The sequence below is a fragment of the Somniosus microcephalus genome, chromosome 6 (genome assembly GCF_052327205.1).
Source record: "Somniosus microcephalus isolate GS21.2 chromosome 6, FLI_Smic_1.0, whole genome shotgun sequence".
Taxonomy (NCBI): domain Eukaryota; kingdom Metazoa; phylum Chordata; class Chondrichthyes; order Squaliformes; family Somniosidae; genus Somniosus; species Somniosus microcephalus.
The window spans coordinates 30,187,423-30,418,693 of NC_140992.1; the positions used below are offsets into that span (position 1 = coordinate 30,187,423).

General features: G+C 43.1%; 2 protein-coding genes across 12 annotated transcripts; one reads left to right on the top strand and one right to left on the bottom strand.

Moving 5' to 3' along the window:
- Positions 1-630: 630 nt before the first annotated feature.
- Positions 631-151,617, bottom strand: trip12 (thyroid hormone receptor interactor 12). 11 transcript variants are annotated; one of them, XM_085989910.1, is made up of 43 exons: positions 151,513-151,617; positions 147,729-147,805; positions 94,381-94,527; positions 93,705-93,818; positions 91,372-92,192; positions 88,769-88,874; positions 85,024-85,157; positions 83,397-83,522; positions 81,653-81,748; positions 80,668-80,819; positions 79,200-79,235; positions 79,016-79,111; positions 76,187-76,279; positions 74,851-75,012; positions 73,582-73,650; positions 66,585-66,750; positions 65,859-65,976; positions 65,094-65,250; positions 63,308-63,461; positions 60,936-61,164; positions 59,068-59,186; positions 58,635-58,833; positions 53,545-53,645; positions 51,669-51,843; positions 47,949-48,090; positions 46,178-46,369; positions 37,060-37,211; positions 35,504-35,691; positions 32,557-32,630; positions 27,333-27,532; positions 26,241-26,368; positions 24,554-24,705; positions 21,547-21,689; positions 19,549-19,705; positions 18,118-18,216; positions 17,863-17,977; positions 16,651-16,805; positions 12,103-12,267; positions 10,468-10,632; positions 8,287-8,400; positions 5,540-5,634; positions 3,092-3,195; positions 631-2,071 (listed from the first exon to the last, which is right to left on the bottom strand). In XM_085989910.1, exons 3-43 carry the CDS (start codon positions 94,476-94,478, stop codon positions 1,875-1,877), a joined length of 6,258 nt encoding a protein of 2,085 aa, XP_085846036.1. In that variant the 5' UTR covers positions 94,479-94,527; positions 147,729-147,805; positions 151,513-151,617; the 3' UTR covers positions 631-1,874. The 11 variants fall into 11 exon arrangements, with proteins under 11 accessions (XP_085846036.1, XP_085846035.1, XP_085846038.1 ...); XM_085989909.1 differs by lacking the exon at positions 151,513-151,617 and adding an exon at positions 151,174-151,265; XM_085989912.1 differs by lacking the exon at positions 151,513-151,617 and adding an exon at positions 150,232-150,483 and having other exon boundaries at positions 10,468-10,611.
- On the top strand, positions 146,531-228,243 carry fbxo36a (F-box protein 36a). The gene is made up of 6 exons (XM_085989603.1): positions 146,531-146,624; positions 151,848-152,010; positions 170,046-170,091; positions 196,764-196,872; positions 209,123-209,295; positions 225,854-228,243. The coding sequence occupies exons 1-6, from the start codon at positions 146,531-146,533 to the stop codon at positions 226,046-226,048; spliced, it is 780 nt and encodes a 259-aa protein (XP_085845729.1). The 3' UTR covers positions 226,049-228,243.
- The last annotated feature ends 3,028 nt before the right edge of the window (positions 228,244-231,271 follow it).

Genomic DNA, 231,271 nt, shown 5'->3' on the forward strand with positions numbered 1-231,271 from the left:
AGCCATTAGATCAGGTCTTCTGTGGTTGGGAGACCAGATTTAGTGGGTCTCACTGAGCCTATGAATGCATCTGCACAAGTCAAATATTTGCTCAGATCAGGCACACTTAAACCTACTTTTCTTTTCTCGTTTTGTGGGGGCAGGGGTGGTAGAATACCTTAAGTTACTCTAATTTTGTTCTCCCTCCCCATGTAGGATTCCCTTATAACATCCATAAACTTTTGAAACTATTCAAACAGTAATTACTTGAGCATCAAGCTAAACTGGCTAGGGGTTATTGAGCCAGAGAGTGTGAAGGCCAGCAAGCAGTTATTAAACCAGATTACTTTAATGTTTGGTTATTTATCTACGGATATAATTTAACTCCTTTTCCAAGTTAGACTAACTCCTCCCAGCCTGATCACTCATCAATTGCCCACACCATTGAAGGATATAATTCTTTAAAGATTTGATTTTTTTTTAATATAAAGAGGGCCACTGAACGCAACAGTCCTCCAAGCATTACAACCACATCAAATATTTCCACCTTTATTTACTCAAACTCCAACAACTTTAATTAAAAAAGACACTTTGGCACTATCCCTGAATCAGAAAAGTTTGGTTGCTGAATACAAAATAATTATACAAAAAGTGAGTCAAACATTTTATTTATTTATGTTCAGGTAAAAACATTAACCTGATGAAGTAGTTATTGCAGATTTCAGAAACCAGCACATTAACAGTTGGACAGAGCAGTGTTTACAGGTGCACTATCCTTATCAAACCAAGAGAGCTCAACTATTACTTTTGTTCAAAGCTAGCAGTGCAAAAACAATTAAGTGAACTACAACAAGGTAAATTAAACAAGATAAAGCAACTGTCCCACTATAACAGCAAGTGGAACTCTTCTTTTAAAGTTTTACACCAACTGGAAATGCTACCTGTCCCTTAAATAACAGACTAACCAGCCCGATATTGGTTTAAACTACAGAATTTAAAAAGAAAAAAAAAGGAAAAAATAAGGGAGACCTCCGTATTGTTGCCTGAAGTCATTCTGTAAACAGGTCTAGTGTGTAATTAAAGGCTTCTGCCAACAGTCCTATTATTTTGCAACAAAACTACTGGCAAATACTAGAATTTGAATATTGGAAACAGGAATAAATTTTAGACTATGATACAATTGTTGGGACAATGTAGGTTAAGAAAAGCTTAAAATCTTCAAGCTCTCAGCTTAACCTTTTGTTGAATCATGGGGTTAGGAAACATCTCACAAAAAAGCAGAACCCTATGTTACATCACACAAGTGCAGATGAGTTAAACATAAAAGGACAAACTAGATGGAGGAGAGGGTGAAGAGAGAGACGAGAAAAATGCAAATGACACTAACCAGAGCTTAAATTATTTTATGCAAGGTATAAGTGGGTCATTTCTGTATGTTTGTACATATTAATCTTTGGAAACAAAAAAAAAACCACCAGAAATGTAGGCTCCAGATGGATATACACACCAATATCAAACTGCACAGTGACATTTTATTGTTCCGTCATCCTGGAAGAAAAACATCCCTTTCTTTTGATTTTGAATACCACACAGCAAAAAAGCAATTTAAAAACTGCACCCAAATAATTGTTAAATTAACAAGAACTTCTTTAAGAATTTATTTTTTGTTTAAATCTTGCATTAACTTTGGGGTCTTTTTTCAATTTCTCAGTCCGTAGGGGCTATTTTAATAAATATACCATCCAAGTCTTTTTGTTGAAGATTTGCAGCATACCAAGCCATTTCTACAACAAGTACGCTGTACACATTGCCTTGATGCAGTGATACACTTAGAAAATAAATCATGATTTTTGTCATTTGTTGTAACAGGCAGCTTGAAGATTCAGACGCTGTGATCAGGAGAGATGGAACGACTGCTGCCCTTCTCTAGCAGCTATTAAAAGTTTTTCACGCATTATGTCGATACTGGAGTAATCTGGCAACTTGAGATAATTAACACAGGTCATTACAGAGGGTAAGAAATCATCAGGGTTTTCTGTGGACTCAAAGGTCTTGCGGACAATGGTCAGTGGAGGGTTCAAACTCCGAAACCCTGTGAAAATATAAGAACTTGCATAAGCTTCATTATAGTATGTGTGTAAACCCAAATTTGCCAATCTTTTCAACAGCACAAAGCTATACTTGAACTTTTAAGATTTAAGCTGTGCTCCAAAGTGAAATGTGGGTATGGGCTTCCTGATTCTTTACACATGAATGTATGACAGGAACTACATTCTCAGGCCACTACTGTTTTGCACCATGTATAGCCATCTTCATCTGGTGCTCTTTCCCATCTCCCAGCACCAGCAGAAAGATCAAGTCAGAAGGCAATGCACACAAAGTGTGAAGATGCACCAGGTAATAAAGAAAGCAGGGATGGAGGGGGGTGGGGTGGGGAAAGAGAGGGAGCTTTATACATGGAGACAATATACAGAATGCACAAGACCATGCCTACATTGGGAAATTAGTGATATGGAGACAACAGCCTTGGTTCAGTGATAGCGCTCTTGCCTCCAAGTCAGAAGGTTGTTGGTTCAAGCTCCACTCGAGATTTGATCACAATCTAGGCCGACACTTCTGTGCAGCACTGAGTACCGGACTACCGTTTTCCCTCAAGTGTCAGATCAAGGCAGTACTGAGTGAATATATTAATTGAATCCAAGTAGCTGTTTTGCAGATATATTTTGGGACCACCCCACCCCTTGGCCTGCAAATTGGCCACAGCATCAGTAAAATGGGTTCCAACTCTTCCTAGTTGTTCCAGGCCAAAGTAGTAATAGAAAAAGTCATTAATTTAAAGCTAAAAAGGAATGGTGTAAGCACCATCAAAAACAACAGTAAAGTATTAAATCTAAGCTTTCTCTGATGTACTGAACAATTGTCAAATCTGCTACAAGAGATAGGAGATGCAAGGCTGTGACCAGAGGGAGGCTCTAACGGAAGGATCTGGCATGCAAAGATTTTAATTTCAAAGTTTACAATCACATCAACGTTACTTTATAGTTCAGAATGTTTCTTCAAAAAACAGAAACCCCATCAACACGAGAGACACAGTTGGCAACAGCAGGCTTACCTCCAACGGGCAGTCGGGGACTTCCGGTAACAAACTGAAGAAATAACCTCTGTTGCTCACCATCAAAACTGCTGAGTATTTCAAACAGAAATTTCACCGCACGACTGTGGAACAAAAAAGACCAACTTCAATTAAATTGAAGTATTCTATACACTTTTCTCCAGAAATAATATCCACAGATCAGAATGGGCATCTTTCAGTGCAATCATAAGGCACGGCTATTTATGCTGTTCCAACATCCAGTCATATCCAATCATCCCCATACATCTTTCATCTAACTCTTGGGAGGAAACAGCTTAAGGAGTTGACTTGCGTTCTGGCTGTTGTTACAGGACATGCCACATATTACTATCCACATCTGCGAAGAATAAACCAGTTATGTCCATTTGAACACAATTCTATTGCTACTGTCCTTACCAAGGTAGATGGCAACATTCTAAAAGCTACCAATTCATCCTGTTCATTGCTGATACAAAAGCAAAATACTGCAGATGCTGAAAATCTGGAATAAAAACAAAGTGCTGGAAATACTCAGCAGGTCAGCCAGCATCTGTGGGGAGAGTAAAGCGTTAACATTTCAGGTCGATGACCTTTCGTCAGAACCGGAAAAAGTTCCAGTTCTGACAAAAGGTCATCGACCTGAAATGCCAACTTTGTTTCTCTCGCCACAGATGCTGCCTGACCTGGAGTATTTTCAGCATTTTTTCCTGTTTCTGTTCATTGCCAAGATGGCTGTGAAACCTCAATATCCTAACATTTTGTTGCCCTGCAGTAGCACGAGCTTCACAGACTGCTTTGTAGGATTGTACCTTAAAGCAGCATACAAAAGTTGGAACTATAGACCAATTAGTTTAATGTCAGTGGTAAGAAAGATAATGGAATTCTTAATCAAAGATGTAATAGAAAAACATCTAGAAGCTGAAAATAAAATAGTCAGCACAGATTCCTAAAGGGATGGCCATGCTTGACCAACCTTATTGAATTCATTAAAGTAACAGAAAGGGTAGATAAGGGCAACATCTTAGACGTAATATATTTGGATTTTCAAAAAGCCTTCGATAAGGCACAACAAGCAGACTTATGACTAAGGTCAGAACATGTGGAGTCAGGACAAGTAGCAGAATGGATAACAAGCTGGCTACAAAACAGAAAAAAGAGTAGGGATTAAAAGGTAGTTCCTTGGATTGGCAAATGGTGGGAAGTGGTGTTTCACAAGGATCGGTGCTGGGACTACTATTGTTTACCATTTATATAAACGATATGGACTTGGGAATCGGAAGTACAATTTTAAAATTTACGGTGACATAAAATTGAGGGGTGCAGTTGATACAGAGGAGGACTGCAACAAAATACAGGAAGACATTAATAAACTTGCAGAATGGGCATGTAATTGGAAAATGAACTTCAATATAGATAAATACTATATAATACATTTTGGTAGGAAGAATAAGGAGGCCACATATTTCTTGGAAAGCAAGTGTCTAAATGGGGTGGAGAAACAGAGGGATCTGGGGGTACAGATACAGAGATCACTAAAAGTAGTGATGCAGGTCAATAAGGTGTGAAAAAGCAAACAAAGTACTGGGGTTAGTTTCAAGAGATAGAATTAAAAAGCAGAGAAGTAATATTAAACTTGTGTAGAATCTTGGTTAGACCACACGTGGAGTACTGTGTACAGTTGCGATCTCTATTATAAAAATGATAGAGGTGCATTGGAGAAGGTGCAAAAAAGACTTACAAGAACGGTAACAGAACTGAGGGGTTATACCCACCAGGAAAGATTGAACAGGCTGGGGATCTGTTCTAGAAAAGAGACGACTGAGGGGTGAACTGAGAAGTCTTCAAATTATGAAAGGGTTCGATAGGGTAGACATAGAGATGATGTTTCCACTTGCGGGCGAGACCAGAACAAGGGGCCATAAATAAAAGATCACTAATAAATCCAATAGGGAATTCAGGAGAAACCAGAGTGGTTAGAATGTGGAACTTGCTACCATGGAGTAGTTGAGGCAAATAGCATTGATGAATTCAAGGGGAAGCTAGATAAGCACGAGGGAGAAAGGAACAGAAGGATATGTTGATGGGGTTTGATGGAGATGTGGGAGGAGGCTCGTGTGGAGCATACAGCGGCAAGGACCTGTTGAAGCAAATGGCTCGTTTGTGCTGTAAATACACGCCACTTGCTCACACCAGAACGCAAATGGAAACTGCAACATGGGGATAATCTCAGTCCAAACACTACTTCACGCATACATGTTTTCCATTAAATATAAAAAGGATAGAATTTTAGGAGGGGTTCCCTGATCATCTACCGTAACTTTAGCAGAAACCCCGGAGAAACGACATAAATGGCCGTTCGTCATTTCTCTGGGCTTTCTTGTGATGTTCCGAAGCTGTGGCAGATGGCGGGGACAACCGCTGCAGAAATTCCAGGTGAAACACTCATACCTGTCATGATTATATCCATGATCTGGTCTGCAACATTCCATCAAAGTCTTCACGTCCCATGCCTCCGACTTGCTGCCACAGAGTAGCTGATCCAACTACAGGTCAAATAAGGAGAAGGTCACACACAGTGCAAGTATACATGAGCTTCAACTTCAAGCTAAAGTTAAAGATCAATTTTTCTTAAGTGCTATATAAAACTGGAGATTTCAATTTCTGCTTAGGAAGATCACACATGCCGTTACAATCACCAGGCACCTAATACCAGTTAGTTGAGTACTGTGTGCACCTTTGGCTGCCCAAATATAGCAAGAACATTAAAGTCAGAGTGTACACCATAGATTTACCAGGTGATGCCAGGACAGGAAACCATAGTTACAAGGAGACACAAGCTATGGGACTATTTCCACTGGAGCAGAGACTAAAAGATTTACTACAGGTTTTAAAAAATGATGAATGGTTTTTTGGTAGGGGTGAATACAGAAAGACCATTTCTTCTGGTTGCTGAATCAGTAACAAGGTCAATTTAAAATAACCAGTGAAATGGTGCACTTGGAGAAATTTCTTTTTGAAGTGTGTTGCTTTGTCACAGGGAGGGGTAGAAGCACAAGTCACAATCTTTTAAATGGAAAAATTGTATAAATATTTGAAAGAGGACATGGGGAGTGAGCAGGGTGGTGGGATTGGTTTTGGGTTGCTCTAGCAGACAGCCGACACATGAGTTCAATGGCCTTCTATGGCAACAATCCCAAAAACTTGACAGATTTAAGTTTAGTGACCCTTTCAACAGCCAGTTCTGATCATGCAAGTCAGAATGGCATGTAAAGGCAACAAGTAAATTTTACTGAACTGTTACCGGTACCATCATTACTCGTGGTTATCATGGCCTGTTGGTTAGCAACACGGTCAGGTTTCACAATTTTTTATTTATTTTCTTTACAGAAATGCTTTTGGGATTGAGTCTATGCTTAAGTGTTGTATTTTAAAACAACGTAAATTCTCAATTAAAAAAAAAAAGTTGGGTCACAGCTCAGTTAATTTCAAGTTGGTGCAATAAGGGTCTATCGTTTCATCCCAGGTCCATTAACCAGAATGACCCAGATACGAAGCATTTAGTTATCACGAGTCTCAGGTGGCCAACAAATATTCACACCCATTATGGCGAGGATGAATCTATTCATCTGCTTCCTTCGGTCAGAATTAACAAAAAAGGAAAAAACTTAATGTTCAGGGATAGTCAGGATTTAAAGAAAACAGTGAGGGAAAGGCCAGGAGCCCAAAGCTCAGTTTCTGCGTTAGATGTTGTCTCGAAGGAAAGGTAATGCCAAAAACAAGCCAGCCCACAAAAGGAACTGCACTGGATTTTCAGTATTGTTTACATTCTCAAAATATTTGACTCAAGCATTGAACCCATGATTCTTAATAGCCAGGAGCACTACCAAGTGATGCACTGTATAGAACTCCAGAATCTCTGGATCCAGCCCCTTTCAGGTGGGTTTACCACCCAATGAGAAAGCCTTGCATCATTAATGCCAATTGCAGCAGCAAGGAGTTACAAAGACAACCTGGGTGTCTTTTGGAGGAAAGCTTCAGCATAAGTTAGCATCAATGCTATTTTAGGCAGTAGGCTTGGTTATGCAGTAATTAAGTGCACCAGTCAAGCTTTATGGACAGGTTACGATGCAAGCCTTTCATTTGGGAATATATCTAATGAACTTATCCTGAAGTTTTCAGAATTGGCAAGAGCATCTAGATCAATGCTTGAAGTGTATGGGGGTGGAGGTTGGAAATCAGAAATCATCTATAGCCTTTAGTTCCTGTGTCAGTAGGTACCTTGCATACTCTGTGGCACTAATTTGTGAAGTTGACACAATCCTTGATAAGGGACATTAGCAGAAAGCTGCAATGAAACATCTCAAGTCACTATTAGTGTAATGGCTTGCACTATGCTAGAATGGAAGACCAAGATACCAGAAGGAGATTTAGCTAGTGCTCTGACAGCTTTGATGATAATGTGCTTAATTCTGTGATCCGATTTCCCACGGTATATTTGCTTCGAGTAGTAAAATACCACCTAATCTTCAAAGATTACTTATACACTGAACAAAGCGGCTGAAAACCGTACGCGTGCATGGCACCAAAATCAAAACAGTGTCGTAGCAGCCGGCACCCACATGGATGACTATCTATTCACCTCTATGTGCAGTTTTAACAAGAGATGTAATTTCTCAATTTTGTTGGTACACAGTGATGCATCAGTGTTCTTTTATAGATGCAATAGTGTGTGCGTGTTCAGGATCAAACTGATGTGGTTTTTGGGTCAGGCAATTACATCACAGTAACTTTAAAAACAGTACTAACTTCCATTTCCCAAGCAACAGATTAAAACTTTCCATATCTCTAAACGATACCCAAGGAATTTGCTGCACTGTATTACAGATACCAACTTAAATATTTTTTTAATTTGAATACTGGTTTCCAACTTAGTTTGACTTTCAGACACAGGAGAATAAACATTTTTGAAGCACAATAAAGTTTTGTTTGTACCCTGTACAGCACATACCCGTTAACCACATTACTGGTTCTTCAGAATTTGACACTGTACCAAAATGAATTTTGCCATTTAAGGAAACCAACCTCAATGGGAACTACTATCTATCTCTTCATGACGGAAAACTGTATCCATTTTTAAAGCTGTTCCCAGTGAGGTGGCCTTTGACTAGGTCAGTATATCTCTACGAAAAACTAACCTCCTCAGGGTAAAAATACTGCAAGTGATGGAGTGGAAAAACTGACTCAAAGCCATCTCGAAAAGATTCAAATTGCTTGGAAACGCCTTCATTCAGGGTCCAGTACACTACCAGCTGCAGGAAAGAAACACAACTTCTAATGATACCAAACCACAACTGCTTGCAATTATAAAAAGTGTCTTTAACAGAGAGAAACATCCCCAGGTGCAATCAGACAAAAATGGATACCAAACTAAAAGGAGATATCAGGAAGGGCAATCAAAAGCTTGCTCAAAGAAATGGGAGTTAAAGAAAGTCTTAAGGGAGGAGAGGGAGGTGGAAAGGCGTAGAAGTTTAGGGTGGCAATTCCAGACTGTTGGGCTGAGATGTCTGAATGCATGGCAGTCAGTGGTGGAGTGAAGAGTGGGATGCACAAAGTCAGAATCAGAGATTGCCAGGAGCCATTGCAGGCAAGCCAGGATGGGGAGTTGGGCGAGCAGAATTTGGTATCGGATAGGATATGGGCAGTAGAGTTTGGGAGGAGTTGAAGTTTCCGGAGGGTAGAGGATGAGAGGCCACCCAGGAGTGCAGTGAAATAGTAGAGTCTGGAGGTTACAAAGGCATGGTTGAGTGTTTCAGGAACAGATGGGCTGAAGCAGGTGATCTTTGCGATAGAGAGCATGCGGGGTTGAAAACTCAGCTCGGGGTCAAATAGGACAGACTGCGAACAGTCTGGTTCAGCGCGAGACAATGGGCGGGGAGGTGGGTGGAACCAGTGGTGAGGGTACAGAGTGTGTGATGAGGGGCTAAAGACGATGACTTCAGCATCCCCAATGTTTAACTGGAAGAAATTGTGGCTCATCAATGACTGGACATTGGACAAGCAGTCCAACACATAGGCAATGGAGGGATCGAGACCAGTGGAGAAGAGCTAGAGCTGGGTGTTATCAGCATACATGTGGAAGCTAAACCCTTGTCTGCAGATGATGCGGTTAAGGAGCAGCATGAGAGGATCAGGAGGGGCAAGGATGGATTCTTTTTGGACTTCGGGGCAGGAGGAGAAGTCATTGCTGGAAATACTTTGACTACGACTGAAAAGAAAATATTGGCCATTTAACAATAGAGGGAAACTGAAATTGGCAGAACAGAGTTATTTTGCATTGTCTTGAAGAGGGCAGAGAGCTTAAGTTGGAGATTAGATTGTCTGGAATGGAAGAGCTAGGTAATGTGCAGATGATGGCAATTATATTAGATTAGACACTCAAGGGTAGCAACATAAATGTTAAAAGTTCATTTTATTTGGAAAAGATAAAGGATTAGAAAGTGGTAAATATAACTCCATTTAAAAAAAAAGGTTCAAGTGCCGTACTTTATAACTGGTAAATTAGTCTGTAAAGTGTTTGAAACTATTAATGCTTCTGAATACTGCACGTTTGCAGCAAGCAGGCTGGAGACAACCCTTTCATGCAAATTGCTTGATGGCAAAAGTAACACTGCCAGCCAAGCTAAGCAGTTCCTATTGGGAACACCCGAGTAGGGTCACCAACTCTGGCTGCAGACAGGCTGACCTTTCACCATTGCTGTCCTGTGCAAATCTGGATAGGAAGCGCCAAATAAGTTTTTAAGCCAATGGATAAACACATAATTGTCACATGTGCAGTTAATTGCGACCATCCTGTGCACGGGCAGCTGCCATGTTGGGGAAACTGCTGGGCAGATTGAAATTGTTGCTGAATCTGCTTGGTAACAACAACTTGTATTTATATAGCGCCTTTAACATAGTAAAACATCCCAAGGCGCTGCTCAGGAGTATTACAAGACAAAAAATTTGACAGAGCCCCACAAGTATAAATGGAGTCGATTTGGCACCAATAGGAACTAAGCCATTGGAAGTGGTATTATAGCTGGGCATTAAAATGAGATCTACAAGAATTCCTGAATAAAACACAGCATGGGATGTAATGTACTTAACGATCTGAAAAATAGTTGGATAATTTCATGTATATTTTATACTTCAATTAGTTTTTTTTTTAATTTAAAAACAATGTTTGGATGATTTGGAAGTTAACAGGAAGTGACTCACTACTGGATTGCTATACTTGGATTATGCAGGCATTCATCTGGAACCAATCAAGGTCCTTTTGCTGTTTACTGTACACCACAGACAATATTAAAAATGTAAGTGAAAATTGCTGTACATACCCGCAGATACTCTTCCAAATTGTGTATGGTGACAACTGTGTCCTTGCCTCCTTTTTTCAGTTCAACACTGGCATACCCAGGTAGTGTGAAGTCCAGCCCAAGGTCTTCCACAGAGCAGCCATTCATATTGAGGCTTTCCAGAGCCTGTTGAAGACATTCTTTGCTCTATCAAGAAATTCATAGACAATATTAAATCTAACTTTTGTAAGGTGTCCTAAATAATTGCCCTTGGTAACTTCTCGATCTTAACCTTCCACTATAAATAGGTCACTTTCCACAACATATATATGGAAAGTTCGAAGGGAAAAAGCACTGGGACAATGTTCCTTTACGAGATTGCTAATGGCAAATTAGATGGGTTACCCACCATCCACCCCAGTGTGTAAAGCGTTGGTCTAGTAACATCTCAATCCCTTTGGAAAGAAGTGGGCATGTTTTAAGTCACTCCAGCGTCCCAAGTCAAAGAATCAAACAGCAGGTTCATAGTGAACTTAATGTGAGCACTTAACTGCACTCAAATAAAATGAGGCAGCCGTGCCCAAATTTAATTAATCTAATTCATTTCATGTTCCAAGTGCAACTGAGTTATAAGGGGAATTGGTGATAATGCAAATTTGGAAGCCCAAAGTTGGAACTGGCTCGTGTCCAAGATGGGGGTTGACTGCAGTTTGTTCAATTGGGTCATGCTAATTAACAGCAGGCTGCTTCTCAAAATGCCGTGCAAGAGAAAATTACAGAGATTTTGCAGACAAGCCATAAATGAGAAAACTTGATAAATAAATTCCTCATCAGGAGCCCTGAATGTACACAAGAATTTTTCAACTTTAAGCAAAATCAAACAGCAATGGCCAACTTTTTATAGCACGAAGTGGCCCAGTAGGCAGCCACAGAATGTGGGGAGAAATGTTGTTTGACTCAGTCCAGGAATCTCTCAAATGTGACAGCGTCCACTGCTTGGAATGAAGAGATACAATAGGATATAAAAAAAAAAGGAGTTGAATACACCAAGGGTAGATCACAGTGTGCTAGATCACAAATGTCTTAAATGAGTCAACAGCCCCCAGGGGATTTGTTCCCATGAAAACACCCATTCAAAAAACAGCATTAGATTTCTACACGGAAAATTAACATTCCCATAGCCAACAGTGACTCCCTCACCAAGTGGTGCAAAAAGCTTCTATCCAAAAGTAAAACAGCAAATACCTGAGGAAATGGGCATAATGTAGGCCCTAGAACTGTTAATGGGAAAGTGATGATTCAACTAAATTACAACATGAAGGTGGAGAAAACTAAAGCTTGCCATTGCAATAGTGGGCCATGTGCCATTTATGGTTGCAAGTTACAGGGATTCAAGCCACATTCACAAACCATTCAATGTTCGCTCAAAGTCTTTCCTCCTCCACCACCCCATCTTCGATTCCCTTCCAGGTATTTCTCCATGCTACCCCATAATATTTAGTTTAAATGTTTATTTATGCCAAAGGAATCAAGCAGTGACACTGTCCTTTATTTCCAGCCACAGCATCTTCTTTTGATCAGATAGCCACAAATGCACTTGTTCAAAGCAGTGGTAGAAATTTCAGGTGCAAGGATGCAGGACACCAGGTTAACAAATTGGCCAACTTTCATTCTTACCTGTGATCTATCCTGCTCCAATTTCTTCTTTTGTTTTATGATGTCCTCAAGATGACAAATTGATTTTGCTACTACTGGGTCAATGTTGAAAAGATCATGGGAGCAAAGGGAACTTTCTTGTCGCAGCATCCATTTGTAAAACGATAGGCTGAGAGGCAAATCCAACTGTTCAAAAGAAGTGGAAGAAGTTGGAGAAAAAATTACTTCTACACAATAAATAGAACATTCAAAAATTCAATTTTAATAGCACATGATTTTTTCCAGTTCTTGAATGCAGTTTGCATTACAATTTCAGTAAAATACATGACATCACTAACCAGGGATGCACATTGCAGTAATATGCATCACGGAACCACAAATAGTTTCTAAATCTCAAGGGAAGAATAGAAAATAGATATGCATTCGCTGAAGTGGTTCAATAAGATGCTGTACAACACAAGCTGAAAATTCAGATGAATGTAAATTATATACAGTTGTAATGTAATTCCTTTTATTCAGTTTGGGATCAGATTCTCTGCTCATTGTAAGCAGTCGGTGCAGTGTAAACTCATGTGGGTTCGGTATTAGAAGATTTTTATACCAAAGGATTAGTGACTGCAAAATCATTTTCTCAAATCTATCAATATTCAAAATCTAAGGTCTGCATGCACTTCCTGTCAACTTTTTCTATTACAAGTTCCTATGTCTCCATTTGGAATGGAAACTGAATGCAAACTGGTCATGCTGTAATCACACACTCCCTCTAGTGGGAGGTGCTGCAACACCACAACTGGCAGGAGGCTGCAATCACAGTACACAGTAATAATACATTTAATAGAAATACATAAAAAAGTAGGAACAGAATATATAAGTAAGGGGGGAACCTATTTACATCTGTACACCCTGGCCCAATTATCTCCTGCCATTCTGGGCAGTCAATCTATGGGAGATTCACTAGTTTAAAGTATATGCAGTTTACCAGGTGTTACAGCTTGCTAACAGATGCAACCTTTATTTGAGTTAGACTGAGTTTCACATAATTAAGGCTAGATGTCTTCAGTAGAAATCACAGCTGGTTCAAATTATACTTGTTTAGGTCACTTACCAATTTTTAACCATCCTCATTTGGACAAAATCACTGGACCATACTGAACTCTTTGGAAGTTTGCAGCAACTCTGAAATCTACAACAGGCTAACTTGAAAGTCTGTTTGGAAATTACTAAAAGGCTACAAATTACGCCTCAGTTAGTGATTTGTTGAAACAGATTTTATTTTTGCAAGAACAATTTTATATAACCAAGGATTAGAAAAACCCTCCGGTAGCCTAATTTCCCCCAAACTAATATCCAATTGAAATCTGTTCAAATATCAGTCGTCACTATGGGGCTGGGAGATCATTCAACGTTCGTATAAAGTAGTTCTTCTCAATATCCATTTGAAATTTATGTCCTTTGCTCCTACTAGCTTGACTTATTTGGTAGTAATTTTCCAGGTTTACCTTATTTTTAACATTTTATATACATCAATGAGGTCTTCCCATAATACATTCTCAAACTGATTAACAGAAATGTTACATTATCTACCATGAGAATAGTTCAACCTACATGTACAATATGATTACACAAAACATGCGCTTTGCAGAAAGTTTCGAGAGAACCCCCTTGTATGTTATTGCTGTTCTGGAGTTAGCCAATCATATGGTGTGAAACTCTACCAATATTTGATAAGAATGAACTTACATTTATATAGTACTTTCTCATCCAATTGCTTTTTTTTATGTACTTGCAAAACAGCAAGTGTGCAACAGCAGCCAATCTACACTGAGGAAGTTGCCACAAACAGAAAATGAGATGAATGTAAAGTTAATCTATTTTTGGTGGTATTGGGTGAGGGAGGAATGTTGGCTAGGATACCAAGAGGCTTCCTACACCTTTTTGAAAAGTGCTATAGGATTTTTACATCTACCTGAACTAAGAACAGGCAGACAGGACCTTTGCTTAATGCCGCATCTAAAAGACAGCACCTCCAACAATACAGCGCTCCCTTAGAATGGCACGAATGAGTCAGCTTACCATACATGCTCAAGCCCCGGAGCTGGGCTTAAACCCACAACCTTCCGAGCTAAAAGTTGAATACACTACTGAGCCAAGCTGACATGAAGACACACAAGGGAATTTCCTCCACACACAAACATCTGAACAATAAGCTAGAAGCATCCTCCATGAAGTGTCTGATGCAGCAAAAGCGACTAATCCTGCATGTTACGATAAAGAGAAAACTGTGTTTTGCAGAAGATCAGATAGCCAATGCATCGGTAGGAGTGCTGCCAATCTGCAGTTATGCAGGCCTCAAAACTAAAAAAGGTGGTTACCAGCAAAAAACCATTTGGCTCCAAGAGGCTTTCCTGGTATTATTAGAACAAATATCTTAGAGCATCAGATGAGACAACCTGGCAGCTTAAACCACCAACTTACTGAGTGGCAAAATTATTTATTTTCTATTGGATAAGTCAGTGCTTTTAAGCAAAGACACTGCATATCTTGCTCACATTGACAGTTATGTCAAGAATGCAGTGGTTGATAAAGGCAGAAGTGGTTTGTTCACACTTCATGTAGTGTGTAAACACGTTGGGGGAATATTCTTTTTCTTCTCTGTTGAAAAAGAAAGGTTGAGAGCAGGAAATAAGTTTGATAACAGACGGTGACTACCTTTAATAGACAATCTTTGGACAGTTTCTGGAGCTAGCAAAAAGAGGAAACATTTGATGCCCAGTAGCAGGCTTTTTACAGCACGAGAGTCACAGAACTGATGCCCCAAAATTCAACAACTGTGCTTTAGCCATAATCTCAAATGGGGCTTGCTCTAATATATAGAAGATAGGAGATAGGAGCAGGAGTAGGCCATTCGGCCCTTCGTGCCTGCTCCGCCATTTAATGAGATCATGGCTGATCCTTTAATTCAGTATCCCGTCCCCGCCTTCTCTCCGTAACCCTTAACCCCTTTTGCCCGTAGAAATATATCTAATTCCCTCTTAAATATATTTAATGAGCTGGCGTACACTGCCCTCTGTGGCAATGAGTTCCACAGGTTCACCACTCTCTGAGTGAAGAAATTCCCCCTCATCTCTGTCCTAAATGGTTTAGCCCTTATCCTTAAATTATGTCCTCTAGTTCTGTTCTCACCCGCCAAGGGAAACATTCCTTCTGCATCCAGTCTGTCTAGACCTGTCAGAATTTTATACACTTCTATGAGGTCCCCTCTCAATCTTCTAAACTCCAGTGTGTACATCCCTAAACTACATAGTCTCTCCTCATAGGTCATTCCCGCCATTCCTGGTATCAGCCTGGTGAATCGCCGCTGCACCCCCTCCATGGCAAGAACATCCTTCCTCAGATGAGGCGACCAAAACTGTACACAGTACTCGAGGTGTGGTCTCACCAGTGCCCTGTACAGCTGCAGCAAGGTATCCCTGTTCCTGTATTCTAACCCTTTTGCTATGAAGGCCAGCATACCGTTTGCCTTCTTGACCGCCTGTTGCACCTGCATGCTCGCCTTCAGTGACTGGTGTACAAGAACACCCAGGTCTCTCTGTACTTCCCCCTCTCCCAATCTATTGCCATTTAAATAATAATTTGCCCTCCCGTTCCTGCACCCAAGGTGGATAACTTCGCACTTGTCCACATTATAGTGCATCTGCCATTTATCCGCCCAATCGCCCAGTCTGTCCAAATCGCTCTGGAGCTTCCTGGTCTCTTCCTCTGAGCCCACCCCCCCTCCTAGTTTAGTGTCGTCTGCAAATTTGGAAATGCTGCATCCGACTCCCTGATCCAGGTCATTAATGTAAATTGTGAACAGCTGGGGGCCCAGGACAGATCCCTGTGGTACCCCACTTGTTACTGCCTGCCATTCAGAAAATGAGCCGTTTATTCCAACTCTCTGTTTTCTATCTGACAGCCAGTTCCCTATCCACGCCAAAACTTTCCCCTTTATCCCATGAGCCTCAATTTTCCATGCTAATCTTTTATGTGGGACCTTATCGAAGGCCTTTTGGAAGTCCAGGTACACCACATCTACTGGCTCTCCCCCATCTATTCTACCAGTTACTCCCTCAAAAAATTCCAATAGATTAGTCAAGCACGATTTACCCTTTGTAAATCCATGTTGACTCTGTCCTATCCTGTCCCCATTTGCTAAGTGCTCCGCTATTTCATCCTTAATGATGGACTCCAGCATTTTGCCCACAACTGATGTAAGGCTTACAGTGTGACTTTCATTCCCACACTATCCATTTCTATGGAGTGTCAATTCGAGATCAAGTCCAAATTGAAGTCTCAGGTGAAAGGACAGCATGCTAGCCAACTACAAGTCACCTGACAAAAAATCATAACTTCACAAACTGAAATCTCTCTCCAGCCCTAATTTCAACATTGCTTAGATTGAACAGAAAATGAGTTCGCCGTCCAATTACAGATCATATTAAAATTAGTTTAAAATGAAGTGTGGCCAGCAAACATACATATCCTCATTTGATTGCAGATTCATACAGCAAAGTTATCAATAAAACATACCAATCGAAAATCCATGATTGCTTTGGCCAAGAACTTGCCCAGAAATCGCAACTTCATTTTCACTTTAGCCACATATGCTGGTTTTGTATTTCTTCCAAAAGGAACAGGAAAGAGGCCCCGTGGATTATGGATGTACTTGGTCCCTTCTTGGCTGCCTAATAGCATAATTAAGCTAGTTAGTTGACAAGTCATTTTATCCTTCCTTCAAAACTCTTCTCGATGATTACTATAAACTGGAAACAGTTCTGATATCACCTGCAAAACAAATGCTCAAAAAAGGCTCCAGCAAAGCCATGAGAAATCAGAAAAGAAAAAGTTAGAAGAGGCATGGGAAGTATTACGGTCTAAGAATTTTCTGGATAAAAATTACCAGAGTCAGGTAGGTTCTGGATATAGCTGGTACTTCATATCAGTTGGATCCCTCCTCCAAAAAGACAAAGATTTAAGCTTTTGTAGCACAGATGACCAGTCTGTTCTGGTTCAGGATTGTGTTTTTTTTTAAAGTGAATCTGACCACAAGGCTACCATACAGTCAAGTCATTGACATGAATTTCTCCAAATCCATTGCATAGCTGTCAGCCGTATGTTTAATTTACACCATGATGCTTGTGCAAAGTTATTTCTTGTAATTAATCATTCACAAACCATAACTGCTGTTTAAATCAAACTACATGCACCCTAAGGGGAGGGGAGGAAAAAGAGACGATGGGAACTCAGACCATTGTCAAGTAAATCAGGTGCGCAAAATTTGGAATATATTGCTTTATTAATAAACTAGAAACTTTGTTTAAATGAAAAATTAGCTCCAAGCATTAAAATATGGGCAATGCCACTTTAAAAAAAGTCTAGCTTATTACAGGAAACACTTTTTTACCGGCACCTAAATAACTGGAAATCTCTCAACCGGCAAAATTCAGGAGCAGGTTCAGGCAAGTTTTACTTCATATTAGTGGCCGTGTAACCGGGGTTCCTGGATCTGTGGCCATGTAACCGGCGTTCCTGCACCTGTTGCCATGCAACAGGGATGCCTGGATCTGCGGCTGTATACGGGGCTCTCGTACTTTAGTAAGTATAACTCTAATCTGGACTTTTTGATCAAACAGCACCACACCGGTCCCGGATAAAAAGAGAGTTTCCTGTACAAGCATAGAAAGTAAACAACAGTTTGAGTTTTTTTTTTCCCCACAATTTTTTTTATTTGACAAACCGTACCTTTAGGATGGGACAGTGTGACTTCGTCTCCCCGCCATAGACCCAGGTCAGCTCTCTGCAGTTCCTGAGATACAAGTGCATAGAATTCCAATGTTGGACCCAGACCCGTCCCAACCTAAAAAGAATTAGCTGGTCAATTTTAGAAAGTTGAAGTGAATACTAGCTTAGCTGTTGACGGGATTAAAATACATGGGCACAATGCTTCAAAAGAAAAATTTCAAATTCAAACTAAAAGTGAATCGACATTAGGCTTACTTCGTTTTCATATTGAATTTCCAGCATTGCCCTGGAGCTTCCCAAGTCCTGCATCACCGATTCGGCTTGCTTCAATAACTCTTCCCTGTTCACAGTACGCTGTGTAGGTGAAAAAAAATTAACAGCTGGATTAGAATTATCTGCATAAAACTTGGTGAGAAAGTGGTACGAGTTTAAATGGATGGTTTGCTGGGGTACACTCAGAAGGATCATGTTCTTCATAGTGTCTCACCCAAGTAGCTGAATGTTTCAGAAGACTATTGGTCATTGGGGGGATTTGCAGCTGAAGCCAACCCCATTCTACGCCAATGTCCAACAAACCCACATTTCCAGGTGTCAATGGATAGCAATCAGGACCAAGAATCCCCACCGATTTCCCCTGCCTAAATCAAGGGCAATCCAGTAGGCTTTCACTGATTTTTTGGCACTAGCCCACAAATTACCAGATTATTTGAATTCAACTTTAACACATGGATTACTAATGCATTATCATAACCACTAGGCTATCATACCCCTGGGGAGATCATATAGTTGATGTACAAGGCACTAGTCAAACCTCTTCTGAAGTAATTGTGCATAGTCCTGGTTACCCAATGATGGAAAGATTATTGCTCTTATTAGGAGGACTAAGGTGACCCAGTTACTTGGGAGATCAAGGCACCACAATGACTGCAACACGGGTCCCACAAGACAGAATCAATTTAGAGGGTTTTTTCTAATGTGCAGCAATAGTCAACTGTTGCCGATCACAGTATTAGGATGAAGATGCAAGGAAAAGGGCCTGAAGAGTCCGGCACTCTTAACTGAAATACTGAACTCCAAAAAGAAAATTTCCTGCAGTAGTCACCTACAAGGACTGTATTCATTTTTCATTTAATGATTAAGTAAAAATGTCATTTCCACATAGAATTAAGTTTTAACATATCCTGCAATATCCATTACAACTCAGAATTTGTCTCTATCTTCTGCAGCATGTACGTGATCAGCACCCAGGTATAACAGCAGCTATGTGCATCATCCTTGAATTTTCCCTTGTTGCAGGAAGGTGACTGGTGTCTGTTATTCTTCCTTCCCATGTGACAAGGAGCAGAACTACACCACACAGTCATTCATTCCCACTTTGATTTTACTAAATTGTTTTTCTCCCAAACACATTCACTTCTGACCCCTTTGCAGTGCTACTAAAGGAGGAGAGTGAAACACTGTCTCCAATGCCAGTCCCTTTACTAATACAGGATTGGGATAGAGTATTTAGCCTCTCAGTCCTTCACAGCACTATTTTTGAAATGTGTGTTAGATCATTACAGAAAACCAGTGTGTAACTGCTAGTAGAGTCTTCTCCCTATTACAGGAAATGACACCATAGATACCATTCACAGTTCAAGCAGTAATGAAAAACTGCCATGTTAAGCTGCAAGCACATGCATTTACCTTTTTCCTATCCAAACGGGGAGCAACTCTGCTATCCTGGGAATCAGACTGGTTGATTTCCGGGTTAGTATCCAGTAATCTCTGCATGGCTCGATCTCGATCAAACGCAGTCACGTAGAACAGCATTTGTCGTGTGTCAAACGGGAAAAAAAATGGGCTTAAAAAACAAAGAACATGATTGGTAACCTGCTTTTATATTTGTACAGAAAATCACAAGTCACTTAACTCTTCACTGTGCACGGAACAAAAATGCTTCATTTTAATCTTAAGCCAAACTTAAGACATATGGGGAAAAAGTCAGTTGTTTACGCTTCCAGTTAGCGCCTTAAGAGGGCACTAATGGGGCACAAAGCAACTAGTGCCCGGGCGTGGCGATGTTTGCGCCGCTCGCGAAATTAACTAGACATTTTGCGGCGGTGCTAAACACTACCGCCACGATCTCCTGCGCCAGCAGATCGCAATGCCCCGGTACGGATATTGAGTGGCGCCCCTGCCTTACTGCCTGCCGCTAGCAACGACAAATGGGGGGCGCGTTTTGCAGTCAAAGGGACTGGGGGAAGCACTATTTAAAGGCGACCGCTTCCTGCCTTTTTTTGTTGGTGACATTTTTGCACCACGCAGAGAGAGAGAGAGAGAGAGAGAGAGAGAGAGAGAAAGAAAAAAAAGAGGTACTGAACAGCGCTCTGCAGGTTCATTTTGATTTGCCCTTCCTTGCTTTGCCAGCACTGAGGTAACGCCTCGCTCCTCGGCCTTTGCGCCTGTGAAGCGCCTGATTTAGCGCTCCAATCGCCTCCAGGGGTGATAAAAGCCAAGTTTGCCGTTGGAGGCGATAATTAGTACCAGGCACTAAATTTTGCGCACGGCCAATAATGGCGCCCCAAACGGGGCGATACTGAATTTTTCCCCCCATTACCTTTAACACAAGTCTTATTTTGGTAGTGTCTTTTTTCCCCTCTTTTCCAGAAAAAGGAAATGCCAATGCACTGAAAACTGATTTGGAGTCAGATATATATTGACCTGACCATGCAGTTGAACTGACAACATTGGTAGTTTTAACATCATGAGTTATCTGAAGTCCCTGGTGTTGTATGAAATGAAGGGGATCCTGTGGAATTTTTGAATATAGCATCTGCTGTTTAATATTGTTGCAAAGTGCAGTGGTGTGTTTTTTTGTGCAGCCTGCAGAAAACTACAGTAAATGCCTAAAATCAGGGTCACAAAATTAATGAACTTCACAGAGCTTCCCCAAATCTCATGGAACTTCAAGGATTCCACACCAAATGTAACATGCAGCTCTACAGGTCACTGGTCTTGGTTCAGTCAACAAGGTCATCCAAACTCAAGCTACTTACGAAAAGGTAAGTAACTGGGGGAAATGAATAGATCATGCTTTTCTCTTTGTTTTTAGGCAACATTAAACATCTCTCCATGGTAGTGGTAAAGATGTCCCCTCGTCATTATCTGAGTTACTAACCTGCAAGGCTATAGTCAGCTGCAAAAAGTGCACCTGATTTCACTACAGTATTAAACAGCAAATGTTATATTTAAACTGGAATTGGAACATATTGTCCAAGTATATAATGTTGCATGGAAAATTAAATGATTTTACTCCATTTGTGAAATCGACCAGATATAATTAGCTCTGGATTTCTGAGCCAGTCTCCTTTTAAAAAGGTAGTAAAGAGAGACAAGGAGGGATGAAAGAACAGTTATACAGCAGTATCAGCCAGATACTGTTCCCCCCCACCCGCAAGAATATTTCCCACAAGTTACCAGTGGTACAATTGTCTCGACTTTTCCCAATGCTTTCCTCCTACAGTTGTGTAACACATTTAATCAGTGTGTTCCACTTAAAGAAAATTCATGGACAGAAGTGCTTCAACTGAAAACCAGAATTTGAAAACCTTTGTATAAAATGCAGCTTTCAATTCATTAAGTTGTAGAGTTAATCTAATGACCGGGGAGAAGAAAAGAGAAATGAGTAGGTTTGTTCCATACCAGGTCCTTCCCAACTCAGTCAGCCATGTTGGTATATTTCCTGTCATAATAACCAATGGATCTTGAAGCTGGCGGTTAGCCTTTGCAGTCAGTTTGCTGTTGATCAGCTCATTGGTTGGAATAATCTCTTTACACACTGCATTCTGTAAGCAATAGGACATGTTGATACAGGTACAAATGAACAGCAATCTACTTACAAGTCTTGAATAATGATTGCCACAAGGTAGCAGCTTGCATGTTACATACAAGATGTTAAAAGCAGGGTGGTTCACAAACTATTGCATGCTATTTCACATTTATAATACACAAATCTATATTAAAAGTTTTTGAAGATAAACCAAAAATGTTGGCAATATACAGTAGTTTAGTCAATGTTTGAAATGGAAAGACTGGATCATGTTTTGGGTGGAAATTAATCAGAAGGTTTCACCTTTCTCAACCTTGTCACGCAAAAGTATGAATTACACACCAACATCTAACGGCAATATGGCATTGAAGGTGAGCGGTACAGCAGAACTGTTTCATAAGAACTAAACCAGGAGGATTGAGGGGAAAGTCTAAACCAGGAAGGAAACAGTTACCCTACAGTTTTTATTTACTCAGGCTGAAAAAAAAATCCATCAGCATGATGTGAGAAACTCAGTTAACTACACTCACCAATTGTTCACTATAAACTTAAACAGGTGAATGCCATTGTGCAAGACATCACCAAGATTGCAAATAACTGTGACTGGAAGGCAGTTTCCAGTGGGGTTCCACAGGGCACAGAACAGTAAGCTCTTTCGTATCCGGCACCTACGGGACCGGGATGGTGCCGGTTGATTAAAAATTCCGGATAACGGAGAGGTATACCTACCGAGGCAATTTATATATCAGCCAACCTCCGACCAGAAGAAGGGACATGGAGGGGCAATGGCCCAAGGTACGAGAGCCCCGTTACACAGCCACAAGTGCTGGAGCCCCGATCTCACGGCCACAAGTGCTGGAGCCCCGATCACACGGCCACAAGTGCTGGAGCCCCGATCACACGGCCACAAGTGCTGGAGCCCCGATCACACGGCCACAAGTGCTGGAGCCCCGATCACACGGCCACAAGGGCTGGAGCCCCGATCACACGGCCACAAGTGCTGGAGCCCCGATCACACGGCCACAAGTGCTGGAGCCCCGATCACACGGCCACAAGTGCTGGAGCCCCGATCACACGGCCACAAGTGCTGGAGCCCCGATCACACGGCCACAAGTGCTGGAGCCCCGATCACACGGCCACAAGTGCTGGAGCCCCGATCACACGGCCACAAGTGCTGGAGCCCCGATCATACAACCGGAGGTGCAGGAGCCATGGGTACACGGCAAAAGGTACGAGAACCCCGGTTACACAGCCATAAATATACAGTATATGGAAGCCTCAAAACCTACTCCTGAATTGCCTATTAGAGAATTCCGGATAATTAGGTGCCGTTTAAACGAGAGTTTTGTACAGTAATAGGTCCCTTGCTTTTTGTGGTATAGATCAATTATTTAGACTTCAATGTAGGGGGCATGATTAAGTTTGCAGATGATACAAAAATATGAAATGGCCTCTGCCTCAGCCAGCATGCCTCTGTATAAAGACAACTGTCCTCACTGACAATTTAAATTGATAACCCCCTCTTCATTGACTCTACAATCAGGAAATGGTCTTACACTAGTCACACGATCAAAGCCCTTTAAATTTTAAAAACCTCAATTAAATCTCCTCAGTTTCCCAATTCACAAGTCTTGCTGCATATTATTGAACTGCAATAGCTACTAAGCGTTAGTCTATTGGAGGTAGACAAAAGGAAAATCTAATTTATAATGGGCCAGATAATTAGGTGCAAGGCCTGGTTTACCAGCATAAGATTTGAAAAAAGTAAAAAAAATGTTTTTTCAGTCACTTAAAAAAGTTTATTTTTAGCCTTGTTAAAAAAAAAAATTCAAAAAATTAAATTTTTGTTTAAAATATTTAATTTATTGTAATTTCAATTAATTTGAAAAATGTGAATTAAAAAAAATTATTTAATGTTTTGAAGTGTTTTTGGGGTGATCTCCATTCATATAATTGACAGGTCTATCTGCCAAGTGTATGAAGGGAGATTCCCTTCTTTGATTGGCTCCCCATGGCCCACGTGATCCCAGGGACGCTTGCGAACCGCCTGCGCCTCTGGGATACATGGGCCCTGCGCACTTGGGAGTTGGAGAGGCCCAGGATCGGAACTATATGCACCTCAGGAGCGTGCGTAGATTTTTTCCCCAGATCGGAGGCCTCTGCACGCGGGAAGCCTGCGATCGGAAAATACGGCCCAATATTTTGGAATTCACAGTAATCAATGAATAAAAGCTGGTTTCTGGGTATGGCAGATTTGAAGTGGTCTATCCAGGGCTACCTTTCATCCATCATGACTTTCAACAGCAAAATGAGCACATCTGTGCTCCTTAAGTTGGAGGGGGAAGTAAGAAAAACATTAGTTCCCCCTTATAAGTATCTAATAATCAAATTTATTTAGGTCTGAAATATGGAAGTATTCAGGCAAACCCCACCTTGAGACAATGTGTTTCTGTGAAGCACACTCCTTCCAGCTCAGTCCCTGGGTCATGTGCTGCAGCCAAAGCTACATTTCATCTCGAGCTCTGAATTACTGGCGAAGGCTATCTACACTTGAACCAGAGACTGCCAGAGTCAAGCATCGTCTGCTTGCAAGCTCAGAGTAAAAGCCTGGAAGGACCCTCCCATTTGTTTGGCCCCAGGTGAAACAAAAATAGAGTGGGGAAGGGAGAAGTTAAACATAAAGCACGATATAAAAGAACAAAAACAAATCTAAATTGCAACCCACGTACATTATAAAGGAAAACAAATACCCAAGAGCAAATTAAAGGCCATGATCTAATTTCAGAGTTAGTTAACGGCCAAGTTCTCAGAGGCAATTAGAATTCTCTCGCAACCGCTTGCTGGGATTCATTTTTGTAGATGTTATCTTGCAGTACTCACATTATATAGGTAATACCAATATCTACTGATAGCATGAAGGACTCTCAAAAGCAGAATCACATCTAATGATGGGTCCTCAAATGTTATTCCATCTGGAGGGATTGAAATAAGATATGTTTCCAAAGGATTTCCCACTGGAGGGCACACACCGTCTAGGAAGTAAGGAAAAAGTTAACAGTTCAATGGTCTAGAAAGGACACCATTTAAGTTTAAAGTTCTGACAAAAGTTCATGAGAGATTAGTGGTTCATTACATACAATAAAAGCTAAAATGATAATAGGATTACATGTACATTTTCTGTGCGAGAAAAAAAAATTACTTTCTATTATTAAATCACTTGACAGAGCATTTAACAGGAAAGCTTATGTATGAAAACTGGCTAGCAAATAATAGAAAATAGTGAGGGCACTTCCAAGCATACTAAAGGAACAATGAGGGTAAAATCAGAGATTAAGGGGAAATCTAATTTGAGTATGAAGATGTGGCACGGATAATGGCCTGGAAATTGCAGTTGGAGGCTTGCCGCCGCATATGCCTCCGAACTGCAAGAAAACTATGCACTTACCTTGTGTCTCCGGAGCTTCGGACTCTTGCGGTCCTGGGCCTGCAGGCGTATGCCTGCGTAAAGGCCCATGGATCCCGGGGCGCATGCGGCTCGCAAGTGTCCCTAGGATCACGTGAGCCAGGCCAGCCAATAACAAAGGGGGATTCCTATTACACTTACGGGGATTCCATTTACATACAGAATCCCCATAAGCATAATAGAAATCACCCAATAAATAAAACTTCACAACACTGAAATAAAAATAAATGACCACAGGTTCATAATTAATTAAAATACCCTTTAAAGCTTCAAAATAAAAATTTAATTTTTTGAAAAATAAATTTAAACAGGACAAAAATAACCTAAATTAATTTTAAATGCAAGTGTATGTTAAAATAAATACCAGGCTTAAGGGTTTTGTGGGTATTAGTTGGGCAAACAGCCCAACTCTGCGGCAGCGAAAGTGAATTTACAGCGGATGCGTACGATCCGTCAAGAATAAACCTGACCGATCGCAAGTTCTGGGTTTTCACGCATCGCATGCTGAAACCCAGAACTTGGGGCCATTCACAGCACTTATGACGGCGTACGCACATAGGCTCCGTGAAATCCGGACCATTAAATATTTTGCAAATGATGGTAGAAGTGAGAATTGAGGTGTACAAGAGCAGGATGTTCACGCATCGCATGCTGAAACCCAGAACTTGGGGCCATTCACAGCACTTATGACGGTGTACGCACATAGGCCCCGTGAAATCCGGACCATTAAATATTTTGCAAATGATGGTAGAAGTGAGAATTGAGGTGTACAAGAGCAGGATGTGGAAAAATTGTTCAGTAACTACAGGAAAGTACTTGGCTCTACAAAAACAAATTCAAACTCAATCACTGGGTCCTGACGGTAAGAATCATAAACTGCACAAGTCAGTTCATTTACCTATCTACAGAACTATTAAAAAGTTATTACTGCTGAAATTACACTAAACGGCCTATTGCAATATAGCAGAATATGGTTATTTAATTCACAGGAGAGCATAAATGGATTCTTTACTAAAGCAAAATAAAGGTTAGTTCAAAAGTTTGTTCCGTTCAGTTTCTTCAGATTTACTCAGTTTTGAAATCTTCAGATCCCGAAGCACTCACCATGCCACAGCTCATCATGTTTCCTTGCATTTCTTGGAGAGGTTTTTGTGGGTGCGGTCTGAGCACGTCCTCTCTTCCCACCAACTGCATCCTTATTCCCTTCCTCCTCTTCTCTAACAGGCTTGTACCTATTGCACACAAATTCAAGAATGCTCTCAATTAGCTTTTACATTGAGAATTCTGACCTGTATCTGACCCGCAGTTAAAGCAGCACAGGCAAGTATCATGTGGACACAGGCCCCAGACTGGAGGGAATACATGGCACACAAATACTGCAGTTTCAAATACCAGATTGCAGGACCCATGAGGAGAGCAAACATCACGTCAGAATGGACAAGGTTAATACACTTTTGTACTTGTGCACACCATTACCTACTTAAATGAAGAATTGACACCAAAACAATTAAAAAGGACTTGTTCCAGTACACTGGACTACTTTACAATCGTAAAAATACAAAACTTTGAAGAATCAGGTATCTTTAATTTTATAAAACCATTTTACCTTTGGCATTAAGAGGCACAGACAGCTTAAAGTCTGTAATCAACAGTGGTCAGGTGATTGGGAGCTAGACAGAAGAGACACGACTCACAAGTATGACTGAACAGATAACACTATCTGCAATTTCACACCAATTATACTTTGCTATTATCCCTATAACCCTCTAAGTAACACTATCACATCATTAATACAACCAATGATTCTGCTAAGACTTCATAATGCACTGGAACTTCTAAGACCTCTAAAAGGAACAGCAATCCAAGACTCCCAAATGCAAATATGAAAAAGAAAATTCGGGAACTACTGAAAGCTGTTTCATCTAACTGAGTTCTAGTTGAATCTCCATCCTAAACCATGGCTATTGACTTGAAATTAATGAAATCTTTGATCAAATCTGTCAAGTATTTATGTTCTAAAAGTGGATACAAAACACTTATTCCACATTTATGTTCTACAAAAACTTCAGAAAGCCTTAGGCTGGTGTTTATCTTTGTAGTTTTCTTTTTTTTTAAAATATAGAGCAACAGGAATTAGGAGGCAAAGTTATTGAACAAATTTTCAGTGATGTAACCTGCTGGATGTATCCAACATACCATATTGTATGGGTCTTCGTCCATATTCCTGCCCTTCCTAATGGGTTACTTTCATCATCCGTAGACTCTCTTTCCTCATCAGCTTGCACACTGAACTGCCTGACAGCCTGGTAAACAGTCATGTTGTAAGGCAGCAAGTGATCTCCTATGTAAAACTGTAGTCTGTGCCTTACACTCCCTGAATTCAAGAACTGGGCAGCCTAGGAGAGAGAGGGGTGCAAAATATTAGTAAATAGATTCTTTTAAGCAGTTATTTCAAGAGTTTGTTAGCCTCAAGAATAAAACTCCATTGCATGCAGCACTTGATTGACAAAATGAGCTAGCTCGGAATTAAAACAATAAGCATTTAAGGTTCAGAAACAGGAGATTCACTTCTATTGAAGATTGAGCAGAAGCAGCTGGGGTGAAACTAAGGTGCAGACCGTAGCTGGGCCGAGGATCTCAAGTAAGATTCTTAACTATGAAGCACACTTAAGTAGCCAGAATCTACAGCTTTTATTTGGGTAAAAAGGCTAGCTTTTGTACTCAGCCCACTTGAGGTCCAAGTGCTTGGGACAGATAATGGAGGCCAGTTTAACAGACTGCAACAAGGCATGGGTAGTAACTGTAGCCGATTGGAGAATGAGGTGATGTCTGGGGTCAAGGTGGAGGTATCCATGCATCATCAGGCCGCAGTTGCCAGATTGCCTGGAGCAGAGTTATTGTGCGTTTAAAAGTTGGGCTCACTTCTAAAAGTAACAGTTAAAGCACTTGCAGTCCAGCTACAGTATGATACAAAAGTGCCTTCTTTGGTTACTGCACTGTGGGCTCGCAAAGCTGAATCAGGCTACAGGTACGAAGAAAGTGCAATTCTGGTTAGCCTATCCTTGCTAGCCATATATCCAAATTTGCCAATAATAAAGATTGGTGGCATTGTAAGTAGTGTAGACAAGAGCATAACATTTCAAGGAAATAGATAGATTAAGTTACTGGGCAAAACTCTGGCAGATGGATTTCAATGCAAGCATGAGGTCATCCATTTTGGACCCAAAAAAATAGATCCAAGTATCTTTTAAATGGTGAAAAGCTAAGAATAGTGGAGGCCGATAGATTTAGGGGTCCCTGTACAGATCACTAAAATGTAGTAGCAACGTACAAATTTTTTAAAAAAGGCTAATGGAATGCTAGCTTTGTGTCTAGAGGGCTAGAATATAAAGGGGAGGAAATTTTGGTACAGCTATACAAAGCCCTGGTTAGATATATTGGCCTTGGAAGGAGTGCAGTGCATATTCACCAGAAGATTACCAGGGCTCCAAGGGTTAGATTATAAGGAGTGATTACATAAACTAAGCTTGTATTCCCTGGAATAAAGGTTAAGGGGTGATTTGATTAAGGTTATTAGGATTTTGAAAGGAATTGATAGGGTAGAGAGAGAAAGTTAAGACAACAGGACATAAATGTCCTGGCTCTGATTTTAAGGTTAACAGAAATTAGGAAACACTTCTCACACAAAAGGTGGTAGAAGTGTGAACCTCTCCCAAAAAAGCAGTAGATCCTAGCTCAATTAATAATTTTAAGTCTGAGATCCATAGATTTTTACTAGCCAAGGGAATCAAGGGATATGGAGCCAAGATCTCCGTGAATGGCAGAACAGGCTCGAGGTGCTGAATGGCCTTATGTTTAAAAAAGGTAGATTTAAGAGTGACACTACTTAAAATACAATTTTTCATTGTGTAAAATACAGGTACTGGAATTGCAATATATTTACCACCAGTAACACCTGCAATTTATAAAGCACTTGATATCCGAATGCAGTAACAGGAGCAAGGACACTAGGAACATTTTGAAAAGACCAATTTGTAGAACAGGTGAAATGTTGAGGGGGAGCAAACCATTTAAAAGAAAATTTAGGTAATTTCACTTGCAAGTTGTTGCAGAATCTATTTCGTTGCACTAAATTTAAGCTTGTTAAAGCATATTGCATACAGTTCCTGCACGGTTTTAACATCTAGCCCTACTCTATTTAAGTTGCACCACCTTGTGGCAAAGCAGTACATTGCAGCATGTATCAACAATTGTTTAAAATCAAAGTTTCACCACACTCTGGCACAAGACAAAACAGTCAGAAGAGTAAGTCAAACTAACCAGGAACACAGTGACAAGAGAACTGCTGCCACTGATGCTCCAATCTAGTCACCCAAGTGAGAGCTGGATTGGTCATTACTTCTAAGATAACATCTGAATTTTACCTAGATAAAAACAACCAGCCACTAAACAATGGATCCACTTCTGAAACTATTCAATTGCAGGAAAGAGTCATCAACGCAACAGCAAGATAATGGTAGGAAATTCTTCAAAGCACAGCCAGTACCCAAGCATTGCTTTCACAGACCCAACATTAATGCAAAACTTTCAGACCTCATGCAATCGATACACTGAACAGGGATTGTATCAATATTTGGAGTAGTTGTTTTTCCCTAGACCTTTGCTCATACTCAACAAGTATTTACATAGCACCTTTAAGGTAGTAAAACGTCACAAAGCACTTCACAGGAGTATTAGAAGACAAAAAATGACACCGAGTCACATCAGGAGAAATTAGGGCAGGTGACCAACAGCTTGATCAAAGAGGTAGATTTAAAGGAGCATCTTAAAGGAGAGAGAGTTAGAGAGGCGGAGAGGTTTAGGCAGGGAATTCCAGAGCTTAGGGCCTAGACAACAGAAGGGCCACCAATGGTTGAGCGATTTATAATCAGGGATGCTCAAGAGGGCAGAATTAGAGGAGCGCAGATATTTCGGGGAGTTGTGGGGCTGAAGGAGATTACAGAGATAGGGAGGGGCGAGGCCATGGAGTGATTTGAAAACAAGGATGAGAATTTTGAAATTGAGGCGTTGCTTAACCAGGAGCCAATGTAGGTCAGTGAGCACAGGGGTGCTGGGTGAACGGGACTTGATGCAGGTTAGGACGCGGGCAGAGTTTTGGATGACCTCAAGTTTACGTAGGGTAGAATGTGGGAGGCCAGCCAGGAGTGTATTGGAATAGTCAAGTGTAGAGGTAACAGGGGCATGGAGGAGGGTTTCAGCAGCGGATGAGCTGAGGCAAGGGCGGAGATGGGCAATGTTACGGCAGTAGAAATAGGCGGTCTTAGTTATGCCGCAGATATATGGTCAGAAGCTCATTTCAGGGTCAAATATGACACCAAGGTTGCGAAGAGTGTGTTTCAGCCTCAGACAGGTGTTAGGGAGAGGGATGGAGTCAGTGGCTAGGGAATTCAGTTTGTGTCAGGGACCGAAAACAATGGCTTCGGTCTTCCCAATATTTAATTGGATACAATTTCTGCTCATCTAGAACAAGCAATGACAATTTAGAGACCGTGGAGGGGCCAAGAGAAGTGGCGAGGTAGAGCTGGGTGCCGTCAGCATACATGTGGAAAGTGACGCAATATTTTCAGATGATGTTGCCATGGGGCAGCATGTAGATGAGAAATAGGAGGGGGCCAAGGATAAATCCTTGGGGGACACCAGAGTTAACGGTACGGGAGAGGGAAGAGAAGCCGTTGCAGATGATTCTCTGGCTACGATTAGATGGATAAGAATGGAACCAGGCGAGTGCAGTCCCACTCAGCTGGACGACTCGTCCCTCAACAACACCTCTCTGGTGAAGAAGGCCCAGCAGCGCCTATATTTCTCGAGGCGGCTGAAGGGATGTAATCTGTCACCCCTGATCCTCTCTAACTTCTACCGCTGCACTATAGAGAGCATCCTGACAAACTGTGTCACGGTATGGTACGGCAGCTGTAGCTCCCATGACCCGAAAGCCCTGCAGCGGGTAGTCAAAACTGCCCAACGCATTACCGGCACCCGGCTACCGACCATAGAACATATATATTAGAAACGCTGCCTACGGAGGGCACGGTCCATCATCAAAGACCCTACCCACCCCAGCCACAGTCTGTTCGCCCTCCTACCATCTGGAAGACGCTACAGATGCATTCGCACCCGTACGACCAGATTTAGGAACAGCTTCTTTCCCAGGGCTGTCATCCTACTGAACTCCACAAATAAACACTAAAGCCTGCACATCTGCCAATGCACTTTATTATGGTCATATTTATGCTAATATATATGTACAAATGTATGTTGAAATGTTTAAGTGTCCTAATCCAAATTGTACACTCTCGGGAGCCGCAAGCCTACATTTCGTTGTACTGCACTTGTGCACTAACAATGACAATAAAAGTTGATTTGATTTTTGATTTGGAGAGGTCAACCGTGTCAAAGGCTGCAGACAAGTCAAGAAGGACGAGGAGGAATAGTTTACCTTTGTCACAGTCACAAAGGATGTAATTTGTGACTTTGATGAGGGCCGTTTTGGTACTGTGGCAGGGGCGGAAACCTGATTGGAAGGATTCAAACATGGAGTTGCAGGGAAGATGGGCAAGGATTTGGGAGGCAACAACACGTTCAAGGAAAGGGAGGTTGGAGATGGGGCGGTAGCTTGCAAGGATGGAGGGGTCAAGGGTCGTTTTTTTTTTTTTGAGGGGGGTGATGATGGTAGATTTGAGGGAGAAGGGGACAGTACCTGAGGAGAGAGAACCATTAACAATATCAGCTAACATGGGAGCCAGAAAAGGAAGTTGAGTGGTCAGCAGTTTGGTGGGAATAGGGTCAAGGGAGCAGGAAGTGGGTCTCATGGACAAGATGAGCAGACAGATCATGATGGGAGATTGGAGAGAAACTGGAGAAAGATGCGAGTTCAGGGCTACGGCAGGGGGGAACCTGAGAGGAAGTTTGTCCCGGTAGGCTAAGGGAAGGAAGGGAAGTGGCAGAGGCAGCTGAACGGATGGTCTCAATCCTAGAGACAAGTAGTCCATGAGCTCCTCACACTTGTTGCCGGAGGTGAGGGGGGTTTAGGAATGGTTTATTAGTGCTGCTAATCACTACTGCAGAAGGATCCTATTAGAAGGAAAGCCTGTGATACATTTCTATTTTGAAATGTGATCAAGAATGTACACATCATATTGTAATATGAACAGTTGTATAAATAATTCAATTCACAATTTTCTGAAGCACCAACCAATCTGATTACTTACAAAAGCGAGTGAGCATTTGGACAAACTGACAAGCAGTTAACAGCAGCATTATCCTTGAGTTATGCCTTTATGGTTGTCACAGACCCAATAACCAGCTCTGATATTAACAAACATTACTGTTATTCTCAGACTATGAACATAAATAGTCTTACCAATGACTCATCAATTTCATCATCTGAGCCATCATCATCACTGTCTTCATCTTCCTCACGTATTCTTCCATACCCTTGAATTACAGAAACAGTCAAGTCAACATGAGCCCTAAGGTTTCAGACCTTATGATCTCCAGCAGTCTGTGGTTGTCTAAGACTAACTTTACCAAAGCAACAAATATGACCATGAAATACAGTGCAACAAAGCCCCAACTGTAAACTGGTAGGATACAGGCTTATGTCCAAGATTCTCAATTTAGAGTTCGAGCTTGGCTGTTCCAACTGTGGGGAAGTGTCTAACATAGCCCACAGAGAGGGAAACAAGAGCAACCCTGCTTATTAACCTCCAAGCAGCTGATTTAAAAATCAGAATGAATGGTACATCAGCAGCTATCCACAGATCCTCCTGGACAGGGATGATGCATAGAAACAAAACCTCCGACAGGACAAAAACATTTCATAAACAAAGGAGTGCCTCGCTCATAAAAAGTGAACTCTGACCACTATATTTGTGAACTTTTGAGGAAGAGCTTAAGAAAAAAACAAGTCACTCTACTTCAGTCATGCAAGTGCAAGAAAAAATGGCACAGCAGAATGGTTTATGGCTTACATAGGAGTTACAACATGGAAACAGGTCATTCGGCCCAACTGGGCAGGCTGACTCCCTCGGAAATTACATGGGAGTGTTTTGAGATTCTCCCAGCAAAGGTGGCACACCGATAAGGTAGCGCTATGGAACCATTCTGGGAAATTTCACGATTCCCCATATGGCCACTCTGCCCTGCAACCAGGCCATATTGCTGTTGACCCACCACGTGAGCAAATAGCCCCAATCACATTTAGCTACCCTATTCCCATATCTCATCATCCACTTATCCAATCTATTCTTAGAATGTTGACAATTTTAGTCTTAGCTACTAACCCCAGAACTGAATTTCACAGCCCCACAACAGTGTAAAGCAGTTTATTTTGCTCCCCGTTCCAAATCTCTAAAATTAATCTTGTATCTATAGCCATTCATTCTAGACTCAACTAATGGAAGCCATGCGCTTGTATCCACCCTGTCCCAGTGGTTTAAACACTTATATCGCCTCAAATTTTCACATTTGTATTTAGTCATACTGGGCAGCATCCTAGTGAATTTGCATTTGACCCTCTCGAAAGCCTCAATAGCCTTCCTATAATGTGGAACCCAATACTGCACACAATACTCTCAAGTCTTATGGTTTTATATATGTTTATCATTACTGCTTGGCTTTTATCTTCTATATTTAGTGTGGCAAAAGCCTAGAATTCCATTAACTTTTCTTTTTACGGCCTTATCAAGCGGAGGTGCTGCCTTTAATCTCCCGTGAACCCATACCCTCAAATCCCTCTTCTTCCACAGCACTGAGCCAACTTCCATCGAGTATAATTACTGCTGCGCTTCTTAACCAAAATGCATCACCTCACACTTAAGTGACACTGAATTCCATCTGGCACTTTTTAAAGCCCATTTTCCTCATCTCAATATCCCTTTAGTCTTCTAAAGAATGAACTATACATTCTATTTCAGTATCAAATATTTGACACTACCCACTCGAGGCTTAAATCTAAAATATATTACACACACATATATATTGTATTTCTACTGCTTTCTCTCTAGATTCTAACCCATTTATAATCAAGTTTGGTATCATTCCCCCAATTCCATACCCTTTAATCTTCTCTAGTAATCTCCCATGTGGTAGCTCTGCCAAAGACTTTCCTAAAGTCCATGTAATTTCATCCACTACATTTCCCCCATCTACCATGTCTGTTACCTCTTAAAAGAATTCTGAGGTTTGTTAAGCAGAATTGTCTCTTTTGAAATCCATGCTGGCTACTTCTATTATCTTATCAATATACATGGTCATTTCATCCTTAGAGGCTTTAACATCTGTCTGAGAGGATTTAAAATTTTTTTTTTTTTTTTTTTTAAAAGCAATTGGCCTGCAATTACCCAGATTATCTCCATCTCCCTTTAAAAATGGGTACTACTTTGGTCACTCTCTAGTCCTCTAGCACACATCCACACTCATGAGCGCTAAAGTATTTTTAAGGCTTTGGCAATTTCCTCCCTCATCTCACAGGTCCCGAGGATGTACCCGGTCAGGCCCTGGCGTTTTGCCTTCCTTTAGGGAAACGAACTTATTGAAAATGTTTCTTTCACCCATTATAATATTGCTCATCACACTTCAGGATTCACCTCTTCTCTAATATTCTACTCTTTAGTAAAGACCAAAAAGTGACTAATTACTGTATCTGGAGTATCTAATAAACCCAACTTTGGAGCGCAACTATATAACATTGATCTGCCAGGGCACTGGTCTACAGTTTGGTAGGAGTGTCCACTTGCTCCTGTCTAGTTGCAAACCACTGATCGAGATGCAAGTGCATGCTGTTGGCTTGTCCTTCACTTTTCACCTGTGATAGATTTCTGCTCTGTACTCAGATTTTTTAGAAAACCAAAGGACCAACCAGAACAAACCACTAAAAAAAATACAAAATACTTCTGAACTGTGGATTCATGACCTTCAACTTGTATGACTGAGGTATCCCAGCTTAAAAAAAAGTAACCAGCAGTTCAACAAGTTCTCTTAATTCTAGTCTCTCTTTATTGTCTGATATTCAGCATTTGAAATCAACAAATCACTATGTAAATACTAAGACATCAAAAAATCATACATTTTAAGAGTTGTGAAGCCAGGTTATACTGTATAATAGGAAGTGAGAGCACGGTTAATTTTTGCAAAGAAAAAAAGTGTTATTCTGTTGCTAAAATTAATGAAATTTAGCAATTCAATTGTGTTATTTTGCCAAAACTCCTACCCTCAAATGGATTTTTACCCCACCACATTAATGAACATCAAACATGAACACTATTGCCTGCAGCACAACATAAAAGGGTAAGAAAATAAAGTTTTACTGCTTAACACAGAAATAAAGCAGCCACCACCTCTGACGACAAGATAGCGCTCAATAGCCTGTACTAAAGCCAATGGATCGATCTTCACAGGACCACCCTTCCACTGTTTGACGTTGGTACTGTCTGGATGTCTCTGCAGCTGACATTTTAACTGATGAGTGTTGAAGAATTTCAGGGCCTGTGATCCCCTGTTAAACAAAATGGATTTTTTTTCCATAATTACAAATGGCAAAAAACATTGAAAAAATGCTTTTACATAGAAATTAATTTACAGAACTGCTATCACCATTGCACAAAATGCAGAGGCAGCTAAAACAACTACAACTTTTTCAATTAGGATATCAAACAGTTGGTCACCAAGTATTTACATAGCACCATTAACGTAACAAAACGCCCCAAGGCGCGTCACAGAAGGATTAGAAGACAAAAATTTGACACCGAGCCACATAAGGAGAAACTGTCAAAAAGGTAGGTTTTAAGGAACATCTTAAAAGGAGGAGAGAGGTGTAGAGAACAGAAGGCACGGCCATCAATGGTTGTGCGATTATACTCAGGGATGCTCAAGAGGGCAGAATTAGAGGAGTGCAGATATCTCAGGGGGGTTGTGGGGCTGAAGGAGATTAGAGATAGGGAGGGGCAAGGCCATGGAGGAAGTGGAAAACATGGATGAGAATTTTGAAATCTCAGTACATAAACCTACATGGTTAAAAATCTTCAAACATTAGATACAGTGGGTAGGTGCAGAGAGAGGAGAACACAAAAGGGAAGTATTTTAATATTGCTTACCAAAAGTCAAGTAATATCCTTTCTGGTAGTTAAATATTTTGGTCAATCCCCATTTTCTAAAATTATTCCATGGAGTCAGCAATCAGATCCCATGAGAATATCCCACAGAATGGCAGCAGAGAAATTCAAGACACAGTTTGACTTTGCAGGTTAGAACCCACCCAACAGTAAAGCGCCGATTTTAATCCAGTGGAAACTGGCTGGGCAAGCAGTTTAAATGGCCACAACGACATACCCCCACCAATCCCGCTGCCTTTCCACAAGTTGAAATTTTAATCTGCTCTTTGAACAAACGAAAGGGATAGCCACCATCAATTGGGGACCAACTGCATTTTATCCCAAGGCCTGCGTGAGGAAGTCACGGCCTTGGAAACTCTGCCCGATTGAGCGCCCCTCCCCCCACCCACTTACCTGTTCCTTTGGGCCTCATGCAGCAGAGAACCAGACCGTTTGTCATCTGCTCAGGCCCCTGGTTGTACAACTCCCGCTCGGGAGTTAAATCGGGGCACAAGTCAATATTGCAGTCCCCTGTCTCAGATGTTGGGAGATTAAATTACTGTATTCCACAATATCTTCTACCAGGTAGTAAACGTTACTCATTAATGATGGCTTTCTTTTGCTAGTTGGGGTGGGGGGGGGAGGGAAGAGGGAGGCAGAAAGGGAGCAGGAGGAGAGGAGGGGAAACGACAGATTAACTACCCACACATACCTGCCTTCTTTAAATCGCAACATTTCCACTGAGTAAAGTTAAATTAATACACAATTAATACCTGCTTCCTGTTCCATTCCCACTCGGAAAATCATGCACCTTCACTGGAAACTGCTCCATCTGGCTCAGACAGTTGTTCATTTTGTGCACCAGTGCGAGCAAAGGCCCATTTCCTAGAGGTTCTAGTCGACCAAGAGGTTCTTCGCCTGGAGGCTGCAAGGTTAGATTTTAAGTACATAAAAATCCATGACAATTCTCAGTTTTTATATTTTTCTTCACCCTTCATAGCTGCTGATATGGCTAATATTCCTCCTTCAGTTATCCATTTGATTTCTTGATTGACCAGATGTCCAAAAGGACAGTTATATGGGAGGTGTTAAAATGAGCACATGGTACACTAGTGACCTGGCCAATATTCACAAAATTCTTCTGAAGCAAAAGAGTTTGAATGACAGACAGCTGAGAGCTGCAAGTCACAGTTGTCCATTTGGGAACAGACAGCTTTCAACCTAATAGTACACAGTACTCATGATTTATAGCTTTTAATATCACATTCTGTAAATGTGCTAAGTTAGACAGGCTTGTGACAGAAGGAACAATTAGCAACCAGGTTATATCCTGTTGTTTATCTCTCAGCCGAATACCGGTTGATGTTCCGTGATGTTGCCAGGGGAGAAAAATACAAGTTTATAATACTTTGGCACTTAAAAAACACAAAACAGCAATGCACCTATATAATTAAAAAAGAGTGAGCATTTACAGCATCAGATTTTTCAAACGTGTCACATGTCTGTTGGCCAAAGAACTCTGCCTCAAATGATCAGCTTGCATTGACTAAAGACAAGCCAAATACACTGGATGGGTAAGAAAAACCATCAGCAGCCAAAGCTAGACAAATCACTCATTTCCCCCCCCCAGCAGCAATCTTGTTTGCACAAAGTGAAAAATAAGATGTAAACAGGTAAATCAGCACAATGAAGTAGTGTTACCAAGAGTCACCAATGGATCGCAATATTAATTTTTAATAAATTTACTTCCCCTCCAAGCCCTAGCACTTGCAGTGAGATTCAGTCTCGGAGCTGAGTCTGTACATCAGGGCTTCAATTTTGATGTCTTATTTCCTTCACCTCTGGCTGTACACTGCATATATGCACCCTCAGTAGGAAGGAGATTTAAGAGGCAGGGTTCTAGGCTTTCAATATTTCAAAACTAAGTTTTGAAGCTTGGCACTCAGATTTCCCTCAACAACAAATGACCAATCTTAATTTTTCAAATAATTTAAATCCAATCATTCGTTAGGGGAAAAAAAATCCGAGGAAACCAGCACCAGGGACAAGTCTTATAGACAGGCAGTTAGACAGATACATGCACCTCGTAAACCAGTGTTGGCAAACCTGTCAGAGCTCCATCAGTACCAGAACAGCTGCGCGGATTGGAAAATCCCACTAGCATTTTAAATTATAAATGCCACTATGCCTATTTAAATATTTTGCCCAATTCAATTTGTAGGTGTGTGATTGCCTCCTCAGATTTTAACAACTTCCCTCTTCCAAGTTCGGTATTGAGAGAATCTTACCAGTCTGCACTGAACATCTGAACCCAAATCAGTTAATTGAATTTAGAAACAGGAGGGGACCTAATTGGGGCACTCCAGGTCCTCACCCCGTGTTCCCTTTGCATCAGCACATTTCTTACCAGCTCCAGGATTTTAACCTCGAATCCACACCAGTAATTTTAAACGGCAAAACTGGCCAAAATGCATGGCTACTGCTAGCCAAATTCCAACATATTGCTGTTGATCAGCAGTGCAGTATGGTACCTTTAAAACTGTGTCATTACGTCAAAGTTCTGGAATGACAGGCTTTGGTGGGTTGATTTAGGGAAAGGAAGGTCTTCAAGGATCTAGCATATAAAAGGAGTACCAATACAAGGCTATTCATGGTTGGTTTCCCTTTATTCCCCAGGTTCCAAACAGGGACAAATATACACCAGGTTTTTGGAGGGGGGGGGGGGGGGGGGGGGATGCGGAACTGGAATTTAGGGGAGACAAACTGCAACACAGCAATTACAATAGTGCCTGTAGGGCAAACTGCTGCTCGGCCTTCAAAGTGTCACATGTGCAAGGTAACCCTTGCACTTGGTCTTAAATAACTGTTAACTGCCGATTTGCTCAAACAGACAAGTCGGAAAAGCTACCAGTCATAAATCAGCAGCCCATTAAAAAAAAATCACATTTTTCCCTCAAAGATGTCAATCCCTAACCACCTTTCTTTGATGTGGTAAAGTTGCCAGGTTTTTTTCTTCCCTCCCCAGGATGTGGGCGACACGGCCAATGCTGCATTTACTGCCCACCCCTAGCTGTCCAAGGATGATGGTGGGGTTTTTTCTTGAACTGCTGTAATCTTTGTGCTCATGGCACTTCCATAATTGTGTTAAGTAGGGAACCCAGGATTTTGATCCAGCAACAATGAAGGAACAAAGACATGTCCAAGTCAGGATGATGTGTGGCTTGGAGGTCAACGCAAGTGGCTTTCCAACAACATTGTTCTCATTCTTCAGTGGCAGAGGTTACTAAAGAGGGAAGTGCTGTAAAAATACATTGGAGTTAGAAACATAGAAGATAGGAGCAGGAGTAGGCCATTCGGCCCTTCGAGCCTGCTCCGCCATTCAACGAGATCATGGCTGATCATCCAAACCCTAGCACCCGGTCCCTACATCGACAGCCATCCCACCCAAGCCCTATCCCCGTAACCCCACGTATTTAATCCCCCCTAACACTAAGGGCCAATTTTTTTATCACAGCCAATCAACCTACCCCGCACATCTTTGGACTGTGGGAGGAAACCGGAGCACCCGGAGAAAACCCACGCAAACACGGGGAGAATGTGCAAACTCCACACAGACAGTCACCCGAGGCCGGATTTGAACCCGGGTCTCTGGTGCTGTGAGGCAACAGTGCTAACCACTATGCCACCGTGCTGCTGCAGTGCATCCTGTAGTACATAATGCAGTCAAGCTACGCCAGAGGGTTTGATAAAGTCCAGTGGCAGGGGCACCGGTCAAGCAAACTGCTGTGTCCTGGATGGTGCTGACTTTCTAGTGTTATTGCAGTTCCACTCATCCAAGTGAATGGCGAATATTCCAGCACATTCCAGACTTGAGCCGTATAAATAATAGTTAGGATGTGAGCCAGAGTACCCAACCGCAACCCTACTCTTGTAGCTAAACTGTTGATTTGGCTGGCCCAGTTAAGCGTCTAGCTATTGGCAAGGATGTTGATGGTGGAGGACTCAGCAATGCACAGGGAAAGGTACAGAAGGAAACGTTTGTCTTTTTGACTTGAGCAATACTACGACAGACTACCTGTAATAAATAGCAGATTGTATAGAAATCATTACGAAAGGGAACAGTCTATCTAAATCGAACAACCTCATGGGAAATGCACCAGGTAGTTAAACATGTACTTGTGGCAGAACCACCAGAGGATTACGGACAATTGTATAGAATTCCTTTTACAGCAATGTAGTACAGCTGGGGGCTGCACCTTTAATGTATCTGTTAAAACTACTAGGGCTTCTTTCCTGTACTCCGCGTGATGACGTCATGCTGTCCGTCATGTGATCTCTCAACGGCGGGAAGAACGTGATGATGTCATGACGTCAGAGCTCGGAACCTTCTAGCAGTAGAGCTCAGCACCAGCTAGCAGTTCCAGGGAGGCTTTCAAGCAGACCAGACCTATTTGCATTGTATCCTACAGTTTCCTGTACAGCTTTGTTTGTTCATTAAATTTTTATTGTTTTTGATTTTCTGAGTCGATCTCAATTCTTCGGCTAGGAACCCCAGTTCCAACATACTGACACTACCAACTCCGATCAATCACCCTAAACCTGCAGTTTCCCTTTTTAATACACAAGCACAGGTATGACTTGATCGTTGAAGCACTTAAGATTTTAAACTCCAGTTAATTATACGGACCCATGGACCAATAATTGACGAAGTTAATTTTAGCTTATCTGTAAAATAGTGAATAGAATCAGCCTTGTAATGTGCAAGATACAACAAACTGAATTAAGAATCAATTCATTGTACAGCTCAACTAGATCCCACTAACCGTCTCCTACACTAATCTTGTGGGCAATGCTGGTAAGGCCGTATTTACTGTCCATCCCTCGTTGCCTTGAGATGGTGATGGAGAACCTGTGCTGCAGTCCTTGTAGTAATGTGTTTTCCCAGTCACTTCATAAACATAAGCACTGTGTGGGAGCAGTGAGGAGCTGCGGCAGTTAAAACCGGCGGCAGCAGTGAACGAGGCTTACCAATTCAACAGCGGGGGAGTGAGGTAAAAAGTAATCAAAGTGTGACGTCACCAGGAAGCAGGTAAGTATTTCTCTCTTTTTTAAACTTTAACTCTGTGGTTTATAGTTACTAAGGTCTCTCTGGTGTAGCGGGGACTGTTGGTAAACCAGTTAACGGTAGTGTAATTAGTGGGATTGATTGAATTTAAATTAAATCAATTAAAGGGTAAGTCATGGCAGGACAGCCGGGCCACGTGATATGCTCCTCCTGCAATATGTGGGAAATCAGGGACACAGGAAGTGTCCCTGACAACTACATGTGCAGGAAGTGCATCCAGCTGCAGCTACTGACAGACCGCATTGCGGCACTGGAGCTGCGATTGGATGCATACTGGAGCGTTCACGATGCTCAGGACAGCGTGAATAGCACGTTTACGGAGTTGGACACACCGCAGGTAGAGGTTGGACAGGAAGAAAGGGAACGGGTGACCAACAGGCAGAGTACTAGGTGCAGGCAGGTAGTGCAGGGGTCCCCTGTGGACATCCCCCTCTCAAACAGATACACCACTGAGTGCTGTTTGGGGGGGGGGGGGATGGCTTATCAGAGGAAGGCAGCAGCAGCCAACTTCCTGGCACCAGGGGTAGCTCTGCTGCACAGAATGGGAGGAAAAGAGGGGTAGAGCTATAGTAATAGGGGGTTCTACTGTAAGGGGAATAGATAGGCGTTTCTGCAGCCGCAAACGAGACTCCAGGATGGTGTGTTGCCTCCCTGGTGCAAGGGTCAAGGATGTCTCAGAGCGGCTGCAGAACATCTTGGAAGGGGAGGGTGAACAGCCAGTTGTCATAGGCATCAACGATATAGGTAAAAAGCGGGATGAGGTCCTAAAAGCGGAATATAGGGAGTTAGGAGATAAATTAAAAAACAGGACCTCAAAAAGGTAGTTATCTCAGGATTGCTACCAGTGCCACGTGCTAGTCAGAGTAGAAATAGAAGGATACTTCAGATGAATACGTGGCTAGAGGAATGGTGCCAGGGGGAGGGATTCAAGTTCCTGGGACATTGGAACCGGTTCTGGGGGAGGTGGGACCAGATCAAACCGGACGGTTTCCACCTGGGCAGGGCTGGAACCGATGTCCTAGGGGGAGTGTTTGCTAGTGCTGTGGGGGAGGGTTTAAACTAAAATGGCAGGGGGTTGGGAACCTGAGCAGGGAGACAGAGGAAAGGGAAACAAGGATAAAAGCAAAAGATAGGAAGGAGAAAAACAAAAGTGGCAGTCAGAGAAATCAACGGTTTAAATCAAACGTGCCCACAGTAAATAATAACTCTAATAGGTCTAAGAGCGTTAAAAAAACAAGCCTGAAGGCTTTGTGTCTTAATGCGAGGAGCATTTGTAATAAGGTGGATTAATTGGCTGCGCAAATAGAGGTAAAAGAATATGATTTGGTTGGGATTACGGAAACGTGGCTCAAGGATGGCCAAGACTGGGAACTCAACATCCAGGGGTATTCGATATTCAGGAAAGATAGGGAAAAAGTAAAGGGAGGTGGGGTAGCATTACTGGTTAAAGAAGGGATTAACACAATTGTAATGAAGGATTAGCTCTGATGATGTGGAATCTGTATGGGTAGAATTGAGAAATACCAAGGGGGAAAAAACGTTAGTGGGAGTGATATATAGACCTCCAAACAGTAAGGCAGAGGTTGGGGATGGCATTAAAAGGGAAATTAAAGAAGCGTGCTATAAGGGCACAGCAGTCATCATGGGTAACTTTAATCTACATATAGATTGGGCCTACCAAATTAGTAACAATACTGAGGAGGAGGAATTCCTGGAGTGTTTACGGGATGGTTTCCTGGACCAATGTCGAGGAACCAACCAGAGATCAGGCCACCTTAGACTGGGTATTATGTAACGAGAAAGGATTAATTAGCAATCTTGTTGTACGAGGCCCCTTGGGTCGGAGCGATCATAATATGATCGAATTCTTCATTAAGATGGAGAATAAAGTAGTTGACTCAGAGACTAGGGTCCTCAATTTAAATAAAGGAAACTACGATGGTCTGAGGAGTGAGTTGGGTAGGATTGATTGGGGAATGGCACTCAAAGGGTTGACGGTGGATAGGCAATGGCAAACATTCAAAGACCGAATGGATGAGCTACAGAATTTGTCCATCCCAGTTTGGCATAAAAATAAAACAAAAAAAGGTGACTCAACCGTGGCTAACAAGGGAAATTAGGGATAGCATAAGATCCAAGGAGAGGACATATAAATTGGCCAGAAAAAGCAATAATCCTGAGGATTGGGAACAGTTTAGGATTCAACAAAGGAGGACAAAGGGATTAATTAAGAAAGGGAAAATAGAATATGAGAGTAAGCTTTCAGGGAACATAAAAATTGACTGTAAAAGCTTTTATAGATATGTGAAGAGAAAAAGATTGGTGAAGTCAAGCGTAGGTCCCTTGCAGTCAGAATCAGGGGAATTTATAATGGGGAACAAAGAAATGGCAGACCAACTAAATACATATTTTGGTTCGGTCTTCACAAAGGAGGACACAAATAACCTCCCAGAGATGCCAGGGAACATAGGGTCTGATGAAAGGGTGGAACTGAAAGAAATCAGTATTTGTAGGGAAATGGTGTTAGGAAAATTGATGGGACTGAAGGCCGATAAATCCCCAGGGCCTGATAATCTACATCCCAGGGTACTTAAGGAAGTGGCCCTAGAAATAGTAGATGCATTGCTGGTCATCTTTCAGAACTCGATAGACTCTGGAACAGTACCCATGGATTGGAGGGTAGCTAATGTTATCCCACTATTCAAAAAAGGTGGTAGAGAAAAAGCAGGGCATTAAAAACCAGTAAGCCTGACAACAGTAGTGGGGAAAATGCTAGAGTCCATTATAAAAGATGCAATAGCAGAGCACTTGGAAAGCAGTGACAGGATCGGACAAAGTCAACATGGATTTACAAAAAGGTAAATCATGCTAGACTAATCTACTGGAATTTTGAGGATGTAACTGGTAAAATAGATAAGGGAGAACCAGTGGATGTGGTGTATTTGGACTTTCAGAAGGCTTTCGATAAGGTCCCACATAAGAGATTAGCATGCAAAATTAAGGCACATGGGATTGGGGGCAAGGTATTGACTTGGATAGAGAACTGGTTGGCAGACAGAAAGCAAAGAGTTGGAATAAACAGGTCGTTCTGAGTGGCAGGCAGTGACTAGTAGGGTACCGCAAGGATCGGTCATAGGACCCCAGCTGTTCACTATATTAATGATCTGGACGAGGGAATTGGATGTAATATCTCCAAATTTGCAGACGACACAAAGCTGGGTGGGAGGGTATGCTGTGAGGAGGATGTCGTGAAACTCCAGGACGATTTGGACAGGTTGGGTGATGGGGCAGAAACATGGCAAATGCACTATAATGTGGATAAATGTGAGGTTATCCACTTTGGTGGCAAAAACAGGAAGGCAGATTATTTGAATGGCAATAGATTGGGAGAAGGGGAAGTGCAAAGAGACCTGGGTGTTCTTGTGCACCAGTCGCTGAAGTAAGCATGCAGGTGCAGCAGGCGGTTAAGAAGGCAAATGGTATGTTGGCCTTCGTAGCAAGAGGTTTCGAGTACAGGAACAAGGATGTCTTGCTACAGTTGTACAGGGCCTTGGTGAGACCGCACCTTGAGTATTGTGTGCAGTTTTGGTCGCCTTATCTGAGGAAGGACGTTCTTGCCATGGAAGGAGTGCAGCGAAGATTCACCAGGCTGATACCTGGGATGGCAGGAATGACGTATGAGGAGAGATTGTGTCGATTGGGCTTATACTCACTGGAGTTTAGAAGATTGAGAGGGGATCTCATCGAAACCTATAAAATTCTGTCAGGCCTGGACAGACTAGATGCAGGAAGGAATGTTTCTGATGGCCAGGGAGTCCAGAGCCAGGGGTCATAGTCTAAGGATAAGGGGTAAGCCATTTAGGACTGAAATGAGGAGGAATTTCTTCACCCAGAGTGGTGAACCTGTGGAATTCTCTGCCACAGAGGGCGGTGGAGGCCAGTTCATTAAATATATTCAAGACGGAGTTGGATATATTTCTTACGGCTAAAGGGATCAAGGGATATGGGGAGAAGGCAGGGACAGGGTACTGAATTTGGATGATCAGCCTTGATCTCATTGAATGGCAGAGCAGGCTCGAAGGGCTGAATGGCCTACTCCTGCTCCTATCGTCTATGTTTCGATGTTTCACCATGTCCAACAGTGTCACAATTCTGATCAACACTGAATCAACAGTTGGCACTATTTTCACATAGATTTTTCTGAAGAACTTTGTAATCTATTTGAAACAACTGACTGCTTAAATACATCCCACTTAATTCACAAAAACACATTAAAACAAATTAATAAATACAACATACAGGAAACTTTGGTTTATCTAGAGGTTATATGTCCAGAATACTCGATCTAACAGCAAAAATCAGGAGACGTTTTCTATATGTTTAGTTCTCGTTGCTTTTCCCCAGTCAAGCACTGCAAGGTCTGTAGCTATAGCAACAGCTTCAGCTACAGACACTTGCAGCTGCAGCCGACTGTTTTGAAGCTGTTGCTAAGCAACAGGGTTTGTTGATTCACACGGAGCTTCTCAGTTCCGTATGTTTAAACATTAACTCTGGTATGTCCGGCACTTTTGATGTTACGGCACCAGCTCGGTCCCGTCAGTGCCGGATATCAGAAAGTTTCCTGTAACTGGGAGAAATGTGGTCCAGTACACCAGTTTAAGGCAGGATCTATCCAAACCAGATTTAGTGCTATTAGATAACAAATTGATAATAAACTAGCAGAGAAATTATAAACACTTAGTTTGAAATTATAAATGACTACTCACTGGACAACCATAGAAAACATGAAGGAACCTTCTCAATCTGACATGTCGGCTCACAAGGTCTTTCTCACTTCTTGAAGTCAAATACAACAGCAACTGTTTTACAAACCCACTGTGCTGGATTTCGAAGGAGGACACATCAGACTCAGAGACTATCGAGCGGATTTCTAAAAGGCACTCAATCCCACCATCAATCTTTGGAAAAAAAGATACCGAGAGTTTGTATACAAGATTGTAACAGTTAAAACAATAATGCTTAAATAATTCGGTGTGCAAAATTGTCATTAGTATACACATTTTAAAAGGAGAATTAATTACTTGCATATAATTGCTATGCAACTTGAAATGGCTGGAGGGAGTAACTTCCATACAAGTTCTTAATGCATAAAATGGAAATCTTAACAAGTAGGGGGTATCATTTTTTTAATGTCCTGAGGTCTGCTCCTCTTGCACCCCAAGCATCTTCAGTGATGCATAAAACAAGAGTGAGCTGAGCCTGGTGCAGCTCTTCCATTTTAAAGAGTCAGTGTTTTGAGAAAGGTGGAAGCTATACAGGAGCAACAACCTTCATGAACCAAAATGGCACCAAAGTCCTTGCAGAGAGGATCACAGAATTCTTACAGCACACTGCTGAAACATCTTACCACATAGTCCCATTCCCAACCCCTCTTTTTCCAGATATGTACTACCCATTTAAATTTCATTATCAACTCTGCTTCCCCCACTGCTTCTAGAAGGAGGCCCCATTTTGGAAGATGCACTTTACTCCAATTTGTTTAGTAATGGTCTGAAGTTGGCCTTCCCCAAAAGGAAGATGGGGGAGGAAAGAGCGATAGGAAAAAGAATGCCGAGAGAGAGAAATAAAACATCAGAGTTCGTGACTGAAGCAGATTGTCAGCATTTAAGGAACAGAAAGGTGAATCAAGTGATACAGGAACAGAGCGGGCACATACGTTACTGCTCGCATGGGCTGGTTGGTCACAGTGGCCTGAGAGTGGTAATTTCAATGTAATTCTATGCAAGTAAGCTGCAATTGTTCATTTGTTAATAGATTATTGGTTTGTTTGTGTAGTACTGAGGAAGTATTGTACTGTCGGAAGTGCCGTCTTTTGGATAACATGTTAAATTGAGGCCCCATCTGTTTTTGCATCCACCGGAGAAAGATGCCATGGCATTATTTCAACGAGAGCTCTCCCAGTGTCCTCACCAAACTTTAACCCTCAACCAACACCACTAAAACAGATCATTGCAATAAATCACGCTGCTGTTCTCAAAATGGCTGCTGCAGGTCGCCATGCAACAGTGACTAGATTTTAAAAAGCAATTCATTGGCTGTGAAGTACTTGGGGACATCCTGAGGTAAAAGGCGCTATTAAAAACGCAATTTATTTTACCTTGAAGTTAAAGGTAGCTGGTTTTTGCCAGCAATTCACCTACACAGGAATTGCTCAGCTCAGTTTTAGTAAATGCTCTACCAAAGGATGAAGAACGTAGAAAAATGATAAGTATACACAACAGAACATTGTGCTGAACAAGAAGTGTCTGATCACCTTCCGTTAAAAAATGAAGCATGTTGTGGGGTGGCCAGTCACAGGAGAGGAATAATAAAATCATCAACTGGACCAGATAGTCTGTTGTACAAAGATTGCAACCTGTGGCACTCATTGGAATCCAAGAATTAGAGTTAGGACAGCCACGCAAAACATTTTCAAGTTGCAGCCCATGATCCAAATTAACCATTTATTCATACTGTATCAAAAATTGTGTTTCAGACCTGTAAACTGAGTTGTTCAGTGGCCGAGCAAAGTCTCTGAAGTACATTCAGTGCTGGATTGCTTGCATCCACATTCTCAGAGGTGAAGTAACGGTCAACAAATTTATGGGCTTGTTCCTTTATCCACACTTTTATCTTCTCTCTGAAAGAAAAAAAGCTCTTTCAAAATTCAACAGTAATACTAAAACATACCAAAATGTCACTTAGTTCTAGTTTGTCCCCAATGCATCATGCTCATAATGCAACAAATACTAGTCTACATAAAGTAGAACACTTTTCAGCATTCTTATAAAAAAAAGTTGCACCTTCATATACAAATACTGCCAACTCTCCAGTGGAAAAAAAAGGGGGGACATTAAGAAATTTTCACACTGCAAAAGGTAGGTGATCTTCACTACTTTGAATATATTTCATTCTGATCCATGCCCTTTCTTTTGTTTCCCAGGACAGTGTAGAGATGCAGCTGCTAGAGCACAAAGAACATTAAATGGTACAGTGGGCTCATGTCCAGTTTGGTCAGAAAGAGAAATGAGAAACTGCAGGTATTGATTATGATTAGGAAAACTATGTGGCGCCAATAACCAGCTCGTTGCAGTGCAGAGATAATAAGTGAATGCTTAAACAATGGCCATTGGTTTAGGTGAACATACAAACAAGTGCGATAGCAAAATACTGCAGACGCTGGAAAAACTCAGCAGGCCAGGCAGCATTCCATGGAGAGAGAAACAGAGTTAACGTTTCAGATCGAAGACCTTTCGTCAGAACTGGGAAAAAGCAGGAAATGGAAAGCAAGTTTAGGGGCTGGGAAAAGGGGGAGGGGATGAAAGAACAAAAGGGAAGGTCAGTGATGGACAGAAAGCAGGAGATAGTAAGAGACATGGAGATATTCAAGGCAAGAGGTGGTGGTAATGGGACAGGTTAAGGAACAAAGGATGGCTCTAGATGAAGTGTGAATTGCACCGGCAGAATGAAGGACAGCTGCCATGTGGGAGGGAAGAAAAAAGGCCAAACAAAAAGTGATATATAGCGGCTCTTCTGTCTGTCTGTCTGTCTGTTCTCTATACGTTTGAAAGTTAGAGAGCGTACCGACGTGCGCGTCGCCTCAAAAGAAAGCTTGCGATTCCGGACCGGTCATAGGCGTATTTACGTTTCGGCCGGACAAAAATCCCACCCGCGGTATCCGAAAAACGTTCAGCGTTCCGCTCATTAGCGACCGTGTGACGTCGAGGTCGACCAATCGGACGGGCGCGTGCCATCCTACAGTTGAGTGTCGAGTGACTCGACGATTGACCAATCCTACGCTTCGGTGACCTGACCGGTCGACCAATCGGTGCGTGTGTGGGCGGGCCTTATCCTTCTGAACCGAGGTGAGTGGCCGCCATCTTGATTTTTCACAATTTTTTCCCCCCACACACTGTTAGGGAACTAAGGTAAATATTTTAATGATGTGCTAGGGAATTAAATAACAATTTAATGGGGGGGGGGGGGGAGGAGGAGCCTCGGGATATCAGGGGGGGGGGGGGGAGAAGAGCGCTGATGAGTTTAAAAAAAAGAGGCCGCCAGTTGCGCGGCCGCCTTGACGACAGCACGCATTCGCACGGCCCCCGTTACCCCGGCAACGGGGCACGCCGGCGGTCTTGAAACCACGCATGCGCACGGCCCGCCACGACAGTTGCGCAGCCGCCTTGACGCCGGCACGCATGCGCACGGCCCCCGTGACACCAGCACAGCCTCGGGAGATCGCGGCGGGGGGGGGGCGGGGCGAGCCTCGGGAAATCGCAGGGGGGACGCAACCGCACCGGACCTCAGACGCTAGGCAGGGGGAGGGGCCGGAGAGAGGGACAGAGGGGAGTGGGGGAGCGGGGGAAGGGGGTGGGTAGGTGTGGGGGAGGGGAGGGGAGGGAGGGAAGGAGAGGAGGGAGAGGACATGACATGACGGGGGGGGGGGGGGGGGGGGGGAGAGGAGGAGAGACACAGGGATATATATATATTATAATCTGAAATTGTTGAGTCCAGAGGGTTGTAAAGTGCCTAATCGAAAGAGGTGCTGTTCCTCGAGCTTAGGCTGAGCTTCCGTGGAACAATGCAAGAGGCCGCGGACAGTGAGGTCAGAGTGAGAATGGAGCGGTGAATTAAAAAGTGACAGGCCACCGGGAGATCGGGGTCCCCCTTACGGACTGAACGGAGGTGTTCCGCAAAGCAGTCACCCAATCGGCATTTGGTCTCCCCAATGTAGAGGAGACCACATCGTGAGCAGCGAATACGGTATACTAAATTGCAAGAAGTACAAGTAAATTTCTGTTTCACCTGGAAGGGGTGTTTGGGGCCCTGGACAGTGGGAAGGGGAGAGGTATAAGGGCATGTGTTGCATCTCCTGCTCTTGCACCGGAAGGTGCCAGGCGAAGGGGAAGGGGGTGGTAGAGGAGTGGACTAGGGTGTCGTGGAGGGAGCAGTCCCTACGGAATGCTGAAAGGGGAGGTGAGGGGGAAGATGCGTTTGGTGGTGGGATCATGCTGGAGGTGGCGGAGGATGATCCGTTGAATGTGGAGGCTGGTGGGGTGAAAGGGGAGGACAAGGTGAACTCTTATCGTAGTTCCGGGAGGGAGGGGCAAGGGTGAGGGCAGAAGTGCAGGAGATAGATTGAGGGCCGTGTCAACCACAGTAGAGGGGAATCCTCGGTTGAGGAAAAAGACATGTTGGAAGCACTGGTATGGAAGGTGGCATCGTCTGAGCAGATGCGGCGGAGACGGAGAAACTGGGAGAATGGAATAGAGTCCTTACAGGAGGTGGGGTGGGAGGAAGTGTAGTCCAGGTAGCTGTGGGAGTCAGTGAGCTTGCAGTGAATGTTTGTCAATAACCTATCCCCAGAGATGGAGACTGAGAAGTCGAGGAAGGAAAGGGAAGGGAAGAGTCAGAGATGGACCAGGTGAAGGAAGGGTGGAAATTGGAAGCAAAGTGAATGACATTTTCTAGTTCAGGGCGAGAGCAGGAGATGGCACCGATACAGTCATCAATGTATCGGAAAAAGAGGTGAGGGAGGGGACCAGAGTAGGACTGGAACATATCCCACGAAAAGGCAGGCATAGCTAGGACCCATGCGGGTACCCATAGCAACACCTTTAATTTGGAGGAAATGAGTGGAGTCAAAGGAGAAGTTGTTCAATGTGAGAACAAGTTCAGCCAGGCGGAGGAGGGTGGTGGTGGATGGGGACTGGTTGGGCCTCTGTTCAAGGAAGAACAGGAGCGTCCTCAGGCCATCCTGGTGGGGGATGGAGGTGTATACAAACAAGTATCTGGGCAAAAGAGCAAAATTCTTCAGCTAACTGAAAAGGGTATTAACTGGAATAGGATTAACACTTCATAAACCACTCAAGCACAAAAGACAGATCAATTGGTGACCTACAGATTGGAAGTAATTGAACTACTTAGAGTTATAAGCAGCATTTAGACTGTTTCATGCTATTATTCATCATCCTGATAAACCTTATGCTGGTGGCAATTAAATTGGTGTACAATAGTACATAAAGTACTGTTGAATTAGCAACCTTCCAACTAAAGCATTAACTGAAATGAATGCAACAGCAATTACCACTTCAAGCTATTTTAAGCAGGTGACTGAACTTACAATTTAGCACAATATAATTTAACCCCAGACATCAATCCAAGTTAATGTTTCCTACACATTTCTTATTGAAAAAGTAATGGAGAATAACCAAATACCTGTTGTTGGACATGGTGTCCTTTGGGGTGACCCGCGCAATGCCACTAACTCCGGCAGTGCGTGCTGGTTCTGCATTGTTGCTATTGGACGGTGTGCTTAGCCTTCCCCACGTTTTAGGATTCAAGCTTGCGAGGAAGGAAGATTTGGGAGACTGGGTGGCTGTAGGACTCTTTGCTATGTAAAAAAAACTCAAATGTTGGTAATGAGGTAGTATTACGGTCACAATGTTCTACACAAGGACATTTATCAAGTTTGAATTTCTCTCAAATAAAGACCACATATAATCTGAAATAAAACAGTTAATGCTGGAAACAGGTCATGCAGCATATGGTCACTTCTAGCGCAACCAAACCTGCTGCTAATACACATCAGGCAATTACAACAAACAGAAATTCAATGCGAGCCAATTTTTTCTTTAAAATCAGATAAAAATGGTATACACAATTTAAGTAAACCAAAATAAAAGGTGGTAACCCTGTACAGCGCCCTGAAGTGCTTGGACAAGTTCTCAAACACATCCCCCAACCATGGTCCAACTGCCTGGGATAAGGGGAAGAAATGGTAGAGTTTGTATGCCTAAACCACTGAGGACCCAGGATGCTCGCCTTTAAAGCTAACGACAGCAACATGGTAGAATCTTGGGAGCATGCTACCTGCACGAAGGGTAACAAGGGGATGGTGGATTTGAACATTAAGAAAAGAAAGTTAGCACTTAACTGACCCATTTGTTCCATAGCCTATTCAATATTACTGACCCAATAGGAGTGTTACAGGTTCAGCTGCCACTCCCTGATCACAGCAGAGCCCCTTGCGCCATCAAAACTATTCCACATTAAAATCTCACCAAGTCAGTTGTGATATTCAAACATGATACACACACAATGCAAAATTATATTGGGGCAGTAATTCCTCCCCAAACGCGCGAGTACGGAAGGGGTACTCACGCGTCTGGCCGGAGGAAATGCCGGTTTTCAGCATGCACAGCGCATGCGCTGAAAACCGGCATTTCCTCTCCTCTAACCCAAGAGGTGAAGAGGCTAGCGCGTGCGCTGTAGGGGGCAGCGCATGCGTCTTGGATTTCCTCTGTTTTGGGGGATTTGCGCATGTGTAAAGGCCTCCGGTCTTTACGCTTGTAAAAAGCACACGTAAGTATTTATTTTTTTACAGGTAAGTGGTGTTTTAGTGCAATTTAGAGTTTTTTTTTCCCCCACAGGTTTATTATTTTAAAGAATCTACAATAAGGTAAGTTTAGTTTTAGACCCTTTTTATTAAAAATTTATTTTTTTCCAAAAAAAAGTTTAAATTATTTTTTAAACTTATTTATACTTAATTTAAGGATTGGGATGTTTTTTAAAGTTTAAATAGTGTTTTGGGCCCCCGCAGTTTTCATGAGTTTGGCAGTTCTTACTCTCAAACTCATGAATGAACCTTCCCCTCCCGATGGGTTGTACAGTGCTCACCTGATCCCAGCCGGCACATCGCACTAACTACGCCGCTGGATCAGGTAAGCACATCGCGCTGACATCTGAACCGGGCCAGTGACAGGAAATGCAAGCAGGCCCGGGCTTCAGATGTCAGCACGCAGGGTGAGTGCAGATCGGGGGCTTGCACGCGCGGCAAGCCCCCGACACCAAGTTCTGGGCCATTAGCCTTCACTTTCATGGTGATGGCAACTGTTAATCCCAGATCCCAAAGTGTTATACTTAGAAGAAGTGGAATTCAGTACCCCTGGCATTTACACTTGTAAAATTGAACCATATACCCAAATACTATTTTTCCTCACAATATTGCAAGAGCTTCAGAGTACAGGCAAATCCAAATTGACAATTCCATTTTCACTAGCTGTAATGCACCATGACAATACAGGAGTCATACCTTGATTGTCTACTTTGTCATCATCTCTCGGAGGTGAATACTTTGTCCTCCTGGTTACACGTTTTGGCAATCTTTTCCTCTTTAAGACATCACTTAATCGTCTGAAAAAGTAATTGAGTTGCATACAAGCTATTAAGAACTTGTATTTATAGTGCCTTATATCTGAAAAGTCCAACGCACTTCACAGGTTGAATTAGACGCCGAGTCCCAACGCATTTCACAGAATGAATTAGATGTGGCAATTACAGTCATGTGGGTAAATAGGGCAGCCATTTTATACACAGCAAGGCGATAAATTACTGGTTAATCCATCTGTGTGGCGCTGGTTAAGATAGCAATGTTGGCCAAGACACATGGGGAAAAACAGCATCACGAAAGGTAGCTATATTTTACAGTTGCTTACACATTACTTCGCTTTTGGCGGCAGTGACATACTAAGGTTTTCATGATGCCTTCACTAGTCCAATAGAGTGTGTTTATTTATGTAAGCTGGACTACTTCCAAGAGGTGCTCAGGGATTAATTTTACACAGCAACACCACAGCCTACACAAAAGTCCTCTTTTAAACTTGGTGATATTTTGTGTCAATGTTCCATTCTCAGAATAGAGAGAGTGAGTGCACACTGAACTGAACCATGCGGCAAAAATCTGTAGTTTTAATTGTTAACAGAAATAAATCAGATAATCTGGTCAGGATAGTCATCAGTTGTATATTGTATTGAGTCAATCTTAAGGCTTTATACCCAATTCTTTAATTTAAAAAATTCAGAATGTTTTTATATTTCCATATAACGGCTTAACTTTAAGTATAGGATAGTCTGCATACAGTACAAGGAATACAATGTTTTACTGACAAGAATGTGACATCTATGCCCACATCCATTTTTATACCTAGCATAGTCACCAAATGACCAGCATTTTTGGAGAGGTTTTCCACCAACTGTTATGATACAAGAGGGATTTGGAATGTTGTTCTTGGTGCAGTTTATTTTTTGGTTCATGAAATGGTCTGTTCCTACATTTCTATACTTTGTAGCTAACTATTGCCTTCTGTGTTGGTCTACTTCCAACCAGCAAGTTAAAAATAAATGTCTTGAGGTGCCACAGATACGTATCCTTTCACATCATTGATCAAAGTAAAGCTTGCTAAACAGAATTTGCCCATATTTACTAGAGACAAATTATACATCCTTGAAATACAGAACATGGAAATAACTAAATATTACCTTAAGGTACAGTTGGCTTCACTGTTGGTTCAGTGGTAGCACTCTCCCTCAACCAACATCAGTAAAACCGATTGTTTGGTCAGTTATCTCATTGCTGTTTTGAGGAACTGTGCCGTGCAAATTGGATGCCACATTTTCCTACATTACAATAGTGACTACAATTCAGAAATACTTCACTGCCTGTGAAGCATGTCGAGATGTCCTGAGGTTGTGAGAAGTGCTATATAAACACAAGTTCTTACTTTCTTTACTTTGAGGATCAACTTGTGTTGGGAGTTAATTAATTGTGTATTGTCTGAGACAGAGAAATGTGGATGTCTAGATTCTTATTACTTCAAGCACATGTATTCTAAATGTGGCAACATTAAGAGGCAATTTTATTTCCAGTAAACAAAAAACTGTTGAAAAATCTCAGCTTTCACAGAAGTAAGCACATCTGATTTCAAGGCCAGGATACAGGGGCATTTAGAAAACTAATGTAATATTTAATAAAACCCAGAAAATGCTGGAAATATTCAGGTCAGGCAACATCTGCGGAGAGAGAAACAAAGTTAACGTTTCAGGTCGATGACCTTTTGTCAGAACTGGAAAAAGTTGCAAGAGATTTCAAACAAGTGCAGGGGCAGGTGCTGTTCCTCATCTTTCAATTAGGCACTTCACAGCCTTCTGGACTCAACATCAAATTCAACAATTTCTGACCATACCCTCAGCCCCTATTTTTTCCACATGGCAGCTGTTGATTCTGCCATTCCCATTTACACCTCATCTAGACTCAGCTTTTGTTTCTCAACTTGTCCCATTGCCATCTCCTTTTGCCTTGCACCATCATCCCTTTTGTCTTTTATTCCCTCCTGCCTTCCACCCTATCACAGACCTTCCCTTTTGTTCTTTCCTCCCTTCCCTGCACTTGCTTAAAATCTGTTGCATCTCTAACTTGATTTCCAGTTCTGACGAAAGGTCATCGACCCGAAACATTAACTCGGTTTCTCTCTTCACAGCTGCTGCCTGACCTGCTGAGTATTTCCAGCATTTTCTGTTTTTATTTCAGACTTCCAGCATCTGCAATATTTTGCTTTTGTATAAATGCAATATGTAGCTTGTTGGTACACAAGTCTGAATCACCATTCTTCTCCCCTCGCCCATCTGCCCTACCCCGAATTTCAGAAGGGAAACTGAAATATCAAAGATTCAGCACAAAAAGGGAGATGTACAAAGACATTAGATCAAATACTGGAAAAAAAAGTGATCTTGTCTGATTGGTTAAATGTGAAGACAACTTTTACCAGAGTAGATATTTCACCAATTTGTCTCTAGTCATTGCTGGAAACAGGAGATGGAGAGAAAGGGTGTTGGGCAACAGAAGTCAAATATGTCAGTTGCTGCATTAACTCTACTGCTCAGAGGAATACATATTCAGCATGCGCTGTATCCGAGACAAAGTATTAATGAATACAATTATCCATGTTTCTGAGCATAGGTGTTCCCTAGGTCTTAATCCTGCAGTCTGGTATAATCAATTAATCAAGCTAAAGCCACCCTAGATTAAAAAGGAACAAGATAAAGGCCCGGTGTGTGAAATGATCTTTGCAGTCTTTACGTGGAAGAGAATTCTGAAGGATTATTATTTTACGACAAAGCTACTTCTAATTTGGCAACATCGCTGAAGACCAGAATGATGGGATCTAAGAAAACGTCACATCGATGCAATAGGTGGGGGCGGGCGAAACGACAAATCGGGATGGCAAAAAACGTATTGTAATTTGCAGCTGGATATGCTGGCACTCAACACTAACATGGTGAAACTGGAATACATACTTTCCCCTAACCTTCAGTACAAAAACAGAACAAAGCACCTCTGGTTAATATCAAGCCTGAAGACAAAGTGCTTTATAGGAAAGCTTTTGAGAGCTGTGCTGATCAAGGCTATAGGCAAAAGCAATTTGTTCAAAGTACACCCCATTGTCTAGTCAAAAGATACAATGAAAATATGGCTCAACTTTGTTTTGAAAAGCTTCCGATGTGACAGGAAGTCTCCTTGGCTTTAAGGTGCTTTGGTCGTGTCAGAGGGCGGAGCCCCATGTTCTACAGAGTGGCTCAATTGATTGCAAGACTACTCTGGGATGAGTTAACCTTTAAAAAAGAGTTCTGATCAAAGATAATCGACCTGAAATGTTTACTCTCTCTCCACAGATGCTGCCTGACCTGCTGAGTATTTCCAGCATTTTCTGCTTTTACTAAAAAAAATGTTGCTGGTTAGGTAAGAGATTGGAGCCTATCTGGACCAAGAGTCTTGACTCTTGGTCAGTTTACTTTCAGGGATAAGTGTACAGTAAAAAGTTCAACTGTAACAGCCCTATTAAAAGTCTCCATGCAGAACCATAAAATTGCCTACCCCAGGACCAAAAATAGGATTGTCCTTGAAGCATCCTTAAAAAGGTACAGCACTGAAGCTACATGACAGTGAGCAGACTTCGACATACCTGGAATTGAGCACCCATGATAATGAATCCTGTGCTAGCTCCAAGTTGCATCAAGGATCCAAGTTTGTTTGGGCATTTAGAATGTGGTGAAATTAAGTAAGGCTCAACATGAAAAGGCAAAGGAATGCCGTCACCAAGACAAGTACTTAATACACTGACAGCTGATATCAAGCCTATTGGGAATACTACGTTTACACTCTTGAACATAAAGTTCTTAGCTAGCATTGCCTATGATATAAAATACTCTAGGCCCAGATTCCACCCCAACTAAAAGACATCAATTGCAGATCACGGCAATGGTTTACCATGGGGTACATTGTCCCTGATAGACATGCCAAATTACAAAATTAACATGTGCTGCCACTTGTTGGGTGAGTTTAGTAATTGATCAGATTAACCAAATACCATTTTCATCTTTGCTTTCCCCTCCACTCCATATTCCATTTTTGAACTCTTTCAAGCCTCCTTTACAGCTAGAATAAAAGGTAACCAGGTAGGGCTTTAGAGATTGCAAAAGTAATGCAAGTGACAGGACTCTAGATGAAGTATTGATCAAGTCTTTCAAATGAAGGACAGACTTTATATAGCTGCTTGTAATTCCAAAGACAACAGAGTTGATGATAAAGATACGGAGATAAATTTGATCTTGGATTGATATTAAAGACCTAGAGCCAAGACCATAAACGCAAGTGTAGAAAGTAAATCCGTGTTAGACATAGCATGGGCTATGATGGTGTATAACTAATTCTCCACTTGTTTGGAATGAAAACTGCACTCCAAGACCTTACCCATGAGGCACAGTGATCAAGTCACCACCCTTTTTCAGGATAGTTTTCCAGTATTAACTACAGCAAAGAATCTTTGCGTAGTGTGGAGCCTAAGGATAATACTACTGCTGACAGGAGAAAGACAGTACAGAATAAGGACTAATATACAGCAATATTGGGGAGGGGGAGTGTGGAGGAAGAAAGTTGGATGGCTGAGCGTTAAAGCAGCATCTCAATTTTCACTTGGGTCATAGCCTTATTCAGTTGCCAAGGATGGATGAGTGAATGAATGAAGAAAAGCAAAATTGTAGTGTAGCATCCGTCAAAAGCATACCCTGAACCTTGTAGTGCCATAGTGCAGGAAGTTTAATATAACTTGAATCTTAGTAAAATTATATTTCAACAATTAAATGCTAACTTGTACATCATTAGTTAAATGAAAGGCATTGGCATCAATATGCCTGGTCCAAACTGCAGCTCACTGAATAAGACATCAAAAGTGGTCCTTGCTAACAAGTTCACATATCTTATCAGGAGATGAGAACATCTCAAATACAGTCCTAACTTGATAAGAGAGCACAAAGGTTTGTTGCGTAATGTGGAAATTTTAAACTTACCCTTGTGGACTTAAGTCCAAAGAGTCATCCATACTTTGGAAGCTGGGGGATCCGAGATCAGCAACTGTATTACTTGCAGCAGTGGCTGTACTAATTGTGGCTGTCGTGCCCAGACTTCCTATTCCACTACTACATGCCTTTGGAGGGCTGGTAAGTAGAGTCTCAGACTCTGCTAAATTTTTCACCTGATGCATCACACCTTCCACAAAAACAAAGCTATAATTAGTATTTTGTACCTCAACATCTCAATTCTGACTATTTTAATTATGAAAAGTTAAGAAAATTCAACACTTCACTTAACTCTAAAATCAAATAAAACCATTGCTGTTTGTCATAATTCAAAGTTAAAATTAATTCCACGAGAGAAATGTCTACAAGATATAAAAAACATCCAAATTTTGGAAACTTCTTGGAATATGAAAATATTCTTTACCTTCTCTTCTGAAGTAAACGCTGAATATATCTGGTAACTTCTGCATTAAAATCTCTGCCATCTGTAGCGCTCCTACAACGATCTTGAAATCTTGACTTGACAGCATGGAAGCAATGTGGCTGTTGGAGTTGGGGGAAATGAGAAAGTCAGTTTATATAAATGCAAATCAGATTAAGCTCTTAAAGTACACATTAAAAAATTACTGAAACTAATGGCACACATTAGTGAAATTGGTTTTGAATTGTGAAATGCATTTTTGTGTAACCTTTAAAAAGGACATCTAAAGACTACAGGGCAGTCACACTAGGAGATAAATCAAAACTAAAGCTGAAAAAAAATATGTAGACATTGCTTCAAATTAAGATCTGTCAAGTAGTTCTGCATTACCTTAATAAATCAGTATTTTCAAGTCACTAATTGCAGTTTAAGATACAGCTCTGCCAAAGCCCTGTTTTGCAGTCACATTCAAACGTTACTCAAAATTATCTAGCTAATGTCTATACTTTTATAATTTAATACAGAATTCTCAATAACAGTTGCACTAACTCCAAATAAGCTGAACTGAAACTTTCATATTAAACAATTTAAGTACAGGAGACTTTGGTTTATCCGGAGGTTGTATGTCCGGAAACCTCGATCGACCGGCAGAAATCAGGAGCCGTTGTTAGCTTTTTCCCCCCCCCCCCAACAGTCAGGCTTTGGAAAGTCTCTCTGAAGCTGTTGCTAAGCTACAGAGACGCTTCCAAGGTACAGGCCGACTGTTTGAAGCTGTTGCTAAGCAAGAGTGTTTGTTGTCAGATACGGAGATGAAAATCTCCGTATGCTTCAACATTAACTTTGTATGTCCGGCAGTTTTTATAGATCGGCAACAGCTCGGTCCCGTCAGTGCCGGATATAACAAAGTTTCCTGTACACAGCATGGGCGGGGAAGAGGAGAGCTCCAGTAATCAATTATCAATGCAAAGTTAGAAAAAGGCATAAAGGTGTATCTAGTACAAGACATCACTTCAATCTTACGACAGACTCCATTAAGAATTCAGATGATCAACATTTTTGATTGGCTTTGGTGCCAATGGAGAAGCATCTTAGAATCGCAGACTGATACAGCACAGGTGGTGGTGATTCGGCCCATTGTGCCAATACCGGCTCTTCGAAAGCTATCCAATGAGTCCCAGTGCCCTGCAAATTTTTCCCCTTTAAATACTTATCCAATTCCCTTTTAAAAGTTATTATTGAATCAATTACCACCACACTTTCAGGCAGTGCAATCCAGATAACTCGCTGTGTAATTTCTCCCCCCCCCCCCCCCCATCGTGTGGCCTCTGGTTCTTTTGCCAATTACAGGAAACTCTATTATCCGGCACCAACAGGACCGGTGTGGTTCCGGTTTATCAAAAAGTCCAGATTACAGAGAGGTATAGTTTAAAAGGTACGAGAGCTCCGTACACAGCAACAAATCCAGGCTTCCCTGTTGCTTAGCAACATTTGCAGGAACTCCGGCCACAGACCAAGCGTCCCTGTTGCTTAGCAACAAGTGCACGAACCCCAGTTACACAGCCAGAGATCCAGGAACTGCCACTAATATGAAGTAAAACTTACCTGAACCTACTCCTGAATTTTGCCGGTTAACAGAGATTTCCAGTTACTTAGGTGCCGGTTAAAAGAGAGTTTCCTGTACCTTGAATCTGTGTCCTCTGGTTACCAACCTTTTTGTCTTTATCGGAGTCAAAAATCAAGCACTGGGACAATTACTCACCCCAGATAGTATTCTCCGGACAAATGTTCAAGATTCAAGCTCTATAAATTTTCAGCAAAACAGTTATGTACATTACATAAGGTTCTTTAAGTACTTTACATTCAATACCCACCTGGAAACAGCATGATTTTTTAGCACATCCTTTAGAAGTTCAGCATCAGCAAAATAAATTATTCTAAGAATTGCTCTAAGGCACTTGTGTCTGACAGCAGGTCCAGCTGAGGAACTATACACTTCATACAACACACCAAACAATGTCTTTATAAAGCATTTAGCCAGGTCTGGGTCCTCCCTCATTAGTTGAGCACGTGCATCATCCTTCCTCGTTTCAGAGTGACCACCTATATTAAAAAAAGCACAGGCTTCAGATTGCACTTTTCTGAAAATCCCCATATTTGCAATGACAAAGTTAATAAAACTGACTCAGTTACTTTTATGTTTTGAACTCTGGGGAAGTTCTGTCCCAATTGTGAGGGAATGAAGGCAAATTGTCAGCCTATTACTAAACCACCAATGTCACTTTTAGCCATTATAAGTACATCAAAGCAGCCAGGCTCAACTTAATGATCAACTTATATTAATGATCCTTTCAGCAGCAGCGTCAGTCTTTTATTCTGCACATTTATCCTCAGTAGGAGGAAGCTGATACAGAAGACATGAGGTGCCGCAGAACAATGCTCAATAAATATTTGGACCTACATTATAGGATCCTCAATGACGCACACGAAGTAACTTGTACTGTTTTAGAAGGCACAGACAATATAGAACTGAGTTAATCTCTTGATGCTGCATATAGTGACACCACAAGTCACGGGCAGAATGGAGATGATGGAGTAATTTCCGTCAATCACACCTAAAGACCGCACTGCTGTAAGTGACTGGAATTGATTTCATGCACATAATTTTCATTATGTAACTGTACTCCATTCACTGCATTCTGCTGGAGAAATAATTCTGCTTTTTTGGGAGACTGCTGTAGTTTTGGTTTCAAATTGTTTTCTGCAGTTCGCAAATTGTTTAAATAGACCACTTGCTGAGTAAATAGACTGCTTGCTGCAAGTCCCACTTGCTGCCTCGCCTCCTTGGGTATTAACACCACTGTCACTTATTTAAGAAATGCCAACTTCAAGATTAAACACAAGGTTAGGTTGACAACATTTCTTTAAAAAAGTTTTTGAAATGTAGCTAAATTTGAGGTGGATAACTGCAAAGTTAGCAAGGGGTGCTGAAGTCACCAAGGCAAAGTCAAGATCACTGAATTGGGCTACTAATGACGCCATAATTGAGTCTGCAACGTTATCGCAAGTTTGCTCATTGGAAGTAACATTTTAACCCTGTTCTGTCTGTTCACTGCAACAACCCTGCCTGTTAGCCATGTATGAAAGGGCAAAAGGCAACCATAACGTCTCATCTACATCCAGGCTTTGTTCCAGAAAACCCTGAATCACAATGAGAGGACATCAATAGACCTGATGTTCTCATCTATTTACAAGGCACAGAGAAAAGAAATAGCACTTAAATCCTTGACAATAATGCTTGAGTTTTTTTCCCCCCCACATTTCAAGCCACTAAAATAGGCCACATGGGGAAATCAACTGCAAACTACTGAGAACACATTTAAGTAGTGCAATCATTGAGCAATGTATTAAATCTTCTAACTGACATGTACTACCCATATTATTGCTATACTAAGCTGGAAATGGTCTAAACAAAAGTTTTTAGTATGCAGAACTTACTCAAGTGTTCATTTTACCATTCCTGTTTGGAAAATCATTTTGATCATAGTAAACAAGTTTCCTCAATTAGCCTGAAACCTACAGCCTGTGATAAGGCCATAAAGATTTTACCAGAATTGACTTAAGTGAACAAAATACTGGAGAACAAAAATGCTCTGGCCATGCTGCTAGTTACAACTGTTAACTGTGGCAGCACGCTCACTTCAGAGTCAGAAGGTTGTGGGTTAAGTCTCACGAGACTTTGGCACAAAATCTAGACTGACACTCTGGTGCAGTATAGTACTAAGCATCTTTCGGACAAGTTGTTAAACCAATCTGCTCTCAGGTGGACATAAAAGATGCCATGGCACTATTTTGAAGATCAGTGTAGTTCTCCCAGTTGTCCTGGCCAATATTTATCCCTTAACCAACGTCACAAACAGATTATCTGGTCATGGCCACATCACTGTTTGTGGGACCTTGCTGGGTGCAAAACTGACTGCCACATTTTCCCTACATTACAATAGTAACTACACTTCAAAAGTACTTCACTGGCTGTAAAGCACTTTAGGATGCCCCAAGGTTGTAAAAGGTGCTGTATAAATGCAAGTTTGTTGTCTCTTATAAAACATTCAACCTTACAGTTTACAAAAAGTAAATTTGGCTAATGGCGAGGGTACTTTCAAATCCTTTACCTAAATGACTTCCTCAGTGAAGTTATAAACCTTCAATTAGTTTGTATAAGATTAATTCACTAGGCAGTACTCACCAGTGTTCGTGTTGGCCAATGGATTGGGTTTTCTCTGAATAGCACGGGCTGTCCCAGTGTCCTCATTGATCTGCTGCATAGAGTTAAAGTCAATAGTATAAACTCGACCCAATGTTGACAAGCTTATTTCATCCTCACCCACTTGATGGGCTGCCTGTGAACAATGTGAACAGACTGTCAAAGCATACAAAAAAGGATTACTGCAGACCTAAGATCAGACTGCTTGCCAGTGTGTCCAAGGCATTTTGGTCAATATTTACCAGCATATGCAGGGCACTTCAGCTCCAAGCTCGGAGCACCAGTTCATATGCACATGTCACTACTCACTGCACATTACATACATGCCTGTACATAAAGATATGCAGAGTTTTGGAAGTCTGACTTGATTGTACATACTTACAGGCAGCAAGAGTGGATGTGCATCATGACGCACACTGAATTATGAAACTTGGAACAGCTCCAGGTGTTACACAAGAGCATACACAACACTACGGAACTGGGATAGGTCTCAGTTGAAGCCACTTAGGATTCAGTGACTCCACGAAGATCTTCATACTGCTTTTATACCCATGAATACAAATGCAGTATGAAAATTCTTGTTAACAAGGTCATAAGAAGGGCTGAGGCATATTTATAAACTATGAAACTGAAGTCACTCCTGTGCATTACTTAAGCAAGGTTTGACTTTAGGTGTGCAGTTTGCTCGTCAGGAAATCAACTGACAAATTTATCAGAGAAAGGTAAAGGTTTAAGGGCTGAGACTTGATACAAAAGTGCAGATTACTCTTAATTCAAGGTAACTTAATTCAAATAATCAGAATTCAAATTTTTAAGCACTGAATTGCCACTTATTTACTTTGTTTAATTATTGGACAGATCACTTTAAAAAAAATGTTTTTTTAAATTGCTTGCTGGTGGTAACCAACCTCTAAAATACAATTTGAAATATTGCCATTTTAGTCCTGTGTGGTAAACAGACTGTAAAACAGGAAAGTATTAAAAGGGCATTGTACAGGTTTCAATGTAAAAATGTTAAAAATTCTCAAATTTAACCACCAAGATATTTTTTGATTTTTGAAGGAAAAAAAATTGCTTGGGATGTGGTAATACTGGCAAGGCAGCATCCCTAGGGTTTAAGTCATCCACAGTGTGGGACTGCAGTCACCTGTACGTTAGACCGGTTACAGGTGACAAGACTCTTTCCTCCCCCCCACCCCCCCCCCATCCTCGGTAGCAGCCAGTAAATTCCTAATTTTTTTTTTCTTCCCCCCCATTGAATTCAATTTTACGACATTAAATTCATAGAGCCGGATTTTGCATGGTGCCGGATTCTGCAGTCAGCGGTGATCGAACAGCACTCACCGTTCATTACACTTACCCACAGACTTATGGACTGGAACTTGCTGTGATTAGAAAGCCCTCTACAGGGGATGTGATCTCTGTGAACAGGGCAAGAAACTGTATCGCCAAATTTTACATTGTTTTTTAAAAATCTCCAACAATAATTAAAATCTAAACGAATGAGACTCCACATTTGCAAAAGTTAATTTTCAGTGGCAGAGGTCACCGGAAGTTGTCAGATTTATACTTTTATAACAGTGAGTGCCAATAGCCTCAGTTATTTTTAACCGTAAAATCTGGGCCAAGATCTATGACTTGCACCACCAGGCTATGGTGCTCATCATTGCAAATTTAAAATAAAGATCAAAATCACTTCCCACTCCTCCTCCCTCTTCTTTCTGCCCCCTCCCACCCCATAATGATTTAATATTCTAAACTATTATACCTCAATTATGCGACTATCGATTCGGTTGTATGGATGCCACAGACCTCGGTCATCACGCCATTGCCATATTGCACCATCTGTATTTTGAGCACTTCCCTTCTTTAGCATGGTATCAACAGCAAAAATTCCTTCTTTGGGTAGACATGGCATCAATTCACTGCAAGAGAAATGTAGATCAGATCTTACCTCTACGTATAAACATTTACTGTGAATATTTTAGTAAATAGTACCAAACACAGTATTTATTACCTTAATACAAAAACTACAGATAAATGCACAAACCCACTTAACAATTACCTAGATAAACTTGCATAACCAGATGTACAAAAGTAAATGCCCCAGTAAACAGCAAAATTAAGATTTAATAAAGATCTGCCCTTCAAGAATGTACATAGCTCATTCAAAGAATTCTGTTCATGGAATCACAGCACAGGAGGCTATTCAGCCCATCATCCCTGTGCCAGCTCTTTGAAAGAGCTAGCCAATTCGTCCCACTCCCCTGCTCTTTCCCCAAGAGTTAATCTTTTTGTTTAAGGATAACTAGTGGAATGTGTGCTAGGCTAGAATGGAAGAGAGCTACATTCTTTCTATCATTCAATATTTCAACTGCAACTGTCTCATTGCCAATTTATCATACAGTCCCTAATATCAGTTTCAAAATTGAGAGATTATGCCCAGGTTATTTTAAGGAACACAGACACTCAACCCATTTCTTGGACAACAGTGAAGACATAAAAGTTTCATTACATTATACAAAGCTCTCACCAGATAAGGGAAGTTAGCTCATAAAGTTCTTGTGGACTTCTTGGTACAAGATCAATTTGTTCTTGGCAGCTGCCACTTGAAGCTCCGCAAAGTAAAAAACGAAGCGTTTCTGCAATGTCTAGAGGAGAAGATCGATCAGCTATTAACATTCAGTTCACAAAAGCAATGACCTGGATATACATCTCCTGGAACACCATCCCCCATCCCTGTGGTCAATGTACTTTTTAGAGTTGAAACATCTATTGGATGAGGTCGGAAGTCAGGGCTTCAAACATTAAGCCTCATCATTGATGACTGATGTAGGTTACCTGCTGTGAAACTATAATAGATAACCCAAAAGGGGTCTACCTAATGATTTATAAAGCACTAAGATTTGCCATAACAGTTGCAGATAGTTTCAAAGATAATTTTGAATTGTTTAAACAAGAAAACAATGTTGAGAGAAAGCAAACTATAAAACTGAGGGAACTTCATCACAATCTTCAACTTATCTATATCATTTAGCAAATGGCTCAAACCAGCTAAACTTAAGATATTGTTCATAATGTATGCTAGGTTTTGGAAATGGAAGCAAATTTTAAACAATCAAGAACATGCGTCATGCTGCACTGCACCCGTTTTCAATATGCTAAAATAAGCACTCCACTGCTGTGATCTGTTAGTAACTCCTATAGTGTACATATAAAAGTTGATCACTTGTTGCAACTAGATCTGAAAAATACTCACTTTGCTTCATAAGCTGCACAGCCAGGGTAGGACAGTTCGAACACATCAGTGAGAACATGCGGACCACCATTATGAACATGCCGGAGCTGAGAATTGGGGGAGTCACCACCAGAAGCTGCTGTATGTTGGTCAACAAATCCCGGGATGCCACCTGCTGCAACAAGTTCTATTAATATAAATAAATAAAGGTTATACTCCCCCATAAAACATATCTACAGCACATAAAATAAAATCAAAGACTTTTATTGGTCTATAACACCAAAGCTTTCCCCCCCTCATACAAGTGGAATTTTAATATACTAGCATAATCACTCATGCATAAATGTCAGTACTTTGATTATAAAAGAATTGCATTTTCAACACTTTCATCTTTCAACATTTATCACAACAAATGCAGACTAAAACATTGCACAAAACGCTAGCTTGAACAAGCTTTACAAACGGGTTTGAGTGTATACAATCTTTCTTCCCTTTGGGGATTCAGTAGCTGCAGTTTGCGATGCATTTCCTGTCTACCTAATGGCAGATCAAATTATGAAAATCTGAACGAATAGTTTTACAAAAGAGCCAACTGGAAACGTCCCAACGCTGGCTTCAAGCTTTAAGTGGGCTTCACAAAGTTCGAAGAATCAAGTTCAGGTGAAAGATCAAAGTAATTTGCTCTAATTTAGAGGAAACTAGTTCAGTTTTTTTTAAAAACACATTTATCTGCACTTTTCCCCAGCTCATTTAGGTGTTTTGGTTATTACTGGTCCGCTGTTGCCTTAGTTTCCATCTTTGTCATTTTGTTGTGTACCTCATCTTTATTCCTTTCAATCTTCGAAGAAGTTCATATAGATAGGCAATCATCCAAATGGATAACTACTGCAACCGTGTCCCTTTTAAGAATTTGGCAGCAGGACAGTCATCTGTTCTTTCTCCACTCTGCTGTGGGTTTTGACTTCTGGCCTCAAAAGTATTTATTTTTTTTAAAAAACGAAGCTATTTAATTGAGGGCCTACTGCAGTCGACTCATCAGCAGCAGCCAATATCAGCAGGACTTTGTTGGCTGTTCGTAAGAACATAAGAAATAGGAGGAGTAGGCCAATCGGCCCCTCGAGCCTGCTCCGCCATTCAATAAGATCATGGCTGATCTGATCCTAACTGCCAATCCACTATCACAGAACCATCTCCTGAATCTAACAGAATTAGACACACGAAATAGGAGCAGGATCAGGCTACACGGCCCCTGGGCCCGCTCCGCTACCCACAGGGCCATGACCGATCCGAACATAGACTCATGTCCAAATTCCTGCCCGCTCCCCATAACCCTTAATTCCCTTTACTTCTAGGAAACTGTCTATTTCGGTTTTAAATTTATGTAATGATGTAGCTTCTACAGCTTTTTGGGGCAGCATATTCCATGGACCTACCACCCTCTGAGTGAAGTAGTTCCTCCTCATCTCAGTTTTGAAAGAGCAGCCCCTTATTCCAAGACTATGCCCCCTAGTTCTAGTTTCACCCATCATCGGGAACATCTTCCCCGCATCCACCCGATCCAACCCCTTCACAATCTTATATGTTTCAATAAGATCGCCTCTCATTCTTCTGAACTCCAATGAGTAGAGTGCCAATCTACTCAACCTCTCCTCATATGTCCATCCCCTCATCCCCGGGATTAACCGAGTGAACCTTCTTTGTACTGACTCGAGAACAAGTATGTCCTTTCTTAAGTATGGACACCAAAACTGTACGCAGTATTCCAGGTGCGGTCTCACCAATACCTTGTACAACTGAAGCAATATCTCCCTATTTTTATATTCTATCCCCCTAGCAATGAAAGCCAACATTCCATTGGCCTTCTTAATCACTTGCTGCACCTGCATACTAACCTTTTGAGTTTCGTGCACCAGGACCCCCAGATCCCTTTGTACTTTAGTACTTTCCAGTTTCTTGCCATTAAGATAATAACTTGCTCTACGATTTTTCCTGCCAAAGTGCATAACCTCACACTTTCCTGTATTGTATTCCATCTGCCAAATCTCTGCCCACTTACTTAGCCTGTCTATGTCCCCTTGCAGGTTTTTTATGTCCTCCTCACTCACTACTTTCCCTCCCATCTTAGTATCATCTGCAAACTTTGATATGTTACACTCGGTCCCCTCCTCCAAATCGTTAATATAGATTGTAAAGAGTTGGGGACCCAGCACTGACCCCTGTGGAACACCACTAGTTACTGATTACCAGTCTGAGAATGAACCATTTATCCCAACTCTCTGCCTTCTGTTAGATAGCCAATCCTCTATCCATGCCAGAATATTACCCCCAATCCCGTGATTTTTTATCTTAAGCAATAATCTTGTGTGGCACCTTGTCAGATGCCTTTTGGAAGTCTAAATACACTACGTCCACTGGTTCCCCTTTATCCACCCTATATGTTACTTCCTCAAAGAACTCCAACAAATTTGTCAAACATGACTTCCCCTTCATAAAACCATGCTGACTTTGTCCTATTAAATTATGATTATCCAAATGTCCTGTTACTGTCTCCTTAATAATGGACTCCAAAATTTTACCGACCACAGATGTTAGGCTAACTGGTCTATAGTTTCCAGCCTTCTGTCTACTGCCCTTTTTAAATAAGGGTGTTACATTAGCAGTTTTCCAGTCTGCCGGGACCATTGCCGAGTCCAGGGAGTTTTGGAAAATTACCAATGCATCCACAATCCCTACCGCCACTTCCCTCAAGACCCTAGGATGTAAGCCATCAGGTCCAGGTGATTTATCCGCCTTGAGTCCCATTATTTTACCGAGTACCACTTCCTTAGTGATTTTGATCGTGTTTAGCTCCTCCCCCCCTTTAGCCCCCCGTTTGTCCAGTGTTGGGATATTCTTCGTGTCTTCTACTGTAAAGACTGATATAAAATATTCAGTGTTTTTGCCATCTCCGTATTTCCCACCATTAATTTCCCGGTCTCATCCTCCAAGGGATCAACATTTACTTTAGCCACCCTTTTTCTTTTTATATAACTATAAAAACTCACTATCTGTTTTTATATTTTTTGCTAATTTACTTTCATAATCTATCTTCCCTTTCTTAATCAATCTTTTTGTTATTTTTTGCTGTCTTTTAAAGTTTTCCCAATCCTCTATCCTCCCACTAGATTTGGCTACCTTATATGCCCTTGTTTTTAGTCGAATACTATCCTTAATTTCTTTACTTAGCCACGGATGGCTGTCTTTTCTTTTACACCCTTTTCTTCTCAGTGGAATATATATTTTTTGGAAGTTGTAAAATAACTCCTTAAATGTACACCACTGATCATGTATCGTCTTACCCTTTAATCTATTTTCCCAATCCACTCTACTCAATTCCGCTCTCATACCTTCATAGTCTCCTTTATTCAAGCTTAGCACGCTTGTTTGAGATCCAACCTTCTCACCCTCTAATTGAATATGAAATTCAACCATGTTATGGTCACTCATAGATTCTTCCCACTTGCAGCCACAATAGCTTTATTATCCAACAACCTAGTGTTTCTGGAACTGCACAGGTTGCGTTAAAATCATCAGTACAGATCAGGAACATTGGGCACACTAAAGAAATCCTCAAAATTTGATGTTCCAGCTTGTCAAATAATCAATCTCAGACACAACGGTCTAATGGCTGGGTCACATTCAGTACCAACTCAAGTAGCCAGTGAGAAATTGACTGTTCACGGAAGCGCTCATAACCTCCAGGTTAAGACAAGTGACTAGATAAATCCATAGTTCTACAAGTGTTGCTCCTATACAAGGATACGGAAATACCAAAGCCACTAAAATCAAGTAGTGGCTTCCTATGGGGGCCACCCACCTCAATGGCTGTCACTGTTCAATGCCACTGATTAGCACTGAATCAGTTGCACATGGTTAGATCCAGCAGTGGAAATGACTCCATCAGAGCTACCCGAATTCATCTTTGCACATATCGGTGAAATTAGCCATCATTCAAAACAATTGGCAGAATGAGTCAATCTACTTTTTAAAATTAGGCCTGGCAAATTGCAGAGTGCAAGCAAACAAGGCCCTCTATTCCAAACTTCAATGCAGTTTTCCACATTAAACAAGATATGGCTGAACACCAATATGGGGCGGGGCAGAGAAAACCTCCCAAAAATTGGGTGACTACAGAAAGTCCAAAGTACTGTTTAAAAAAAACCCATACCACGTTTATTGGATCAACTTTGCTTAGAAGCAACTTCGTGTATCAACTCAGTGCTGCACAGGAATCATTAAATTTATATGTAAAGAATTTACAAACTACTAAAACAAGTGAAACTGTCAGCACCTTAGCGTTAGGAGTACAGACTGCAACCCATGGATCTCCGCTCTACAGATATACCTCGTTAGGAATTTCAGGTTTCTTTTTCAACTTTTGGAAATTCCATTTTCAGGGAAGGATTGGGGGAAATTGGTGCAGACCACATTGGAAGTTTCAAAAATCCAAGTCTAAAGATAGCCTTGGCTCAATGGTAGCACGCTTGCCGGCAAGTCAGATATGTTCAAGCCCCATTCCACAGAATTGGCACGTAATCTAGGCGGACACTGCTGTGCAGTAATGCACTGTCAGATGAGATATTAAACCGAGGCTGTGTTTGCCCTCTTTAGTGGACATAAAAGATCGCACGGCATTATATAGAGGGGGGGCAGGGGTGTTCTGTGCCCTCATTAACAGCTATCCCTGAACCAACATCACTAAATTAGATCACAGTCTTTTATTTCATTGCTGTTGGACATTGCTTCTTTCAAACCGTTTGCTGCATTTCCCTATTTTACAACAGTGACTACATTGGCTGTGAAGCATTTTGGGACCTCGAGGGAGTGACAGATGCTATATAAAAATGCTACAGGAAACTTCGCGATATCCGGCACCGACGTGATGCCGATCTATGAAAACTTCCGGACAGACCAGCGCTAATGTTGAAGGATATGGAGGTTTTCATCTCCGTATCTGACAACAAACACTGTTGCTTAGCAACAGCTTGTAAACAGTCGGCCCCTACCTTGGAAGCGTCTCTGTAGCTTAGCAACAGCTTCAGAGAAGCTTTCCAGAGACTGACTGTTTAAAAAAAAATGCTAGGAGAAGAAAAAAAAACTAACAAAATGGCTGCTGATTTCTGCCGTTAGATCAAGGCTTCCGGACATACAACCTCCGGATAAACCAAAGTTTCCTGTACTTCCTTCTTTCACTCAATCACTTGACATCATGACTGAAATTAGAAAGCAAGGAGAGATTGCAAACAGGACAAGTGCTCCTTTATTGGAGAGGGTGGGAGGGACAGAAGAGAATCATCCAAGGTCAGTATTGGTTACTTTGTATGTGGTGTAGAGACCTAGGAGAAAACAACAGAAAACTGCATTTCTCTCAAAACTCCCACGCATATGACTTTTCCTGCAAAATTCATATTCAGCATGTCCCAGCTAAATCAAAGGGGAACGTGCAGGAAAAAAACTGAAATCCCATCAACAGGGCATTTCAGAAAAATATGCAAGCATTAGTGACACGAGTTACACGCTTCAATTTAACCAACAGTCAAGTTGGCATATGCAACTGCTCCGGGATCTTTAATGCATACTAGCTATTTTTTTTCCCAACTTCAATAAAATTGCTGAAGCCAAATGCTCCTAAACAAAATTAACACTGAAGGCCATTATCCAGCAATGTACAAATTAAATGTATAAAAAGGTATTGGCTCAAATTCATTACATCTACATTGTTGTCAGGTTTGCCTCTATGGTTTGGCCAAAAGATAACTGGTTAAGCCAATCAAGTTTGCTGTAGTTTTCAAACGTGGCTCGTAGATTAAAATCTAAAGCCCATCAACATACCCAGCTGGCATGCATGATATGGACTAATCTACGGAGTCAGAACTCTGCACATATCGCAGCCAAACTCACATGGAATCTTTTTATTGATATAACTACAAAAGGCGAGAAAGACAGCAACATTCTACACGAGGAACTGAAAAATACACGAAAACTGGAAAGGTAACTGACCAAGTACAGAACATCCAAAAAGGAAAGAATCTCACACTTAAAAATCTGCAGCTAAAATTACAATAAAACAAACTAGAATTTTTACGGTCATGGTCTACAAAACTTCTCTACAGCAATGTAGCCAAAATTCTCAAGACACATTGGTTTTTCTAGCATTAAGATGCAGTTGGTTCAGTTTCCCAAATCTCCATCATATGGGTCATAACACTCATCAGGGAGCTCGACTGGCAAGTGAACAGAAGTGGAGACTTTCTGAACAGTAGCGCTTTAAAATAGTTTCTTTCAAGTCAAACTTATACGTACAGAAGTGTTTTGCAAGCACTTGCCCCAAATCACATCTATATATCTAAATTGTAAAGGATAAAAAAAACTAGTTTCCCAATCAGCAAATTAGATTTTGAAGAGACAATTCCATCATACCAGAGCTTGTCAACTGCAGTCTGCTCAAATTCCCATTGAGAAATCAGAGAAGTGTTGCAACCAGAACTAATCATCTCCGTTTCAGTAGAGATAAATATTTTCATAGATAACTTAATAGGCTACATATAAAAATCTGAGTATTGGTTAAAAAATCAAATTCAACTGACTTAGAAACAAATCAGTCTAAATAAGGTGCCAGTAATGTCTTGGTCACACATATCACTTCAGTTTAAGAAACCATTGCAGACTCTCAACAGTTATTCAGCAAGTTAAGTTTTGCATTTCCCAACTCCATATGACGTTAAAAATGTAAGTTGCGCTTCAAATGCCAACTTTCAGCACTGGATGGTGGTTTGGAAGTAACTTACACCATAGATATTACCAACTGCAGACAGCTGCTATGAACTGCTTTGTAAATCAAGTATGTGAAAGAGGTTTTGCTTCAACACTGAATTTTACACAAAATAGAGCTAAAGGAAATTTGACTTGACAGCTTTCCATTGTTACTGTGTATAAACTATAACAGTGTCCCCTGTAAAATGTAATTTTAATGTCTTACTTCTTCATGCTGGAAGTTGTCCACCAGTCGAGCAAAACACAGGCAAGTACTTTCGACAGATTTCTTGTCCTAATCAAAAACAGAAAAGTTGTCTTTTAAAATATTACCAGGCCACAAGTTAGTATTTTTCAGCTACAATTACAAAATTATTGCACAGAGGATTTAGAATTATTCTTAATGGATCAAAACTTCTTCGTGTATATAATTTAGGGGAAAAAAAAAAATCAGACTTGGAGAAATACCTAATTCAGCTTAAAGCCGAATTACACCAGCATTCCACTTCTCCATCCAGTCTGTTTTGCCACTATTAAAGAAAGTGGAATAATTAACAGCCACACAACTGCAATCATGAAACACTTCAGGAAACAGTGGATAAAAACTGATTACACCAAATCTACAGGTCTAGGTATCAAAAGTTGCTTTTACAGTGGCCTCAAGAGTGGTTCTTGCACTGCTGGTTCTCGACGTGGCAACCAATGTAAACTTGCCAGATTTACCAAGACTACCCACAAGGAAGATACCACATGTCAGTAGTTAGCTTTATGCAAATACCTTGGTAGACATCTTAGTACAGGATGAATTGCAGATCAAAAAAAGTGTGAATTGAAGATAGTCATACTAAAGCCCACTTTAAAAATTCATTCAGTTTAAAAAAGAAAAAGTACTTGATATCTGAATACTCGTTTTCTTCCACTTGACATTTAGCAGCATTAAGCACTTAAAACCAGCAATAGGAAACATTGCATGCTCATCTCAAGTTATCTAATTAGGAATGCTTAGGAAACAGTTTAAGACGGTATTGTATACTTTGATCAGAATTCTGCTTCAAATCAGCACTGGAGTTAAAAAAATTACTGCTTTGCAGCCCAGATTTTGGGAGCAAGCTAATTGAGCAGCTTTCCCATATTAATTTTTGTCATGTGAAGCTGGTCTTCCTGTAAACCGAGTGCACTACAGGATCCAAAAAGCTACGCATGCACAAACTGGCTGTAACTTTCTGGCAGCAGCATCAGCGCCAGTGAATAATGGGGTCTTCCAATCCACTAGTCTAAAGATATCCAGCAGGGCTACACTGATGTGGCCATTGGCTGTTGGAGATTCACTATAGGAGGCACTGGCAAAAAAACACAAAAGTAGCTTACATGAACTCTATGTTAACACTAGTTTTGGACATACACATTTTCTCACTTCAATATAAATTGAGAAAATAAATTCACAATCAACATGTACATGTTCAGTCATCACTAATGGAAAATTTGTTTTCAGTACCTGATGGGTCAGCCTTTGGGTTAACAAGGGCAATGAATCAGCAACAAAGTGAAATTCATCAGGAGTAATACTTTGGCAGCAGTTTGCTGCTATTGCCAGGGCATTTCGCTGGGCATTGATGCTGAAGAACTCCAGGTACAGCAAACAGTCAGCCAATCCTCCCTTTAAAGTTATGAAAAGGAAAGATATTAGCACCATTTTGGGGGAGGGTAGGAGGCCGTGAGATAAAGGAAGATAGAAAAGAATATGGTTTGTAAAACTTAATTTTAAAACTACATGGAATCCCATTCATACTTTCTATAAATTCCTTTTAAACATTCCAAAAATATTCAAAATAAAAGATAAGTTGATTTCTTGAACATCTCAAAGATGGAGAAACTAGCTTAGAGGGGATATGACAGAAATTTTTTTAAATGACCTTAACACTGAATTCAGACTAGTTGTACAGATTATTTCAGATGGATAGGTCAGTAGGTCTAGACAACATGCACATAAAATATATAAGCAACGTGTTAGGGTAAATGCCAGGAAGTATTTATTTTCAGCAATTTCCTTCTAAAATAGACTACCAAACATAGTAGCTAAGGAGTCGCTACAGTCCTTTAAAATGGACCGTGGCAAGTTCAGAGTACAGAGGGTAAATTGCTAGTTAGCATTGTGAGTATGGGCTACTGCAGTCTGCTGAAGCCTTGCTGATTTCCTTGGCATTGGAAGGGAATTTCCCAGATGTTTCTTCCTGAATTGGCTGCATTTTTTTTTCTCCCAGGTGATTGTTTAGTTTAATAAGCTTAAGTGGTTGCATCATTGTCTGGATGGGGCGAAATTGGCGTGCATGATGGTCTTTTATCGCCTTTCTTTATATTGGTTTTGCAAAACTGGGCTCAAAAGCCCTCTGGTGGCAAATGTTCTTTGGTGTGGTACTGCACACAGACCCAGAATAGGCTCAGGCTCCGTTTTTTTGATCTACTGACTGAAGCTTCCTTCAGCTGTGCAGCCCACCTCAAAACGAGCACAGCAACTGGCCTCAGCAAAGAAAAACACTGGCTAGGGATACTATTCCTGATTTCTATCAGTTACCCATGCTTGCAGTATGTGTACAGAATATCAAGTGGGAATAGCATAAAGCTTGATGTCCCCCTGCTGACAATTGCTACCTCAGCTCGCATACGAATGACTAGTTGGGCAAGGACGAATGACTGCTGGCCCTACATCTGTATCCTAGCATGCATCACTACCTTCAGGGGATAAAGAGAGAAGTCATTTATGTATGAACTTTAAGGAAAGGAGAAATGAAGTCTTCCTCCCCACACCAACAGAAATTTATAGCAGTACTTACAGCTTGTAAAATGGCTTTACTATGTCTGCGTGATAACATTTCCAGAGCAGTCAAAGCCTGTTCGGCCACATCGATGCATTGAATGACTTGCAGCTAGAAACAAGGGTGAAATTTACATACGTGAAAAGGTTTATAATTCACCCTTGCTAGAGACACCATAGTTACACAATAAAACATTACAGAAAGGTTTGAAATTTTAAAAATTCTATGTATTGGTCTTTAAAGGGCACTGTACAGAACAATTACAATCAAGAGAACCAAAAGACAAAAATGTCATGAGTGAAATTCCCTTGCACTGATGCCTCCCTTGTATTTTTCCCGAGCATTTTTTTTTTTTTTTTTTTTTGCAAGCTGCAAATTTAAATAAAGACTATGCAATTCACTGCAGTACAAGTAGATTCCTGTTACCTCAAAGTACTGGACCCTCAGCCTACACTACTTTAAAAAGTGTTCTGAAAGCAGTCAGGACTAAATTTCAATGCATATATTTACAGCGCAAGCAGACAGAGTTCCAATAAAATAATTGACCCTGTAATCACTGGCAATCAGAAAATGCAACTCCCACATGGATACTCTGACTGAGAATAAGGAGGAATTTTGAGACTGGTCTTCGGAAAACGTATCCAAAACAAGGAAGCTGGAGTTTGACAAATTTCCTGATTTTTAAGCATTTCTAAAATTTAAGGGAACCCACAGGAACCTGGTTTCAAAGCTAGTTTCTTACAAGCTGCCTTCAGCAGTGACTGCAAAATGGTTACCTCTTCAGACATGTAGAAACCCCTTTGAAAGAACAGAGCTAGTGGGTCAACACTTGGAAAAGCACTTGTTAAATAAAAGTCAGCACAGGAGGTAATTTTTTTTTAAAGTTGGGAATTTTCAAAAATGTGTGACAGAGGGGGATAACAGTTGACATTATATAATTGGACTGTGGGAGCCACCTTTCTACATTGGTGATTAATAGCCAAGAGTCATGGAATGGGAACAAATTAAGGTTATGCACTATTACTTTAAAACAGAAAACCATAAATGGCAAGTTTTCAGGCTAGAAAGAGCCAGAGTGTACCCGAGGGGGACAGATCATAGGATATATTTAAAAATAAGACCCCGAACTTGGATCAGGGTATCTTAAGTAATAATAAGTTTGCAGATACCAAATAATTAGTAAAGCAAATAAACACATTCATAAAGATTCAGATCTTTTTGGTAACTGGCCCAGTAAGTGCAAGTGCAGCTCAAATGGATAAACGTAAAGTAATGATAGAGTAAGGGACTAAAAAGAGTCAATAGAATGGAGGGTAAATAGAACAATTGTACTACATACTGGTGAGGGAATCAACGGATAAATTTGAGCATCCTCAAATACTTGGCTACAATAAAAGAAAGATACAGCAACTTGCATTTATACAGCGCTTTAATGTAGTAACACATCCCGAGGTGCTTCACAGGAGCGTTAAACACAATTTGACACCGAGCTATACAAGGAGATTTTAGGTCAGATAACCAAATACTTGATCAAAGAGGTAGGTTTTATAAAAGAATGTCTCAAAAGAAGAGATGCAGAGGTTTAGGGAGGGAATTCTGGAGCTTAGGGCCCAGACCACTGAAGGCACAGCCGCTAATGGTGGGTCGAAGGAAATCAAGGATGCACAAGAGGTGAGAATTGGAGGAACACATGGTTCGCAGTGGTAAATTGCAAATCAAAAGGTTCGGTTGTTGCTCAGTAAGACGGCCAGTGTAGTGTGTATGAGTTTGGTCATCTACAGATGATCAACCTTGATGGGGTACTATGTCGGAAATCAAGGATCAGGGCTGCCCCCTTTGGGAGAGAGGAGATTGAGGTGACCTAATTAAAATGTTCAAGATTAGGCAAGGCACTGGCAAACCTGGTCCAGGGAAACTGTCGGCAGTGGTGAAGCGTTCAAATGTCAGGGGGCACAAGTTAAAAATAACTTGAAGAAAGGAAGCAGAGAGAACCTTATTACATAACAAGAGACTTAGAGAGAAAAATGACCACAGAACCCACTGAAGCAAAGATAACAGATTCAAGCAGCAACTGGATGCATTACAGGAAAAAGAGATGAGATGAAGATAATTTGAAAAGCAGATAGGCGATGCGACATCTATTAAAAAGGGATGGTTTTTGGGGCTAGTGTCTTCTCCTTGCCCCAAGAGTTATTATTATATTTATAAAGCTTTAGATGCACAATGATTAAAGGAATGAAACTGACGAGAAGAAATTTATTTCTGGAAATCTACACAAAACAGCCAGATAGTTAAAAGGAAATAAAGAGTCTTAGGCCACACACTCTCCTTTCTGGCAGTTTAAATGTGGGGCTTGGATTTCCTTTCGAAGGTTTGAAGCATTTCGGACCTCTAGAAATACAATGCTAGGTGAAAGCAAATGCCAGCCAAAAATTACTCCTTATATACTTCCAAGACCTTGAAAGAGTAGTCTTAGGAGAGATGGGGGAGGGCAGGAAGCACCGTTTGCTCAAAATATGGAGACTCAAAATGTCAATTTTTTTGCCTGAATGGAAATCCAATATATGCGGTCAGTAGGTTTACCCAGGGTCAAAATTTCCAATGCAGATTTCACAGCTGTTTTGTAAACTATGTTCAGCACTATGTGGAGAGCATAAGGAATTACTCAGTTTTGCTATTGTTTAAATATATGCTGTTGCAAACATATTTTCACAATTTATTGCTGCCATTACTAATCAGATATTCTCACATATTTAGTCTGAGTGGCAATATTTGACAAGAGTATCAAAGCAGGAAGGTGGCTGTTGAGATTTATAAAGATTTTGCAATTGGTCAACCTATTCTCACCTTTTCTAAGAAGACTGGAATGGCATCAACAACCACAGCTGATGACCTAGGCAGAGCTTCCATCATGTAAGTCAATGCTCTGCAAGCATGGTTCATCTGTCATTAGAAGTAAGCAGAACACGTCAGTAAATGAACAACCAATTCACGAAGCATTTTAATAACCGTCCTAGTGGGAAATACTTACAATGTCAAAGTTATGCTCCATCTGCAACAAAGTTATCTGTAAAGAAATAAGGAAAGTTATTAACGGTGAGAGTTGATGTGCATACTTTAAGAATCAATGGCATGTAAAAGATTAGAAATTGTATGAGATTTTATACACATTTAAGAACTAGCCAGAAGGTAATTAATCTTAAAACAAATTTAACTATAGCATCTCTGCTCAAACTTCAGAATATTTGTATTTCTCAATATAAATCAGTCAAGCACCAAACAAATCATTGCCAGTTACATAATACAACCTAGCTTCAGCATCTTCGCACTCCATATCTCAATCATGTTCAGTATAAATCATATCCCTGCACTCTGAGGTTTCCACCCAATAGTGAAGCCAGTGCTTGCTGTACTCTTCAGCTTGGATATTAATCACAGCATGCTGGCTTAAGAGATAACTATTACATGGTTACCAGAATAACTTACTCCCCTAGAGTTCTCTGTATCAAGACTTAGATCTGGCAAAAACTTCCTCTTGACATTTAAGCTGGGGTCACCACTTACACCAGTGTGCATACAGATTAAAGCCTTATGCAAAAGATGTGAAACATATTCCTCTGCACAAGTAAAGCAAAGATTAAAATCTCAAAATACTAGCCTCAATTTACCGCTTTAATCTTAGAATTACTGTCTGTACTTATGCAAAACTTCAAACAACTTTCAAGATTTAATTTAGTTTAATATAAACAATTTCCTTGAACACCAGAGTATTTTCCAGTGAATTTTTATATGGTAGTGATATGTTTAAGTCAATTGAATTGACAGTTTCACCATATGCACATTTCAATAGCTGGAATCTAAAGTTAATCCCTCATTTCTTTATTGTTGCAGATTCGGCCTTTGCATATTGCCTGTTCTTTTTATCCATATTTATTTTATACATTATGCAACTAATATGAAAATCCTCAGGCTATCCTTATTTTCCATCAATGTTTTGCTAGTTATGAAGCTAAGAGAAAATTGGCAGTAATGTACCATGCTAAAAAATCTTGAGAGAATGCCAACTTGGTGCAGTAAGTATTCATGCAAGCGTTAATAGACTTAGGACAGGAATAATTCAACTCTTACACTAAAGTACTACTCTCATGAAACTCATGGTACCAATTGTGTACTCAATATATACTAGAAAAGCAACCAGTTTGAAATCAGATTGTATTTCCCCCACCAAATATATTTAGCATGTAATTTTGGCCTCGATGGCTATTAAGCTGTCAGTACTACCATCTGTCCACTGGAATTGTAGATTTGGGTTTTGAAAGCGATATTCATACTTTGTGTTCTGAACTCAAAACTATTACAAAAAAGTCACCCTTGTACTTACAGCCGAGACATCTTTGTATGTGGAGTGCTATAGAAATGAAACTAATATGTGGCGTGTAACATTGCTGCCAGCTTTTGCATACAAAAGAATGATTAGACATTTTCTTTATGGTTCCTACCAAAGCTGGGACAACACTCTTCACTGGAAATCCTCCCAGGGTTTCTTCATTCCCCATTACCAACAGCTGGCACATCTCGATGACTGCTTGAAGTTGCTGACTCTCATCTCCAGTAGCTTGTAGACCCTGTAGGAGCTGCTGTGCCTTTGAACCTGAGAAAATAGTTTCCAACTGTTACTTTTAGCTCCATTCTACTGCTGTCCCAAGACCACACCTGTGATAACAGTGCAGACAATCCACTATGCTGAACCAGTTAGTGAAGAGTGAGTGAGCAATGTCAGCTGACTCAACTCCAATGAAATGCTTTAGATTGTCCAGACTGAAATCAAACCAAAAGCCCACACTATACCAATTCGAACCACAGATCGTCAGTACAAGCTACTGTGCCACTATGGTCATCCGCCTAGCAATCCAGAATAAACTCCTTGGTGAACAGGTTATTAGAATGTCTCACCTGTGGGACCTGTTCTTGAATCCATTTCAGACGGATAGTATTACAAACCTCTGCTCACTAAGGGTTCAAATGGATTTTCTGTGCCCAATTACAAATGGTGCAAATTCACAGCACAGAAACTGCCAACATTTTTTTTTACAAGTTACTAAAACAATTGCAATCTTATTCAGAAGTCCTTTAAGAATAGCTGGTGTGAAAAATGGAAATTACATTTGCAAGAATAGGGCATTCAGAAAGGTACATTGTTGGAGCAAATTAAAATTCTCTGCATCTGGCTCTGCAATAACTGACCTGGGAGTACTTGATGCAGAGATTTGGCACTCAAAGGAAAAGCATTCTACTCCCCAGCATCAGTATCACACATCCTACACAAACATCCAAAGAAATTTAAAACCAAGCAAGAACACCTACATCTTATGCATGTTGCCGATGACTTAAAATGGCAACAGTTTCTTAAAGCTAAATTGACACATTTTCAGCAAAAGTTGCAAAACAAAATTGCTCTACTTAAGTATCAATATGATTACTCACTTGCTCCGCTTCCAATTGTTCTATGAAAAAGCTGGGACATTCGTGGACCAAGAGGGCCAAAAAGGTGGGGAGGAAGGCCACGTGCCTCTAATAAAGCTGGAACAAGATAAGCACAAGATTAGTTATTGGTAAAGCATATTCCAGTACAAGAGTGCTCAGTTCAATGGGAACATTGGTAAGAAAGCACTTAACTAATTTCTGCATTTGAAATTTTAATTTTTAAAAAGTGCATAGTTCAGAGAAGGAATTTCAATGAGTAAGCCAAAATACTTGTGGGAATGGATCTCTCTACAGTAACGCATTACACAAGATGAATGGTAAGCATACTGTACTTACCAAGTGGTGGTTCCACCAACAGGAAACTTTCTGATATCCGGCACTGACAGGACCGAGCTGGTGCCGTACCATCAAAAGTGCCGGACATACCAGTGTTAATGTTGAAACATACAGAACTGAAAAGCTCCGTGTGAATCAACAAACCCTGTTGCTTAGCAACAGCTTCAAAACAGTCGGCTGCAGCTGCAAGCGTCTCTAGCTGAAGCTGTTGCTATAGCTACAGACCTTGCAGTGCCTGACTGGGGGAAAAAAAGCAACGAGAACTAAAAAAACTTATAGAAAACTGCTCCTGATTTTTGCCGTTAGATCGAGTATTCCGGACATATAACCTCCGGATAAACCAACGTTTCCTGTACTTGCAACAGAGGTAGAAACCAACACCACAGACATGGCAACACTAGCCTTTGAGTTAATGTTACAAATGCAACACCGTTGAAATTAATTAAACTGCTTCAATTGGGGGTTGAAACATAGCGCGAAAGAGCGAGAGCACAAAAGTGAGCGAGAGAGAAAGAAAATGGGACACTTGCAGACAGAGAAAAGAAAAAAAAAGATTCCTTGCTAATAGCATTTATTAAGAACGCCAGATAGAGCATGCATACTGTGGATCGGTCAGAAGGGAATGATGCCGTGGGATCCCAGAAATTCCATGGAGCATCGTGTCAACCTGCTGCCCATCAAAGCCCTAGCCCCAAGCCCAGGTGTGATAACATGCCTTATGCAGTTGATAGTTCACCAATTTCCATTGCAAGAGGGGGAAAAAAAGCTGTAGTGGCAATAAAATGCTCTGTCCCTGGATCCGTCTTCCAATTTGATCGCAGCACCCGAGTTATCAGTATATGGGGTAGATTTTTAACTTACCACCCGTGTAAAATTGGCAGTGGATCTGTCGCATGATTTTCATTTCTATTGAAACCAATGAATATGGAAATTGGATCGCAACGCCTGTTTCATGCCCAGGTGGCAAGTTGAGAATGTACCTCTAGACATCCAAGGGTGCCAGTTTTTGTGACTCATCAGACCAAATTCAGGAACTACTGCCTTATTTGGATCAATGCAGACTGACTTGGTTTGAATATAAAATTTTGAATCCAAATATGCTGGCTTCTCTGATTTTTAAACGATCCTTCCCTTCCAACCCCCCACTTGTGGGTCCTCATGTCACGTTCACCTGCACAACAGTAACTGCATTTCAAAGACTAATTCACTGGCTGTGAAGCACTTTGGGACTCCTTGAGGACATGAAAGGAGCTTTTTTTTCTGCATAAGTTTGAAGATACGATATGGCAACTTCTGGCTTCACATTTTACATAAAAAGTGAATTCTTGCGAATGTACTTGAGCATAGAGATTTATCAATACAACTGGTTTATAAGGCTTATAATAATTAGTTCTTATAGATTCCTCACCTTGCAGTCGGCCCATTTCAGAATCATCCGATTCACTCTCTCCAGAAGTTGGCATTCCAACAGCTCCAGCAACGGAACTAGAAGCTGAAGTGAACAAGACAGTCACTCCACTTTTGTTAAAAAAGCCTTTAAAGTAACCAAATAAAGTCATCAACTGAACTCTGCTTAGTTTGCTAGAAGCTGCATTATAATACTTAGGACAGGTTATAAGCTTGGGTCACAGTAAACTCCCTTCTTTTCCAAATTTTCTTATTTTCCCAGTTTGTTTCTCCAAGTATGTATAATACCATTTACTTAAATTGGAAAACGTAAAAGTTTCAATCAATCACGGAGTACACCACCAGTAGTAAATCACTACATATTAGGTATGGTACTTAACCATTCTGCTGACCCCAAAGTGAAGCTCTTTTACATCATGTTTACCACAAAGTACTGGCAACAGCCTGATCATTCACAAGAAAATATTCCTCGAACTAGTAAAGGCTTCACTGACAACTTAGATTAAGTATCTTGTTCATAGAGTACAGCTGATTCACACCAGTGAATAGATCCACTGCGCAATGGAGGAAATTTACAGTAATCTTGTGATCTTCCTCCATTACAGGAGTCATGATCTCAGGTCAGACTATTTTCCTTGACAAAAGCAACCTGCAGGGTAGTCTACACTTAATATAACTCATCAAAATCAAGTAGATCCAATCACTCCAAATTAAAGAAACATTAGGATTGAAGAACTATGTAAATGGGGGATGAACTGCATCTAAAAAATATGGAAAACCATATGGGTGGTAATAAATTACAGAAAAATCAGATGGAGCCCAATAATAGAACAATCCAACTCCTCAAAGAAATTACTGAAGCTTAGAGCTGACATGTAAAATCCAGGGCCAACAGTGCAAGCATTTTGATAAAAATCACAACGGGGGGGGGAATCAAAGGGATTATAAATTTGTGGAGAACAAGATTAAGATTCCTGCTAGCGTCAAATGGCATTACTTTCCAAGTACAGGAAACTTTGTGATATCCGGCACCGAGCTGTTGCCGTCCCATCAAAACTGCCGGATAAACCAGCGCTAATGTTAAAACATACGGAAGCTTTTGAGCTCCGTATCTAGCAACAAACCCTGTTGCTAACAGCTTCTAAACAGTCGGCCGTAGCTTGCAAGCGTCTCTGTAGCTAAGCAATAGCTTTAGCTAGACCTTGCAGAGCCTGACTAGTGGAAAAAAAAGCAAGAAAAAAAACTTACTGAACCGACTCCTGAATTTTGCCGGTGGCTCGAGCATTCCGGACAGTTAGCCTCCAGATAAACCAAAGTTTCCTGTAAGTCAAACCCAAAACCATAGTCTCAGGTTTCCAAAGAATGGTCATGTAACCTCTGATGGAACAAGATTTAAGATATCCACTGGAAGATTGGAGATAAAGCCAGATTGCTTGGATAAAGTGCTCACAACTGCCACTTGACATCATAGCTTAAGAGTAGAATATTTTCAGATGCCAAGAGCATCACCAAACCTCATTCAACAACCCACTCTACAGCCATGCTCAGTTGAAAGCTAAGAGGGAAAACAAATGATACATCTTCATTTTTTAAGTCATCAGCCTGGTTAAAAAGGATCGATTTCTTACCTGATGCTCCTTGAGGTACATCTTCTGTGCGTGCAGAAGAATTTGCTCCATCCTGGTTGTTATCAGGATCTGCCATCTTCTCCTGTCGGCGAGCCTCAGATGCTCCTCTTTTGCCCAGGCCAGAGCCTCGCCGACTATTGTGGGGGGGGGGGGAAAAAAACACCTGAAATTCTTTTCACCTTTTAAGTAATACAAATCAATTGCTGCAGAGAGCCTGCAACTCCAACTGGTGAAGCCACCATTCAACAGAGTATGGTACACATTCACACGGTGTTCAGGAGGATGACAACCATCCATTCACCATTTACAGTGACTTGCACTGCTCACCATACCATTTGTGAGGAGTTCTTAGCATCTGCTGTCCACCTAGCACTTGTCAGCTGTCTAACAATTAATGACTATCCTCATTTGCTGGAGAAAAGCGTGTAAAGAATAGCCAGAGTCTCTTTAGGGTTAAGGTGGCTACAAGATTATGCAAAATTTGGAACTAAATTAATCTTCCATGGTAGATTCAGTAATTCAATGTGAGCCAAGGAAATCTGCAGTTATCCAAAGCATTACAGGCCAACCACCCAGCATTGCTCCTTAATAGAACCTAGAGGTGCAAACCAGTCACTGGGGGCTGATATTGTTGGAGCTCGTCTACAAATAACCCTGCAGGTAAAAGCCCTTATTGTACAAGCAGCAGGAAATATACCAAGTTCACCATTCTAGTAAGATGTAGATTTAGCTGGTTAAATTTCAGTTAGGAGTCTCTGTAAGCCATGACGCTGCCAACCTCCCTCAAGTTAGGTAACTGGGATATGTTGCTATGGGGGAGTAAGGATGCACTCCATAACTGGGCAAATCCAATCCCTACACGTGGTAGAGGTTTCAGTAGCTTGAAGTGTAGACTCAAACATGGCGATTAGTTTCAGTACAGTACACATGTTGGACACCTAGCTAACCAAAAAAAATTAAATTGGTGACGCCCATAAATAAAATTCCATGCTCAGGCTGCTAAATACATAGAGTTGCAAAGAGTTTCCGCAATCTTTTGAGCTAGTTTAAAAAACAGAGAAGCCGGCCCCAGCCACAAAACTAGCCATGCCCTCAGGATGCATCAATCACCATTGGGAGTTTCCGGATATTGCACAGACCTTCAAGGAGGCTCTAAAAATTATCTTGGTTCTTTTGGGCGCAAGGACACCAAGACAGGTTTTAAAAACGTTTGAATGTATTTTTTTTTTAAATTTACCAAGAAACTGACTACCGTACCCCAATATAACTCGCAAATGGTTTGTATATTTTTTTAAACTCATTTTCAGTAATTTAAAAATCAGGTTGGTGGAATGAGAGATTAAAAATGCTCATCTTTTGTGATAAATCCATTTTCAGCTGTATTAATCAATCTGCACAAAGCGACCACTCAAATATATCAAGCAATATTTAAGCAATTAAAAAAAGGGGTTAAAGCGCTGCTCGATTGTGCTGGTTTATGGCAGATTTTGCACTTGGCAATATGCAGATAAGTTGAGTGGAAACGCGAGAAAAAAAAAACTCAATGGGTGTAATTTATGCCTAAATCGTCGATTGCACCCAAAGCTGAAGCTTTACCCCATATTTTGCACACACTTTCTTGTCTCATGATCTACAGAAGGCATTTTCTGAAATATTTCACATTGAAAATGGGTCTTCCAGTTACTTCTGTGCCACTATGCCTATTGGTGACAAATCAACCTACACTGCACATGCATACGACATCAGGTATTCTCTTTTATTCTACTAGATCGTGTTGGCCTTTGCTCAAAGGTAGTCTGGAGCCTCTAAGTAAGCTTCTCATGTTTATGGTGCTCCTGCTGCAAACTGAATGAAACAATTCATCCATCACTGCAATAAGGAATTACTGAACTAATCATACGACTGAAGAAAACATTACACCTTTCCGATATTTCCAGAATAATTGCAGAATTTCCAGAATATCTTCAGAATAATTGCAATACTATTTTATTGCCACTTGTTCAAAATGTTATTTAAATTAGATTTATAACCTACCAAATACATTTGGGATGGCTCTTTTGCATTTCTGAGAGCCCGATGTTGGGAAACAGAAGTTTAATGCCGAGTTTAGACATTGCAGTTATCCCAAAATTAACTCAATGCATCAAGTCCATTAATTCAATTCTCTTCTCCCCACCCTGAATGTTGTGGGCTTTAAGTCATTATAAAAAATTCTAACTGGTTTCAATTTTTTTTTTGCTGCTCAGGTCTCAATTATTTGCACATTTTCTATCCAGTTGTCAGGTGGCCTGGTTTACCACAGTATGTCACAATGCACTCTAGGTAACAGAAGAAAACTTTATTAGAATCCAAAGTTTATAACTCTGGGACTAAAGTAGAATTCAAGACCCAAGCCTTAGAAAGCAGGCGTTGCAAGTAAACGTTCTTGCAGTTATTTCTAATATTAATTGACGTGCAAATATTTTTCAGATGTTTGCTAGGATGCAAGGGTTATTTGTATATACTACCATAGCTCAGAAGAAAAAAGGTAAAGTATTAATGATTCATCTTGCAACAGTTGCTGGTTCCAGGCAGCTGTATTAGAAAAAAGTTTGGGTGACTTGATTGGATAGTTTTGTGGGAATTGCTCATTGGTAGTGAAAAGAAGTGATTTTTGACGATTGAACACAGTTTAATTGACCAGTTCTCATTTGTTGTGGGACCTTCCTACTGACAAATTGGCTGTCACATTTACCTACACAAGTGACCACACATCAAAAGTAATTCATTGGCTGCAATACACTTGGAACTTCTTGGTTTTGATCAGACACTATATAAATGAAAATTGTCTACTGTATAATCATTTTTTTCCCAATCCATTCATGAGTTTATGCCCTATGGAGACTTAAGTTGCGACTTCAAGGCAGCACAATATATCCAAACTCAACCTACATCTATATTTAACAAATTGTACCTAGCAGTAATTTAAGATTAAAGTATCCATTTCAATATTGCAGGAACAAAAAAATTGATTTAGATGTTTTATATTTTCCAAACTTCTCACCAACAGGCGTTACAAGGAATAAATCAATTTTATTCTCTTAAAATCTGCATAGTTGGAGATTAATTAAAACTAGAACTCTAGAACTGTATGATGCATTCTTCCCTTTCTCTTCCACCCCGCCCATGCAGCCAAATTAGACAGATGCTATTAGGATCTCTTCCATAGTATTAATTGCCAGAAGGTATATTTAAATGACGTGGGTTTTCTTGCACAGAGAACGCCCAGGCGGAAATATCAATCAACATCAGGATTGGAATGTGTCTCCAAAGTCCAATGCTCTACCAATGTGATTACCAGGCCACCACCTGGAGACAAATGTAGACCAAAAATGGCCTAAATTTTAAGTTGCTAGACATACAAGTCTGGTTAGTAAACCAGGAAGTGGTGTCGGGTCATCTTGCTACAAGAGTGTAAACCAGCTTACAAAAAAAACCCCACAGTAGAATGGATCACCCATGGGAACTCTCAATGTCATCACAAAGTAAAGCAGACATTTGGGAGAAACCAATCCAGCACAAATGCCATTAGTCATAAACACCAATTCACCAATTTGGGTTTGAGCACAAGTTAAAAAAGCTATTTTGGGTCAGTTAAGCAGCCTCAAAATGATCACAATATAATTTTGGCTTCAGACCAAAAAGACTTTAGAAAGCTTGCACGAAAGTAATTCCAATACACATCTTGAGTTCTAAAAGCATTTACCTGGTGCTAGCACAGGAGCCCGTGGTCTTTTGCCTTGTGCTCCGCCTCAAACTGGGGAGCTCTGCTGGTGGGGATTCACTGCGTTTCTTAGTAGACCTCCTCAAGCCTTTAAAAAATTCAACAGTAGAGATCAGTGAAATCATCTATCAGGATAAAAATAGTTGTGTACTTCCAATAACTTAAATACCCTCAGAACCGATGGAACATTGGCAGCTACAATTTAGCATTGTACACTAAAGACAGACTTCCAGTACATTTACATTACTATTCATTTGTACTGCAACTTATCCAGTGGTGCCCTTAAAAAAGCTCAAACTACTTTGTTGAATTTCATAAGTTTGTAGCAAGATTAAACTTGATGGCTGTTCAACATTTCAAGTGAACACCTTAAAAAGATGTGGAATTGTGTATGAATTGGTATGTCTATAATGTTCCAAAAAGCAAGCTCATTTTATAATATTCTTTGCTTTCCCCCCCCCCCCCCCCGCCAAATTTCTCTCCAAAATTAGGCTTCATTCTCTACCAAACAGGATAAAGAGACAACCTCCTAAGTCATTGATGTTCTATAACTAGTTACAGGAAACTTTCTGGTATCCGGCACTGATGGGACGGAGCTGGTGCCGTACCATCAAAACTGCCGTAGAAACCAGCGCTAATGTTAAAACATACGGAGCTTTTGAGCTCCGTGTGAATCAACAAACCCTGTTGCTTAGCAACAGCTTCAAAACAGTCGGCCGCAGCTTAAAAGCGTCTTTGTAGCTAAGCAACAGCTTCAGCTAGACCTTGCAGAGCCGGACTGGAAAAAAAAGCAACGAGAAGTAAAAAAAACTTATAGGAAACGGCTCCTGAATTTTGCCGGTAGATAGAGCTTGCCAGACATTTAACCTCCGGTTAAACGAAAGTTTCCTGTAGCTTGTGTTTTACTGGCCCTCATTTTTGCCCCTCAAGAAATGGACCATCTCCATTCAACAGTCTTAGTTTGAATGCAGCTACCCTCCATATACCTCAAGTTATTTCAATTCACCAATATCACAACTTTAAAAGTACCCTGTTAAAGAGCTTTTCTTACTTCAGCCTCAAGGGCCACATTGGCCCATAATTTCCAATCCCTACGGGTGTGTACAAGCTGTGTACACACCCGTAGGGGCCTCAAGTGCCGGTTTCAGGCATGCAAAGCGCATGCGCTGAAAACTGGCACTTCCAATCTGTCAAGAATCGTCTCGATAGATCGCACACCTGCCCTGGAGAAGGGCCTCTGCGGGTGGAGCGTTTCACTTTCTGCAGAACCTCCGCCTGCTGAATTCCCTTAAAAATCTTATGCCTGGTAAAAGCAGGCAGAAGGCCTGTTTTTACCAACATAAAAGAGTTTAAAAAAGTAAAAACACATTTCCCCCCCAATTTATAATGTAAAAAATATTTTTTTAAAGTTTATTTTTAGCCCTGAAAAAAACTTTTTTTCAAAAAATTTAATTTGTTTAAAATATTTAATGTAATTAACTCTTTTTAAAAACGTGATTAAGTGTATTTAATGTTGTAGTGTCCTTTTTCAGTGATCCCCATTCATACTTTTGACAGGTCTACCTGTCAAAAGTATGAAGGGGGTTTCCCTTCTCCCTTTGGCTCCCCATGGCCCACATGATCCCAGGGACGCTTGTGAACTGCCTGCGCCCCTGGGATACATGGGCTTTTGCGTGCGCACACCAGGAGCGGAAGAGTCCAGGCCTCGGGAGCCCTCAGGTAAGGGCACAGATTTCTCCCCCCCGCCCCCCCCAAAAAAAATTACAGGGCCATTATCTTTACTTGTACACTCAAGTTAGCCTTTGAAGTATGCTGCCTTTGAAGTATGCTACAGTTTCATAGGGAAAATGCTGATTCTGGGGCCTAGTTCAGAGTTTCAGGGGGTGAACCAAGGAACACATGAGCTTCCTTTTCCAAATTAAATTCATTTAAACTTGGATCACAAACTACAGTTGAAGCTCAGGTTTAATGCAGCATTTCATTTGAATAGGGCGCATTAGCAGTACAAAATTCAGATCAATTACCTAGGCTAAGGAAGTGCAAGAATGTAGAAGAGGTCACAGACTCAACAGCTGAATACTCAGTAAAGCTATTTACTCTGAACAAGGGCCAGACTTCAAACCCTTCCCGCTACCTAGGAAAACAGAAGGGCCAGCAATAATTCTCAGCACTACCCCAAGTGTATGTCTGGGAAAGGGTCGAAAGTCTTAAGGTGCTTGAATGAATTGTTTTTTTAATATCAAGCCATACAACTGCAATTTATTTGCTTTGCCTGCTACAGAAAATTACCCGAGGCATGGCACTGAAGAATGAACACACTGCTTTTAAATAAACATGAGAGTACACGCACAGGTAAGGATTATATTTCATACTTGCAACAAATATGGATCAGAACTTGTGCAATGCCCAAGTTTAGCTGACTCTCACAATTTAAAGGTTTTAGTTAGTTCAGCATTTCATCTACATAGTGAATTGTTTACATAAATGGATTAAACAGTTCCAAAACTGGACATTTTAATACAAAAGCTTCTTAATTTGTTGCACTATCTAATCCAAAATACAATCACTTAATTTCATCCACTCACTGGCTAACTTTGCTTGCAGGCCTGAAGGCCCCGGTTTTGAAGTCTCCGATTTGGAAGACCCTGGGAGTGACAGTTTTGCTTTTGGCAGGCTAACTTTAGGGCTAAAACGAGCAGCCCACTCAAATTTGGAGGAACCACCAGTTTTGCTCTGCTCCTTTTCCCGACTGCTTCTGCGAGGGCTGGGGCTAGAGGCCGAGCGGGAACGACGAGCCTTATTCTGATCTTTTCCTTGTTTTAGCCTGGCTCCCTGAGGCACAGCAGCAGAGACAGCAGCAGAGGAGGAGGATGATGTAGAGGCAGAGGAAGAAGAATCAGTGACAGTGCTACACCCAGCTTTGGCTGAGGTCGCTGATTTTGAAGCCAGCTTGGTTGGTTTAGCAGGCCTCTCTTCAGCACTGATCGAGTCAGCCACAGAATCACTGTTTACAGAAGTTGTAGTTTCAATCTTTTTCCTTTTTTGAAAAGGGGAGGCACCAGCAGGCCCAGTCTGTTTTCTGCTCTGGGTCTTACTCGTTGATGCTGCTTGGGCAGTTCTTATCTGCTGATCTTGCACAGACTTCCTTTTCTTTGGGGACTTTGTTTGCACCTTGTGTTTTTGTGTTTCAGTAGGATTCTCTGAGGGTTGAAGTGCTTTGGGCCTTTTTGCAGAGCAGGTGGAGTTTGAACTGCTGTAATCAGGACTTGGACCACGTTTCACACCTCTCAAACTGCTTTTGGAACTGTCCCTTTTATGTTGTCCCGTTTTGGGTCTTTCTGACCTAATTCTATCTTCTTGCTGCGACACAGAAGCAACTGATGAAGAGCTACAGCTCCTGGAGTTCCTGAAAAGGTAACATAGAAAGATTACATGTGCTTCTATGGCAATGGTTATACATACAATGCTAAACAGTCACTGAGCAGAAACTTGACAAGGGCTGTAGATTTTCAAAACAAGCATTTTGCAATAACTACTTCTAATTTCCAAATGCCAAGATCTTGACAAGCATGACAAGACTGCATCTAAGCCACTTGTACTGGATACGTTTCACAAGTGCATGTGATATGCAGTCATCTTTACTTGTACAATGTTGTGGGAAGCATGAAATGTTCAAAGCATCCAACTTCTTGGCAAGTAAGCAAGCTTCCTTCCATAATCCAGTTGAACTAAATGGAATGTCACTAAAGAACCCACAATAAGACATGTAAAATGGGCTTCCTTATTTGGAACTTGCTGTTCTGGAGTGGAGGTATATTGACTTAGCCGTCCCAAGAAAATCTACATTAGACTGTACTAGCAGAGATGATTAGAGAAACAAATCCAGTCAACCAAGGGTTCAATTATGGCCTGAAATTCTCTCAACAGGCAATGGTAAACCCAAATATCGGTTTAATTTTGCCATTAAGATTATCCAGGTGTTGTTATACAGGTGGCAGATTTTTAAAATGCAGATGCTGAAGTCTGGCATTTACTGCAGCTTTAACCTGGAAAAATCAACTCCAATACTTGTTTAGAAATGGAAAATTCTGTCAAAACTAAAATGTTGACAGTGTCAAGGTGAGCAGAAAGTCAAACTGGAATCAGCCAATTCCAGAGCAAGGCAACTCCCTCGAGAGGGCAATAATAAAAAATCATTCCTAATGGAGTAGAGACTCTGAAAAATTCCAGCTAAGATTGCCCCTTATTTCTTGCCAAGAAATTGTAGGCAGTGGTGGGTATGTAGTTACACTGTTGTTTAATTGAATTGTTAAATTGCATCACAGCTGTTAATGTTTCAGTGGTTGCTGGTTGTGGTAGAGTGCTTGTAAAGGGGCACAAGTTTTGCTCAAATCCCCTCCGTGCAAGTAACTGCCTCTCATTTAAAAGTGTTTTGTTCCTACTCCTCCCTTCAGGGCAGTCTTCTTCCCCAATTTACCCCTCACCGCTTTGATATTCATGGATCCAACTCTGCTACATAGTGGGGGCAGGAACAAGTGACCTCTCAAAACTAAAACCTGCAACAGGGTTCAATCTTCAAGTAAGGCAGCAGCAGGAGAAAGGAACCAGGAGCATAAATTAGAAGTAACTTGGGAAGTTTGGGATTTATAGATTGCACCAAAGAGAGTCATGATTCTCCAGTTACCCTGAACAAAAAAGGAACCAGAGAACAGTCGCGTATCCTGCAGGCAGAGATTCAAATTAGTAGGGCGTTATGGAGGCCATGTCATTTTCACTGCAGAGTATAAAATCCTACAAAAGCCACTTGCTCAATATATTTGCTTTTGGAAGACTGATATCTCTTAAGGCATGTAGTTTAACCAATTTCTATCAAACATGGTCATGCAAATTTATACTGTTAAGTAAAATATCTTAATACCTTCGTGACACACGCCCTCTGGACTGCCCAGAGGTAGTGTCTGACTGCAATTTTGTTGCTTTAGCAGTTGGCCTACTTGGAATCGGCTTCGGTTTCCTTTCTTCCGATTGTGACCTATTGCAAGGGAAAACATAGGGAAAGAAATCTAAAAACAATGCATCTCAATTCCTCACAGAAAGATATTGCAATTAGGACATGGTATATTGCAGATTTCACAGCCCCATCCATGAAGAATTTCCAGAAGGATAGGCTTTTGCCATCTTTACCAACTGTAATCCAAATGAAACAATTAAAAATTCTGCACTTAGAATTAATCCCATTCAGTACCAGTAAAATCTTTTTTTTTTTTTTTTTTTTTATAAAAGAGATGTTCATGAATGGAGCACTTTCCAATGTCAGACACTATCAAATACTCAGATTAAATATAGGGTAAAGTTCCTACCATTCTTCCCAAACCTCAAGAGCACCTTTTACTTTGCCATTTTCCATTTCATTCATGGAGCAGGTCTTAAAAATGCCCAATTAGTGTTAAATTACGGCAGTTCTGTGGGCCTACTAAAAACTAGACTTACTACGCAAAGCTAACAGACAACTTTCATCCCAGCATAGGCTGTCAGAATACAAAAGCATAAGATGGCAATTTTTAAGAAGTTTTAAAAATATGTATTCTACTTGCCTTCCTCCTGCTGCTTCGTCTTGTGGCTGGGCCCCGGCAGTGTTCCTCTGTGAACGTCGCAGTGACCCCCCTGTATTGTAATTAGGCCGGTTGGACATTGGCACCTCTCTCCTTAAGGGACATACCCTTTCTAGACACTATCATTCACTGAAACAAAACAGGTTTTAAAATCAGAACAAAAAACAATTTGAAGTCGTTTACATATTTACTAGTAGGTACAATGGTAATGCAATCATTTCATTGGAATTATCACTTACCAGCAGCAATAAAGTTAGCATAATAGTTGCTGGTTTGATATAGCCAGGTTTTAAGATAATCTGAGCCCAACCCTTCATTCTGAACCCACCCCCTTCCTCATTAGGTACAGCAATTAATAGAATGTTAGTATGATTGTTATTGATAGAATCTAATTAAACCGCCAGATAAAAATTATTAAGCATAGGAATCCACAACACTCCATTGCTTTAAGTTTTGCATCTTATAGCCAAGTATCTGGATTCACACTTCAGCTTTTCATAAACATAGGACACCAATTAGATCAGAGCTAAATTCACAACAAAGCTTCAACTGCTCCAGTTCAGACAGCTAAGGGAAGTTTTATACCTTAAAAGTTGTACTGTGAAGGCCATACCAAAGGTAGATTGTCAGCTGTGGCTCAGTAGGTAGCACCTTCACCGGAGTCAGAAGGCTGTGGGTTCAAGTCCCACTCGAGACTTGAGCACAAAAATCTAGGCGACACTCCACTGCAGTACTGAGAGTGCTGCACTGTCAGAGGTGCCGTCTTTCGGATGAGAAGTTAAACCGAGGCCCTGTCTGCTCTCAGGTGGACGTAAAAGATCCCATGGCACTATTTTGAAGAGGAGATGGGGAGTTCTCCCTGGTGCTCTGGCCAATATTTATCCCTCAACCAATATCACCTAAAACAGATTATCTGGTCATCATCACATTGCTGTTTGTAGGAGCTTGCGGTGCACAAATTGGCTGCTGCGTTTCCTACATTGCAACTGTGACTACACTCCAAAAAGTACTTCATTGTCTGTAAAGCACTTTGGGACGTTCGGTGGTTGTGAAAGGCGCTATACAAATGAAAGTCTTTCTTTCTTTAACCTGCTTCTTAATTCAACAAGAACCGTTTAGATCAGCAATGGGCATTTCTGTTGTCAGCTTGGTTCAATCGGCAGCATTCTGCTAGAGTCAGAAGGGTCCAGATTCAAGCCCCACTCCAAAGAATTAAGCACACAATCTAGGTTTACACTGAACTGTCAGAGGGGCAGTCAGGAAAAATTAAACCGAGGCCCCGTTTGGCTGCTCAGTCAAAACTAATGGACCGCATGGCAGTATACAAAGATTACATAGGATATATGGCACAGAAACGGGTCATTCGGCCCATCCAGTCCATGCTGAAATAAGCCCAAAAGAGCAAGGGAGTGTTCCCAGTGTCCTGTCCAATAGTTATCCTTGAAACCAACATCAAAACAGATCAACTGGTCAGTTATCTCATTTCCTGTTTATGGGGCCTTTATCTGTACAAAAGAGTTGTCACATTTGCCTATATAAGCATGAGTACATTTCAAAAGTAATGCATTGAGAACTTGAGCGCATTATAAATAATGCAAGTGACTTAAATTAGAGTTCAGTTTTGAACACAAAAGTACTAGTCCTCCATTAAAATGATTCAAATTTGCTCCTTTACAAATCAGTCAAGAAGCATACAGACCTAAAAAACTTCCCTTTGAAATAAGCCCCAAAGAAAAGCAGTTATACATTGGCAAATATATTTTTCCTGCTCAGGCACAGTGACAAATGAGATACTATTTTAGGCAAGAAGTCCCCCGAATACCAAACAAGTCATCGTGGTCACCACTGGCATGAAAGCTGCTTGTTGCGCAAGTAGAAAGAGCAAAAGTGTTTTCAGAAAATTCAACAAACCACAAGTTTAGATGGGTTAGATGAGAGTTAGTGGTTCGCAGATCTGGTAGGAGTAACTGAGCAAGGATGTACGTTTCCAACTTTTGAAGAACTCAACATATGTTAACCAAATTTTCCATAAGGGAAGGCGGTAAGCTGCAACTGTCTCTTAAAGCATGTCAAGTGCTAGGCTCTCGCCCTGAAGTGTTAAAGGAATTATCTAGGCAACAAAGAAAACCTGTCATTTAGCATTATACAATTTCAGGCCAAATACATTTTTGTATGTTAATACAAAAATAGTATCTGCTATGCAAGTGTAAAACTGTTCAAATATTAATACAACTTGCCAGATTCTGTGCTCAGCTGATCATAAAAACTTGGTTTTTTTTAGTCCAATAAGTAGTTATGATTACAACAGAGAGGAAAATGGAAGAATATGCACAAGACATTCATTGCAAAACCTGCTTAGTATGCCACAAGGATAACCACTTGTCCTGTAGCAAGATATGCAATCATTTGTTCTGGAAGATTTCAATGAGATTCAACTCATTAACCCGTGTTAAGGAGCAGCTGGTTTGTTTAGGATCAGAGGATTTATTCAAGTGAAATATAAGTCATCATTGCTCAGGTCATCAGCCAGGATATCCCACACACCCATGACGCATTAAGGAGATCTCACTTTCAATACAGGAATGAGCATCAGCCCCTCTTTACTTAAGTTTTGTAGAACAGCAAGTGCTGTTGGACCAGATAATCAGTGATTACAGATTTGTTCAGAGGGCAAACCATATTGTTAAACAAGTTTGTTTAAGTTGCACGTGATGACATCCATCCCCACGAATGAGGAAGAAAATAAGACGTTCCCACAATTCAGTCAAGACATCTGGAAGACCATTATTTAATTAAGCCAATGGTTTTCTTTTGGTGTTGGACCTTGCAGCCTGAATAACAAGCACAGACAATAGCCCTGTGACCGGCAAAAAGCACTGCTCTCCAACCTAGCTGCCACAGCGAGGGCAATGAATTCAAGTTTTCTGGTTCTCAAACAATTCTAGTGTGGAGACTATGGAATCATTCCCTACAAAGTGTACAACCTGTACTAGTTTGAGTTTGGATTCAGTCAATTGATGAGGAAATTTGTTTTTTTTTTAAAAAACCTGCTGCATCACATTTACATAACCGTCACACCCACGCTTGGGTTGCTGGGTTATATATTTTTCTTTTAAAATATCAGCCATCTAAGGAAGGCAACCATTAAGTGACTACTTCCTGAATATTCAATATGGCTACTTCAAAGGAGTACTCATGTTGAGGGTCAAATACTTTTAAAGGAACCATCCTATTCCTATATAGAAGTTTAATAATAAAGTACAGCTGCATGTACAGTAGTGATTCCATTAGAGTATGGGAAACAACAAGGATAGGCATGTGGGATGAATATCCTCTGCTGTAAAGTTTCATGATTCACTGTGAATACATGGTTTGGATGAAAGAACCAAAGATAATACAAATAAGGGAATGCTGGGCCAATTGAAATTTTCAAGACAGATCTTTGTTGGTAAGGGTATCAAGGGATATGGAGCAAAGGTCAGTAAATGGAGTTGAGGTACAGAACAGCCTTGATCTAATTGAATACATACATATGCAGCTTTGAGAGTTAGGAGTCCTAAAGGGATGAGAGCTGAATGTTTACATGTTCCTATTTAAGCCCCGTCATAGGTGAGGGGCAGAGATCTCAAAACAAGAGAGGCACTTGTACTGTTCTTGGTCGAAGGGTATCTTCCCTGAAAAACAACTTCCTCTCCAAGAGCACAACTTCTTTGCCAAGAGCACAACTGTTTGCAAAATGTTACCGTCTAAAATTGCAGGAAAGTTCACGATAATTATGAATACAGCCATTTTGCCCGTTTTAGTTAATCCATTCAGAATTATCCTAAAGCAATGATTCCAGGGCTTTTGCCTCCATTACTTGATCAACAACTTCCTCCCATGTATTGATCAGTGTGAAGAATGTCCCAACATCAAGTCTAAAGTTTGCCTTTTACTAGTTTGAAGCTTTCGCCCCTTGCCCTACTCTTGCAATCTAAATTCAAGTAATTTTCCACATCCCTGACAAATCTTGTATATTTCTAGAAGTTCCTCTCGGATGCCTTTCAATGCTGAAAGCCCAAATTTCTACCGTCTTTCCTTAATAACTCTAGGGAACAGCCCATGGCTCTTCTTTGCACCAACATTTGTGTATCAGTGATCAGGCGGGACAATACTGGTCTGAAAGAGCACTATACAGGTTCATGATGAAATTCTGACTTACTCTTTATTTTGGTGATCGGTTCAACATTCTATTGGCTTTGCTGATTGCCACTTAACATGTTTAACCTATGCAGGGTAGCAATCAGGATTTCTAGATTTTTTCAACAACTTCATACCTACTTAAAACCATTCGTAGAAAACCATAGAAATCTTTCCAATATGTAGCAATCTACATTTGTGAGCATAAAATTTCACCTGCCACTGTTCTGCCCATTTATGTATTGTGTCCCCCTCGCTCTACAGTTAGAGTTCCTCTTTCCATTCCACTGCCTCATCTATTTGATCATCCACAAATCTGAACAATCTGTATTGGGTTTCTAAGTGCAAGCCATTGTTACAAATTAGAAACAGCAGTGGTCCAAATAAGAGTTCCTTGGACACCCCAGTCAGTACTTCACCCCGTCACCCTAATGTGAACTTCTGACAAGTACCCACTGCGCTCTACCCTTCAGCTAATTTCTTAACTACACCCAAGTTTTATACTGAATCCCCCACAGCCAAATACCACACCTTCGGGATACAACATATATTAGGCTTACTACAGTTCACTTGGGATGTCACTTCCTCAAGTCAAGAGGTTGGTCAGGTAGGATATTCCCCTAATGAATCCAGGGTGACTGCTGTTTACGGTTTTACTCAAGTTTACTTTACACAGGACAGAATCAAGAAGAATGGGTCTGCAGTTACCCATCTGGTGGAAGCAGAGAAATCCTCCCAGTCTCACTTTGCCATATAACAAGACCAGGTCACTTCCACCAAACATTTAATCCTGGTCCCTGCTCATTTGCTAGTACTTGGGTAGAAGTGACACCAAGCTACTGTGCGGTTGGGGCTGTAGGGTGCCAACGTTTTATACCTTTGGTAGTGTCCCTACCCAGTACGTTTGAAATCTGGTACAAAGGATCCCCTGTCCGGCATACAGTTCTGGAGGAGAAGAAACGTTCTCCAATTAAATATTGGGAAGACCGAAGCCATTGTTTTCAGTCCCCGCCACAAACTGTTGCCTAGCCACTGACTCCATCCCTCTCCCTAATATCTGTCTGAGGCTGAACCACACTGTTCGCAACCTGCATCATATTTGACCCGGAAATGAGCTTCTGACGACATGTTCGCAGCATAACAAAGACTGCCTATTTCCTGCTCCGTAATATCGCCCGTCTCCGCCCTTGCCTCTGCTGCTGAAACCCTCATCCATGCCTTTGTTACCTCTAGACTTGACTATTCCAAACGCACTCCTGGCTGGCCTCATTTCACCCTACGTAAACCTGAGGTCATCCAAAACTCGGATGCCCGTGTCCTAACCTGCACCAAGTCCCGTTTGCCCATCACCCGTGCTTGCTGACCTACATTGGCTCCCAGTTAAGCAGCGCTCGATTTCAAAATTCTCATCCTTGTTTTCAAATCCCTCCATGGTCTCGCCCCTCCCCATCTCTAATCTCCTTCAGCCCCACAACCAACCCCCCACGATATCGGTGCTCGAATTCTTGAGCATCCTGGATTATAAATCGCTCAACCATTGGTGGCCACACCTTCTGTTGCCTAGGCCGTAAGCTCTGGAATTCCCTGCGCCTCGCTATCTCTCTTTCTTCCTTTAAGACGCTCCTTTTAACCTACCTCTGACTAAGCTTTTGATCACCTGCCCCAATTGCTCCGTATGTGGCTCGGTGTCAAATTGTGTGTCTTATAATACTCCTGTCCAGCGCAGGACGTTTTACTACGTTAAAGGCGCTAAATAAATAAAAGTAGTTGTCATTTAGACTGCTGCTAAATTACACAAACTGGTCGTCACCTTGGAAGCTGCGTCCGAGATAGTTTATTGTACCGCTGGCGTTTCTCGAGTTGCTCTCCAAGAAAAAAATCCATTTAAGGGGATTCGGTCAATCGAGAAATCAGATGTCTTAAACCTGTGTGAAGTTAAGATAATCTGGGCTGTGGATCACATTCCCAATCTGAAGCATCCAATTGCAAACTAGCCTAAAATATTAGCCAGTTATGTACGTGGACAATTCCATCATTGATCTTCGCCCACTGATAAATAGCACGTCTAATCCAGTGGGTTTGGGAGCTCATCTACAGTTCTCATTTAGTGTTCCAACGCATGCATGAGCACCCCTCTTTCTTGCTTCCTCCACAGGCTGTCAATATACTTGGCTCTTTTCCTAGATTATTCATAATATTGGTGCCATTAGATGTTTGCAGTTCAGGAGACAGCCAATTGGCCTGCTACATCTGTTTAAAGCAATCCAAAACTAACCCTAATGTCAAGTGCTCTTCAAGGGGCTGCTTCTTGCTTAGCTGCAAATATTTATCCAAGTTTCCCTTTCAAAAAAATTCAATGATCTCTCCCTCCACCATTACCATGACATTACATGCTCCAATAACCCTCTGGAAAACAAAACTTCTAACCCTTCTCTTCTAGGAACAATTTTATATTGATGCCCCCTGTTCAACTCCCTAACTAGAGAAAATATTTCTCTATTTACCATTGAAAACCGTTGAATTTTAAAAACCTCTGAAATCTCCTCTTAGCCTTCTTTGCTCCCTTAAATAATCCCAATATTTCAAGTCTCTCCTCATAACTATAGTTTCTTCATCCACTAGATCAAATACTTGAATGTACTTCTGATAAGGAGAGTCAAAAATGCACAGCGTACTGTGACCTATCACGTGTGCTGTATAAAATCATTACTTCTTCACTCTTGTATTCGATACCCCTATTTGCAAAACCCCAAATTCTATTGACCTTTATACCGTCACTGTCAGAGGAATTATGTATTTGAACAGTAGGTATCTGTTTGTCCACACCCTTCAGGTGACTTTCCATTAAATGTATACTCCCAACATACGTTACCTCCCTTGTAACAAATGCAATTGAATGTGCACTTGTTACTTGTCTGTTCATTCTGGTAACTTATCCTCCTGAAGTCTTTTACCTTCCTCATTGTCTGCCAAACTTACTCGTGTGGTCAGCAAATTGCACACACACAAATTTTTCAAACAAGCCTGATTGGACATCAAGTACTTTCTGAAAATCCATCTACACTACACCGATTGCATTTGTGATCTATCCAGTCTGTCACATCAACCTTTTCTTTAACTCATTAATCTCTTTCTATTTTGCACTGACCCACCAGAATATCCTCATGCTGCAGCACTGAGAGAATCTTTCATTAACAGTGCCACCCTAACAAATGCCACCAAACACCACCCCTCCCTCTCCTAAAAATACCAAGAATATTAAGTTCCCAGTTCTGCCCAAAATTAAGCCACCTCTGAAAGTGTGGAAATTTTGATGAACCTGTATAAAACACTGGTTCGGCCCCAACTGGTGTACTGTGTCCAATTCTGGGCACCACACTTTAGGAAGGATGTGAAGGCCTTAGAGAGGGTGCAGAAAATATTTACGAGAATGATTCCAAGAATGAGGGACTTCAGTTACGTTGATAGACTGGAGAAACTGGGGTTGTTCTCCTTGGAGCAGAGAAGATTGAGGGGAGATTTGATCGAGGTGTTCAAAAATCATGAGGGGTCTAGACAGAGTAGATCGAGGGAAACTGTTCCATTGGCAGAAGGGTCGAGAACCAGAGGAGACAGATTTAAGGTGATTGGCAAAAGAACCAAAGGCGACGCAAGAAAAAAACTTTACGCAGCGAGTGGTTAAGATCTGGAATGCACTGCCTGAAAGGGTGGTGGAGGCAGACTCAATCATCTCTTTCAAAGGGGAGTTGGAGAAGTATCTGAAGGAAAAAATTTGCAGTGCTACAGGGAAAGGGCAAGGGAGTGGGATGAACGGAGGTGCTCTTGGAGCGCTGGCACAGGCTCGATGGGCTGAATGGTTATAGAAAGGAAGGCGGCCATTCTATGATTCTATCCCTCCAGTTATTAATGCTTCCAGCTCAATTTTAATGGTTTGTGCATTCATATACATACCAATCCTCCTCACTCAATTTTTAGAACTGGATTAGGGAACCAGGGAAATGATTAAAATTCATTCTTTTAATACGTAGCCCTTTCTCCTTCTGTAAGTATTTTTAAACTCACTACATCGCTAATTTCTTTACCTTTCTCCTCCAATAGCATTTTGTCAATACTTATTTTAGCTAAGACTTGTTTCAATTTCAATAACTATTAGTCCTACCTTCCATTAGTCTGAAACCTCCTGATTAGTTTAAAATCCTCCCCCGCTGCTCTGACACTGGTACAGTGTGCGGTCAGGTTCTTCAATCTAGTGTCTAACTTCTTAAATCCCATCTGCAGTCCTTCAACATACTTGTGTTATTGGCTCCAATCTGGACCACGTTTGACTGCTCTTCCTCTAATTCCAAGTTTTTTCCACATGTGCTCAGCTCTGTCCTTTTGCCTGGTATCAGAGAAGCAATATGCTAGTCAGGATTCCCAGTCACTACTGCAAAAAAGGCTCTCTGTACCCCCGACTACAGAATTGCCCGCTACAACTCATCTCAAATCTACCTGCTTCTCACTAAGTTGGGTAGTTTCTTGCTCAACAGTTCACAACATTGCTCAGAACCACACTTGTAACAAGGGTTCCATGTACCAGAGTCTGGTCTCATTGCTCCCCCTGCAGATGGTCATCTACTTGTCTGTGAAGAGCCAACAGAAGTAGCCACTAGGGAAACCATCAGCTCCGGCAAAATGCAGGAAAATTGAGAAAACTCTTGGCATTTCATTGTGGTAACATCCCAGAGAATGGGAAGCAAAATGTGGATGGCAAGGGAAAGCCTCCAAAGTTCAGATTCCCAACTTCTCGGAGAATTGTAGAGTGTTAATACCAAGGCTGACTGCAATGCAAGAATGTTCAAATAACATGGGACAAATACATCCATCATAATCACAAGAAGGAGTAAATAATCATCTTGCCTTCCAACTGGGATTTCTGATCATCACTTGCCTGAGCTGAAACTGATTTACAAGTAGAAGGACCCAAGTACAACCTACTGATAGGATGCTATTGCTGAAGTCAATGTAAGACTAGAATACCAATATATCAGATCTAATTGATGATGAGCAGGGCAATTTTAAATTGGAGCTGAAAAAAGACATAATTGAGCTGCCAGGGTGCAAAGGACAACCTTGTTCATCGAGTCACCAGCCAAAACTCTCACTAGATTGACACCATTATCTGCCAATGATTGAAAATATTGCTAGAACAGAAAATGGTTATGGAAGTCAAGGAAGTGCAAGATAACTCTCCCAACCCTCGAAGAATGCAGAATCTGATTTAGTCCAAGTTGGCTTCAAATTGTAGCAAGAGAACCAGCTAGAAATTGATTCCCTAACCTGCTTAGAATGCAAATTGCATTCAGAAGCCTCAACAGTGGGTAAAGTTAAACATGCCGACTGGATTATGTTCTAGCATTTTAAAATATGCCTGATCATTTAAAGAAATATTTCATAATTCTCAACACATTCCAGAGAAATAAATGCTCCACAGGAAGTGATCCATCCATGGCTAACTAAAAAGAGTTTATTTTATTCGTTCATGGGATGTGGGCGTCGCTGACAAGGCCAGCATTTATTGCCCATCCCTAGTTGCCCTTGAGAATGTGGTGAGATGCCTTCTTAAGCCGCTGCAGTCCGTGCGGTGAAGGTACTCCCAGTGCTGTTAGGGAGTGTTTTCCAGGACTTTGACCCAGCGACAATGAAGGATCGGCGATATACTTCCAAGTCAGGATGATGTGTAACTTGGAGGGCAACTTGGAGGTGGTGGTGTTCCCATGTGCCTGCTGCCCTTGTCCTTCTAGGTGGTAGAGGTTGCGGGTTTGGGAGGTGCTGCCGAAGAAGCCTTGGCAAGTTGCTGCAGTGCATCTTGTAGATGGTACACACTGCAGCCACAGTACGCCGTAACTACTAACACTACTAACAATAACCAGCCCCAGGACAGTGACAGCGTAACACACACAATTCAACCCAACACAATCGTCGCTAAGCAAAAGGAAAAATATCTGGTCATATTGGGCAGAAACAACAAAAACCCAAAGCAAACTCAATTGCTACTTGGCCCTAAACAGACAATACAACATGGCTGATGACCTGACCATGGTAAAGGATAGCAAACTGAGAAAAACTTTGACAATGTACAGACTTAGTGAACATAACCTGGCGATCGAAAAAGGTAGACACAGACAGACCCGGCTACCAAGAGAGGACAGGATATGCTCTCACTGCAGTCAGGGAGTGGTGGAGACAGAGATGCACTTCCTCACAGCTTGTAGAAAATATCAGGGCATAAGGGAGAATTTCTACCCAAAATTCACAAAAATATGCCTGGAATTCAGAAATTTGAATGACGACCAAAAACTCCCATACCTACTAGGGGAAGAGAGAAATTGCATAACACTAGCGGCACACTATGTTACAGCTTGCCATAAACAGAGGGACAACCAGTAAATATAAGAGTATATATAAATTATATGAAAGTATATATTTATACACTCAGGGATATATGTTTATACACTGTATGGATAGATCTGTATTTTTGTGAACAAACATGAATGTTTTCCGATGCTTTGGCAACATAAGATGTAACTTGTCATGCCAATAAAGCGATTTGAATTGAATTGAATTGAAATTGAATGTTTAAGGTGGTGGATGGCCAATCAAGCAGGCTGCCTTGTCCTGGATGGTGTCGAGCTTCGAGTGTTGTTGGAGCTGCACTCATCTAGGCAAGTGGAGAGTATTCCATCACACTCCTTACTTGTACCTTGTAGATGGTGGAAAGGCTTTTGGGAGTCAGGAGGGGAGACATTTGCCACAGAACACCCAGGCTCCGACCTGCTCTTGTTGCCACAGTATTTATGTGGCTGGTCCAGTTAAGTTTCTGGTCAATGGTGACCCCCCAGGATATTGATGGTGGGGATTCGGCGATGGTAATGCCATTGAATGTCAAGGGGCGGTGGTTAGACTTTCGCTTGTTGGAGAGGTTAAGGATAATTAGATTAAGAGGCTTATAATGTTCCCAAGAAGAGTAGTAAACCAGAGAATTGGGAGTTTTAGAAACCAGCAATGGTTGACCAAAAAGTTGATAGAGCGAAAAAATAGAATGAAAGCAAGCTAGCAAGAAATACAACAGATTGCAAGAGCTTCTACAAGTATGCAAGGAAGAATGGCAAAAGTAAACGTGGGTCCCTTAGAGGCGGAGACAGGAGAAGATATAATGGGGGGGGAATAAGGAAATGGCAGAGACGTTAAACAAATATTTTATATCTATCTTCACTGTAGAAGACAAAAAACTACCAGAAATGGGGAACCAAGGGTCTAATGAGAGTGAGGAACTTAAAGTAATTAGTAGCAAGATAAACGCAAGAACATAAGAAACAGGAGCAGGAATAGGCCACTTGGCCCCTCAAGCCTACTCCGCCATTCAATAAGATCATGGCTGATCTTGGGCTCAGTCACTTCCCTGCCGGCTCCCCATAAACCCGTCACTCCCTTATCTTGCAAAAATCTGTATCGCCACCGTAAATGTATTTAATGACCCAGCCTCCACAGCTTTCTGCGGCAGAGAATTCCACACATTTATGACCCTCAGAGAAGAAATTCCTCATCAGTTCTAAAAGGGCGACCCTTTATTCTGGAACTATGCCCCCGAGTTCTAGATTTCCCCATGAGGGGAAACATCCTCTCTGCATCTACCTTGTTGAGCCCCCTCAGTATCTTATATGTTTCAATAAGATCACCTCTCACTTCTTCCAAATTCCAATGAGTAGAGGCCCAACCTTTCCTCATAAGTCAACCCCCTCATCTCTGGAATTAACCTAGTGAATCGTCTCTGAACTGCCTCCAATGCAAGTATGCAGGAATGACGTATGGAAAGAGATTGGATCGATTAGGCTTATATTTGCTAGAGTTTAGAAGAATGAGAGGGGATCTCATTGAAACTTATAAAATTCTAACAGGACTAGACAGACCAGATGCAGGAAGGATGTTGCCGATGGCAGGGGAGTCCAGAACCAGGGGTCACAGTCTAAAGATAAGGGGTAGGCCATTTAGGACTGAGATAAGGAGGAATTTCTTCACCCAGAGTGGTGAACCTGTGGAATTCTCTACCACAGAAAGCAGTTGAGGCCAATTCATTAAATATATTCAAGAAGGAGTTAGATATATTTCTTAAGGCTAAAGGGATCAAGGGATATGGGGAGAAAGCAGGGACAGGGTACTGAATGTGGATGATCAGCCATGATCTCATTAAATGGCGGAACAGGCTCGAGGGGCCGAATGGCTTACTCCTGCTCCTATCTTCTATGTTTCTATGTAATGCAAGTATATCCTTCCTTAAATGAGACCAAAACTGTATGCAGTACTCAAGGTGTGGTCTCACCAATACCCAGTACAGTTGTAGCAGGACTTCCCTGCTTTACACTCCAACCCCCTTGAAGTAAAGGCCAACATTCCATTTGCCTTTTTGATTACTTGCTGTACCTGCATGCTAACTGAGTTTCATGCACAAGGACCCCCAGGTCCCTCTGAACTGTAGCATTTTGTAATCTCTCCATTTGAATAATAATTTGCTTTTTTATTTTTCCTGCCAAAGTGGATAACCTCTCACTTTCCCACATTATACTCCTTTCTGTCTTCACAAAGGAGGACACAAATAACCTCCCAGAGATGCCAGGGAACATAGGGCCTGATGAAAGGGTGGAACTGAAAGAAATCAGTATTTGTAGGGAAATGGTGTTAGGAAAATTGATGGGACTGAAGGCCGATAAATCCCCAGGGCCCGATAATCTACATCCCAGGGTACTTAAGGAAGTGGCCCTAGAAATAGTAGATGCATTGCTGGTCATCTTCCAGAACTCGATAGACTCTGGAACAGTACCCATGGATTGGAGGGTAGCTAATGTTACCCCACTATTCAAAAAAGGTGGTAGAGAAAAAGCGGGGAATTATAGACCGGTAAGCCTGACATCGGTAGTGGGGGAAATGCTAGAATCTATTATAAAGATGTAATAGCAGAGCACTTGGTAAGCAGTGACAAGATCGGACAAAGTCAACATGAATTTACAAAAGGATTTACAAAAATTACAAAATGCTTGACGAATCTACTGGAATTTTTTGAGGATGTAACTGGTAAAATAGATAAGGGAGAACCAGTGGATGTGGTGTATTTGGACTTTCAGAAGGCTTTCGATAAGGTCCCACATAAGAGATTAGCGTGCAACATTAAGGCACATGGGATTGGGGGCAAGGTATTGACTTGGATGGAGAACTGGTTGGCGGACAGAAAGCAAAGAGTTGGAATAAACGGGTCGTTTTCCGAGAGGCAGGCAGTGACTAGTGGGGTACCGCAGGGATCAGTCCTAGGACCCCAGCTGTTCACAATATATATTAATGATCGGGACGAGGGAATTGGATGTAATATCTCCAAATTTGCAGACGACACAAAGCTGGGTGGGAGGGTAAGCTGTGAGGAGGATGTCGTGAAGCTCCAGTACGATTTGGACAGGTTGGGTGATTGGGCAGAAACATGGCAAATGCACTATAATGTGGATAAATGTGAGGTTATCCACTTTGGTGGCAAAAAACAGGAAGGCAGATTATTTGAATGGCAATAGATTGGGAGAAGGGGAAGTGCAAAGAGACCTGGGTGTTCTTGTGCACCAGTCGCCGAAGGTAAGCATGCAGGTGCAGCAGGCGGTTAAGAAGGCAAATAGTATGTTGGCCTTCGTAGCAAGAGGGTTCGAGTACAGGAACAAGGATGTCTTGCTACAGTTGTACAGGGCCTTGGTGAGACCGCACCTTGAGTATTGTGCGCAGTTTTGGTCGCCTTACCCGAGGAAGGATGTTCTTGCCATGGAAGGAGTGCAGCGAAGATTCACCAGGCTGATACCTGGGATGGCAGGAATAACGTATGAGGAGAGAGTGTGTCGATTGGGATTATACTCACTGGAGTTTAGAAGATTGAGAGGGGATCTCATCGAAACCTATAAAATTCTGTCAGGCCTGGACAGACTAGATGCAGGAAGGATGTTTATGATGGCCGGGGAGTCCAGAACCAGGGGTCATAGTCTAAGGATAAGGGGTAAGCCATTTAGGACTGAAATGAGAAGGAATTTCTTCACCCAGAGAGTGGTGAACCTGTGGAATTCTCTGCCACAGAGGGTGGTGGAGGCCAGTTCATTAAATATACTCAAAAAAAAGAGTTGGATATATTTCTTAAGGCTAAAGGGATCAAGGGATATGGGGAGAAGGCAGGGACAGGGTACTGAATTTGGATGATCAGCCATGATCTCATTGAATGGCGGAGCAGGCTCGAAGGGCCTAATGGCCTACTCCTGCTCCTATCTTCTATGTTTCTATGTTTCTAAATGTTGCCCACTCACTTAGCCTGTCTATATCCCTTTGCAGATTCTGAGTCCTCTGCACAACTTGCTTTCCCACCCATCTTTGTATCATCCACAAGCTTGGCTACATTACACTCGGTCCCTTCATCCAAGTCATTAATGTAGATTGTAAATTGTTGAGGCCCCAGCACTGATCCCTGTGGCACCTCACTAGTTACCGTTTGCCAACTGGAAAATGACCCATTTATCCAGACACACTGCTTTCTGTTAGTTAGCCAATTCTCTATCCATGCTAATATTACCCCCAACTCCGTGAGCTCTTATCTTATGCAGTAACCTTTTGTGGCACCTTATCAAATGCCTTCTGGAAATCCAAATACACCACATCCACTGGCTCACCTTTATCGATCCTGCTCATTACATCCTCAAAGAACTCCAGCAAATTTGTTAAACATGATTTCCCTTTCATAAAACCATGCTGACTCTGCTTGACTGCAATATGATTTTACAAATGCCCTGCTACTGCTTCCTTAAATGAAGGACTCCAGCATTTTCAACGATAGATGTTAGGCTAACTGGTCTATAGTTTCCTGTTTTCTGTCTCCCTCCTTTCTTAAATAGGGGTGTTACATAAAGTACTAAAGAAATTGAGACTAAAAGCCAACAAATCCTCTGGGCCTGATGGCCTATATCCTAGGGTTTTAAAAGAGGTGGCTGCAGCGATAGCAGATACATTGGTTGTGATCTTCCAAAATTCCATAGATTCTAGAATGGTCAGTGGGTTGGAAAGTAGCAAATGTAACACCACTATCAAGAAAGGAGGGAGCGAGCAAACAGGTAACTACAGGCCAGTTAACGTGACCGTCAGGAAAATTAAGAAAGTGGTAACAGGGCGCTTATAAAATCATATGATTAGGCAGAGTCAACAGGGTTTTATGAAAAGGAAATTATGTTTGACAAATCTATTAGTTTGAGGATGTAACTAGCAGGGTAGATAAAGGGGAAACAGGGGATGGAGTATATTTGGATTTTCAAAAGGCATTCGATAGTGCCACAGTTATTACACAAGATAAGGGCTCATGGGGTTGGAGGTAATATATTAGCATGGATGGAGAATAGGTTAAAGGACAGAAAACAGTAGGAATAAACAGGTCATTTTCAGGTTGGCAGGATGTTACTAGTGTGGTGCTGCAAGAATCAGTGCTAGGGTCTCCACTATTTACAATCTATATAATAAATGGCTTGGATGAGGAAACCCAAGTGTAATGTATACAAGTTTTCTGATGATAAAAAGCTAGGCAGAAAAGTAAGCTGTAGGCAGGACAAAGTCTGCAAATAGATAGACAGGTTAAGTGAGAGTGGGCAAGGTGGTGAAAGATGGAGTGTAATGTGGGGAAATGAGAGATTATTCACTTTGGTAGGAAGAACAGAAAAACAGAATACTTTTTAAATGGTCAGAAACTATTAAATGTTGGTGTTCGGAGGGAAATGATATGTTGGCCTTTTATTGCAAAGGGGTTGGAGTACCAGAGGAAGGAAGTCTTGCTGCAATTATACCACACCTGGAGTATTGTGCGCAGTTTTGGACTCCGTACCAAAGGATATACTTGCCTTGGGGGGGGGGGGGGGGGGGGGGGGGGGTGCAATGAAGGTTGACTAGATTGATTCCTGGGATGAGAGGGTCACCCTATGAGGAAAGATTGATGGGCCTATACTCTCGAGTTAAGAAGAATGAGAGGTGATCTCATTTGAAACACAAGATTCTGAGGGGGCTTGACAGGGTAGATGCTGAGAGACCATGTCCCCTGGTTGGAGAGTCTAGAACTAGGGTGCATATTCTCAGGATAAGAGGTCATTTGAGACTGATTGGAGTAGAAATTTCTTCACTCAGAGGGTTGTGAAGCTTTGGAATTCTCTTTCCCACTGGGCTGTGGAAGCTCAGTCACGGAGTATATTCAAGCCAGAGATCGATAGATTTTTGGACTCAAGGGGAATCAAGGGATATGAGGGTCGGGTGGGAAAGTGGGGTTGAGGTCAAAGATGATCGTACTGAATGATGGAGCATGCCCGAAGGGCCGTAGAGCCTACTCCTACTTAGGTTATTATAATTGGGGCTCTCTCAAATACTATTTATGCTCACAGAAACATGACAGTTTCCTATGAATTGAAACTTAAAAAGCTTGTGCATGTAGTCAGTGAAATAGCTTTAATTATCCTTTTACCTATTTATTTCACATTGGAAGATTTCAGAGTTGCCCACTATTTGCTACTGATCATTTTAATAGTTGGAAAAACAGCATGACCATATTGTTCAGACTAAAGCTGAAAAAAATTACAAGACAAATTTGTATAGAAGAAAATCAGCAGATTAACACTCTAAACTTAGATATGCCAAAACATTTTCTTGAACCAAAACATTAAAATTCTCAATCCTTTTCCAGTTTTTAAACTGAATCTTGCATGAATAGAACATGGGTGCTAGAGTTTTGCCTCACCTTTGTAATGTAACAAGAGTAAACTCAAGAATAGGGAAAGCCATCAGCCAAATATTCCTCCATGCAATTTCTGACACCAGATCAAGACTGCCTTTTTACAATAAACAAGTGCGAAGAAATCCCACATTCTCCCAAACCAGTGATCAAAATTACTACTTTTGCCCAAGTAGATGGCAATGGACAGAGCCACGCCCTTGCTGCCTGAATTTTACTAGCTTATTGAAATATTCTTTTGGCGAGATACTCCTTTTTAATGCCTGTGGTCGCAAGACAATAAGGTCCTGTTCACCCCCAGCCAGTATTGTATGTTTACTCTGTCCTTTGCTTTTGGGTTGTGGTTAAAGAGAATGCTTATAGCCAAAGCATTTTAACATCCAAACATTGGCTTAACTAAAAATCACATGAATAGATAACATTTTATAACTAGACACAGCTCTTATCCAGTGTCCACTGTAACTTTGGGACCGACCAAGCACCAACTTTAATGTTGTAAGAGAAAGCAAGCAGTAATCATAGGTACTAATTGGAATGGCTGAATGACAGGATGTGCAACTTTTAAACCTCGTTCACATCAGCGTTGATAGAGTTGATCATTGAAGGGACGAACCAAAAAAATGCTGCTTCAGATCGTATCTTGACAAAAGGGACTAAATTAAAAACATTGTCCAAAGGAAGTATCAACACCAAAAGTGGCAAAGAAAAAGTTGCAGAAACTCAAGGATTTTCAAAGGCTGTAAAATAATCAAACATGAAACAATTGTCAAGGACTAAAACAGAATAAATTGATGAGAAAACGATGCCATCCTTACTATTCAGCACAGGCTGGAAATTGCAAAGTCTTCCTGGAGAGCTATTCCTTTTATTTTCCAATTAGATGGCATCTATATATTAAAGTTGAACAAATGAGCAAAAATTAACTAACAAATCTCTATTTACCATCAATAGCGCAAACATAGGAGAATAGTGCTTACCTACTGTGCATTCTGCACTTACACGTACAAAGCTACAGATAGGCAAATATATAAATATAAACAAAACTTATACAAATGGACCAGACACCCATGTTGCCAAAAAGGTCCAGTTTCATAACTAATCTGGTACATTGTGAAGTGGAATTGCAAGTTCAACTCAAGTCTGCAAAAATAGGCATGTTATTCAATATTTCAGCAACTGATTACCAGCAAAAATTACAGATGCGAGTAAATTTTAGGGCTCTGAAATCAAGTTCCGATCAGACATGTGATTACTTCAAAACCTACACCAAAGTAGTCCAGTATTAAGATTTCTAAAGCTGAAAAGCTAATTGGAACAAATTGAGATGTCATCAATCTCCACTGGGGTTCTTCCCAGATTGATTAAATGAAGATTGATGTCAAGTTAATTTATAATAGCACTTTTATTGTTGAACTTAAAAGCTAACTACTTGGTGACACACCAGTAGTTTTGAAACATTTAGCTATTATTACAACATCCACATATATTCTGAAATATATCAAAGTAGTCCCAGTGTGTCCATTCTAGACTCAAATGGGGCAAATTTAACTGCAGCAAAATCCCACCATTGCATAAATGAAACTTCTGGTCTCAAAAAGACAAACCATCATATCACGATCGCTCAATCCCCATTTGTTTCAGAAGTTTGTTGCTGTTCTTCTGTACTCTCCATCTTAAATTCACTGTTATACTGGAACAGTAATTTCCCAATGACCTGATGTAGATCAATAAACCTATTGTAATGACATCACAATCCTCTGTGCAAGTGAGTTTTAGTGCACAAGACATTAAAATACACACAGTTGCTGCTGGCACCAAGTCTTTTCTAGTAATGAGGCTGGATAACTTCTATTTCCCTGATAGACATCAACTCAGTCCATCAGACACACACAGGAGTTAACAATTCTCAGACCACGAGAGAAAATAGCAAGATCATGCTTCTTAGGAAAAGTGGCAAAGATGCTGAAGACCACTACACAAATACATGTACTTCAGTAAATCCATAACTGACATAATTGATCGGAGTATCTGCTGGGCTTGGGAACATACAACGTTCCCTTCTGCTCAGACCAGATCCTCTTATGAACTACAGAAGTTTGTAGCACATGAGGCATCCATTCAGCCCACCGTGTCTAGGCTGGCTCTTTTGTAGAGCAAACAAAAACTAATTCCACTGCCCTGTGCTCTCCCCATAGCATTGTATCCTCCTCTAGTTCAAATATTTATACAATTGTCCCTTGAAAGATGCAATGGTCTCGACATCATCCACTCCCTGTAGGAAAGCTTCTGCTTCCGGTAGTCCCAGCATCTCACGTTTCTCCTAAATCACTAATTTTCCAACCCTGGCATCATCCTGGAGAATCTATACAGTATGCACTCGTGTGACTTTAATGTCCTTTCTACAACAGGACACCCAAAGCTAGGTCTCCCTGAAGACTGTCAGTATATCTCCTTCGCTTCCATGATAACAGATAGGGGCCGTGTAGCCTGATCCTGCTCCTATTTCGTGTGCCTAATTCTGTTAGATTCAGGAGATGGTTCTGTGATAGTGGATTGGCGGTTAGGATCAGATCAGCCATGATCTTATTGAATGGCGGAGCAGGCTCGAGGGGCCGATTGGCCTACTCCTGCTCCTATTTCTTATGTTCTTATGTTGAATCTTCACCTTGGAGACGGTAGCTGTTACCACCGAAGAAGCTTTTGATGGAAACTGGAGGGCTGATGTCACACCAGTACAGTGTACACAGTGGTATGTACCTGGTACTGGAAATTCACTTTTTATGCCTAACCAAAAAGATACTTTCTGCAAGATTTCTCACTCCAAATGCAGAAGACTGTACCTTTGTGGTTTAGTTGATTTTCAGCTGAGTGTTTGTTTTAAACTTTCTTTTAAGCCAAAGGCATCAAATAACCAGCTACCACTTGTAGTCTACCCTGGCTGTCATTAAGAAGTTGATACAGGAGTATCCCTAGTTGGTCATCTGCACTACTTTCTAGCAGGGGTTCCAGTAAGTCTGAATAGGTGAGTTTAGGCTGAGGAGAGAAATCAGTGCTCTTATTTTAAAAGGGCCGAGATCTGATAACCACTCTAATGGTCTGCTGAGTTTTAGATAAGAGTAATGCTCCTCAAATTTTCTGTACCAATGTAGTTTGCGCACACATGCCCCAAACACCAACGTTACAAATATCAGTTGAGCTGAAACGTTAACTGTTCCTCTCTCCACAGATGCTGCTCGTCTATACTCGTTCACTACATGAGCTTAACTCCCTTGTATTTCACATCGCAAAGTAGTTCTTGTTCTGCAAAATCTGTCAGCGCCATTAATTCTAAACTATATTGAGCAGCAAGCAAATCCCACCATTTCATTACACCTCAATCGGAAAACTTTGACCAGATCAAATAATTATAAACCTCAACCTCACAAATGTGACCAAATGTTCTTAAATTTAAAAATTTACCTGGTTTGAATAATGTGGTCAATAACAGTTATTCAAATAGAAGCATGTTTTAACAAAGCAAATGGTTGTTTTCAACTACACAAATAAGGTGTGGAAGTACAAGTTTCTGATAGCTTGTAATTGTTTGCTGGTCTAATAATGATGTAATTGTATTATAGTAAGCACCACCCCATCGAGCTAACAAACTAGAACCTTCAACAGTACAATTCAGCACCAAGGCACACAGAACTCCAGATCCCAGGCTTGATTGCTGGTCTGTGCAGTATGAACTCAAACAAGATAACAGCTAAACACAAATAGGTCACAGCTGGAAAGGACAAAATTCATCCTTAGTTCCTGCTCTTAACTACAATCGTAGTGACTAAAGTACATGCATACGGATTTTGGGGGGGGGGGGGGGGGGGGGGAAGGAGAAAAAGAGAGAGAATGTCAAGATCAAGCTCAGCTGCGATCACCTTCATAATCTGGGGTCACGTGAAGAATGGCCATTTAGAGATACATTTGAAATAGCTCCACAAAACATTTAACTATTCACACCATTTAGAGCGTTTCAATAAAAATTAAAGCAGATAGACAGCACACCCAGATAGGTAACTTCTGGTAGGTGTAGTAACCTGTGTGCGTACCATACAACCCTTTCACCAATTGCAGCTCAGAGCACACAAGCACAGAATTTGCACTTGTACGCAAACCACAGGCCCCGAGAGCTCAACATTGGAAAACAGCACTGCGGTTCGTCTGGCAAAAAGGTCATCAACCCCATCTTCTCCACAGATGCAACGTGACCAGGGTATTTCCAGCATTTTCTGTTAACTGCAGATTTCCAACATCTGCAGATTTTGCTTTTGCTGTCCTTCTCCAGTTTTGTAGAATGCAAGCTATTTTATAAACAATTGCAGTCCACTCCCAGGGGCCTTTACATCCCCACAAGGACTTCATTTGGCACTCACTACTGCACAATGTTACCATTTATATTCAGCCCACTAGTCTAACCAGGTGGTAGTGATGGTGGTGCTGCAAGCATCTCTCCACCCATTTTGCAAACACTGGGACTGGCACAATTTAGGCCCAGTATCTCAATGCTCTAAAGCAGGATGTGGCAGATTCTGCACAAGTATGGGCCAGCCAGTTGGAAAATACCAAATTGCAAGAGCTTTCTAAGAGCCCTATTCACAGACACAACCTGCACTGCACTCTTCAAATCAATCACCGATACATATAGCAGTCGGGAGAAAGCAGTCATCAGGTATCACTCGAATCTATTATTAAAGGACGTGGTAACAGGGCACTTGGAAAATAATAGGATTGGGCAGAGTCAACACGGATTTATGAAAGGGAAATAGTGTTTGACAAATGAGTGTTTTTCGAGGTTGTAACTAGCAGAATAGATAAGGGGAAACCAGTGGATGTGGTGTATTTGGATTTTCAGAAGGCATTCGATAAGGTGCCACACGAGATTATTAAACAAAATTAGGGCTCATGGGATTGGGGGCAATATACTAGCATGGATCGAGGATTGCTTAACGGACAGAAAACAGAGTAGGAATAAACGGGTCATTTTCGTGTTGCAGACTGTAACTAGTGGGGTACAAGGCTTAGTGCTTGGGCCCCAGCTATTCACAATCTACATCAGTGATTTGGATGAGGGGACCAAATGTAATATATCCAGGTTTGCTGATGATACAAAGCTAGGTGGGAATGTAAGTTGTGAGGAGGATGCAAAGAGGCTTCAAGGGGATATAGACAGGCTAAGTGAGTGGGCAAGGACATGGCAAATGGAATATAATGGAGAAATGTGAAGTTATCCACTTTGGTAGGAAAAAATAGAAAAGCAGAGTATTTTTTTTTTTTAAATGGTGAGATTGGGAAATGTTGATATTCAGAGGGACCGTCCTTGTACATGAATCACAAAGTTAACATGCAGTACAGCAAGCAATTAGAAAAGCAAATGGTATGTTGGCCTTTATTACAAGAGGATTGGAGTATAAGAGTAAAGACGTCTTATTGCAATTATATAGGGACCTGGTAAGACCACACCTGGAGTATTGTGTACAGTTGTGTTCTCCTTACCCAAGGAAGGATGTACTTGCCTTAGAGGGAGCGCAACACAGGTTCACCAGACTGATTCCTGGTAGCGGGGGGAAGATTGTCCTAGGAGAGATTGAGTAGACTAGGTCGATATTGCCTAGAGTTTAGAACAATGAGAGGTGATCTCATTGAAACATACAAAATTCTTACAGGGCTTGACAGGGTAGATGCAGGGAGGATGTTTCCCCTGGCTGGGGAGTCTAGAACCAGGTGTCACAGTCTCAGAATAAGGGGTCGGCCATTTAGGACCGAGAGGAGGAGAAATTTCTTCACTCCGAGGGTGGTGAATCTTTGGAATTCTCTACCCCAGGGGGCTGTGGAGGCTCAGTCATTGAGTATATTCAAGACAGAGATCGATAGATTTTTGGATATTAAGGGAATCAAGGGATATGGGGATAGTGCAGAAAAGTGGCGCTGAGGTAGATGATCAGCAATGATCTTATTGAATGGCAGAGCAGGCTCGAGGGGCCAATTTGCCTACTCCTGCTCCTATTTATGTTGTTATGGCTTTTCGTATCTGACAATTCATATCTGACACAATTCAGCAGCTGGCCTATTAGGTTGCTCGTATCAGCTGTTCTGATACAAAGCCGTAAACAAAAAAAATTGCAACCCAGAAAGGCCACATTCTGGTATTTGCCATACCAGCAGTATTAAACTGGAAAAAAAATCAGTGATAGTGCTGCAATTAGAAACAGGGCTCCTTCTCGAATACCAGCCTATCAATTTCAACCTGTGAGCGTATTTTAACTTCTGAAAAATATGCTTCAGCAGGAGAACCTACCATGAGCAAATTAAATGCCTCCACCATGTGACTTCAAAAAAAACACATTGGCTGGGCTTTATCAGTCACCTTTAAAGATGACCCTGAAAGATACAACCTCATTTCCCAGTGTCCCTGCAGAACAAACTAATTGAAGTAACATTGCGTTTCAGTATTTAGCCTTGGAAAGCGTCAAAAGGGATGAGCCATGTCACTGTGTGCCAACTGGTTATATGAATTAAATTGAAAACAAAGCTGCAAATAACTTTGCATTATTATACCAGAGTGCAGAGGTCAAACAGAAGGACCTCTACAGCTCATGTCGTATTTGAACTGGAAGGGCTTCACGTAATTAAGTGAAAAAATTTTCAATTTGTAGCACTGATATCCTTTTCCTTCAGCATAATCTTAAATTGCAAGACTACTTTGGTCTTGAGCTACACCTACCTACACATATTCCCAGCCACCTATAAATATGGCAGGAATTCAGAAGTATTCAATTGAAGTAGAGAATGGCTGTACCAAGTTTCCAAAATTATTATTTATTTATTTTTTTTTTTTTTAAATAAAAGGGGCCCCACAAATGTATTGTCTTTGAAAAGCATAGGTAGGTCTTTTCACACCAACTCAGAAAAACATCAAAGTTGCAGATAGCCCATACAATTGCTCCAAACCAATTTTTAAGAGCAGGTTGCTCCAGGAATGGAGCAAACATTTAAATGCTGCAGGGGAAACAATACCCCTTGAAAGCATGAAATGCTCTTCTCATTCACCGGTGCCCAGTTCCATGGACAGAAGACCCTCAATCAAGCATAGCTAAAAATAGTGAGCAGACAACACACTTTGGTATTGCAACGGCTGATTTAATTTTAACATTTTAATCCCATTAACCATCCCTCCGCCATCTCCAAAAGGAGGATCATAATCTTACGACAGCCATTGTTCTCATTCCATATCTTTGGAGCCAAGGCCCTTAAGCATTTTTAAAACCAACAGACTGGGCAGCAAAGTTAGCAACTGGGCGCTGGTCAGGCCCCACAAACGTCGTCAGGTTTGTAACTAAAGACAACGAATCAAAAAGAAGTTAACTAGCCGTGTGGTAAGATGTCAAAGTTTGCTTTGCTGGGACTGAGAACCTAATAAAAGTGGTCCCAGTCCCTGCAATAAGTGGCACCAAAATGAAAGATATTTTATTATCTTTAACCAATTAAAATCTTCAACATGGGAGCAGAGAAAGAGCATGTAGATAATGTGGGGTCATTATACAGTGAAGTAACACAAGATATCCATACACTCAGACCTACATGTGGCAAGTAAGCTTACATCCATCAAAAATGGGACTAGGCCAGCAAGACCATTAGACGTGAATGTTTACATTTGGTACATTAGTAGAATATACCATATTTACTCATTGATGTAGCTAATCAGTCTGAACCTAGTAAAACAAAATCTCTGCTCCAATCACAACATTTCTTCCAAATGACAACCTCAACAGGTCAGAGGTTTCCAAACTTTTGGGAGGGGGGGGGGGGGCGCGCGCGGAGGGGCAGACAAGGATATTGGGGACGCATGATGAAGGCAGGCTGGCTGAGAAGAACCACCGACACAACCAGAGGCGGCATCATAGTATGAATTCCTTAAAGTTTTAAAGCAGCTGGGCAAAGTTAAGTTTATATTCAAAGAAAAAGTATACACCGCTGCAGCCTTGCATAAGGTGATCACAGCACATTATGTTTGAATTCCCGATTTCTAAAAGTGAAAGTTAGACTATTCAGAGCTGCTTCTGCTGCACAGTAATCAGTTAGTTCAACTTCCACATTTATAAAATCAGCAGGAATTCAAACATCCTGTGCTGCAAGACAATGTAACTACGTTCCCGACATTGTTTTGTAATTATGGACTATAAAATGTCAGTCCAAGAAGTTAAATGTAATTCTGGACATCTCCGCTTTGCATAAATTTCAGCAAATATTTTCCTGAAAGCAGCAAGTGTATTTCAGGATTTCACCTGGGTTGGAAATCGGTTTTCAGAGGACTGCAGAAAAGGTCACGATTGTGTGGAGTCTAAAGGAGAATTTGATCAACAGTTCTGGTGACTCGGTTTTGAGAAACAATTTTAAAGTTACGTATCTTGATCAGTTCTGGCTCCCAATTCAAAAAAAAGTTCAGAGTTGTCCCAAAGAGCTGTTGATGAATTTGCCTCAAGTTGTGTGTCGAGTGGGATAAAACAAGTATAGAAGCTGGTTGAATGCAGGGACAGATTTGCTGTTGAAACACTCCAAAATCAAGCCAAGATTCCACAAATTGTGCGCTAGCAAACAGGCTCATCCTTCGAGACAAGGGCAAGTCATTTTATTCAGTTGTATAGTACTGCTACTATTTATGTTGCTTTCTGTCTTAAGCAATCCTATTTATATTAGCAGAGGGAAAAAAACCTTGCTCTATGAAAAAATATGGGAGCTTAAACTGCCAGTAGCGCAAAATGGACCAGTGAATTGGCAGCCCATTTTACACCGTGCCCGACCATTGACTTCAAATGGAAAAAAAAAATTTAAAAAAAAAAAAAAAAAAAAAAAAAAAAAAAATCGGGTATGGTGTAAAAGGCTGCCGATTCACTTTTCACCGTTTTGCACAACTGGCAGAGACTATTTCCACCCCCACTGTTTGAGGTGTCATGCATGGTACCGACTCTCCAAAAGGGGATACAGCAAAGAAAGTTTGGAAACCTCTGCAAGTGATAATCAGAGTAAGCAACAAGAGTGTAAGTGACTATGACAATTATAGTATGCACCAGTTTGTTTTACACTGTAAATTCACTTGCTTGTGGCAACAAATAAGCTTACACTGGTATCCCACCAACTAGGCAAGTTAGGAAAAATACCTACAGCAGTAAGTAGTCACTCAATTGTATGACATTCAGGAGTGGGAGAGAGTTAACTTTAAAAGTAGATTGGGGCTTAAAGAAAACCACAAGAGGATGACAACAGGCCAATTAAGGGTGCAGAACGGAGATTAACATTTCATACAAATGGGTGGAGTTCTTTTAGATGGATTTCATTACTAGTTTAGTTTAATGATGCATACACATGTTGGCAGTCAGTCAGTCATTGACGGTGCCCTTGTCTGTCAAGTCACATTTGAAAGTTCCTACCGTCTGAATGTTGACTGCAGAAAACTATTCCTTTTAGACTCAACTTGAATTTATTAGATTTTGCATCAAGTTCAGATCTTCTGCAAAGAAATGTATGTTTTTTTAATTAGTGTTAACATATTATGAACTGCACTTGAGCAACATGCAAGTGTGTTTGGTAGCTTCTGCACAACTGAATCTCACTTGGTGTATGCCAACACTAGTTCAGTAGCAAGACAAGTTTTGTTGGAGACTAGGACTTGAAACAAGGCTGGAAAGTGCAATTATCCAGCTTCAAGGCTGGAAAACAATACAACAGTTTTTTCCCTCCATCTCCAATTCTTTGCGAATGTCAACAGAACAGTTAATTCAGAAAAATTGAAATGCCCTATTCGCCACATGGAAAATATCAATTTTCCCATTACCAGAAGCCAGCATTACAAGCATAGGTGGACCAGCCTAGATATTGAACACCAATAGGACACCAAGCATCTTTGGGCCAAAATTGGTAAACTGAGCTTTAGGCCTGATTACATCATAAAAACATGGTCTGATGAACCCACTGTATCGCCAGTAGAAACTTTCAAATGTGAACCGACAGACTAGGGTACTGTCAATGACTGACTGCCAACATGCGTTATCTATTCTGTTAAGCAGGCTTTAAAACTGCTGATCACATCTTCCGCTGAGATACTATGGTTGGCTTTGGTATACTGGCATTTGATGTTGACCTCTCTGTTGTACTATGTTTGGATTACCTGTGTGTTTGGTTTAGTCCAAGTGTTAAATAAAAAAAGGCACAATTAAGATGCATACTATAGATAAAGAGTAGTGATGCCTCTTGTTTAGGCTACAGGAGGAATGAAAGCTGGTAAGTAACTGTCCATGACAGATGGCAAGCCATCCCTCACAGCATTGTAGAAATATTGAACAAAATGCACTTAACTCTGCTTTATTAAAGGGGTAGAAGCTAAAAGGAGTACTTTGTAATAAAAGTGCATCACTGAATTAAAAAGTCTCGCACCCAAAACCCTGTCGCGAGAGCAGAGGAGACAGTTCTCATCACCATTTTAAAAAACGAAAACAGAAATAATTACAGTACCTGCAAACAAGCACAGGATCAATGGATTATCCAACCCCATAGCAGATGAGGAAGAAAGTGATTTTAAAATCTACAAAAATACCTAGTAATTTGAGATTTCTGTATACAAACCTGGTGCAGACTTTTAAAGCACGCATTTTTCTATTTTTGCCAAGTTACCAGAATATAAATGGAATTCTGTTCAACATTCCTGCTCCATTACCAGTAGATAGCCATAGGGACAGTATTCTGCTATCTACCAAAGCCAAACTTATTGCAGTCCCATCATCCATTAGTCTAGTTTTCAAAACCCAAGCAAGAAAATTATAGATGCTTTATGATGTCACTTCATTATTGTGGCATCATACTGTAGAAGTGATTTCCACTTTGTCTTTATACAAGTTTACAACAGACACTCAGCAACTAACACCATCTTAATAACAAAAAAAGTAGAAAACATCTGAGTATAAGAATAAAAGTTACATCGACCAAGAAATAATTAAACACTCTGGTGTTGGGCCACAGATACGCAAGTCATCTATAGGAAACAGCCAGCCAGGGTTAAATAGTACAGATCCAAGGGTGAGTAACTATTCTAAAGTTTACATGATTACCTTTGGAACTCAAGGAGCATTTATGCAGAATTTCACAAGATATTAATGTAAAGTCCAGAGATACATAGCCTATGGAGTGAATAGGATAGCCAAAATGGATTGGTTGTTCCAATTTACAGTAATCTGCAATATTGAATTTTTTTTAATTTTTTTTTTTATGCAATCTGTGCTGGAGAAGGACTTTTCTAAACAAGCACATATGGTCTTTGAGAGAATACTGCAGTCAGTCTGTTACTGCACCATTTATTTTTCTTAGAATTCATAACTCCAAAAGCACACAAAAGTTACCTATATACACTTGACATCTTGAAGCAATATTTAGTCACTGCTTAATAAAATTGGTATGGGGCACCTAGACTTAGCCAGGATTTAATTAGGAATACCATCCATCCTTCACAAGAATGCTCCAAAGCACTGTACCAGTAAGGGTGTTGATGGAGGAGAAATTATGCAGTTCTGAACCCTAAACAGAGCACTTATTGGAGCAGACTACAAATAAATCACATACATTGGGCTTTGGGGGTTGCTGAGCAAGAAAGAAACATTAATAAAACCCTTTAACTTGTACATGTGTAATTTATGTCCCTATATTGCAAGCACAACATACAAAAGTGCAATACAGGAAACTTTGTGCTATCCGGCAATCTGGAGCCACCGGCAAAAATCAGCCGCCGTTTTTTATTCTTTTTGTGTTTTTTTTGCTTTGTTTGAACAGTCAAGCTGTGCAAGGTCTGTCGCTATAGCAACAGCTTCAGCTAGAGCTTTAGGGCCACACCCGAGTGTTTAGAAGCTGTTGCTAAGCAACAGTGTTTGTTGTCAAATACGGAGATAAGAATCTCCATACCTCTCAACATTAACTCTGGAGAGTACTGCAGTTTTGAGGCAACGGCAGCAGCTCGGTCCCGTGGGTGCCAGATAGCACAAAGTTTCCTGTATATAGATTGCTGTAAATATTGCCTTTCCTGTTGGCAGCAATTACCTGTTAACATTGCGACCACCCAGACTGCAATTAGAACTCAAGTTTAAAATCGTTGCAGTTTTTCCATTAGCAAAATCTGACACTTAAAAGCATGTGCAAAATTAAATCATCTCCAATTTGGGATACTGTCATTCCCTTCCAAATGCTTAGAAACAAAGATTTTAAAACTAAGCAAGCTTTGGAAACTTTACCCTGCACCTCAATCACCATTCCCAAATGCAGAATTTCCATGTATATTTACTCCTAGCTTTCCAGCTGACAGATTTCCTTACAAATTATTAGTCTTACTACTTTTAGCATTGCTCAATAAGCTAATTAATGTAAAGATCTTTGAGATCCACACAATCTGGAAAGACATCTGCAATTTTAAAAAGACTGAAGGCTTTAAACCAGAATTTGAGCTAGACAAGACAGAAAAAAGACAGACTTGCATTTATATAGCACCTTTCATGACCTCAGGCCATCCCCCAGCCAATGAAGTACTCTTGAAGTGTGGTCACTGTTGTAATGTAGAGAATGCAGCAGCTAATTTGCACACAGGAAGGCCCCACAAACAGCAATGAGATAATGACCAGGTAATCTGCATTAGCACTTTTGGTTGAGGGATAAATATTAGCTAGGACACAAAGATAAACTCAGTTGCTCTTTGAATAGTGCCATGGGATCTTTTGCATCCACTTGAGGTTAGACAGAAGCTCAGTTTAACATCTTATGCTTTCTTTCAATGAATCTTGACTGAGGAATTGAACCTTTCACTGATACTATTGAAATGCAGGCAACTATGAGTTTTAATTTTGGTGCTGGAACGTGCAGTAACATTTTTAATCCAAGGCACTGGGGGAGCGGATGTAAGTCACCAAGGACAGAGGTGCAGGGTAAACAGAACGTGGCACAGGATAGAATACGGACAGAATTTTGGATGAGTTGAAGTTTACAAAGCATAGAGGCTGGGAGGTTGGCCAGGAGAGCACTGAAATAGTCAAGTGTGGACTTGAAGGCAGCATGGATGAGGGCTTCAGCAGCAGACAGGCTAAGGCTGGAGCTGTTAGAGGTGAAAGTAGGCAAAGGAGAGAATATAGGGTAGAAATCTCAGTTCAGGGACGGCCAGAGTGGCCGAGATGGGGATGGTATCAGTGGCAAAGGTATGGCGTTTGTGGCAGGGTTCAAGACAATGGCTTCAGTCTTCCCAAAGTTTAATTGGAGGAAATTACAGCTCAGCAAGACTGGATGTCTGACCAAGTCCAACAACACAGGCAGTAAAAGGGTCGAGATAGCTGGTGGAGAGATAGAGTTAGGTGCTGTCAGCATACATGGAAGCTAACCATGTCTGCAGATGATGTCTCAAGGGACAGCATGTAGAAGCAGAACTGCAGGGGTAAGAAGAGCAGCCATTGCTGGAGATGCTCTGGCTAGGATTGGATAGTTAAGAGTGGAACCAAGTCAGGGCAGCCCCACTGGAGCTGAATAAGAGGTGTGCTGGAGCAGGCTGGCATGATCGGCCGTATAAAAGACTGCAAAAAGGTAGAGGAGGACGAGGGTTAATGAACCATGATCATGGTCACAGAGGATGTGGTTTGTGGTTTTGATTGGGGCTGCTTCATTGCTGTGCCAGGGCAAAAGCCTGATTGGAGAGATTCAAACATATGGGGTCACAGGAAAAATAGGTACGGATTTGGGAGGCAACAAACAATATGTTCAAAGATGTCAGGCTGGTCAGCACACTACCTAACCAAGCCCAATTGACAAGGGCTCAAGATATGCTTACAGCAGGATACCCAAATTATGCTATACTATCGCTCTCTTAAGAAGTATTCTGCATAGGATGCAGCTCCATCCAGTGGTCCAGCTAAGAACAGGAAAAAACCCACTCATGGCAAACTCAACTAACTTTCTGGAAGACACAGTGTACACTTAAAATTCAGATTTCAACAACGATAAGCTACCTTCACTGATTTTCTTAGTCCCTCAAATGCAACAAACCTTAGGATACACTAATCAGATAATGGCAATATATGCACCACGTCAAAAATTATAGTTCTGCACAATGTGGAAACTTTCCAAAAGCACAAAGGATTTAAGATGACCAACATCCTCAACAGTCTTTAGTGTAGGTTTCAGCACCCACACGTACAGCTGAAACAGGGGCATCACTGACCTTTCCTGGTACCATGAGTGGCAGTTAGGGCAACCAAGCCCAGTCAGATTCCTGTTGGTGGACACACTAAGGCACTGGTCACTAGAACTTTGTAATAAATCCAGGATCACCTGCTGATGCCAAAGTTTTAGAACACAAGCTGCAGAAAAGACTTGCCTCATCGAAAAGCTGCATGCTTCCTCCCAAATAATACACAACTAATCTTAACTATTTTGAGAGGACATGTTTAGTTCCCCACCAAGTTATAAAATGAAGACCACCTGATTGAGAACACCTGTACTTATATTTGAACTGTCCCCAAAAGCAGACTACCATCTATGCAAAATGACAATATTTTTATATTCTAATTATCCAATTAAAAGGAGAAATCAATTTCTTGATTAAGATTATTTTAGAAAATTTTTAAAAAATGGGAAACAGATGTCAGCCAGCAATAGAACTGATAACCGCAACAGAAATGTTTGTTGAACCACCACTAGTATACAAAGGGACAGGAATCCACAAGTGGATTGGAGGGCGCTTAGCGTTATTTCCTAAATAATTTTTCCAAAATCATCTTCATAGGCAAACCGTCTTTAAACTGAAGTTTGGGAAGCTTCAGAACACAGATGCACATATTCAACACATTACAAACCTAAATGTTAAGGTTGCTATTTAAACCACGAGAACCTAAGATAAAAAAAATAGGAGCAGGAGTAGGCCATTTGATCCTTCTAGCCTGCTCCACCATTCAAGATCATGGCTGATCTACTTCAATTCCACCTTCCTACACTATCCTCAAATCCCTTGGTTCCCTTAGTATTCAAAAATTTATCAATCTCTGTCTTGAATATACTTAATGACTAGAATTCTCTACCCCAGAGGGTTGTGGATGCTCAAAAATCCACAGCCCTTTGATCAAAGAAATTTCTCATCTCAGTCCTAAATGGCCGACTCCTTATTGAGACTGACCCCTAATTCTAGGCTCCCCAACCAGGAGAAATGTTCTCCCAGCCTGTTAAGCCCCTTAAGAATTTTAGACGTTTCAATGAGATCACCTCATTCTTCTGAACTCTAGGGAATATAGGCCTAGTCTACTCACTTTCTCCTCATTAGGACAATTCCCCTCATCCCAGGAAATCAGTCTAGTGAACCTTTGTTCCACTCCTTCTAAAGGCAAGTAGACCAAAACTGTACACAGTACCTCAGCTGTGGTCTGACAAAGGCCTTAGATAATTGCAGCAAGACTTCTTCACTCTTATACACCAAACCCTTTGTAATAAAAGGATAACATACCATTTGCTTTCCCAATTGTTTGCTGTACCTGTATGTTAACTTTGTGATTTGTGTACAAGAACACCCAGGTTCCTTTGAATAACATTTCTCAGTCTCACCATTTAAAAAAAATTCTGCTTTTCTGTTCTGTTTTATGTTCTGTGTTTCTATGTTTTCTATATTTCCTACCAAAGTGGATAACTCCACATTATATTCTATGTTCTTGCACACTCACTTAACCTGTCCATATCCTTTTGTAGCCTCTTTGCATCCTCCTCACAGCTAGCTTACTTTCCCACCTAACTTTGTATCGTCACCAAACTTGGATAAATTACACTGTACCCATATCTAAGTCATTAACAGATTGTAAATAGCGGAGGCCCAAGCACTGATCCTTGCAGTACCCCACTAGTTACAGCCTGCCAATTCAAAAATGACACATTTATTCCTACTCTTCAGTCCATTAACTAATCCACAATCCATGCCAATGTATTACCCCCAATCCCAGGAGCCCTAATTTTGTGTAATAACCTCTTGTGTGGCACCTTATCGAATGCTTTTTGAAAATACAAATACACTACATCCAATGGTTCCCCTTTAACTACCCTGCTAGTTACACCCTGAAAAACTATTAGATTTGTCAAACACTATTTCCCATTCATAAATTTGTGTTGACCCTGCCCAATCATATGGGGCCAGAACTTCGGGTTCCCACGGGCGAGTACACACTGGGTACTCACGCTTAGGCCCAACGAAAGTGCCGGTTTCGTGCATGCACTGCGCATGCGTGGGAAACCGGAACTTCCGTTCCCTTAAAGGAAGGGGTTCACAGATCGAACGCGTACGCCGGAGAGGCAGCGCGTACGCCTGGAACTTCCATTTTTTTTGCAGGTTTCTCCGGGAGGGTACGTCTCCAGGAGTTACACTTTTAAAAAGCAGTCGCAAGGCCTGCTTTTAACAAGGTAAGTGGTGAATTAAGTTAAATTAAAATATTTTTTCCACAGGTTTATTATTTTTAAATACTTTAAAGAAATGTAAGTCTATTTTTAGCCCTGTTAGAAACTAATTAATTTTTTCAAAAAATAACTTTTAAACAATAATTTAAATTTATGTAATTTAGTTATTTTAAAAATGTGATTTTTTAAAAATGTATTTGAAGTTTTAGTGATGTTTTGGGGCTGCATTGTATTCATAGATTGGACAGCTCTTCCTGTCAAATCTATGAATACAGATTCCCTGCTACCATTGGCTCTCCATGGCCCACGTGATCCCAGGGGACGCTTCGAACTAACTGCGCCCCTGGGATACACAAGCACTGCGCGCTGGCAGTTGGAGCAGGCCCAGGATCGGAATCTCACGCGGGCCCACAGCACAACGGCCGGCACACTAGCTAAGTGCAGGTCGGAGGCTTGCACCTGCGGGAAGACTCCGACCCGAATTTCTGGGCCATTATTTAAGTCCCCGGTTACCACTTCCTTAATAATGGATTCCAGTATTTTCCCCTGACGACTGGTGTCAGGCTAACTGGTCTGTAGTTCAGTTTTCTCCTTCCCTCCTTTCTCAAATAGCGGTGTTACATTGTTACCTTTCAATCCACTAGGACCACTCCAGAATCGAGGGAATTTTGGAAGACCACAATCAATGCATCCACTACCTCTGCAGCCACCTCTCAGAACCCTAGGATGTAGGCCATCATGTCCAGGGGATGTCAGCTTTTAGTCCCATTAATTTCTCCAATACTTCTTCCAAGTTCCTCACTCTCATTAGACCCTTGGTTCCCCACTACTTCTGGTATGCTGTGTGCATCTACCGTGAAGACAGTTACAAAATATTAATTTAATGTCTCTGCCCTTTCCTTATTCCCCATTATAATTCCTCCCATCTCCAAGGGACCCACATTTACTTTTGCTAATCTCTTCCTTTTTACATACCTATATTGCTTTTACAATCTGTTCTTGTGTTTCTTGCTAGTTTACTCTCAGTCTATCTTCCATCAATTTCTTGATCCTCCTTTGCTGAATTCTAAAAGTCTCCCAATCCTCAGGCTTACTACTCTTTCTGGCAACATATTAGCCTCTTCCTTTAATCTAAGACTATCTCTAACTTCATTAGCCACGGTTGGACCACTGTTCCTGTGGCGGTTTTTATTCCATAAGGGAATATAGATCAGTTGCAAATTATGAATTAATTCTTTAAAATGTTTGCTGTTGCTTATCTACTGTCATCTTTTAATCTAGTTTCCTAATCTACCTTAGCCAATTGCCTCATACCTACGTAGTTTGCTTTCAGATTTCGGACCCTAGTTTCGTACTTAACTACTGTAAATAACTCAATATAAAATTCTCATAATGAGCACTCTTCCTCCTTCACAAGATTATTAATTAACCCTTTCTCATTGCACAAAACAACATCTAAAATAGCCTGTTCCCCAGTTGGTTCCCCGACAGTTTTCTAGAAAACTATCTTTAATACATTCCATGAACTCGCCTTCCACACTATTACTCCATATTTTTTTTATTCACTTATGGAATCTGGGCGTCGCTGGCAAGGCCAGCATTTATTGCCTCTCTCTAGTTGCCCTCAAGGTGGTGGTGGTGAGCCGCTGCAGTCCGTGTGGTGAAGGTACTCCAACAGTGCTGTTAGGGAGTTCCAGGATTTTGACCCAGCAACAATGAAGGATCGGCGATATACTTCTAAGTCAGGATGGTGTGTGACTTGGAGGTGGTGGTGTTCCCATGCGCCTGCTGCCCTTGTACTTCTAGGTGGCAGAGGTTGCGGGTTTGGAAGAAGCCTTGGCGAGTTGCTGCAATGTATCTTGTAGATGGTACACACTGCAGCCACGGTGGTGGAGGGAGTGAATGTTTAAGGTGGTGGATGGGGTGCCAATCAAGCGGGCTGCTTTGTCCTGGATGGTGTCGAGCTTCTTGAGTGTTGTTGGAGCTGCACTCATCCAGGCAAGTGGAGAGTATTCCTCACGCTCCTTACTTGTGCTTTGTAGATGGTAGAAAGGCTTTGGGGAGTCAGGAGGTGAGACACTTGCCACAGAATACCTAGCCTGTGACCTGCTCTTGTTGCCACAGTATTTTATGTGGCTGGTCCAGTTAAGTTTCTGGTCAATGGTGACCCCCAGGATGTTGATTGTGGGGGGATTGGGTAATGGGAATGCCATTGAATGTCATGGGGAGGTGGTTAGAAATGGTCATGGCCTGGCACTTGTGACACGAATGTTACCTGCCACTTATCAGCCCAAGCCTGAACGTCACCCAAGTCTTGTTGCAGCGTCGGCAGGAATCCTGAGCGGCAGAGCGGGGCTATAAAAGTCCCAGAGACCAGGTAAGGCCCCACAGCGTTGGCGGGAAGCCTGAGCGGCAGAGCGGGGCTATAAAAGTCCCAGAGACCAGGTAAGGCGTACCAATCTCCAGTCTGGGAACTCAGAGGGAAGGAGAGAGGTAAAAAGTAATCCAAGTGTGACATCACCAGAAAGCAGGTAAGTGATTGGTTGGTGAGTATTTCTCCCTTTTGAATCTTAAATCTCTTTGGTTTATCGTTTCTAAGGTGTGATATTCACCATCTAGAATCGGGGCAGAGGGTATTTCACAGAATCACAGAAACCCCACAGTGCAGATAGAGGCCATTTCGGCCCATCGAGCCTGCACCGACACATATCCCACCCGATCCCTGTAACCCCGACACCAACACATATCCCACCCTATCCCCGTAACCCCACGTATTTAATCCCCCTAACACTAAGGGTCAATTTATCATAGCCAATCAACCTAACCCGCACATCTTTGGACTGTGGGAGGAAACCGGAGCACCCGGAGAAAACCCACGCAAACACGGGGAGAATGTGCAAACTCCACACAGACAGTCACCCGAGGCCGGATTCGAACCCGGGTCCCTGGCGCTGTGAGGCAACAGTGCTAACCACTATGCCACCGTGCTTATTAATAAATTTAATTAATTACATAGAATGGGAGATCAGGTGATGTGTTGTTGCTGCAATATGTGGGAGCTGATGGACACCATTGATGCTCACGGTGATCACATCTGCAGTAAGTGTTGGCTGCTCGAGGAATTCCGGCTCCGTGTTGAAGAGCTGGAGTCCGAGCTTCAAACACTGAGACACATCAGGGAGGGGGAGAGTTACCTGGACTCTGTATCACGAGGTATTCACACCAATTAGATTAATTAATTCAGATGTAGTCCGTGGCCAGGATGGTGTGACTAGAAAAGTGAGGCAGGTACGGGGATCCAGGAGGTAGTGTTGGAGGAGCCGCAGCCCTTGCACTTGTCCGACAGGTTCGAGGCTCTTACTCCCTATGGGGTTGGGAACAGGGACTGCGGGGAGGATGAGCAACCTGGCCACAGCACTGTGGAGCAGGGGGCCATTCAAGAGTGGGGGGGGGGATGTTAAAAGAAATGTTGTAGTGGTAGGGGATAGTATCGTTAGGGGGATAGATAAGAGTTCTTTGCAGCCGAGAGCGAGAGTCCCGAAGGCTGTGTTGCCTGCCCGTGCCAGGGTTAAGGACATCTCCTCTGGACTGGAGAGAAACTTGGAGGGGGAGGATCCAGTTGTCGTGGTCCATGTTGGTACCAACGACAGATAGGACAAGGAAGGAGGTTCTGCTGAGGGAGTTTGAGCAGCTAGGGGCCAAATTAAAAAGCAGAACCACAAGGGTAATAATCTCTGGATTATTACCTGAGCCACGAGCGAATTTGGCTAGGACAAATAAAATTAGAGAGTTAAATGCGTGGCTCAAAGACTGGTGTGGGAGAAATGGGTTTTGCTTCCTGGCACCAGTACTGGGGCAGGAGGGAGCTGTTCCGTTGGGACGGGCTTCACTTGGCCAGTGCTGGGACTAGAGTCCTGGCGGATCATATAACTAGGGCTGTAGAGAGGGCTTTAAACTAACTAGTGGGGGGGAGGTTCCTAGAGAGCAAATAGTAAAAATGACAACAGAGAAGGTCATAGACTTAGGTAGCAGTGGGGAAATTGAAAACCAGAGCATGTCAGGAAGGGGCAGAAGGTATGGAGTAAAAGGTAAAGTAATAAAAAGGGCAAAAGCAAGAACTAAGTGTCACAAAACATCTTTGAAAGTTCTCTATCTGAATGCACGTAGCATTCGCAACAAAATAGACGAGTTAATGGCACAAATAACTACATATGGGTATGATCTTGTGGCCATTACAGAAACATGGCTGCAGGGTGACAATGCCTGGGAATTAAACATACCAGGTAATTTAACGATCAGGAAGGACAGGTAGGAAGGAAGGGGAGGTGGGGTGGCTATGTTAATAAAGGAAGGAATCACTAATACAGAGAAATGATATTGGGTCAAAAGATCAGGATAATGAAACAGTTTGGGTGGAGGTAAGGAATAATAAGGGGAAAAAAACACTAGTGGGCGTAGTCTATAGGCCTCCGAACAGTGGCAACTCTGTTGGACGGAGTATCAATCAGGAAATAGTTGAGGCTTGTAAAAAGGGAACATCTATAATTATGGGGGGTTTTAACTATCATATTAATTGGACAAATCAAATTGGGCAGGGCTGCCTTGAGGATGAGTTCATTGAGTGTATTAGGGATGGGTTTCTTGAGCAGTATGTAACTGAACCGACCAGGGGGCAAGCAACCTTCGATCTGGTCCTGTGTAACGAGACAGGATTAATTAAAAATGTCCTAGTAAAGGATCCCCTTGCCCTTGGAATGAGTGACCATAACATGGTTGAATTCCATATTCAATTAGAGGGCGAGAAGGTTGGATCTCAAACAAGCGTGCTAAGCTTGAATAAAGGAGACTTTGAAGGTATGAGAGCGGAATTGAGTAGAGTGGATTGGGAAAATAGATTAAAGGGTAAGACGATACATGATCAGTGGTGTACATTTAAGGAGTTATTTTACAACTTCCAAAAAATATATATTCCACTGAGAAGAAAAGGGTGTAAAAGAAAAGACAGCCATCCGTGGCTAAGTAAAGAAATTAATGATAGTATTCGACTAAAAACAAGGGCATAAGGTAGCCAAATCTAGTGGGAGGATAGAGGATTGGGAAAACTTTAAAAGACAGCAAAAAAATTACAAAAAGATTGATTAAGAAAGGGAAGATAGATTATGAAAGTAAATTAGCAAAAAATATAAAAACAGATAGTAAGAGTTTTTTATAGTTATATAAAAAGAAAAAAGGGTGGCTAAAGTAAATGTTGGTCCCTTAGAGGATGAGACTGGGAAATTAATGGTGGGAAATATGGAGATGGCAAAAACACTGAATGAATATTTTGTATCAGTCTTTACAGTAGAAGACACTAAGAATATCCCAACACTGGACAAACAGGGGGCTAAAGGGGGGGGGGGGGGGGGTGGGAGGAGCTAAACACGATCAAAATCACTAAGGAAGTGGTACTCGGTAAAATAATGGGACTCAAGGCGGATAAATCACCTGGATCTGATGGCTTACATCCTAGGGTCTTGAGGGAAGCGGCGGTAGGGATTGTGGAAGCATTGGTAATAATTTTCCAAAACTCCCTGGACTCGGCAAAGGTCCCGGCAGACTGGAAAACTGCTAATGTAACACCCTTATTTAAAAAGGGCAGTAGACAGAAGGCTGGAAACTATAGACCGGTTAGCCTAACATCTGTGGTAGGTAAAATTTTGGAGTCCATTATTAAGGAGACAGTAACAGGACATTTGGATAATCATAATTTAATAGGACAAAGTCAGCATGGTTTTATGAAGGGGAAGTCATGTTTGACAAATTTGCTGGAGTTCTTTGAGGAAGTAACATATAGGGTGGATAAAGGGGAACCAGTGGACGTAGTGTATTTAGACTTCCAAAAGGCATTTGACAAGGTGCCACACAAAAGATTATTGCTTAAGATAAAAAAATCATGGGATTGGGGGTAATATTCTGGCATGGATAGAGGATTGGCCATCTAACAGAAGGCAGAGAGTTGGGATAAATGGTTCATTCTCAGACTGGCAATCAGTAACTAGTGGTGTTCCGCAGGGGTCAGTGCTGGGTCCCCAACTCTTTACAATCTATATTAATGATTTGGAGGAGGGGACCGAGTGTAACATATCAAAGTTTGCAGATGATACTAAGATGGGAGGGAAAGTAGTGAGTGAGGAGGACATAAAAAACCTGCAAGGGGACATACAGGCTAAGTAAGTGGGCAGAGATTTGGCAGATGGAATACAATACTGGAAAGTGTGAGGTTATGCACTTTGGCAGGAAAAATCGTAGAGCAAGTTATTATCTTAATGGCAAGAAACTGGAAAGTACTGAAGTACAAAGGGATCTGGGGGTCCTGGTGCACGAAACTCAAAAGGTTAGTATGCAGGTGCAGCAAGTGATTAAGGCGGCCAATGGAATGTTGGCTTTCATTGCTAGGGGGATAGAATATAAAAATAGGGAGGTATTGCTTCAGTTGTACAAGGTATTGGTGAGACCGCACCTGGAATACTGCGTACAGTTTTGGTGTCCATACTTAAGAAAGGACATACTTGCTCTCGAGTCAGTACAAAGAAGGTTCACTCGGTTAATCCCAGGGATGAGGGGATGGACATATGAGGAGAGGTTGAGTAGATTGGGACTCTACTCATTGGAATTCAGAAGAATGAGAGGCGATCTTATTGAAACATATAGGATTGTGAAGGGGTTGGATCGGGTGGATGCGGGGAGGATGTTCCCGATGATGGGTGAAACTAGAACTAGGGGGCATAGTCTTAGAATAAGGGGCTGCTCTTTCAAAACTGAGATGAGGAGGAACTACTTCACTCAGAGGGTGGTAGGTCCATGGAATATGCTGCCCCAAAAAGCTGTGGAAGCTACATTACATAAATTTAAAACAGAAATAGTCAGTTTCCTAGAAGTAAAGGGAATTAAGGGTTACGGGGAGCAGGCAGGAATTTGGACATGAGTCTAGGTTCGGATCGGTCATGGCCCTGGGGGGTAGCAGAGCGGGCCCAGGGGCCGTGTAGCCTGATCCTGCTCCTATTTCGTGTGTCTAATTGTTAGATTCAGGAGATGGTTCTGTGATAGTGGATTGGCGGTTAGGATCAGATCAGCCATGATCTTATTGAATGGCGGAGCAGGCTCGAGGGGCCGATTGGCCTACTTCTGCTCCTATTTCTAATGTTCTTATGTTCATGCAGGCATGGACTGCTTCATTATCTGAGGAGTTGTGAATGGCATTGAACACTGGGGTCATCAGGGAACATCCCCATTTCTGACCTTATGTTGGAGGGAAGGTCATTGATGAAGATGGTTGGGCCTAGGACACTGCCCTGAGGAACTCCTGCAGTGATGTCCTGGGGCTGTGATGAATTGACCTTCAACCACCACAACCATCTTCCTTTGTGCTAGGTTTGACTCCAGCCATTGCAGAGTCCTCCCCCACCACCCCCCCCCCCCCCAATTCCCATCGACTTCAGTTTTACTAGACCTCCTTGATGCCACACTCGTTCAAATGCTGCCTTGATGTCAAGGGCAGTCACTCTCACCTCACCTCTGGAATTCAGCTCCTTTGTTCATGTTTGGACCAAGGCTGTAATGAGGTTGGGAGCAGAGTGGTCTTGGCAGAACCCAAACTGGGCATCAGTGAGCAGGTTATTGGTGAGTAAATGCTGCTTGATTGCACTGTCGATGACACCTTCCATCACTTTGCTGATGATTGAGAGTAGACTGATGGGGCAGTAATTGGCTGGATTGGATTTGTCCTGCTTTTTGTGGACCGGACATACCTGGGCAGTTTTCCACATTGTCAGATGCCAGTGTTGTAGTTGTACTGGAACAGCTTGGCTAGAGGCATGGCTAGTTCTGGAGCACAAGTCTTCAGCACGATAGCCAGGATGTTGTCAGGGCCCATAGCCTTTGCTGTATCCAGTGTGCTCAGCCATTTCTTGATATCACATGGAGTAAACCGAATTGGCTGAAGACTGGCTTCTGTGAAGGTGGGGACCTCTGGAGTAGGCTGATATGGATTATCAACTCGACACTTCTGGCTGAAGATGGTTGCAAACGTCTTTTGCACTCACGTGCTGGGCTCCACCATCGTTGAGGATGGGGATAGTCATGGAGCCTCCTCCTCCTGTTAGTTGTTTAATGGTCCACCACCATTCATGACTGGATGTGACAGAACTGCAGAGCTTTGATCTGATCCATTGATTGTGGGATCACTTAGCCCTGTCTATAGTATGCTGCTTCTGCTTTTTAGCCTGCATGTTGTCTGGTGTTGCAGCTTCCCCAGGTTGGCACCTCATTTTTAGGTATGCCTGGTGCTGCTCCTGGCATGCTCTTCTACACTCCTTAGTGAAACAGGGCTGGTCCCCTGGCTTGGTGGTAATGGTAGAGTGAGTGATATGCCAGGCCATGAGGTTATAGATTGTGGTGGAATACAATGCTGCTGATGGCTGACAGTGCCTCATGGATGCCCAGATTTGAGCTGCTAAATCTGTCCCATTTAGCACGATGGTAGTGCCACACAACACGATGGAGGGTGTTCAGTGTGAAGACGGGACTTCGTCTCCAAAATGACACTGCGGTGGTCACTGCTACCAATGCTGTCATGGACAGATGCATCTGCGACTCAGATTGGTGAGGACGAGGTCAAGTAGGTTTTTCCCCTTGTGTTGGTTTTCTCACCACCTGTCGCAAGCCCAGACTGACAGTTATGTCCTTCAGGACTCGACCACATTGGTCAGCAGTGGTGCTACCAAGCCACTCTTGGTGATGGACACTGAAGTCCCCCACCCAGAGTACACTCTGCGCCCTTGCTACTCAGTGCTTCTTCTGTTCAACATGGAGGAGTACTGATTCATCAGCTGAGAGAGGATGGTAGGTGGTAATCAGGAGGTTTCCTTGCCAATGCTTGACCTGAAGCCATGAGACTTCATGGGGTCCAGAGTCAATGTTGAGGACTCCCAGGGCCACTCCTTCCCGACTGTATACCACTGTGCCACCACCCCTGGTGGGTCTGCCCTACCGGTGGGACAGGACATACCCAGGGATGGTGATGGAGGAGTTTGGGACATTGGCTGAAAGGTATGATTCTGTGAGTATGACTGTGTCAGGCTGTTGCTTGACTAGTCTGTGGGACAGCTCTCCCAATTTTGGCACAAGTCCCTAGATGTTGGTGAGGCGGACTTTGCAGGGTCGACTGGGCTGGGTGTGCCATTGCCGTGTCCATAGCCGGTGCCGAGTGGTTTGTCTGGTTTCATTCTTACAACTGAGTGACTTGCTAGGCCATTTCAGAGGGCAGTTAATAGTCAACCACATTGCTGTGGGTCTGGAGTCACATAGGCCAGACCAGGTAAGGACAGCAGATTTCCTTCCCTAAAGGACCAGATGGGTTTTTACAACAATCCGATAGTTTCATTGTTAGCATTTACTAGCTTTTTAATTCCAGATTTATTTAATTAACTGAATTTAAATTCCCCAGCTGCTGTGGTGGGATTTGAACTCAAGCCTCTGGATTACTAGCCCAGTGACATTACCACTACGCTACCGTTCCCATGGACAGGGCAAACCAAATTTGAATAATAAAGTCCCCCATGGTTACTGTATTTCCCTCGTTACATGCACCTCTAATTTATACTCTGCCCGACACTACAACTACTGTTAGGGTGCCGAAAAACTACTCCCACCTGTGTTTTCTGCCCTTTGTTTCCAAGCTCCATCCAAACCGATGCTGGATCTTGATTTTCCGGGCTAAGATCCTTTCTCTCTCGCCTTTATCCCATCCTTTATCAGAGCTAAACGCCCCGCACCCCCACCCCCTTTTCCGTTTTGGCTATCTCTTCTAAAAGTCAAGTATCTTGGAATGTTTAGTTGCCAACCTTGGTCACTCTGCAACCACGTTTCCGTAATGGCCATTAGATCAAACCCATCCATTTCTATCTGTACTATTAATTCATCTATTTTGTTGCGAATGCTTCACGCAGATATGGTGCCTTTAGCTGTAACTTTTTTCTATTTTTCCCTAATGCCCTATTTTTTTTTTTTTTTTTTTTTTAAAAACACTAAAATCGGTACATTGGTCTACAACCTTGACATTTCACTTACTGCTTTTGAATTTACCCTTTCCCGGGTCCTCCCACTGCACCACCACCACCAAAAATAGTTTAAAGCCCTATCGACCACCCTAGTTATTCAGTTCACCAGGACACTGGTCCCAGCCTGTTTTAAGTGGAGTCCACCCTAACGAAACAGTTCCCTCTTTTCCTCAGTACTGGTGACAGTGCCCCATGAATCAAAACCGCTGCCTCCCATCACTTTCAGCCATGCATTTAACCTAATCTGTTTGTCCCTATTCCAATTTGCACATAGCCCATGTAACAATCCAGAGATTAATACCAGTGAGGTTCTGCATTTTAATTTCGACCCTAGCTCCTCAAACTCTCCCAGCAGAACCTCATTCCTAATTCTGCCTGTTTGGTTCCTACATGGACCATGTCAACTGGATCCTCCCCCTCCCACTCCAATCACGAGATGTCGTCCTTAACCTTGGCAACAAGCAGGCAACACAACCTTTGGAATTCACCTTCACGACTGCAGAGAACAGTATACTGTCCCCTACCACTACCATATCCCTTTTCAGAATCAAGCCGTCAGTTAGCAACAAAGTGCTTCAACCAAAACCTATGACAATTATACGAGATCAACAAAAGCTTATACATTATGGAACTGTCTTATGAGTTGGTGATGCACCAGTCTGGCCAGAGTGCAGAGATTTATACTGACAAAAATCTTAGTTTGGGGGGGGGGGGGGGGGAGAAAGCGAAGGAAGAAGGGAAGAGCACGAAAAGATTAAATTGAAGCAACACACAGGGAACAAAAGTCCACAGGTTCATCATCCGAGCCTATGTGCCATCTAATGACTGCACATGAAGGACATTGACAAAGGGCTGAAAACAGGCCATCTGCTTCTCAACTGTAGTTGCTTTATCTAGAAAAACATTTCCTATTATGTATAGCACGTGGCCATGACAATCAAAATCAATCGCCTGATTTGTAACTTAGCATTTCCACAGTCCTGTACGTCATTCCCAACTCATTTACACTAACCTAAATCCAGGCCTTGTCTAGAATAAATTCTTTGCCTCATTAGCACATGCTTAAAGGCATGTTTACAAGGACTTTATCCACTGAGGCAGGTTTAACAGCATGCACCTTGAAAATAGCACCAAATACAAAATTTGATCAAAAACCTGTGTTTTTGCTGTTTTCTAAACTGATGAATCTGCTTCCTCACATCTACTTTTTAACTATTTAGGCTCTTTAATCCAATCATGACCAATGTTCCCGACAAGCTCTGCCAGTCCCACGGAGCCTGGGACCAGCTTTCGCAATATTGAATTCAACTGTGACTGGGCCGCGCAGCCCCTTTAATGGGCCGCACACCCAAAAAAAATTACGGGGAACGTTGATCATGACTTTACAATGATCTATCCCTGTACTTGCTTCACAATTTTTATACAGCAACTTCACAACATTTTCCATACAGTGCCAGTGGAGTTCAGCTGAATTTCTCTTCAAAATAGACAAATTTGCCCGTGATCTAGTGCCCAATTAATAGCAAAATGGAGCTGCATGTCAAGTTAACTGCACACAAATAGAAGAAACATTAAGTATTTTGTTAAGTAATGGAACTAGACAACTTTTGCAGGACAAGTTGCCTACATACTAGCAACAGATTTTTAAAGATGCTCGTTACCCTCAGAAATGGTCACAGCAGTGTCAGCTGTGGCTCAGTTGGTAGCACTCCCGTCTGAGGTCAGAAGGTTGTGGGTTCAAGTCCCACTCCAGAGACTTGAGCCGACACTCCAGTGCAGTGCTGAGGGGGGTGATGCACTGTCGGAGGTGCCATCATTCAGATGAGAAGTTAAACAGAGGCCTCATCTGCTCTCAAGGTGGACACAGGTAGCAGATGCATTGGTTTTGATCTTCCAAAATTCCCTAGATTCTAGAATGGTCCCACCAGATTGGAAGGTTGCAAGAAAGGAGGGAGAGAAAAAAAAAGGGCACCACAGGCCAGTTAGCCTGACATTAGTCGTTGGGAAAATGCTGGAATCCATTGTTAAGGAAGTGGTATCAGGGCACTGAGAAAATCATAACATGATTAGGCAGAGTCAACATGGTTTTATGAAACGGAAATCGAGTTTGACACATTTATTAGTTTTTGAGGATGTAACTAGCAGGGCAGATAAGGGGAACCAGTGGATGTAGTATATTTGGATTTCCAAAAGGCACTCGATAAGGTGCCACATAAAAAAGGTTATTACACAAGATAAGGGCTCATGGGGTTGAGGGTAATATAGTAGCATGGATAAAGGATTGGTTAATGGACAGAAAACAGAAAGTAGGGATAAACGGATCTTTTTCAGGTTGGCAGGCTGTAACTAATGGGGTGCCGCAAGAATCGGTGTTGGGGCCTCAGCTATTTACAATCTATATTAATGACCTAGATGAAGGGACCAAGTGTAATGTATCCAAGATTGCTGATGATACAGAGCTAGGTGGGACAGTAAGCTGTGAGGAGAACAGGGTCTGCAAAGGGATATAGATAGACTAAGTGAGTGGGCAGTAAGGTGGCAGGTGGAGTATAATGTAGGGAAATGTGAGGTTATTCACTTTGGTAGGAAGAATAGAAAAACAGAATTTTTTTTTTTTATAAAATGGTGAGGAACTTACAAATGTTGGTGCTCAGAGATTTGGGTGTCCACGTGCAAGAAACACAGAAAGCTAGGATGCAGGTACAGCAAGCAATAAGGAAGGCAAATGGCATGTTGGCCTTTATTGCAAGGGGGTTGGAGTATAAGAGTAAAGAAGTCTTGCTACAATTGTACAGGGCCTTGGTGAGACCACACCTGGAGTACTGTGCACAGTTTTGGTCTCCTTGTCTAAGAAAGGATATACTTGCCTTGGAGGCGGTGCAACGAAGGTTCACTAGATTGATTCCTGGGATGAGAGGGCTGTCCTATGATGAGAGATTGTGTAGAATGGGCCGATACTCTTCTCTTCTAAACTCCAGAGAGTGAGAAGTGATCTCATTGAAACATAAAAGATTCTGAAGGGATTGACAGTAGATGCGGAGAGGTTGTTTCCCCTGGCTTGAATGTCTACAACTAGGGGGCATAGTCTCAGGATAAGGGGTAGGCCATTTAAGACTGAGATGAGGAGGAATTTCTTCAGAGGGTTGTGAATCTTTGGAATTCTCTGCCCCAGAGGGTTGTAAATGCCAAGTTTTTGAGTATATTCAAGGCTGAGGACAGATTGATTTTTGGACTCTAGGGGAATCAAGGGATATGGAGATCGGGCAGGAAAGTGGAGTTGAGGTCGATGATCAGCCATGATCTTATTGATTGGCGGAGCAGGCTCGAGGGGCCGTATGGCCTACTCCTGCTCTTATTTCTTATGTGCTTAAAAGGTCCCATGGCACTATGAAGAGCAGGGGAGTTCTCCCCGGTGTTCTGGCCAATATTTATCCCTCAATCAATATCACTAAAACAGATTATCTGGTCATTATCACATTGCTGTTTGTGGGAACTTGCTGTGTGCAAATTGGCTGCCGCGTTTCCTACATTACAATAGTGACTACATTTCAAAAGTACTTAATTGGCTGTAAAGAGCTTTGAGACGTCCTGAGATCATGAAAGGCGCTATATAAATGCACATCTTTCTTTTAAAAATTCCTACATTAAAATTCCCACTTTTGGTGCATCCCTTTATGTAGCCCTCCTGTTCCTTAGGCAATAGGAACCAAGTTCCTCAAAGCCCCAATGTTGCACTCTGCTAGCTAGCTAGCTTTTTTCCCCCCTCCCTTTGTATCCTTCAATTGTGAGGAAGTGGCTGTTGAAACCTTCACCAACGTCTAACCAGATAAGAATTCAAGGCACAAAATTCAAACTACCATTCTCTAGTACATGTCATTCAACATGTACATGTCATTCAACATGTACATATACAGCACACTGAACATGTCAAGTTATCAAATTCTGCTTCACATAAACTGCACTTAATTTTATACATCCAAACCTTCAAAGTTTTGATCAGACTTGCTAAAATACAGGACCACAGAGCACATTTTCATTTTTGTGTCAACGTGACATCCAAAGAAAGCTCACCAATTTATACTGTGTTTTGTTTAATTTAATGCGGCTAGCACTAGTTGGGCTGAAACAGTTGCTACTCTCTTCAGTATAATTCTGGCATACCAAAAATCAAAATCACAATAAACTTGACCACATGCACAGCTCCAGTATGCTAACTATACAAATCCTTTTCCAGTTTCACGTTTGATTCTTAATACACCATACTCATGATAATACTTTTATTTCCAAGTGTGAAATAGCAAAAATCTAACTTTAAGCATACTGTATTTTACAGTACAATTGTTTTTTCTCCTCTGCTCCAAAGGCTCAGACTCTTGTCAGGGGTATGGTTCCACAGGCACCAGCAGTCTAAGTATTTCACCATGAGCTAGCTGACAATTTTACCACAAAAGGAAGCAGTGTAGTTGAATTCTGATCTCATCCAATGGCCAGATACTTGCACTTTCAGGTAGAGGTCACTAGATATCAAAAACAGGAAACAGGGCACTTAAGTAAATAGCTGCAGTCCAATGCTGCTCCAGTTGCAATCAGCTGACAAGGAACTGAACCTACTCTGGGTAGGTAACACATCAAGCTGTGCATTTGCCAACTAAACAATCAGGAAGCTCGACTTGGGAATTTCAAATTATACACAAAATTCTAGACAAATGCATGCTGGGCAAGTTTGGCCTTTTAAAAAGTTACATATAGGACTTAAGAATTATTACCCTGCCAAGATTAAATTACCAATAGTTTCAGTAGCAATATTCAGTTACTAACCAAGATATTTAAAGACCAACCAATGCAAAAAAAATGCATCATTTATTCCTGTGGTGAGACCACCATCTTAACCAGTCACAGCAAGTGGAGGTTGCACCTTTCTACATCCTTCTGCTGTACACCCAATTATCTTTGTACAGCATAAAGGGCAAACTGAACAAGGTTACTACTACATCTTAGCTTCACTGACTAGGGAAGTGGGTGACAGTAGTTAATAAAGGAGATACTAAACATAAAAATTTCCCTCTTCAGGATATTTGAATCCTGTTCACAATTGAAGCATTTTTGGCCCAGTTACATTTTTTCATTCTCATCATTTACTGCCCATTCCTGGTTTCCCTGAGAAAGTGGTGGTAGGTTTTCTTCTTGAATTGCTGGTAGCAGTTTAATACAACTGAGTGGCTTGCTAAGTCTCTTCAGTCGAGTCTACAGCACAGAAACTGGCCAGTAGGCCCATCTGGTCTACGGCGTCATTTATACTCCACACAAACATTGGTGCAAGACTGGAGTCACATATAAATCAGACTGGATAAGGATAGAGATTTCCTTTCCTAAAAGGACATCTGTAGGTTTTTAAGACAATCCAACAGCTTCATGGTCACTTTTACTGATGCTAGTTTTGTATTCTCAAACTGCAATGGTGGGATTTGAACTCTCATTCGCTGAATTATTCATCCCGGTCTTTGAATTACTAGTCCAGTAACATAACTGCTATACTACTGTATCATACACAAGACTCCATTCAAACAAAGACACTAGTTATAGGGTAAAATAACAGATTTGTGACTGGACGGGGTTCCTGTAGGGCAGGCCCAATGGAATGATAGAACAGGCCTCATCAGGCCCACTATTTCCCTGTAATACATTCAAATGACATGACCTCTGTTGAACTACTGGTAAGTAACTATAGCCAGGAGGCAACATCTTATGTTCTACTGAAGGTACCTACCATACAACATGCATGAAACTGGGCAAAGGCCACAGTTTAGTTTTATTTTACAGCCGATGCAGCTGGATTAAGTACTATAAAAACTCTGGCACTGTTCATGGTGATCCGGAGGTTTTATATTAGGAGTGCTATACCAAATAGCAAAGCAAGTAGATGGTCCTATGGTTCTGGGAACATTGGAAATGGAGTTTCAAATAACTTTACAAAACCAAATATATTTGCAAAAGACATTCTATCATTTGGCTAGCTTAAATGCTACTGATAGATTCTGGGAAAATTGGTACACATCACATGCTCAACGTAGAATCTGAACTCAGTTTCGCACAAAAATATCCAAACTCCAAGCTTTTGGAAGAAGCCAAGGCCAGTAAGAGTTTAATGAATGTTTTTAAAAATAGATTAAAGCCAACTCAATGGATAAATTTAGCATGTTGAGAAATCCCTTTATTTGAATTAATTAGTGTTTAAAACTTTATTTTGGATATCAAACTTCAATTACTGAGAAAAATGGCAGATGAACACACTCTTCAAAAAGTATTTTAAGCGATTTGATTGGCTCATCAGCAAAGTGCCACAAAACCCTTAGATACTGCCCCCCCCCCTTATTAAATGTTCACAGAATCGCATTATAAACATTTATACACAAGAACTTGCAATTATAAATGCTGACATGCAAAGTGTTGCAAGTTGCAACAGGAATTCTTTTGAACAAATCAAGCTTATTTACTTGAATCAAAATTATAAATATCTTATGTAAGTAATTTTTTTTGTTTATGAATAGGAATATGGGACACTGGGAAGAGAAAGATCAGCTGATGTGTACATACTTTCAATTACTAGCTACACAGACATGTGATTTCAAATATTATGACAAGCTCACCAACCACTGCTTAATATAAACCTACACTAGAAGGCATCCATACCATGAATAGTCAGGACTCACATTCCACTGAACTGGAATAACCAGTATTTTTTCCCAGGAATAACTACATTCTACTACATTTGTCAAAGTTCAATAGCAGAAATGTAAGGGAATCAGAGTTTTACACAATAACCTTGGCTCATTCTCCCGAAATTTCAAGCTTCGGAACAAGGCATTACCTCAAATGTGAGTTTACCCTTTATCGCTGTATTAACCATGAAGCTAATGTAAACATCCCAATTATCACATAGTTCAAAAAGTTGAAATGCACATGCACCAGACAAATGTCTTGGCACCAAAAACAAGTGTATAAACCACATCTTTGTGTCCTCCAAATATAACGAGATTAACAGACTGGCTCAAATGTTAGTCAAAGCTGCCTTAAAAAAGGGGGAAATCTGGATTTTATGGTACCAGACCTAATACTGGAGTGTAGCAGAATGCAGCATGATTCCCAAAGAAGAATTTACAAAAATCAGAAGAACCTGTCTAGTTTTTTTTTGTGGTTCCAAAATACTGTATTGCATAACAGCAACAAGGGTGTGTAAAAGCAACAAGGGCGTGGAAATTTGGTCGGCAGTAAAAGTTCTCAGTTCTGGCTATTGGCAATTTAGATTTAAAAGGTGAAGACCATTGCCATTAAATTATTGCAAGGGTACATACAGAAAACTTTGGTTTATCCGGAGGTTAACTGTCCGGAATGCTCGAGCCACCGGCAAAAATCAGGAGCCGTTTCATTAGGTTTTTTTTTCTTTCGTTGCTTTTTTTTTCCCCACCAGTCAGGCTCTGCAAGGTCTCGCTGAAGCTGTTGCTAAGCTAAGGCTGACTGTTTAGAAGCTGTAGCAACAGGGCTTGTTGCCAAATACGGAGCTCAAAATCTCCATATGTTTCAACATTAGCGCTGGTTTGTCCGGCAGTTTTGATGGGACGGCAACAGCTCGGTCCCGTCGGTGCCGGATAGCACAAAGTTTCCTGTACATTGAAACTCAAACCCACAAGAACAAACTCAAATGCATGTTACAAGCATTAACACTGTTAAATTGAAGTTATATTGACCAGTTCTCAGGATAAGACAAATTAAGTAGCAGAAATACAGCATTTAAGAGCAAACCATAATTTTTTCACAACAGGAATCACAATTCAAAAATCAAAACACGTCTAGATTTATATGGAACACTGTGCCCCCATTATACACTATGCACCTGTGAAAAGTACAGACCAACAGGATTAGCTTTGAAGACATTTTAGGAGTAAAAATAAAACTAGAAGCACCCATTTTGCAATCTGTATTCTCTACCTATCATCCAACAACCGAAAAAAGGGGGCGTCAACAAAAGTACACAAAACTATTACTAGGCAGCTAGCAAACAATGATCTCAGCCATTAAAGAAGCTTTCAATTAATTAGGAACAAAATGTTTCAACAGTAAGCTACTTTAAGTTAACCAAAGGTATAGGCAAGAATTTTATTACTGGGTTCTGTTGCTTCAGGTAGTTGTAATTTATTTGTAATGGACTTACTTGCCTTAATAGTAGCATTCACATCTCAGTCAAAGTTGCGAGCTCAAGCCACACTTCAGGATTTAAGCAGATAAATTTATGCTGACATTTCAGTGTAGTACTGATGAAATGCTGCATTGTCTTTTGATGTTGAATTAAGGCCCTATTTGCATCTTCAGATGGACATAAAGGATCCTACAGCACTTTCTCAGATGACATGGATATTCTCCTAGTGTCCTGGACAACATTCATCCATGAACCAATTAAGCGGTCATTTAATCTCACTGTGCAGGATCGCGCTGTGCACAAACTAGCTGTCATATTGGCCTACAAAACAAGAGTGATTGCACTTCAAGACAAAGTAATTAATTAGCTACGATGAGCTTTGGGATGTCCGGAGGACGCAAAAGGAGCAATTCCTATCAACAGGCAAACAGGATGTACACTATGCAGTGTGGCATCCAGAAAGCAAGTAATGTCTCATTCAACAAGGTATTCAGTGATCATGTATGTTTTATGTATCTAAAATGCAAGTCAGTCCTATATATAGAAACAATAATAACTCGCACACCAGATTGCGCATGTTCAAAAATACAAGGGACCTAATTTCATTCAGCAGGCCTGCAAAGCTCTGTTCCAGTCTATTTCCAGCTCAGTCCTGTGACCACAATTCCAGCTTCTCAACTATAATCACTTCCCCAAGCTATCTGCACTGTAAACAGTTTCCACTCTTTGCTTAGCAGTGGCAGAAAGGCCCCAAAGCAATGAACAGCTTAATTATGCTATTATTTTTGCGTAAAATGCATAGGCAGATGTCAAAAAACCTTGAAGCCTTCCTTTAACTATAAATTTAGGCCGCTACACATCCTCAAACTCTGGACCAAAAGAATCTATAACTGCCTTCAATGCCCCTTCAGGGCAGGCTATCCTGCCTGGTGAGCTCAGGATTTCCCTCGACTATTACGATAGCAAAATACTGCGGGTTCTGATGAAGGGTCCCAGACCTGAAACGTTAACTGTTTCTCTCTCCACGGATGCTGCCTGGCCTGCTGAGTATTTCCAGCATTTTCTGCTGTTATTTCCCTCGACTATTGTTCACTTTAATGAAAGAGGTCACTGGTGATTTTGAAACAAAATTAGAGGCAACATAAAAGTGTTTTAAAACCAGATTCCATATAATTCTCTTCTGCACAAGATTCCTTAATACATTGCAGTACCACTCCAAAAAATCTCAAGATTAACATTGTTTTCATTTCCATTTAATATTTGGGGTGACATTTGAGTGTCCCAAGAAACCAATTTAAAGCCCAACACTGCAAGGAAGTAAAACAATTACTACTAACCTTGGGCTAATGCTCTACCAAGATACTGTTGGGCTCAGAAAGTTCTCCCCCAGTGTCACCCATTATTAAACAAACATTGCAGACCAATAAAACACAACCAGCATTTGGGAGTTCATTGTACAGTTTCATTCTTAACAAGTGTATTGATGGTAAAATTCCCCCAACAATTCAACATTGAATTTAATGCATCTGCTCCCAGGCTGTCAGTACAAATCTTAGACCTGTTTACTTACAAATTGTGCAAGGACATCAGTGCCAGCTTATATAACCCTCATTGCACCCTCCGCAGGAACATCACGCAAAAACTGACCTGTAAGCATAGAAAAAAATTGCAGCCATTTTAATGCATCTTTCTGAAATGGTTGTCAGCTGGACTATGGGCGAAGGAAAAAGATGCTAAGATCAGAAATACTGTAAGTGCACTCGGAATTAAGTAACAATGAAATACACAAGTTCTGACTTTTCTGAACATCTCTGCAGTGACTTGTGTAACATTTGAGCTCCTTGCAAGCCAGTAACAAAGTGGCAAAGATGTCTTATGTCATTTGATTTGAACCAGATGCTGAACTATACTGTTAGCTTATTTCACCCCCCCGCCCCTATCAATTTTTTATTTTTTTAAATTTATTCTAGCACAAAACAAAATCAATTAAGTCATATCATTTGATTTTAGATTACTATAAACTAATTAAAGGATTTATTCATAAATTCTTTGTGGTACCATCTCAATTTGGGGTTAAGGTATTGGTACAATTTTGTTTTAATTTCATACAAAATATTCTTCCATCTTGAAAGGACCAGCAGTCCAATTTGAATAAACCAGGTTAAGCCTCTTGCTGATCCAGGAGGTTGAGTAACATTTACACACCTGATAAAAACAGATCTACCAATGTGGACCCATCTGTGGTTCCACTGCATAATTTGCAATAGATTTTGAACCATGTAAAGCAAACCACAAACCTAGCGTTGGAGCCAGTGGGGTCCTTACTCATTGGTACAGCTAAGAAACCATTGCAGCACTTTATAACATGGGACAAAAATTATGAGGGGGAATTTCTTCACCCAGAGAGTGGTGAACCTGTGGAATTCTCTACCACAGAAGGCAGTAGAGGCCAATTCATTAAATATATTCAAGAAGGAGTTGGATATATTTCTTAAGGCTGAAAGGGATCAAGGGATATGGAGAGAAGGCAGGAAGAGGGTACTGAATTTAGATGATCAGCCATGATTGCATTGAATGGCGGAGCAGGCTCGAGGGGCCAAATGGCCTACTCCTGCTCCTATCTTCTCTATTACCTTCATCAGCAATTTTGAAATTTCAGATGACCAAAAAAAAGTCCAATAAAGTGCTACTCTTTACTTCATGTCTTCAAAAAGGTGAAGCTCATCAAGTTTTAACACAAAGGATATCAATCAATTCCCTGCCATCCAATATAATGTATGCTGCTGTAAACAAGAGAAACACTCCACAACATAGATCCTGGATTTATTTCCCATCAGAATATTTAAGTGCCAAATTTAAGTTAAAAAAAGACACCAACAGTAAATTGAAATATAAAGTAAACCACTAACCAATGCCTTAACCCCCTCCCCAGAACAAGAGTGCTCACATGTGGACTGCAAGTAAGGACAGTTCAGACTTGACCATAATACACTCCCTGGGAAATAGTCTGCCAACATTCATCTAGACTTAAGATGGGTGAAGTACCAGAGAACTGCTAAAACCCATGTTCTCTGAAAAGGAGATTTTTTTTGGAACTACATTCCTGAATTTGAAAAAACTCATGTTAATGACTTATCAATATTGTTACCCATTGAAATATTTGAAAAATTTGAATCTTGCATGGCCTTTACATTCAATCTTAATGATGTCAATTGTTCCCAATTTGGTTCTAGCCCTCAGACCCTTAAAAAATTAAAAAGACGTCAGCAAAACAGAAGGAAAGAGTTTGCATTTACACTTTCGAAGTGCACTTAAGTAGACAAACAAATCTATTTCAAATCTAGCAGTGTTATATGGAGAAAAAAATAATGTATTCCCATGCCCATAAATCGGTAACCTTACTCTTGAAATAACTTCATTGGGTAATTATACAGTTAAGGTGCTGAAATGCAAGAAGTTGACCACTTTTGGCATATCCGATTATGAAGGCACCCATAACAAATAGTTATTTGATGACGGCTATTCTTGGCAAAACACGCAGACTTCTTCCTGAACGCCAAATTAAAACTCAACTTTGCTTTATAAAATGGAGAAATTTAAGCGTTTCAGTCTTCGATACACGTTTAAAAATGGTACCGAACTTTCGGCTCTCAGAAAAGTTTCGATAAATCAGCTAAATATGTTGTCGTCTTTGTTGAAATTAAGACAAGACAATGGGTTTACGGAGATACGTGGTGCGTTGGCCATTCCTGTTTACTTTTGCGGCCTACACAACACTGCTGCCGCAGAATCGCACCGCCATGTCGGTGCTAATACCAACAAAACGGCTGCTAACTCATTTTTCTGAACTAGATATATATCGCACCAAAGCAACAGCCCCATCCCTTGCTGTGAAGTGTACAAATCGCTTTTTAAATTCTATTTTGAAGTACATTTTAACATATGAAAACAAATTATTGCCCGCAAAATGGGGTATTATTACACGTCCGTCTGGATCATGGAAAATATTACTTATCAGGCCTAGACAACAGGTCTTTATTTTAGAGCTTTCATTATGGTTACAAGCGGCCTACCTCGTAGTGGGTTCAAGCCCAACAATCACCAGGGAAAAGGGGAGGGGGTGGGGGGGGGGGGGGAGTGAAGCTCCTATATTTACTGCGAAGTTCAAGCTCAACCGCCTCTTTTCTTGATCACATAAAAAAAAACTCTTTAAAAGATTAGGGAAAGGGGGGAAAAAAAGGTTGCGGGGAATTCGCGTCCAGGCCTGTATTTCAGCATCAATCCCCGCTGTCGGAGTTACAGCTGTCGCCGGATGTGTGAACGTCAAACACCAAGTGCTGCCGGGAAAGAAAAAAGGGGGGCGGGGGGAGGAGAGAGAAAGGAATTATTTTTAAAAATGCTTCCTCCTTTCCCCCCCCCCTCTAAAAAATACACCCCCTTCCCACAACAAGACAAAAAAAAACTAAACTCATTAAATAAAAATATGATTTTTAAAAAACCTTCAAGAAATAACTTGAGCACAAGATGTCAAAACCCATTTTGCTCCCTGGCCTTTAGAAAAGCGAGTGCAAGGTTGAGCCCGGAGCTCGGGTTGAAAGGGCCTCTCTCTCTGTCTCCCTTTCGCTTTCCATTTTCCTCGGATCACAAACAGGAAAAGAACTCAAAAAGCCTGAGCTGATCACTCATTTTTTTTAAAAGAGAAAAATAAGGGAACGACAAACGAACGAAATAAAATGCACACACACACACATATATATATCTTCCATCTCTTGCTTTTCAAATATTAAAAAAACACAAATTTTGATATATTACAAAAAGGTGGGGGGGGAAAAGGAAATCTAGTACCACCCTGGAATGAGATACAAGGCTGAGGAATTCATTCTGTGTGGCAGGAGGGCGAAAAACACATTTATATAAAAAAAAGAGAAAATGTTGGGGCTGCATAAAGAATTAACAATGTCCCCTCCCTCCTCCACCTTTTCTTTGTTGCTGTGGTTTGAAATAAATGTTATTACCTAGTTGGTTCCAATTCTACAGCCTGCCACCAGCTCAGACGCTGTCTATGTGTGTGTCTGCCTCCCTCTCCCTCTCTCCCTTTACTAACTCTCGGCCTCCACCGCAGCCTCACTCCGCGCGTCGCCCTGTATCCTTCCCCGGCACTAGCTATCCAACCAATTTTTAATTTGTATTTTGGGCTCCATCTGGTTAGAGAGTTAAAGATGGGAGGAGGAGGGAGAAAAATAAAGTGGTGTCCTGGCCCCACAATTTCACCAAACCAAACCAAACCATCCATCTGTGGCGGGTTTCATAAACCAAAAAAAAATTAGAATCCGTCTTTTTCTTCTTATTCCTACTTTTTTTCTCCTTTCAGGTCATCGTGCGCAGAATTATCTATTATTTTTTTTTTAAAACAACCCCATGTAATCCGCTATATTTTACAATTAATCAACTCTTCTTCCTCCGACCGCCTTCACCATTGTATTTCTCCGCGGGGTCATGACCCCTCTCCCCTCTAATTTTCAAGTCTTGGGAACTGTTGGTCACAGTCCACCCGTTAACGGTTACACGTATATTTGAGCGGAATTTATTTTAAATCAAATCTGTTCAATATTTCCTTTTTAAAAAAAAATCAAGTGGTGTTAATTGGTATTTTTTTGGCGAATTTGTGTGGCGTGAACTTGGTGTGAAGTAAAACTAGTTGCCGCTGCTCTTGTTTACATTCGACGCCGTTGCTCTGGTAATAAGAAGCGTCCAAAATGGCGTCTTTGTTACGAGGCACAATTTTTGAAATCAGCTCACAAGCTCCGGCCCCGAGTAAGGATTATCATCACCTGCTTGTTACAGATTCAAAGGTGAGTATGTCAGTCGAGAAACATGTGAGCTACTCGCTTGACTAACTTGTCACGTCGACCTGGCACAATAACAGCAAGTTTTCAGGATGAAAACGGCTCTGCCTCTTCTCGACCGGAAAAAAAATGCCTGTACTCGGTGTTAAACATCTATAATTTGTTTCTGGCGAATCCGTTTATTTTTGCCTTTGTTTTAACACGTTGACAGACTGGTTTGTATTTCATCTCATAACAATCATTACAAAATAAGAAATGTCTTGAAAATGTCTTCCAGCGTTACTTAAATTTCCCAAGAGATAGAAGCATTTCAAATATGCCCTTTAAAATAATAGATAAGAGACAGTTTGTGGCGAGGCTTGACTTCTTGGTACTTTGTGTAATAAATTATAATAAGAAAATTGCCGTAAATCTGAAACCAAAACAGAAAATATTAGGGAAAAAACAGACATCTCTAGAGAGAAAAAGATTGGTTAATGTTTCAGAAGGAAACTGTCCAAAACATTAACCTATATATTTTTTCTCTTCAAATGCTGACTGACATGCTGGCAGGGGATACAATTCAGCTAGTTAAATGGCTTGTTAAGAGCCAATTTAAGACTATTTTGAGGCTTACTTTTAATTTTACGTTCTCCCCCCACGGGTTACCCGCTGTTTGGGGAACAAGCCAGCTCAAACTGGCGTGTTTTGAGTCTGCTCTGATGTTTGTGAAAAGCTGACAGCTACAGAAGTGGTGTAAAGGATGCCATGTTGCAGAGGGTGAGTTTCAGAGCGCGGAAAATGTTGGTTACTGCATTTTTAATACATACAGAGATTTCTTTAGCTTGCAAGTTTTTAGATCCAACTGTATGTCCAGTGCCACCTCATTGGGAGAACCTCTCTCACCATTGACAGATCGCTTCTGTCATCTCGCCTGCAGCTGCCACCTATTGCAGCAACATCAGAGCCATTGAAACAATCAGACCTTGGTCCTCCGACTCCTTCCACGATCAGCCCCAACACCAACATCACCAGCCTTACCAACATCACCAACAACATCACCAACCTTCTCTGCCATCACTTGATGTTGCACTGGACACAGGGCATCAGCCCCTGACAACATTGCTGCCTGGGAGGCCAGCGGTGGCATCACCATGGCCAGATTTTCTTCACTTGATGCTGTAAACCCTGGCTGCCACATGATGCGCCAGGTTGACACCATCCCACACCAGCACCGTGAAGCATCCCTGTAATGTCCAAACCATTCCATCACTATAGCGGAGGGGGGAGGGGGGTGGTGGTGGAGTTATGACTGAACAATCACTGAAACTCAGTAAGACGCTTGTCAAGGTGCGCTCAGATCTGTCCAATAAGGGGCACTTTTGGAAAAAGATATTACACTATATGACAACACATTACCAGGAACTTCACATGGACATTGGCTAAACCTCTCAAGTGCCTACTCTTGTGTGTTGTTAGTTGGTATGCTTGCAGTAGGATGAGGGTGAGTGTGAGGGGTGGCTCGTGAGATGGGGAAGTGATAAAGTAGATAGAGAGGGTTGGGTGGAGGTGCAAGGTAAGTTGGTGTTCTGGGGAGGTCTCTTCCACCCTTGGAAGGGAAGAGAACCTCCCTGCGTCTTGTGACCCCTCCATAAGCATATGGAGGGAGTCATTGGAGAGCCTGGGTGCAAAAGTTCACATTTGTGCAGTGCTTGTCAGTGTTTCCAGCACCTCAATGCTGTCAAACACTGACAGAACAACTGTCAAACTCCATGTGGACATTATCAGACCCACAGGGCAGGCTTAACAAGGCCAATCAAGGAAAAATCACATTTCGGCTAAAGCTGGGAGCGGGACCGGAACTCGGAAACCAGCTCGGTCCCTTCATCCAAGTCATTAATATAGATTGTAAATAGTTGAGGCCCTAGCACTGATTCCTGTGGCACCTGACTAGTGTCAGTTTGTCAACCTGAAAAGTACCCATTTATCCCGACTCTGTTTTCTGTTAGCCAATCCTCTATCCATGCGAATAGATTACCCCCAACCCCGTGAGCTCTTATCTTGCGCAGTAACCTTTTATATGGCACTTATCAAATGCCTTCTGGAAATCCATATACACGACATCTACTGGTTCCCCTTTATCCACCCTGCTCGTTACATCCTCAAAGAACTCTAGTGAATTTGTCAAACATGATTTCCCTTTCATAAAACCATGTTGACTCTGCTTGATTGCATTATCATTTTCTAAATGTTCTGCTATTACTTCCTTAATAATGGATTCCAGCATTTTCCCAATGACCGACGTTAGGCTAACTGGCCTATAGTTTCCTGCTTTCTGTCTCCCTCCTTTCTTGAATAGGGGAGTTACATTTGCGGTTTTACAGTCCGCTGGGACCTCTCCAGAATCCAGGGAATTTTGGTAGATTACAACCAATGCATCCACTATCTCTGCAGCCACTAATTTTAAGACCCGAGGATGCAGGCCATCAGGTCCAGGGGACTTGTCAGCCTTTAGTCCCATTAGTTTACCTAGTACCTTTTCCTCTAGTGATAGTGATTGTTTAAGTTACCCCCTCCCTTTTGCCCCTTGATTATCTACTATTATTGGGATGCTTTTAGTGTCTTCTTCCATGAAGACCGATACAAAATATTTGTTCAAAGTCTCTGCCATTTCCCTGTTTCCCATTATTAATTCCCCAGTCTCATCCTCTAAGGGACCAACGTTTACATTAGCTACTCTCTTCCTTTTTATATATCTGTAGAAGCTCTTACTGTCTGTTTTTATATTTTTTGCTAGTTTACTCTCATAATCTATCTTCTCCCTCTTTATTAGTTTTTTAGTCATCCTTTGCTGGTTTCTAAAAATTTCCCAATCCTCTGGCCTACCACTAATCATTGCAACATTGTATGCCTTTTCTTTCAATTTGATACCATCCTTAACTTCCTTCGTTAGCCACAGATGGTTCATCCTTCTCACTGGAATAAACCTTTGCCGAGAGTTATGAAATATCTCCTTAAATGTCTGCCACTGCTTATCTACTGTCTTACCTGTTAATCTATTTTCCCAGTCCACTTTAGCCAACTCTGTCTTCATACCTTTATTTAAGTTCAGGACACTAGTTTCAGACCCAAGTTTCTCACCCTCAAACTGAATTTGAAATTCTAACATGCTATGATCACTCTTCCCAAGAGGATCCTTTACAATTAGATCATTAATTAATCCTGTCTCATTACACATTACCAGATGTAAAACAGCCTGCTCCCTGGTTGGTTCCACAACGTATTGTTCTAAGAAACCATCCCGACTACACTCTAGGAACTCGTCCTCAAGGCTACCCTTGCCAATTTGATTTGTCCAATCTATATGAAGATTAAAATCGTCCATGATTATTGCAGTACCTTTCTTATAAGCCCCCATTATTTCTTGATTTATACTCTGTCCTACAGTGTAGCTACTGTTCGGGGGTCTATAGACTACTCCCACCAGTGATTTCTTTCCCTTATTATTTCTTATCTCCACCCAAACTGATTCTACATCTTGATCTTCTGAGCCAATAAAATTTCTCACCAATGCACTAATCTCATCCTTTATTAACAGAGCTACCCCACCTCCTTTTCCTTTCTGCCTATCCTTCCAAAATGTCAAATACCCCTGAATATTCAGTTCCCAGCCTTGGTGACCTTGCAACCATGTCGCTGTAATGGCTATCAGATCATATCCATTTATTTCTATTTGCATCATCAGACTAAGTATAGGGTGACCATCTTGCTTTACATATGCATTGAGCAAACAGTAAAGTATAAGAGAGAAACAAAATTAATGTTTCAGGTCACCTGAAATGTTAACTCTGTTTCTCTCTACACAGATGCTGCCTGACCTGCTGAGTATTTCCGATTTCCAGTATCCACAGTATTTTGCCTTTGTTGTAAAGTGTAAGACTTGTGTATCTGAAAAGCAACATGTATTGTGCACATGACATTTCTGTGTAGCAACTTACTTTGTGTAAAATGTCCTCTTAACATTCATTTGTTTCTTCAAGTTCAAGATCCTTGGACAAGCAGCACTTGTTCCATTGGATAATGGCCTTCTCCAGAGCCATCCAATGAGTATTCAATCTTGGAGATATTTACAGTGATAACAAGGAAATACATAGTTTTTTAAAAAGCAATCACATCATGTTCATTTTTGTCTGTGGAAGTCTTGGTTTGAAGGCCACATTGTTCTTTTAACAGCATAATCTTAAAATTCAATATCACCCAGTGAAAATAATATTTTTTTTGTCTTTGTAGGCTTGTACAAATCAGACCAAAAATTGGGTATTTTTAGCCATGGTTTAGTTTTCTTTTCTTTATGCTATTTCTGAGTTTAAAATAGGTTATCTTAAATAAATACAACACATTCTTTAAACAAGTATATTTGTCAAACTGTCTGCAGAACAGTGTACTCTTTTGATTGGACCAAAAACAAATTATCTGTAAATTAATCAAACTTTAAATAAACCTTAACAAATCAAATTAAAATTTGGTTGTCTGAATTTATTATGCACTCCAGTCCCCGCGGCGCCCACCGGTCGCGGAAGTACTCGAGCGTGCCGGCGGACACCGCGTGCTCCATCTCCAGGGCCACCCGGGCGTGAACATGGCCGCGGAAGAGAGGCAGGCAATCTGGCTGAACGACCCCCTCGACCGCCCACTGCCTGGACCAATTGATGGCTTTTTTAGCCAGGCCCAGGAGCAGACCCACGAGGAGGTCCTCCAACCTGCCCGCTCCCCTCCGCACCGGGTGACCGTAGATCAAGCGCGTGGGACTGAAGTCAGAACAGTGTACTCTTTTTGGTGGGTACATTAACAAATTTGACTGTAAATTAAACAAACTTCAAATGAAACTTAAACAAATTAAATTAAAGTTTGATTGTCCGGGTTGATGACGCACTCCAGTCCCCGTGGCGCCCACCGGTCGCAGAAGTACTCAAGCATGCCGGCGGACACCGCGTGCTCCATCTCCAGGGCCACCCGGGCGCGAACATGGCCACGGAAGAGAGGCAGGCAATCGGGCTGGACGACCCCCTCGACCGCCCGCTGCCTGGACCAATTGATGGCTTTCTTGGCCAGGCCCAGGAGCAGACCCACGAGGAGGTCCTCCAACCTGCCCGCTCCCCTCCGCACCGGGTGACCGTAGATCAAGAGCGTGGGACTGAAGTCAGAACAGTGTAATGAGGTAATGAGACAAGTTTTCCTTAATATGCAAATGTTTTAATTACAACTAGTTTATTTGCTTGCTTTGTTCTGAAAATAGTCAATTAAAATAAATGTTCAAACCAGGCATGAATAGATTTGTATCTAGTATCTATCAGGAGGCTGTCATGTAAGGCCAGGGAGGTGCCATGAGTGGCAATCCTGAATGTATGTGTCACATTTTGGGATTTTTTTGACCATTTCTCCACAGATAGGATTTTGAAAAAGAGTTACTCTTAAATGTTGTGTTTCAACCATAGTGTATTCATGCAAGTTTTTTTTTATGTCACAGACGATAGATGGTTAAAATGATTAAGTTAAATTTTGTTGTTGTTTCCCATAGACTGTAAATAATAAGCAAATCATTAGCCTGTCACAGCAATTGATAAATATTTTAAATTCAATGCTTTGTGGGACAGGGAGCCAATGTAGGTCAGCAAAGATGGGCAAACAGGACTTAGTGTGGGACCTGATACAGTCAGCTGAGTTTTGAAAAAGCTGCGGTTTATGAACGGTGAAGGATGGAAGACTGACAAGGAGAGCATTGGAAAAATTGAGTCTAGAGGTGACTGAAATGTAGATCAGGGTTTCTGTGAGTGCTGATGTAGCTGAAGTAGGGCAGCAGTGCGCAATGTTCCACAGATGGAACTAAATAGTCTTGGTGATGTATGATTTGAGACTGGAGTTTATGGTAGGGCCTGAAAACGATGGCTTTAGTCTTTCCAATGTTCCGTTGGAGGAAATTTAGTCTCTCCCATTATTTGATATCATTCAGGTAGTCTGATGAGGCGGTTATGGGTTTGAGGAAGTTGGTGAGGAGATAAAGGTGGGTATCTGCAGATGACACCACTAAGGAGCAGCATGCAAATTATATGGGGCCATGAATAGATCAAGATGGGAAATGAAATCTTTTTGGAGAGTTACATGCAAATGAGTCCCACTTTCCATCATTTCCATTGACTGTCAATTTGGCTCAGTTGGCAGCAATTTTTCCTCTGAGTCATAACGTTGTGGATTCAAACACACAAGTTAAACCGACATAGACGGAGTGCAGCATTGTGTGAAATGCCAATTTTGGATGAAATGTTAAACCAGTGCCTGTCTGCCTGTTCAGGTGGGCATAAAAGATCCCATCGCACTATTTGAAGGAAAGCAGAGGAGTTCTCCCGGTAACCTGGCCAACATTTTTCTCTCAACCAACACCACCTAAACTGATTACCTGATCATTTATTTTAATTGCTGTTTGTCAGATCTTGTGTGTAAATTGGCCAGTGTGTTTGCCTGCATAACCTCAGTGATTACACTTAAAAAGTAATTCATTACCTGTGAAGTACTTTGAGGCATTCTGAGGAATTGAAAGGCACTATACAGGCACAAGTTCTTTCATTCTTTTTGCCTCATTTGTGCTGATTCATATTCTTGTCCATTTAAAATGAGCATCCAGGGTTGATGGGCATTTAGCAGATGGTGGAAGAGAACTTTAAGAGCCCAGAACCAATTGTCGTAACCACAGAAACCCCACAGTGCAGATAGAGGCCATTTCGGCCCATCGAGCCTGCACCGACACATATCCCACCCGATCCCCGTAACCCCACGTATTTAATCCCCCTAACACTAAGGGTCAATTTATCATAGCCAATCATCCTAACCCGCACATCTTTGGACTGTGGGAGGAAACCGGAGCACCCAGAGGAAACCCACGCAAACACGGGGAGAATGTGCAAACTCCACACAGACAGTCACCCGAGGCCGGATTCGAACCCGGGTCCCTGGCACTGTGAGGCAACAGTGCTAACCACTATGCCACTATATCAGTTCCAAACTTCTTTGGAGCTTTATTTTGCTGTTATGGGCTACTTTGAGCATCTGCCGTTGTAACATTTGCTGTGCTGCCATTCCTCAGACAACTAGTGGCTGCATGACAGGGCACTGCAATTTTACAGAATGGCAGGATTGTTGAAGGTTGAATGAGTCATAGTTTGAATTTATATGGTCTTGCATGCTCCCTTGCTCAATCCACAACCTACATCAGTAGGAAAGGATTCAACTTTCTTAATGTGTACAGTTGATTGCTCAATGTTTATGATGTCTCCAGTGCCAGCCTGAACTAATCCTTCAGTACAAAAGGCAAGGGCAATTGCGACCTTAAGAACTACTTACAGGTGGTGGAGGTGAGCAGTAGGTCTTTTTGCAGCACGTGCCAACACTTGGTCATGGTTTCCTTCATAAAGTGAAGCCTCCACAGGCACTACTCCTATGACAAAGCAGATACATGCTCCACTGCCTAATATTCTGGTATGGGGTACCTGCAGATGGGTGCTGAGCTTCTCCAGTGCTGCCTGACCTGCCTGGCATCCCTCTATTGCTCCTCCTCCTCCTCCTCCTCCTCTTCTTATCTAGAGGTGCATTCCCAAATGAGAAGCCCATTGTACCATGTCTGAAATGGTGAGGAGAAAATGACAGCCCTAGAGCAAATGGCACAAATGCAGTTGTCAAAGTAGTTAGTAACAGCAAAAAAAAAAGAACACTCTGAAGAAGTTTGCAACCAGCATGTCATCATGCAAGTGAATGCTCTCTCCTTTCATTTCTCTCTCCAGTACTTTCATTTTCAAGCAGTCCACTGTGCCAGCACTCTAATACAGAAAGCCTAAATGATTTCTGGGAGAACAAGGTTATTCTTATCTGAGGAAGGATGTTCTTGCCATGGAGTGAGTGCAGCGAAGATTCACCAGGCTGATACCTGGGATGGCGGGAATGACGTATGAGGAGAGATTGGGTCGATTGGGCTTGTACTCGCTGGAGTTTAGAAGAATGAGAGGGGATCTCATTGAAACTTATAAAATTCTGACAGGACTGGACAGACTAGATGCAGGAAGGATGTTCCCGATGGTCGGGGAGTCCAGAACCAGGGGTCACAGTCTAAGGATAAAGGGTAAGCCATTTAGGACAGAAATGAGGAGGAATTTCTTCACCCAGAGAGTGGTGAACCTGTGGAATTCTCTACCACAGAAGGCAGTAGAGGCCAATTCATTAAATATATTCAAGAAGGAGTTGGATATATTTCTTAAGGCTAAAGGGCTCAAGGGATATGGGGAGAAAGCAGGGACCGGGTACTGAGTTTGGATGATCAGCCATGATCACATTGAATGGCGGAGCAGGCTCGAGGGGCCGAATGGCCTACTCCTGCTCCTATCTTCTATGTTTCTTTTGCAGTCATGGTTCATGAGACCTGTGTGGTTTCTCGGGACACAAGCTAAGCACCAGTATAATGAGGCCTATTCCTACACCAGAGTAATAATTGAGGGCACCACTGGAATGTTGAAGGTATGTGTTAGGTGCCTTTATTTATCTGGAAACATCCTGCATGTTGTTCTGCTAGGGTCACAAGAATCATGGTTGGTCTCCAGGATCATGGCTCCATGCTGCACAACTTTGCCTTACAAAGAGACCTCATTATGGGAGCCCTAGAGGAGGAAGACCTCCATGGACATCGAGGACCAACAGCCTGAAGACAATGAGGACAACTCCTTGCTAAATGCAAGACATTTGTGCCTCTCTCTCACAGGAAGCCCTCTCGTGACTACCAAGTCTGACCAATGGATCTCCTTCTTTTGACTCTCAGATCTGGCTCATTCCTTAACGGTCCTTTCTACATTTTCCCCTTCCCTCCATAAGAACGTCATTATTTACACAATCTTCTCTATGCACAGCAACTCACAAAATTCCAATTCATGCCAGTACATAAAAGCGACTTCCACAACTTATCGAGAGTAATGTCTCGCACACAATTTGAATGCAACCATCATTTTAATGTAAATGTTATTGGATGCGAGCCAGAATGTTTCTTACAACAGTGTTTCTCTTGGCACCTGTGTGTGAATGATCTTAATCTTGTTCTTCTCCTAGGTGCTACCTCAGTGGCAGGAGTGCATAAAGGTGCGGCTGGCTGCTCTTTTGTATTGGGAGCCTCTTGGGACTGAGGGTGCCCTCATCTCATGGTAGTCAAGTTCTGAAATGAACCTGCTGCAGACTGCACCTCTTGTGCTGCTGCATGAGCAACCTGGCCCTGTGCCGTTTCTGCCACATGCAGGCATCGAAGGAGGCTGGTGGGAGGGCACATGTTGCTATCCAGAGAGACTTCAATATCACCCATTCCCGCTAAGCCATTTGTACTGGGCACTGGCTCAGCATGGCTGGTGATCTGTGGAAGAAACAAACCCAGTAATGTTTATCTGAAACCTATCCCAATCCATTGGAGGCTAGAAAGACAGCCATCTCCAGTCTGGCACCCCACGCCTCTATAGCAGCAGCCTAGTTTGGAATAAGGGCAGGCTGCCCTCATGACCTTTGTCATGGTGACCTCCCCAGCAGATGTCTCTGTAGCTGCCCGTACTTCATTATTGACTGCAGTGTTGTGAAACTGTCCTGCAGTACTGTGCACATAAGCCAACACCTGCAACACACTGCTTTTATATGGGAGGTGAAATTCAACTTCAGTCAGGGCACAAATCGGGCCGTAGTAAATCAGCCGTCCATTATACATCTCATCCGATTTTCCTTTCCATTAACTTCAATGGAAAGGAAAATCAGGCGGGATGTATAATGGTGGCAGATTCACTACCGCCCGCACAAAACAGGTATTTTCATAAACAAACAGAAAAAATGGGCATTCAGTTAAGTTGCAAATTAGAACTAAAATGTCCATTTTCTGTACAAAATATTGTCCATTCTAATCTGACCTGGTTAACTATAATGTCAATAATTAGAACATGTGGATTGTGATGACTGTTTTGACAAATGCCTAATAAGGAAGTTGCATGTGTCTCTAAAATTAAATCCTATTGCCAGTTACGTCAGTAGCATATAGATATTAAGGGAAAAAAACAAGGGTGTTGGAGCTCAAAATAAGGGTGTTGTGCTATGAATTAATAATACTCTTTCACACACTGGAGTTCTGAACCCCAGCCACACTTTCATGTAAAGGCATTGACTGAGGCCAAGCATTTACCCACAGGCTAACATACCATTTGCCTTCCAAATCGCTTGCTGTACCTGCATGTTAGCTTTCTGTGATTCTTGTTCAACGACACCCAAATCAACTTGAAATTCCACGTCTCCACCCAGGAGGTCCCTAGCTGCCAATTTGCACTAGACTCTGGGGCAGGCAGAACTCGCACCCAACCCAAACTTGTCCCTGACACCAGAGGAGGCGGGGCTGAGGTAGCACTATCCCACACTGGAAATGTTCTTTGTTCCCACCTTCCTTCCACACAAGTTGGGCTCTGGGAAGAAACTGGCATACAGGTCATCTTAGGGGAGCAAGTAAGGCCCGCCTTGGGATTCAGGCTGGTGTCCTGGTCTGGACACTTCTAAAAGCTGCTGGTACACTGCCATTGGCCCCCTTATAAAAGGGACTGATTGACCAAAAGTAAAACAAAGTTTCAGAGCCAGTGGCACTGATTGGTCTCCAAGCAGCCTGCCAGCCCTGTAATTCCTGATTCCTCTCTGGTGGGCCGCCAAGATGTGCCCACACTGGTGTGGGTGCCTGCTAAAGATATACAAATGTACTAACCTCAGACACTATGGCACAGTCAGGAGCAGAAGTCAGGAGTGTCTACTGTGCTGCACGTACAGCAATTTTCAACCCAACTTTTGAATGAAAATGGTACAAATTATAATTCCTTTAAAAAAAAAAAGTGCTTATCTACAATTCATAATAGCAGGTTATCCCAAGTGTTTAAGGGGCGATTTTTAATTTTTAAAAATTTTTGTATAGTGAGGACCAAGAAATATAAAACTGAAGAAAAGATTAAACTAATTTCCATCCTTACCAAATATCTCTGGCACAGTACTTAATGGCCCGGATTTTGCGAATGAAATTTATTATGGAGTAAATCGGACAGCAACTTTTGGCATCCGTACATGCGCAGTTAAATGCGGAAATCGGGAAGTTGCAGTCTGAAATGCCTTGCCCCTCCACAAGCTTCGCTACACCGGTACTTCGCGGATAGATTCGGCATTAAAATACCTGAAGGGCGTGAAGTTGTGGTGCTTGCCCACTAGTTACCCACTAAACACGCCAGAAAAAGTTAGGGGCTGGTGCATTCAGTGTAAGTGAATTTTTAATGGCGTGATAAGTCTTATTTATTGCCAAACAACTTCTGAAAATTTAATTTTACAAGGGTAGAGTCTAATTTCTTCAGAATTTAATTATTGTTGAAGTGTTAGAAAAAGTTTTTAAAGTTTCATTTTTTTTTCTGTCTCTTGTATCTCTCTCTCAATCCCATTTTTCTTTCCCTATCTTTATTTTGCTTTCTGTACATGATTTTACATTGAATTAAAAATTCAAATTCATACTTCCTGATTTAGACTCTGCATGTCTCAGTGAGCATTCTTCAATCTGATTGGTTGAAGAGACATGCTGTTGCTTCCTGTGCTCACACACACTACACGTCCCCTGTAGAGGGTGCCACGCAGAAAAGGATCTCTAGTAACCATAAGTTGCTGCTAAAAAGCCCACGACAAGTCTGTGGGCAGCTGTAAGCGTAATAAACGGCACGTGCCGATCCTTTGCCACTGACCACAAAATCCGGGCCATTGTTATGACAAGGTTCTGCTTAACTTAAACAAGTTTAAATTCAGAACTTCCCTTTAAATTTGAACAATAATGGCCCAGATTTTGCGGTAGAAATAACAGTGAGGCCATCAGTGCTCACCGTTATTCTGGAGTAAATCGGACAGCAACTTCCAGCATCTGCACATGCACAGTTAAATGCGGAAATCAGGAAATTGTTGTCTGAGTTGCCTTGATCCTCCAGAAGCTGTGCTACGCCGGTACCTCGCAGAGAGTACTTCCCAAAGCCTTTCTACCATCTACAAAGCACAAGTAAGGAGTGTGATGGAATAATCTCCACTTGCCTGGATGAGTGCTGCTCCAACAACACTCAAGAAGCTCGACACCATCCAGGACAAAGCAGCCTGCTTGATTGGCACCCCTTCTACCACATTAAACAGTCATTTACTCTACCACCGGCATAACGTGGCTGCAGTGTGCACCATCTATAAGATGCACTGCAGCAACTCGCCAAAGCTTCTTCGGCAGCACCTCGCAAACCCGTGACCTCTTCCACCTAGAAGGACAAGGGCAGCAGGTGCATGGGAACACCACCACCTCCAAGTTCCCCTCCAAGTCATGCACCATCCTGACTTAGAAGTATATCGCTGATCCTTCATCGTCGCTTCCTGGAACTCCCTCCCTAACGACACTGTGGGAGTACTTTCACCACACGGACTGTAGGAGTTCAAGAAGGCGGCTCACCACCACCTTCTCGAGAGCAATTAGGGATGACCAGCGACGCCCACATCCCATAAAAACGAATTTAAAAAAAAAGACTTGGCATGGAAAGACGTGAATTTGCAGTACTTGCATGATAGATACCCAGTAAACATGCCAGAAAAAGTTAGGGCTTGTCCATTGAAGTGTAAGTGAATTTTTAGCAGCATGATAAGTCCTAATTACTGCCAAGCAACCTCTCTGGCTCTGAAAATTAACTTTTACAAGTGTGGCGTTTCATTCCTTCAGATTTTAATTACTGTTGGAGATTTTAAAAATTAAAAAATTTTTTTTACTATTTATTTCTGTCTCCTTTATTTCTAGATCTCCTAATCCTATCTTTCTTCTCTGCTCTTTATTTGCTCTCTGTACATGATCTGACTTTGAATTAATTATTCTAACTGACATTTCCTGTTTTAGACTCTGCGGGCAGGATTTTCATTGGGCCGTGGAGGCGTGTGGGAGGTTAAAATCCCGAAATCGGGGGGGGCACGAACCCATCCCGCCCCCAGCCCGCCTCCATGCCAGTTTCAAAGGAGGTGGGTACCCGAACCGCACTGGGACCCACCTCCCCGAGGCGGGAAGGGGATTCGTGCCAATTAATTGCCTGTTAACAGGTAGTTAACAGGCAGTTTTTAGCCAAATCCCTATTTTCATTCTTGAAGTGTGGGATTCCCGACGGCTCCAAACCACGGCAAGTTAGCGAGGCGGGCCGTCGGGCTGAAGGGGTCGAGATGTCCGGTGTTCAGGTGAGTGATGGGTGCTTGAGTTCAGAGGTAAGTGTGTTTGGTGTGTTTAAAGAAGTTTTACTTACCTTTACAGCCTTCCTTCCTTCAGGTCTCAGGAGTCCCTCATCTCATGGGCACAGAAAGCAGAATGGCCGCGATCTGTCAAAAATTGCAGCATTCAGCTTTCTGTTCCGGAGAGATCTCTAAATCATCCTGAGAGGAAGGAATTAACTTGGAGTACGGATTGTCAGTGTTTGACGGCTTCAAACAGCTGTGAAATGCTGATATTTCATTTGTCAAAAGGTCTTGACAGATGAAATATCAATCTGTGACGTCACCTGTTGCCGGGTGGCCCTTAATTGGCCTGCTGAGCCCGCTGGGCGGGCTCAACAAGGTCAATCAAGTCAAAATCGCGTGGGTTGGCTACAACTCGATGGAGGCGGGACTACAACCCCGAAAGTTGTAGTCCCGACTCCTCAATGAAAATCCAGCCCTGCGTGTCTCTGTAAGGATTCTTCAATCTGATTGGTTAAGACAGGTCCCAGCTCCCCTGTAGAGGACGCTGCACTGTTTTGGCTCTCTAAAAGCCACAGAAAGTGTGTGTAAGTGAAACGGCTGACCGCAAAATTTATTCTTTTATTCGTTGTGGGCATTGCTAGCGAGGCCAGCATTTATTGCCCATCCCTAATTGCCCTTGAGAAATTGCTGCAGTCTGTGGGGTGAAGGTACTTCTTTGAAGTGGTTTGGCACAACTGAGTGGCTTGCTAGGCCATTTCAGAGGGCAGGTTAAGAGTCAACCACATTGCTGTGGGTCTGGAGTCACAACAATGCCAGGTAAGGCTTTTACGACAATCCGGTAGTTTTTTAATTCCAGATTTATTTAATTAACTGAATTTAAATTCCCAACTGTTGTAGTGGGATTTGAACTCATGTAGATCATTAGACCCGGCCTCTGGATTACTAGTCCAGTAACATGACCACTATGCTACCGAATCCCCGGGCCTTTATAATTCTTCCATAAATTGCCATTTCATTTGCTGTTTTGTAACTATTACAAAATACAGAACAATTACACAAACTGCGAAGCTTCATTTGTCATACGTATAGGGACCTTTTTTAAAATCGGGTTTTGCCAATTTGTACTGATGAACTCCTGGATTTTTTTTTGGAGAGCTAAATTAGTAAAAGAACTATTCCCTCCAGAATTTGAAGAAAAACCCTCTGAAATTACCCATTATTTTCTTACCAAAAGTCATCACTATCTTTCGGATGAGACGTTAAACCGAGACCCTGTCTGCTCTCTCAGGTGGATGTAAAAGATCCCATGGCACTATTTCGAAGAAGAGCAAGGGAATTCTCCCCGGTGTCCAGGACAATATTTATCCCTCAATCAACATCACAAAAAACAGATTATCTGGTCATTATCACATTGCTGTTTATGGGAGCTTGCTCTGTGCAAATTGGCTTCAAAATTACTTCATTGGCTGTCAAGCACTTTGGGACATCCTCAGGTTGTGAAAGATGCTATATATAAATGTAAGTCCTTTTATCACTGGAGGAACATGTGTATTGCATCCACTTTATCAGTACACACGTTGTGTGCTGCAATTGTCATTGAGGTCATTGATGCAACACTCATCTCTGGACCTGATTTCTGGGAGGAAAAGAAATGAAAAGCTGTGAATTTTGGACTTTTTTTTAAAAAGGGGACCTAATATATCTTGAGAAAGTGTCACAAAGGTTATATTCTTTATACTGTAGCAAATATTAGTCTTTCATTCCTAGTTTGGTATGGAACAAGGACAGCAGTGGTCAGTTACTACAGTTGTACTTCCCTTAACTCCTGGGTCATCAACCAACTCGGGTCACAAGCATTATTTACTAAAAGCAACATTACAACTGTTTCCCTATGCATTATCTCGAGCAATTTTTAATATCCCACCATCATTGTGGCTGGAGCTGCAACAACTTTAAAAGAAATCTATCTTGGGGTTGTGAGTGTCTGATGAAAGTAGTGTCTGTGTAATTGTGGGTTGTCCTTTAGCTTGCTGTGTGATTTTTGTTTTTAAGTCCCTTGCTAGATTTCTTGAGGTTTAGCAATGTTCAAAACAAAAGCTGTTTTTTTTTTACTGAGTTGCTTTCAGTTTACCTGGGCTTTTTGGGGTCCAGATTTTTCCCGCTACTTTAAATGTTTTACACTAAAAAGACACACAAAAAAGGTTATAATTTTTTTAATTAATTTTTAAATTGGCAATAAAAACTGATTTTAAAATTCTTTATATACTAGTACACTGTATTTGCTAAATAAATGACCAGTTAATACTGTGATTTCCTGTGAAAGTTACCTCTATTAAAAGGTCATGTTTTAAGTTGTTTTGATTTTATACAAAAATTCAAAAGACTTTCACTGTTTCTCATAATGGCTTCCTTAGAAGGTTTTTGTCAATCTTCTCTAACAACAGACAACGGGGAAGGTGCAAGTGCAAGGCATACAAACAGCAAGTCCTGACATGCTCTGTGAATGGCCAATTTTGCTGTCAGTCCTTAAAAAAAAAGCTATGGGAAATAATGCATTCTGGGAGCTGTAGCCTGTTACGTTATTTAATCTCTTCAGCTGAATTTGAAGATTCTCAGAACACTCATGACCTTAAGACTTGGGCTTTTTAGTCAGGCACAGGCCTCTAACAGAAAACCTTGGAGGTATTTTGAATGTAGAAATTTCTATTGTGTAGGTAAGTTTAATCATTTTCTTCTAAACTTGATGGGGGTTAAATTGGGTTGTTTAGCGACCACTTTTTAGGTGCCACGCAGCCAACTAAGACTCGAAAATGGGGTCCGAGATGCGTGCTGCACACTTCTGAGGAGAAGTGTGCAGAACGCCATCTTGGTAAAGGGGTTTGCGCGCACACCTAACAACTGCCAGCAGTATGCCTAGCAAGGAGATCATGATGCAAATCGCTGTGCAACGATCATTTGAAGCCACTGCTCCCATTTTGGAACACCACACTCCAGCCGACACCCTGTCTTAACCTTGCACAGATGAATATACTGGCCCAGAAATTAGGTTCGGGGGCTTGCCGCACGTGCAAGCCCCCGATGTGCACTTACCCGGCGCGCTGACATTTCAATCCTGGCCCGCATTGCATTTCCTCTCACTGGCCCGCTTCAGGTCCTACCGCGCTGTGCGTGCATGACCCAGCGGCGTACTTAGTGCGATGAGCTGGCTGGGATCATGTGAGCACTGGGCAACCAATGGGAGGTTGCAAAAGTTCATTCATGAGTTTGATAGAACTGTCAAACTCATGAAAACTCCTGGCCCCAAAACACTACTTAAACTTGAAAGAAAATTTTTAAAAACATCGCACTACTTAAATGAACTATAAATAACTGTAAAAAACTATTTTAAACAATAATTTTAAATTGTGAAAAAAATTATATAAAAAATCGGGGCTAAAAATACACTTACCTTACTGTAAAGTCTTCAAAAATAATGAACCTGTGGAAAAATGTTCTAATTTTACTTAATAGACCACTTACCTGTTAAAAGTAAGTACTTACGGCTGCTTTCTTCACGCGTAAAAACCGGAGTCTTTTCCCCACGGGCAACTCTTCAAAAAAAAAGGAAGTTCAGCGCGCACGCGCTACCTGAAACCTTGCACGCGTTCCGCCTCTTAACCCCTTGGGTCAGAGGACAGGAAATGCCGGTTTCCCCCGCATGCGCTGTGCATGCTGAAAACCGGCAATTCCTCCGGGCCCACGCGTGAGTACCCCGTCCGTACTCGCGCGTTGGGACAGGAATTACTGGCCCGATGTTAAACGGCACAAAGGACCACCACCCTGCCCCCCCACCCCCAGCGCTATTTAAAGGGATCATGAAGTACTTGCAGGTTCATTGCTAGATTATGTCTTCTGGCTGCTGGTGCAATTGTTGCATTTTTGGAGGTTACCTACACTTGGGTAAAGTTTAAGTAAGTATTCTACAGAGAGTGGTCTGACTGGTCATGCAATACTTTTTGTGTCATTTAAAATATTGAGCTGAAAAAAGTTCCTTCCAGACATGGGTGGCCTGGTTGGGCTTCCTCTGGGAATTGAACACGATGGGGAGAATGAAGAGTGGCCATGCAGGGCAGGACAAGCTACTAGAAGAGTGAGGAGGGAGAGAGGGGCACTCGGCAGGAGGCCATATTTGCAGAGGGTGACTGAAAGGATTTTCAAAAAATATTCTGAGCAATTTCATTGTTATTGGTAGATTTTGCTGACTGCTCAATTTGTGGTTTTCAAACATCCTTAATATCTACTAGTAGCACTGGGAGCTTGCCAAGGATGGCCCAGAGCTGCTTATCCTTTTAACATCCCTTTATATCAAATATGTTTGTGACCGTCAATTCTGTGTGCGGATTTCAGTGCAACTCAGTCCGTGACATAATCCTCTCTGTGATTGAACGCTGCTAAGGTCTGCCACCTACTGCAGGCCAGCATCCTTGCGTGGTAGTTTTTCTAGCCGAGTTCTTTGTTTTTGATTTGTACGTCCCCCTAGCTCCTCAGCTGTGATTTCTTGCTCATAATTTCAATGAAATCTAATTGTGACACAGAAATTTTTCATATTTTCTCACGGTGAGTTAGAAAAATGTCATTTCATGTTATGTAATATATTATCAGTCAAATTATGTGCATAATTGCATTGAAACTGTAAATCAGTGTCCTTGGTGACTATTAAGAGCTAGTTTAACAATGTAGTTAATTTTATCTCTTACTTTTTTTTGAAGCCCGGGATACAGAGGAAGATGGGAGGGAAGATGTTTCAAGTTGCAGGTAGGTAGGACACAGGTTGTAGGAGCTGCATATAACAGTATTAGGGAGTTAAGGAGTGCTGTATGGGTTTTAATATTGCGAGTGGGGGCAGGGGTCTGGTAGCAGTGGTTACAGGATGTGGGAGTATGGAGGTGGCTGCGGGATCTCTGAGAACGAGGATGGAGATTGTGGGATGTTGGAGCACTGGGAGGGTTGGTTATGGTATTTAGGAGTACTGAGACAAGATCTGGTAGGAGTAGAAAACTGGTCCCAAGGTGTGGGAACATTGGGAAGGGGTGCTGGATGTGACAGTGGTGGAAGGGTGGAATTGTAGTGTGGTAGCACTTTGATGGTACAGGTGTGGGAGCATGGGAAGGTTGTTCGATATGGGCAGAATGGGTGTTCGGAAGCTGCTGGCAAAAGTGCACTGATGGTTTTCTTAGGGGTGGATCAGCAGTGGGGAGAAAGGCACAGATGCTCAGCATGCTGTGCTGTGGCATGGTATGGCTTGGGACCAGGATTGGCAAGACATGCCAGTAAGACAGGAAGGCATGAACACTTGGGGCAGGGAGGAGGGGGGGTAAATACAATGGCCTTCAGGGTGAGGGAATGGGATCGATATGATATGGCGGGAGGGTGTGGGGAAAGACGGAAAGTCAAGGACACAGGGCACGTGTTTGTGGGGACAGCAAGAAGTTGAAGAATGGGGAAGGATAGATATTTGGGGTAAATGGCGGGCGGTGGGAATTTGGGGAAAGAAATGAAGGAGCATCTTTGTAGTCCTTCAACAAAAACAACAACTTGTATTTATATAGCGCCTATGACCCTTCCCCAGAAGGTTTAAAAAAGCAAAGGCTTCCCCATTGTAAACATGTTTGCTGTTTAAATAATGAGGCTTTCTAGTTTATCACAGGGAAGCCATAATATTGAGTGACAACTGCCTCATTATGAGGCACTTAAGCTTGAGGCATGTTTGTGCGTTTCTCCCACGCTGCTGACCCACCACTGAGAAAACTTCAATCGCTGCATTTTTTTCAGCCACATCCATAAACCATTTCTCCCAATATTCCCATATCCAGCAACCTTCCCATGTTCCCGCACCTGTCACCACCACCCCAGTGCTGCCACACCCCAAGTCCACCCCCCACCACTGTCACACCCAGCTTCCAGAGCACCTCCTTTGTTTCTAATGTAAATGAGGAGTTCTACTATAGCATTGGCTCAAGTGCCTGTGCAGCACTCCTGACCCACACCGCCTGTTTGAAACAGGTGCTTTAGGGGATGCCTGCACCTAAAGAACCATTTTCCAGCAGGATTTTTTCCTTCCAAATTACCACCCTTCTAGCTGCCACTTCTCTTGGGCTTCCAGTGCCTATTCAGTGATTGCTAACATGGGACTCTGCTTGGTTATAAAAGTGCCTGGTACTTTGTGTGTTGATGCTGAACTCTGGGAATTATCCTTTTGAAATCTGTTCCAGGCCAGCTAAGTAAAAATCTCAAAGCATGACATTTGGTTCATTGATACTAATAAACCAGTAACTTATCAATCAGTCTAATCAGTTGGAAGGTGGGTCTGGATCCAGTCGGAACCAAACCTATTAGTAGTAATCTCATAGTAAGGGATCCTCCGGGGAAGAGTGATCATAATATGATAGAATTTCACATTGAGTTCGAGGGTGACATACTTAAGTACGAAACTAGAGTATTAAACTTAAATAAAGTCAGTTACATAGGTATGAGCAGCGAATTGGCTAAGGTAGATTGGGAAATTAGATGAGAAGATATGACGCTAGTTAAGCACTGGTGAATATTTAAATAAATATTTCATAATTCTCAACAAGTATACATTCCATTGAAAAATAAAAACTCCATGGAAAAAGTGACTAACTATAGAGGTTAAGGATAGTATTAGATTAAAATAAGAAACTAATAATGTTGCCAAGAAGAGTAGTAAACCTGAGGATTGGGAGAGTTTTAGAAACCAGCAACGGATGACCATACCGTTGATGAGAAGAGCGAAAATAGAGTAAACTAGCAAGAACTATAAAAACAGATTGTAAGAGCTTCTACAAGTACGTAAAAAGGAAGAGAGTAGCGAAAGTAAATGTGGGTTCCTTAGAGGCTGAGATAAGAGAAATTATAATGGGGAATAAGGAAATGGCAGAGACGTTAAACAAATATTTTGTATCTGTCTTCACACAGTAAAAGACAAACAAAACACACCAGAAATAGTGAGGAACCAAGTGTCTAATGAGAGTGAGGAACTTAAAGTAATTAATATTAGTAAAGAAAAAGTACTGGAGAAATTAGTGGGACTAAAAGCTGACCAATCCCCTGGACATGATGGTCTACATCCTAGGGTTCTAAAAGAGGTGGCTGCAGAGAGAGTGGATGCATTGGTTGTGATCTTCCAAAATTCCCTAGATTCTAGAACGGCCTCAATGGATTGGAAGGTAGCAAATGTAACACCACTATTCAAGAAAGGAGGGAGAGAGAAAACTGGGAATTACAGGCCAGTTAGCCAGACATCAGTTGTCGGAAAAATGTTGGAATCCGTTACTAAGAAAGTGGTAACAGGGCACTTAGAAAATCATAATATGATTAGGCAGAGTCAATATGGTTTTATCAAAGGGAAATCGTGTTGACAAATTTGTTAGAGTTTTTTGAGGATGTAGCTAGCTGGGTAAATAAAGGGGAACCAGTGGATGTAGTATATTTGGATTTCCAAAAGGCATTCAATAAGGTACCACACGAAAGGTTGTTGCACAAGATAAGGACAACATAGGGACTAATGAGAGGGAGGAGCTGACAGAAATTAGTATCTCTAGGGATATGGTGTTGGGTAAGTTGAGGGGACTGAAGGCCGACAAATCCCCGGGGCCTGATAAACTACATCCTAGGGTACTTAAGGAGGTGGCCCTGGAGATAGCAGATGCTCTAAGGATCATCTTCCGGAACTCCATTGACTCGGGAACAGTACCCGTGGATTGGAGGGTAGCTAATGTTACCCCAATATTTAAAAAGGGGGGTAGAGAGAAAGCAGGGAATTATAGACCAGTAAGCCTTACATCGGTTGTGGGCAAAATGCTAGAGTCCATTATTAAGGATAAAATAGCGGAGCACTTGACAAATGGGGAAAGGATCGGACAGAGTCAACATGGATTTACAAAGGGTAAATCGTGTTTGACTAATCTGCTGGAATTTTTTGAGGAAGTAACTGGTAAAATAGATGGGGGAGAGCCAGTGGATGTGGTGTACCTTGACTTCCAGAAAGCCTTCGATAAGGTTCCACACAAAAGATTGTCATGCAAAATTAAGGCTCATGGGATTGGGGGCAAAGTATTAACGTGGATAGAGAACTGGCTGGCGGATAGAAAACAGAGAGTTGGAATAAACGGCTCGTTTTCAGAGTGGCAGGCAGTGACCAGCGGGGTGCCGCAAGGATCTGTCCTGGGACCCCAGCTGTTCACAATATATATAAATGATCTGGATCAGGGAATTGGATGCAATATTTCCAAATTCGCTGACGACACTAAACTAGGAGGAGGGGTGGGCTCTGATGAGGATGTCAGGAGGCTACAGTGCGATTTGGACAGGTTGGGGGAATGGGCGGATACGTGGCAGATGCACTATAATGTGGATAAATGCGAGGTTATCCACTTTGGGGGTAAAAACAGGAGGGTAGATTATTATCTAAATGGCAATAGATTGGGAGATGGGGAAGTGCAGAGGGACCTGGGTGTTCTTGTGCACCAGTCACTGAAGGAGAGCATGCAGGTGCAACAGGCGATTAAGAAGGCAAATGGTATGTTGGCCTTCATATCAAGGGGGTTCGAGTATAGGAATAGGGATACCTTACTACAGCTGTACAAGGTGCTGGTGAGACCGCATCTGGAGTATTGTGTACAGTTTTGGTCGCCCCATCTGCGGAAGGATGTTCTTGCCATGGAAAGAGTGCAACGGCGATTCACCAGGCTGATACCTGGAATGGCGGGAATGACCTACGAAGAGAGATTAAATAGTTTGGGCTTGTACTCACTGGAGTTTAGAAGATTGAGAGGGGATCTCATCGAAACATATAAAATTATGGCAGGCCTGGACAGGCTGAATTCAGAGAGAATGTTTCCAATGGCCAGGGAGCACAGAACCAGGGGCCACAGTCTAAAAATAGCGGGCAAATCATTTAAAACAGAGATGAGGAAGAATTTCTTCACTCAAAGAGTGGTGAGCCTGTGGAATTCCCTGCCACAGAGGGCTGTGAAGGCTAATTCAATAAATATTTTCAAGAGAGAATTGGATATATTTCTGAAGGCTAAGGGGATTAAGGGTTACGGAGAAAAGGCGGGGACGGGGTACTGAACTGGTAAGATCAGCTATGATCTCAGACGAGGATCAGCCATGATCTCATTGAATGGCGGAGCAGGCTCGAAGGGCCGAATGGCCTACTCCTGTTCCTATCTCTATGACTCATGGGGTTGGGGACAATATATTAGCATGGCTAGAGGATTGGTTAAAGGATAGAAAACAGAGAGTAGGAATAAAACAGGTCATTTTCAGGTTGGCAGGATGTTACTAGTGGGGTGCTGCAAGACTCAGTGCTGGGGCCTCAGCTATTTACAGTCTATATTAATGACTTGGATGAAGGGACCGAGTGTAATGTATCCAAGTTTGCTGGCGATACAAAGTTAGGTGGGACGGTAAGTTGTGAGGATGACGCAAAGAGTCTGCAAAGGGATATAGACAGACTAAGTGAGTGGGCAAGAAGGTGGCAGGTGGAGTATAATGTGGGGAAATGTGAGGTTATTCACTTTGGTAGGAAGAATAGAAAAACAATATTTTTTAAATGGTGAGAAACTATTAAATGCTGATGTTCAGAGGGATTTGGGTGTCCTTGTACACGAAACACGAAGTTAACTTGCAGGTACAGTAAGCAATTAGGAAGGCAAATAGTGTGTTGGCCTTTATTGCAAGGGGGTTGGAGTACAAGAGAAAGGAAGTTTTGCTGCAATTGTACAGAGCCTTGGTGAGACCACACCTGAAGTATTGTGTACAGTTTTGGTCTCCGTACCTAAGGAAGGATATATTTGCCTTAGAAGGGAGTGCAACGAAGATTCACCTAGATTGATTCCTGGGATGAGAGGATTGTCCTTTGAGGAGAGATTGAGTAGAATGGGCCTATACGCTCTGGAGTTTAGAAGAATGGGAGGTGATCTCATTGAAGCATATAAGATTCTGAGAGGGCTTGACAGGGTAGGTGCGGAGAGGCTGTTTCACCTGGCTGAAGAGTCTAGAACTAGGGGGGCATAGTCCCAGGATAAGGGTTCGGCCATTCAGGACCGAGATGAGGAGATATTTCTTCACTCAGAGGGTTGTGAATCTTTGGAGTTCTCCACCCCAGAGGGCTGTGGATGCTCAGTCGATCGATCAAGGCTGAGAGCAATAGATTTTTGGACTCTAAGGGAAGCAAGGATCAGACGGGACAGTGGAGTTGAGGTCGAAGATCAGCCATTATCTTATTGAATGGCGGAGCAGACTCGAGGGGCTGTATGGCCTACTCCTGCTCCTAGTTCTTATTGGGTGGAGGGAGTGGACGTGCTGTTTGTCAGAACTGGATTGGTCAGTGGGCAGGCCAGTCGGCATCCAAATCAATTCATCATTTTTTTTTCTGGCACTGTTCATTTCACAAACTTGAGGCAGAGTGGTTTTTAAATCCACTGATAGGGCTAGATTTTCGTGGAGCCGTCAGATGGGGTTTCAGGTGTGTGGGGGGGGGGGGGGGAATCCCGCATTTGGGGGTCCCGACACCATCCCGCCCAAAACCCCGCCCCGCATAAGTTTCAGGGGCAGCGGGTACCCGCCCCGCACTGGGACCCGCTGAAACCAGGCGGGAAGGGATTAGTGCCAATTAACTGCCTGTTAACAGGTAGTTAACAGGCAGGTTTTAGTCTAATCCCTATTTTGAGGGGTTTCGTGTGGGTTTCCCGACGGCTCCAAACCACGCCAGGTTAGAGCAGGCGGGCCGTCGGGTTGAAGGAGTTGGAGGGGTCGCGATGTTGGCGCTCAGGTGAGTGATGGGTGCATGAGTGTAAAGGTAAGTGTGTTTGGTGTGTCTAAAGTGTGTAAAGAACTTTTATTTACCTGTACTTGTCTTAACAGCCTTTCTTCTTGTAGCTGTCTGGAGCGCATCACTCAGCCGGAACAGAAAGCTGAATGGCTGCGATCTGTCAAAAGTGACAGCCTTCAGCTTTGAGTGCTGCTGAGAGTTCTAGCTGAGTCTGTGGAGAAGGACTCATGTTAGAACTCAGAGTGTCAGTGTTTCACAGCTTCAAACAGCTGTAAAACACTGATATTTCATCTGTCAAGAACTCTTGACAGATGAAATTGCAGTCTGTGACGTCACCTGTTGCCGGGTGGCCCTTAATTGGCCTGCTGAGCCCGCTGGGCGGGCTTAACAAGGTCAATCAAGGGAAAATCGCGTGGATTGGCCGGACGTCGAAGTAGGCGGGTCAAAAACCCGAAAGGGGAATTCCCACCTTCTTCCCGACAGGTTCGGGAAAATCTACCCCATGGTTTCTGTGATTTGCATTTACAGTTTATTTAGTGTACAATAAATAAGCTGCTTATTTTCACCAAAGAAACTTTCGGGGGCTTGCCAGCTGTTGTTTTATCTGAAGACTGGAGGCAGCCTCTTTTTTTTGAGGAAAATATTTCCTGATGTGAATATATTGGGTGAGCTGTGATGCCCACTTACAATCTGCAGCTTTCAAAGCTGTTCTCAATTTGTTTATGCGCTTGTAGTAGAGGACCATTTGTTAGCACACAATAACCAGGAAGAGCCTGCACCATCCAGATCAACATCCTTGGTGAACATGAACATAATCAATAAAAGTATAATGGATTGCATACCCCAGACTGTGGTCAGTCAGTCAGGTCTACCTGTGACGACAAAATTCAGCTCCCTGCTCTGTTCCTGCAAGCCATGTTTTTGTGTACTTTAGTCTTTTTACAATGATTGTATTGATTTTTATTTCCACTACAAGAATATTCAACCTTTTTGATGGAGTCAAGAGGGAAATATAGGCTAGAAATTGCTGTTGGTGATAATAGCAGATGAATGCTTAACATTTTCGTATGACATTCTTTTGTCCACTATTTTAATGGAGGTGTAACTTGTTTATTTTAAAATAGAGGGCAGAAAATGTTTGGGCTGCCATGGGGTCAGCGACAAGGACAGGCACAATAGTGAGCCAATTTTGCCTTGTTATCATAGAGTGCACTGCTGGTTGGGATTATTGCAAGTGCATGTTGTAAAAGGTTTCAGCTCACAAATTAATATAATGTATCTGGGGTAAAGTCCAGATGAAAAGACTGCTATTGAAGCCCCTACAACTATTTTCATGTTTATATTGTTAATAACTAATATAATGTACAGCTCCAAAATCCATGAAATGAAATGGCAAAAATCAAACATTTCTCAGGGGAGAGAGGCATGCCCTGGGACTCCCAGGAAAATAAATTTCATGCCTCAGCAATTATATCCCTTTCAGTAATTCATAAAACAACTACTGCTGCAAACTAAGCTTTTGTGTACTTTGCCCCCTCCAATAATAAAAATGATTGAACATGGGTTTAGCTGCAGATTGTAACAATCCTGTGTTCCACTGCAGTTTTAGTCTGACTTACCTTTATGTCATAAGACCTAATAATATACAGGACTGCTTTTGAGCTGTGAGCTTTTTGAGGACAGTGTCACTTTTTTTTAAAGGTGCCATTCAGTTTTTGCTAGTTTTATAGGTTGGTTTGTATGTACCTGACTGAGACTGACATGTCTCATTATCCCACTTATATCACTTCCTCAATGGGACTTGAGAATTACAGATTTGATGATGCATGATTGCAGGCCCTTTGAGCATACACGAATCCTACTTGTTCTTTTTCACAAGCTTTACAATCACGACAGTCTGTTAATTGATTGTTAGAGAACGATGTCTGATTATCTTCTTTATTACAGCATTCTCTACATACTGCAGGTATATAGAGGAGGCTTTCATTCAACAACAACTTGCAATTATAAAAAGCGTCTTTAACGTAGGCGAACGACCCAAGGTGCTTCAAAGATGTGTAATCAAGAAAAATGGACACTGTGCCAAAGAAGGAGGAGGGTGTGACTAAGTGCTTGGTCAAAGAGGTAGTTTAAAGAAGGCCTTGAAGGAAGAGAGGGAGTTAGAGAGGCGATTGGGTTTAGGGATAGAATTCCAGATTATAGGTGATCAAACTTACATGTATATTGCCAGCTTTCTTATTTTCCTTAACTTGTCAGTATGCAGGTAGATTTTTCATGTAAGATTCCAATAGATATGGAAGAATAAACCTGTATGCCCTGAAAATTGCTTTGTATAATCCATAGTCATCAATATGGCTGATGGTAGGTGAGGATTTTTTTCTCACCTCATTAATAAATTTGAGCACAGCTCATAAGAAATGCAGGCCTCCAAGGGTGTTCAAAGGGAGATAAATCTGCTGTTCTCCATAAAATACCTTGACTCAGGCAGGTGCTCCAGAGGAAGGTAGAAATTGCCACACCCAGTTAGGCCCTGGGGAAGGTACGAGTAACCACACCATCGGCAGGAATGGGACGGTAAGTCATTCTGCACCATTTTCGGGGCGCTTCCGACAGGAGTTTCTGCTGGGCAGGAGCCCACAAAATCTCCCACTCAGGTTCCATGTAGGTTGATAATAAAGCAGCTCAGTAGGACTCCAAGTTGGTGGGTAGGAAAGTAACATTCTGGGAACTCTGGACAAGCGGGTAAGAAAGCAACACACTGGGGTGGGCCAGGAAAGCTATATTTTGAAACTCTGCATATGAGTTGATCTGGTGGGTAGGCCAAGAGGTGGTTCCAGGGGATTTTGTTAAGATCTTTGGCACAAATTTCAGGGCTTTAGATGGGGTGTTTTAATTATAGTCACAGCCTGAACTGTCTGAGGTTTGACGGGGGTTATATGGGGAAGTTGTTTTACCAAGTAGGAGAGGTGGTTAGGTAAGTTTGTGAGGAAGTTTTTAATGATATTGTTGTGAATTATTTTTTATTTGTTTATCATGTTAGAAATTTTATTTTTAGAACTATAGGGTAGAGACTGGCGTAAAAAGAAGAAATCAAAGTGGCAGCTGAAAGCGTATTGAAGTTTTGCTTAAGCAATTTTGTTGGTTGGCTTTGTGGTGCTTGATCATTGTTTAATGACAGATTATGCTCGGTAGTATGTTTTACTGCTTTGATTGGCAGTTTTTTTTACTGCTTTTGCTTCCACTAGTAGTTTCCTGTTTACTCATATTTGAGACATTTAGTAGTGTTCAGGAAACAATAATTTGTTGTAATTTATCACTGAACGATATTTGAACTATACATGTGACACACTGCCCCATCTATGTGGAAAGAAAATTATTTTGTTACTTCATCTGGCCAGTACCCAATTTAATCTATAGCTACATGTAATATCTTTGTTACGGCTTGCCTTTCAGAAAGAGAGATAAACACGCTGTGAAATCTGATATAATCCACAATGAGAATATAATTTGACGGCACCCACCAGTTTCTTGAACTGAGGAATACAGCATTTCCCCAAAGGATCTATGCATAGGTGACCCAATATTTTGTGTACTTTGAGGGAACGGAATATCCAATTCATTTGTTCACGGGATACAACACAAAAGCTCAGTTTCTGGATGAGGCAGCAATAACATTCTAATATGTAGAAATTTCCAGGGCTACAGTTTAGGTATTATTCTAGTTGTCAAGAGAATCATTCCATTTTTGGATCATGAGGTTGAGTTTCATGTGCTGCTCTGAAGTCAAATTGGCAACCAAACAGCATTTTGTTATAAGTAATAGGTTGCAATAACTCTTTCCATTCAGTATGGTTTCTTTTACATTTAGTACAATTGACAGTAGTAGTGGTGGCTAACTTTGATTCCTATTTATGGATAGGCATGAGAGGTAGGCTTTTTGGTCAGTGGATACATTTCCCCCGATTTCAGACAGACATGCGTGGGCCAGGAAATTGGATGACACTTTTTCTATCACTAGCTCCGCACCAAAATCACACTGGCCAGAATTTTGTCTGGATTGGGGGCGGGGGGGCCTCCGAACAGTTGGCTCTGTCTGGGATCATGGGAGTGGGGCGTCAGGGAATGGCGGGCTCAGTCGGGGATCGCGGTGGGGGGAATTGGGGAACATCAGGGATCGGCCGGAGGATCGGGGCTGACCACCGGAGGATTGTGGCCAGCCTCAGCATAATCGGTGGAGTTGGTGGGGAGGCCTCGTGAGGATCGGAGGCTTAGGGAGGCGATCGGAGGCCTCGTGGTGAGGTCTCCGATCGCGGCGGGTGGGTTAGGTATGGACCCTGGATGCAGGAGGTAGGTATAAAGCTATTTACCTCCTGGATCCACCAGTCCCCGCCTCGGTTTAACTGCTGGGTTTCACAAATTATGTGAAACCCGTCCACATGCAGTTAAATTCAAAATGGAGGTGAAAAAAGAGCCTAGCCTCATTACAATATTTAAATTGACGTACCACCCCCTGGGAGCGGGTAGGTCGCCTGCCCCACCTCCTGTCCCCCCCACCCGTCTCACCTCCGTTAAAACCAGAAGTGGGCAGGTTGGAGGCGGGATCAGGTCGGGAATCCCATTTTTAACACTTTAACTGCCCTCATGCTCCAAACCCACCAGTTTTTTTAGGGGAAAATTCTAATCACTGTGTTTAATTTTCCAGACACACTTTTAGGCTCTCACACAAAAATGTGTAAAAATTTCAGTTTAACAGGAAATCATGTGCTAATTACATGGTAAATAGTCTGCATGATTTCCCATCCTTTCTATGAGAATTGTGCATTGTGCACAGTCACCCTTGTATAGTGGGCAAGTAATTCTGTGGCCTGCCAGAGTGAGGTATTTTTGGTTGCTGCAACAAAAATTACTGTTATTATTCGTTCCTGGGATGTGGGTGTCGCTGGCAAGGCCAACATTTATTGCCCATCCCTAATTGCCCTTGAGAAGGTGGTGGTGAGCCACCTTTTGAACCGCTGCAGTCCTTTTGGTGAAGGTACTCCCACAGTGCTGTTGGGGAGGGAATACCAGGATTTTTACCCAGCGACGATGAATGAACAGTGATATATTTCCAAGTCAGGATGGCGTGTAACTTGGAGGGGAATTTGCAGGTGATAGTGTTCCCATGCACCTGCTGCCCTTGTCCTTCTAGGTGGTAGAGGTCGCAGGTTTGGGAGGTGCTGCCGAAGAAGCCTTGGCGAGTTGCTACAGTGCATCTTGTAGATGGTACATATTGCAGCCATGGTGTGCCGGTGGTGGAGGGAGTGAATGTTTAAAGTGGTGGATGGGGTGCCAATCAAGCGAGCTGCTTTGTCCTGGATGGTGTCAAGCTTCTTGAGTGTTGTTGGAGCTGCACTCATCCAGGCAAGTGGAGAGTATTCCATCACACTCCTGACTTATGCCTTGTAGATGGTGGAAAGGCTTTGGGGAGTCAGGAGGTGAGACAGTCGCTGCAGAATACCCAGCCTCTGACCTACTCTTGTAGCCACAATATTTATGTGGCTGGTCCAGTTAAGTTTCTGGTCAATGGTGACCCCCCAAGATGTTGATTGGGGAGGGGGGGGAAATCGGCAGTGGTAATGCCGTTGAGTGTTTAGACTCTCGCTTGTTGGAGATAGTCGTTGCCTGGCACTTGTGTGGCGCGAATGTTATTTGCCACTTGTCATCCAGGTCTTGCTGCATTCGGGCATGGACTGCTTCATTATCTGAGGAGTTGCGAATGGAACTGAACACTGCAATCATCAGCGAACATCCCCACTTCTGACCTTATAATGGAGGGAAGGTCACTGATGAAGCAGCTGAAGATGGTTGGGCGTAGACACTGCCTTGAGGAGTCCTGCAGCGATGTCCTGGGGCTGAGATAATTGACCTCCAACAACTACAACCATCTTCCTTTGTGCTAGGTATGACTCCAGCCAGTGGAGAGTTTTCCTCCTGATTCCCATTGACTTCAATTTTACTAGGACTCCTTGATGCCATGATGTCAAGGGCAGTCACTCTCACCTCACTTTTGGAATTCCGCTCTTTTGTCCAGGTTTGGACCAAGGCTGTAATGAGATCTGGAGCCGAGTGGTCCTGGCAGAACCCAAACTGAGCATCAGCGAGCAGATTATTGGTGAGTAAGTGCCGCTTGATAGCACTGTCGATGACACCTTCCATCACTTTGCTGATGGGACAATAATTGGCCGGATTGAGTTTGTCCTGCTTTTTGTGGACAGGACATACCTGGGCAGTTTTCCACATTGTCGGGTAGAATCCAGTGTTGTAGCTGTATTGGAACAGTTATGGTTATTGCACTTAGTTCTCCTCCCTGTTTCAGTTTTTTTTGAGGAAGAAAAAGATGAAATAACATGCCCAGTAGATTTGCCTGCACCAAAGGCAACCTGCCCTTACCGGCCATAACTTTGGAGCCATGTTTACAGACCCAGGCATACCAATGTGGAATTGCTGAGTAGAAGTGCCTTCATACACTCCAGTCCACCAGGGAAACGGTGAAGGAATTTTGCCAGCTGCTGGAATCTGATGTGCAGATTGTCTTGATCACAGGGACGGCACTGCCAGTGGCAGTGAAGGTGGCCACTGCTCTTAACTTCTATGCATCCAACCTAGCACAGGGGGCGTATGTGAGATCAGTTCGTTCTAAATGTACAGCACAGTGTCATCATACAAGCCACTGATACTTTGTTCACCAAAGCAATTCTTTATCAGTTATCTAACAGAAAAGCAACATGAGAGGGCACTGCAAACCTGTATCACAGAATTCCCCAAAGCTCAGGAGGTAATTAATGGCCATGGCAATCATAAACCACAAGGGGTTGCACTCCATCACTGTTCAAGTGATTAGTGACCAGCAGTACAGGATCATGCAGGTTAATACCCAATTCCCAAGCAGTAGCCACAATTCTTTTATTATTTTAAAGTAATCCTCTGTGCCTCGCTAATTTAAAGGAGAAGGCATACTTGAAGGATGGTTCCTAGGTGACCAAGGCTATCGTCCACAGCACTCTGGGGAAAATATCAAATTAAATGGACAGTTGAAATAGAGGGGCTTCAGATTGGGATTTGAGCAACTGTGCCACCAAGGCTATTGGATTTTGTGGGAATCGTTTTATGGAAACAAATGTAGCTTTCTTGTGCCTGATCCTGATTTGGCTGGATTGGGTTGTTACATTAGGGTGTCAGAAACAAATATAGAATTCCAGAACTCTGCCATGTCCACAGAGGAGTGGCACGAGATTCTGTTCTTCATTAAAGGAAGAATAGTGGGTTTAGATTTGGGCCCCAATTTAACCCAAACTGGCTACAGAACAGGGCAGGCGAGTGGCTAAAATGCCAGAAATCAACTTACTATCCCGTTCCTGCCGAAAACCCACCAACTGCCACTTTGGCCTGGATTTTAGCCTGGAGGCAAGTTCTAGGGCGGAGGGAGGGGGTGGGGGCAGTGTCCGATGGTGGTAGGGGGGCGATGGGTTTACTGGATAGCTTGTTGGGCCTGGAGAAAACACTCCTGCTCCTCCTGACCCACAAGCAGTGGTGTAAAGACACTTACCTCATGGATTCAGTCCTTCTCACCTGCTTTCAGCTGCCAGATTTCCCAAGGCCTGGGAAATCCGGCCGCGTGTGGTTAAAAATAGAATGACTGTTAAAATGAAGGCAGATATTTAAATGACCAACCCACTTCCCACGAGCAGATTGGTCGCCCGCCCCTCGTCCCGCTTCCATTAAAACCGGAAGTAGGCGGGTTCGATTCCTGTTACAGAATTTTTCAATTTTAACCTCTGACACGACCCCAACCCAACCCACCCGTTTTTGGGAGTTACGATTCAGCCCTTTAACTCCGGAGTTGACTTGGACCAGAAACACACCCACCAGAAACATAGGCGTCTGATGATGTCATTTGGACCCTGACACGATTTTAACTAGCTAGTGGGATTGGCTTCACAAACTGAATAACATGACTGCAAGCTGCATTTAAAGGGCCACTCACCCGCAGGCACTTAGGTCACTAGGATCTGTGTGCTATTGTGAGTAGTTCATTTCCAAGGCAGTTCTGAGCTTCTACTTTGCTTCTTTCAGATTTCCCCTCCGCCCCCTCACTTTATCTACCCTCATTAAGTACACACTGCTTATCATTGGTGCTGTTTTTGCTTCACTCTTTTGGATGGACAAACAGTTGGAGGAAGAGGACCAGTGGCAGTGTGAAGAACCAGAACAAGCAGCAGGTGGGCCTGTTAGATGACAGCAGGTGAGGAGGTCTGCTGGTAGAAGGCCTTACCCAGCCCACAGGGTCTATAGGTGAAGAGTTACTCTCTTGGATATTTACTGAGGAGCAGTGCAGGAGGAGGCTGCACTTCACCAGGCAGGCTGTTGCAGCAAGACTAGGGGGGCCATGATTGTCCAGTGGCTGTCAAAATCACCACCGCCCTTAGCTTTTTCGCCACAGGCTCCTTCCAGGCTGCTGCATGAGGACATCTTCCACAACTCCCAAGTCTGCAGTGCACAGCTGCATAAAACAGGTCACCAATACGCTCCTTACCAAAGCAAACCAGTACATTACCTTTGTGATGGATGCCAACAGCCAGAATGAGAGCGCTCTGGGATTTACAGCAGTGGCTGGCTTCCCTCGTGTCCAGGGCATAACAGATTACACTCCTGTAGCTATCAGGGTACAAGAAGATGAGCCAGAAGTTTATGTGAACAGGATTGGCATCCACTCCATCCACGTTTAACTGGTGTGTGATCACAAATGAAGGATAATGCAAGTCTGCATCAGTTTCATTGCCAGTTACCACAACTCCTTCATTCTGCGACACTCGTTCATCTCCCCATTTTTTTCACCCATCCAGGAACGTCTGAGGATGTCGACTAGGGGACAAGGAATATCCCTCCACACCTGGTTGGTGACGCCCCTCCCCAACCCCACCATGCCTGTGCAACACCGGTACAATAAGAACCATGGAACCACCAGGAATATCACTGAGCATTGATTGTTCTAGGGACTGCTTACAATATGGTCCATACAAAGTGGGCCACATCATTGCACTTTCCTGCACTCTGCACAATCTGGCAATGCAAAAAGGATTGGAATTGGAGGAGGCACAGCAACAAGAAAAGGCGTCATCAGACGACGAAGAATTAAATGAAGGCGAGGGAGAAACTCGAGAACAAGGGCCAGCAGAACGCACTGAAGCTAGACAGGCCAGAAAACAGTTGAGAGAGCAGCACTTTCGGTGACCTCTATTCCCTCACCTGAAAAGTCAGAAAAAGACCCTCAGCATTCACAGTCCTTGTTACTCCCTTCACCACTCCCTTGGTTCTGCATTAAAAACATTCAAACCACTCAGCCAACCTCTGTCAATGCAGTTCTGACAATGCAGACTGAGAAGCTGAAATGAGAAGAAACCATAGATCAAAGTTGCAAATGTAATAAGCATGTTGTTTTTAATTCCAAATACTATTGTAATGCATTCTTTTGTTACCCAAGTGACCAACCCTTGGTACTTTTCTTAAAAGAAGGTTTACTAACTCTATACTCCTACGAGGTGCTCTCCCAGTGGCTTCTACAGAGCTGGTGGAAGGCTACTGTTGCTCATGTGGGGACCCTTGAGATGCTTGTGGTCATTGACCGCTGGGAGCTCGAGCCTCAGGGCCTCGCTGATGACTGCAGCACATTGGCTGCTGCCAGGGCAGTTTGGCCCACCTGGCTTTTTGGCACGATAGCTGGTATTGGTTGAGTGAGTGGCAAGAAAGTAGACGTGCTGACCCGCTGAGAGGGCAACACGTGCCATTCCCACTGCGCTACTGCCACTACATGAGGCTGGGGCTCAGCACTTCCACTGATACGCAGAAGACTAGACTGCAGAAGATGAGTGACGTCTTCAAAACCTCTACCCATTTGTTCCATCAATCTACTTCTCCAAGGCAGAGCACAAGTTTGAGCCCTCTAGAGTCTGCATGGCAGCCATTTGTGCTTCCACCAAAGCTGCAAAGGCTGTGAACATTGACTTCTGCGGGCCTGGCTGCAGGATCCCTGAAGGAGGCCGCATTCTCCAAGGTAGGCTACAGAGCACTAATGCCCTGAGAGATGATACCACATAGGCTGGAAGCGGACTCCTCCACACTTTCAGCCATTGTGGTGAAACTCCTTGACAGGCCTTCCAATACCTGATATAACTGCTTGTGTGTAGCAAACCGTTTTCTTCTCATTGCTGTGTCCCTGAATGCCTCGCCTCCTCAGCAGATCTTGGAGAGGACCTCTCTCTCTGGTGTGCTATCTTCTGGACTGTTCCTGACACCAGTACCTGCTGCTGCTCACTAGTGCTGGTGGGCGATCTCCGTGCTGATGCTTGGAAATGATGCAGCTTGTGACAGTGCCTCAACAGCATTCTCCTTTTGAAGTTTCTTCTTCTGCAGGCTGTGGCTGTTGAGAAGGACCTAGAGGAAAGAGAAAAGGGACATGAGTTAGGGTGACACTAATGGGCTGGACAGTAGTAGATGACTGGGATCACAATGCAGTTTGATGTAGGTCAAGCTGCGTGATTGTGCGTTTTCGAGAGGTACATGAAGGGGTTCACAAATAGTCACGGACTCTTTGTAGAAGTTCCCGGCATCAAAATCTCCTATCCTGGAGGGACCAGTGATTTCCAGAACTTGCTGTTCCAACTCGGAGAGGTTCATTATGTCAGGTGGTCCTTCCAAGGTCATACTCCTCTCCCTCGTGTTGTGCGCTTATCCTGCAGAGAAAGGTTGAGAGCTAGTGAGTGTCTCCTACAAAGGAGAGTGCAGATATGTGGGCTTCTGCTTGTTGTGCAGATACTGAGAGGAAGAAGAAGCGAAGGCCAATCAAGATGGGGAAATGTTGAATGAAAAGCAGGAATGTGAAGTGAGGAAGGAGCAAGGAGAGAAGTTGGTGATTGTGCAAAGGCTAACAAATGAGAAGAGATGGGTGCTAGTGGCTGCTGCAAAGGGAGCAAGAAAGATATGTGTGTGTTTATAATAGGAATGAGAAGTGGTATAGTGTGGCTTTGAAGGATGTGTTGGAGGGAAGGGAATTGTTGAGAGTGGTGGGGGAGGGGGAAAGGACTGTTGCAATGAGACAGAGAAATGAAGAGCCTTGCTACTGTTGACAGGCTATTGAAGTGCTTCCTGCAGTGAGTCCACTGAGGGTGATGCTTTTGGAGCAGTCAATCTCGGCAATGTCTCCATGCCTGGTGGACTTGGTGTTTAGGAATCCTCCTCCCACTGACTAGAAAGAGAACTTCCCTCCTCACTCTGATCTCTTCCAGCAGGACCTCCAGGAAAGCCTCAGAGAATCTGGCAACTTGCCTGGGACTTGTGTCGATGCAGTCTAAACCAAAATCTTGCAGAAGGGAATGCAACCTTGCTTTGAGGTGTTGAGGTCTGGGGCGGGCTCAAAGGATCTAATGGCCTACTCCTGCTCCTGTTTCTTAATAGGCCTCTGGCTGACACTGCACTTTGGAAGTGGATGGTAGCTTAAATGTCAATGGAACTACTTCCTCCTCAGGCTATTTTAATTTGTCCTGTAATGTAGGTGTAACCCCTTCACGGTTCTCTAGATATATGTGAGATGTGGTCTCTGTTGTAGACAATATTCTATAGTCCAGTAAGGAGATCACTACTACAATGGCTTAATTCTAATTATCTTACTTTATAGTTTTAACGTCAGACAGTATAAGAAGATTACGGGTCAATGACCTAAATTAGACATTTGCATACATTAGAATGAATCTAGACATAATAAACATACATTCTCCATTTATATGGATTTAAAGGAGAATCTGTCCCTGTGTCCAAATTCGAGTGCACTCTTTCGTTGGCGTGCTTAAGTTGGAGCTCATGGTATGTATAATGTCTGCAAGACTCACGACTCCGAACCCCTTCGTTGAATTCTCTTCACGATCACTGAATCCCACTTTGAGTTCTGGATGCAGAGCTACTAATACGAAGGGCGGCGGCCGAGTTTGGAAGCCCGGGACGGGATGCGGCAGCCATTTGCCTCCTGAGCCCTCTTTTCAGAGCTCCTGCCCTCTTTTCTTCCAGTCGCTCCCGCTCTCAGGCTTCGCTCTTTTAAACTGCCGGGCTCTGCTCCTGTTCTCGGGCTTCGCTCTTTTAAACTGGCGGGCTCTGCTCGCGCTCTCGGGCCTCGCTCTTTTAAACTGGCGGGCTCTGCTCGCGCTCTCGGGCCTCGCTCTTTTAAACTGCCGGGCTCTGCTCCTGCTCTCGGGCTTTGCTCTTTTAAACTGGCGGGCTCTGCTCGCGCTCTCGGGCCTCGCTCTTTTAAACTGGCGGGCTCTGCTCGCGCTCTCGGGCCTCGCTCTTTTAAACTGGCGGGCTCTGCTCGCGTTCTCGGGCCTCGCTCTTTTAAACTGCCGACTCCACCCCTTCCTCCTGGGGTTTCTGCCTGGAGACTGCGCAGCCTCACTGTCTGCAACAGTTGATACTCAATCTCGAATGAATTCTCCGTCCCAGTTACTGTAGCGCGTGTTGGTTCACGTTTAGTTTGAAAAGTGCTGTTATCGGTTTGTGTCCGTTTGTTCTCTCCTCCCGAGACCCCTCCAGACATTTTTGAACAAAACCGTCCCCGGCGGCTCGTGGAGATTTCGGAACCCCCACTCCGGCCCGTGCGCGCAGCTGTACCTTCACATGGGCAACTTTAACCCAGGGATTTATAACAATGATAATACAGTGTCTAAGTTAAAGATTGATAACCATACTTAGCGTACATAGCATTTCCAGTGGGTATTACACAAGCAAACATTAATCTTGGTATTCTTTTAATGATACCATTGGAAGGCTGCTTAAATGCAAAAAGAAGTGGTGTAAAGATATTCCAAGCTGTGTTTTGTTGCTTGTTTTCAGTGATAGAGGAGACTGAAAAAGATCCAGAACTATATGAACAAAGCCGGGTATTGGGATACATTTTAGATTGATCTCATAGAATCATAGAAAGTTACAGCACGGAAGGGGGCCATTTCGGCCTATCGTGTCCGTGCCGGCCAACAAAGAGCTATCCAGCCTAATCCCACTTCCCAGCTCTTGGTCCGTAGCCCTGCAGGTTACAGCATCCCAAGTGCACATCCAAGTACTTTTTAATGTGGTTAGGGTTCCTGCCTCTACCACCCTTTCAGGCAGTGAGTTCCAGACCCCCACAACCCTCTGGGTGGAGAAATTTCCCCTCAAATCCCCTCTAAATCTTCCACCAATTACTTTAAATCTGTTCCCCCTGGTTTTTGACCCCTCTGCTAAGGGAAATAGGTCCTTTCTATCCACTTTATCTATGCCCCTCATAATTTATACACCTCAATAAGGTCTCCCCTCAGCCTCCTCTGTTCCAAGGAAAACAGACCCAGCCTATCCAGTCTTTCCTCATAGCTAAGATTCTCTACTCCCGGCAACATCCTTGTAAATCTCCTCTGTACCCTCTCTAGTGCAATCACATCTTTCCTGTAATGTGGTGACCAGAACTGCATGCAGTACTCTAGCTGAGGCCTAACTAGTGTTTTATACAGTTGAAGCATAACCCCACCCCCCGCTCTTGTATTCTATGCCACAACTAATAAAGGCAAGCATTCCGTATGCCTTCTTAACCACCTTATCTACCTGGCCTGCTACCTTCAGGGATCTGTGGACATGCACTCCAAGGTCCCTTTGTTCCTCTACACTACTCAGTGTCCTACCATTTAATGAATATTCCCTTTCCTTGTTAGCCCTCCCCAAATGCATTACCTCACACTTCTCCGGATTGAATTCCATTTGTCACTGTTCTGCCCACCTGACCAATTTATTGATATCTTCCTGCAGTCTACAGCTTCCTTCTTCAGTATCAACCACACAGCCGATTTTAGTATCATCTGCAAACTTCTTAATCATACCCCCTATATTCAAGTCTAGATCATTGATATATACCACAAAAAGCAAGGGACCTAGTACTGAGCCCTGCGGAACCCCACTGGAAACAGCCTTCCAGTCACAAAAACACCCATCAACCATTACCCTTTGCTTCCTGCTTCCGAGCCAGTTTTGAATCCAACTTGACACTTTGCCCTGGATCCCATGGGCTTTTAACTTCGTGACCAGTCTGCCATGTGGAACCTTATCAAAAGCCTTGCTAAAGTCCATATACACTACCCTCCTTGTTACCTCCTCAAAAAATTCAATCAAGTTTGTCAGACACGACTTTCCCTTAACAAATCCGTGCTGACTATCCTTGATTAATCCGTGTCTTTCTAAATGAAGATTTATCCTGTCCTTCAGAATTCTTTCCAATAATTTTCCCCACCACCGAGGCTAGACTGACTGGCCTGTAATTACTCGGTCTATCCTTTTCTCCCTTTTTAAACAGCAGTCCTCCAGCACCACACCTGAAGCCAGAGAGGATTGGAAAATGAGCTAGCGAAGAACCAACAGAGATATACTGGCCCCATTATTTACGGGGAGGCGGGGAGGGAGTGGGGTTGCAGGGATGAAGCCCGGCAATCCCTGGAACGCGGAGGTCTTGCTGAATTTAACAACAGGACCGCATTATCATTTTTTTAATCCGTTTTTAATCAAATTGACAAGGAGGCTGGCTGCTGGGCAGGAAAGCCAGCGGCAGGAGACTGCAGCCGGGGACCATTGGGGATGGTCCCTGGCAATCTGGAAAGATCGTGGCTTGGTGGAGGGTGGTCGGAGCCTGGCATTCGGGAGGGAGGAAGGCAAAGATCGGGGTGTGGGGATGGCGGGGTTGGACGATCGCGGCAGCAAGGAGAGACCGTGATCGGCAGAAGGTTTGCTTGGAGGAACACTACTGCTCCTCCTGACTCTCGAGCAGTGCTATAAAAAGCACTTACCTGCGTGATCTAGCAGCTCCCGTCTCCATTTCATTGCCAGTTTTCCCGAGCCCTAGGAAACTTGACTGACCAATGTGAAATTTAAATCCTGCTCCCAACTGCACTGTGAGAATCTGATTTAAATATTCTAATGAAGTGTCCCGTGTCTCCACGGTGGAACACAGACATGCCACGCAATCCGCCGCCATAAAAATGGTGGTAGGCGTGTACCCAAATTTTAACTCCCCCACCCTCTCCTGCCTGTCGTGGGGCGGAGGGAGGGGGGTTAATATCCACCCCGCTGCGGCGAATAGCCTCTTTCTGTTAAGTTTCAATGGTTCAATGATCAGTAAATTGGTCAGTGCTGGGTCTAATCATAAATTCCATTTATTTCTTCAATGAATAGGAAAATCGGGCAGGGTGTATAACGAGCAGTTGATTCACTACTACCTATCTTGCGTCCTTGCCAAAGTTGAATTTCACCTCCGCAGTGTCTCTTCATGATCCTTCGGGTATTTATGAATATTAGTAATAAAAGAAATGGGAGACTTTTCCAGTTTTTGTAAAATAAACAGTTTGGGGGAGAAATTCGGTATCGCCCCATTTGGTGCGCCCGGCACAAATTATTGCCGCCTACTGCTAAATTGGTCTCTTTCGCCCCTGGAGGTGATTGCAGCGCTAAATCAGGTGCTGCACGACTCTCTTAAGGCACTAAGCCGGAGGAGCGAGGCGCTACCTCAGAGGGCGGGTGCAGCGCAGGTGCTGTCAGTTAGCGATTGCACACAGACACACTGGCGCCGGTCAGCTCTTAAAGGGGAGGGTCAATCTTGAATTGCAGCCGCACCCTGCGCATTGGAGCCCTGAATCTCGGCCTGGACAGACCTGTTGCCAAATCCTGAAGCCAAGGACCATGGAGAGGGCCAGGGAGCGAGCGCAGCACTTCAGCGAGGGGGCCTTGGAGGCTCTGGTTGGCGCGGTGGAGCGCAGGCAATGTCTCCTGTACCCGGAGAGTGGCAGGAGGCCTCTGCCCAGCGAGTACCGAAAAGCTTGGAGGGAGGTGGTTCACAGAGTGACCTCCAGCAGCATGGTGCCTAGGACCCCTGTGCAATGCAGGAAGAAGTTCAACGACCTCACTCGGGTTGTCAGGGTGAGTGCCTTTTTCAGAAACCTCCTCATCCCTCCATTTCGAACTCGCTTTATGGCCAAAGGGTCTTGAAAGCCCCAATGCCCAGCACTCATCCAACACCTATGGCCCTTTCAGGAAACTCACACGCACATTCAGCACTTTGCATACAGTAAAGGCTATTCGACCATGGGAGGCATTTCAACCAGGAGCATGGCTGCACACAGTAAGGGCTATTTGACCATTGGAGGCAATTCAGCAAAGAGCATGGTTGCATCTTTACTCAGACCCCGTCCTTTTTCTTGCAGGGCAAGCTGGCGCATAATAGGAGACAGCAGCAACGGACCGGGGGAGGCCGGCCTCCCCTTCAAGCCCTGACCGATCTGGAGCAGCGAGTCCACCAGATTGTGGCAAGCCGGATGCTTAGCCCCGTCGCCACTGGAGACGCCGACCCCGTTATGGACAGCAATGGTAAGGTCATCACCTTTTTGACCTCTCCTTCCACTTGTTCCTCACAACAACATCCTTTGACACTTTCGATCCAAATCACTAAATCGCTGCACTCATGCCTCCCTTGCTGCCACCCTGTCCTCACGCTAAAGCCACTCTTGTACCTCCCTGCTTTCAGATGGTGATTCACCAGGTGAGGAGACGGGCCCTCAAGCTGCCACTGGGAGTGAAGCTGAAGGCGAGGATGAAGAGGAAGCCGGATCGTCAGCGCAACCCTCTGCTGAAGCAGCCCATGGCCATACTGGGGACACGCCTTCCCTGGAGGGGAGTGGGGGGGAATGGTCTGATGAGGGTGAAGTTCCTGGACCCAGCGGGCTGCAGCAACGCGAGTGGGGTAGGGAAGCTCGGGGGCCTTCTCCCCGGAGGGAGAGTATGGCCTCGAGTCCTGCTGCAATGAGCGCAGACGAGGTGCGGGTCCTCGCTGAAATGAGCGCCCAGGCGGAGCAAAGGCACATTGAGCTCATGGCTGCAGTGGCAAGGATGCCCGAATCCATTGAGTCACTGGCAAGGAGTGTCCAGGACTTCGGTGCAGCACAGGCGTCTGCCACACAAATGCTACGTGCTGCAATGCAGTCAGCGGCTGGTCTCATGCAGACGCAGATGAGGCCACGCGAGCACTAACTGCTGTCACCCTCGCTGGATCGGGCAGGTTTCCCCGGGGCCCTCACCGCGCCGCAGCAGGCCAGCAATCTGTGCTCCAGCAGATTGCTCCGCATGCTGAAGTGCTGCCCCGTGGGAGTGCCAGTGTGTCGGTCGAGCGGGAGTTGCTGTCCTCTTTCAGGAGGACAGCATTCCTGCTGCCAGCACTGTCACTTCTCCACTGCAGTTGCCACCACCTGTAGGACAGACTGCTGCCGCCCATGCAGAGTTGGAGCAGTCAGCAGCCGGGCCCTCCATGCCCAGAGCTGGTCCAGGCCGTACCTCAAGGGCATCTGCAGTCTCAGTTTCTGACACTCAGCAGCCTTCTCCCAGCCTTGCTGCAGCCACTGGGGTCCCATTACGGAGGAGCTGTAGGGTGGGAAGCGGGCAATTTCGCAAGGGAAGCAGATCACACTTGAAGGGCAAAAAGTAGGAGGTGTGGCAAGATGTTGTTCATTGTTTTATTGAAGGCCGAGGATCGTGGTCATATTTTTGTTACTGTTTTGGACATTGTCTCCAGTTTGTGAGAGCCAGTTCTGTGATTGACAGTTTTTTTTTGTGTTTCTTTCTATTATTTTGTCATGCGGGAAGGATACACAGTTTTGTAAATAAAGAATTGTCTTTATTCAAAATGTGCATGTTTGCTCTTTGCACTCATTGTTGCCTTGACCGGCTTAGGGGTTGCGGCATGGTTCCATTCAGGTTCTTTGAATGGCAGAAGCCATTCCCTCAGAGGGGGCCTAGAAGCGACTTGCTATAAGCCTTTGACGGACGGCTCTTGCACTTTGTGCCTCCCTCCCGTCTTGGTGCTGCTGCTCCTCCTCCTCCTCTGCTGGTGCCCCAAGGCCCGGTGGCATTGGCTGGGTCCTGAGGATTGCCAGGTTATGCAGCATGCAGCACACAACAATGAAGTGGGAGACTCACTCAGGCGAGTACTGCAGGGTTCCTCCAGAGTGGTCCAGACAGTGGAACCGTTGTTTGAGCACGTCGATTGTGTGCTCAACGATGTTCCTGGTAGCTTGATGGCTCTCGTTGTATCGTTCTTCAGCAGGGGTGCTGGGCAAACAGAGCGGGGTCATTAGCCAGCTGCACAGAGGATAGCCCTTGTCCCCGAGAAGCCAGCCTCCTGGGTGAAGCGGGGCCTCGAAAAGGTCTGCCACAGAAGTCTGGTGCAGCATGAAGGCATCGTGGATCCAAAACTGGCTTAGTGGCAGAAGGCAGAGGGTGATGGTGGAAGGTTGTTTTTGTGACTGGAAGCCTGTGTCCAGTGGGGTACCGCAGGGATTGGTGCTGGGTCCCTTGCTGTTTGTGGTCTACATTAATGATTTGGATGTGAATGTAAAAGGTATGATCAGTAAGTTCGCAGATGACACGAAAATTGGTGGGGTGGTAAATAGCGAGGAGGGAAGCCTCAGGCTACAGGACGATATAGATGGGTTGGTCAGATGGGCGGAACAGTGGCAAATGGAATTTAACCCTGAAAAGTATGAGGTGATGCATTTTGGACGGATTAACAAGGCAACTGTGTGCAGTTCTGGTCACCACACTATAGGAAGGATGTGATTGCTTTGGAGAGGGTGCAGAGGAGATTTACCAGGATGTTACCTGGGCTGGAGCACTTCAGCTATGAAGAAAGACTGGACAGGCTGGGGTTGTTTTCCTTGGAGCAGAGAAAGCTGAGGGGGGACCTGATTGAGGTATACAAAATTATGAGGGGCATAGATAGGGTAGATAGAAAGGAACTTTTCCCCTTAGTAGAGGGGTCAATAACAAGGGGGCATAGATTCAAGGTAAGGGGCAGGAGGTTTAGAGGGGATTTGAGGAAAAACTTTTTCACCCAGAGGGTGGTTGGAATCTGGAACTCACTGCCTGAAAGGGTGGTAGAGGCAGGAACCCTCAACATTCAAGAAGCATTTAGATGAGCACTTGAAATGCCATAGCATACAAGGCTACGGACCAAATACTGGAAAATGGGATTAGATTAGACAGGGCTTGATGGCCGGCGCGGACGCGATGGGCCGAAGGGCCTCTTTCTGTGCTGTATAACTCTATGACTCTATGGCTGCTGCCTGGAAAGTGGGCATTGACAGCGAATATCAGCTGCCTGTGGTCACAGACCAACTGGACGTTCAAGGAATGGAAGCCCTTTTGGTTGCGGAAATCCTCGGCATTCTCTTGCGGCGCCCGCAAAGCCACATGGGTGCAGTCAATGGCGCCCTGCGCCATGGGGAAGCCCGCTATTCTTGCAAAGCCCGCTACGCGTTCTTGCTGCTTGTCCGGGGTCATGGGGAAAGAGATGTACTCCCGTCTCCTTTTAAAGAGGGCATTTGTGACTTGACGGATGCAGCAATGCACCGCGAACTGGGAGATATTGGCAATGTCCCCAGTAGCAGATTGAAAGGAGCCGGTGGCATAAAAGTTGAGAGCCACTGTTATCTTCACTGCCACCGACAGAGACGTCCTGCTCCTCAGTTGAAGTTGCAGATCTGGCTGAAGCAGGTGGCAGAGCTCAGTGACCACCTCCTTGCTGAATCGCAGCCTTTGCAAACACTGCTCCTCAGATATATTGATGTATGAGAACTGTTGGCGAAAAACCCTGGGACGGTAAGGTCTCCTGTACCGACGCCTGTTGGCCCTCCTCCGTCTGGCCATGATTGCCACTCTCTCTCTGCGTCTCTGTGCCCTCTCAATGTGATGGAGAAGCACGACGTACCCATCCATTGCAGCCCCCATAGTATGTGGGCAATCAAAGATATGACGGTGAAAAAGCAAAGCAACTGCAAAGTTATGGTCAGAAGCCAAAACTACCTCAGACAGCGTTGGCTCAATGCAGAAGTCTCCCTTTCTCCCTTTGTCTCTCTGCAAATCTCTCTCTCTCTCTCTCTCTCTCTCAGAACAAGTGGTCCAAAAATGGCTGCCCCACAAAAGCCAGGTAGAGCCCCCTTTAAATAGCGCCTCCCCAGCCCCACAGCGACTGGGAAGCGTTCCAGTCAACCTGTCGTTGGTAGCGACAGGCAGAAAGGAGGGGGGTGCCACTGAATTTCCGGTCCGGGGCGCCCCAAGGGCGTTGCACTCCCGAATGACGTCAAGATCTGCGTGCGCAGGAGAGCGGGCGGTATGGTTTAGCGCCGCCGCTAAATGTCCGGTCAATTTCGTGAGAGGCGCAGGTATCGCCGCGCCCGGGCGCTAGTTGGTTAGCGCCCCACTTATTGCCCTCTTAAGGCACTAACGGGTGGCGCTAACAACTGAATTTCTCCCCCTTGTGTCAAAGGATCTTTTACTATAAATTTATTTGTGTTCAGTATTGATTTATTAGATTTTTCAATTTAAGCATCATCTAAATTAGTGCACAAATTTGAAAGGGAGCAGAAAGCAGAAGCTTTTGTCTTCCCCTATATCCAGATTCAGGATGTACAGTGCAAGTGAACTTAATGAGCCATTTTTATGTTGTGCAGATTATGTTGTGACAGCCTGTAATTCCATCTGACCACAGGTCATCTGGAGATGGTGGAAAATTTCTCTTCGAAGTGAATTTCGAAATGTGAATCCTGGTGAACAAAAGAACTCTTACCAGGATTTCTTGGATGATTTAAACCTACAAGGTAAGAGAATTTATGGTGGCACGGTAAGTTACATTTGTTGCATATTTTGGGGTGGGGGGTGGGGAAATAATTAAAATTACAGTGCACAAACAACTTGTAATCCTTTCTCATTCACTTTTACTCCTGTCATTGCCACCAGCCTATTGCTGCTCCATGATTACTTTTGTTAAACTTGCCATTTGCTTGATTAATCAATAATAGTTCATAATCATTGGTACCATTACTTGACAAAACAGGGGGATTTCTTTTTTTAGATAAAAGCTTTGAAATAGGCGGGGTGTGGGGGTGGGTGGTGTGGATTTTAACTTGGAGCAGGTTTCGGGTGAGCTTGGGGTGTGGGCCAAGCATCAAACTGGCCTGAAATCATTCATTTGAGGTCAGGGCTATTTTACCCCCCATGTCTGAATTACATTTGATTGGTGGGCTGCCAGTGTGAACGCGTTGGAAACAGGCAGCCCGCCCACTTTCCCGGCGGGATTTCCAGCGGGACTCGAGGCTTATTGAATGCACCTCTTAAAGGGAGGTTGCATCCACTGCTGTCAGATTGGCCTGCGATACTGCTGGAAAGTGGACATTCTCACCTATGAGCCGCAAAGCTGCCCCCGTGTCCTCTGACGTCTCCCTGGAGATCATAGAATAGATACATAGAAGATAGGAGTAGGCCTTTCGGCCCCTCGAGCCTGTTCCGCCATTTAATGAGATCATGGCTGATCATCCAAACTCAGTACCCTGCCCCTGCTTTCTCCCCATACCCCTTGATCCCTTTAGCCTTAAGAAATATATCTAACTCCTCCTTGAATATATTTAATGAATTGGCCTCAACTGCCTTCTGTGGTAGAGAATTCCACAGGTTTACCACTCTCTGGGTGAAGAAATCCCTCCTCATCTCTGTCCTAAATGGCTTACCCCTTATCCTTAGACTGTGACCCCTGGTTCTGGACTCTCCCGCCATCGGGAACATCCTTCCTGCATCTAGTCTGTCTAGTCCTGTTAGAATTTTATAAGTTTCAATGAGATCCCCTCTCATTCTTCTAAATTCTAGCGAATATAAGCCTAATCGACCCAATCTCTCCTCATACATCATTCCTGCCATCCCAGGTATCAGCCTGGTGAATCTTCGCTGCACTCCCTCCATGGCAAGAACATCCTTCCTCAGATAAGGCGACCAAAACTGCACACAATACTCAAGGTGTGGTCTCACCAAGGCCCTGTACAACTGCAGCAAGACATCCTTGCTCCTGTACATGAATCCTCTCGCTATGAAGGCCAACATACCATTGGATCTTATTGGAAGAGGTGAGGACAAGGAGGGATATTCTGTTTCCCAGCAGTAGGAAGAAGATTTTCAAAAGGTACATACAAAAGGCCTGGAGAGAGGTGGCAGAGATGGGCAGTTCAAGGAGCATCACCACCAAGACCTGGATTCAATGTAGGAAACACTTCAATGGCCTGACAAGAGTAGCAAGGTTGTGTACAGCAAGATGATCTCCATGTTACACTTCCCCTACCCCTGGATCACACTATCGTATGTCTAGATATTGAGTAATGGAAGTAAACTCCTGATTGTAAGTGACATGGGATCCGCTTATGAAATTTAACTCAGATTATCTATGGCAGACTTGAAATTTGTAGCATCTGTCTCCTTTCTAAAAAAAATCTAAAGGAGCAGAAGAAGGACATACTCTACAATGCTTTCAGTGAGACACTCATTGAAATAGTATGTTGCTCTGTATACCTATATGTGAATGACAGAGTAAATGAGCTAATGAATGAAGAGCAGTATTAGCCATGAGCATTGAGGAGGCCTCTGACCTCACCTTTCCTCATTCCTTGTATTCCCTTCACACTCCTAACCTACATGACCCTCTTTTCATAATGAGTTAAGGGTTCCAGCTTTGGTGACCACTTCCTGGTTGCATGTGCTACTTCTTGTTAAGTGCAGTCTTATCAATGCGAGCGCATACTTGTTGGGGAAAAAATTCAGGACACTTGCCACGTTATGAGTCTATTAATATGCAATAGTAACAAACCTGGTGCTGACGTAGTACTTGGTATTTGTTCCTTGCCACATTTACTGGGTGCATGGCTAGCATTTTGATTTGGCAACATACACTAGCATAGAAGAACATGAGTTTGCCTGTACTTTTTTTAGAAAGGTAAACATTCGGCAAACTGCACAGTATTCTCTCTCTCTAAGTTTATAATGAAGAGCAATAAAGATGCTTCGCAAGACAACCTACTAAGATGTTGCCACATGTTTCCACACTTACGATGGCAACCTTGTGCAACCCAGCAAATTCTTTCCTCATATGCTCCCAGGTTGGGGCCACAGGTGAGACTGAATTGACACACTTATCACCTCCATCCATGTTACTTTGGGGGCACTTTTATTGCAGAGTTGTCTGCTTCTCCGAATAGGATCATCTTTTACTGCAGGACCTCCTGACTCGGGACTGCCAATGTCTGATCACTGAATTAGGTCCTTCTACTCCCACCATTTTTGTTTTGAGACCCTGTAGAAGCATAGCTCTAAGAGCTGCTGGCATCGAAAAATTTCCCACACCAACCTCTGTACGCTTCAAGCGCATCATGTGCTAAATACTCAGGGCACCACTAATACATTTAAATTAGCTGACCTCTCCTAATCGGACAAGGTTAATGGCCCCACATGGACCGGAGGATATTGTCAGCCACAGTGTGTTAACTTTCCTTGGCAGTTGTCCTGATACTCATAAACTTCTTTCTCATTTTCCCTGCTACGTAGGACATGGGTGGATTGCATTCACTCTCTCAGCTACTAAGACATAGCCATGTAAGGGTGAACTTTGTGAGGCCACATGCTGCCAGCTGGGCCTTGCAAAATTTACCCTTACAGCATACATCATCAAAATTGCCTCAAAATGGGCTCACTGTCATGACTTAATTGTTCAATGAACTATTCTACAAGAATTGTCATTGATGCTATGGAGTATGTCCTTCACATAATGATAGCAAGTCCTTGACTAGTTGTCTTTTTGATAGTGCTCTCCTTTCTTGACTGTTACTGGAGCATTTTCAGAGGATATATACATTGTTCATCTGATGGTGTTCAGTGGAGGAATGGTCTTGTTTAAACAAGACAGAAGAACATAAGAAATAGGAGCAGGAGTAGGCCATTCGGCCCTTTGAGCCTGCTCCGCCATTCAATAAGATCATGGCTGATCTTTTACCTCAACTCCACCTTCCCGCACTATCCTCATATCTCTTGATTCCCTTAGTATCCAAAAATCTATCGATCTCTATCTTGAATATACTCAATGACTGAGTATCCACAGCCCTCTGGAATAGAGAATTCCAAAGATTCGCAACCAAATAAAGAAATTTCTCCCCAGTTAGGGAAAACAACCTCCCAGCATCTATCCTCTTAAGAATTTTATATGTTTCAATGAGATCACCTCTCATTCTTCTAAACTCTAGAGAATATAGGCCGAGTATACTCAATCTCTCCTCATAGGACAATCTCCATATCCCAGGAATCAATCCAGTAAACCTACGTTGCACTCCCTTTAAGGCAAGTATACCTTCCTTGGGTAAGGAGACTAAAACTGTACACAGTACTCCAGGTGTGGTCTCACCAAGACCCTATATAATTGTAGTAAGACTTCTTTACTCTTATACTTTTTACTCTTAGCCTTTATTACAAAGGGATTGAGTATAACATACCATTTGCTTTCCTAATTGCTTGCTGTACCTGCATGATAACTTTCTGTGATTTGTGTACAAGGACACCCAAATCCCTCTGAGTGCCAACATTTCCCAGTCTCTCCCGATTTAAAAAAAAAGAACAATTGCATGGTTTCTTCACACCGCAAAACAGATCAATTTATGTAGATACATTGCTATAGACTGAAACTTTAAACACTGACTTTTAGAAAGATTTCATTTTTTAAATCCGATAATTGTCATTCTCACATACAGACAGGTTTTCAAAGATGACCGTGAAGTATTTGCCAATTCTGATCAGTGCACTCTGCGAAGTACAACCACAGTTACTCAAACCTTGTTATGCCAACCTTGAAAAGCATGCAAATTAAGTGTTGATTAGGTGTTCATCTTCTGGAACTTTAAAAGTCTTTTATGGACTAAAATTAAACTTTGACTGCAATTATGGAGGGGAATGGGGTTGGTTATGAGCTTTAAAAAAAATCAATCTTGAAGTGATGTGGTTCATTAAACTAAAGTAATTTTCATTGTGCTGTGAAGCACATACCTTGCACTCAGTAGAGTTTAGATTTAGCAAACAATCATTGGAGAAAAAGCAAACATATTATAAACTTTGAACAGGTTGCAGTTAAATATTAACCATTATTAATTTTTTTCAATCCCACCACTAACACCATGAAGTCAGACTGACAAAACTTATCCAAATTTACACAATGTTTACTGAGGAGGTTGCAATAACATAGGGATGGCCAGGGTAAGGGAAAATCAGCAGGCACAGGATTCTGTGGCCTAGAAATTCAGTTGGTAGCGCCAGCCGCTAGTGCCTTAAGAGGGCGCTAAGTGGGGCGCGAAGCGGCTAGCGCCCAGGCGCAGCGTGATCTGCGCCTCTCGCGAACTTGAGTGAAGATTTAGCGGTGGCGCAAAACCGCAATGCCCGCTCAGCTGCGCGCGCAGATCCTGATGTAATTTCATGGTGCAACGCCCTTGGTGTGCCCCAAACCGGAACTTCAGTGGCGTCCCCCTTCTTTCCGCCTGGCGCTCCCAGCGACTGGTTGAGTGGAACGGTTCCCAGTCGTTGTGGGGCTGGGGGTGTGCTATTTAAAGGGGGCTCTTCCTGCATTCTTTGTGGTAGCCATTTTGGACCACTCCTTCTATGTGTGAGAGAGAGAGATTTGCAGAGAGACAAAGGGAGAGAGCTTTCTGCTTTGACTCAGCGCTCACACAGGTACTTCTGGCTTCAGCCCAGAGCTTTGCAGTTGGATTGATTTTTCAGTGCCATAGCCTTGAGTGGCCACGTATAATGGGGGCTGCAATGGGTGGAAGCGTTGGGTTTCTCCATTGCATTGAGAGGGCTCGGAGACGCCGAGAGAGAGTGCCAATCATGGTCAGACGGAGGAGGGCCAACAGGCGTCAGCACAGGAGGCCTTACCCTCCCAGGGTATACCGCCAGCACTTCTCCTACCTCAACATGTCTGAGGAGCAGTGCATTCAGAGGCTTCGATTCAGAAGGGAGGTGGTCACTGAGATCTGCCACCTGCTTCAGAGAGATCTGCAGCCTCAGCTGAGGAGCAGGACGTCTCTGTCGGTGGCAGTGAAGGTGACAGTGGCTCTCAACTTCTATGCCACCGGCTCCTTCCAATCTGCTACTGGGGATATTGCTGCATCTGCCAGGTCACGAATGCCTTCTACAAAAGGAGACGTCAGTACATTTCCTTCCCCATGACCCTGGACAAGCAGCAAGAGCGTGCAATGGGATTTGCAAGAATAGCGGGCTTCCCCATGATCCAGGGTGCCATTGACTGCACGCATGTGGCTTTGCGGGGGCCTCCAGAGAATGCCGAGGATTACCGCAACCGGAAGGGGTCCCATTCGTTGAAGGTGCAGTTGGTGTGTGACCACAGGCAGCTGATACTAGCTGTCAATGCCCGCTTTCCAGGCAGCAGCCACGACGCCTTCATCCTGCGCCAGACTTCTGTGGCAGACATTTTCGAAGCCCCGACTCACCCAGGAGGCTGGCTTCTCGGGGGCAAGGGCTATCCTTTGTGCACCTGGCTGATGACCCCGCTCCATGCGCCCACCACCCCTGCTGAAGAGCGATACAATGACAGCCATCAAGCGACCAGGAACATCATTGAGCACACAATCAGCATGCTAAAGCAACGGTTCTGCTGTCTGGACCATTCCGGGGGAGCCCTACAGTACTCGCCTAAGCGAGTCTCCCATTTCGTTGTAGTGTGCTGCATTCTGCACAACCTGGCTATCTTCAGGACTCAGCCACTGCCAACAGACATTGGAGGACCACCGGAGGAGGGGGAGGAGGAGGAGGAGCACCAAGACGGGAGGGAGGCACAAAGCGCAAGGGCCATCCGTCAGCGGCTTATTGCAAGTCGGTTCTAGGCCCCCTCTCAGGGAATGGCTTGTGCCATTGAAAGAACATGAATGGACCAGCTCCGCAAACCCTGAGCCGGTCAAGGCAACAAATAGTTCAAAGTGCAAACATGTACAATCTGAATAAAGACAATTATTAATTATTTAACAAACTCTGTGCCCTTCCCGCATGACAAACAAATACAGAGAAACCCCCAAAAACAGTCAGACACATAACTGTCTCTCACAACCTGGAGACAATGAACAAAAGAGTTAAACAAAAATGACCATGATCCTCGGTCTTCACAAAAAAACCCCAACATTTTGCCACACCTCCTACTTTTTGGCCTGCGAGGGTGATCTGCCTCGCTTGCGAGATTGGCCCCTTCCCGCCCTGCAGCTCCTCCGCAATGGGACACCAGTGGCTGCAGCAAGGCTGGGGGAAGGCTGCTGAGGGTCAGATAGTGAGTCGGCAGATGCCCTTGGGGGACGTCCTGGACCAGCTCTGGGCTGGAGGGCCCGGCTGCTGACTGCTCCGACTCTGCTTGGGCGGCAGCAGTCTGTCCTATGGGTGGTGGCAGCTCCAGTGGAGGAGTGACAGTGTTGGCAACAGGAATGCTGCCAACCTGACAGAGCACAGGCACTCCCTGGTCGGACGAGACACTGGCACTCGCACAGGGCAGTACTGAAGCATGCGCAGCAATCTGCTGAAGCACAGACTGCTGGCCTGCTGCGGCGCGGCGAGGGCCCCGGCGAATCCTGGCCGATCCAGCGAGGATGGCAGCAGTCAGTGCTCGTGTGACCCTAATCTGTGTCTGCATCAGACCAGCCAGTGACTGCATGGAACGACTAAGCACTTGGCTGGAAGCCGCATGTGCTGCACCGAAGTCCTGCAGACTCCTTGCCTGTGCTGCACCGACGCCCTGCTGACTCCTTGCCTGTGCTGCCCCAAATTCCTGTAAACTCCTTGCCAGTGACTAAATGGAGTCGGGCATCCTTGCCACTGCAGCCATGAGCTCAGTGTGCCTGCGCTCCGCCTGGGCGCCCATTTCACCAAGGAGCCACACCTCCTCTGTGCTCACTGTAGCAGGACTGGAGGCCACACTCTCCCTCCGGGGAGAAGGCCGCCGAGCTTCCCTACCCCCCCCCACCCCCCGCGCGTTGCTGCAGCCCGCTGGGCCCCGGAGCTTCACCCTCCTCAGACCCTTCCCCCCCCTGTTCCCCTCCAGGGAAGACGTGTCCCCATCATGGCCATGGGCTGCCTCGGCTGAGGGTGGCACTGATGTTCCGGCTTCCTCTTCCTCCTCCTCGCCTTCTGATTCACACTCAGTGCCAGCTTGAGGGCCCGCCTCCTCACCTGGCGAATCAGCATCTGAAAGCAGGGAGGCACAAGAGTTGCTTTAGTGTGAGGACAGGGCGGCAGTGAGGGAGGCATGAGTGCTGCAATGCACTGCATTGGTTCGATAGTGGCAAAGGATGCTGGTGTGAGGCACAAGTGGAAAGAGAGAGGTCAAAAAGGTGATGACCTTACCATTGCTGTCCAGAACGGGGTCGGCATCTCCAGTGGTGACGGGGCCAATCAGCCGGCCTGCCATAATCCGTTCCACTCGCTGCTCCACATCGCTGAGGTCTTTAAGTTCAGGACGGCCTGCCCCGGTCCATTGCTGCTGCCTCCTATTGTGGGCCATCTTGCCCTGCAAGAGAAAGGACGGGCTCTGAGTACAGTGTGAAGCCCTGATCTTGGCTGCACTGCCTCCCATGGTCGAATAGCCCTGACAGTGTGAAGCCCTGATCTTGGCTGCACTGCCTCCCATGGTCAAATAGCCCTAACAGTGTGAAGCCCTGATCTTGGCTGCACTGCCTCCCATGGTCGAATAGCCCTGACAGTGTGAAGCCCTGATCTTGGCTGCACTGCCTCCCATGGTCGAATAGCCCTGACAGTGTGAAGCCCTGATCTTGGCTGCACTGCCTCCCATGGTCAAATAGCCCTGACAGTGTGTAAAGTGGTGAATGTGCATGTGATTTTCATGAGAGTCCCATAGGTGTTGGATGAGGGCTGGGCATTGGGGCTTTCAGGACCCTTTGGCCATAAAGTGAGGTGCACATGCAGGAATGAAGAGGATTCTGGAAAGGGTACTCACCCTGACAACCCGCGTGAGGTTGTTGAACTTCTTCCTGCATTGCGTTGGGGTCCTAGGTACCATGCTGCTGGAGGTCACTCTGTGTGCCACCTCCCTCCAAGCTTTTCTATATTCGTTGGGCAGCGTCCTCCTGCCACTGTCAGGAAAGAGGATAGGTCGCCTGCGCTCCACTGCGCCAACCAGAACCTTCAGGGCCCCCTCACTGAAGCGCTGCGCTCGCTCCCTGACCCTCTCCATGGTCGTAGGCGTAACGATGTCGCAGCAGGTCTGTCCAGGCCTAGAATCAAGGCGCCAATGTGCAGGGCATGGCTGCAAGCCAAATCGACCCGCCCCCTTTAAGAGGTGACCGGCGCCAGCGTCTGCCTACATTCGCTAACTGGCTGCACCTGTGCTGCGCCTGCCCTCGGTGGTGGCGCCTCGGCTCGCCGGCTTAGCGCCTTAGGATAATCGTGCACCGCCTGCTTTAGCGCAGCAACAACCTCTTGGGGCGATGCAACTCAATTTCGGTGAAGGTGGCGCTAAGTTGCGCCGGGCGCTAAATTTAGCGCACGCTCGACTGTAGCGCCCCAAATGTGGCGATACAGAATTTCTAGGCCAGTATGTTTAAAGCTTTAGGCCTAGAAATTCGGTAGCGTTTACGCCCACTTAGGGGCGTTACAGTGGTTTGCGCCGGAAGTAACGCTGCGTCCGAAATTAGGTGCGCCCTAACATCGGCGTTAGCCGGTAGCGCTGCGCCGGCACCGATGACGTCATTGGTGTGCGCAGTGCCCCGGTAACGGCCGAAACCACGCCGATCCCCATCTTCAGTAGCGGCCGCCTCTTCCCTGGCGGCCGCTAACAACGTTGTGAAGACCAGGCCGTGCTGCAGCCTTAGAGGCGCTATTTAAAGCGGAGGTGCGGCCGGCCGCTTTTTCGGCGGCCGCCTGCCCGCACCTCCTTCCCCGGCCTCCTCCACCTCCCCCCCCCCCCCCCCCCCCCCGCGGCATTGCCGGCTGGTTTCCGTGGAGCCCGGCACTTCGCCGTTGTGCCGGGCTCTTTTGCCGGCACTTTCAACGGGGCTCCGGCCGTTGCAGGCACCTCCCCCTTAAGAGAAGGGGGAGGCCTGCAGTACAGCAGCCTGCCGCACTGCATCGGGTGGCGCAGCGGGACCGGCAGCGCTGAAATTCACTTTCAGCGCCCCAAGCGGGGCGGGCACACCCTGTAGCAGCGCCCGCTTCCGCTTTGGGGCGCTGAAAGTGAATTTGGGGCGGGCACAACTGGCTCGGCGGCGGGCGCTAAATTTCCGGCGCAAACGTGCTGGCGGGGCGTCACCGAATTTATAGGCCTTAGAGTCATAGTGCTCGATTTTGTCAATGGGGAGCTTTTGGAGGCGGGACTCCCACTTTTTGGGTTGTAGTCCCGCCTCCATCGACTTGTGGCCAACCCACGCTATTTTCCCTTGATTGACCTTGTTAAGCCCACCCAGCGGGCTCAGCAGGCCAATTAAGGGACACCTGGTTACTGGTGACGTCAGCGATTGACATTTCATCTGTCAAGAGCTTTTGACAGATGAAAAATCAGCATCTGACAGCTCTGTGAAGCTGTCAAACACGGACAATCTGTCTTTTAACTTGAGTCCTTCTACTCAGACTCAGTTAGAGAGCTCTCCAGACCAGAAAGCAGAGGCTGCAGCTTTTGACAGTTCAGCGGCCATTCTGCTTTCTGTGCCGGTGAGCTGAGGGACTCACAAGAACTGAAGGGAGGAAGTCTGCAGGAGAAAGTAAAGGTCAGTAAAACTTATTAAAACACTTTACACTTACCTCACACACTTACCTCTGCACACATGCACCCATCACTCACCTGCACAACGGACATCTCGACCCCTCCAACCCCTGCAGACCGACGGTCCGCCTCGCTAACTTGGCGTGGTTTGGAGCCATCGGACAGCCCACACTTCAGGGCTAAAAATAGGGATTAGGCAAAAAACTGCCTGTTAACTACCTGTTAACAGGCAGTTAATTGGCACTAATCCCCTTCCCGCCTCGGGGAGGCGGCTCCCAGCACAGGTCGGGTACCCACCTCCTGGGACATTGGCACGGAGGCAGGTTGGGGCGGGATGGGTTCCTGCCCCCCGATTCTGCAATTTTCCCACCACTCCCGCCTCCAAACCCGCCTCCTTGGGGCTTGGAAAATCGAGCCCATAGAGTCATAACGGCACAGAAGGAGGACATTCGGCCCATCGAGTCCATGCCGGCTCTCTGTAGAGCAACCCAGTCAGTTCCATTCCCCCGCTCTATCCCCATAGCCCTGCAAGTTTATTTCCCTCAAGTGCCTATCCAGTCTCCCCTTGTAAACATTGAGTGTCTCCGCTTCCACCACTTCCGTCAGCAGTGAATTCCAGGTCATCACCACTCGCTGCGTAAAAAAGTTTTTCCTTACGTCCCCCCCTGTATCTTTTGCCCAGAACCTTAAATCTGTGTCCCCTAGTCCTTGTACCATCAACTAGTGGGAACAGCCTTTCCCCGTCTAGCCTATCCAAACCCGTCATAATCTTGTACACCTCTATCAAATCACCCCTCAACCTCCTTTGCTCTAATGAAAATAAATCCAGCTTCTCCAACCTGTCCTTATAGCTAAGATACCCCATCCCCGGAACCATTCTGGTAAATCTCCTCTGCACCATCTCAAGTGCCTTCACATCCTTCCTAAAGTGTGGTGACCAGAACTGGACGCAATACTCCAGTTGTGGCCTAACCAGCGCTTTATAAAGGTTCAGCATAACTTCTCTACTTTTGTACTCAGTACCTCTATTTATGAAACCCAAGATCCCATATGCTTTGCTAACCACGCTCTCAATATGTCCTGCCACCTTCAGGGGTCTATGCACATTAACTCCCAGGTCCCTCTGTCCCTGCACACTCTTTAAAACTGTGCCATTAAGTGCATATTACCTCTCCCTGTTCCTTCTGCCAAAGTGCATCACCTCACACTTCTCTGTATTAAATTCCATCTGCCACTTGTCTACCCATTCTGCTAGCCTTTCTATGTCCTGTTGCAGTCGATTGGTATTATCCTCGCTTTGCCACACCCCCAAGTTTGGTGTCATCGGCAAATTTAGAAATTCTACTCTGTATTCCAATATCCAGGTCATATATATATATCAAAAAAAGCAGTGGCCCCAGCACTGACCCTTGGGGAACACCACTGTCTACCATCCTCCAGTCTGAAAAACAGCCATTTACCGCAACTCGCTGTTTTCTGTCTTTAAGCCAATTCCTTATCCAAGTTGCCACTGACTCACCTATTCCATGAGCCTCAATTTTGTTAACCAGCCTTCCAAGTGGTACTTTGTCAAACGTCTTCCAAAAATCCATGTAGACAACATCCATTACATTCGCTTCATCAATCCTCCCTGTTACTTCATCAAAAAATTCAATTAGATTAGTTAAACACGATCTGCCTTTTATAAATCTATGTTGGCTCTCCTTAATTAGCTTTCTGTGGATTTAGTTGAAAATTTGAGTTTGAAAGTTTCCCAAAAAAAAGTGCAGCAAAATCAGACTTGCTCTTTCGAGCTGTATCCAATTCTTTCTCATATTGCAAAAGTAAGCTCAGGTTGGCACCAGGGAAAATGACTGTAGACAAAGTTCCTATAGGACATTTTTGACATTGTGACAATGGATCTGTTCTTGTGAGTGAGCAAATATTCCCTGTGGAGAATGAAAAAAAATTACCTCAATCTTCAGCCCAATAAGGGCAGAGAACTCCCCCTTTCGATTTGGGGCAGAGTCCTGGTGAGACCTATATGACAGGCAAAAGTCTCACGCCACTCCGCTTCTGCCCCCTTCTAAGGGTCCGAGTAATTTCTAGGTCTTTATATCGAGGGTCCAGGCCTCGGCCACAAACACGGCTATAATGCTGGTCTCTGAGGCTTTGCACACTTCCCATCCCAGATGTTGCAACCTTTAACAAAATCCTATTTCTAAAAAGAATAAAGGTTAAAGATAGTGATTATTGCAATGATATTTTCTAAATAGCTGTTTCTTTGTTTTGAATTTTAGTTCACGTTGCTGTAATTTTTGGCAATGAAATCCTCAAGTACATTTGTAACCTGTGTCAACATCAGTTTGATTATCTCGAACGCCTTCCTAAAGGCCTGCTCATGTATATAATTTCATTTTTGGAGCTTGAGGACATTGCCAGACTTTCCCAAACATCCAGGAAATTTGAAAAGGTAAAAAGTTTGTTGTTGTTAATTTTGTTAATATTTCAGAAGCCTGAAAAGTTAAAATAATTTCATTTAAAATCATGTCATACTTTGTTTATAATGGCCAACGGGAGGCAAATCAATGAAAATATTCATTCGACCCTGCTTCTGTCTCACTATAGACCTAAATATAGTTAATGGCTCATTTCTGAAATCAGCGTTCCCATTGTTGTAAGCACTGACACGCCACACACAACTCAAAACAGTGAACTACCATAGTCACTGTCAGTCGACTTGCTTTCAACCCTGCAAGTCTGGCAGCATTTGTAAAGAAAGGAAAAAAGTTGATGTTTCAGGCATTGTCCTTTCTTTACAGATGCTTGGAGTACTGTGCACAGTTCTGGTCGCCATGTTACAAAAAAGATATAGAGGCACTGGAGAAGGTACAAAAAAGATTTACAAGGATGATACCAGAACTGAGAGGTTATAACTATCAGGAAAGACTGATCAGGTTGGGGCTCTTTTCTCTAGAAAATAGAAGGCGAAGGGGTGACCGAATCGAGGGGTTTGATAGGGTAGATGTAGAAATGATGCTTCCATTTGTAGGGAGTCCAAAACTAGGGACCATCAATATAAGATAGGCGGCAATAAATCCAGTAAGGAATTCAGGAGAAACTTCTTTACCCAGAGAGTGGCGAGAATGTGGAACTTGCTACCACAGGGAGTAGTTGAGGCAAATAGCATAGATGCATTTAAGGGGAAACTAGAGGAATACATGAGGGAGAACGGAATACAAGAATATGTTGATCGGGTTAGATGAAGTAGGGTGGAGGAGGCTCATGTGCAGCATAAACACTGGCATGGACCAGTTGGGCTGAATGGCCTGTTTCTGTGCAGCACATTCTATGTAAGAGAAGGCCTCCCATAACGGATGAATGTCTTGCAGCAGGCACTGGTTATCCATCTTTTTTTAGGCTGCTGATGCTGTTCTTCTTGCTGATACCCCTGCTCTCCATTGGGGCCTTCGGCCTCCATGAGGAGCCCTCTTTGTAAAGTGAAATTTTGCAGCATACAGTAAACCATCATGAGTCGCTAAAACACTTCAGAACGCTTCCAGATTGATCCAGGCTCCTGAAATGCGGCTTCAAAATGCATACTTTGTGCTCTATGATGACTTGTATGGAAAATGCACCTTATTGCAGCATTGCTAAGCAGAGACACATTCTGCCATGGCGCCTGGTAAAGACCGCTGGCATGGTCAAGTTCCTTAAAATAAAGGTATCAGGGCAGCCCACTGAAAATGAGTATTCACTTATGATGGAATGTTGCTGGTTGCAAATAGGCTGGGCATTGGGATATACATATTGACATTGATAAAGGGGGCATGTATTGCCACGTGGGTACAAACTATGATTTTATGAAACCCTGCCTCTCGGTTAAATAGCAGTATCCTGTCATGTTGCTGCTGATTGTCTATGGGGAAGCTCATTAAATTGCTAGCTTAAGAGAACAATACACCTGTGACTTACTTGGCGGATCTGTACACAAGTGTTAGGTTTATGTTATAGTTGTCCCCAGTAGCAGCCTGGAATAGCACCATGGATTAGAAGTTAAGGGTCATTGGGTCATCGAGTCATAAGAGTTATACAGCACAGAAAGAGGCCCTTCAGCCCATTGTGTCCACGCCGGCCATCAAGCCCTGTCTATTCTAATCCCATTTTTCAGCACTTGGTCCGTAGCCTTGTATGCTATGGCGTTTCAAGTGCTTATCTAAATGCTTCTTGAATGTTGTGAGGGTTCCTGCCTCTACCACCCTTTCAGGCAGTGAGTTCCAGATTCCAGCCACCCTCTGGGTGAAAAAGTTTTTCCTCAAATCCCCTCTAAACCTCCTGCCCCTTATCTTGAAACTATGCCCCCCTGGTTATTGACCCCTCTAAGGGGAAAAGTTCCTTTCTATCTACCCTATCTATGCCCCTCATAATTTTGTACACCTGAATCAGGTCCCCACTCAGCCTTCTCTGCTCTAAGGAAAATATCCCCAGCCTGTCCAGTCTCTCTTCATAGCTGAAGTGCTCCAGCCCAGGTAACATCCTGGTGAATCTCCTCTGCACCCTCTCCAATGCAATCAAATCCTTCCTATAGTGTGGCGACCAGAACTGCACACAGTATTCCAGCTGTGGCCTAACTAGCGTTTTGTACAGCTCCATCATAACCTCCCTGCTCTTATATTCTATGCCTCGGCTAATGAAGGCAAGTATCCCATATGCCTTTTTAACTACCTTATCTACCTGTCCTGCTGCCTTCAGGGATCTATGTACATGCACACCAAGGTCCCTCTGATCCCCTGTCCTTCCTAGGGTCCTACCATTCATTGTGTATTCCCTTGCCTTGTTAGTCCTCCCAAAATGCATCACCTCACACTTTTCAGGGTTAAATTCCATTTGCTACTGTTCTGCCCATCTAACCAACCCGTCTATATCGTCCTGTAGCCTGAGGCTTCCCTCCTCGCTATTTACCACCCCACCAATTTTCGTGTCATCTGCGAACTTACTGATCATACCTCCTACATTCATATCTAAATCATTAATGTACACTACAAACAGCAAAGGACCCAGCACCAATCCCTGCGGTACACCACTGGACACAGGCTTCCAGTCACAAAAACAAACTTCGACCATCACCCTCTGCCTCCTGCCACTAAGCCAATTTTGGATCCAATGTGCCAAATTGCCCTGGATCCCATGGGCTCTTATCTTCTTGACCAGTCTCCCATGTGGGACTTTGTCAAAAGCCTTACTGAAGTCCATGTAGACTACATCAACTGTACTACCCTCATCCACACACCTAGTCACCCCCTCGAAAAATTCAATCAAATTGGTCAGACGTGATCTCCCCCTGACAAAGCCATGCTGACTATTCTTGATTAATCCTTGCCTCTCCAAGTGGAGACTAATTCTGTCCCTCAGAATTTTTTTCCAATAATTTCCCTACCACTGATGTTAGGCTCACTCAATTTGACCTTAACAGCCTTTGACAGAGCTGTGCACGTAATGACGATGGCTGTGGGTCCACTGATAGCATGTGGTATAACTCACCTTTTTTTGAAAGCAAAGCCTCCACAAGCACTCCTCCTTGGCCAAATGCAGGTAGGAGCACGTCTGCTTGTATAATCTGGGGGTGGGGGGTGGGGGGTGGCGTTGATGTACGAGCAGAGAGCCTTAAATGCGGTCTTCTCAGCTTGGCCATCCTCGGCTGTTCCTCCTTCTCTTCCAAGAAGCAGAGATAACAAGGAATTCCCATTAAGCATTCCATTGTGCACTGTCTGAAACGGGGATGGGGGCAAGTGGTAGACCCTTCACAAATAGTAGAAAGGCAATGGCAAAGTAGGTGGCAGCAGTGAAAAGCTAGTCCTTTTAAAACTCTCTTTCTCCTCCCACCTTCAAAATAGTGCCCAGCAATCCTGGACAATAGTTTTATACTGGTGTGACGATTCAGGATTAGTGAAGTGTGAATTATGAAAAGTGGGACATATGACATCACCAACTCATTTACATGCATCCGCCAAAAAATGGTGGACTCCTCCACCAGTCACTGCTAACGACAATTGAAAATGGCCTTAATGCAAAAATGGGCAGAGATCTGATGTAATGGAACCCTACCACTTGCCTTCCCAATTAATACCATAAAATCAGGCAGACTACAGGAGAAACTTCAGTCTTGGGTGTCAAGACTTGTAAAAAGTGTTAATTTCCTCAATATGAACATCTCCACTTGATGAGCACCAACAAACTTAAAAATATGTTTGAATTAAGTTCAAACATCAAGCCAATAATGAACACGATTTTGATTTTTTTAAATTTGTGTGTTACTTTGCTGTAACCAATAGAGGGTGCTGTTGAAATGCATCTCTAAATATTGAAACAAAAGAAATGGTTCAGAATGCACAATAATCAGACTGCTGCAGTGACTTTCCTGGCAAAAACAGGGTCTACATACTTCAGATTTTAAAACATTTGTTTATGGGATGTGGGCGTCGCTGGCAAGGCTAGCATTTATTGCCCATCCCTAATTGCCCTTGAGAAGGTGGTGGTGAGATGCCGCCTTGAACCGCTGCAGTCTGTGTGGTGAAGGTACTCCCACAGTGCTGTTAGGGAGGGAGTTCCAGGATTTTGACCCAGCGATGATAAAGGATCGGTGATATACTTCTAAGTCAGGATGGTGTGTGACTTGGAAGGGAACTTGGAGGTGGTGGTGTTCCCATGCGCCTGCTGCCCTTGTCGATCTAGGTGGAAGAGGTCGCGGGTTTGGGAGGTGCTGCCTAAGAAGTCTTGGTGAGTTGCTGCAGTGCATCTTGTAGATGGTACACACTGCAGCCACGGTGCACCGGTGGTGGAGGGAGTGAATGTTTAAGGTGGTGGATGGGGTGCCAATCAAGCGGGCTGCTTTGTTTTGGATGGTGTCGAGCTTCTTGAGTGTTGTTGGAGCTGCACTCATCCAGGCAAGTGGAGAGTATTCCATCACACTCCTTACTTGTGTCTTTTAGATGGTAGAAAGGATCTGGGGAGTCAGGAGATGCGACACTCGCTGCAGAATACCTAGCCTCTGACCTGCTCTTGTTACCACAGTATTTATGTGGCTGGTCCAGTTAAGTTTCTGGTCAATGGTGAGCCCCAGGATGTTGATGGTGGGGGATTCGGTGATGGTAATGCCATTGAATGTCAAGGGGCGGTGGTTAGACTGTCGCTTGTTGGAGATAGTCATTGCCTGGCACTTCTGTGGTGCGAATGTTACCTGCCACTTATCAGCCCAAGCCTGAACGTCGTCCAGGTCTTGTTGCATGCGGGCATGGACTGCTTTATTATCTGAGGAGTTGTGAATGGCACTGAACACTGTGCAGTCATCAGCGAACATCCCCATTTCTGACCTTATGTTGGAGGGAAGGTCATTTATGAAGCAGCTGAAGATGGTTGGGCCTAGGACACTGCCCTGAGGAACTCCTGCAGCAATGTCCTGGGCTGTGATGATTGACCTTCAATCACCACAACCATCTTCCTTTGTGCTAGCTATGACTCCAGCCAGTGGAGAGTTTTCCCCCGATTTCCATTGACTTCAGTTTTACTAGGGCTCCTTCATGCCACATTCGGTCAAATCCTGCCTTGATGTCAAGAGCAGTCACTCTCACCTCACCTACAGTCAAGTTTGCCTCCAGTACCTCACGCAATTCATTATTTTTATTAACTTTGTCATTTATATTATTAGCAGCAGACCAAAAGATTGTACTATATGTATCTAGGCTAAGTACATCATTTTTTAAAGCTCTTTGGGGGGAGAAATTCATTATAGCCCAGGAATGGGCGGTAATGCTTCAGACTGCACACAAAATTCAGTCTCATTGCACAAAGAAAGGATTGGAGCGTTAATGGCCTAGCTCAGTGGCATTAAACTCGAAGCGCTGACCAATATCCGGTGCAGTCTAATCACAAGTCATCATTGCCACAGGCTCTTTCTAGTCCTTAAAGGGGAGGTTCATTGATGCTGCAGAACCTCATTCTCATCATTGCTGGCTGTGCAGCCGTCTCAGCCAGCAGCAGCAGCTCAAGGAGAAGGAGCAGGATGACTCGAGCAACCGTAATCATGGCAGATCCATGCCCCAGGGAGAGAGCCTGCAGATTCTGCGACCATGCATTGGAGGCGTTGGTGTTCGCAATGGAAAGGCGAAGGGCGGTGCTCTAGCCAGCAAGTGGCAGGATGCCCTCGCTGCAAGTCTTCCGCACCTTGTGGAGGGAGGTAGCCCAGCACGCCTTGGGCAGCACTGTGGTCCCCAGGACCCACACACAGTGCAGGAAGAAACTTAATGACCTCACTCGGGTGGTCAGGGTGTGTCAATGCTTCAACAAATGCTCCCACAGACTGAACCACAGTCTACACACCCTGCCCAAAGCACCACACCCCCAGCACTCACAATCTCTACCTACCAACACCCCCACCCACATCTCACACCTTGCACACAGTGACAGCTATTCAACTATGGCAGGCACATCATCCAAACACATTGCTCCACACTCACTCACACACTTTCCTTTATCTTGCAGGTCAAGGTGGCGCACAACAGGAGGGAGCAGGAATGCACAGGCGGGGGACAAGCCGACACCCAACCACTGTCTGAGCTAGAGACTCGAGTGTTGCAGATTATTGGGTGCCATGTGGCGGGCGCAGTGGCCACTGGCGACGTTGACCCCCTGGGGGACAACAACGATATATTCATCCCTACTTCTTCTCACATCCCACTTCCCCCCTCACCCCACAAGCTTTTCGCACTTTCCAGCTAATCATGCTGTATGCATGCATTTCTCCCTTCCTGCCCCCTCCCCTCACCTTAACCCAAATCTTGTGCCTTTATGCTTTCAGATAATGAGCAAGCACCTGAGCAGCCTGTCCTTGAGGGTACCGTTGAGAGTGAGGCGGGAGCAGAGGAGGAGGAAGAAGACACCGCGTCACAGCATGTCTTACCCGCAGGCACCAGCTCAGATACTGGTTCTTTAGAGGCTAGTATAGTAGCGAGATCTGCACAGGGTGATGCACCGGGGACGAGCGGGCTGCAGCAAGGCCAGGGGGAAAGGGTAGCTCACGAGCCAGTTCCCCGGAGGGCGAGTTCGTGCGCGAGTTTTGCTGCACAGGACTCGGATGAGGACCTCGATGGGGAGGCCTTTAGAAGAAGGGTGATGGGCATGCACACGGAGATAATAGGTGCAATGGCAAGGGTGCCCAAAAGCCTCTCGGCAATGGTAAGGAGCTTGGAGGAGTCCGCCTTCAACATTGCACGGAGCTTCGCGCACACCATGGAGCCCATCATTTCCAGTCTGCAAAGGATGGTAGACTCCCAGAGAGAACGTGGCGACCCAGGCCTGATGCCACGTGTGATGGGCGATCTGGCAGCTTCCATTGCAGCACAAGTGGAAGCGACACAACGTCTTAGTGCTGTAATGCAGTCTATGCTTGGTGGCATGTAGTCTCAGCTTGATGCACCGCAAGCTCTGACTGCTGCCATTGTGGCTGTGTCTACTACCATCGACCGGGACTTTCACGGGTCGCAGCAGGCCAGAAATCTGTGCCGCAACAGATTGCTAGGGATGCTGAGGTGCTGCCCCGGGGGAGTGGCAGTGGGTCAGTGAAGCAAAAAGCTGCTGTCCTCTCTCAGGATGACAGCATTCCTGCTCCCACCACTGGCACTCCGCCATTGTCCTTGTCGCTGCCTGTCATCCAGCCAGACTGCTGCTGCCCATGCTGTGATGGTGTAGTCTACAGCCGAGCCTTCCAGGCCCAGAGCTGGTTGAGGGCATCCTGCAAGGCCATCTGAAGTCTCCTACACAGACACTCTGCAGCCTTCCACCAGCCACGCTGCAGCCACTGGGCCAACACGTCATAGGAGCTCTAGAGTAGGCAAAGGCACAGTAACGAGAGGAGCTAAGGGATTGCACAAGGGTGAATAGGTAGTATTGTTGTTGTAAATATTTGTTCACTGATTATTGATAAATTTATTAATTCAGTTTGGATCATTTTGTGGTGTCTCTCATTTCAGCTTTACGCTGTGATATGGCCTGCGACAGGGATGGAATGATGGGGATGTGGTGAGCAATGGGGATCTGGGGTTTAATTTATGGGACCGCAGCCTGATGAGGCGATCACAGACCGCCCTTCCAGAAGGCCGATTGAGTGGCTCCTGTTCCTCCTCCTCATCTTCCTTTTCCTCCTCGTCATCCTCCTCCTCCTCTTCTCCCTCTTCCTCCTCCTGAGGTGGTCCCGCTATCCCTGGTGGCAAGGGTTGGGCCCTCATGATGGCCAAGTTGTGGAGCATGCATCAGATCATGACGAAATGGGACACCTGCTCCGCCGAATACTGGAGGACTCTTCCCGAGCAGTCAAGGCAGTGTAACTGTTGCTTGAGCACCCCTATGTTCTGCTCAATGATGCTCCTGGTGGCGGCATGGCTCTCATTATATGAATGCTGGGCAAGAATGTTGGGGTTGTGGAGGGGAGTCATGAGCCAGATGGAGAGCGGATAACCCTTGTGTCCAACTAGCCATCATCAAGCTTGACGTGGTGGCTGGAAGAGTGCTGGCACACTGGTCTGGCGCAGGATAAAGGCATCATGGCTGCTGAGGATTCACTGTCTGTGGTCGCACACCAACTGGACATTAAGTGAGTGGTAGCCTTGACGGTTACGGAAGATCTCAGGATTGTAATGCGGTGCCCGCAAAGCCACGTTGGTACAGTCAATGGCGCCATGCACCATGGGGAAGCCTGCTATCCTGGCAAAGCCATATGCACATTTGTCCTACTTCTCTCTGGTGATGGGTAAGGAAATGTAGTCCCTTCTCCTACTGTAGAGAGACTCTGTGACCTCCTGGATGCAGCGATGGATGGCGGACTGCAAGATGTTAGCTATATCTCCTGTTGCAGACTGGAAGGATCTGCTGGTGAAGAAATTGAGGGTGACGGTGACATTGACTGTCACTGATTGAGCCTTGATCTGAGGCTTGAGGTCTGGTTACGGGAGGTGACAGTTCTGTGACCACCTCCTTGCTGAAGTGGAGCCTTCGAATACACTGCTCCTCATTTAATTGTAGGTAGGAGAAGTGCTCTTGGAATACCCTCAGAGGGTAAGGCCTCCTGTTGAGGGCCCTCCTGTTGAGAGCTCTCATGGCCCTTCTCCCTCTGGCCACATGTTCCAATCTTTCTCACTGCCTCCGCTCCCTCCGCTGTAGATCCTGGAGGGCGAGGTCGACTGCCAGTACAGCCCCCATTAATGTAACCAAGTGTAGCATTTTGATATGTTGTGAGAATAAATGTAACTAATTGTTAATAACCACAACACTCCTGATACTAAACAACCTTTAAATGACTGTGCAACAGTTTAATTCAATGTCAAACTGACAAGGAAGCAGTGAAACAGTACTAATATGACAGCTGAGATTCATTACTCATGATCCCTTTAAGTAGCGCCCCTGAAGCCGGTATCCGCCTGCTTCACACCTCTCCTTGTTGCTGTTGGGACGAGGCGCTAAGGCAGGGGGGCGACAATGAATTTTGCAGATCAAGTGCCCAGTGAGCTTTGCACATGCTCACTGACATCACAATCTGCCTGGTGCTGAGGTCCCCGGCGGCAACTTGTAGCAGCGGCGCTACGTGGGGGCCGGATTTGGTTTGCGTCGCTGGATTCGCCTCACTCCAGCGCTACTGCATTAGTGACCCATTAGCACCCCCACCAGGCGCTAACTGGAGGCGCTAACCAACTGAATTTTTCCCCCAAAATGTTTAAAATCAGACTGTCTGTCTTGTGAGATAAAGAATTAGATGATTGATATCCTTGATGCCTTTTAATATTCCCCCTCCATTCCATGCACCATTCAGATCTGTCATAGAAACATAGAAGATGGGAGCAGGAGTAGGCCATTCAGCCCCTCGAGCCTGTTCCCCCATTTAATGAGATCACGGCTGATCATCCAAATTCAGTACCCTGTCCCTGCTTTCTCCCCATTACCCTTGATCCCTTTAGCCTTAAGAAATATATCTAACTCCTTCTTGAATATATTTAATAAGTTGGCCTCAACTGCCTTCTGTGGTAGAGAATTCCACAGGTTCACCACTCTCTGGGTGAAGAAATTCCTCCTCATCTCAGTCCTAAATGGCTTACCCCTTATCATTAGACTGTGACCCCTGGTTCTGGACTCCCCCACCATTGGGAACATCCTTCCTGCATCTAGTCTGTCTAGTCCTGCTGGAATTTTATAAGTTTCAATGAGATCCCCTCTCATTCTTCTAAACTCTAGCAAATATAAGCCTAATCGACCCAATCTCTCTTCATACGTCATTCCTGTCATCCCAGGTATCAGTCTGGTGAATTTTCGCTGCACTCCCTCCATGGCAAGAACATCCTTCCTCAGATAAGGCGACCAAAACTGCACACAATACTCAAGATGTGGTCTCACCAAGGCCCTGTACAACTGCAGCAAGACATCCTTGCTCCTGCACTTGAATCCTCTCGCTATGAAGGCCAACATACTATTTGCCTTCTTAACCGCCTGCTGCACCTGCATGCTTACCTTCAGCGACTGGTGCACAAGGACACCCAGGTCTCGTTGCACTTCCCCTTTTCTCAATCTATTGCCGTTCAGATAATAATCTGTCTTCCTGTCTTTGCCACCAAAGTGGATAACCTCGCATTTATCCACATTAAACTGCATCTGCCATGCATCTGCCCAATTGCCCAACCTGTCCAAATCTTACTGGAGTTTCTCTGCATCCTCCTCACAGCACACACACCCACCCAGCTTTGTGTCGTCTGCAAACTTGGAGATATTACATCTAGTTCCCTCGTCTAGATCATTAATATATATTGTGAATAGCTGGGGTCCTAGCACCGATCCCTGTGGTACCCCACTAGTCACTGCCTGCCACTCAGGAAAAAGACCCGTTTAACCCAACTCTTTGCTTCTTGTCTGCCAACCCATTCTCTATCCAAGTCAGTACCTTACCCCAATCCCATGTGCTTTAACTTTACACGCTAATCTCTTATGCGGGACCTTATCGAAAGCCTTCTGAAAGTCCAAATACACCACATCCACTGGTTCTCCCTTATCTATTCTACTAGTTACATCCTCAAAAAATTCTAGTAGATTAGTCAAGCATGATTTACCTTTTGTAAATCCATGTTGACTTTGTCCAATCCTGTTACTGTTTTCCAAGTGCTCTGCTATTACATCTTTTATAATGGACTCTAGCATTTTCCCCACTACCGATGTCAGGCTTACCGGTCTATAATTCCCCGTTTTCTCTCTACCACCTTTTTTAAATAGGTTAGCTAACTAAAAACATTAGCTACCCTCCAATCCATGAGAACTATTCCAGAGTCTATAGAATTTTGGAAGATGACCAGCAATGCATCTACTATTTCTTGGGCCACTTCCTTAAGTACCCTAGGATGTAGATTATCAGGCCATGGGGATTTAGCGGCCTTCAATGCCATCAATTTCCCTAACACCATTTCCCTACAAATACTGATTTCATTCAATTCCTCCCTCTCATTAGACCCTATGTTCCCCGACATCTCTGGAAGGTTATTTGTGTCCTCCTTTGTGAAGACAGAACCAAAGTATTTATTTAATTGGTCTGCCATGTCTTTGTTCCCCATTATAAATTCCCCTGATTCTGAAGTCACCCTTTTCTGGTTTAAAATGTAACCTATTTCGATGCTTGACTCTGGAAGAATTTTGTTCTTCCTGTTAAAATGGTTTTGCAATTTTTCTCACTCTTGCTCATTTCCCTAATATTGACAACCCTGACAATTCAGCAACCAAGTGAGTAGATGGCTCTCGAACCTCGTTCTACACCACTAAGAGGAGCTACAAAACTGCCCATTATGATTCACCTCCAATTTCATTTTAATTTCACTTTATTTTTATTCAGTGCACAATCCCCTCAGCTTCTTTGGCACCACTCTGACTGAAAGCAAAATTTCAGTTTAGCATGAAAAGAAACCCTGATCCTGCTCAGTCTATTGGTACACATTGTAATGAGTCGACTTTCACTCACTTTGCTTTGTTTAAAAATTATTTTAGGAGTTAAATAAAGGAAATATTTCATTTATATTACTTTTTGTTATTAATACTATAAGACATATAACTATCTAACATGTTAATAACACCAGTTGAGTTTACAATATTAAAATAGTTCTTTATAGGATCACAGCTCAAGGTCAGGATTGTCAGTAAAGGGGCAGTGGCTACGTGGAAACAAAATTGGCTAAGGGACAGAAAGCAGAGAGTTGTGGTGAATGATTGTTTTCAGACTGGAAGCAAGTGTGCAGTGGTGTCGCCCAGGGGTCAGTGCTGGGACCACTGCTACTAGAGAAATTGGAGTTGTTCTATTTAGAGCAGAGAAGGTTAAGAGGAGATTTAATAGAGGTGTTCAAAATCATGAATGGTTTTGATGGAGTAAATAAGGAGAAACTGTTTCCAGTGGCAGAAGGTCGGTAGCAGAGGCAGAGATTTAAGGTAATTGGCAAAAGAACCAGAGGCGACATGAGGAAAACATTTTTTACGCAACCAGTTATGATCTGGAATATACAGTGTGAAAGGTTGGTGGAAGCAGATTCAATAATAACTTTCAAAAGGGAATTGGATAAACACTTAAAAATGAAAAATTTGCAGGGCTATGAGGCAGGAGCAGGGGAGTGGGACTTGTTGGATAGTTCCTTCAAAGAGCCGGCACAGGTACGATGGGCCAAATGGCCTCCATTGGTGTGGTATCATTCTATAATTCTATTATATATACCTGTTCAAATAGCAGATAGAGGAATTTAATACAAGTACATTAAGCAGCCATACAATAATATCGCCAACAGTAATTTCCACCCTCCTCTTTTCAATTAATTAAATGTAAATTCATGTAAAACAGCTCAGTCGATCTCCCAAGCAGATTTTTGCAGTCACTTGCATCAAACATCAGTTGTGAAACAATTTGGGGTTATTTTGGCCAAAGGGTGAAAACGGGAGCTAAATCGGTAGAGTGTGAATAAGACTGACCTGTTTGAAAGTCAGGATTTAGCACATAATTTTGGTCCTAATTGTTGATTACCATAATTTGAACTTGCATGGAGGTGCTAAACCAGAAACCTGCAGGTTTAGCACTCAAGTGCTGATTAGAAGCAAATTTCGTGGCGCAGTATGAGGCACTGTGGGCCAGCTGATTAAGAACATAAGAAATAGGAGCAGGAGTAGGCCATTCAGCCCTTCGAGCCTGCTCCACTATTCAATAAGATCATGACTGAACTTCTACCTCAACTCTACCTTCCCACACTATCCTCATATCCCTTGATTCCCTTAATATCCAAAAATTATTTGATTTCTGCCTTGAGTATACTCAATGACTGAGCATCCATAGCCCTCTGGGATAGAGAATTCCAAAGATTCACAACCCTTTAAGTGAAGAAATTTCTCCTCATCTCAGTCCTAAATGGCCAACCCCTTATTTTGAGACTGTGACCCCCCTAGTTCTAGACTCCCTAGCCAGGGGAAACACCCTCCCAGCATCTAGCCTGTCAAGCCCTGTAATAATTTTAGACGTTTCAAAGAGATCACATCTCATTCTTCTAAATTCTAGGGAATATAGACCTACCTCCTCAATCTCTCCCCATAGGACAATTCCCCAATCGCAGGAAATAGTCTGGTCAACCTTCGTTGCACTCCCTCTATGGCAAGTATACTCTTCTTTAGGTAAGGAGACCAAAACTCCACACAGTACTCCAGGTGTGGTCTCACCAAGGCTCTATATAATTGCAATAAGACATCTTTACTCTTATACTCCAATCCTTTTGTAATAAAGGCTAACATACCATTTGCTTTTCTAATTGCTTGCTGTACTTGTACCAGGTCCCCCGGATTACCAACATTTCCCAATCTCTCACCATTTAAAAAAATTCTGCTTTTCTATTTTTCCTACCAAAGTAGATAACTTCACATTTCTCCACATTATATTCCATCTGCCATGTTCTTGCCTACTCAATTAACCTGCCTATATCCCATTGCAGCCTCTTTGCACCCTCCTCACAAATTACTTTCCCACCTAACTTTGTATGACACGTTAATTCCTTCAATAGCTTCAATATCCTCATTCCCAGCAAATCGATCATTATCTTCCAACTCTGTCATCTCCCTGATACAGTCCCCATCTTTGCACCCTCAAATTAGAGGGGCAAAAGCCCAAGTTTACCTTATACACAACTGGCCTAGTCATCAATTGCCAGATTTGGCTAAACAAGGTCAAGTTTTGTCATGCCTCACTCTCCTCCTTCAAATCTTACTACTCCTGCCATCTTAGGCTCTTCTCCACAGCCAACTCCCTGATGTGGGACAGTGGTCTAACTTTCAGATAGCAGTGGCCTCCTATCCCCTAGGATTTGGAGGAAGGGGAGGGGAACTCGGGTGGCGCGCTGGAGGGAAGTGGTTATTTAGGCTGCATGTGACAGGAAATAGTGGATGACATGATATCTCCAAGCCTTTCTACCATCGACAAGTCACAAGTCAGGAGTGTGATGGCATACTCTCCACTTGCCTGGATGAGTGCAGCTCCAACAACACTCCAGAAGCTCGACACCATCCAAGACAAAGCAGCCCACTTGATTGGCACCCCTTTACCACATTAAACATTCACTCCCTCCACCACTGGTGCACCGTGGCAGCAATGTGCATCATCTACAAGATGCACTGTAGCAACTTGCCAAGGCTTTTTCGACAGCACCTCCCAAACCGGCGACCTCTACCACCTAGACGGAGAAGAGCGGCATGTACATGGGAACACCACCAGCTCCAAGTTCCCTTCCAAGTCACACACCACCCTGACTTGGAAATACATCGCCGTTCCTTCATCGTTGCTAGGTGTAAATCCTGGAACTCCCTACCCAACAGCACTGTGGAAGTACCTTCACCATACGGACTGCAGCAGTTCAAGAAGGTGGCTCACCACCCCCTTCTCAAGGACAATTAGAGATGGGCAATAAATGCTGGCCTTGCCAGCGATGCCCACATCCCATGAATGAATAATAAAATAAAAAGTATATGTGGGCACCTCGCACCCACCTCTGCTGAAGGGGTGCAATGCTCTGGCTGGCACACCGGCACGTTGCAGGATGGCTCGGGGACTGAGGGAGAGGGTGCACAGCAATGTTCCCTTTGAGCTGCGTGGCTGCGCAGCGCTCTGGAACTACCACGCAGCCGGCTCACCGGCTTTTAAATTGAAAAGACCGCGCATGCGCGGAATTTTGAATGGGTTGTGCAGCCCATTAAAGGGGCCACCAGGCCCCCAAAAAATTAGAGAAAACATTGTTGCTCAGGTTCTCCGATGCGGCACTGGAGGTCTTGATAGAGGAGGAGGGATGTCCTGTACCTGTAGCAGGGGGAAGGACGCCATCTTTCCCTTCTCTCCGTCTCTTCTGCAGCAGCTGGTGCTGCCCTTCCTGCCCTCATGTCCTCCCATTCCTCGTCCAGACCAAGGGGGACCCCTAGCAAGATGCTGTGACCCAGCACTCCCTTTCTCCTGGTGACTCCTACAAGGTGGAGTAGCACAGCACTTACTCTTTTTAGCTGAAGTCCTCAGAGAATTTCCAGAATAAATGTTGCTCAAGTGTTGGTGAAGTCTTATCAGGAGACTTTCTGGGACACTTTGTCGTGTTTCAGCGGTCCTCGTCACAGCTTCAGCAGCAATGAACATGTAATTGTGAGTATCCCTTTAAGTAGTGCTTGCAACGCCGTGTTTACTTGCAAACAACTGGTTGCAGTTAGGAGAGGGCATTAAGACAAGCGCTATCCACCAAAATGCCATGCAGACTCTTTAATGAGCGCTAGCAGGCATTTTCAGTGACAATCAGCTTTTTAATGAGCCTCCAGGCCGCCGTTCCTAGCACAGACTTCCAACTCCTTTGCCAAGATGCATTTTGCGCAAAACGCAGGGTAAACCGGCGTTGCAGTTTAAGACTGAATCTTGGCCACCTCAGCGGTTCTTTGGTGCCTAACATATTCGTCAAAAATCGCCCCCTTTATGTCTAAGCTGCTGACTTTTTAAAAGCTTTTACTAGCACATTATACATTAGCCATTATGAGTATTGAGTATTTTCAGCTTTCCCTCTTACTTGGTGAAAGAAACATCAAAAACTATATACCTTTCTTGAATTGCTTTCTTTGTCGCTGTGGTTTCAAAATTTCCGCATTTAATCCAAATACCTTGTGTAATAGGGAGTTGTGATTTTGTCGTATTTGTATGTAAGAATAGGATGCTTTTGAACTTTTTAAACAACCCACAAGGAGGTTTCTTCAGAATATTATCAGGATTGTAAAAATATCATTAACACAGAAAGAAATGATACATTCTTCAAATATGTGTGTTGTTGAATTTGTGGAATATTCAGTGGTATTGTCATCTATATGAGGAATTTGGGGTATTTAATCGTTGGCACCAAAATGGAGCTAACAAACTGCATTCTCTGTGACCGTGACCATGGTGCATTATTCCCCCTTGTCATCCTCAACCTATCTGCAGTCTTTGATACAGGGCTGTGGGTCAAGGGCCACCCGATTTTCCACAGCCTGGCAGGCAGTTTCCACCTGTTTCTATTTTTTCAGACCATATCTTACTTTGTTATTGAGTTACGTTGAGGTAGAATTGCTTTTAATGTGGACATATAATTGGTTGCATACATGACTGGACTACAGAGTCATGTGATTTTTCTCATAAGAAGGAAGCTGACAAACTCAACTTCCTCACCGTTCTCCCAAGCCACATTAGTAGACATGGTCATAAGAGAACAAACTGGTGTGTGGAGGAGACCTTTGCATGGTTGGGGGGGGGGGGGGGGGGGAAAGGGATCAAAAAGAATATCACGGTGAGTGATGTTTCCTTTTGTAGTTTTAAGTGTTTTTTTATGTTCAAATATTCAGCAGTGCACATCTGTTCTGTAACAGGCAGGATTTTATTTAAGACATGTTTCAGTAGTAAACAGCTGATCACTGATTCCATTCTGCTTTCCCTGTAGGCGTGCAACTCTGATGAACTCTGGGAGCATATTGTTTCAAGATACTGTGACACCATAACCCCAGAAATGCGAGCTTTGGCTGTGGAGGTTGGTTGGAAGGAGATCTTCTTCACCAGCAAACTCCAGCTGCAGATGAAGATCCGACGAAGACGACAAAGGGTTGAGGGGGATGCAGATGACATGACAAGACCATGAGTTGTAGACTTAAGGCTGTAAACAAAGCTGTCGCTTACACCAGAGAATTGTTTGCTTCATTGTCATTTGTATTTTCATTTAGATTTCTCAAGTAGCACCCGGAGTGTCTTAATGTATCAATTCATGTTAGATATACCTGTAATTGTTTAGTAAGTGATTATAAATGTGTTACATATTGATGGTTTTCTACAGATTGTCTGTCTTAGAAATTGGGCCGCGTAGCGCCCATTTTTCAGGCACTATGTGGCCTCCTAAGTCCCCAAAATGGTGGGCAGGAAGTGTGCCACCCGCCATATAGGGTAAGGATAAAAAAGAGGTGTCCTTTACCCATGCCTGAAGCAGGTGTTAGGCCCTTTGTATATGCAAACAAGGGCCCTCACGCCTGCTTAAGGTCCCCACCAAGATTGGTTTGCCCGGAGGCAGCGAGCGAAACTAGCCCTACAGAACACCTGCAATAAAAGAGCTGTGATTTACCTCTGGATGTGGAGTCCAGATTAAAGGACCCGCCTGATCGTCGCTGCTCCCACCCCCACTGGCCCCGAGAACCCCACCTCGCGGTCCCCGATTTTCCCCCATCCCCACCCCCCTCCCACTCCCCAATCACACTCTTACTCCCCCCTTGACCATTGACCTACCAAACCCGAGATCTCTGACTGACCCCCGCGACTCTAGGCCTCCTGACCTTGTGGGCTACGCTACTCCCCCCCCCCAAGGCCATAGATACCCCATTTCCCACCCCGAGTCCAGCGATTCCCTCCCCAAGGCCAATTACCTGTGGCCCGCTGTGATGCTTTCAGCGGTTGGTCTTCATCCACTCCTCCTTGTGGGCTGCTACTGTAGCGCCTCTTCATTCTAATGAGGTCCAAGGCCCAATGACCGGGGCTGCTCGGACGTATCCTTTTGGACACCGGGACCCTACCCTGCGCAAGTGGGGGGAGGGTATTTATTTTTGGCACTAATTTCTACGCCACTGAATTATTGCCAATGTTACAAATTAGTTTCAGAATGCAAGTAAGTTTTGCATTAGGAAAATCTTATTTTGATTTTTACTGTGGAGCCACCAAGATAAGTTCAACACCCTCCAAAATATATATCTCCAGTACATGTAACGATTTTAAATCCCTTTAGTTTTTGCAATTGTGAAACAATTTTCTGAATTTGCTTCCTTTCTTTCCATTGTGCACTTGCTCAGAGATGGCAATCATGTCATTACAGTGCACAATGGGGGATCAGAAATATTTAGATTTTTAAAATCCTAATTGCTCATCCCACACTTCCTCCTGTGATTTGTGAGTAAGTGACTTTGAGCAACTTAAGTTTTGGGGGGGGGGGCATACAAGTAATAGCTTCAGTTAACATACACTGCAAAATATTTTGGCAAAATGTGGGTTTACGCAGCTTCACTGCTGAGCATAAGTATCTTTTTATCTACGCGTAGTATTTTGTAGCATGTTTCTTATAAATGCATTTACGATTTTGCTACAAATAGCTCTGAGGGAATCTTCCACCTAAATGTCCTTTCTCAGTCAGGTGGGTGCAATGTGGGCCATAAGGTTTAACCCGCAGTCGCTGCTGATGCTGCTTTTCAATGGAAAACAGATTGAAATGGCAAAAATAAAGCATTTTCAGATTTTTCGTAACCGTCTGAGCTGGAATGTCTCATGCCTGCTTGGTGTTCTCTTTAACCTCCACTCTAGAATTTATGAACTTACCTGGCCAAAGCAAGCAATTCTAAGTGACCGGCTGGGAATTCATAACCTATTCTTTGGAAATGAAATTCTTAGCCACTGGAGTTTTGGGGCTTTATCTCTTACACTTTTTTTTTTAAAGAAGACATTTTCCCTGAGTTTTAATTCTTTCTAATGTTTTGCAAAGGCACTTTTAAACTAGATTTTACCACTAGTTGCAGGCTGTGTTTTCTGGCGCGGCATGTGATGATTCAGTAAATTGAATGATCCTTTTAAATTTTGCAGTAGTCGGTCATTCCTCTGGAGCAGTAAAATTAACAGCTGCATTCAAGCCTCATGAGTACAAACCTGCAAGGACTGACAGAATAATTCTTTAGTCGGGAGGGATGCATCTCATTTTGCTGATTGTATGAAGGTTCAGCTCTGACCATGGAAAGACGTTTGTAAAAACATGCAATTTATAATTGTTTGTTATAAGTTTTGATTACATGGAATACTAAAATGAAATCAGTTGCATCTTGTATTTTGTCTCGGCACCTTCAATAAGTGAGTATCAAACTCAATTTAATACTGAGGAACTAAGGAATAAGTATGGAATTCAGTCAGACCTACTTCACACAAAGAGTAATACATGCAAGTTCTAGGGAAGGCCTTGAAACGAATAAATGGGTTCAAAAGGCAACTAGATATAATTCCAGAAGAAATGGGAATGTGGGGTTGGGACGCGCAAATAATGCAACTTTTTCTTGCACTAAAAAATTGCTATATTGCTCTTATAGATCCATTTCTTCCAAAATACCCCATGGAAGTCAATTGCACATTCCACGGTGCTCATGTATTCACCCTTTACATATTATGCCAATAGGAAAGAAGTTCTGCATAATTCTAGATACTTAGTTATTTGATTTGATGTTGAAACCTTGTATAACTTGTATATTATTAAGCAATGTGTTCCTAAATAGACTGTGGAATGCAGAATCTTATGATGTTATCAGTATTTAGGTCAAAAACTGGCATGTAAAGTGGAAGTCCTTTCCACACAAAACATGGCCATCTCATGGGCTAGTAATACCTTAACGTCTAATTATGTCAGGCACATGGAGCAAATCTCTATGTTATCAGTAAGTGGTTAGGCCGTGATAGATCCAGAAAAATTGAGTCATGCATGCGCGGCGCATGCTCTACCTTATTTCTTTCGAATTTGGCAGTAAGATCCTAAAACAGAGATTCGGCCCCTGATTAGCATATTCAATGTAAAGGAAAATCGGGTAGGGTGTATAACAAGTGGCCAATCCGCTGCCACCCATTTTGTGTCATTGCCAAAGTCTAATTTGAGCTCCACTGTCCCTGTGATTCTCCCCCCTCCCCCAAGACAATGGACCTAATCTAATGTATGTGGAGAATAAACTTCCAGCAAAGAATGTAGAAGACTTTACAAAAGAGAGAAAATGTCACTTTTGTGTGTATGTATAATGTGCCTCAGGAGATTTTGGTTGTTTTTGGAGTGATTTCTACAAGCTTTGGTAAGATATTGGATTTTTGTTAGAATTTCTAGTTACTTACTGCTTTCCTAAATTATTAATTGCTCCGATTAAAGTCAAGAGATAAGCTATACCCAAGCCACTACAAATGGCACTCTTAATTGATAATAGGATGACCATAGAAGAACAGCCAAGGCATGATGCACCTTTCAGTTTTTCTGGCTTTGTTTGTTGAAACAAGGTAACATATCATGCAACATGGTGTTTAGCTTTTGCACCAATTTTTGCTTTCTAATATGGCTACTAATATGACTTTGGCACTAGAATTATATGTAACTGGCAGTCATCTCCATATTTGCTATGACTTCCTTAATGTCTATTAACCTAATATTCCCCCTTCATTTCTCCTCCCCGCCATCATGAATATAAGCCTCAATTTAGCTCTGAACCCATAACACTTTATGCAACAGCATAAGCACTGTAGAGCATGTATGCCTGTACTGCATTGCAATCTCTATGCAAGATTTTAACTTGACATGATAACAGTGGACAATTTCTGAATCCTTGTCAAAGATGATTTAAATTATTTTTTTTCTTTTTAAGTTCAGGTGACGTAGCATGTTGATATATCATAAAGTGAAAGTTTGTGCATATCTGTGATTTCCCCAATCACAATGTGGTTGCGATCTTGGATGAGTCCCAAAATAAAGGTAGTGGTTTCCAAAAGGGAGGTAGAGTCTCTGGGCAAGACACATTGCATGCTTCTGGTAGCTGATTACAACAACAATTAAAATTTCTATAGTGCTCCTTACAGTACAAAAAGATGCCTCGTAGTCAGAGTGCTTCACAGGGTAATCAACAATGAGTAGACACCAAGTAGGGGAAGAAAGGGAAAACTGGTTAAGATGGGCTTTTGAAACCAGAGAGGTAAGTGAAAGATGGAGATGCTGAGGGAGGAAGTTCCAGATGGCAGGGCCTAGTAGCTGAAAGAGTGACCGCTGATGGTGAAAGGAGAGGATAATGAGAAATAGGCCAGTGTCAGATGAGTGGAGGGTGTACATAAAGACATATGGCTGGAGGAGATAGGGGTGTGTGAGACCATGAAGTGATTTGAATGTAATAAGAATCTTGAAGTCAATTTCCTGGGCCTTGAGGAGACCATTAAGTTTGGTAAGGACAATAGTGATGGGAATGCCAGCTTTAGTACAGTTGAGAATATGAGCCATGATTGTTCTGGAGGGTGGAAGCAGACCACTGCATAAGAGTCAATTTTTGTCTGATTTACACTTCTGTAAACACTTCACAATATATATCAATGATTTGGATGAGGGAACCAAATGTAATATTTCCAAGTTTGCTGATGACACAAAACTAGGTGGGATTGAGAGTTGTGAGGAGGATAGAAAGAAGCTTCAAGGCAATTTAGACAAGTTGAGTGAATGGGCAAATACATGGCAGATGCAGTATAACGTGGATAAATGTGAAGTTATCCACTTCGGTAGGAAAAATAGAAAGGTAGAGTATTACTTAAATGGTGATAGATTGGGAAATGCTGATGTACAAAGGGACCTGGGTGCCCTTGTGCACCAGTCACTGAAAGCAAACATGCAGATGCAGCAAGCAGTTAGGAAGGCAAATTATATGTTGGCCTTCATTGCAAGAGGATTTGAGTACAAGAGCAAGGATGTCTTGCTACAGTTGTACAGGGCCTTGGTGAGACCACACCTGGACTACTGTGTGCAGTTTTGGTCTCCTTACCTAAGAAAGGATATACTTGCCATAGAGGGAGTGCAGCGAAGGCTCACAGACTGATTCCTGGGATGGCAGGACTGTCGTATGAGGAGAGATTGGGTCGACTAGGCCTGTATTCACTAGAGTTTAGAAGAATGAGAGGGGATCTCATTGAAACGTATAAAATTCTGACAGGGCTAGACAGACTGGATACAGGGAGGATGTTTCCCTTGGCTGGGGGGCCTAGAACGAGGGGTCACAGTCTCAGGATACGGGGTAGGACATTTAGGACTGAGATGAGGAGAAATTTCTTCACTCAGAGG

Excerpts from the sequence above, each read along its gene's own strand:
- trip12 (XM_085989910.1), bottom strand. The coding sequence starts at position 94,478 with ATGTCCAACCGGCCTAATTACAATACAGGGGGGTCACTGCGACGTTCA. Across the intron at positions 83,523-85,023 it reads TGTACCTCAAGGAGCATCAG|GCTTTTTTAACAAAAGTGGA; the intron begins GTAAGAAATCGA and ends GTTACTTTAAAG. Across the intron at positions 76,280-79,015 it reads TTCCAGTCTTCTTAGAAAAG|CTGCAAGTCATTCAATGCAT; the intron begins GTGAGAATAGGT and ends CCTTGTTTCTAG.
- fbxo36a (XM_085989603.1), top strand. The coding sequence starts at position 146,531 with ATGAGCTTTGGGATGTCCGGAGGACGCAAAAGGAGCAATTCCTATCAA. Across the intron at positions 170,092-196,763 it reads GAAGATGTTTCAAGTTGCAG|GTCATCTGGAGATGGTGGAA; the intron begins GTAGGTAGGACA and ends ATCTGACCACAG. Across the intron at positions 209,296-225,853 it reads CATCCAGGAAATTTGAAAAG|GCGTGCAACTCTGATGAACT; the intron begins GTAAAAAGTTTG and ends CTTTCCCTGTAG.